Source organism: Thamnophis sirtalis, unplaced genomic scaffold (genome assembly GCF_051295495.1).
Source record: "Thamnophis sirtalis isolate CommonGarterSnake01/CBP01778 unplaced genomic scaffold, rThaSir2_p1.2 scaffold_1, whole genome shotgun sequence".
NCBI lineage: Eukaryota > Metazoa > Chordata > Lepidosauria > Squamata > Natricidae > Thamnophis > Thamnophis sirtalis.
Window position 1 is genome coordinate 58259733 of NW_028261381.1, and position 288358 is coordinate 58548090.

At 40.8% G+C, this 288358-nt stretch overlaps 5 protein-coding genes and 1 pseudogene across 8 annotated transcripts in view; 3 read left to right on the forward strand and 3 right to left on the reverse strand.

The window, feature by feature from the left end:
* Positions 1–10742, reverse strand: part of MARCHF4 (membrane associated ring-CH-type finger 4) — a 201540-nt gene extending 190798 nt beyond the window's left edge. The window contains exon 1 of the mRNA XM_014073778.2: positions 8671–10742. Within this exon, the coding sequence (XP_013929253.2) occupies positions 8671–9186 (516 nt within the window). The 5' untranslated portion in view covers positions 9187–10742. The remainder of the gene's footprint in view (positions 1–8670) is intronic.
* Positions 10743–42493: 31751 nt separating this feature from the next.
* Positions 42494–77518, forward strand: SMARCAL1 (SNF2 related chromatin remodeling annealing helicase 1). 3 transcript variants are annotated; one of them, XM_087712465.1, is made up of 18 exons: positions 42494–42591; positions 43113–43226; positions 46210–47172; positions 49509–49559; positions 50197–50457; positions 50726–50776; positions 52634–52817; positions 52929–53079; positions 54330–54488; positions 57714–57779; positions 63020–63160; positions 65339–65557; positions 71397–71467; positions 72699–72801; positions 73786–73968; positions 75001–75101; positions 76184–76283; positions 77264–77518. In XM_087712465.1, the coding sequence occupies exons 3-18, from the start codon at positions 46242–46244 to the stop codon at positions 77453–77455; spliced, it is 2964 nt and encodes a 987-aa protein (XP_087568591.1). In that variant the 5' UTR covers positions 42494–42591; positions 43113–43226; positions 46210–46241; the 3' UTR covers positions 77456–77518. The 3 variants fall into 3 exon arrangements, with proteins under 3 accessions (XP_087568591.1, XP_087568598.1, XP_087568582.1); XM_087712472.1 differs by having other exon boundaries at positions 42501–42676; positions 46198–47172; XM_087712456.1 differs by having other exon boundaries at positions 42501–42676.
* Positions 77519–78645: 1127 nt separating this feature from the next.
* Positions 78646–82254, forward strand: RPL37A (ribosomal protein L37a). The gene is made up of 4 exons (XM_014074052.2): positions 78646–78728; positions 80284–80412; positions 81564–81646; positions 81948–82254. The coding sequence occupies exons 1-4, from the start codon at positions 78726–78728 to the stop codon at positions 82009–82011; spliced, it is 279 nt and encodes a 92-aa protein (XP_013929527.1). The 5' UTR covers positions 78646–78725; the 3' UTR covers positions 82012–82254.
* Positions 82255–89025: 6771 nt separating this feature from the next.
* On the reverse strand, positions 89026–164115 carry IGFBP2 (insulin like growth factor binding protein 2). Of its 2 annotated transcripts, XR_015696315.1 has the most exons (5): positions 163673–164115; positions 98793–98971; positions 94458–94598; positions 94234–94339; positions 91629–91645 (listed from the first exon to the last, which is right to left on the reverse strand). XR_015696315.1 is itself a non-coding variant. In XM_014074053.2 (4 exons), the coding sequence occupies exons 1-4, from the start codon at positions 164070–164072 to the stop codon at positions 91484–91486; spliced, it is 882 nt and encodes a 293-aa protein (XP_013929528.2). In that variant the 5' UTR covers positions 164073–164101; the 3' UTR covers positions 89026–91483. The 2 variants fall into 2 exon arrangements, 1 of the variants encoding a protein (XP_013929528.2); XM_014074053.2 differs by lacking the exon at positions 94234–94339 and having other exon boundaries at positions 89026–91645; positions 163673–164101.
* LOC148049416 (E3 SUMO-protein ligase KIAA1586 pseudogene) lies at positions 112015–113201 on the forward strand (annotated as a pseudogene).
* A 65473-nt stretch (positions 164116–229588) lies between the features above and the next one.
* On the reverse strand, positions 229589–267030 carry IGFBP5 (insulin like growth factor binding protein 5). The gene is made up of 4 exons (XM_014076606.2): positions 265975–267030; positions 232163–232392; positions 230973–231092; positions 229589–230389 (listed from the first exon to the last, which is right to left on the reverse strand). Exons 1-4 carry the CDS (start codon positions 266303–266305, stop codon positions 230258–230260), a joined length of 813 nt encoding a protein of 270 aa, XP_013932081.1. The 5' UTR covers positions 266306–267030; the 3' UTR covers positions 229589–230257.
* Positions 267031–288358: the final 21328 nt, after the last annotated feature.

Below are 288358 nucleotides of genomic sequence, written 5' to 3' on the forward strand. Positions count from 1 at the left end.
CAAACTAAATTACCAATTAGCACCTCTCCTACCCATCCCACCTACATTCTGGAAGATCTCAATAGCCAACCTCAGTGAATGGAGCAAAATCCAAATCTACAAATCCGTAATATCTGAGAAAATGCTCAAAACTGTAAACTCTGCAATTTACCATGTGAGGTTGATGCATAGGGAGCCAAGCAGTTCTTCAACTTCTGACAGTTCCTCTTAGCTAACCAAAATAGAAGGAAAAAGGATATTCAATACCCCTCCTTTTTTTTGAATGGCTAGTGGCATTAGCCATCTAGGGATATGAGAGAAACCCTAGGTAAGCATACTGAAGAAGGAAACAAAGCAAGTGTGTTTAAAATAGCCAGCAATACTCAGAATGTCTGGTTTTTTTTCTTTATCATCACCCTTAACAGAAAACCTGGCAGACTTCCTAACTCCATTTTTATCCTCCTCCTCTCCATAAACAATCTAATGCGGTGATGGTAAACCTATGGCAAGCGTGTTCCACATGGCATCCAGAGCCCTCTCAGCGGGCACGCGAGCCATCACTCCAGCTCAGCTCCACCGTGCATGTGCCTTCCACCGGCCAGCTGATTTTCAGGTCTCTGCTGCTCATACAGGAGATGAGCATGTATGCATGGGGGATGAGGGGAGCACAGGGGGATGCATCCCTCTGCGCCCCATTTTTGGTCCCAGGAGGATTCAGGGAGGTCTGTTAGGCCCAAAATGGGGCACGGGGGGAGTTTGCACACGAGGGGGAGGCGTGGAAGGTTGTACGTGCATGTGCAGGACATGCAGGTGTGTCGTGTGCACATTGCATTATGGGAGTGCACGTTCAGCACGCAATGACAAAAAGGTTAGCCATCACTGATTTAGTGAGACAAGATAAGCTGAAAGAGTTTGACCGATGCAAGTTCATTGTCACTCGACTTACACATCCTTTAACCTTGCTTAACTACATTGAATACCATGCAATTGGCTGAGTTTGTACAGTAGGTTAAACCGAAAACTGTATCTGCCAAACATAATATTTGGGTTCATAGAAGTCAATCCAAAGCTAAACAATGACATGATGGCTTAGTGTGATGGCTATGAAGGTATATGAAAATCAGAACTTGACTCTTTTTCGTCCAAGGTCAGAATGTTAGCATTTGCTCTTCATGACTTATTTAGAGACAAGATTGAGGTCTTGGTATTAATATCAGAACGAATAGGCAGACTCCTGTCTTGACTCCTTTTTATGGAGGTCATTGTCTTATATAGTGAAAAGAGAGAAAACATCCCATGAGGTTCAGATAGAAAAGAGATAATAAATCAAAACTAAATTTGTCAATGTAGATAGAGGGCAGGGCCCAGCAAAGTCCAGGAAATTGAAAATCCAAGCAACCAATCAGCTTACCTCTCTCTCAGGTAAATTTTAAGAAATAGAAGGGGACGTCAGTTCTACCATGCCTTTGCAGCCTTGGCTTCAGCAGGTAATAAATCAACCCAGGTCTGGAATATTAGTTGTGAACCTATAAGGTTAAGGAGTTGGACTCTTTTCTGTATTCTGTTCTCCTATTGTCTCCAATCTTCAGTTAGTTCCTGAACCATAATCTCTATAATAAATAATTAGTACAGGTTGATTTACAACCATCCATTTAGTGATCCTCCAAAGTTATAACAGCACTGAAAAAGTGAGTTAACAATCAGACAACTATAGTAACATCCCCAGAGTCATGTGATCAAAAGTTGGGTGCTTGGCAACTGGCATGTATTTACAAAGGTTTCAGCATCCCAGGGTGACATGGTCATCATTTATGACTTTCCTAGCCAGCTTCAAACAAACAAAGATCATGGGGGAAGCAGGATTCACTGAATGACTATGGTGATTTATTTAACTATGGCAAAAATGGTCGTAAAATCGGGCACAACTCATTTAACAAACACCTTGCATTTAGCAACAGACCTTCTGGTTCCCATTGTGGTCAAGGGCTGCCTATATCTTCTTCTGAAATCAGTAGTCTCATTCTGATGGGGAATGTTGCCTGCCTGTATCCCAGCCACTTTGCTAGCTACAGAAGATCAAGAAGCAGACAGAGAAAATGACCTATATGTCTTCTTCTAAGAAGAAGGTGCAGAGAAGATTTCTTTTCTGCAAAAATTGTTGGCACCAATGACCCCCCCCCACTGACATCTCTTGCCCGTCAAGGGAAAAAAGCGCAATAGTAAAAACTACAATGGACAGGCTTAGAGATCCTCTACATCCATGATGGTGAACCTGTGGCATGAGTGGCAAGTGGAGTCTTCTCTGCGAGCATGCAAGCTGTCGCCCAGCTCAACTTCACCATGCATGCACGGGCGCCTCCCACCAGCAAGATGAGATGGCCATGCATGTGCGGAGGGGGGGGCATGGGTCTTATGTGTGTGGAGGTGGGGGAGCGTGTGGGGATACATTGCATGCCCCATTTTTGGCTTCAGGAGGCTTTAGGGAGGCCTGCTAGGCCCAAAATGGGGCGCAGGGTGCTCGTGCGCATGTGCGGGCAGAGCACGGGGGTCACATGCATGTGGGGGTGGGGATAGTGTGAGGGTGTCATGGGTGCATGCGCAAGGGGACAGGACACATTGCATTTTGGGGCTGGCCACACACACACGTGCATACACGCTGTCACACACATGCGCACAATTTCGGTATGCAAGGAGAAAAAGATTATCCATCATTGCTCTACATCTTTCCCCATGCTCAAGAGAGAATCCAGAGATCCAACCAACTCTATGCCTATGCATACGTATGCAAATGTCTGCGCCACTACAGAATGCAGTACATCTAAGCTACACAGTTGTCTGTGTAAATTCCATTTTCTCGGCCCTTCTAAGTAACAGCCACTTAAGTTTCAGTCAGAGATCTTTCCAAACATCGACTACTAGATTCATTGTTTTAAGCTAGTGGTTTGCATGGAGGCTATGGATACAAACAATATACTTTGCTACCAAGCTATATAGATTCCTCTCCCTTTCTTCAGCCCATGCATAAATCCTGCAAAGCTCTGTCATATAGATGTATCTTCAGGAACTTACCTGGGTTCACCCAACAAGCTACACCAAACAAAAGAAGCCCCTTGATAGATAAGCAGTCTTCAGTTATAGCCATGGATTATAATTTAACACAAATGTGTAAATTGAATTCATTAGAGCCAAGGTGGCGCAGTGGTTAAATGCAGCACTGCAGGCTACTGCTAGATCAGCAGGTCAGCGGTTCAAATCTCACCGGCTCAGGGTTGACTCAGCCTTCCATCCTTCCGAGGTGGGTAAAATGAGGACCCAGATTGTTGGGGGCAATATGCTGACTCTCTGTAAACCGCTTAGAGAGGCCTGAAAGGCCTATGAAGCGGTATATAAGTCTACTGCTATTGCTATTGCTATTATAGTTTATTCAACAAAAACATGGTTAAAATCATGGTTTAACAGAATGCAAAGAACACCCCAATAACATTTATGGAATCTTGCGTTGGTGTCTTATGTTGTTCTACACAGGTTTTTAGAGAAAAGGTGTTCAGGATCCTTTCAGAATTCCCCCCCCCCTAGATATAAGGCCCAGTCTACCCCAATGATACAAATTTGGAGGAAGTATTAGAAAGGGTTTTTTGTTTGCACATTTCCATTGTGATAGGAACCATTTAGGAATAAGCATGACAAATCAATTCCTTACAGTGGGGAAGGAAACTGCTAAAATCTCAAATTTAATCTATTCTTTGTCCAACTAAAAAGTCTATAACAAGTGATAGAAATCTGTTGGCTGTTACATTAACAATTAATAGGATTAACCTGTTCAAGTCCAGGCTAATTTTATGTGCTGCAACTTGAAGAGCTTGCCTACCAAATGCTATGTTTGCTATGGCTAAGATTGAGTTTGCCTATTGTATTAACAGCCCACGTTAAATAATCTGAAGCTAGTTATTCAAGAAGACTTTTGTCAATTTCTGAATCAATCTATTTAAGATGCAATTCATTTCTCTTCTAAATACCAGTATTCTACTATCCCAGTGGATCTTTTTTAAAATATATTTTTGTCCTGACAGTTATTCCAGACAGTTATTTAGAAAAATAATAAAACAGGACAAAAAAGGCAGTGTACCAGAGGTGGTATTTTGCCAGTTCGCATCGGTTTGAGCCAATCAGTAGTGGCGGCGGTGGGTGGCTCCGCCCACCCACCCAGACATCATCATAGACCTTCTGTGCATGCCCAAACGTGCCCTCCCGTTACTGAACCAGTAATGAAGATAATAGGGTACCATTACTGCAGTGAACATATCTAACGTATCATAATCTCCCTTCTCCTATTTTTCCTAGGAAAACAACCCTATGAATTAGTTGGGCTAAGAGAGAGAGATTGGTCCAAAGTTACCTAGCTGGCTTTCATGTCTAAGGTGGGACTAGAACTTCAAGTCTCCCAGATTCTATCTTGGTGCCTTAATCACTAAAACAAATTGGCTTTTAACCTTTTTATGTCATGAATTACTTTTAGAGACTGGTGAAATCTACATTCTACAAATATATTGAAATTCATGGACAGAGACAATAGTAAAAGACAGCTGATTATGCTCAAACATAATTACCAAAATATGAAAAAATAACATGTAATATAATGACATGCTTCTTTATTAATCCATTAACCCAATAATGGGACAATAACTATACCTTTTTGGGAGGAGGGGTATTATGATATCATTTTTGGAGACTAAAGGCCATAAGTTACTTCACTGCCAACTGCATTATTGAATGAAAAGCTAAATTTCAGCTAACTTCCAAGGGATCTGTGATTTGCTGGTCAAGAATCTCTGTATCCCTTCTTTGAAAGTTAAACAACCTTTTGGGATTAGTGACACATTTAGAAGTTTTCTTTAGTCCTTTGAATGATTTTTAACACATCTTGTAATCTTTTTACAACGGGAGGAGGGGAGGTAACATTTCCAAACATTTCCAAATAAAACTCTGGGGTGCAGCCACCCAATAGTTTAATTTTCTAAGTGTGACGCTAATACAAACCTAGAAGCATTATTAGTAATAAAGATGATACTAGCAAATTTGTCATATGCCATCTTCCCATTGATTTTTTTAAATTAAAATGATGTAAGGAAAAGTACAAGAGCAGAGAGTTTCATATATTTGATATGATATATTTGTTATACCCCAGAGTTTTAACAAAATTATTGATCACAAAACCTTTTTCTTAATCTGCATATTAGTCCAAACATCTGCATTTGGTTATTAGTCAATGTGTAAATTGCCTTGTAAAGCTATGAGATATGATTTGATGAAACAAAAAGACTTACTTGGCCCAGGGTTTTAAAAAAAGTCCACAGTACAACTGAATTTGTATAGAGGTGGGAAGCCTTCTGGTACAGCTGAACAACAATTCCCTATTTTGCTGTAAAATATAACTACTCGATGACAAGGGTGATTTAGTAGTCAATTGTTGTATGTAACATGAGCATCTATAAATTATTGTGCCTATTGCTGCATATTTTTGTACTATACCTACTACTACTACTTATAAATAGTTGTAAACAGTAGTCCCCCGCTTACAACTATTTGCTTAGCAACTGTTCAAAGTTACCACAGCACTAAAAAAAAGTTACTTAACAATCAGTTTTCACACTTAGCAGCCATTGCAGCATCCAACAATTTGAGAGCTTGTCAACCAACCAGAGGTGGGTTCCTACCAGTTCGCACCTATTCGGTAGAACCAGTTCGTCAAATCTACCGAACTGGTTAGAAGAGGGTCCACCAGTGAACCCGGAAAGCAGGCCACACCTACAGAAGAGGTTCCCAAAATTTTTGAAACCCACCACTGCAAACCAACATGTATTTACAACTGTTGTAGCATTCTAAGTTTGTGTGATTGCCATTTGTGACCTTCTCAGGCAACTTCCAACAAGCAGCAACAATGGGGAAAGCTGAATTCGCTTAACAACCACACAATTCACTTAATGACTGTGGCATAAAAGGTCATAAAATCTGGTACAACTCACTTAACAACTATCTTTCTTAGCAATGGAAATTGTGTCCCAATGTGTTTGTGGGTCAGGGACTACCCGTATATAGCCTAATTTGTTCTAATTAAAATATATGGGGAAAGGTTTTATAGCTAGTTCGCTGCTAGTTCACTAGATTTTTAAGATATGAAAATCTATTAAGTACACAAATACTCTGCTGAATGATCCACTGGTTAGTATTTTATAGAGCTATGATGGTGAACTTACGACACGCGTGCCACAGGTGGCATGTGGAGCCATATTTGCCGGCATGCCAACCCTCAGCTCTAGCTGATTTTCGGCCTTCTGGGGGACTGGAGGAGGTCATCCCCCTCCCCAGGCTTTAGGAAAGCCTCCGGAGCCTGGGGAGGGCAAAAAACAGGTCTGACGGACCTACTGGGAGTTTGGAAATGATCTGTTTCCATCTTTTGGAGGGCCTCTGGGAGGGTGGGCGAGGTCGTTTTTGCCCTCCCCAGGCTTCAGAAAAGCCTCCGGAGCCTGGAGAGGAGAAAACATCCCCCCACATGGGGTGGGGTGGGCGCATGCACAGGTGGGTGGGGCACATTCCATTGTGGGTCTGGGCACACACACGCGCAATTATGGTACACCTTTACAAAAAGTTTAGCCATCACTGTTATAGAGCAAGGCTACAGTGTGCATCTATCACCTGAAACAGAATAAAGTCATTGCAACACAAGTTAATTATTTCATGATGATTCTGAGATACTAGTGTACACAGAGTACTAACTAAAAACTTCTCAGACTGTCAATAATTGTATTCATTTTATGAAGTTGCATTGCTGCATTGCTAATTTTTAAAACTTTTAAAATATCTTTGTTTATTTTTAAAATATGATATGATATATTCAACAGGTACTCTTTATTAATAAAAAAACTGAAACTCAGTAAACCAACCCGTGAAATATTATCTAAGAACAAAGGAAAATTCAGGCTATTGCCATTCAAATTCAGGAGACTCCTCTGTCTCTGTGGAGTTCATCTCCATCTGTAAATTCTGTCTCACAAGTTTTTAAACAACTTTGGAAATCAACTCAGGAATATTACAATATATAACCATTCATGATCAGAGAAACATCCCTTTTAATACAAAACAAAAGAAAGTAAAGTATGACTCCATGATACAACAAACTCCATTGATTTCAAGAATTCTTATGCAAGTATGTGCCAGATTGCCAACAAGGTACACAGTCTAACAAAAAATTATCCTACCTGGAGCACTTTGAAATTCAATGGAAATTGCATAGATATATGAATCTCCCTAGACTGTAGATCTCTGATTGTAAGCTCTGATACCTGATATGAACATTGGGAGATTCTTTTGCACAATCTTAATTATTCATAATTTCTGAAAACGTGCCTCCTAAATATTTAATAGTTTTCATTAATTTTCTTTTCATATAACATTTATTTGGCTATTTCTTTATTTTTATTTTATTTTGTAGACTTCAAATATGGGTTAAAATGGAATTGATTATTGTTAAAATGCAGACTTTCCATGCTTTCTTTTTTAGCATTTAAATAGCTATTTGGTAGTCTATTCTGATCAATTAACTGAACAACAAGAGATGTAAATTTATAGTTGAAGATTATAAAAATTACATTTCATTCTAGACAGTTTTCCGAATCATGAAATGGCATGTTGTTTTCAATTGTTTCAGTACAGTTAGGAGTAGCAGAAAAATGTGCCTTTCTCCATCCAGATACACATCCATCAGTTCAGCAAAAGTTATGGAAATATCTAGACACAACATGAAAACAGCAACCAGAAGACACAAATAGGATTTAAATTGGAATGATGCTTGGTTGTATCCGAGGGAGTTCAAAGTTGAAATAAAATTGATATTTTTATATCATTGATCTAGAAAGATAACACAAGCATATTAACTTTTAAAAAGGAATATTTTAAACTTCTTACAATAAAAGGTGTCAGTTTCCCACACACACAAAAATCCACAAAAGAATAAGCCTTTTCTTTCATCCAGACGTGCCAGAGGGAAGTACATTCCTTAACTTGCTGTGAACTAGCATTGATTTCTTCTTCCAATACCCTCCAGTTGTATAGGAACAAATCTGCTATCATCCCCTGGCAGCATTTTGAAGGTTGTGGATAATGGATATCATAGACTAACACAACTTAAGTGAGAACACCAAGTGGAGGGAGACGGAGAAGTGTAATGGAAAAGTGAAGTGAAAGAGAACGTTCCATTACCAAATCACCTATCAAAATCGATCCCTTCTCCTATAAGCTCCTTGACTTTAGCTTTGTGTATACTGGCAACCACACAAATGCTTGGCCTTGGGGTTACAGCCTTCCTTCATTTGTACATGGGTGTCCTGAGCTTTTCTTGTTTCTATGCCATGGGCTTTTTCTTTCTATTTAAAAAGTTACAAGATGAGACATTCTGCTGTCTAGTTCTTCTTCCCCAAACTTTAGAGGACGGACAAGCTTGGCAATCCCTACCAGTTGGTGTCTTACCTTAAGGCAGCTTTGGGAAGGAATGAAGCTGGAGGTGTCCCAAGTGAAGTGGGGATGGGGAAAGAGAAAGTAGAGAGATGACTTCAGGTAGAAAGGTGTGAAAGTGCCAGCTCACACCTATTAGATAGACTTTACCAGGGACCCCACTGGTTTCATATGTACACTCACCTGCTCTGGTCCCTGAAAGCAGATCCTGCAGAGAGGCGTTCTCATTCCACTATCCAAACTGCTCCCCAGAGAATGCCCATCCTCTGCCTTCCCTTTGCAGAAGTCATCGGAGGAGGCGCTGCTCATCACAGTCGTGGAAAGCTCTCCCTCTCCGCCAGGGCTTTCCCACTCTTCTTCGTGGGGGCTCGTGACGCCCCCTCCTCCTCCTCCATCACCACCACCACCCCCGTCCGTCGGCGCTCTCCGAGGTGCCCATCGCCCTCCATATAGCGTAGTCAGCGTGTTGTTATTAGATGCCTGTACACTCAAGGCTTGGTCTGTTCTGCTCATGGGAGGGAAAGGCAGCGGCGAGGGCGGAGGAGGGGCCGGGGGTCTCCGCAGAAGGAAGACCTTCAAGTCATTGAACAACATGCGGCAGCGGCACTTGAGGAGACCCTGATGGTGCAACATCTGTCTGGGGATCAACAGTCCAGAGCAACAGTACCAGAAAACGACCACGCGAGTTGGTATTAACATGTGCCTTCTCTTTCAGACAGTCGCGGGCAAGAAAAATGCAGACCGGTAGAGGGCGCACAAAAACAAGAGGGCTGAATTGGTTCACTTCCGCTTCCTTTCCCTTGGCTCCCACCGTACCCTCACCGAGACGGGGTAGCTTGCTAACAAAAGTGGAAAATTGGCAGGAGGATTATTATTTTTTGTATATTTCACAGCATGCGGGCAAAGATAATGACTTTTTTCCTTCCTCCCCCACAACTCTCTCCTTTTTAAAAAGCCAAGTATTAAATGTCAGTCTTCTTTTCACCCAGCTTTTAAAAAAAAAAAAAATCCGAGATTTTTTTTGTAACAAAAAGAATAAAATAAAATAGGAACAAGCGTTTTACCCTTTACGTGCTGGGTAAGCTCGTTCAAAGAAATATCGAGAAGGGAACTGATAATTCCAGAAGCAGAAAGTGGATGAGAGAGAGAGAGAGAGAATTCAAGTCACTAGAAAGTGTGGAGAGTAGGGAGAAAACGGTTCGTTCAAAAGTATTTGACATATCAAATAATCTTATTACTAGTTTTTAAACTTAGTAGGGACATTTAAAATGTGCTTTTGATGCAACAACGGTAGAGACGATAATTATTAAAATGCAAAAATAGTTTCTGTTGCTATCGCCATCATTAAGAATAGGAATATCAAAACTTGATTTCATTGACCCAAAGGGGGGGGGGGGAAGCACTTTTTTTTCATGAAGAGTGGGAGAAACACATGCTTAATTTTAATTCTTCATAGGGTTCCGTTTACTACTTTATTAAAATATTCTGAATAGAAATAGAAAAAGTCCTGAAAGGAAGTGAGTATGAGAGGAGGTTAATTTTGACTCCCAAGATTGACTGGATTTTGCTTTACCTCCCGCGTTCGAGGAACTGTCTGGACCACACACAACCACTGGGGGGGGGACACAAAAACCAACAAAACAAAACCCGGAGATTGGGGAGGAGACCTAAAAACTGAGTTATTCCAAAATCCGCCTTGGATTTGAAACAAACGCACATCCGTCGAGATCTAAGAGATCCTTTTGCATGAAATTGATTCAGCGAAACGTGGATCTTACATTTTCACGTTTCCTTTCCCCTTTTTCACAAGACAGGAACGTCATCAAACGCAGTGACAGTCCTTACAGACCATTGTGGCTGACGCGGAAGAAAAGGTGCATTCAGCAGATGCAGGGATCTCCTTTTGATAAATAAGGCGCCGCTACAACTCTCTCCCGTTGCATCTGCCTCGTCCTCTCCTATCCTCCTCTTCCTCCTCCTCCTCCTCTTTCTCCTTCTCCTCCTCCTCCTTCTCTGATGCTTGTTTTCGCTCAATGGCATTGACGCTCAACCATTGCAAGTCTTTAAAATAAAAGGAGGAAACACACAAACCAACAGCCGTAGATCGGATCCTCACTTTGCTAGGTAGGATTGCCAAAAAGAAGACGAAGGTTCGCTAGAAAAACGACGCGCCAGACTCAAACCTCCGCGACAAAGAAGCAGGAGGGGGGGGGGTTGTTTCGCTTGCAGCTTGTCTACCTCCCCTCCCTGTCTCGGCAGTTTGGCTTCTCTTGGTCGGCAGCTTCCCTCAACTCTCCATCCGGCTTTCCGTGATGATGTGGCTGTTGCTACCTCCTTGGGATGCAATGGGAAAGAAGGATAGTTTTGCGGTGCAAATGGGGATGTTGAAGAAGGGCGGGAGTGAGCGAGGCTGGGTGGGACGTGGTTCTTTCTCCGCCTCCGCCTCCTCTTCCTCCTCCACCTCTTGTCCAATCCTTAAATAAATAAAGCTAAGACAGGAAAGGAAAGGAAAGAGGAGGAGGAAAAATTCAAGTTGCAACCCAGGCTTGGTCTCCCGCCCCACGCCATCTCCACGGGCGGCAATCGCTGTCAATAAGCCGTTTGTGGTGTGCACGGGGAAGAAACATCTTCCGATAGAAAATGTGCCTGGGAAATTGGCGGCAGTAGCGGAAGGAATTGGGGTGGGGGGAGAAAAGAAGAAGAGTGGAGAGGGCGCCGCTGATTCGAGCGGCCGCGATTTCAGCACTCAACGCCTCTGGACAGCTCCCCTCGCATCTCAGCACCTCCAACTATGGGGAGCTGACGCAACCAGCCCAGGCGGAGCCAGAAGGAAGGAGTAGGGCCAGACAGGCCAAACCTTCCCGAGTGACCCTCCGCTCGGCGAGTCGCTCGTGTCCAAGCTAAACGTACGTTGTTTACACTTCACATTTCCGCCTGATTACATAGCGTGACGGAACGGCTCCTTAAAAAAAAAGACAGGGGGGAGCAGTATTTGCTTATATGGCAAATATTTAGGCAAGTGTCTATGGAGATTCTCAGTCATCCCGCTCATGGTTGTTCCAAAGGTCCTTTTTTTTCCCTTCGAGAGGCAGCTGGACTTTCTGGTTTCAAAATGCAACTGGACTTTCTGTTGCCTCTTGAGTCCAGTTGCCTCTTTTTTTGAGGGGGGGGAACCTTTGGGATAGGCAAGTATTTGCCTATATGTGGGATGGAGTTTTCTCCGCGGTGGTGCCTAACGGCTCTTTAAATCCGGTTTCTGCCTGTTGCTAACTTACGTGTGGCGGGACTTGCGGTCCTTCCTTCGGCCTCCGCCTTCAGAATGAGGTTTCTCAACGTTTGCTCACCCGTGTATCCGTAAAAGGAGTGCATTTTGTACCTGTGTGTCTTTAGGACGTTACGAGTTCTGCTAACTGCTTGTCCGTGGTTAATTTGAGGAACAGGCGATCGGGCAAAAACTGGACTATTTGAAGGGGAACGCTAACATTCTCCAGCAGTTCTTTGGGATTTGGGATATATGGGAGATCTGTAACATCGCATTTTTTCCATCAAGTTTTTTATTGTATAACAAATAAAAATTACTATTTTTACCAGTGATGTATGCATTTTTGTCCAGTATTTTTTTGCTTTTGGGCATGTCTACCACATATGATAGTATAAGCCAGTTTTTTTTATGGCATTTCCAACATTTTGCAAACATATCCTTAAACATCTTGGCTAATCTTGACAGTAGAACATGCCATATATAAAGATTTTCTTTATATGCACATAGGTAATACCTCATTTTAACCACTGTCCACCAAGGCTCCTTACCTACTGATATTTGATTTGACAGAAAAACAGAGTTGGAAGGGACTTTGTAGTCATCTAGTCCAACTCCCACACACCCAAGCAGTAGACCCTACACCATTTCTGACAGATGGCAGTCTAGTCTCTTCTTGAAAGCTTCCAGTGATGAAGCACCCACAACTTCTGAAGACAAGCTGTTCCATTGGTTGATTGTTCTCACTGTCAGAAAATTTCTCCTTATTTCTATGTTGAATCTCTCCATCAGTTTCCATTCATTAGTCCATCTGGCCTACAGGTGCTTTGGAAAATAGGTTGCCCCCATCCTCTATGTGGCAACCCCTCAAATATTGAAACACTGCTATCATGTCACTCCTGGTCCTTCCCTTCAGAAGGGACTAGCCATGCCCAGTTCCTGTAACCATTCTTCATATGTTTTAGCTTCCAGTCCCCTAATCATCTTTGTTGCTCTTCTTTGCACTCTTTCTAGATGGACTAAAGTAAAAAGGGGTACATCCAATGGGGTGGAGGTAATGCGATGCAATCTCTCCACAGCATCTGTGAGCTCTCTCTTAGGCTGCTGTTGAACACAGATTTAGTAATCAAGAGTCATAAACTCTGCTCAGGAATAACCCAGGTGACAGAGAAAGGATGTAGGGTGAAGTGGGAAGGAGCTCCATGTGTCTAAAAATAATGGACTATTGCATTTTTGGGAGAGCCCAGCCCTATAGTTAAAGGAAGATGGATTTAAAAGAAAAAAGAAATAAATTGTTCTGATAAACCTAATCTACAACTAGCAAACACCTGATTCCTCCTCTATTTCGGGAACATTTCCCCATGCCTTACTTCTATCCCTTTCTTTCTCTTCTTTCCCTTTCCCCTTCCTTAGATGAGGGTGCTGATTTATAATCATATGGCCACCTTCAAATGCTCAGGTTTGTGATCTCTTATGCAACAGAAAGATCCAAGAAATGTGGTCCGATTCTTAAGCTCCTCATACACACTACTTACATCAATAATATAAAGGGCTGTAACCTGAATGTTACAGGCATGGCCATGACAGAAAGAGAACGAAGTTTGAGATACCTGTATAGTGCATCTTAAGGCCAATCTAATAGGAATGTAGCTGTAATATTCTGAGTAGAAGACTAGATACTAGAAGTGTTCCTGTGATATTTTGGGGACAAACTGATGGCAACATCTCCATAATTCTTTGGTTCCATTTTAACAGTGACATTTCCAGAGGGCAGAACTACCTGAAAAGCCTAAGCTATTAAATATGCTATTCTTCCATGCTGGGTTAAAGAGTCATACTCCAGTATGAGATCCAGAAACATGTGTAGAAGTGGAAAGGAAAAAAAGAGGCATGTAGGGCCCTTTAAATCCAGATGAAGCACAGCAGCTATGGAAATTGATGGTTGTTTTCCTACTGGTAGCTAATACTCCCTAATGGGAAACAGAATCACAGAATCTAGAAGTCATTGTCCTTAAACTGTCCTGGTTTAAAATGTTATGGGTAGCACACCAATTGTAAGCCTCATCATCACCCAGGCAGAATGGAGGTTATTGTTCTGTCAAAGTGCACAAAATAGGCTTGGATGGGATAAATGGACATTAATGAGGCCAGGAGGACTTAGTGCTTCCACTATGAGAGTGTATTGATCTTGGATTTATTTTTGTGTGACTTTGTCCCCTATTCTTGATTTGGCTATATCAGTGCTTCGTAGTACATTTATCTTTGATCATCTTCAGAAATATTTTTTCCCAAAAATGGAAACGATTGACACTTCTGTTATGAAGGTTGCTGCAAATTATTCCATGGATATGCTTTTATACAGTACTTGAAAAAAATTATTCTGCTAGAATTTAGGATATTTAGCCCAGTAAGTGATAGTACTTTAGGATTCTGCTAAATCACATGACTTGATTTAGTAATTTAGAAGACTTCAAAAAGATTTATTTATATAATTTAGTAATTTTCATTTAAAGACAGGAAAAACTTTGACTATAATAAAGGCATTTATTTTGTTGGAAACATGCTGTCCTTTTAAACTTTGTTTCTTTATCACAGAAACTGATAATACTGATTTTGGTGGTGAGAATATATGAAAAAATAGATGTATGATCTGATCACAGAATACATGAACAAATATGGTTGCAAAATATGTTGTGCAGTTGCTTTACAATGCGATTTTTACAATGGGCATGCAAGGATGCAAGTTAATGAAGAATCAATAAAATCAACCATCTTCACAAACCAAATATATCAAATTACCTCACTGTCCATCCAAAAGAGGCAATAAGTTGAGGATGAAAGATAGTCATAAATCTTTCATAGATATCTTCAATATTGTAACTAATAAGAACTGAACAAAAATTCATTTGAATAAGGGCATGGAGGGAGAGAGGGAGGGAAGGAAGCAAGAGCAGAGAAATATAACAAAAAGTTTGAAAAGAAAGGCTAAAGAAAAAAATGTATCAGTCCCTTGGCTAAACAGAAGAATAGTTGTTACTGTCTTTTGAAGGAATGTGGCTCTCTTTATATAAGTAAAGAATGATGAGACCAAATCAGCATTATTTTTGAATTTATTTTTTTCAGCAGCATTTGGATATTATGTGGCCTCGCTCTTGAAGTTTGATTATTTGGGATGCATCTATCAGCCTCCACTTTGCTACTGCTTCGGCTGCCATTGAAACGGGGAGGGGGAGCATGGTATTTGGGAGGGGAATCATTGTTGTGCTGGAGGAAGATTCTAGATTTTGAACTGACTGCCTTACTGTGCATGTGGAGGAGGAGTGTTTCCTGCCAAGGCCAACGGCCCAGCATTCCATCCTGGTGATGCCTTTCGATGTTATCTCACACCTGATGTTTGGGAGAATTATGATTGGACTGAATACGGGATGCCAAGGGGAGGGGAATGAATTATACAATATATTATTTGCTTTCGTGCCTAAATAATCAGACTTAGCTTTGCTACGCTTCTTTTCATTTATAATTAGTACACTTGATTTCAACAAATGGAGTCCGGTGGTTTTCTTTCCTGATTTGCGAATGAAGAAGGGCTGACAATTAAGCTAAGTCTCACTTTCACCCCACCCGGAGCTACAACCTACCGAGGGGGGGGTGTCCTCACAAGAAGAAAAGAAATGTCTTTGTAAGTGAGTGGCCAAGAGGAAACTGAGGGGGCGACGGCAGAACCATCTTTAACTTTTCTCTATAAATGTGTTTTTATTTTTATTTTTTTTCCATTTTCATTTCGTACAGTCACATATATACTGTGCATAACCGGGGCCATATAACATTGAACAATAAACACAACCATTCCTCTTGTCAACAATAACCCCAAAAATAGAAACCCAATGTACCTCTTCGACCCTCCATACACCCTTTCTTTCGCCCCCCTCCAACTTTCCATCTTCCCTCCAACATTCCCCTCTACCCTACTTCCCCTCCCCCTCTACCACTCCTCTCTCCCAGTACACTCCCCCCCTTCCTTCTCACCCTCCCTCCCATCCTCTCTCCCACCCTCTCTACCTCTCTTTCTTCTATCCCTCTACTCCTTCCTTCGGTGTATTTCTACTATCTGTTAATATATTCAGTTTGTCCTATTTTTACAGTGAAATTAAAGAGCAACAGTATACAAGTGCAGTCGCGTTACTTTAAAATCTAACACATACTATATATCCCCCTCCCCCCTCCCCCCATCCCCTATAACACCCCACCTCCCTTCCCCCCCCAACTTCCCAGAGCCCGTATACAGTATAGGTTTTTAACAAATACAGTCTAAAATATATTAAGACAAAGGAAATAAAAAAAAGAAGTTAATAACATCTCTGCATTAAACGCAGCTTCTTCCTGTTGCACTAACTTTAAGCAGTTTAGATTATTCCTAATCTTAAGCATAGGCTATCTGTAATTTCTTAGTCCCGTATTTGTTTTGTATATAGTCAATCCATTTTTTCCAGTCTCGTTTATATCTCTCATTTGAATGGTCTTTAAGATATGCCGATATTTTAGCCATCTCGGCTAGGTTTGTAACTTTCAATGTCCATTCTTGAGTTGTAGGCAAGTCTTCCTTCTTCCAGTATTGCGCCACCAACAGTCTTGCTGCCGTTATTAAGTGCAGAACCAAATTAGTCTCTACCGCTGTAAATTCAGTACATATACCTAGTAAAAATAACTGAGGAGTAAACTTTATCCTTCTTTTAAAAATATTTTGCATAATCCACCACATTTTTATCCAAAATGCCTTCACCTTTTGACAAGTCCACCATATATGAAAATATGTAGCATCGAGAGAACCACATCTCCAACATTTAGGCTGTACATTCGGGTACATAGAAGCCAGCTTTTTAGGATCTAAATGCCATCTATAAAACATCTTATAAAAATTTTCTCTCAGGTTTTGTGCTTGTGTGAATTTCACATTTCTTACCCATATTCTTTCCCATGTGTCCAACATTATTGGTTCTTCAATATTTTGAGCCACTTTATCATACAATCTTTAACTAGTTCTGTTTCCGAATCCATCTGTATTAGTACATTATATATCCTCTTTATATGCATTAAACTTTGATCTCTTATTTGTTTAAACAAATTATCCTCAACTTGGATAAAACCAGTTTTTTGGTCTATTTTCCACCTGGCCTGTAATTGGCCATACTGGAACCATGTTTGAACTACGGAACCCTCTTTAACTGAAAGGCTGGCTGGACTAAGAATGGAAGAGCCTGCTGTTCGTCCCCGATGGACTTTGGGTGTGGGACAAAAAGAGGAGTCGGAGGAGTTGGATGCTGGAGTCACGAGAAGGAGACCCCAAAAAAAGTCAGCGGATTGGGGTGCCACTCGGGAAGAGGATTACAAACTGTACCATGCCATGAGACTCCTCGAGGAAGCTTGGTCTGAACGCAAAAGCCATGAAAAAAACATGGAAAGGGAGCAGGCTGAAGATCTTGAGCAAAGGTACTCAATGCATAGGGTAAGGGAGGGTGAAGAAGCCGAAGGGGGCTGGGGGCAAGAAAACCCAGAACCAGCCTCCCCCCTCCAGCTAGGGCCGCTCAAAGAGTAGGGGGGCAGGCGATGCTGAATGGCAAAAGTCCCTCCCTTAACTGTAAAATATGATGGTGACCCCCAGACTTTAGGGTTGTTTATCATTCAGGTCTGGAACTATATGGAAATTTATGGACCTGATTTAGAGACTGATGATATGAAAGTAAGAATGGTCTTGATGGCCTTAGAGAAAAAGGCGGCCGAATGGATGGTGGGCCTACACAAATGCAATTCCCCTGTCCTGAGGAATTTTAATGACTTTATTGCTGCAATGAAGAGGAGGTTTGATGACCCGCTGATTGAGAGACGCGGGCGGGTGAAATTTATGGCCCTGGAGCAGGGAAATAGATCGGTAGCAGATTATATTCAGGAATTTCAACAGTTGTCAGCCTAAATGAGGGGGTGGTCAGAAGACGCTTTATTGGATCAGTTCGCTGAGGGATTGAATGAAAAAATATACCAGCAATGTGTTAACAGACATCTTCCTTGCTGGGTGACTGCTTGGTATGAACACGCAGCAGATGTTGAGTTGGATTTGGCCAGGCTTCAATACATGAAAGAGAGAGAAGCGGAGAAATCCCGCCCCAGCAGCTCCAAAAGCCCCCCTCCGCCCCAGAAGCGAGGGAAAAGGAAGTTTCACCAGCAAAACCAAGCCTTTCACATGTTTCCGCTGTGGAAAGGAAGGCCATCACGCCATGAATTGCCGCGTAAAAATGGCTCAGACCGCTCCACCCCCTCCCCGAAGAGAGGGAAGAGCAAGTAAGGCCCCAGGCAATAAGAGAGAGGCTGCGTGCGCCGCTGAAAATGTTCCCCAGCATTTCCAGCTGGAGGAAAAGGGAGGATTTAGTTCCAGTTCGTCTGACAAATCAGATGACAAGCACTCTCATCATTGGGTAAGTTCGAACAAAGGCCCCATGCTTATCCCAATTGAACTAAGAGTGCCACCTTCTGGCGCGTCTGAAAAACTTTTAGCTCTACTAGATTCAGGCTGTTCTCGCTGTATGATAAGTCCAGCAATGGTGGAAAAACTTGGCTTGAAATTGAGAACTTTGAAAACCCCTATTGTTTTTTGCCAAATTGATGGTTCTATAGCGGGAGGGGGTCCTGCTCATTTTTCTACTGAGCCCTTACAGATGAACATGGGGACCCACCAAGAATTAATCACTTTTATTGTGGCACCTGGGATGGACCGGCCCCTTATTTTAGGACTCCCCTGGCTTCGTAAATGGAACCCTCGCATTAACTGGAGGAAGGGGTGGTTACGGATTCGCACTAGCACACCCCCTGAAAGGGAGGTTGAATCTCCAGACGCTGCTGATTCTAACCCCACTTTGGCAGCCAGGGGGCAGGAGAGGATCGAAGGGGAGGAAAAAATTCCGAAAGAATATTGGGATCTAGGGGGAGTATTTAGTGAGAAATCTTCTGATAAACTCCCCCCCCCCACAGGGCCACTGATTGCACCATTGATATTTTGCCTGGGGTGAAGCTTCCCAAGCCCTGGATATATTCAATGTCCCCTAAGGAGATGGAGGAGATGAGGAGATTCATTGACAAGAATTTGGAAAGAGGTTTTATTGAACTGGCTAGACCCAAGGTGGCGGCTCCTGTACTATTCAGGGAAAAGAAAGATGGCTCCCTCAGATTATGTGTGAATTTCAAAAACTTGAACTGCATCTCAGTTCAGAACCTGTACCCATTACCACTGATGAAGGACATGCTAGCCCAACTGGGTAAGGGCCACATTTTCACTAAACTGGACTTGAGGGAAGCATACTATAGAGTCCATATTAAAGAGGGAGAGTGGAAAACAGCTTTCAACTGCCCCCTTGGCTGTTTCCAATTTTGTGTGATGCCGTTTGGCCTACAGGGGGCGCCTGTGGTCTTCATGCAGTTAATTAATGACGTGTTACACGACCATCTTTACAAAGGCATTATCGTATATTTAGATATCCTTATTTACACAGAAACATGTGAGGAACACGTAAAGCTGGTTCGTACTGTGCTGAAAAAGCTTCGGGCCACGGAGCTTTACGCCAAATTGTCCAAATGTGAATTCCACCAGGAGGAGATTGACTACCTAGGCTATCGTATTTCCCACACGGGTGTGGAGATGGACCCCACTAAAGTTAAAGCGGTCACTGAGTGGGAGACCCCTCGTACATGCAGGCAGTTGCAAAAATTTTTGGGGTTTGCCAATTTCTATCGTCAGTTCATCCCTTCTTTTGCTAAGATAGCTCTTCCCATAACTAACCTATTAAAGTCCAAAGGTGGGCTGAAGCCCAAGCCTAGCCAGCCGTTGGATTGGACCATGGAATGTCAAGCTGCTTTTGAGAAGTTGAAACGCCATTTTGCTGAAGAACCGGTCCTCAAGCACCCGGACATGGATGCGGCTTTTGTAGTTCAGGCTGATGCCAGCGACGTGGCTGTGGGGGCCGTATTACTTCAAGCCAATGACTAAGGTAACTTACAACCCTGCGCATACATCTCTCGCAAACTGACTGACACAGAGAGACGTTGGGCTATTTGGGAGAAGGAAGCATTTGCTGTTCGTTGGGTTTTAGCCACATGGCGCCATTTTCTAGAGGGCGCCAAGCACCCGTTCGAGGTGTGGACTGACCATAAAAATTTGGAAGCTTTGAGAACTCCCAGGAAACTTTCTCCTAAACAGATGCGCTGGGCTCAACATTTCAATCGTTTTAATTTCACCTTGAAGTACATTCTGGGGGGCGGAGGGGAGACTTTTATGGCTGATGCTTTGTCCCGGCTTCCTCAATATAACTGTTCTAAGCTCAGCGTGGTCCAGCCTGTCATTCCCATGACGAACCTTGCTGCTTCAGTGGTTACTAGGCATCAAGCATGTTCTAAAGTGGAGGTGTCCCAGGACTTTCTTTCCAATCTCAAGAAAGCCCTCCCTAATGATGATTGGTTCCAGCAGCACATGGGTGAATGTACCATGAGGGATGACTTGCCCTGGATTGGGGCAAAACTTTACGTTCCTACATCTCTTCGACTAGTTGTTCTTCAGCGAGCTCATGATTCCTGGATCGCGGGGTATTTTGGTTTCGTGAAGACGCTCCATCTCGTCAAGAGGCAATTTTGGTGGCCTTCTTTGTGAAAGTTATGTTGCCAGTTGTCCCGTTTGTGCCACTGCTAAGCGCCCGCCGGGGAAGCCTCAGGGACTGCTCCAGACTGTAGCTCGCCCCATCGCCCCTTGGAAGGAAATCTCTATGGACTTCATTGTGGAACTTCCTGAGAGTCAGGGACACACCGTTATTTGGGTAGTTACCGACTTGTTCTCCAAGCAAGTCCATTTCATCCCTTGTTCCAAGATTCCGTCTGCTAAGACTCTTGCTAAGATGTTCATCTCCCACATTTACTGCTTACATGGGGTGCCCGACCGCATCATTTCGGATAGGGGTGTGCAATTCACCTCCGTGTTCTGGAGGGAGTTTCTGAAACAAATTGGGTCTGCCCAGGGCTTAAGCTCCGCCCACTAATGGGGCTTGTGAGTGGACTAATTCAGTTCTGGAACAGTATTTGCATTGTTTCATCAACTACCAGCAGGATGATTGGGTGGATTTGTTGCCGCACGCAGAGGTGGCTTTTAACAATTCTATGCATAGCAGCACTGGCTTCACCCCTTTCCGGGTGGTATATGGCCAGGATTTTGTACCCATTCCTGAGGCTCCTCGTGAACAGCCCCAAGTGACATCTCTTTCTGACTGGAGTGATTGCCTTTGGCATGTTTGGCCTTTGGCACTCCAAACTTTGGACGCTGCGCATCGTGCGCATAAGAAACATGCTGATAAGAAACGGACTAAGCTGTATGATTACAAGGTTGGTGATCAAGTTTATCTGTCTACTAAGTTTCTTCAGACTCCACAAAAGTCGAAGAAGTTGGGGCCTAAATATGTTGGCCCATTTCCTATTGTCAAGATCATCAATCCTGTTTCTGTTCGGCTGCAGCTGCCTAAACACCTCAACCGGGTTTACCGTTTTTCATGTTAACCTCATAAAGCCTGTTCGCACTTCATCTTTACGTCCGCCTGTTCCGCCACCGCCCGCCCCGCTATTGATTGATGGTGAGCAACATTTCGAGGTTCACAACATTTTGGATTCCTGTAAACGCCGGAATCATATCCAGTACTTGGTGGCTTGGAAGCATTTTCCACCCTCTCATACCGAGTGGGTGGACAAGTCCCATGTTTGGGCCCCTAAATTGCTCCGCCAGTTCTATTCCACTTATCCTGACAAACCCTGATTTCACCTGTTTCCTGATGAATTTTTCTCTCTTCTCTCTCTCTTCCTCTCCCCTTTTCCTTTTTTTTGTGTGTTTTGTTGTTCGTCTGTTTGTTTGTGTTTTGTCATTCTGCAGGTTTGACCACCTTTTTCTGGAGGAGGGCCGGATGTCAGCCTCCGCTTTGTTACTGCTTCGGCTGCCATTGAAACGGGGAGGCGGGCATGGTATTTGGGAGGGGAATCATTGTTGTGCTGGAGGAAGATTCTGGATTTTGAACTGACCGCCTTACTGCGCATGTGGAGGAAGAGTGTTTCCCGCCAAGGCCAATGGCCCAGCATTTCATCCTGGTGATGCCTTTCGACATTATCTCACACCTGACATTTGGGAGAATTATGATTGGACTGAATATGGGATGCCAAGGGGAGGGGAATGAATTATACAATATATTATTTGCTTTCATGCCTAAATAATCAGACTTAGATTTGCTACGCTTCTTTTCATTTTGTAATTAGTAAAAGTACACTTGATTTCAACAAATGGAGTCCGGTGGTTTTCTTTCCTGATTTGCGAATGAAGAAGGGCTGACAGCACCAATCTGAGTATCTCTGGGATTCTTATATTCATCAAGAAATTCTTATCTAGGTGTTGGATATAATTGGCATTTTTATTTTGGGAGCTATGGAAGATTTGAATGCTTTGACTGTTTAATCAGTTATTTTGTATTTAATTAGTTGTACACTGTTTTGAACTAACATTCTCAGTATGAGAAATACATAATGTGTGCCATTAACATGCATATCACAGAGAGCTGAACAAGACAGATAGGATTCAAGTATTACTTAGAATTTGTATTTTCTTTTGTGATTTAAGGAAAAATAAATAAATAGGTTTTGATGAGGAGAACCATGAAAACCATTGAGGCTTCTGCATTGGTGCCTGGTTAAATAGATTTTAGAAACACCACCCCCAATTGCTTGGCACAGTTAACCAACATCTACATTTGCTATTCATTTACTGCAAATGTGTTATATTCCAATATGCTGAAAAGTTTGAAATGCTTCATCACTGAGAACGTTGAAAACATTGAAAAATCTTATCTTCATTTGACTGTTGTTTGGCAAACATCCTTTGGAAGTATTTCAAATATATTTAATTTTGGTAAATGCATAGTAAGGTTAAAAAAACACAAAAACAATAACTAAATACAACAAAGGCAACATAAAGGTAATGGAAAAGTTAAAAATTAAGATTTAAAAATGAAGACGGGGAATTGGACTAAGATACAACAACTTAAAACAGAAGGTAAAATAGAAGAAAAATAAATATATATAATAGACTAAAAGAAAAAAGAAGAAATACACTTTATTCTTTTCTCTTTTAATCTATTATATATTTTTATACCACTTCATAATATTATTTCAAGATTTGGCCATCTTATGTCTTCTTATAGAAATAACTGCAGAGAGAAAAAGATAGCACCTCTGCCAATGATTGTAGAGGTCTGATCTGTGAGTTGAAAACAAATTGCTTCTTCCATATAGCACATTTAGATTTTGCCAGGAAGTGTGTGTCTACATATATGTTGGTGTTAAAAAGGCAGTGAAAAAAAATACATGCCTTAGATTTATTTTGATGGACATCATCTCTCATAAGTGGAATCATACTATACCTCTGTACAAATACTGCTTAGGGTAAGGCATTGAAACAACTTGCCCCCCCCCCCCTTGCCCCCAAGGCTCTACAGTTTGCTAGACAAATGAAGTTGTGTCAGTGGTTTATGGGCATAAATGATTTCCAATCTGGATTTCCACATCTGAAAATTGACTATCATATTGAAATCTATCTGTTGTACAATGTCAAAGACTCTTCAATGGATTTCGGCTTTAACTCTCTGTAAACCTATAAGCAGCAGAAAGTAGAAAGACAACAGTAAGACTGGTCAGCTAAGACTCTTTTCTTTCCAACTTGATGAAAAGCGATAATGAAGAATCAACAAGACCAGGGAGCCATTGGGAAAACAGGACTTATACTAAACCAGTAAGTCAAGCGCAAATGCAGACTCTCACTTGCAGTGGAACTATGCCAATTTCCATGTGGATTAAAGCATTTTAAACACAGCACGAGGTGTGGAAGAGTGCTCGTAAAAACCTAAATTGGAGAATATCTGAAGGCTTTAAATCACTGTATGTGTATATCTGTGAAACATATGGCATCTGAGGTATACCTTTAGCTTTAAATAATTTAATGGTGGAAAATAAGCCACTTTTCCTTTTACAAGGAGACTAAAAAAAGCTTCTGATGCTATTGTTAGCTTTGGCAGAATAGCTCTTAATTTGTCCCCATCAAGCTGCAGAGGTTTGAAAAATCCCAACATTTTTTAAAAGCTGGAAATTGTTCAGTTTAATTATTTCCAATTTGCAGCAAATTTATTATTTCCAATGTGCGTGTTTGTATAGTCTTTCCAAGAAAACCATCATTTTGATCTTAGGGTGATTGTAAGCTCTTCCTTTTTTCTAAGAAATCTGCCCCAGACTCCTGAGGCCCAATTATCTAAGCAAAAGAACTGCTGCATCTTTAGCATATAGCAATATTTCCAATGCTTGTCACTAAATTTAGGAGGATGGAATTCATTTTGGTTAAACAGCTAATATCAGATCCACATAGCTGTTAAGCAAAATGGGGGCCGGGCTACAATCCTGTTTCACTCTTTGATGGGCTATTATGTCTGCAGTAAGGTGGACTGCTCTATCTCATCTAACCTGGGTAACTATTTTCAGACAGTGTTCAATTTGGAAACAGTAACTGCCAATCAATAGATGTGTGGCATAGTTTCCACCAGAATTTATTGCTTACTATCAAATGCTGCTTATAAAATAGCATCAAATGCTGATTTGAAATCAATAAAGGAAACTTATAAGGGATGGCACTGCCCATGTGTATTACTCTGTTAAAAAATAGTAAATAAACTGATCTACTACTGATCTGGTCTCCCTAAATCCTGCTTGCTCATAAACTAGGAGTTTCTTCTAATCCAGCCAATCCAATAATTTATAATTATTGGCACATAATAAGTGGCACAGTGATTAGAATGCAGTACTGCAGGTTACTTCTGCTGATTGCTGGCTGCTGCAATTTGGCAGTTCAGCTCTCACCAGGCTCAAGGTTGACTCAGCCTTCTAAGGTCAATAAAATGAGGACACAGATTGTTGGGGGCAATATTCTGACTCTGTAAACAGCTTAGAGAGGGCTGTAAAGCGGTTCCACAGAACTCTTCCCATATAGCAGCTGGAATCTATTGCTTTTGCTATAGGAGATGACCAGGCTGAGCCTGAGGGAGGGGTCAAATGCATCATCAGTCTCAATTCCCTTTGCACCCACAAAAGATCTAAATCCAGCCCACCTTGAATTCCATTGACTCTTATCAATTTGCTTTGAGTGTTAGTAGTTCAGATTCTTATAGAGAGCTTAAGCTTGCAATAAACCTTTATATTCATTTGAGCTGCCTGGATTTCCTGGTTTCTTACTCTTGACAAATAGTATATTGCTTATGAGGCATGCTTAATAAGCTAACTGGATAATAATGTCAAGGACTTTTGCTGTTGCCATTCTTAGTTATAGATCAGATCCAGTCATCTGGCATTTGGAGTATATTGTTGATATGTGTGAAAAGGGAGGATAAGACAGGGGCCCATTGATTAACATTTCCCTTTAATAACTGGGGATATTATTATTATTATTATTATTATTATTATTATTATTATTATTATTATTAATTTGTCTTGTATGCCGCCCACTCCCGGAGGACTCCGGGCGGCTCACAAAAGACAAGGGGAAGGGGGAAAACTGGACAAAGTCAACATATTTAAAAACAAAAGCCAACATTCACAATTTCCGTGGAGGTAGATGTTTCTCAGACCCCCCAGCCTGCTGGAACAGCCAGGACTTGGTGGCTTTGTGGAAGGCCGGGAGGGTAGTGAGGGTCCGGATCTCGACAGGGAGCTCGTTCCAGAGCGCTGGAGCTGCAACAGAGAAGGCTCTCCCCCGGGGAGTCGCCAGCCGACATTTGCTGGCAGATGGAATCCGGAGGAGACCTAACCTGTGAGATCGAATTGGTCTGAGAGAGGTAATCGGCAGGAGGCGGTCTCTCAGATACCCAGGTTCGATGCCATGTAGGGCTTTATAGGTAGCGACCAGCACCTTGAAGCGGATTCGGAGACTAATGGGTAGCCAGTGCAGCTCGCGGAGGATAGGTGTAACCTGGGTGTACCTTGGTGCACCCACAATCACTCGTGCGGCTGCATTCTGGACTAACTGGAGTCTTCGAACACTCTTCAGGGGCAGTCCCATGTAGAGCGCATTACAATAATCCAGACTTGAGGTCACAAGGGCGTGAGTGACTGTCTGAAGGGCCTCCCGATCCAGGTAGGGCCGCAATTGGTGCACCAGGCGAACCTGGGCAAAGGTCCCCCTGGTCACAGCCGACAGATGGTGTTCTAAAGTCAGCTGTGGATTCAGGAGGACCTCCAAATTGCGAACCCTCTCTGAGGGGCGTATAATTTCACCCTCCAGCCTGAGAGATGGAATAGTTAGCCAATCTTTGGGAGGAAACATCAGAAGCCACTCGGTCTTGTCTGGATTGAGTGCCAACTTGTTTGCTCCCATCCAGACCCTAACAGCCTCCAGGCACTGGCACATCACCTCTACTGCTTCACTGAGTTGGCACGGGGCAGACAGATACAACTGCGTATCGTCTGCATATTGGTGATACTTAATCCCGTGCCGGCGTATGATCTCACCCAGCGGCTTCATGTAGATGTTAAATAGGAGGGGGGACAGGACCGAACCCTGCGGCACCCCATAATTGAGGGGACTTGGGGTCGATCTCTGCCCTCCAACCAACACCGACTGCGACCTGTCCGAGAGGTAGGAGGAGAACCACCGTAAAACGGTGCCTCCCACCCCCACCTCTCGCAGCCGTTGCAGAAGGATACCATGGTTGATGGTATCAAAGGCCGCTGAGAGGTCAAGAAGCACAAGGATAGAGGGGTAACCCCTATCCCTGGCCCGCCAGAGATCATCGATCAGCGCGACCAAAGCAGTTTCCGTGCTGTAACCAGACCTGAAACCAGACTGAAAGGAGTCTAGATAATCGGCTTCATCCAAGGACCGTCGGAGTTGCAAGGCCACCACTTTCTCAACAACCTTCCCAACAAAGGGAAGGTTGGAGACTGGGCGATAGTTGCTCAAAATGGCTGGGTCCAGAGATGGTTTCTTCAAGAGGGGTCTCACCACCGCATCCTTTAGGAGGGGCGGGAAGATTCCCTCCCGAAGAGAGGTGTTAACAATCGTCTGGATCCAACCGCGTGTCACCTCCCTGCTGGTCGAGACCAGCCAGGAGGGACACGGGTCCAGTATACAAGTGGAGGCACTCACCGCTCCCATGGCCTTGTCCACTTCATCAGGAGAAGCCCGTTGAAACTCAATCCATAAAGTATGCTCAAGACCCTCTCCCGGTACCTCGGCTGGTATCGTGCAATTGGAGTCCAGCTCTGTCCGAATCCGAGCGACTTTATCCGTCAAATACTGAACAAATTCCTCAGCTCTACCTTGTAGAGGTTCGTCCGCATCCCTCCCTTTCAAGAGGGAGCGGGTTATTCTAAACAAGGCGGCTGGGCGCGATTCGGCGGATGCAATAAGGGCGGCAAAATGCGAACATTTCGCCGCACGTATTGCCATGAGATAGGCTCTGATAAAGGCTCTCATCAGTGCTTGGTCTGACTCAGATTTACTGGCCCTCCAGCGGCGCTCTAGGAGTCTCTTTTGGCACTTCATCTCCCGGAGTTCTTTGGTGAACCAAGGAGCCCTCCTGGATCCGCTGCCTCGGAGAGGTCACAAAGGCGCAATCCGGTTTAGAGCCCCCGCCGCCGCTGTATTCCAAGCAGCGACTAAGGACTCCACCGGATTGTGGACGATAGTGTCAGGTATTTCTCCAAGCGCCATCTGAAATCCCATTGGGTCCATCAGGCGCCTGGGGCAGAACCACCTAATCGGTTCCCCCTCCCTACAGTGGGGGATTGGCTTCCGAAAGTGAAGCCTCAGCAGGAAGTGATCGGACCATGACAAAGGCAAGGTTTTAATGCCCTTCAACTCTAGATCACATCTCCACTGCTCCGAAAGAAATACGAGGTCAAGTGTGTGACCCGCTGAATGAGTCGAACCTCGAATTACTTGGGTCAAGTCCATGGCTGTCATGGAAGCCATGAACTCCTGTGCCCCATCAGTGCGTTCACCAAGTGTAGGCATGTTGAAATCCCCCAGAACCATAAGCCTGGGGAACTCCACCGCCAACTCGGCTACTGACTCGAGGAGCGAGGGGAGGGCTGTTGCAATGCTGTTGGGAGGTAGGTACGTTAGCAACAGACCCATTTGACCACCAAGGTCCAACTTCATCAGCAGGGACTCACACCCGACAAACTCCGGAGCAGGGATCCTACGAGGAACTAAAGACCCTCGGACGATGACAGCCACTCCCCCACCCCTTCACTGGGGTCGCGGCTGATGAAGCACCTGAAATCCTTCTGGGCACATTTCAGTGAGGGGGACTCCTCCCTCTGGGCCCAGCCAGGTTTCAGTAATACATGCCAGGTCTGCCCCCTCGTCTAAAATTAGGTCCAGGACAAGGGGAGCTTTGTGAACCACAGACCTGGCATTTAGCAACAACAGCCTGAGACCAGGGCCCTGACAGTTCTTGCCACCTGGCCCTGGAGTAGAACTAACAGGGCCAGAAGGAGGGATCTCTGTGATGTAGCGAACCCTCCTTCCCCGGTAATGGCCAGCCCTGAAGTTCCCGTCATACTTGCCCCTCCCCATAGTGACCGTAATGCTCCGGCCCACCCCCGCTACCGTAGACCCCATAACCCCTCCCACAGCTCCCGCACCATCCAGCAGGCAATCCTTAACACTCATTCTGGGACAGGAGGTAAGACTGGGCCCCCACCACTTCTGCAGTGGCACTCAGTGGAAGAGGCACCAGGCAGTACTCTCAATCCTCTCATACACACACAGTCACTCACCCATGCAGTCCCCACAAATATTAGTTAAACACAGAAAATACAACAATATGAATTTTAAAAAGTGGGTACAAACATCAACCAAGCATACCATTCATGCTACATTCCTAAAAATTCACGGAGCACTGTGCTAGTGCGATGTTAGACAATGGTATGCAGATGGAGGGCGAGCTGCTCCGCTCTTCTCCCCTCCTCTGAGTCCTAGAGAAGCTCCCAGGTCCACAGGTCCAAAGTCAGTGGTGTGAAAAGCGGGTGTAAGCGGAGAGGGCAAAGAATAAGGGTCCTGTATTGGCAAACAGTAGCTTTCCAGTCCTAAGCCCTCCAAATCCAAAAAGAAATTTGTGGCCCCCATATCGGGGAGTAATTCTTCTCCCTCTCCTAAGATTGAACAGGGTCCAAAATCCGGGGGGGGGGGGCAAAGTCTGTGGGCCCAACGTCTGGGACTGGCCCGAGCTGCTCCAGAAGACGGGGTAAAGGGCACCAATTCCTACAGAGCCAAGTCTTGACCCCTACGGCTGCCATCATCTACCACTCCTAGTCCCGTTCCAACCTTAATCTAATCCTAATTATCCTACTACTAATCCTAATCCTAATCCTAATGCTAATCCTAATTCTAAGCCTAAAGCCGAAAACTAACACCAACCCAATCTAAACTCACCCAATCTAACCCTACACCAGCCTAATCCTAACCCAAGTGTAGCCTAGCCCTAACCCCCACACTAACTCCACCCCCAACCCTAGGCACGGCCCCAACCCCGGCCTCCACCAGCCCTGCTCCGAGGCCGAAGAGCCTTGACCCCTATGGCTGCCATCATCTACCACTCCTAGTCCCGTTCCAACCTTAATCTAATCCTAATTATCCTACTACTAATCCTAATTCTAATCCTAATGCTAATCCTAATTCTAAGCCTAAAGCCGAAAACTAACACCAACCCAATTAGATCACAACCTGGGGCTTTCCAACTTTTTAGTTGATCAATTAGGTTAAGAATTTGTGTGTAGGAGACCAGGATAGAGGGAAAGTGCAAGGAAAAATGTCTGTGTTATATCATGTGCTGATTGGCAAATAGAAAGAGAGAAGTTATATATTGTTCCACAGAACTCTTCCCATCTAGCAGCTGGAATCCTAGTCTCCAAACACTGCTTCTCCTCAAGCAATAAGTAAGCAATTAGCTTCCAAAATAGGAAGGTATTCTTATCTTCCACAGCCTGAAAACTCACTTTTAATTTGCTTGAGCAAAAGTTTTGGTTCTCCCCGCCCCTTCTTTTAATTAAAATATTACAAAGCTTCTTCTGGACAATTAACTGATTTCTGGCATGGAACAATTGCTCAATCTATAAGCTTTAAAAGCTGTCATTAATCCTGTCCTATACATCCTGATCAAAGCAAGGGTTTGGGGATTATCAGCAGGTCTTCTCCTAGCATGTTGGAAGGATATTTATAAGGACTGGGTAGTGCTTATGAGATCTTTATATATGACTAGGGCTACTATTGGATTTGAGGTTGATTACTGGCAATCCTAAAAGCAGGGAGAGTTTATCTTAAATTAGTGATTGTTGTATCACCTGTGCCCACTTTGTGGTCCATCAACTTAGTGGCTAATTCTCATTACTCTTAACATTGACAAGGCAAAGTGAGCAGAGGCTAAAAGCTCAGGAGAAGCAGAAAGGTGGGAGGGGTTATCATATGGCCAAAGTCCAACTTTAAATGTGACTATTTTATTAAATAGATTGGGTGAGGTCAACCCAAAATCAATTGTATTCAACCCTCAGATCTCCAGCCCATGAGCTCAATGTCAGAATTGCTTTGCCACACCCATGGCTGGATTTAGATGAAAAGAGGCCCTAGGCTATTCCACTTATGAGGCCCTTTCACCTTCCATTTTTAAGTTTGTAAATTACATGAGAGACAATAAAATACATCATTACTGTGATATATATCAATATATATAGCTGGCCTCCCAACGGAGGGCAGCTCTGCTCTGCGGCAAAGGCAACGAGGCCAGCCGCCTCCCCTGCTGCACTCAGCTGCCCGGCTCGGCCCCCTTGCCCTCACCTGCCTGGCCGCTGGTGGGTTCCACGTCGATGGGGCGGCTACTGGGAGTGGCCGTGCCTCTCGGCCAACCGCCCGTGCCGGGAACATGGGCGGGCTCCCCAACTGCCGCGGCGCTGGAACGATCTTAACCAATACATTTTTATGTTTGTTTATTAGTCATATGAGTAGAATTTCTCCTTATTTTCGGTTCAGTGTTTTAGTGTTCACTGTTTTTAGAATAGTGTAATTTTAATTTTGCTAACAATTTGAATGTAGGCCCCTCTTGATCTTGAGGCCCTAGGCTGAAGCCTAGTTAGCCTATAGGAAAATCCTGGCCACACCATTTAATATTCAGAAGTGGAAACTCCTGGCAAGCTGTTCTGTACTAATCAACAGCCTGCCATATTGATTCTGGGATCCTTGGCATGATAACACCTACTATCGGAATACCCTTTGGGAAGGGAAAACTGACTGCCACAGTAGGAAAAGAAAACCGAGTCATTGGGACTAATCTATTAATATTACCTACTACTGGTATTATATGGTTTAGGTTTAGGTTTATTAGATTTATGTGCCGCCCTTCTCCCAAGGACTCAGGGCGGCGTATAACATTAAAAGAAACACATAATACAAAAGTTTTAAAAAATTAAATAGAATATCCCAAATAAACGCAATAAGAATTGACAATAACATTTTTTTTAAAAATTGAATTAAAATTAACGATGATCAATAATTTATTTTGTTTGTTCAGGCCAGGCTGGCTTGCTGGAAAAGCCAACTTTTTATGGCGCGTCGGAAGGATCAGAGGTTGGGGATTATACGAAGCTCCAGGGGCAGCTCATTCCAGAGGGAAGGCGCTCCCACAGAGAAGGCTCTCCCCCTGGGGGTCACTAGCCAACACTGACTGGCTGATGGCACTCTGAGGAGGCCAACTCTGTGGGATCGCACTGGACAATGGGAGGCTACCGGTGGCAGTAGGTGGTCTCGCAGGTACCCTGGGCCTAAGCCATGGAGCGCTTTAAAGGTCATAATTAGTACCTTGAATTGCACCCGGAAGACAACCGGCAACCAGTGCAGGCCGCCTAAAAGGGGTGTAACATGGGAGTACCCCACAAGTGACGCACCTTGGGTCGAACCCTGCCCTCCAGTCAACACAAACTGCGACCGATCTGACAGGTAGGAGGAGAACCACTGGGGAAATCAACCGCCAATCCAGCTAACACATTCAGCAGCTCCAGCAGGGCCGATGAAACATAGTAGGGAAACAGGTATGTAACAAAAAGGCCCACCTGAACTCCAAGGCCCCATTTCACAAAAAGGGACTCACACCCACCTATCTGAGGCACAGTGACCTCCTGAGGTCTGAGACTTTCCCTAATAACCACCTCCACCCCCCACCCCTGTCCTGGGCTCTCGGCTGGTGAAACGCCCAGAATATATGGTCACCTTTGGGTGGCCAAGCTTGGAAATATAATTTTATAGTTCATCACAATGGTCCTTGGTCAAGCAAGGCAGTCTGCGAGATGGAAGGTAGACATTAACAATTAGAAACTCTTGAGGGGAGACTTAATTATAGATGCTAAAACTAAGTTCTCACAAGATTCAGGCTCTTTATTTATGGGCTCAATGTTGTTTGAAATCAATGGGCAAAATCCCTTGGAGATGACCTCTGAGACCTTCTGTTGTTACTTCAAGAGAATATACAATGAAATACTGCAGCACCAATGGCTCCTTCTGCTTTCTACAGCACTTTCTGTAACAGAACTGAGCCATAGATACAAATTAAATCCAAGAATGAGGGGTCATTCATTTTGATCTGCCATCCCATACTGTTCAAGGAAACTAGAGACAATCCACTGTGGTTAGTTCCTGGTCAATCTACCAAGTGTGCCAGGCAGTGACTAAAACATAATGATCAGCCAATTTAAACTCTGATATTAGGAGACATGCAGTTAGGTATCTAATGTAGGAAACCCCACATATTTTCTGAGGCTGGACTAATAGCAGAGATGTTTATCTGGCTGTTTTGAAGAACTGTCATTATCAAAGACAGATGTGGGTTTAAAGCTTGTTTTTTGGAACTGAGATCTACCACTGATGAGATCAGGAATGCATTAATATGAACCACAGCTTGCATGGTAGGCTGGTCTGGGATAGTCTGTTTTTCAAGATGTTTTGGGTTATTTGTGTTCTGGAAGTTTTGAGAGCAGCTTGCAAGCCTAAGCAGATTTAGGATTTTCTCTGAAGTTCAGGTGGTTTCTAAGGAGTGGAGTTGTCTCTTTAATTAATTTCATAGCCTGACCTTGAATTCTAGACAGTAACTTCAGCTGCTGATCTTTCCTCCTATTGTAATGGAGTTGGTAGAATAATTAACTGTTGTCTATTCTGCTAAAGGTTTAGTGTTCTGTCTGTACCAGCACTAAATTACAGGATGCCTGCTAGTTTATGGCCTTAAATGAAATAGAGTTCATATTTAAATCTGGAAATAGCTCAGTAGGATAAATACAGCTAAGTCACAGTTAATGCATGTTCAGATAACACAATACCTGATTTATATAAATTGTAAATTGTATAATGATAACAGGTTGTGTTTAATGCAAACCAATATTCAGTTGATGCAATGTTAGTACATAGGCGCGGCTGAGGTTACCAGGATATCGCTGGAGTTTTAAATACAACTATTTCAGCCTATACTCATCTATCTTCATGTGTGCAAAATAGATAAAAGAAAGATTCCTTCATATAAAAATATTACAAAAAAGGAGAGACTGTCAGAATTTCTCAAAGAATCCACTTTATTCTTTACGTAAGAAGTGTTGCAAAATCTGTTTCAGGGCTGCTTATCAGAAAACAGCATATTGGGTCTGGTGACCAAATATGGACTGTGAGGATCCTGCCTCTTTGATGGAATTCTAACCTAAGCATTGATTCCATTTCTCAAATCCACTTTTTGACAAAAATGGTTGAAAGTTGACCAAATGGTGCTGTCACAATCTACGTAATTAGAAAGCTGTCATTAGCCATCGGGTCTGTAATAGATTTTCCTGGCAGCCTATTGTTCACAATTAAGATATATCAAGGGCTCTATAAATTCTGTCTTAATGGAATTGCTTAAAGAAAAGTAAAACTTAGAAATTTGGATGGATTTTCTCTTTCTAAGAGAACTACACTACACCTAAGTGCACTGAACCATGGAGGGATTAAAAAAACATGAATCTGGCAGGTGCAAGATGTTTCTTCTTTTACTTGAAACTACTGTGATCCTCACTGAGCAAGTGTGTTCTACCGGGATTTGTGTGTATTAAAGATGTGCACATTTTAAGCCTAGATACTCAACTTTCCCTATTGACATTCAGACTGTTTGGCCATTAGACATGATGGCTATGTGCATCATGTTAGTTTATACTAATACTTCCATGGTGAAAGGATTTGCTGGTAGCATTACATTGCTTGGGAGATGCCCATTTGGGGGTCCTTTTGCCTCCCTGTGAAATTGCCCACTGAAGTGGTACCCATTTATCTACTTGCAATCACCTAGCAATCAAACCACTGGATTGGGGCAAGCTGGAATGTGTGACAGAGCTCACCCCACCCCACAGCAGCAACGGATTACAAATGCAAGGCTGCTGATAATCAGCCTAGTGTTCTAACTACATGAGCTGGATTCGAGGTATGGCTTGGTTAAAATACACAAAAGAACCAGAGATTGTCTTTAAGATTACATGTTTATTCAGCTTCAACAAAGATGGGCCCCTTTTAAAGAAAAGGAAGCCCTAAATGACAAGAAATCCTTACATTTATACTATTGCACACATTAGATAAGGAAGTTACCCAGAGAGGATGGTGCACCATAAATAAGGTAAGAGGAAGTAGAAATTCCTAGAAATAGCTAAAGATGCTCTTTTGGGTGTTTCCCTAAAGACACTGCATGTTCTCGAATGAGTTGGCATCTTGGATGCTTTTCCTCATGATCTCCCATGACTCTGAATCCATGACTCTGAAAGTACCTGAGGCAAGGGGAGCCATCTGCACCTATACTGTATCCTCAGGGCCTGGATCAACACCACTACATTCATCATGTTGGTTATAGGAGAGAGAAGCAATCTTTGTTGTAGAGTGGATAACAGAAAGTGTCTATCTCCAAGTTAATTTTTACAGTCCTTGAGTCCCACCTTCATATGACAATGTGATCTTCCATCCTTATGAAATGGAAATCAGTCACCTGTGGTGGCTAAGGTGCTCAGTTAGAAATCAGGAGACTGAGAATTATAGCCCTCCCTCAGTATGATATGTAGAATGTCCTTGGGAAACAGAAGGAAGAGCTACAGACTAGACAACAGGTACAGAACTTACAGTTGAACTTACAGAAGGGTGTGGCAAACATGTCAGAAGAATATTTCTCTAGTTTCTTGGACAATACAGGCAAGATAGGAGCGATGTACCTTCACCCTAGCAAGTTTCTGTTATTGTAACATTACAATAAGGTAGAGTTAGTTTTTCTTGATGTGCTTCTTGTCTGGACTACCTCACAAGGCTGATACTCAGGCAAGAAAGCTGGATGAGTGATTTTGGCTCAATAGATCTATCTTAATCAAAGCCCACTTTAAAGGACCGCTCTTCCAAATTCTTCCAAACCCAGTGAGTTTGTTCTTCCAAATGTTAGGTGGTCTTGGTCTCCCAAAGGTTGCTCACATTTTTATATAGAAGAACAAGAGGAGGATGGAGACTCATTGGTTTTTGTGTATTGTTAGCAGTCTTCCCAGAAAGTATAATTTGCTAACTGTGTGTGTAGATGCGGAAATAGTTATTCACTACCTTAGCTGAGTTCAAGAGATTAGACTGATAATAGAGTATTAATGAAGGATCAGCTTATGAAGATCTATTAGCCATCTCTTTCGGTCACTGCTGCTGAGAGAAAAACAGCAGGGAAGAGCTGCATTACTTTGGAAAAATGTGTTTCTGGCCTGTTGGTAATAGCATGCTGGTCACATTAGCCTTTGGCGAGACCCAACCATGTCTTTTTTTAAAAAAAATCTCAACAGCACTTTGTTTTCAGATTTTTGATTGTGCAGTCAAGAAGTCCTGCATCTTTTATCCAATGAAGCTCTGCCTAAGGGTTGGGAGAGGGTCTCCCACCTATTTGCATCTAAGTGTGTATCTATGGCAACATTTATAGGCTACACTTTAAATTTAGGAAGTACGGTAATTTCTGGATGTACATTTATTTTATTTTTTAAAATATGGAGATTCCCATAAATGTTATTTACAGGATGAGAAATAGCAAGTATCACATTATTTTTTATATTAGCTCATTCATAGTAACAAACAACAATGCTAAAGTTGCCTTCAAATTGAGTAGAATCCTGGAGACTGCATCTGTGCATTCTACTTCGCTGCATTACGGGGTTTGTCCACTATCACAATTGTGGAATTCTCAGGAAGCCCCTTCCAAATATTAATTGGAGTTAAGCCTGCTTAGCTCCCAGATCACCCAAAATTAGCAAGTGCTACCACCTGCTGAGGATTGCTCTTTCAATTGTGCTAATGCAGCTTGCTTCACTGTTGTATAACTAACAGCTTGGAATGAAGTTCCTTTAATCCCACTGACTTTAATTAGATGAACTCCTTTAAATGCAAATGTTCTAGATAGACTAATTTGAAGAGTGATCAACTTGAAAGGGCAACAAAAAAGGAGAAGATATTAATGAGCTGCTTCTAATATTATTGTTCTAACAACTGCCATCCTTATTGGTCGGGAGAAAATACGACCAGATTCTGCCTGCCAAATTCTCCCTCCATCCTCTCAATATTATGTAAAGCTCTAGAGTTCCATAAATTTAAGCTGGATGTAAGGATTTGCATCCCCTTCATGGACACTTTCCTAAATAAGCATTTTATCTCAGTCCAAGTGATGAAAACCACAGGCCTTAGTTAAAGAGCTGCATGAAGTAAGGTGGAAATGGACACTCTATTATTCAGGTGGGCTTAATATGTTCACCTGAACCAGAGGTAGTATTCAGCAGGTTCTGACCAGTTCTGGAGAACCGGTAGCGGAAATTTTGAGTAGTTCGGAGAATCGTAAACGCCACCTCTGGCTGGCCCCGCCCCATCTATTCTCTGCCTCCCGAGTCCCAGCTGATCAGGAGGGAATGGGGATTTTACAGTATCCTTCCCCTGCCATGCCCACCAAGCCATGCCCACAGAACCAATAGTAAAAAATTTACTATCAATGCCCACAGAACCGATAGTAAAAAACCACTGACCTGAACACGTTGTGGGTTATAGCTTAGACCACGGGTGTCAAACACGTGGTGTCATGTTGCTGTCACGTGACATTTTGTGATGTTTTTGTTCTTATTCATGGAGCTGGAATGGGCTGGCCTGCGTGTGACACATCTGGCCTATGGGCCACCAGTTTGACACCCCTGGCTTAGGCACTTCTATGAACTGAACCTTGGAGGTTTGTTCAAGAAACTCTGATTAAAACTCATAGTTCTTTATGTACTGAGCCTATTTATGTACTGATCCCTTTAGATGGCTATTATTTAAAATCAGCCCTCTATTGCCAAACTAAACATGGTCTAATTTGATGGTCCAGGGACTGACCGTGAGATGAACTCTCTCAAGAATTCTGTTTCTTGAGTCCTCCATATGGTACACCACAAATATTTCTTTCAGGCCATTGTGCTACCTCCTGACTTTCAACAACCCAGAAAGTTTCTGTTCCGCTTGTTTCATTTAATGGGAGAGAGGTAACCTTGATTGCTTTGTTCTCAGCTCCATCCCCCTGGCATGTCATCTTTAAAGTTACTCTTCTGAAGGCTCCTGATCATCGAGAGGCCCATCAGGATTCCAGCTCATGTTGTGTCACAGCAAGACTTTCAATGTTTTCACCGGATAAGGATGCTCTTAAGGAAAATCCTGAATGTGATAATTAAGCTGAGCGTATCAGACCAAAAGCAGTGAGTTGAAAGATTTGGACTGCACTTTGCTCCCACTGAGAGTTTTATCTGCTGTAGGCAACATTGATCTTGCTGGCTAGTAACAAGGCATGGCAGGGAAGGCAAAAACAGAGTTAGCTTAGCAAAATCTTAGTGAGGTTTTAGCAAAGATCTTAGATGGACTCAGCAAGTGACAGCACCTAACTAATCCCTCCTCAAAAGTTAAGTGAGGTCAGACCTAGTTAGCAACTCTACTTTACATACAAAAGCAAAAACCTGCTTTGAAGCACATAGGGAAGCTAAGTTAATGCAAACTCATTACTGAAAACTCTCCTTTGTGCAGAAGAGAAGCAGATAGTGTCTCATTTCAGTAAAAAGCATGGCGTGTCTCTGGTTCCTGTAGCAGGATATAGAAATACAGTACTGTGTATGTGTAAATGCTATCGGATAGACTACAGGTATGGGACCTGAATTCAGAAAGTGCATGCGTGAATGCATAAGAGACTTTGGTTTAATCCTTGGCAGTTCAAGAATGTGGCAGCAGCTGTCAGGAGGGCATAATCTTTTCCTTGGAAGAAACAAATAGGTTGAATTCACACATTCTGTTCAGCCATAATTGTTCTTATTGTTCTGGTTTAGTTTTGGCTGTTGCATGAACCCAATCAATTGTGGCTGATTTGATCCATCATAATAAAAGAAACCACAGTAACAGGGGTCTATAAAGTAAATAGGTATGGTTATTCAATCAGCCCTCTTATGATTCCCCCCTCCCTATCAGCTCAAAGCATTCTTAACCTCTTACTTGTAAAAAAAAGGGAAGGGGGAAGCTTGGGACCATTCCTGTGAACTTTTTTTTAACCATCCTTTTTTTTTTAGCTGAAAGCTAATTTTTAAAATGGTATATAGGTTGTCCTTGGCTTACAATCATTTATTTCATAATGGTTTAAAGTTACAATAGCTACAAAAAGTGATTTATGACATTTTCTCAAAGTTATAACCATCACACAATGTCTGTGGTTGAGTGATTGGGATTTGGGTGTTTAGACACTGGCTTGCATTTATGATTTTAGCATTCTGTAGTCATGCAATAGTGATTTGAAACCTTCTCAGTTGGTTTCCAACGAGGAAAATTAGTGAGGGAAGCAGTGGTGGGTTGCAGACAGTACGCCCCGGTACAGGCGTACTGGAGCCTGCCCGGAGCACCAGATACCGTTCCAGTACGGTGTTCTGGAGGGCCCACCTGCCCGCCCGAGCTCCTTATTGGTCTTTTAAGTCTTCAGTGCTTCCATGCACGGCGCATACAGCGCCTGTGTGACGCTCCGCTGAGCAACTGGAGCGTCGTGGAGGCTCGTGGAGATGCTAAGATGTGCGCGCACTGCGCACATCCATGTGGACGCCGCTGGGCCCATTCCAACCGTACCGGTTGGAACGGGATCTGGAACCCACCACTGGGGTAAGTCACATTCACTTTGGGCCAGTTTCTCTGTCCAACATTTAAACTATAAGAAAGTAAAGTGGAGGCAAATATAGAATAAAAAGAAAAGTTCTCCAAAACTGGTGAAGAATTCTAATTATGTGCCAGTTTGGAGTGAATAGCTCATTTCAAGAAGAAAGAAAAGGTCAACCACATGCAATTCAATGAAATACAATAGTGCTGAAAAGTTTGTGAATATTTTTGCATTTTCAATATTTCTGTATAAACCTATCTTAAAAAATGATCTGTTCTCCACACAAGAATTACACACAATTGAACAAATGGGTGAAACATTTACTTGTTCATTCATCTAGTGACAAAAATGATCCAAAGCTCCATATTGGTCTGTGTGGAGGAAAGGTTATTGTAAATATGATACTTTCAACAGTGGATCTGGTTGTTTATTTCCTTCCAATCAATTGTGGGATTTTTTCTTATACATTTTTAAAAGGTAACTATATGTTCCAAAGATTTTTTTTTACAAATATATAATATAGGATCATATTTTAAATACAAATTATCCTAAATGAAAGTTATAAATATCATGGTACATGTTTATAATGACATTTTGAGAATTTGTTGAAACATAATTGTTTCCTGAACATTTGTGTTCATATAGTGGGAATTCGCTTGATTGAATGTTGCAGTTTCTTATACTGTATTTTTTGCAGTATAAGACGCACTTTTTTCCTCAAAAAAGAGGCTGAAAATTTGGGTGCGTCTTATACATCGAATACAGCATTTTTTTGCCTCTCAAAGCCCGCCCCCTTCATCAAAATGGATCTGGGGAGGGCAGAAATGAGCAAACAACGGGCTGTTTTTTGCTCCCCCTCCAGCAGCACTCTATAAGCCTCCATAAGGTATGCATGCAATTTGTTTGACTTTTTTTTTTGCGAAAAACGGGCCATTTTTTGCTCGTTTTTGGCCCCCCATGCCCCCAGGAGCATTCTGTAAGCCCCCCCCCCAAATGGGCCCCATTTTCATGAAAAACGGGCTGTTTTTGGGAGGTTTGCAGAGTGCAAAAACTTTTTTTCCCTTTTTGGAAAATTCTTTGATTGATGAGAATTACATTGATCAACTGCTGTGCCAGCAGTCTTAGGTGCTGCAGATTGTCAGCAATTTCCTTCTCCAGCACATGGATAAATACACTTGGAAACATCTACCTACCTACTCTCTCTCCCTCTCCCTACCTATCTACTGTATTTCTCTCCTTTTCTCTCTATTTTTCTCTCTCTATCCCTCTGCTACCAACCTACCTACTCTATCTCTCCCTTCCTATCTACTGTATTTCTCTCTCTCTCCCCTCTATCTACCTATGTACCTACCTACTCTCTCTCTCCCCCCTCTATCTACCTATGTACCTACCTACTCTCTCTCTCTCCCTATCTATCTACTGTATTTCTCTCTCTCTTTCTATTTCTCTCTATCCCTCTACCTACCTACATACCTATCTACCTACCTACCTACACACACACTCTCTCTACCTACCTGCCTACTGTATTTCTTTCTATCTATCTATCTATCTATCTATCTATCTATCTATCTATCTATCTATCTATCTATCTATCTATCTATCATGTCTGTCTGTCTGTCTGTCTGTCTGTCTGTCTGTCTGTCTATCTATCTATCTATCTATCTATCTATCTATCTATCTATCTATCTATCTATCTATCTATCTATCTATCTATCTATCTATCTACCTACCTACCTAACTACTCCCTCCCTCCCTCCCTCCCACCCTCCTGTATTTTTCTTGCTTTCTCTCCCTCTCTACCTATTTTTTTTTTAAATTGCCTCTTCAAAACCTTGGTACGTCATATACTCTGGTGCGTCTTATACTCTGAAATTACTACAGTAATTCTCTGTAGATAAAAAACAAAACAAAACAAACATCCTTGCTATGTCAGATATAAACTCTGACTTTTCTCCCTGATTTGATGGGGAAAAACCCATCATTCTATGGATAAACATTCATAAAATATATATACTTGATCATTTTATTTCTCCTGTGCAGGATAATTCAAACACATGAATTCCCATCACATATAGCCTTGCTGACAGTCCAGAATGAGCACTTTAAATTGAAATGTGAAGAATTAAATTACTAAATGGAAGCTTGCATCCCTTATTTCCTTCATTTATAAAAAATAACTTTTATAATGAATGCCTTGCTTGCAAAAGGTGATATTTTTCATAAAATAAAACACAATGCAAAAACAAATGTTTAGGGTAAGATGCTCAAATAACGAGTCGCCCCCCCACCCAAGTATTTCCAGCCTCTCCAGGTACAATCATTGCTATTACTATTAATCTTCTCATTGTTCCTATCACCCATCTCCTCCCACTTATGACTGTATGATTGTTACTTTGTTGCTTGTATCATTATGATTTATACTGATTATTTCCTAGTATGATTTGATTGCTTATTTGTACCCTATTAAAGCAGCCGCAAAGTGAAATTTGGACATTAAGTGTGAAACCTACTGGGTCAGGCTGGACAGCCTCTTAGAACCCCTTTACTTCTATATTAAAAGTCACATAGACAAGAGTTGGAACTTGCAATAGAATAAGAGGGACAGTTAGAAGTTACTTAAAGGAAGTGTCCCCATTCACTAACCACAGGATGTTCTCGCCAACGTCCCTATGTCGAAACTTGTGTTAAAAGTCCAAACCACAAAGTTCAATTAAAGTTCGTTAATAACACGTAAGCCATACCTGAAACAAAAGAAGTAAGATCCCATCTCCTTATAAGGTTTTCTCCTCAAGGTAACCGTTAAGAAATGTGTTAAGTATTTCCATGTTGCAATGCTTTTGAGAATGTATAAGAATGCGTGCTTCGATAATTAAGGTTGTTCAGAACTTGCAATGCTAGCCATGGGCTAGCTTTCTGAACCTGGCTGCCAAATAAACTTTTCCTGTATCCTGAGAAGTCTAACGCCTGTCATTTTCTGCAACACTATGACTATCATTAAGTGTAATACCTTATGATTCATGACGAACGTATCTTTTCTTTTATGTACACTGAGAGCATATGCACCAAAGACAAACTCATTGTATGTTCAATCACACTTGGCCACTAAAGAATCCTATCCTATCCTATACATATTATGTTGGTACAAATTATTTGCCCTATTCCTTGTAACTGAATAGAGGTTGTACAACGCAAAATAAATGGACACCCAATAGATGTTATTCCACGGACGTGGTGTAGATCAAGAACCTCAGATATCGCTCCTTCTAATGCGACTTTTCAGCAACCAGCTTTAACTTTAGTCCTAACGCTCCCTTTCTCTCCATGCTCGGTCCGTAAACTTTATTAGGACGTGGCCCACCGTAGTGCCTGAGCGGAAACAAAACTTCACTTCCCATGATGCATTGAGACTTTTTTTTCCCGTGACGCTTTCCTTAATGGACGTCGCCGCGAGGGGGTTGGCGATTTGTGACTTTTAAGGTTCTGTTGGGAATTGTAGTCAACGGCTAGTAGGAGGCTTGAAAGGCTTCAACCCGGGAGGTGAATCCTGGAGATGGGACCACGAAGTTACCGGATGTTTCTCGTGCAGCGCAGCTTCTGCTTCTTGGTGGGAAGTAGCAGCTGGGTGCGGCTTAATTGCTTAAAGGGGTGGACGGGTGGGGGGAATCGGGGTCAATGCTTTAGATAGAGTCACCGGGACCCAAGCAAAGTCCAAAGTAAATGCTTAAAAGTTGACTTTTAGGGTCTTGCACTCTTTCGTGAAGCAGTGCGGCTCGGATGGATGTAACCCTGAAAATAAAAAGCCTTTATTTAAGCTAGGCACGAATATTATATTTGCACATTGAGCTAAGTAGTGGCTCTTGAATTAGGTTTTGCAGAATAAACTATGATTTTGTGCACAACCCATAATACCACAATGGCTGGTTCACCAAAGCTAAAACCAAGCATAAAGTCCATTGACACTTCAAAGAGGAAAACTGCTTCTCAGCTCTTCCCTTTGGCATGTTGGTATTGTAAGTCTTGAATTGTTTCAAAATTTATTCTGGTTTGTTGGCTTGCAGGGTGACACTGGAGGAAAAAGATGTACTATTCCAAGAAAGGCTGAGCCTTACTGAGGTTACTTTAAATCGACTGAAGAACTGCTAGCTTTTGCAGCCTTTTAAGATTGTCATAAGGTATGTTTTAATATTTACAAATACTTAAGTGTTTTGTGGCCTGGGTTGCTAATATTCTTATAAATGTTCAATTTTTGAAACAGTTGAGATTCTTAACAGAATATGTAGGTCAGCTGTAGCAAACTTCCTATATGCCAAAACGTCAGAAATCAAACTTGAATTTTGCCTCCTTTGGATTTGAGGTCAGTTTTTTTTCTTAATTCCATATTTGAAAAATTGGTTGCGGCTTTTAGCCAAATTTACCTAGAGTTATCTATCTTAGTTGCAATTGTAAGGGGCATTACATCAAGCTATATCATGTCTTATTTTATTTGGTGAATAGTTCCTTCCTGTTACCACCTGAGTATGAGAAGCGGGAGAAAGTAGAGCATAATCTGACATGCAAGATTTGGTTATTATAGCCAATCTTAATAAATTTAATCTTGGCTTTCATGCAGGGTAGATTTTGTTGTCTGGCCTAGCTAGTGGGACTGACATTCAGTTTCTAGAATTGAGGCCTCCCCCTGTCTTTGGAGGGAGAGACTTAAAATATCCTAGGGTCTCTGAAATGCCCTTCATAAATTATAGGATTGCAACTTTAATGTTTTTATTGTTGGATTCAATTGTGATTGATGTGGTGGCCTAAGTGGTGAAGATGCTCACTTCCCATTTGGAAGGTTGAGAGTTCAGTTCTAGGTAGCAGCAATGTTTTCTCTCAGAGCGCAAAGAGAAAATTTATGTTATGACCAATGTTCCCTCTAATTTTTTTTCAGTGTGAGTGGAAAAGTATAGTGTTTGAGCAGTACATTTTCATGCCTGAGCACCTGAATTTTTTTCACAGATGTCACCTAAGACAACAACAAAATTATTTGAAACTCAAAGTTATGTTTATTCAAGGGACCCGCTTAATTAAAAGTGTTCTATAATATCAGTATGACTTATAATACTGCAAGTCTGCAATATTAAAATACTTGTATAGGGGATCCCCGGGATCCCCCGAAGAGATCAAATCACAACCAGTATGCCACCTTCTTGGTATATTGTTTTTATTTTCATTGAGTTTTTAAAAATGAGCATTATTTCACCCTTTTTTATTTTTGATTGGTATCTGCAATTTGTGTTAATTCTGTTCATACATATAATATAAATGAAAAACCCAGTTCTCTTAAAAATCTTTTAAGTTCTTTGTGGTGCTCTCTTTTAGAATTGGCCAACTAATATTTCTGTTCCCCCAACTAATGCCAGGCAGAGTTAACTGAAAAAGTAATTTTTCATGAAGGGACATTTTCCTAGAATTTATGAATAATAGTTCATATTTATATCTGCTAGGTTCAGCAGAGGATGACCAATTATTCTAAAGCTATTATTGTTGCTTGTATCTCCTAATTTCAATATTTTCTTGATATTCAGTATATCTTGCAACTATTTGCAGTTGGCAAATAAATAGGGTAAGTGATTATGCTTTTTAAAGACATTTAAGTAATTGATAGTAATTAGTATTTTGCATGTTGTGCGCAAAAGTATTGCAAGAGTATTCCATACTGGGGGAGACATTCCCCAAAACACAGCAGGAACAAAAAAGATAACATTCCCTCCCCCTCTCCTAAAAATCTTTCAATTGGAAAGTTCACAATAATTACATGCACTAACCTCTTAAAGGAGCCGTTGCAAATACCCATTTTTTACCGTTTTACTGAAATGTGAGAACTCAAGATAAATGTTTTTAATTCATTGCTAAGGAGGGAGGGGGCAGGGGGTGTTTATTGTTTACTACTTTATTGAGGGCTCCAGACCGTCACCCTCCGTCTTGCAAAAAGCATGATCTCACACCCACTAAAACTCCCCTCCACCTCAGTTCATACCAGCATTATCCCTTTCTGCAGCCACTTTTCCTCCTCCCTCCCCAAAATTCACCCGCCAACACCAAGAGGAACAGGAAAAGAGGCGCCTTCTCTGCCCGGTGCCCCATACCACTGTGCCACGAAAGCCAGGCGGACCCCCGCCAAAGCAGCCGGTTAATGAGCTTCCCCACTTGAGTCAAGTGAAGCCTCTGCCAGGAGAGGGTGGGCACAATCCAATCCGAATGGGAGCCAACACCCGTCGCTCATTCCCTGCTGGCTTTAGATTGTCCTGGGAACCGGCAAGTGTGAGCAAGAGAGGGCAGGAGATGCCCGCTTTCTCTCCCCGCCTCCTAAATCTGGCGGCGCAACCAATCACAGAGCAAAACTTCCCTGCCTCTGCCCCGAGAGTGGAGAGGTATAACTTCTGTGACAGAAATCAGCCTGGGTGCTCTGCAGCTTGGAGCAGAATTGGCAGGGACTCCAGCCATTATGCAAAGAAAGCCCAGGAGCGCAAAAATTAGCGCCGGAAGCGGAGAGTGGCCTCTCATCTAACAGGAAGTGTAACATTGAAAATCATGTGCGGCACTTGGAAACTGCTGCGTGGTGTTTCCATATTATGTGCGCAGCCGCGCAAGCGCGCACCTTAGAGGGAACACTGGTTATGACTCCACATAGACATCAGGAAGGGCATCTGGCCAGTAAATGTTCAGCTCCATTCAATCATCCCAAATCTACCTCAAATTAAGAGATTACAGGGCAGTAAAAGGAAAAAAAGTTTGATTCAGTTAAAATAATACTTTTCCCTCTGATTATTTATTTGTATCTATTTTACAGTTTCAATATCTTTTTGTTTTTCTATTTCACACATTTTTGCAAGAATGAATGAATAAATAAATAAATGAAAAAAGAATGTGTTAAGCACCATCTCAGAAGAAGTATTTTCCCTATTTTCTAATAAAAAGGAGATGCTACTTCTTTAAAGAAGTGGCTAGCTGCATTGCCCATGTATGTTATCTATTTAACGAAGTGTGCTATTTGTTTCAAAAATGTTGGTTTTATTTTATTGTGCAATGAATCACTTAATAGTTGCTATAAACACATGATTAATTAAGGTTTCTCTGATTTGTTAAAAGAACTGGTTTTTATTGTAGTTTCATCTCCAGTTCTAGTGACTTTTGGTGAGCACTCACAAAAAATGTTGCCTAGACTTACTGAAGAGCAGAAAAGGAAGATCGAGGAGAACCGGCAAAAGGCTTTGGAAAGGAGAGCAAAGCGACTGGCAGCTCAGCAGGGTGGTGTTGCTATGAAGCTCTCTGACAGGCAGAATCTTGATAGCTGTCAAGGAAACCTGCAGCGGCCTTTGAAGAAGCAAAGCTATGACACCATCCTTGGTAACCAGCACCTCCAGGGCCCTGGCAGCCATTTGATGCAGAGAAGTCCTCGGATCTGTTCTGATCATTGTAGTTCAAATCAGCAGGCAACTGTTTCACATGGAGGCCAACAAAAAGATGATTCAATGGACTCTAGCCCAAATTTATACAGACAGTTGGATAGCACTAAGAAGCCCTCATTAGCAATGCAAAGCTCTCTGAGTAATTCTCATTGCCATTCTCCGGAGAGTTCTTGCAGACAAGGTCAGATAATCCAATATAATTCTGATCCATTGCAGTTGCCTACATGTGGTGCAGCAGGCCAGAATACTGGAGACCAGCATCAGACTATTTTAGCTGCTAATATGAATTTACACCCTGTACAGAGTCAGAACAAATCTGTTGGCAAGCAGGGTCTCCTTAAACAGGCAACATGGCTGGATGCAGGTGGAACCACTGTAAGGGATTGTCCAATGCATTCAGGTACCAGAAATCTAGACTGTGCCAAGAAAAAAGGGAGTAATGCATTGCAGTTTTATGGTACAAAACCCCTTTTGGCTTCTGTAAAAGGGGGCAGAGAACAAAGTTCTACTGTTTGTAGGGTTCCAGGCAATGTGCCTGAGATGTCTGAACAGAAAAATCACAGAATTCTCAAAGGAAAATGTATAAACCATTCAGAAGGCCGATTCAGAGTTGAGATTGGATATAACACAGAGCTCATTGAGATATTCAGAAGTTTACCAAGCAAAAAGTATGGTAAGTGTAGCTCTTATTGTTCAGTTCGCTGTGTTTTTAAAGACCTTTCCCATCGAGATTGTGCTAAATATTGTGAATCATGCAGAAATAGCTTTATTTTTATTTTTTACCTTGATTTTGGCCATGGAGGTGCAGTGATTAGAATTCAGTATTGCAGGCTAATTTAGTAGTCAGTAGTTCAATCCTGACCAGCTCAAAATTTATTCAGCCTTCCATCCTTCCGAGGTCAGTAAAATGAGGACCCTGATTGTTGGGGAGCAATATGCTGATTCTGCAAACCCTTAGAAAGGACTGTAAAGCACTGTGAAGCAGTTTATAATCTAAGTGCTATTGCTATCTATGTTGAAAAGGTTCCAAAAATGGTCTGTTGTGGGTGAGATAGTTTCAGGCCATTTATAAACTTTAAAGGCACAAAAACAGACTTCCTTTCCCACATACAGGTAGTCCTCAACTTATGATTCCAATTGAGCCCAAAATTTCTGTTGCTAAGTAAGGCAGTTATTAAGTGAGTTGTGCCCCATTTTACGGTCTTTCATGTTACAGTTATTAAGTGAATCCCTGCCATTGTTGAGTTAGTAACACATGGTTGTTGAGTGAAACTGGCTTCTCCATTGACTTTGCTTGTCAGAAGTTTGCAAAAAGGGATCACAACATTGCAACCATCATAAATACATGCCAGTTGCCAAGTATTCAAATTTTGGTCATGTGATCATGGTTGCTATAATAGTCTTAAGTGTAAAAAAATGTCACTTTTCAGTTGTAACTTGTTACTAAACAAATCGTGGTAGGTCAAGGACTATCTGTACTATAGTCGCCATTGGGTGTAGAACAGTAGCTGAAGAAGAAAAGCAGCTATGTCATGAAGGTTGGAGAATCTTGCCTGTGCAACTGTTTTAATGGGTAAATGAGAGCGCCATACAGGAGTGATGAAGAAGAAGTACCTATCAGCTTAAAACGTTGGCTGTAATAAACTCTTAAATTCAGTTTCATGCTAGATTAAAGAGCATTTTTCCTTAATGGGGATGATGCCCAACATCTGTGACTTCCCCATTTCAAAATGCTTATTTTATTAGTCATGTCATTGCAACTAATAAATGTAAAATCTTTCTGTTTATTAATCTAAGTATATATCTATGCACATCTTATTTCTTATTCCTGCTGACTCCTGTCTGGAAACAGGACTCGTGCTTATTTATGATAATCAGGGCTTGAAGTATATTTAGCTTTTTGAAAAGAAAAAGATCTGTACTGTTTACCATTGTTGATATCTGTAAAAGAAGGAAAAAATAGAATTATGTTTCTGGTGTAATAGGATGTCTTTGTTAACAAAGAATTATGATTAGGGTGCAGAGGCCTGGGAGTACCAATCGAGGTAGCACTTTGACAGACTAGAGCAGGCATAATGAAGATTCATTTACATCTCCGCTAAGGAGATACATGTGTATTTCTAAGTACAGTAGCCTTTTCTAAATGGCACTTCTACTCATAAAATTAGACAACTCATATGATAATATGTGTTGTCATTTTCAGTCATGTATATTGTCTCTGAGAATAAGGCGTAAAACACTATTATATCTGATTTGTTTTACAATGGCGAGTGGTATGTGGAATTTAAAAATATTTTATTCAATTTAACTACAACTAAAGGTTTATATATAATAAAATTTAATAAAATAAGTTACCATATACAAGAGACTATCTATCTATATCTATATCTCTATATATCTCTACATTATCTATCTATCTATCTATCTATCTATCTATCTATCTATCTATCTATCTATCTATCTATCTATCTATCTATTATATGTCAAACTTGGATGACTTTCTCTGCCTTGGCACGTCAATTGTGAACTCATGTGCAAAGGATCATCTACATTTATTCAAATAATCTCTTTACAGTGATCTCATAAATTATAATAATTAGTCTCTGGCTCTTTGTAAGTCTAGTACATGGTTGATCTATATATACTGTACATTCTAAATAAGTTATCTTGATACAAAGATTTCTTATGCCAGTGATCTTACATTTATTGTTCCTTTGAGTTAGTGTTCACCCCTTGGGACTACCTGAACAAGTCCATGCAGCAAAATCTCTTGCCAAGATTTTGGAAGTGGTTTGCCCTTGTCTACTTCCTATGACACAGAGGTGACTGGCATAAAGTAACCCAGTGGTTTCATGTCTAAGGTGGGACAAGAACTTGCAGTCTTCCAATGTCTCACCTGGTATCCTAACTAGTACACCAAATTGATCTTCTTGGTATGTTTTAGCCTTTCTAAGTACAATATAATATTCCTGACTTTAAATTATTATTTTTAACTTCCTTTTACTTCAGATCCAGAAACAAGGATGTGGAATTTCAGTCTTGAAGACTATGGCGAGCTCAGTAAGTAATTAGTCAGTTGGAATTCTGTTTTGAAATCCTCTAAATTTGGAAGAGTTTAGCAGAGAAATGTGGTTTTGGAAAGCCTATGAGACGATTAATACCATTAGCTTAATTAGTGGTGGAAATCATTTATATTCATCAATTTATTCAAAGATACATTCACATACTTTTATCTGTAAAGGAAAGTTATATTCAAAGAAACAGACCATAGTTTTGAAAAATAGATAGTTTAAAATGACTTCAACAGTTTTGTTTAACTAGTCGGAAATTTACCAGCCTTACAAAAAAAGCAAAAAACCCAGAGGTTATAGCTTAATATTTCAAAGAGGCAACTCTGCAATATTGGAAAATTTCAACTAGCTGTAAAGTTTTATTTTTTTAAGTGCTATCCAAATCATAAAACAATGCTGAATTCAGAGTAGAGTAACAGTATGATACATTTTCTTAGCCTCCTCAGTGGGCAGTGGTGGGCACTGATAATAATCTCAGACCTGTTCTGTTTTTCTTCTGCATTTGAAAGTCTCTGGTCTGTCTTCGATCCTTCTCTTTTCCATTCTTCTTGGAAGTTGATGGTTTTATTCTGATTATCTGTTTCGTCTTTCTTTTTCTCTTCTTTGAAATCTGCTTTTATCCCCAGTGGAAAAAGTAGAGCAATTTCCCTCCGTCTCTTTGACATCCCTGGAAGGAATGGAGAAAATGACCAGCGGTGGAGAATCATCTTCTGCTAGCCAAAATTCTCAGCTGAGATCCCTCTTGAAGACATGTACCGGCTGGCAGAAACCATCAGCAACCCTCAAAGGAAGATGCATTCTGATTTCCTATTCTCGGTTTGAAGTAGATATTGGCTATGCTGCCAACATCGTAGGAGTGTTCAAGCAAGTGAATTCCAGGATTTATGGTGATTAAGATAGCTGTTATCTGAACTTGAACAGTACAGCGGTGGTTACTATATCTTAATATAGTCTTTGTTTCTGTTACTTAGAAAGCTACTAGAACTGATTAAAAAACATATGAACATTCTAGTTTAACTTTGCATTTGTGATACTGTTTTTGAAATCTGGTTACTTCTCATAGTTTTCCTCTCCCCCACCCCCACTGTATTTCTTTGAAGCCTGATGTTTGTTCATTCCTATACTTACCCAGATTCTTTACTATGATCCTTGCAGATATGAAGACCAGAAAATGGAATTTCTTACTGGAGGATTACCTAAGACTAAGTAAGAAATGTTCTTTTCTTAGTGTCCACAGATTTTTGAAAGACTTGTTTTATTTTATTGATTAAAAAGACATGTAGCCACCCACCTTATGTACCATAACTCTGGTCGGCTCACGCAATACAGTTCTTAACATGTGCCTCTAAAGTAGAGATAACTGACATAGTAATGCATTTTGCCGGAATTCTCTGATTCTTTAATTGAAAATGATTGCTTACAGCTTTCACATGATGGCACTAGAAGCAATTATATGATTGACAGGTTAATTTTTAAAAAACTTCTTTTTATAACATAGGAGTCCTGTGTAGGAAGACTTTGATGGGGATATTTTGACTAAATTTTATTCTGAAGTCATTCCAAAGTTTATTCTGCTTCTCTTCAGTTCAGTTTGGAGCAAGGCTGTGCATCACTTTGAAACATGTCTTGAAAACAATGCAGTTGTCTGCCAAAGTTGGCACAGTTGCTAATGCGTCTTCTGCTTCTGTGTGGGGTGACTGGAAAGGCCCCATTGCAGGGGTCTTGAGAAATGGTCTTCTAGAGCAGTCAAACTGCTGAACTTGATAGAAATATGCCAGCTATTGCTTTTTGTGTGGAAGAGAAGACAACACACTAATCAGATTCTCCTTGTTTTCTTGAAAATGTTATCTACCCAATTATTTAGAATTAGTTCAATCCAGTGCACACTTTGTTTTTGCTGCTGTGTTTAAGTAAGGAACTGCGTGAACATCATCTATTTAAAAAAGCAGTTTTCTTTGTGGCTAGGGACGTAAGTATGGGAAATTGGTTTGATATTCTTTTGGTTGCTTCAATGCATTGTCTTGGATATGTTTCATCCTTTTACTAAGAGTATCTCCTCCCTCCCTCCCTCCCTCCCTCCCTCTCTCTCTCTCTCTCTCTCCCCCTCCCTCCCTCCCTCCATTCTGTCTCTATATTCAGCTATGCGCATTTAGCTATTACCTAAATTGCTTCATTGTATTAAGATAAAAGATCATTTGGAACAAGAAATAAAGCATCTCCTGAATGAATCACTCCAGCTTCTGAAACATTCTAATTTCCTCCTCTTTTGCAAAGCAGTAAAAAGGATGTAATAGCTGCAGTTTGCCAGCATATAATTCTAACGTGTGGCTTTCTGAGCAGCGTAACCTTATGGGGTCTCTGTTTCAGCAGAGACAGCCTATTTGTCTTGTTGTAGTGTAGTGTAGATCAAAGCAAAGGAAGCATACTTAACACTTAGCATATGTATCCTACAATTACAAATATAAATCTTTTCATATATTTATGTGCTTTTGCAATAAAGGATTTTGTCTGGATAGTAGGAGGTCTAATCTGGCTACTTTAGAGAAATAAACAGCCTGTAGTTTGCTGTCAGTACTAAACCTCTTATGATAGACAAAGAGAGTTCAGATTTGAATTCCTGAGTAAATTGTCAGAATTACTTTTTACTTTTCAATTTCTGTATTTCAGGACTTTCTTTTGTCAAAAAAGGTTGAGAAATGTTTGGTTGAAAGGCCTAAGACAATGCAGCAATATTTTCATTGTTTAAAAATAAATTGCTAGAATTAGGGCTTGACATAAAATAATGTTTGGATTTTGGGTGGTTTGGAATCCTTTCTTAATTGAGTATTCACTTACACTTATACACTTACACTTCTCTCTCTCTCACACACACACACACACACACACATCACTTTCTAGGAATAGAGGTAAAGAGGCATAATCTTTTTGCTGATTTTCATTTCATAAATTATAACAACCTTTAAGCTCAGGTTAAAGGTTGTTAGCTGACCAGAATTGATATATTAGATGGGTGACTTTATAGATTTTCTTTTTTTGACCAATCTGTTCTGTCTATATTTCCAGTGGAACTAGTAAAGAGCCTTCCAGATGTTCAGCTGAAACCACTACCCAAACCAGTAATAATGGCCTTTGTGACGCAATTTGAGAAATCTCTCTCAAAAGCAACAGATCCCCCGGAAGCAGACCTTGTAGGAGTGGATCCTAAACTTGTGACGAGCCTTCTGCCATTCCAGAGAGAAGGCGTAGAGTGAGTCAAGTCCTCAGTCCTCTTCAGAGAGCATGCCCAACCTATGCTGGACATGTTGGCCCTGACACACTTATAAGCAACAGCCTTGCCTTTTTGTTTTATCGCCTACAGTTTTGCTATCTACAGGGAAGGTCGTTTGCTCCTTGCAGATGACATGGGTTTAGGGAAAACTATCCAGGCAATCTGCATCGCTGCTTATTATCGAAAAGAATGGCCCTTGCTGGTGGTAGCTCCTTCTTCTGTGAGATATACGTGGGCTGAGGTAATGTCTTCTTCTGCAGAGCTTTGCTTATCAGTGGTACTTAACGGTAGCTTTTATATTCTGAAAGATGGTGGGATTTTTTTTCACTAGCTTCAAGTCTGATAAGACCATAGGAAAGTGCTATCCTTGAATACTGTTCCTTTATTTCTGTTTTGTTTTCATTAATTATTTGAAAAAGGCAGTAATTTTATTTTGGGTTTTCAAAATAGATGTTTGAAAAGTAAGGGGATATTATTTCACCTTTTTGAGTACATTTTAAGAACAGCTCAAGGGTTTTTTTTTTTATCGTTGGCCTTTCCATTCTGCATTTGGGACTTACCTGCTTTTAAAAGAGTGACCTGAAAAATGTTACATGTTATAGAAGCTGTGGTGGCGCAGTAGTTAGAAGGCAGTATTACAGGCTAACTCTGGCCACTGTCAGGAATTTGATCCTGACCAGCTCAAGGTTGACTCCTCCTTCCCTCCTTCTGAGGTCAGTAAAATGACCCAGATTGTTGGGGGCAATTATGCTAACTCTGTAAACCACTCAGAAAGGGTTGTAAAGCACTATAAATCTAGGTGCCAAGAGCTAAGTTACATATACCTAGTTTATGGCTTAATATTGTATAAATAAGACCACTGTGACTTGTTCAACAAATCATGATTAAAACAAACTGTTGTTATGCAAATCATCCTTATCAGGTTGAACATTTTGGATGGAACGCCTTATAGCAATGGGGGCGCCCGCCGCACCTTTTCAGTCCCAATGCAGATTGGGGCATTTCTGTGAAAATGTCTGCATTGTAAGGCATGCTTTAAGACAAGAGAATGTGATATTTTAAGGAAATACTTATTTCTAGAAGGGGAAGAAAAACAAGAAACAAAGTCTCAAAACTAGCTTACCACCTGAAAAAGTAATGGAAGTGTATTATTATTTTTAAATGTTGCTGCTTTCAATTCCACATTTATATTTTGACCAGCTTCAAGTATTTTTTATTTATTTTATATAAGAAAATTTATACGGCGGCCCAACTCATTCTTGGTGACTCCAGGCAGCTTACAAAGATAAAAACCGAATGTAAAAAACAATAAAAAGCAATGATCGCTATATGATGCAAGGTGAATACAGTTAGGAATTGCATAGCAATTTGTGGACTTAAAAGTGAGCTATATAAAGTATAACAATTTTTTAAAAATTAGCTATAATCTTTAAGCTATTCAAATGGGGAAAAAATATTTTATTTGCCTTTATGTTTCCCCTACTTTTTTAGGCTTTCCATAGATGGCTTCCTTCTCTCAACCCTGACACTATCAGAGTCATAGCAACAGGCAAAGACCAAGTCTCGGCAAAACTGATTAACATCGTCAGTTTTGACCTTCTCAGCAAGATTAAGAAGCAGCTCAAAAACCCCTTCCAAGTTGTGATTGTTGTAAGTGGCCTTCAGGAGGTGACCTAATTTTGATGGACTGTTACAGATAGAGGTGGGAAACCTGTTTCAGCATAATGGGAATAACATGCAGTGGCTTCCTATGCATAATCTGGATTTTAAAACTTGTCTCAGCTGTTGGTATCCTGATAGGATAACTCAGCTGAAAGCTAATATTTGCATAGGCTACATTAATGTTTTATGTTAAGATTTGAATCTCTATGTAATGACCATTTTAAGGTAACGTAGTTAAACAATTGTGACAAACTGCTTAAATTGATTGCTGAAAAAATAACTGTAAGCAACTTTTTTTTGTATTTTTAGAAATATAAAAATTTATCTCTAGTCTACTGTAGATAAAGGATGACCATGAACTCTGTTCTTGTATTGTTGACCTTGCATGTTAGAAGTGTGTCCTGATCCTCACAAGAGTGCACAGGAATTATTCTGTCTTACCATCAAAGAATGACTTCTTAGAAACTGACTGCCTGCCCCTGGTCAGTATCTTCATGTTAATACAGAATAAATATAGGTAGTTCCCAGTAATAGTTGTGACTGGGAACTCTGTTGCTAAGCGACATGGTCATAAAGTGTGACAGCACATGACCCCAGAAACTTATGGTGACAGTTGTAGCAATCCCCCATTGCAGTCATTAATCTTGTACAGTTTATTAGGCCCAATAACTTTACACAATCTCTATTTGCAACTTCCTATTGGCCTCCCCACTGTCTTCGCTTGTTGGAAGCCAGAAAGCCATCATAATTTCAGGATGGCTGCCAAGGGCTCAAATCAGGCTCACGCAACAGCTGCAACTTTGAGGACCGGCCCTCTCCTCCTTCAGCTCTATTAATAACATCGAACAATCACCGGGTGAATGGTTGTTAGCCAAGGACTACCTGTACTACATGAAGCCCCTGGGTGAGATCATATGACGGCACGGGATTAAATACCACCAATATGCGGACGACACTCAATTGTATCTGTCCACCCCGTGCCAACTCAGTGAAGCAGTAGAAGTGATGTGCCAGTGCCTGGAGGCTGTTAGGGTCTGGATGGGAGCGAACAAGCTTGCATTCAATCCCGACAAGACCGAGTTGCTATTGATGCTCCCTCCCAAAAATGGTCCAGCTATTCCATCCCTTAGCCTAGGGGGTGAAACCATACGGCCCTCAGAGAGGGTTCGCAACTTGGGAGTCCTCCTGGATGCACAGCTGACGTTAGAACATCATTTGTCAGCTGTGACCAGGGGGACCTTTGCCCAGGTCCGCCTGGTGCACCAATTGCGACCCTACCTGGACCGGGAGGCCCTTCGGATAGTCACCCACGCCCTCGTGACCTCAAGACTGGATTACTGTAATGCGCTCTACATGGGGCTGCCCTTGAAGAGTGTCCGAAGACTTCAGTTAGTCCAGAACACAGCTGCACGAGCGATTGTGGGTGCACCTAGGTACACCCACGTTACACCTATCCTCCGCGAGCTGCACTGGCTGCCCATTGGTCTCCGGACACGCTTCAAGGTGCTAGTCGTTACTTATAAAGCCCTTCATGGCATCGGATCTGGGTACCTGAGAGACCGCCTCCTGCCAATTACCTCCCAAAGACCGATTCGATCGCACAGACTAGGCCTTCTCCGGATCCCATCTGCCAGCCAATGTCGGCTGGCGACCCCCCGGGGGAGCGCCTTCTCTGTTGCAGCTCCGGCCCTCTGGAACGAGCTCCCCGTGGAGATCCGGACCCTTACGACCCTCCAGGCCTTCCGTAAAGCCACTAAGTCCTGGCTGCTCCGGCAGGCCGGGGGCTGTTGAAGTATCCAGCCCCACGGTAACTATGAATGTTGTTGTATTTTAAATTGTTGTTTGTCTTATTTATTCCCTTCCCCCCCCTTTTTTTTAAATAAATGTTTTTTAATTTTAATTGAAACAAGTACAGCATCTTTCTTTACATCTGTAGAAAATGTATCAATCGATTTCAGATCCTCCACGGTCAACAAACATAACTCATATTAACTTAAGCATTATTATATATCCATTTTCATTTGACTGTAATTATTATTTAAAAGTATTAATACAAGTAATAATCTTGAACAATACCTGCCCACACCAGTGGGAAAAGAAAAAATCAAAAAGAAAAGGCAAAAAAAAAATAGAACAAAAAAAGAGACAAAAACGACAAAGGACAAGGCAGGAAAAAAGAACAAAACACAGGTATCTATTATAAAAAAGAAGAAGTATATCAACTGGTTACAACATGCTTTGGTGCTTCTCTTCCATTAACTCATATTAATTCAAATATCTTAACTCCCTTCCCCCTTTTTATTGTAAGCCGCCCGAAGTCCTTCGGGAGTGGGCGGCATACAAGACTAATAAACAAACATAACATAATTAGGGCAACGTGTAAATCCCTCATATAAACAAATATGGTTTAATGATGTTCTTGCTGACTATCTTGCAGAGTTCTGAGTTTGTATTTCACTGTGAAATAGCCCCCATGGAGTGCTCTGCTCTGCCATTTTTGTCTTCAATTCTCCCTCTGCTGGTGACTGTTATTAGCATAATCTTATCACTAATCAAGGTGGAGAAAGCAGGCATCTTAGAGTTGAAGGGGGGTCTATTATCCTTTCTCTGCATGGCTGCTTACTTGCTGAAATGCAGACAAGATGAGTACACTTCCAGAGACGTTTCCAATTTCCTCATTGTCCTGAAGCTCCGTCTCCTAACGGCACTCAGGAGAGAATTCATTACCGGAAGGGAGCTCTCAAATGGTAGGTTATTATCTACCTGGTGAGCCTTTAACAGCAAACCAGTTGGTTCCTAATTAGATTTCCTCCTTTCTTATATTTCTCATTAACCCCTTTATTTGGAAAGGTTGGTATAGCAGGGGACTGATAGTTATTCTGTATATAAGATGAGGTAGATCTTGTGATAATAAAAGAATAGTAATAGTTTAGAAGGGTTTTTCTTCCACTTCCCTTGTATCATTGGCTGCGATTGTTGATTGGAAAACACAGACTTGGGTGATTGTTATCAATGAATTACATTTCCAATAAATCACCTTGTGTTGTGTTGGTTTTTCATTTACCTTATTGCTGGGCCTATTGAGGTTGATCTATTTCTGGGCTCAAAACACACAGTGCATAAAATACTTCAGAGCTATTTATTCAAAACCAGCCCCCAAAGCAGTTTTCCTACTGTTCAAAATTTATTGTGTTTCCATTTCTCCAATTTCAGGATGAATCCCATTTTCTTAAGAACAGTAAAACGGCTCGGTGTCAGACTGCAATGCCTCTCTTAAAGGTGAGTATACGAATTGTGAGTGTAGAGACTGTTAGGCCCTGTGTGTTCAAAAGCCTTGTGTGTGTGTGTGTGTGTGTGTGTGTGTGTGTGTGTTTTGGTTAGGCACTTATGAGAAGGTTATAGATATTAAACAGCAGCATTACAGATACAACTCAAGAGTTAGAGCTTAAACATCCCCCTGAAGAATATACTGAAATGGCTTTGACTCTAAAGCCTAACTCATTATACTGTCTCCCTGTGAACGAATGTAAATAGGACACCAGATTTTTTTTCCCCTATTCACAGTTGCTCATTATGATTCTTTGACTCAAAAGAAAAGATTCAAAGGTTATTTCTTGTGGGCAAGCACTCTTAGGTCTAAGGTCCAGTTTTTATGTTGTGATCAACACAACAGCATATGTTTTTGCCAGAAGTATCGGATATGGAGAGGTTTTAGATAGATAAAGTACTTAACTTTATCTCGGTATTTGACGGGTAAGGTAGAATTAGGTGATGTCAGCTGCCTCGTGATTCACTACTCTTTCCAGCCAAAATAAAGGGTCATGTGGTAAGTCACATGGTTTGCTTTTAATACTCATTGTGTGTCTTGGAATGAATCCCAGGCAAGTACCAAGGTACCACTGTATATACTTTTTTTTTTTGAAAAAATGTCATTTAGATGAAAAAAAAAGATTTAATTATTAAGTTCTGAGATATGGAAAGCAATTTCAGATACTGAAAAAAATTCCTGGACAACCAGTCAGTCACTAAGTAATGTTTTTAAGCAAAATTAACCTGAACAATAATGATCCATCAGTATTGGTTATCTTAGTCACTAACAAAGCTAGCCCATCTTATCTGGATTTTGAAGCTAAGGTGGATTGGATTTGGCTATCTGCATAGGAGGCTACTCAGAGCTTGTAGCTAGATTTAAATTTCTTTTATTTCCCAGGAGGAAAAGCTGCCAAGAAAATGGCATAGTTGTGTCTACGTAGTCACTTGAAATTAAATTTGACTTGAGAGGATCTTTATCTTTTCCTCTTTATTTTCTATAAATATTGATACGTTAATATTCACAAAGTTATTATTCACCAATTAAAATGAAAACACCAAGTTCCTCTTCTAGGACTATTTAATATGGGCCTTGTAAGTATTAAAAGTAATGTGAAAATGATGGCATGCAATCAAAACGATTAAAAAGCAAGGTTGAAGTTTCATATTGAAACTGTTGAAGAGCAGATATGAAAATTGCATTGGGGAAAGGAAAATTGGCACCATTGTAACATTAAAAGTTTATCTTAACTTCAGGATCAGTTACACATTGATAGCTTCTTAAGATAAAGTGGTGTTTTTTACCATCCATTTTAAATATTATTTGCTAAGGAAAATGCTTTTGAGCAGTTATATATAGACACTTCAAATAGGCCCATGTATATAAGTCTAAAATTCCGTAAGTTTCAAAACCAATTATGAACAGAAATATTTTTAGTATATCCTCTGTAGATTTCTCAATCATCCATGATAAAGTATTGATGCTCCCTTGCTAAAGATTTAGGCAGCTATATGAATGTTATGAATGTATAATATAGTCTCCTGAGTTGGTTTCATATCCCAAATTGGAATATGAATCAAAAACAGTTGGAATTGGACAGAATCCAAATTGAATAAAATAAATAAATGCACTCTCATCATTGAAAATACAACTTGCACAGTTTGCGGCTGGCAACAGCCCAAATGCTCTAAAGTGCACAACTAGGCCATGCATAGATTATCTACCTACTTTTCCATCTCTAGAACAGTTACTATCAAAAGTAATTATGTAGCTTCCAGATCATCTAGATCCAGAGTTTATGTCCTGTACTTCTGTATCCTGTTTTATTTTATTTATTTCAAGACTTACAGTATATGGCCTCCCAATTCACACACACCCCCAACTCTTGATAGCATACAACAATGAAAAAAAAAAAGATCATATCCCAACAACAACAAAACATATTGGGGGAGGGAGCAATATGCACCAGGATATGTTATCATTCTTCATCATCATAATCCTGTCATCATCATCATCATCATTTTTAATGGCAGTTTGCAACAGGATATCCAAAATTTTATGTTCAATCTTTCTATAACTGTCTTTTCCTGTAGTGTGTTAAAATTGCTTTGTTACTTAGAGGAATTGACTGATTGTCCTTTGTTGATCATTTAAATCAATCTCAACAAATACACCTACTCAAGATTCTTCTCTAGATGCAGTGATCCTTCTTAGATGCAAACTGTTTAATGGCATATCTAAAGTCTATGTATTGACTCACTCCTTTGTTCCTAGGATAAAGTTCAAAATAGACCAGTGGAACATATGATTCTATTGCATTGGTACCCAGAAGTGGTAGAAATTCTTACTCTGTAGTCATTTATCATCAAGCTATAATCACATGGATAATTCAAGTTAGACAATGGTGATGAATATAGAACATGAGTTTAATGCCGGTTCAGCAACCCACAGCTCTGTAGCAGCATTGACTCTTTCATCCTTCTGCTGCGGCTCCCTGTCACTCAAAATATGCATCACAACTGCCAATGTGTGATACCCGCCAGCATGCAATTTTTTTCATCTTTTTGACCCTTGGTAAGCCAATCATGGATAAATCCAAGAAAAGAAAAGTTTCAGAAGAAAACAGAACGTTTAATTCAACTACATATGCTAGTTCTGTGGTCGCTGAGGAAATAGTCAGGCACGGGAAGCGTTTTGTGGCTCCCGGTGTTTCCTTTTCTGTAGGAAACAGGTCCAAATGGCTCTTTCAGTGTTTAAAGTTGCCGACCCCTGGTTTAATGAATTACAAGTCTCAAAATTTTCAGTGGCAAATAATTAGTGAAATTTATATGAAGATGCATATTAATCAAACATTAAGTTTTATTTTTAATGGTGTAATGCAACTTTCCATTTCCATTGACTAACATTCATCCACTGAAATACAGGAAATAATGACTACTGAATTAGTTTTTCTCCGCATGTGTAATGGCAATGGCTTTGGAAAATATGAACCCTGTGTGCTATGCAACTATAGAAAGATCGTTAATATAGCTTCTGAAAGCGTGTTTGCAGCATTGGCTTACCTCTGAAAGTAAAAGCTACCATGAATCTGATGTGTGTGCGTGTGTGTGTATGCGCTTGCTTGCTTCAAGAAGTATTCTTTACCTGAGAACTTAATGCTCGGTTTTATCTCTCAGAATACCAATTGTTGTTATTGGATAAGTAGGGCTTTAATATTTTTAAGGGCAGAAATTTAATTTTAGCCAATGTATTCATGAATCTACTCATAGCTTTCTTTCTTTCTTTTTCTTGCCTACAGTTAAGTGCTCTCAATACTCTTCATTCTGTGTATAGTTGGAATATATGATGCTATTGAAAATCAAATGATAGCTATTTTTGCATCTTCATTTTCAGGTCACGTTTGGATGCCTTGTGGTGGTGATGATGATGGGACACAATAATAGATTTTGGGCTCCTTTCAAAGTTAACACTATAGCTTTGTATCTATTTTATTTTATTACAGGAATGAAAATCAGATCCAGTCTCCCAATTAGTTTTTCTTTTAAGAAGAGTTTCTGTATTAAAATCATTATCCGCTGTTTCCATGTGTCAGTTAGAACACCCTTGACTTTAAATGCCAAGGAGCTGATTAAGGCAGGAGGGATTGGCATCTGGAAGATGGCTGTAATTGTAGTTCCAGTACAATATGGATTTGAATAATCACCATGGTGCAAAGCACAGCAAATAGCATAGTAACCACAGGCTATGGAAATCTTAAAAAAAACTCAGTAAATCACTGCATGGAAATAGGGCACTTTTGCACCTTCAGTGGTTTTACTTTTTAAAATGTTCTTCTTACGCTCTTCATTTAGTCCTTTTCAATGTAGGTTGTTGGATAAGTTATGTGAAAGTAAGATATTCTGGTATTTATGCAATCTTACCACGAATATTATAGCCAACCTATTTGAAAAACAGGTTCAAAAACAAAGACTCTATCCATTTCCTACATTTAATTTTTGCTGTCGATTTATGTAGCTAAAAAATTCCCCCGAGTTCTTTTTTTTCAGTGCAATGTATGCCATCACCTGCTGGCAGCGGCTGCCTTATTTCAATATAAATGAGATAAGCAATGAGGAACTTTGTAAGTGCTTTGGACTTCAGTTACCAGCATTTGATACTTATTTGATATCAAGATACCAGAAAGTCATCCCCTCCCTAGGACAAGTAGATCACGGTTTTTATATATAGGGTAGTGTCTACAATATATAGCGTAGTGTCTACAATTGGGACTAGCAGCTCTGCGATTAAGCAGAGCGGTCACTAGGTGGAAAATCACATGACCATAGCTGTGTTTTCCTTTTCTCTACTCCCCAGCTCTTTGGGATGTTTATCCTAGCACTGGGATAAATAGCAATTAATTCTATTTACATTCATTGGAGAGGAAGGGATTATAAGAGAGTAAATGGATTCATAGTGGGGAATACACGTAAAAAGCAATGCACTGGCAGTGGCAGCCTGGAGCACATTGTAACACCTGATATACTCCCCCTGTGCCTGCTTACTTTTTTGTAAACCCGTCCTCTTCAATGTGCAAAGGGAGAGAGGGAGGAAAAAACAGCACAGGCACAGGACAACACATACTGGGTGTAACAGTGAGCCCATGACTAAGGCATGTGAAGATCATGTAAATTTTAAATTTATTTTTTCAGTATCACCGTGACTTTAAATGATTATTGCACAAGGCAATCAATAGGTGAGGGCTACCTGTACACAGGAATAGCAATATTCAAAAACCAGAAGAAGATTAATTCCATTTGCTTGGATACACTTTTTTTTAACTGACAAGTGCCCCTTTTCATCAGAAACATTTCATAGGAAAGCTCCTACATGAAATGGCTGGGCTAAGAATAACACTAATCAATTGGGGTTCCCTTTACTTAGCAGGAACCAAGGAAAAAATGTTGAAAGGTACTCTGTTTTGACTCCTGTCTATCATGTTATTTGAATGTTAAAAGTATGATGCTACCAAGAGATTTAAAGGTGTTGTTTTGCACAAATTGCTTCCATATCTGAGTAAGAGTGCCTTGCCTACTGCCACCTGTTGAGTTGCCAGTAGAGGTAAGATTAAAGCAAGTTGACACCTAAGTCCACCATTTCTGGCCCAGAAAGTTTTTCCCCCTCCTCCTCATTGCTTGGTATAATTCACTTTTGTGACATTATTCTCATGCAGGCTGCCAAACGAGTAATCTTATTATCAGGAACCCCTGCCATGTCACGTCCCGCAGAGCTGTACACGCAGATTGCAATGGTCCAGCCTACCTTCTTCTCTCAGTTCCATGACTTTGGGGTCCGCTACTGTGATGCTAAACAGGTAATCTAGGTATACTTGCATGTCTGCCAGAAAAAAAGGCTATTTGGGAATAATAATCTTTCATGCTGGAAAGCATTTCATGCTTTATATAGATTTAGCAAATTTGGTTTGCAGATTCCTTTCTGTAGACAGAATCACTTTTTACAGCACCAACTGGCTGTAGAATGCATGCACCTATAATTGCCTCGCCTTTTTTAATAAATGAAGCCCTTAATGGAAATAAAATTCAGTCCTTCTTGAGCAAATGGTAAAACTGAGAAGCCTTAGGAAAATCTGATCTTCTGTTGCCATGGTCGTACATCTTGTCTGTGAACTTTAAAAGTAAAATTCTAAAACTTAAAACTAAAGGACTAAAAATTAAGAAGAACTTAAGAATTATCTGCTCAATGCAGATAATTTGCTCCCCTAGTTTTCTGCAACACCAGAATTCATTGATTTAACCATCTTTCTACAGGCATGGAAATGTTTGTGGTTATATTAGCTTATATTAGCAAAAAGATAAGTGAATTGCATGCCTTGAATAGACGAGGGTATAATGTTATTGAATTTTTGGTCAAATTTCAAGCACAGTTATAAGAGAGAGTGTTTTAAGGATATCAGAATCTAGCCATTATGTCAACATCCATAGATACATTTATAAAAGAACCAGTTTGGTTTAGTGGTGACGGTGCTGGCCTAGAAACCTGGGGACTGAGAGTTTTAGACCTGCCTTATGCATGAAAACCAGCTGGGTGACTTTGGGTCAGTCATTCTCTCAGCCCAACTCACCTCAGAGAACTATAAATGTAAGGAAACTAGGAAGCAGGAATATTAAGTATGTGTCCCACCTTCAGTTATATATTAAAAAGACAGCACTAGCACTAGCAAAAGCACTTACTCTTATATACCGCTTCACAGTGCTTTACAGCCATCTCTAAGCAGTTTACAGAATTAGCATACTGCCCCCAACAATCTGGGTCCTCATTTTACCCACCCTGGAAGGATGGAAGTCTAAGTCAACTGCTGGTATTGGCAGTCAGCAGAATTAGCCTACAATACTGCATTCTAACCCCTGGGACACCACAGCTCTTATACATAATATAAATAATAAAATAATAACAACAGTTTGATGTAATGGTTATGGCACCAGGCTAGAAACCAAAAGACTGGGATTTCTACCATAGTTCTGCCTTAGGCATGAAATTAACTGGGTGATTTTGGACCAATCACACTCTTTCAGCCCACCCCACTCCACAGGATTATTGTGAGGAAAACAGGAATGAGGAAGTAGTATTTAGTATGTTCACATAAAAAGTAATAAATAATAAAAAAACTGAAATGTATGCTTCACAGAATGGACCTGCCATTAGTTAGTATGAGACATTAGTTAGTGTGAGGAAAAGGCATTTTTAGAATAGAAAAAGAAGAAACTCTGTGACAGGGATGGACTTGGGGATGCTTGTGGAATTTTACTAGCACCCAATTCATCATCAAGTGTAACATAAAAGCTTCATTGGGGCATTGGGTAGTTTTAAGCTGATGCCCCTGTATCTGTGACCTGATTCTGATCATAGTTGGCATAGAAACGGTTCCTCCTTCATTCTCCTCAGCTATTTGTTTTAAGTAAGAAGCTTTTTTGTTGCTGGTTGTAAAGAGCCAGTAATCCCATTACACTTATCCAGAGATTTATTTGAATTAGACTTGTCAACAGGACTACAAAGAGACTGATATCTTTAGAATGCCATAAAGGACAAATGAATACTGAAGATCTCCTTATAATTCAAATGGAAGTCTTTACAATAGGGAAAGTGTATATAATGTTTATTAGAAGTTTTAAACTAGAAGATAAAAACTAACACAAACTAATATGAAGAAGAAATAAAGGAAGAAATACAAGAAAAGAAGAAAAGTTGAAGAAAAATAAAGAAAAAAGTATAAAGAAGTGGCTTCTAATATTCTTCACAGCAGTTATAAGTACAAATATATTTCGCTCTTTCTCTAAACTTACATATTGCTCTTCTTTATATAATCTATAAAGAATCGCAAGGTCTATAAATCACAAGTTCATTTTTTTTTTAATTTTTATGCAAAGTGTCCATAAGAGGCTGAGGTGGATGTTTTAAAATGTTTATTGTGCTGATGTGGGAAAGGCTCTCACTCTGCACTGAAACTCACATTAATGTCCCTCGTGAATTTCAGCGGCCCTGGGGATGGGATTATTCTGGATCTTCCAACCTTGGGGAACTGAAGCTCCTGTTAGAAGAAACTATCATGATCCGTCGCCTGAAATCTGAGGTGCTTTCTCAACTTCCTGCAAAGCAACGCAAAATGATAGTGATAACTCCTGAAGGCATTGATACAAGAACCAAGGCTGAGTTGACAGCAGCTGCAAAGGAAATGGCAAAGGGTTTTAAAAGTGTAAGTTGATAATGTTGGTCTAACATATGGCTGTATTTAATTAGAATGCTAATATAACAGTTTGAAAATGCAAAATATGATGTATTTGTCTTATAAATGAATTTCTGCTTGGTAACTATAATTATGATTTATTTTTTTGCAAGTTCTAAAATCTAGAATTCCAGAATGCCACATCTCAGAATGGTACTTATTTTCCTGAAAATAAGACAGGGTCTTATTTTCTTTTGACCCCGAAATAAGTGCTTGGCCTTATTTTTGGGGAGGTCTTATTATTTTTGAGGTGCAGGAGGCCGCGTGGTCACCTGATGGCTGCTGCCATGTTGCAATATTTTTGGGGGAGGGCTTATTTTAGCACATGCGCTCAAAAGTCTGATTGGGCTTATTATCGGGGTGGTCTTATTTTCAGGGAAACAGGGCACGAACGCATGAAGAAAGGACATATCCAATGAGTTTCTAAAGCTGAGAACTTTAAAACCAAACACATCCACTCTGCTTTCTCTGTGTTTGAAAGCTCAAACCATAGTAGTGATTCATAATGAAGGTTAGCATAAAGTAGGGGTTGGCATGATATGCTTGTGATTGTCAGATGAGAGGGATGGTTCTGTTTGAATAGGTTTGTTATGAGGCAAGATATGAGATTGTGCAGGTTTTAATGAAGGTTTGCCCATTTGGCAGATATTTTTTTTAAAAAAAATATATTTTATTCATTTTTCACATTCAATTTGCAATCACTTATATACAGGGTATTTGCTATAAGAAAAGAAAAAAAAAGGAAATAAAACGAACAAATAAAAAGGAAACACAACTCATCATTCACAACCCCACCTAACCCTTCCATCCTCCATACACCCCATCTACCCCCTCCAACTTTCCTTTCTCCCTCTAACACTCCCCTCCTACTTCCCTTTCCCCTCAAGCCTTCCTTCTCCCCTTACTCCCCACACACCCTCCTTACATTCCCCTTACTCCTTCCTTACTCCTCCCTCTTCTTTCCCTCTACCTCCCTCCTTGGTGTATGCCTTTATTCGAGTGTTGTTTAATCTGATAAAAGTAAAATGAACCAAGGAAAAAAAAACAAAAAAAAAAAAAAACACCACCGTATATAAATACATTCTTGTTCTTATTAAAACTATGTTAACACCCCCCCACCCCCCCCACAAATCCCCATCCCTAATCCTCCCGACTTCCCAGGGCCCACACCTGGCACTACCTTCTGTCTAAAATATCTTGTATACATATGGATTAAAAAATAAAAGTAATATATCAAAAGAAAGAAAAACAGAAAAAAAAGAAGAAAGAAAAGAAAAGAGAAAAGAAAAAAAAAGAAAAAAAGAAACCACACTTTGTGTTGATCTCAGCCCCCCATCTTTATCTATGCTTAAATAGTATAAATCATTCTATCTATATTTTATTCTCGTCTCTTACTTCTTTGCTATTTACCCCAACCTTCTGTAGACTCTCCCGTTCCTCTTCCTAAACCTTATGATCCCTTCCGATAAAATTTAAGCAACGTGGTTCATGCCACATATTCAAATATTACTTTACAGAAGAGTAATCAAACTTTCCCTTCTAATAAAATTTAAACAGCGTAAATGATCTTTCTTAACCTCCTTTTCAAACAATAATTCAAAATAATCTAACCAAGCTTCCCCTTCTTAGTAAAGTTTAAGCAGCGTAGATCAATTATTACTTTACACAGAAATCAATTTCTATCTTAAGATAATTCCAACCGACTTTCTCTTCTAATAGGATTTAAATAACGTAGTTCATTCCACATGCATTTTACCCTCATCCCTTACTTGTCTGATATTTACCACTATCAAATTGATGCTGGCATTTGTTTAAAATCTAACTCAAAGTAATTTCAACCAACTTTCCCTTCTAGTAAGAGTTAAATAGCATAGATCATTCCACATATTCAAATAATACTTTCAGCAAGAGTCAGTTAACCTTCTGTTTTAAAGTAGTCCCTTCTAACAAAGTTTAAACAACATAAATCATTCCGCATTCTTTTTACACCTATCTTAAGATAATCCCAACCGGCTTTCTCTTCTAATAAGCTTTAAACAACGTAAATCATTCCACATATATTTTACCCTCATCCCTTGCTTGTCTGATGTTTACCACTATCAAATTTATGCTGACATTAATTTAAGATCTAGCTCAAAGTAGTTTCACCCAGCTTTCCCTTCTAATAAGAGTTAGTCCGCTTTTTCTACCGGAGAGAGGTCTCAAACCCCCATTCAGTCCTCAACTTTGGCGAATATTTTGAAATGTCTAAATTCTCGATCTCCGTTTTTCTGCTTCTCCGAGAGAGGAAAGGCTACCCCCTCCATCTTTCAGCCACATGGCCTGCCGCTTGCCTTCTCCTTCCACTTGTCTCTCCTCTCTTCCAAGTGAGTCAGGAAGTCCCGCCTTCAAAGTCCTACAATAGAAATCTCGAGCCTCCGAAACAGAGTTAAGACGAAATCTTTGATTCTCAAATGTGACCGTGATGCCGCAGGGGCCTCCCATCTGTATCGAATCTGTTGACTCCTAAGCTCTTTAGTTAAAAAGGTGTAGTCCCTTCTTGCTTTCAACATCTGGAAAGGTATATCTTTGAAGACAATCAGGTCCTGGTCATCAACTCGGAGACTGTTATTATGAAACTTTTGCACAATCGCGTTTCTAGATTCTTTTGTAGAGAAATGTATAATTATGTCCCTCGGGAGCTGTCGCTGTTCCGCTATCAATGAGTTCTGGCGATAGATTTTCCGAATCTGCCAATCAAAGTTAAGTCCCGGGCTTCCCACCGCATGGCTAAAGGCTTCAGCAAAGGTCTGTTTCAGATTCTCTTGCTCCTTTTCACGGAATCCTCTGACTCTTATTGCAAATGCCTTCCTATTAAAATTTATCATCATAAGCTGTTCTTCAGTGTCTCTAATTTTTTGTTGTAAAATTTGAATATTGGTAGTCAAATTAAAATTAGCCTTCTCCAAGCTTTCCAATTTGTTCTCTATTTCAGCAGAATAATCTGACAGGGCAGACACGGCTGCGAACGTATTCGCCTTCATTTGATTAACTTTAGACTTTAAATCATCATATAGTTCCAATACAAATTCCTTAATTTCTTGTTTAAAATCATTAAACATTTTAAAGAGATATTCTTGTGTTAAAAATTCTCCAGTAGAAGGCATAGGAGACAAAGGCTGTGGTTCCAGTAAAAATTCTTTAAATTCTTTAGACACATTTGTAGCAAGGCGCTTCTTTGACCTGGGTGCCATAATAAATAAACAAATAAGCAGCGCTTTGCTCCCCTCTATTTCCAAAGAAGAAGGGTTTATTTTGTTAAGGAGCGGTCTGCAGGAAGGTAAAACCGGCTAAGTACATCCACTATCAATCATCCACGGAGAGAAATCGCCATTTTGAAGTCCGTTTAGACAAAGAAGTCTCTAAGACAAATGGTGCTGGTATTTAAGATAGTAATAAAAGCATAAATCTCACAGGAGTGGGACCCGCCCGTATCAGTTCTAGCTTGAAAAAACTTTGTTTTGTCCTGGGGGGGGCTAGCCTGTCTGGGGCTGCCAAAAAAAAAAGGCAGCTGAGAAGAACTGGCTGGAGATAAAAGCTCCGCTCCGGCTGGATCTAATCTCTATCCACAGCCAAAAAAAAGAAAAAGGCTGTGGCTTACGAATAGACCCTAGCCTACAGAGCTACTCCCTGCCCCTTTCTTAGCCAAAAAGGGGTGCTATCTATGATCTTATTTAGATATACAGACCAGGTCTCTGAGGAGCTCGGTGGAGCCCTCCTCGGCAACAGGCCACGCCCCCAGGAAGTCTCCCATTTGGCAGATTGGAGAGGAGGCAGGGTGACTTTGGTTAAGCTCTGCCATCATTTGAGAGGCAGCAACCAGGAGATAAAGTTCATGGGTGTAAAAATCTTAAGCCAGGCCCACTTCACATGTTATGCATTGAGTGTATCTTCAGATGGATCAAGGGCAAAAGCACACAGGTGGGGAGGAGGGCAACCAAGAAACTTAGATAATGAAATGTTGCAAATCTCCCTGTGCTTGGTCATTTCTACTTTCGAATAAAAGAAAGTCAAAGAGTTTCATAATAGTGAGAGAAGGATTTCTCTTCCTATTAGAATTATTTAATGTTCTTAGGACTTCTTTGGTGCTTTAATCAAAGTCTTATGATTTCTAAAATGTTTTGAGTTGCAAAACTGATAAATAATACATCGATATTGTGAAATCCACTGATATACATTTTGTTGAAACTGATAAATTATAGAACTGTGGCTATAGAAATATGCTACGTTGATAAATTTATTTCAAATTACTGTATACATTTTGATATGTTATACATGTATCATTATCCATGGGATATATACTTTATATACATTATATATATATATCCCTTTATTTATTTATCAGCACAAATAAACACACACACACACACATATGTATATGTATGTGTGTGTGTATATATATGTATGTATGTATGTATGTGTGTGTGTGTGTATGTGTATGTATATGTGTGTGTATATATATATATATATATATATATATATATATATATATATATATATATATATATATATATATATATATATATGTTATATTTATGCTGATAAATAAATAAAGGGAGACTAGTATAGATCTATTTCAAGCTATTTAGCTCTCATCAGCTAGCCATACCCAAGTTTGGAATCGAACTTGAGCTGATGAGCTAGCTGATGAGAGCTAAATAGCTTGAAATAGATCTATACTAGTCTCCCTTTATTTATTTATCAGCATAAATATAACAAATGTAACAAAAAAGGCAACAGTAAAAAATATTGGGTTTCTGTCTGGATGGTCTCTTGTGACGAGCCTAATGACAGAGAGTGGAAGTGTGACCTTCCTCCCATACTTGGGCATACCAGGGGTTGTGACTTTAAGTATATATATATATATACTTGTATATACTTATATATATACTTATATATATATAACTTCCACTCTCTGTCATTAGGCTCGTCACAAGAGACCATCCAGACAGAAACCCAATATTTTTTACTGTTGCCTTTTTGTTACATTTGTTATATTTGTGCTGATAAATAAATAAAGGGAGACTAGTATAGATCTATTTCGAGCTATTTAGCTCTCATCAGCTAGCCATACCCTTGCTGGGAATGAACCTCTGCTCTATTGCCTCTTAGGCAGATGTGTTAACCATTGAGCTACAGAGCTCGACTCCTTATCAGCCAGGCCAGGGTGAAAGGTATATATTTAAAGTCACAACCCCTGGTATGCCCAAATGTGTATATATATAATATATATAAATATATATATTATATATTAGCCATGAGATAGACATTAGCCATAGGAAAAAAAGGAAATTACTAAGGGACTTCCAAATAGATGACTTTTCCATTTTATGGTAGCTTCTCATTCCTAGTAACTAAGAAATTAGTTGCCCACAGTCAGCTCATTGATAGTGAGATGGGCAACATATAAATTTAATAAATAAATAAATTGGTGCCAAGCGTCAAGTATTTTCAGAATTTCACAGTTGTGAAATTTAACAAACTGCTAGTTTGGGGGCAAAAAAAATGGGTTTATAAATTTCTGAAAACTGTTCCTTTTGGTTCTTGGTTTAATGAGACTAGTTTTTAGCATCATTCTTAATCTTAATTCACCTAAAATTGAAAACCAAAAGGAGAGTAGGTCAGAGTAGTTATTAATTTGCATTGGGTTGAATATGAAATTCAGAGGTTATAAGATTTTTAAAAAATGGTACTTCAAAAAAGTTGTGAATCTTTCTTACCCCCTGAGTTTGCAGGTATCACCAATGAGTTTTTCAAATAACTTTTTCAGAAACAAGAACAGAAGGAAGCACTTCTTATCTTCTACAACAAGACTTCAGAAGCCAAAATTCACTGTATCCTGTAAGTTGTTTTTTTGGCTTTTAATGCATTACAAGGCTTGTAATGATCTGATGTAATTATCAGATCAATCCTGACTAGTATGAAAAGATGCAAGAGAATCTTGATTTGTGGGGATCCTAGAGAAATGTCTGTTAAAAGACTTAAGAATTATAATAGAAATATCTGTAGTGAGACAGTCTGATGAATTTTGTCAAAGTTGTGCTCAGTGATACAAACACCAATTGTTCCCATTGTTTTTATTTAACATTAATCATTTTGATCAGGCAAATTTTTATGTGTAGATTGCAAACAGGAAGATGAACTGCCAATCAACTGAAGTAACTGTTTCCTTAATTTAGGGCAGGGGCGTTAAACTCATGGCCCATAGGCCGGATGTGTCACGCACTGGCCACGCCCACCCCTAGCTTAGCGAAGGGGGGGGGGAAGTTGTGATACGTCACATGATGACAAGGTGTCATTGTGAGTTTGATACCTCTGCCTTAGAGCAAAAGATGCTCCACCTTTCTTTGCTTAGTTTATGACTAATAGGCTTTAAATCCTCCAGGTTGTGAATTTGAGAAATGGCATAAGAAGAAATGCTAACTGTTACAGAAATCTTTGTAGAAGTTATAATAGAGTAAGATGTGAGGCCAAGACCCAGCAGCACCCAAACCTCTCTTTGTGAAGGAATTTTTCTGTATGTATCCTCAAGAACTGCTAACAGTAAGATGTCAAACTGTTGGTGTAAATGTCTTGTGGTATTCGTGAAAGGTGAATTCCTCAAGGTATCCTAAAATAGATCTGAATTTCCTGTGCATTCTTTATAGAAATGTGACTAAGTTCCATGTGAAACCCAAAAGCCTTTGCTTAAATTTTGCCATGGTCTGCTGATGATATCAAAGCCAGCAATACATGGAGATCATATCTAGAGTATTGTAGTTGCTTCAGGTTTTTTTTTTTTTGAAGATTGATAGCTATTGGCTAGAGTTAGCTATTGAACAAGCCTTTGAAGACAACATTTAGCTTTAACCGATAGGGTACTTGACCATACCCTCAGTTCAACTTTATTCAACATTACGGTACCTTTGTGTAGATTGAAGCAAATAGTAGATTTTTAGCTAGTACTTTTGATTTTGTCTTGTGGTGCCAAAAGCTCTGGTCTAAATTATTTTGTTTCCATGAATCTCAAGTGCTTGCAAAAACAATACTATTTACAGTATGTTTATTGAGCTTTCTCTCTCCCTAATTGCAGAGAATATATCCTAGATTTATTGGAAAGTGGAAGACAGAAATTTCTGGTATTTGCTCATCACAAACTAATTTTGGATGCAATCAGTGAGGAACTGAAGAAAAAGGTACAGTTGCTGCTACATAACCCCATAGTCAGGTGATGACTTGAAGGTGGATATCCCTGATCCTAGTTGAATTCTTTAGTTAATCATTGTTTTTCCTGAGACTTGAAGAGGATCTCCTCTTACTTTATCCCAGGAGTGGGTTTCAACCGGTTCGCAGCGGTCCCCGTGAACCGGTTGGTCGGCGAACCCGGAAGTAAGTAACTTCCGGGAACGGTGAAGGGCTCACCTGCCCGCCCGCATTCCTTACCCGGTTTTGACGAGTTCTGCGCTTCCACGCATGCGCAGGACGCATACAGCGCCTGTGCGATCCTCCAGGAGCAGCTGGAGCATCGCACAGACGCTAGTACGCATGCGTGCACTGCACGCGTGCACAAGGACGCCGCCGGCCCCGTTCGAACCGAAACGGTTGGAACGGGGCGAGAAACCCACCCCTGCTTTATCCCCACAACAAACCTGTGAGGCAGATTGTAATTGAATATAAGGAAAACAGAGGATCCTATACTAAAGCTTCTCTGGTGAGCTGCCCTTTGCTGGATATTTTCAAGTAAAGGCTGGATAGATATTTGCCAGGAATGTTTTAATTTGGATTCCTGCGTAAGCAGGAAGATGGACTTACTAGTCTAAAATAATCTACTTTGCACATGAATTCTTCACATTTTAATTCTACTGATGAAACTGAGTCCAATAGCTTGTAGTTATTTTGATGGCTAGGTGATGTAATAACTGAAACTGAGAATATACAGATTTTGCCTAATATTTGACTTAAGGGGCCATCTAGAAACTCTGTTTCCTTATTTCTAGACAACTTGAGACACAAATGGAATTTATCTAAGTCCGAGTGGAGCAATGTGACTTGGAATCTCTTGGTTCTAGAAAACTCAGCTTGCCATAGTGAGAGAAAACCTTTCCATTTTGGAACAGGAACTAAGAAAAAAACAAACCCTGGTGATAAATTACTCATTGTATGTTCACCATCTTTTTCAGAATGTAGGCTTCATTCGTATTGATGGTTCCACTCCCTCAGCTGAACGTCAGTCCCTCAGTCAAGAATTCCAGTTCTCTGAGAAGCTGTCAGTGGCCATCCTCTCCTTGACTGCTGCTAATATGGGGCTTACCCTCTCCTCTGCTGACTTGGTTGTATTTACTGAATTGTTCTGGAACCCTGGGGTAAGAAGATTTTGCCCAATACTGCTTCTGCTAAAATAAGTTTTTCCATCCACCCATCCAATAAATTTACATTGTCACCCATCTCGTATACATGACTGTGTACAGCTAACATTTAAAAAAACACAAGATAAAACAGCTCAAAATTAAAACAATATCATTCTGTTTAAAGTAGAGGGAATTGGATTTCACACAGAGAAGGAAGAATTTGGCAAGGAAGAAGTAATTTTGCTCCACATAATTTTCTACATAAACTAGTAGTTCCAATTCTTTTATGCTGACCTTAGCCTTCTAGCAGCATTGCTTCGTAGCTATGGTCGATGATGAAACCTAGGGGGAAAAGCATTGCCTAGAGGCAAGTATTGTGTGTAGGATTCTTTCATCCCGCTCTCTTTGATTGATTTTATGTTAGTGCTCTTTTGTCAAAAAGAGTTAAAACCAGTTTGCTTTTCTACTATTTAAAAAATCCATTGGAAATAATGGTAAGCATGCTAAGTCTGCTTCCCTCAGCACAGAGAAGAGCAAAAACTTACTTAGAGTCTCCCCCTGTGACTTAAATGATAAAAAATATGATGGAAATTATCATGTTAGTCTTCACTGATAGAGGTTCTTTGCATATGGAAGAAAGAGGGAGGAGAATAAGATTAGTGTATTTGTTTCTGCTTTTCTTTCTTGCATGTAAAATATCAATTTTGCAATGTCTGAAGAAGGTTAATTAATCATTTTTCTAATATAAATGGGAATACACCAAATAATCAACTAATCTATTTAAATATTATTATAAGAACAGCCACATACTGTCCAAATCGTGTCCCTAAAATGGGTACATTAGAAATTTCATCCACCAGTTCTCTTATTTTTAAATACATCTTTGTCACCCACTTGGAATGGAAGTACTATCACATTATGTCAAATACATTATATCACTGGTTAATTGTTTATTATTTATTGGAGTATTGTTTATTGGTTCATTGATCAGAGCTGATCCCTTTGTTTTTATTTTTTCTAATTTATATATTCTACTTTTAAATATAGGTTTTGATGCAAGCAGAAGATCGGGCACACCGAATTGGACAGACTAGTTCTGTGGATATCCATTATTTGGTAGCAAAGGGAACAGCAGATGATTACTTATGGTAGGAAGAATAAAGTGTTTTTATGCCGCTATAGATTATAACTTATGATCCTGAGAAAATAAAGGGTACTTCATTAGGAGTCGAGTTATTTGTACTTCTATTGTAATAAAATGGCACATCAGCACTGTTTCCTGATCTTCCTCTTGCTGTCTCTAAACTCATCAGTATGACAGATAATGATAAAGTACTTGATTCTAGAAACATGTAATTGCAGAATTTTATTGCGGAAATTGAAATTGCTTTAATTTGGTTACTAAGAGCCAGGTGATCTAGTTGATAAGGCACCAGGCTAGAAACTGGGAAATCATGAGATCTAGTCCCACCTTAGGCATGAAAGCCGGTTGCGTGAATTTGGACCACTCACTCTTTATCAGCTCAGTCCACCTCACAGGTTTGTGATAGGCAAAATAAGAGGAAAGAGTATTAGGTATGTTCACCACCTTGAGTTATTATGCTGTATTCTAACTCTGCAACACTTTGAATAGAGAAGACCTATTCTTAGCCAAAAATGTTTTGTGACTTAAGTTATTTCTTGACCAAAAATGCTTTGTAACTTTTATTTATTTATTTAAAAGATTTATATGGTTGTACATCTTAAGCAACTCTGGACACTTCTCAACAATTACCTTATGTTCTTCAGCAATTCATATGCTGTAAATTTCAGAGTTGTGAGTTGCATTTATGTGCTACTTTTGCTTCAGGAACTTAAGGCACATATATGGAATCCCCATCCAATATTATCTTCAAAGCAACTGTGTGAGATAGTATAAGTTGAAGTCCAGCGATTGCCTCAAATCGGCCAACAGGTTTTATGGCTGAGTGAGGATATTATAATACATCTGGTCCCAATCCAGTACTAATGATTGTATTACTCAATCCTCTACAAGAAAAATTGAACACATTTAATGCATGGCATCTATTGTTTCATTACAAATAATTTTAATTCTTTTCCTGACCTGCATGATTATAATAGTAACTAGATGTTTTAGCTTAATTATAACCGCCTTTTTTAGTATGCAAACAGTACCGAAGGACTGTCCCTTAGTATGTTTTGATAACTGAAGTTATTGTATTTTACATAGGCCACTGATTGAAAAGAAGATCAGGGTGTTGGGTGAAGCTGGTTTATCAGAAGCCAAGTTCTCAGAAACAGCGGAAACCACAAATTACTATATCTGCAAGGTAAATTATTGTATGGCAAACAATGTTTCATAATTTAATGCAAGGTAGTTCTTCTTGAAACATATTGATACCTTGAGTAGCAAAGAAGAAAGAAAATGAAGATTATAATACATACAAATGTATTTAAGACATTTAGACATTAATGACAATCCTTTAGAGCAGGATTGGGGAACCCAAGGCTCTCCCAGAATCCTTCACCCTTGCCTGAACTGGCTATGATTGATGGATAAATCCAGAAGGCAACTGGTTCCCTCTTCTTGCTTTAGAGAAGCAAAATCAATTTATGGGAGAAAGAACAGAGATATGTGGGGGCTGTAATTAAAATAATAACAGTAAACATTTCTGATGTGACCAAAATGATGTGGAACGATTTTGAAGTAAAGCCTGCTTACAGACACTAACCATTTACTGAGCCTAAGATTGGCACTTTGAAAACTGGGATTAGGTGCCAATATTTGGCAAAACTATTGTAAAATGAGGTTCACACAACCATAAGATGCTGCAAACAGCCATAAATGTGGCTATGTTGTCAAATGCTTAAGTTTGGTCACATAAGGGACCCTCACCTTTGGAACTTCGAATCTGCACCACAAGTCCCTATTTGGGTCAGGCATAACTTTAAATGAGTCACCAAGAGACCAGTCTTAAATCGAGGATTATCTGTACCATTAGCATTATTTTGGGGAAAAAGGCCCATGTTTGGATCAAAGGAAGGCATCCACTGGCTGCAGTGCTTTTTTTGACAAACTTTGTTACTATGAATTTGACCCTCAGTTTCCCGTGCCTCTCTTATTTTGTTTCAGATGGCAGGGAGAAATAAGCATGATTCAGTTCTCTTTCTAATATCTTGAGGCTTTTTGAATCTCTATGCATTTCCTGCATTAATTTTGTGAACTTGCGTTATTGATGATCAGAGCTGTTTTGTTATAAAGAAACAAGTCAACAAGAGTTTGACAAAGGCTTTCTCTTTAATTCCATAGGAGGACACCAAGCAGCAGACCATGCTGGACCTTTTCCAGAGGACTTTCTCAGAGGATATAGATGACATGGATGAAGCCTTGCTTGGGGAGATAGTGGAGACATGTGAAGATTCTGGGCAGGAAAACCCATTGAACAATAAAGCAGGACATTTTTTCTCAGCAAGTCCATGCAAAAAAAAGCGTACTCAATAATTTCCATGGATACAAATATATATGGCACTGATTTTTTTTCTCTTTAAATAACACTTTAATAAAAATAAGCATATATATATATATATATATATATGAGAGAGAGAGAGAGAGCGTTAAATAGCTTGAAATAGATCTATACTAGTCTCCCTTTATTTATTTATCAGCACAAATAAAACACAAATATAACAAAGGCAACAGTACAAATATTGGGTTTCTGTCGTGATGGACTCTTGTGACGAGCCGATTGACAGATGATGGAAGCAGTTAGCTTCCTCCCATAATTGGGGCTTACCAGGGGTTGTGACACTATATATATGTGTGTGTGTGTGTGTGTGTGTATGTGTGTATGTGTGTGTGTATGTATGTATGTATGTATATATATATATGTGTGTGTGTGTGTGTGTGTGTGTGTGTGTGTGTGTGTGTATGTATGTATGTATATATATATATACTTATTTTTATTAAAGTGTTATTTAAAGAGAAAAAAATCAGTGCCATCAGTAAATTATTTGGTTGTTCAAATAAACTATGTTTAAATTCATTATTGAATTTTGTGTAAAGAATGACATATCCTTATTTCTCTATAATAAAACAAATCTCTATTTTACTCAGTCATTTGTAGTTCAAAGCTCTGCATACTGAGTTTCAGGGAACTGTTTGAACTTAAGTTTCAGGTAACAGCGTTTGCAGATTGAAATTCTAATCTTATCAACTATTGAAAGACAAAGCTCTAATCATAAGAGTTCCAAAAGTTCCTGTATTGTCTATCCAAATATTTCCTTTAAAGCAATATTTTTTTCCTCAGGATACACCAGAGGCTCAATATGAATAAAATATTTTGCAAGTGGAAATCGGTATGACATCCATCTTCTCCACAAACAAGTGTTATGCACAATCCTAGCAATTTTTTCTATAGTAAAATATTGTATATAAATAAATATGGTGTTCTATCATTTTTTAACAAAAATCCCATTTCACCCGTAATTTTCAAAGGTATTTTTATTGCATTTGCAAGAGCAGCAAAAGGAGGCATTGCGGGGTGGCAAAAAAAATATCGAAAACACGGGATGGTAATTTTTGGAAGTATTGAGTGGCGGGTGGAGTTGGTCCGCCGACGTAGTCCGACCAAAGGATAAATGGAGCGCTAAGGAAAAGCCAACTCTATTGTTGGCCACGTGTGCGGGCTTTTTCTTCCGGTCTCTCTTTGGAGACGGTGCATGCGCAAAGGGCATTTCCTTCTTTCTCTCCGCGACCCTGTTGGAGGAGCAAGATGGTGAGTGGGGTTGCAGTTTGTTATTTCGTTTTCATCTGCTGCCATCTTTCCTGTTACTCGCGTTTGCGGGGCCGGCGACTGGAAATATGTGGGATGAAATATCTGGGGAAACGATATCTAAGGATATTGGGAATATTTAGGGATGATCCTAAGGCGGACTCGCCAGAGGCTGCCGGGTAGACCCGGCTTCGGTAAGAATCGCTTTAGGAGTACGAATGCGGGAGTCTCTATTAAGGACGACGGTGGATGCTAAGACTTTCGCCCTTGCTCGCTCCTTTCTGCAAAACATGAATGGAAAGCGCCTAATTTGGAGTAATTATTTTCTTCCTTCGCGTCCAATTAAACTCTATAAATCTTGTTGATTAAATGATTTTTGTTTACAAAGGCGTTCTTGTTGCAGGAGGCAGCCGATACTTGCATTGCAGCCGCTTACACTTTTTTTAAAAAAAAAGATTGATTATTTGTGGCTGAAACTTTACAATTTCACGTATAGGGTAAGCGCTTTACTAGCCAGCCATTCTGTTCTTCTCCGCTCTCCCCGTTTTTTTCTTGATAATTTTCCATCAAGTTTTAAATCTTTTTTTTTTTAAGTTTCTGTAGGGAGAAAAAAAAATCTGTAATACTCGGAGCGCTTTGGCATGATACTGTCAGCCTTATTTGGATAGTGACTGATCTCTCTCAGAGGCAATTTATATTGAGGCCTGGAGTTAGCGATAATACCGTACTTGAGCTGACATACAATATTCAGTATATTTTGGATAACAAGGCAGCAAGTATGAATATTCTGTTAATTATGAAATAATTAATGTGCAATAAAATTATATAATGAGTAATACGTTACTACTATTATGCACTTGTCATCTTTAGTCAACAAAAGTTATCCTGTTAGTTGTGCCACTTGGTTGTTTGGGTGAAGTATTGTGATTGGTATGTTATATTGATTTGAATGAAAATTATATTTATCATCGAGATGGAAGTAAGCAAATACAGAGTTAGGCTGATAGGGCATGTTATCTTCCCCAGTATTTAAATGTGCTTAGCTTGGTAATTGTTGGTCTTCTTTAAAATTGATTTCATTTGTATTCCACTTATTAAGGCTTAAAATTGCATTTTTAAGCCTCATTTTTTCCCTCTCAACTCTGCTGTATTAAGTTGAAAATGTTGGCTTGTAAAGGATTTACACATAGATAAGCTATGGTTCAAACAGATTAGATAAAGAATAGAAATACAAATACAATACTTTATTGGCGAAGTGTGTTTGGACACAAGGAATTTGTCTTTGGTGCATATGCTCTCAGTGTACATAAAAACTAAGATACATTTGTCAAGAATCATAAGGTACAGCACTTAATGATAGTAAGTTGTAATTCAATGTGGCATGCAAATATATCTAAAGTTATATTATGAAATTAAAAAATCAAGTGAAGACCTTGGCTCTTTCTACAGTCTATACTTGTAATAATACACAATATCATTCTATGTACTTATCTTGATGAGAACAGATGATAGTAATAGAAATGAAAAATGTGACACTTTTGTTGCTCTGCTGTAACAGGCCAAGCGTACTAAGAAGGTTGGGATTGTAGGTAAATATGGTACCCGATATGGAGCGTCCCTCAGGAAGATGGTGAAGAAAATTGAAATTAGCCAACACGCTAAGTATACATGTTCCTTCTGTGGAAAGGTAAGACTATAGCAGCAAATGTATGAAAATATTGTTTTTAATTAGAGTCTGTCCATGTCTTTTCAGTTTTAAAGAGTCAGTTATTCCCGAGAGACTTACTTTAGATATAAATTAATGAAATTTAAGAGCTGATTTTTTTTAATGCCTCAACGCTAATGTGCCTCAGTTTTGGAAATTCTTTTACTTCTTTTAATTCTCTGAGGTGTTTGAACATGCTCTGAATCCTCCAGAATGTAATAATAAGGCCATTTCTGTGTGAAACTTTATGTTTTATATGGGGATTTCAGTTGAGTTGGACATTGAACCTAATCCATTCTTTCCTGTTTGGTTCTTCCCATATGTATTGGGACTGTGGTTTATTAAGAACTGTCTTGGTAATTGGGTAATTAAAATTCCCATGGAAAAGGGATCTGGAAAAATGTTTTGCTTCAGTGTTCTGCTAAGCATACAGAATACTTCTATAAAATCTTAGTAGAGTGCTGTCATATTATTAAGTATACAATACTTTTTACTATTGTTTAGGTTAAATATCACTGATAATAATTGATTTTCCAAATGTTTTGAAGCTTCAGAATTAATAAATTCTGCTTGGGTGTTATGAAAAAAAAAACCCAGAAAAATTTTGCTTTAAAGAGATGAGACATTATATAATTGGGGCTATTTTTATTGCTGCAGATGTGCTGAAAAATAACCCATGCAAAAAAGCGAGACTTTTAGGACTAATTTACTGTCAAACCTAGAATTAATTTTTAATTACTGACCCTTATATGAACTAGCCTGTCTAACCATACCATTTACTGTGCTTGGAATTTTTACATTGGCTATCTGCTTGAGGAAATTTTACATTCTTCAAAGTGGAGCTAGCAAAATCCTTTCTGCTTCTTAAATAATAAAACTGATCCATATTACTCTTTTAAAAATAAGGCATTGTAGTGTTCCTTATTGGAGCAGTTCTTCAGGAGAGCTTCAAAAATAGTTGCTAAAAGAGGGGAGTAGTAATCCTGATAACTCCTTTGCCCCCAAGGCATCAGTGGGCATTATGTGACCCCTATGACTTGCTTGCTGCACCCCGGAATGTGTTACAGCATATAACGTGTGCTTCTGTGTGTAGTTTGAATACTTACCCAAATGGGAAAATATTTTTCTTACAGACCAAAATGAAGAGGAAAGCCGTGGGTATTTGGCATTGTGGCTCATGTATGAAAACAGTGGCTGGTGGAGCTTGGACCTACAAGTAAGAGAACAGCACAATGTTTAGACTTAAGTTTTGAGTGAATGTTCCATTTTTATTTATGGTGGGGTGTGTTGTATAGACTGATGCAATTGCATATAAATGCAATTAATAGATTTTTCTTTGGTGATTGGAATTGAAATGACCTGATGTAGAGTATTGGGCCATGGTAGAAGTATAAACTTTGAATTATTTTATTTGTAGTTGGGTTAGTCCTCTTACCCCTTTCAGGGATGAGTAATAGTATTTGAGGTAATTGTGGCCAAACTCCTGACTCTAATAACAATACTTCTGTTTCTTCCAGCACCACTTCAGCAGTGACAGTGAAATCTGCCATTAGAAGACTGAAGGAGCTAAAAGACCAGTAGAAATATATTCTTGTTTGAATGCTATCTTTTATCTCACTATCTGCCAATTAAACACGTCTGTATGAAATTTGTCAGTAATGTCTTTCTGCAAGTCTAGAGTAAACACATTTTTCCTCGTCATTCCAGATCCATTTATACAAAAATAGAAAGTCAGCACATAAATGATGCCATAGTAATAAAAATGCAGAATTAAAACTTTAAGGACTGACATCATACTGAATTAAACTATTATGTTGAAATCAATGTTTTATACTCATCCTTCCATTTTATTTGTAAATCCTTAGAAGTAATTTTTCAAAAACAATGTAAAATATTGATACAGCTTTGGAAATATCTGCAGAATTCAGATATTCAGCGACCATTTGAAGTTGCAACGGCACTGAAATTCAGGACTTAAGAGCATTTTTCACATTTACGACAAGTAGGTTGCTGCCGGCACTGCTGCCAGTTCGCTTTGCGCACACTGTTGACTGCTTCAGATCTCTGCATCCTGATTACGTGAGCTGAAGCACACAATATGCATCTCACTGTGTTTCTTGGTGCACACACATAAACTGTTTCTCCAAAAATAAGACCCAACTGGAAAATAATCCCTAGCATTATTTTTCAGGGTGCTTGTAATATAAGCCTTATCCAAAAAATAAGCCCCAGTTAAGATCAGCCAGATAGACACATTTAGTGCCATATTTTTCCCAAAATAAGACCTTATTGGAAGATAAGCTCTAATGTCTGAGCAAAACCCAGTCTTATTTTTGAGGAAACACAGGAACTATGGGTAATTCTCTTTGGTGATAATTTGGGCTGGGAACTTTGACACTAAGCAACAGTCATAAGGTGCAATGTTGCAGGACTCTACTGGCTTATAATGGGAATTCTGGCACTACTAATTGCCATTATGCAAATCATGCAGTTGTAGCGTCCCATAGTTACATGATAAACATTTCCAATTGCCTGCTGGCTTCCCCATTCATTCTGCTTGCTAGCCAGCAGTAAAGGTTACAAAAGGTGATGTGACTGGGATGCAACTGTTGTAATTGCAAACCTATTGCCAATTGCCTGAATTGCAATCACGTGACCAGATGCAACAGCTGCAACCATGAGGACCCAGTAAGTACTCTTTCAGAGCTGTGATAATTTCAAACAGTGCACGTGTGTCAAACTTGAGGTGTTATTGCTGTCACATGATTCGTAGCGTTTTCCCCCTTTGTGGAGCTAGGGTGGGTGGGCCTGCTAGTGATGTATCCAGCTCGTGGACTGCCAGTTTGACACTCCTGTACTACAGATTCAATATAAAGAGATCAGAAATTTGTTACTCAGGAAAAAAATGCAAACCCTTTCCGTGGCTGCTGCTGGTAAAAGGGCCAGGAAGAAATTCATTATGCTTTCTGTATCCTTAGGAAAACCTGACCTTAAAACACCCTGGCTACTGAAGGTCTTCAAATATGGTTAGTTCAGTTCTAAGATCAAGGCATACTCCAGTTTTGCTCAACTTTTAAACTGTTAAGTATGATTGTAAGTGTTAGATACTCTCCCTGGTAGATGTCTGGAGATTCTCAGTCATCCAGGTCATGATGGTCTCAAAGGTGCTTTTTCAAGAGGCAACTGGACTTCCTGTTTTTTCTTTGAAGATGCTTCACTTCTCATCCAAGAAGTTGTTTTTTTTCCTAAAGAGTTATTTTTCGGTTACAAAAATAAATATTCCATCTTTCCTTATGCAGTGTGTCATCTGGGTACAAACATCTGCAACATCATTCCTCATTTGCCACATGTTTCACATTCATATTAACAGTTCCCTACGTTTAGTTATATTAAGCATTTAAACATAAAACTCCATTTTTCTTAATATCTTCTAGTAATGATATATTAACATTAAACATTCTCATCGCACACAACAGTTTTCATCTTATTTATATTTCTCATTAAATATATTGTCTACTACTTTTTTAGCCTTCTTCATTTCCAAACTCCTTTATTCTCCAACCATTAGTAAAATACTTCCCAAATCATATAATATTCAAATTGCTATTTCTCCTTAATTGCTAATTTTAATTGATCATTTCTACATATTCTAATATTTTCCTTATCACCTTCTCATCAATAGGAATCTACACTTTTCCAATGTTGTGCAAATGCAATTCTAGCTGCGGTTAATACACGAATGATTAAATATACTATCTCTTTATTATAAATTTCAGGTAAAATTCCTAGCAGAAATGTTTCTGGCTTCAGTTCAATACATTGTTGTATCATCTCTTCCAACCATGTCTTAATTTTTGTCCAATACTTCTTTGTCTCCCCACATGTTTACCACATGATAGTAAGATCCAGGTATTTGGTGGCATTTCCAACATTTTACTTGTTCCTCTTCCAATTTTATGCCCAATACAGTTTCTTTATTAACCTTTCTTCTGTTCCTGTTAAGATTTTATCTAACTCCGTTAATTCTTTGTAAAACCCTGTAATTTAGAATCTTTCTCATATTTAGACTATCTGCACATGAGAATACCATGTTATATAAATCCCTTGATCACCCATTTTTTCTTTTGTTTTAAGTCCCCCTTCTTCATTCAAATATCTTTATATCTGATAATGATCCAAGAGTTTCTTCAGCTCTGAGCTAAAGAAGGTTCTTGGATGGGAAGCGAAATGTCTTAAAAGAAAAAACAGGATATACAATTGCATCTTGAAAAAGCAACTTTGGGTGTCCCTGATAGAAGGCATCTGTTTCCACCATAGTAGATAGTTTCAGGATTTAAGGCTTACTCATTTCTGATGTTTAATGAGAAAATGCTGTTAAGAAAATATGTTTTAAGCCTACCGTTGTGTATAGTAGCTATAGCTATTGATCTACTATTGGTTAGCAACCCATAGGCCAGATACTATCTGCTATCTGAAATCATCCAGTTCATGCTCCTCTGAAGAAATACATTTACCTGGCCTGCAAGAGAATGAGTGCTAATTACTTCCTTCACTTTTAAAAGACTGGAATAAATTCTGACAATATGCTAGTCTTTCTTATAAAAAAATATTAAAATGTTAGGAATAGATTCAGCCTTCCATCCTTCTGAGGTTGACAAAATGAGGATCCAGATTGTTGGGGGCAATATGCTGACTTTGAAAGCCATAAACTGCTTAAAGAATGCTGTAAAGCTCTATGAAATGGTATAAAAGTCTTAAGTGCTATTGCTACAGAAAAAAAAACCCTATATATTATGTAGGAAACACTAATTACATACATGAATGAAAGGTGAGGTTATGGCCAGGAGCTCAACACCAGCCAACCATTTGCCCAGCCAAAAAATACCTGTGGAGGGTGCTTGCTATGAACCACTCGCTTGTGAGGTACAATGGAAAGGAGCTATTTTCTTCCGCAGCTCCCCTCCAGTGGCATGCCTTTCCACCAGAGAGAATAGAAAAGATTATCCTCTCCCTTTTAATTTGGGAATTCAAAAATAGTGCTTTAAAAGTGCTTTTAAAGCATATATTTGGGGACTGAGGCAGGACTAGGCAGAAGTGGCTGTGTTATGATGGTTATGATGATGAACTATGTTGTGATTATATTAGGATTGTGTGTTTAATGTGTTTTTATTTCTGGCATTTGATTTTTTGTAGGTAATGCACACTGGGGGTAGTTGAGGACTCTATCATTTTCATAATGATCAAATTGTACATGAAAAAATGCAAGGGAATGCCAAGTTGCAGTGACAGGCTTCAGTTTTGCATGTGGCCTCATGGGGGTGCTGTAGTTCTACCAAATCCATTTCTCTCTAGCTGGTTCTATCCCTGCTTTTAGGTGGGGCATCTGGGTGCATGAACATCGACGATATATAGTGCATAATTCTAACACTGAAACTGGAATTTTCTTGGAAAGATGCAAAAAGACATGCATGGCTTGCCTAGAACTTTTATTTGTATGCAGACATAACTGTTTAAAGTAAAATGCGGTTGCCCTTTATTAGGTTTGAAAAAATCCTAACATGGACTAAAAATGTTCATCTTTCTGCATATTATAGTGCAATTTTAAATGCAATTATGGGTTCTTAAAGTGAAGTGTTTTAAATCTCTTATAAGAGCATAAAGGTAAAGGTTCCCCTTGCACATATGTGCTAGTCATTCCCGACTCTGGGGAGCGATGCTCATCTCCGTTTCAAAGCCGAAGAGCCACCGCTGTCCAAAGATGTCTCCGTAGTTATGTGTCCGGCATGACTAAATGCTGAAGGCGCATGGAACGCTGTTACCTTCCCACCAAAGGTGGTTCCTATTTTTCTACTTGCATTTTTACATGCTTTGGAACTGCTAGATTGGCAGAATATTAATATGTTGTTAGTTGCGAAATTGTGTCTGACTCATCGCGACCCCATGGACAATGTTTCTCCAGGCCTTCCTGTCCTCTACCATCCTCTGGGGTCCATTTAAGTTCACGCCTACTGTTTCAGTGACTCCATCCAGCCACCTCATTGGCATACTTATACTTTATTAAAAGATTCAAAGATCCTAAGACTAAACCATCCAAATAGAATCAAACCTGACTGGGTGATCTGTTGATGAGCAGAACATGGAAATTGATACCTGTGACCAATGTGATTTGCTTTTGCCAGAGTTAAGTTAGGGGTCTCAAACACTAAGATCTCAAGTCCTGAGCAATTACTAGTTAATTATCCCAGGAACTGCAAGACTGAAACTTTTTTGTGAATTGCTACTAACGTTTCCAATGTGTTAACAACAACAACAACAACAATAATAATAATAATAATAATAATAATAATAATAATAATAAATAATGAGCAGCTCAATGGGTACCATTATATATTTTGAAAAAAATCAATCCTATTCTGCCACTCACGAATCCTATATGAAATCCAGATCGGAACTGGATAGCGGTTGACCACATATATCTACATTTAATCGATTGACAAATGCTTTAATTCAGAAATGGTAACTGCACACTTTCTAAATGGCTTTCTGAGCAAAGAAATTTAGTTGAGTTGAACAGGGAACTTGGGACGACATAAAGCACACATAAAGGAAAATTATTCAGAGCCCAACTCATTTCACAGTGTCGATGTTGTGGGGAAACTAGAAGGAGGGTGGAGTATTAGATATGCTTGCTGCCTTGACTTATTTATAAAAATAATAAAAGTGAGGGAAAAAAAGAAGAAGCCTCCTTTAATTCCAAGGAATGTCTTTCTCTGATTGCAATATAATGGGCATCTCCCCTCCTCATTGGACTATTGCAACACATGCTACATGAGATTGTCATTAAAGGTTGCCCGGAATCTTCAATTGGTGTTATAGTATATCCTACTCAAGTACTTATGAGTATCTAGGTCAATATAAATATCCTACTCCTTTGTAGGACCATCAAGAACTTCCAGTTAGCTTACAAGTGAGTAAATAAAATGAGAACAAATCCCACTCCCTACTAGCACTGATGATGTTACTTAGTTTGATAATAAAATGTTTGCAAGAAAACAATTAAGCTCAGATTGCACCAAGGACCTCGCAGTTCAACCCTGAACTACAAATGTTCTCTTTTATTGGTAAGTTCTGAGTAAAAGTTAAATTGTTGGTTTTAACTCATGAAGCCATTAATTGCTTGGCAATGAGTTGCTCATAGGAAAATCATTCTTTATTAGTCAGTCGAAACACTTTGGTCAAAGGTAGAATTGGGTGATTATCCCCCATTTTTGGCAAGTGGGAATCAAAGCATGGAAGAATTCTGTGTGCCTGTTGTTGGGTGATGTGTTGTCTCATTATAGGCTTGTCTCCAATATTATCTGATTTCTGGAGAAAGCTAAAAACATCTTCTGAAGGGCTTTTGGGGACTAATTCCAGGTATTGTTTTGTGTTTAATATGTTTTGTTGTTGTAAATTGTAATTGTGAGCTACCAGCAGCCTCTTGATTATCACAGGCAGGACCATTTCTGAGCCTAGGCAACCTAGGTTGTTTCCTATGGCACCAAATTTTAGGGGGCACCAACTTTTAAAAGACTAGTGAAATACATGACTACAAAATCTAATCATCTTTCATTATTGCTTTATAACTCTTTATGCTTTTCCAAAACACACATAAAGTTGACTCTATGGTAGGGAATAGTATCCTTAACTGGATGTTGCAAGTCACAAAAAAGAAAGATGGTAATATTACTGAAGCAAGACAAAGATCTGATAGGAAGGAACCGAGTCACATGACTTAGCTTATTAAATTTATACCTCAAAAAACGGTAACTGAACCCTACACATCAGTATGCTCACTTGAGGGTTAAATATGAAGTAATCATAGTGGGTATAAGAATATGGCTTAATATGAGTGCTAAAATGTCTACAGCCAGTCCTGGAAGAAGGATTTAAATCTGTTAAATAAGAATACACAGCATTCCAGGGAATAATGGATACTTTCTCAGCAGAGATGCCTTTGTACTATATTTTTCAGAATGCTGTTTGTGGTGGAAGATGTGTCAGAATTGAATGGGTTTCAGGAGTGTTTGAGAGCTTGGTGCTCAATCCAAGTTACCTTGTTTGAAGGGTCTTGATTGCTGTGGGATGATGCCAGCAGATAGATGAAGTTGCTATAAAGTGATGCAGCGGCTTTTATCTGTGCAAAAAGGACAACCAGGTGTACTACTTTGTACTTTAAGGCAGTGGTGAAATTCCATTTTTTTACTACTGGTTCTGTGGGCGTGGCTTGATGGGCATGGCAGGGGAAGGATACTGCAGAATCCCTATTCCCTCCCAACTCCCGGGGGAAGGATATTGCAAAATCTCCATTCCCACCCCAATCTGGGGCCAGCCAAAGGTGGTATTTGCTGGTTCTCTGAACTATTCAAAATTTCCGCTACCGGTTCTCCAGAACCTGTCAGAACCCACTGAATTTCACCCCTGCTTTAAGGGACCATTGGTAACTGGCGACAAATGTGTACATGTGAGAAGGAAGAATATTGTGGGCTGTAGAAAATGACTTGGATGGCTGCGTTTAGGTATGCATGTTACAAATAACCAGACCACCACAACATGTTTTTCTTTCTGGCATCCCATTTAATTTATTTCAAATTTCTTACAGTTTAGCAATCAAACAAAATAAAGAAAACAGCATTCTGATTTCTAAACAGGAGTAAATTGTAAGCATCAGCTTCCAAAGGCAGTATTTACATGAAAAGTATTTGAATTCTTCTTTGATGGGTATTGATAGAAAATAGATAGCACCAATTATTATTAATTACTAAATGTTGCAGTATGAAAACTGGATGCCTCTCGCAGGAAAAATAAAACAAAATAGAAATGTTGATTTATATTCCCAGAATATGAAGTGTTTTCAGTTTTTTTTATCACCATAGTTCTAGGTTTGTTCCTGAAGAAGTATCTACAGTTAAGAGTATAAACTTAAGGGGTAAGTGGTATTCCTCTTAAAGGCACCAATATTAGTTGCTAAATTGCTAGATTGGAGGTGGAAAGTAAATAAAAAGGAACAAATTTTTTCTTCCCAATGAGAAGAATATTTGTTTGATGAATTTGGGTTTGGATTATATTAAGCATAAATGTTTAAAAAGCACAAATAATCAAGATTTTGCCTGACAGGAAAATAATGGTTTTCATTCACTGCAATGAATAAGAACGTGCCATCTTTTATCTCTTCTATTCCTTATGTACTGTGCGTGCTGGGAAAACTTCTCCAGTGCAATTTGAGATTTACTCCATCACATTCACTTATGGCATTGCCTTTTTTTCTCCACAGAATCTCTTGTCACCAAAAAACATATTAATTCTTTAGCATATATCTGCTTTCCTACTGGAAATAATCCACTGTCTATAATTTGCTCTGGAAAAATATTTGTTTAAATTCAAATTTAATGTTAATAATAAGTTGAAATGTAAATATCAAAGTTAATATTTAAATTGCAACTCATTTCCTGTACCAGTCTCTGTCTTGCAACATGAAACATTGATATTATTTTAATATCCGGTCTTGAAGCAGGTGTGTACAGGCCTACGGGTCCGAATACTGACATTCTCAGTAATTCACAATTTCACCCCTCATTTTCATCAGAGATTATGGAACTGGAAAAGAAATGTGTCTGTTGCCTCAAACTATAAATTGCCATTTATAGTGCTGCAGTTTTGGGAGGGGGACACAAGTAGAGAAGGAAGGAGATTCTTTCAAGGCATCAACCGTGATAGAACAACAAAAGTTCTGTGTGTGAAAAGGATGCAGTGAAATGGCAAGCTGACCAGAGACAAGCCCAGACATTTTTATAATGTCATCTTTCTGCTGTGTTCTTACACAAAAAAGATGGAAATGTTTCATTTTTTTCTCTTCCAATATATATGGCATTAAAAAAAAGGAACACGCACAAAACCTCCCGTCTTAAACAATTATACTAATAGTAACTGTTCAGTAAATATAAATTGGCATATATAATACAAGAAGACATAATACATGCAACTGCTTCTCATTTTTTCAACATTTCCATGATCCACCCCAAAAGCAAAATTAAACTCAAGAGGGTGAAATGGTTATCTGAGAAACTTAATTCATTACTGGGAACTGAAAGTTCAACACCACATCGCTCCTAGCTCCCAGATCTGATTATTCCATACAGGCTTGTATGCATATCAATGAACATATACATATAATCTGTCCACTTTCAAGGTTTACAAAGCACTATATTTAGTGTCGTTTACTTACAGAGACACAGGCACTGCTAATCTTGGACCTACATCATTTAGGGTAGGGAGAATGATTGGTCTACTCATGGGTTTTAAATGGGTTTTTGCTTCTTAAGAGTTATGAAGTCTTATCTAAGAGGCAGCAGGATGCTGAATAATAATCCTTGGCATTGAATTCTCAGTGAATAAGGCTACACGTTGATGTTTTAACATTTAATAGTGGGGGGTGGTAGCAGGGAGGCTGGCCATGCCTTCCAAGAAATATTGGTCCCTAAGCAAAGATTCTCTTTAGTCCTTTAGCTATAACACACCTAGTAATCCAAAGGGACCAACATGGAGAGACTGCAGGGCTCTGTGTAGCAGGCACAATGTAGTATTTACAATCTTTGGTCTTTGGCTTGGGTGGTGAGAAAGAATTAGGGTAAGGATTATCTCCTCCAGCCTGGTGAAAGCAGGAGCACATGTCGGTGAAGAGGTCAATTTAACTCTTTGTTCTGACCTGTTTCCTTTGCTCCTTCTGGCAAGAGTAAAAGTGATTTAGAAGAGTTTGGGAAGAGTTCGGAGCAGGATAAGAGAACGCCTGAGATACCAAACTTTTCTATCCACCACCTTTATTGTATTTTCCCAATGGTGCAAGCAACTGAGACAAATGTATAGCCCAGATTTCCCCCACCCCACCCCCAAAAAATCCCTGGGGATTTGCTGGAACATCAACATGAAGGAAAAAATCAAGATGCATTAAAACCCATGTAAAATCCAGCACTGAGAATAGGCCAAGCCACATGACAGAGAGTAGGAATGGGTCCAACTATTGCACTTGAAAGGCTGGTGTCCCCCTGTCTTCATGGTCAGTATAGAAGAGGTGGCATTCAGGATCTCCACGGATGGTAGGCGACCCCAAGATGGTTTTCCCAGTGTTGGGATTAACACACCAACATTCTCCTCGCTGACCATTCACTGACATTTTGCACTAAAAACAAAGAGGGGAAGCAGAAGAATTGATAATTCTGTTGGCTAAATAGACCCTTCTATAGTTGACAGTCATGACAAATGATTGCTCAGTCTTCCAAAATCACCTGGATTTATTATTCAACCACAGTATCTGCTGAATAGTGAAAACTATTCAAACCATTCCACTTTCTTAGGATATTTAAAGCCAATTCTATAGACTAGTACAGGGGTCTCTAACCTTGGCAACTTTAAGACTTGTGGGCTTCAACTCCCAGAATTCCTCAGCCAGAAAAGCTGGCTGAAGAACTCTGGGAGTTGAAGTCCACAAGTCTTAAAGTTGCCAAGGCTGGAGACCCTTGTACTAGAAAATCAAGGTGGAAAAAGTTGATCTATTTCAAGATTTGGAGGATCAGGTGACTGCTTGCAGTCATATTGTCTGAGATTAATAATGTAATAATAAAACACCAGCATGCCAGATTTACAATTTAGATACTTCATATTTAAATTACATGTCACAATAAGTATAAGTATATTCTTTATTGTCATTGTACTTAAATACAATGAAATTGGTTTTAACCTCATTGGTGCAAAATTATAACACAAATGAAAAAAGAAAGAAAAAGAAAAAAAGCTAGTGTGTGCATGTAGTGATTGTGGTTATATTTAAAATTCTCACAGCCCAAGGATAGAAACTATTTTTAAACCTGTTTGTTTGGCTGGCTATACTTTGAAGTCTTCTGCCTGCTGGTAGAAGTGCAAAGAGACACTGACCAGGGTGTGAATCATCTCTGAGTATCTTCCTTACTCTGCTAAAGCAGCGAGATCTGGCGATGTCATCCAGTGGTGTCAGAGGGCAACCAATGGTTTCTTGTGCCGAATTGATCACTCTCTATAGTGCCTACCTGTTCGCAGCTGTTAAACCAGCATACCATACTGTAATACAATATGTGAGGACACTTTCTATGGTGGACTGATAGAAAGAGGTCATCAGCTGTTCCACCTGATTTTTTTGCAGGACTCTAAGGAAATGAAGTCTCTGTTGGGACTTTCCAATTACCATAGACGTGTTGTTTTTCCAGGTGACATCTTGACTAATAAGCACTCCCAAGAATTTAAAAGAGGAAACCCTCTCCACACAGCCCCCCTCGATATACAGTGGAGCAGGTTCCTCTCTGTGCTTCCGGAAATCTAGCACCATCTCCTTTGTCTTACTAGTATTTAGTTATAAGTTGTTTCTTGAGCACCATGTGGATACTTTCTAGACTTCTTTCCTGTATGCTGATTCGTCCCCTCCAGTTGTTGTGTCATCTGCAAACTTTATTATGATGTTGGATGTAACATGTAATTAAGAAAGAGATACTGAAGAAATTCTAATTCTATCAGTTAGAGAATACTTTCTTGTATTTGATTTAAAATTTGTAGGAACAGCACATAAACACGAATGTTATGTATTGCAGCAAGAAGTAAAATTGGAGTAGTAGATTTGGTTTCAATGAGAGCTGTGAATTCTGACAGGATTTTGCAACACTTAATAGATTTCATCATGGGTAAAGTTTAAGCTTATTCAAAGCAACTATAAAAGCCATTCCCCAGTGAGCACTGAGAAATGAAGAATAAGAATAGGAAGGCAGATATTTGGAGAGGGGTGGGTGGGAACAATGTTTTTTTTAGGTCCATTAAACTCGGCCATTTAATTTACATTGTGCATCAAGCCATTCTCAGACTATGGCTTAATTTATTATGTCAACCAAGCATTATTGTTTGCAAACTAAGTTTTATGGCTTAACATGTAGTATAATTTCAGTCAATTCAATAAACCTTGGCCTCATACGATAAATTAATGAGAGTTACTGTGTTTTTCAGTATTCTTTATTTTTATCCTCTGCCATGCATTGGTTTGAACAATCTAATATGGCACAATTATATGAGCACTTAATCAATAAAAAAATATTACAGCCTTCCAAAGCCAATAATACAAAAAGGGGGCAATTTTGCTTGGATCAATCAGCAGAACACTGTAAGTACACCTCTGCCATTCTGATTTAATGATTGGAGTAATGAATAATCAAAGATTTGTTCAAATTACTCTTAGTGGCTTGACTGCAGATATTTCAATCTAGAGCCAGTATTAATCACACTTCCCAATAGAAAATGTAAAGCCAATGGGAACCAAATGAGCAAAGCAGCCAGCTACATAATTCTTCTTACCTATACAATCTGCACTTTTCTGTATTTCTAACTCAAAATATGATTAAAACTGTGTAGCAAAGCTTATTTTATTTTGCAGTATCAAGTAGCGTCCCAACTCCACATGTATCTGCCTGTAATCTGATTTCATATAAGAAGCACATAATAGTTCCTTCAGGGCACTAATCAATTGAAGGGACATTGTTCAGAGCCATGGGTGTGGCCTTCCAAGATAATTAGACCCCTGAAGGCATTGGGGTTATGTCCTTTGTCTTCCAATGAAGAAAGTTACATCAAAGCAACCACGCCCTACACTGATGTTCACACTAGCAGGAGGTCTAAGAAAAGAAAATGCCTTTTAGAAAGGAAAAAGTGGATGGATTATTTTATGCATCTTTAGAAAATGGCATGTGAGCTCACCTGGGGATATTTGAAATGAGAAAAAGCTTCTGGCTCTATGATCCTGCCAAGAAACTGGGTTATTTGTGGACATGGACTCCGTCCTTTATTTCTCTAGGGCAGTGGTCTATAATATATTCATTATATAAAATAATTGTTTATCAATACACAAATAACAACTGAACAATACATCATTGCATGGTCTTGTGCTCAGTTTTACATGAATCTGCTTAGACTTTTTTTACCTGTTTGAGATTGTAAAGGCCTTGCTTATCGCAATTTGGGATGTTCAGGGAATAAAGATGCTCTAATGGGCCACGTTCATCTGGCAGGCGCATGGTTGATATACGTTCCAATACCTGGTCCAATTCCTGTTGGCAGGGTGTCTGCAATGAACCAACAATGCAGAAAGAGAAAACAGAACAGAAAAGCTCAGAGCATATCAAAGTTCAAGTTCTGTTTTTTTTTTTTTTTAAGAAAGAGACAATAATTGCTTTTGGCTTCTGAGATAGCTATGTCAAGGTTTATATTATTATTTTTAATTTTTTATTATAATTTAGAAGCTGCCCAACTCTAAACAACTCTGTGCAGTTTATATATTAAAAGTTATGAATTACAAAAGCCAAAGGAACAGATAATGAACGTCCAGAACAACCCAACACCTCTCAAAGGAGAACAGTATGCGATCCATGTACTGATTAGGACTTGCAACCATCCTACTGCGAGACCTGAGAATAAAGCCAAAGTTTCAAATACTTATGAAACACTATCATGATTGGATCCATATGGATTGCTGGGGAGATAGGGTTGATGCTTGCTTAACATAACATTATAGATGTGAACCTAACAATATAGATATAATTTTAAAATGTGATCACTCTCTGCCTCCACTTCATAAAAGTATATTACCATAGCTCTTTACACTTAATTTAAGCTTCTTTAATACAGTGACCTGTGGGATGTATTTCATTGGTAGCCTTTCTCTGTGGTTAAGATCAACCGTGCCATGACACTCTGATATAACATATACCACAGGAAGTGCACTTGCTCCCAGTAGGTTTCTGGGTGTAATTCAATGTGCTGGCTGTCACTTTAAAAAACTCACCTGGCATGGGGCAAGATTACTTGTGGGACTGCCTATCTTTGATGGTTCTGTCCATCCCACCAAGTCTGGCAGAGTGGGCTTGGGTTTCTTTGATGAAGTAGAGTAAAACTAGCAAGTTCTTCCACCCAAACGCATCACCCAGGATGTTAACAGAGTTAACAGAGTTCTGGCACTGGTGTGCATAATATGTTGCTACTGAGATTTTCATAGAGGCATACCTCTATTCCATAATTGGAAGGGACCTTGGAGGTCTTCTAGTCTAACCCCCTGCTTGATCAGAAGTCCCTACCATTTCAGACAAATAGTTGTTTTTCACTTGGGGTTTTTTTAAAAGCAGATTTTGAGAATTGTATTATGCTTTTATCTCTGTTCTCCACCCAGAGTTTCACTTGTTAGATGGATGGATAGTTAAATTTGAGTAATAACTAACTATTTAAAAACCCCATGATCACTTGAAAATACTTAGCCATGATTCTTTTATCTTTAGGTAGCAAGGAGATGGTTTTTATATAGCAAAGACTCCACCACTATCACGTGAATAAATTATAATCAGAGCTTGCCTGTTTTATCAGTGCCCATTCTTCAATCCATCGTGAGTTTCCAAGAATATAAAAGAACCACATGCCAAGTTTTTAACCCCCACACACATAGATGCTTCAAAAGCTTTCGAGAGACTGTGAAAACCAATTTCAGAGCCTGTCAGTTTCTGTCCAAGAAACTTCCTGAATAGTCTTCAGCTACTCAGACTCTGCCTGGATTTGGGCCAGTTAGAAAACAGTGAAGCCAATTAGACCAGTCTAAATATGGCACTATGAAGGACAGAGTAAGAGAGGGGAAAACCTCATGCATTGCTAGTATAGCAAAACCAAAAGAGGTGGACAGCTAACTGATAACAATTTTACCTGAGGGAAATGATTGAAGACTGAATGAGAAAACCTACAACTAGAAATAATTCCTTTACACCACACTACACCACGCCAGCCGTATTCCTGATTGACAACTGTGTGCCAAAATCTTCCTGTGCCATGCCAAAATGCTTCAAATTTATAGAAAGGAATGTTCTGTTCTGATCTGTTAAGTATTATTTTCTCTTTTCCTCTGGCAGTTTTCTCTAATTTCCAATTTAAAACTTGCTCCCCTATTTAATTAAGGCAAATTGAAAGACCTACTGTAGTTTCTGATAGAATTTCTGCTGAGCTATGAAGTATATTAAATTTTCAGAGCATGTGTATATTAAAGTTCTCTTTAACAGTAAAGGAATAAATAGATAAATCAAAAACAGAAGCAACTTGCTGGATTAGCATCCATCTAAGACACTTGCTAGCATCCACTTAATTCATCATCATCTGCAAAAAAAATAAATCTTAGTAATCAGTAGGCATTATGTAGATGCGTAGAATTCTAAAGTTCTACAGTCCACATTTTGCCATTTAAATGAAATGATCGGCTTCCTAAACTTGTTTAAAGACTAACATGCACCTACGTGAAAAACTATTGCTACCAGCTGAATAATATAATAAAATATGTTGTTGTTCACAAACAGAATTAATCTGATTAAAAAAGAGATGATCACAGTGACAATTATTATGAAGTCTCTGATTATTTTTGATATGGTGACAGTGATGTTAATGAACACTTGCAAACAGATAAAAAGTGGGCTATAAATGAACGAAAATATTTTATTTTTATCTACTTTAGTTATTGGATATATATATATATGTATAGATGTGTGTGTATATGTATATGTACGTACACAAACACACACACACACACACACACACACACACACACACATATGCAGCCTATCTTACAGACAATAATTGTAGGTGGTTCAAAACAACAGCCACCAAAAATGAAAAGATAAAACAATAATTTCACACAAGGGAACATCACACTTCCTATGACACTGCCACAACATCCCTACATTGGCTGGGCTCATTCCCATGTTGACTCAATGCCTAAGAAAATAGCCAGATCTTTACAGCTTTCCAAAAGACTAAAATCACCTGGTTCTCTGCCTGCCCAATAAAATTCTGTGAAATATTATCTATTGCACAACAAAACCCTCACCGATAACCTAGTTATCATTTTATCCACCTAATTTAACAGCACTTCTTCATTCTATTGTTATCATCATATGTTACTACCAATTATGGCACACCTGCCATATGTTCACCATGGATATATATACTATGAACAGTTGCTCCTCATAAGGAGACTGCACATAAATGGTCCATGGTGTGTTTTGAACACTCAGCAATGATAGACATAGCTGTCTTGCTCACAGTTGCAGTAAGTCCCTTTCCTTTTGTATTCATGTTCAGAAATTGGTAATTAACTACTTTTAAACTATTAGAGAAATTTGGCTTTATAAGTCTGAAAATATTAGTTGAGTTTGCCATACACCTTTAATGAAAGAAAAATGTAATAATAAATTTAAGATTAAGAAAAAATTAAAATAAATAGCAAAAGGCTAAATACTACTTTGATTCTAGAAAGTTATTAATGGGTTGAGGATACAGATAAATTTGGAATAAGATTTTCCAATACTGAAGGATACTTTTGAAAAATGGAATCAGAATTTCATATCAACAATATTAACAGTGATGTTTGCTTCTACGGATAGAGATGGCATCAAAAATGGAACTACAAATGATAGGCTATGAGAATGACATAGAAAAGGTTGTCTCACTGCATATAAAAAAGACATGTTTTGAAATTAAGAGGGTAATACAAATAATAAACCAAAACAGTGACATGGATATTTTTTTTATTTTTATGATGAATTTACAAAAGACATTTATTAAAGCTTTGAAGAATCTTGTGAGAAAAAAAAATGATTGAAATCAAATTCTATGACATTATTTAAATTGACTAAATTTTTAGATCAGCAGAAGTAAAAGAAGTTGGCTTAATTGATCAAAGTTAAAATAAAACATACTATTATTTCTGGTAAATGTCAATGGACTTCCTGCTGGCATCAGGACTGGAAAAAATAATGTTTTATGGATTTGTTTATAGATAACATATTGCATTAAGAGATCATTGGCTGTAAACTATCAGAGGGCAGAGTTACTAAAATTGTTTATACTTGTTGTGAAGGTTGGAAGTCACTTCTTTATATATTTTCTTTCTTTACTATATTAAGTATTTTCTTTCTTTATTATATCATTTTCTTCCTTTTTTGTATTTTTTATATTTCTTCTTTTTCTTTGTCTTTCATTATTTTTATTTTTTTTAAGTTTATATCAGATTTTACTATTGTACTTATAATCTTCAGTAAAATTTTATATAACATCTTTTAATTCAAAGATCCCTAAACTAGAAAAAAATGAGACATAAGTCTAGAAATATCATCAGTCAAATCTTACATAGTGCCACTCAGAGAAGATTATATCTTAAATGGAGCTATTAGATCCTTGAAGCTTCCTCATACTAATGCTAAATAATTTCATACTAGCATTTATCAACTCACCCGAAGAGGCGGGACACGTATCGGAGGATATACATTCCCGCCTATCAGCTTTTGCTGCTCATTCTTTTTGTCACGAATTATGGCTATTTCCTTCTCAGACATTTGCCTTCCATTCACCGCAGTAGAGGCACCATCTACAATGTTTTCCACAGCAGTTCTTTCAGGATGTTCTTCGATAGCTAACAGAGATAAGAAATAAATTAAAATAAAGAAAAGCTATTTGTTACCCAGCCTCAGAAAAAGTTCCCATAGATTAATTTGTGGAATAATACCAATAGTATGATTCAGCCGTTTGCACCAGTTCAGGTGAACTGGTTGTTAAAATATCCCCCTCACCCCCAGCTAGGGTGCTGCGCTGCAATGGAGAAATGGGCAACGGAGCGACAGGCACAAAGGAAGGAGAAGTCCGCTTTCCCTCTTTCTTCTCCCTGCTCCTCTTTCTTCCCTCATGCTAGCCACTCCATTTTCCATTTCTCCATTTCAGCACAGCACCCAGGATCCACTTTGATAGCAGGGAGGGGGGTAATTTAACAACCAGTTCACCCAGGGTCAGGTTGGCTGTCAAGGGAGGCTCATCCCGCATGTGTGGCAGCTGTAGGACGGGATGGGCCACACTTCCCATGACAGGCAACCTGACCCTGGGCAAACTGACTGTTAAATTATTTGAATCCCACAACTGAATAATACCTCTAAGTAAAGTATTGGGGGGGGGGACCAACTATGATAGTTTGAGAAGCTGTCCCCATGTGAAGGCATTTCCTTATATGGAAATCATAAACTCTCAGTCGACCAGAGTCTTCCGGCACCCAGCCCACAATAGCAATAGCAATAGCAATAGCAATAGCAATAGCAATAGCAATAGCAATAGCAATAGCAGTTAGACTTATATACCGCTTCATAGGGCTTTCAGCCCTCTCTAAGCGGTTTACAGAGTCAGCATATTGCCCCCACAGTCTGGGTCCTCATTTTACCCACCTCGGAAGGATGGAAGGCTGAGTCAACCCTGAGCCGGTGAGATTTGAACCGCCAAACTGCAGCTTAGCAGTCAGCTGAAGTGGCTGCAGTACTGCACTCTAACCACTGCGCCACCTCGGCTCAGTGAGCCCACTCCCAGAGTGGTCATTGCCGGAAAACTTGGCGACCGATCTCCGGAGTTTGGAAACCAGAGAACAAGTTATGCTTGGAGTGCAGCGGCGGTGGCAGTGGTGTCCTGGCCCTGTAGGGAGAGCTGGACCAGGGCATGATGAGGCTGGGAGGCATGTGAGCTGGGGGAGGAACCACTCACGCAACCCCCGTCTCCAGCTGGCAGAGCGCCATGCACAGACCTAGGGAATGTCCCAAGCCACAGAGCTGGGGGGCGGGCAGAGCACCACATGGCTTGGCGCCTTCAGGATACCCCTAGGTCAGTGAATGGTGCTCTGCCTGGCTGGAGAGGGGGGATTACCAGGCGGCTGCTCGTGAGTGTGGTCACCTCATGGCTGCTGGGTTGCGCTGCTGCAACAGTGCAACACAGCTGTTTGCCCCTGAGGCTGTGCCCAGCTTTTCAGGAGCACACTCATAAGAAAGCAGCCACTCAGCAGCCCCCCCTCTCCAGCTGGGCACAGTGCCACTCACCAACCTAGCAGTATCCCGAAGGTGCCAAGCAACATGAGTGTCTTTGCATCCCCGGACTCCTGTGGCTTGGGGTCTTTGGGACACCACCAGGTTGGTGAGTGGCGCTCTGCCTGGCCGGAGGAGGGGGTTGTCCAAGGGGCTTATTTTCCAGGGAGGGCTTATATTTTTGCCCACCCAAAAAATATGGCATGGGCTTATTTTCAGGATATGTATTTTCGGGGAAACACGGTACCATTTTGGGTGTGCTTGCATGACACTTCTGCACATGCATAGGCTATCATAACAGTGATAAAATGTTGGGTTTTAGTATATAGTATATAGTTTGTATGTGTATGTGTTTTTTTTTGTGTGTGTGTGTGTGTATGTATGTATGTATGTATGTGTGTGTGTATATATATATATATATATATATAGCTGATAAGGAGGAGACCTGTGGCATAATGGCTAAGACGTTTGCCTAAGATGCAATACAACACAGGTTCGAATCCCAGTAAGGGTATGGCTAGCTGATGAGAGCTAAATAGCTTGAAATAGATCTATACTAGTCTCCCTTTATTTATTTATCAGCACAAATAAAAAAACACAAATATAACAAAGGCAACAGTAAAAATATTGGGTTTCTGTCGTGATGGACTCTTGTGACGAGCCGATTGACAGATGATGGAAGCAGTTAGCTTCCTCCCATAATTGGGGCTTACCAGGGGTTGTAACACTAAATATATAGCCATAATAAGCCCTCCCCTGAAAATAAGCCACCCAATTATTTAAGCGCATATGCAACCGGTCCCCGCCATTACCACTGTACCACCTATCGGTACAGCTTGCGGGGCAGAAAGAGGGCCTGCCGCAAAAACAGCGGCAGGTTAAGCAAAGTGCTTCCACCCCCTGCCCTTCCCTCCTGCGCAAAAAGAGCCCACCACAAAAAGAGCAGCAGGCCAGGGCAAGGAACACAACGGACCTGGAAAGGTATGAGGTGCGCCTCGCTTCTACCCCCCCATCTGCCACCCCTCACTAAAGGAATGGCAGGGAAGGGAAACAGGCAGGCTGCCTTTACCATTGGGGTGAGGTGGACGGTATTGGGCCAGGTACATTGCGTGCCTCGCCATTGTTTTCAGGGAAGCCCCTGGTAAAACAACCCCTTCTTGCGACTTCAAGAAGTTTGATTGAACTCGTGAAAAGGGTTTTTTTTAACCAGCGGCTTCCCTCAACACAATGGTGAGGAACGCAATGGAGCTGGAAAGGTAAAAGGCACGTCTCACTTCTCACCTGCCCCAGTAAAATAATAAGCCCTCCCCCTATAATAAGCCCAAGGCCATATTTCGTGGAGCAAAAGAAAATAAGATCCTGTCTTATTTTTGGGGAAACACGGTATATCTGGAAACCAGCCTTAGTCAACAAACGAGCCCCATCCAGCACCCAGGCCGTTACAACACGAAACAACAATAGACACACAGCCAGCACCAATCAGCACCAATCTACCAATCATAATACAACCACAAAACCAATCATTCCACTTACTGAAACAAAGTCAGCACTCCACACACACACACCAAGATTTATAGAAAGAAGGCAGCTCCGACCACGTTTTAAGCCCAAAACCCAGCCTGAAGATGGTGAGTGAGACCTCGCTGAAATATTGCCAAGACAATCTGAATCTTACACGGGAAAAGACCCGAATACAACAAGACTAGCATACCTACACCCATGAAAATCTATGAAAACACACACATACGTATATATGTATGTATGTATGTATGTATGTATGTATGTATGTATGTATGTACACACAAACACACATACATACACATCAGTGGTGGGTTCTGGATCCCGTTGCAACTGATATGGTGCAACGGGGCCTGACATCCACCACATGAACGCATGCAGCACATGCACACACATGGGTCTTTACTCCTGCGATGCTCCGCAATGCCTCTGCGACGCTCCAGCTGCTCGGTGGAATATCGTGCAGGCGCCATATGCTCCTTGCGTGTGCGCGGAGGCACCAAAGAGCTCAAATACAGGTAAGGACTGTGAGCAGACAGGTGGGTTGGCCCTCCGGAGCACTGTACCAGAACAGTACCGAGTGCTCCCAGCAGGCACCGGTATGCCCGTACTGGGGCGTAGCGCCTGCAACCCACCACTGATACACATCCATACATAAGCTATGGTTTATAAACAAGCTTATGTCTTAGTTGTAGTGCAAAATGTTTATTCAGTAATACAGTATGACTTAATTTAATGTGTGAATCCTGTCTAGTTTTAGGAGAGCTCTTTAGTATTGTCTTCAATGAGAGAGTAGTAATTTAATTTTGAATAATTAATAAATAAAAATTTCATTCTACTGAAGTTACAAACTAACCCATAGAACATATGAACATTTGTCATCATCCTAAAAGAAACACAGCAATTTTTTTTTTAAAAAAAACTTTAATCGAAAACATAGCAACTCTTAGTATTATAGGTATGGCAGCAACAGAAGTCAATCAAATTTACACTCAAATTTGAGTTACAGGTAGTCCTCGACTTATGACCACAATTGAGCCCAAAATTTCTGTTGTTAAGTGAGACATTTGTTAAGTGAGTTTTGCCCCTTTTTATGACCTTCCTTGCCACAGTTGGCAAGTGAATCACTGCAGTTGATAAATTAGTAATCTGGTGTTAAATGAACCTGGATTTCCCATTGATTTTGCTTATCAAAAGAATGCAAATGCTGATAATATGACTTTGGGACACTGCAATGGTCATAAGTATGAACCAGTTGTCAAGCATCTGAATTTTGATCACAGTCATGGAGATAGAGAGAAAGACAGACAGACAGACAGACACAGAGAGAGAATGACAGAGAGAGACAGAGAGGGAGGGAGGGAGAGAGAGACAGAGCCACAAAGAGACAGGCAGACAGACAGACAGACAGACAGACACAGAGAGAGACAGAAAGAAAAAGAGAGAGAAAGAGAAAGAAAGAAAAAAAGAAAAAGAAAGAAAGAGAACTTATGATCACAATTGAGCCCAAAATTCTAGTTGCTAAGCAAAAGCGTCGTTAAGTGAGTTTCACCACATTTTCCAAGTTGGCCATGCCCACCCGGTCACATGACTGCCAAGCCACGCCCACAGAAGAGGTTCTAAAATTTTTTGAAACCCACCACTGATTGAGATGCTTCAAAAGTCATAACTGAAAAATTGTCATAAGTCACTTTTTTCAGTGCCATTGTAACTTTGAACGGTCATTAAATGAACTGTTGTAAGCCAAGGACTAACTGTATTTGATACATTTCAGAGGTTTTTTTACACATTACGTATTATTTTTGTGATGAGGTAGCATTTTTTCCACTAGTCAATACTCTCACTTCCCCTCTCAAAAAAGACTATTAGTGACTATACTCACTATGAGACTGACAATGTATTCTGGAATTCTTATATTGAGATAGCACTGATAGTTGACACAGCTCTGTAAACCATAAAGCTAGGGCAAATTTCTAGTTTTGTTTGATTTTATATTTGGCTAATCAAATCCTCATAGAGTTAAATCAACCACAATTACATCTTCTCTGTCTACAGAATTCTTAAAGCAAACAACTCCTAAGTAGACTGACATCTTGAATTCCTTATGGAAATGTTGGATTTCTTAGAAAAATAAAATGCTTTGCTCTTGCCATCCCAGGCTACTGATCATACAACACATCTGCTACATAGCTAACTTTAGCAGTTTTGTCATGGAACGTTCTTGGTTACTGAAGAGTTGGTTGGAAGGAACAAGATTTCTACTGGATCATGGCATAAACGTAGTCAGGATAATGACTTTAAATAAATCCATGTGTTTAGGCCAGGTATATTGTATCCTAAGCCATTGTCAGAACTCGCTCTATTATTTTTAACAGGCTGTCCCCATTTTGAAAAATGGGAAAGAGGGAATCCTGTGGAATTAGAAGCCAGTTAGCCTCCTACTGATTCCAAGAGAATTTTACAACAGATTTTAAAGTAATTGAAGTATCCATACTATAAAAAGGATGTCGGGTCCACTAAAAGTCAGCGTAGCTGTGTCAAGAACACATCACTAGTGCATACTGTGACAGTTGAAACCGAAAAGGAGTCGGTTGCAAAAAGTTTTAGTTTTAGAATTTGTGGTTTAATGATTGCTATGTTGGAAAGCTAAATTTTGAGCCTGGTCCAAGAGTGTGGATAGCCTTTCAGATATTGTGGCTCATTATTAACCCTACTTCCCCAATACATTATCTTCTGCCCTTATCCAATCTTTTCAGCCGGACGGTGAGAGTAAGGAAAGGATTGCTAAGCAGGCCGACGAACAGTTTGTTCTGATCAGTGGTTGCTTAGCAAGTGCCTCTTATTCTCCTGGACTGCTGCTGGCAAGGGGATGATCCAAATGGGCATCCTTTGGCTGTAACCTTTCCCAGGAAGCGCTTTCAAGCCCTTCAAAAGCACACGGAAACAGCGACTTGACAATCCCTCTTCAGCTTGAGTAAGTCCAGCTTTAGCAGCCTGCCCTACTTGTTCATTTTGCTTTCTTTCCATTGCTGAAGGTACAGATTGGAGGGTGAACAATGGATTCATTCTTTCCTATCCTTCCTCTAGGTCAATATCATGCAATCCTCGGCGTTTATTCAACTTATAGCACAGGATAAAGGTCTCAGCTGTGTGTATGCCCTTGTTGTGGCAAAATTGCTGCATCACCCTCTTCTAAATTTCTGCTGGAGACATAAACACTTAAGTTTGCTTGGAGCGATTAATACCAAATGAACATTTCTGTAATTCTCATTCTAGCGTAATATAATGAGCAAATCAAAGCAAACAATTTTCTTGTGTTTCATTTTCTTACTTTACCTAGCAAGATTCCATAAATCAGTATAACACCTTAATATATTTCAGATGCAATTCAATGAAACCTCACATTGTGATTTGGATTTTTAAAAGTTAGCTTTCATTCTAACTTTGACATAGAAATGTCTTTATAAATGTTGAATGGCTTTTCAGGATTTTATGTGAAGAAATGTCCAGCCCTTTCTGATTCAAGGATCAAAGGTGGGTGGAGTGTACTAATGTAATCAGTGCATGTTAAGCATACATGTTGTATCAGTGGTGGGTTTCAATTTATTTTACTACCGGTTCGTTCACATGCATGCGCAGAAGCGCCCAGGTGGGTGGGCGGAACCTCCCGTCGCTGCCACTACCAGTTTGTCCAATCTGGGGCAAATCGGCAGAAACCTACCTCTGGTGTGTATGCAAATATATGTATCTTTTAAATAAGCTTTTTACAGTCAAACACTTCAAGAAACATGCCATATTATCTATGTGCTTAAAATCCACATTTAAAATATATTGTTTCCTCCATGCCACCTATAAAATGAAAGGGATTTCTATTTCCATTCACCTTGGAAATGGATTATTATCATTTTCAACTACTTGTGCATTTTGTGATGTGCACTTACTTGCAGATTTCACATAAAGAAGATTAGAAAGAGACTCCTTTGGATGATTTGGCATAATTTTTATTATAAACATATACGTTATAAGCAGAATTGGGTGAGAAGAGAGTGTTATGGAGAAAAATCTATATGGTTACTAAAAGGTGAAACTGATTTAATGGAATGTAATCTATCAATCAAGTTATAAGTATAGTAATAGTCATTTTGTAACTTCTGTTACCCTTCTGAGAGAAAACAATCATTTCTGGAGAAAAACAAATAAAAAGTAAAGGATTTTCATGCCTTCAGAAATATAATCTGACCTCAGTTACATTGACGATTTTTGAAGGTTTGGAGAAGTAAACACATGTACCGCAATCAAAGGTTTGCCTTTACATTAAAAAAGCTAAACACCTAAGGGAAAAAATGCCAATGCTCCAATTAAGCAAATAAAAGAAAAACACAAAAGGATCAAATATGAGTTCTGTTCTCCCCTTTAGAGCTATCTACATGTCCGTCTTCGCTTTTGAAGGCTTCAAGCCAACATGTCTAAATATGATTGGCTTTGAAGCCACATTGCACTTCTTCATTCTGTATTTTCCAGACAGTAACTCTACCCAGGGCGTTAGCTTCCTATGTCTCTATTTTCTCATTCTGCCTTTTCCATCACTACTGTGATGTTATTCTAATTTTATCTTCCATAAAATTTGAATCAATTGCAATTCACCATTTATGGGATTTTGCATTTATATCACTAGAATGTGGTGTAGAATGCACTGTGAAGAGTGTCCTTAGGTTTGTCCAAGTAATATCTCTGTTGCATGAGCTGTACTGGCTTCCAGTTTCTTTCTGGGTGCAATTTAAGATGTGGTCATCATTTTTAAGGCCTACGTGGCAGAGGGTCAGGTTATCTGCAGTACTGCCTTTCCCTAATGATAGCTACCCATCCTACCAGGATAGATAAGGTGGGCATGCCCCTTCCTTTAAACACTGCCATCTTATGGGAGCTAGGAAGTATGCATTTTGCCAGCCTCTGGCCTATGGAACACTCCTGAAGTTGTCAGACTTCTGCCCTCCCCACTACCCAGCCTTCTGAAAAGAACTGAAGACCTGCCTTTCCCCTCAACCACTGGGCTAAGACAAGGTGATTGCACATTGGAAACTTAGCCTGGTATCAAGTTTTTGTTTTTATATGTTTGGATTGAATAGTTTAAATGTGGGTTTTTAATGTTATTTTAGTTTTTGATTAGGAGCTGCCAAAAGTTTGTTGTAAGATAGGCAGCTATATAGAAGTTTTAGGTAAGTAAATTAAAAAAAAAATTTTTTGAGATCATTTCTTAATCATTACCATCACCACTCAGGCTGTAGACAGTGCATATTCAGCACTCCCATGACTTAAGTTATCAAAATGATTGTGAATCAATCATTGATCTCTAGAGATTAAAAAATCTGTCTCCAGAGAATGTCAGTTTCAGGTCTCTTATTCTTTTGCTGAATCCCTAGAGAATTCTGCCATTTTAGCTACTGTAATATCTTGCGACTCAGGCATTTCTAATCTCAGCTACCAAAGAAAGAATGAGTAGAAATCCCATGTAATATGTCTCATCTCTATTAAACAGATTCCTTAATTTCTGTCCTACATTTTTAAAAAAATATTTAAGGAGAAAAGATGGAAAGATGAAGGATGCTGACGGACTCCAGTGTCATCATACAGCGTAAGAGATTCCATAAGCACAAAGCAAGCTTCAACATTGTTAGGAAAACATCCAAAACAAACATTAACTGAGATATGTAAATTTCTAATTAAGTATCCTACTTGCCGTAACTCTACCAGACAGATATACAACTACCACCTCCCATTCCTATTAATGATTAATTTCCTGGAGCAAAGTAAATGCTTCAGGAAAGAGATAAAATATAAAATACAGACCTAAAAATAAATAACAAGAAAAGAAGTAAGAGGCATTATTCAGCCAATCCTTGAGTAACATCAAATTTCATTCAAAAAAGGATAAATTAATACTCTGAAATGTTCTTTGCTATATCAAATCCAAATCCAACAAGTCAACCTGATTTAAAATTTCACATAAGCAGGGAACAATGTTTGGGGATAAATGAAAGAGTAAAGGGAGATATAAACTACTATGGACATTCTAAACCACCACTACCACAATATGATCCTAATCCAGAACTATTAAATTCTCTATAGATGTGTATATCCAAGTGATGGCAAACGTTAAACAGCAAAATGACTGAATAAAGCTGCTTGAAGTATGAACACCTGCGGCTACCATATAAATTTATCCTGGCTACTTGAAATAAAGCAATGTTCTTAAACAGGTTTATTAGTTTCCACTGCCTCACTTAATAAGAAAACTGTTCTGCTGCACAGTGTCCCTACATCTGCAGCTGTTTCAAAAATATGCATGTCTGGGTTACGACTGCTAAGCTTATAACTTCTCTATTTCCATCTACTGGACAGGTTTATTAGTTTCTTTTATGGTAAACTCCACCCCAGGCAGAAATGAAAAGCTCAAGCTGTGATCATTTGTCACATCCCGAGTCAGGCATTCAAATAAGACCTCCTGTCCCATCTAAACTCTGAAATAGACCCCAAATAGTGCATGATCCAAGTTGCTAACAGTTGGAAGCACACCAACACTAGCTTCCGAAAGGAAAGGAGATGCTGAAACTAAAGGTCTTTCAGCCAGTGAATACAAGCAATTTTACTTTCTTATTTTCCCCCCATTTCAACTTCAGAGCTGGCGTCGGGCTGGCAAAGGCTTCCCACTGATGGCTACACTTTGGAAACACGGATCTCCAATGCCAGGTCCACCCCAGGAGGTTCGGGGCTTCCCTCCAGGCCACCTGCACAGCCAGCAGCTGCGTCCACAGGCTCCGTGGGGAAAGGCGGGCCATGGGAAAGGGGAGCAAGTGCACTCCCTGCCTGCCCGCTCCTATCTCGCCCGCCCAGTTCCCAAACCCACTCTTCGGAAAGCGTTCTCCAGCAGCCTCTGGCAAGGTGTCTTCCCCGCGTCGCTCGGGCTGAAAGCAAATAAAATATAAAATGCTGGTTTACCTTTCTCTGCTGCTTCTCTCCCAGGCTGGAGCCGAGAGGAGATCCCTGTCCTAGTCTTCCTGCTGCCCTCATGGCACGGGGAAAACGGATGGTACTTTGTCCCTTCTCAGAAAAGCAACTCCGGGAAGGTCCTTTGGTGGCGGCAGGTGTCCTAGAACCTGCCTGCTAGCAAAGGACCTTCCTGGAGTTGCTTTTCTGAGCAACAGGGAGACAGAAGGGACAAAATACCATCTGGCCAGGATGGGTATACAGGGCTGGGGGTGGGGCAGGCTTACTTCCGGGTCCGGTCACAAAAATCGGGACTTTTAAAGAACGCCCTGGGACACGGGACAAATTGTGTGAAATTGTGACTGTCCTGTGAAAATCAGGATGTCTGGTCACCAGATGCCATGGGAAAAAAATTGATGCAGACAAAAAAAAAGTACTCTGCTACTTACACAGAAGAGTGTTCTGGATGTTAAAACAGTGAGTGATGAGGGGTGATGTAATAAATGGAAAACATAAAACCAAGTGTCATATGCCATCATGTTTTGAAACCATCTCCCTTATCCTGCATGTTATCATTCTTCTGGGTGGCTTTTGTTTTAGTAAACAGAACTATTCAAATTGGATAGTTCAGGTTTTAAAATATCAATGAATACTGAAGGTTCAAATAGTTAAAATGAAATTAAAAAATGTTATTCAGTGGAATCTTGTTTATTGTTAGAAACAGATAAACAAATTTCCTACCCCATAATAATAATCCTATTGCATCAGTTCAATGCCGACCAAGTAAATTAATGCAAACAATGTTGCTTCCTCATACTATTAAGCAATAATCCTTTATTTACTCGAAGTAACTCCATTAAACTCACTGATCATATTTCTTTAAATGCATTCAGAGCACTGGTGGGATATGACCGGTATGCCCCAGGATGGGCGTACCAGTGCCTGCTGGGAGCACCAGGTATCATTCTGGTACGGTGCTCTGGAAGGCCCACCTGCCAGCCTGCTCTCCTTACCGCTATTTAAGCCTATTGGGGCATTTGTGCATGCAACATGAAGTGTACAGCACCTGCGCAATGCTCTGCTGAGCAGCTGGATCATCACGGGCAGTGGGTATGGTTGCAATGGGATCCGGAAACCACCACTGATTCAGAGCATGTAAACAATGTATTAAGAGACCTGGAAGCCCAACAGGACCAGTCTTGCTCTACTAAACATTTTTCTGAACAGTCAAGTCCCTTTGTTACCGGAGGTGGGTTTCACAGAAGTTTACCACCGGTTTCCCCCATGCACACACACCTCGCAAAAGCCGCGGCCTCGCATATGCCGTGTGGCTGCCTCCGGGCGGCAGCAGCCAAGCTTTTGCAAGGGAATTCCTCCAGGCCTTCCCTCGCGTACGGCGCGGCCTCGCGTACGCTGCATGGCTGTCTTCTGGTGGGGGGGGGGCAGCAGCGGCCTAGCTTTCACTAGGGAAGCCCCCCCCTCTACCCTCGCCTGGCTGGCTAAGCCTGCCAGGCAACCTAAGTGACCCTAGCCTTGTCCCTCCAGTCAGGTTTTGATCACGTGACCATGAGGATGCTGCAACGGTCGCTAAGTGTGAAAATGGTCGCTAAGTGTGACAAATGGTCATCAGTCACTTTTTTCAATGCCATTGTAACTTTGGTCACTATACCACCTTTCTGGACATAGTTCTTAAGTGAATAACTGCAGCTGATAAGTTAGTAACATAAGTGAATCTGGTTTCCCTATTTGACTTTGTCAAAAGGTCACAAAAGGCAATTACATGACCCCAGGACACTGAAACCATCATAAATATGAATCTGTTGCCAAACATCAAAATTTTGATCACATGACCATGAGGATGCTGCAACGGTCGCTAAGTGTGAAAAATGGTCGTCACTGTTTTCAATGCCATTGTAAGTATCCTAGAAAATCAGATTTAGTGTGTTTCACCCTCATTGTTTAGGTAATTCTGAGGTGGTTGATGGTTCTGTGAACGCCTGTCCTTTATAATTGCCCGCAATGCCTTGATGGTTTTTATTCAAGTGGCTTTGTCTTTGCTGTCCTTAGGCTTAGGAAAAAAAAACTGGTTTCATTTGCAGTCTTTTGGGGGAGAGGGGATTCTTATTTTTTGGTGTTTTCCATCATAGTTTGTTTGTGTGTGTGTGTGTGTGTAATGTCCCGCAGTTATCTACGCATTAATAATTATCTAGTAATATTTCCTTATACGTATTAGGGACCTTTCCTTACATAATTGGTGTTTTCTTTCATACTTTTGCTTTCTAATTCCTGTTTCTGTTAGTTGGCAATAGCTAAAACCAATCCCACGTGAAAAAGTATTCAAAGCCTTCTTGATTTTAATTGTCAATTTATTTATTCCTGCACATTGTAATATTTGTTCATTTACATATCTCTGTTTTTCCACTGTTGTGCAAACACATCCCACATAATCTTCCTTTACGATTGCTTCTAACCACTAACTTCTGAATAGCTTCTTAGACCGACCTAAGTACTAATTCATAATTTCATATGCATTCATATATTCCCGGCCTTTGGAACTGAAAACTAAATTTCAGAAAAAGGAAATCTGTATTGCTCTGGGAATATGACATTCATTCTTGAACTATCTTCTTGGATGAAAGACTATATCTTTCCTGTTTGTTTAAATCTTTCCTGTTTCTCATCCTTCCTGAAAAGACTGTACATTGTTGGTTGAAAGCAGAGGTCCTTTCTTGTTACCTACAGAGTCCTCAACTTACAACCACAATTGAGTCCAATATTGTTTTATTTCTTTGGCAGCAGTTAGATCTACTTAGCACAATGAAGAAGAGTATGACCGCTTTCTTCTCCAAAAAGCCAAGTTGAGTTGAGGAATCAGCTGATCCAAAGCAGTCACCAGCACCACCAGCCGCACCAGCACCGCCAGCCGCACCAGTACCGCCAGCCGCACCAGCACCGCCAGCCGCACCAGCACCGCCAGCCGCACCAGCACCGCCAGCCGCACCAGCACCGCCAGCCGCACCAGCACCGCCAGCTGCACCAGTCGCACCAGCACCTCCAGCACAACCACTACCACCAGTTGAGGTCGGAGAAAGCAGCCAGTCCATCGACTCCACTGCAGTTTCACAACTTCCTGAGTGCTGGAATTTGCAGCAATACAAACACTTCAAGGACAGGTTTGATGGACTGGAAGTGTCCAACAAGAAGGTGGGTTGTGCATACTGTGCAAAACCCATGTTCGCGTTGGAGAAAGGTATTCATGTTTCCAAAGAGTGGAAACATTTCCAGGTGTCACCAGCAGGGAAAAGCAAGGATGGACAACAAGCATTGCTGAGAAAAAAATTAAGGGAACATTTTCAGTCAAAGGCACATCTTATTTGCGTGGAGACCAGTAAGCAACAGGAGCAGGAAGCTTTCACCAAATCCCTGGATAAGTCAACTGAGAAACATTTATCCAGTACTTGCACAATATTTTCCACCGTTTACGATCTGGCGCAGAGATGCAATCCATTCTCAGACATCGAAGCGCAAGTAAATTTGCTGAATACGCTTGGAGTGGATGTTGGAGTTGGCTTGCATTCACGAAGATCTGCAGTAAAAATTGTTGACTTCATTGCGAAACATATCAAGAGCACGGTGTTTTCAACGATAATTGCAAATAATCGAAAGGTGTGCCTAATAATTGATGAAGCCTCAACACTTTCAATGAGAGCAGTGCTGATAGTTTTTGTTAGAGTTGAGGATCCAGAATGCCCAGCAACCATCTTCGTTGAGCTTCTGGAATTACAGAGACAAGATGCGGAGACCATATATTCTGCAGCAATGGAAAGCTTGCACAAAGTTGGATTCACCACCGAATATCTACGGTAGAACTTAATCGCTTTCTGCTCCGATGGCGCCAACGTTATGCTTGGAAGAAAATCTGGAGTCAGCGCCAGAATAACTCAAGAATTCCCAAACATCATCATCTGGCACTGCTTGAACCACCGCCTGCAACTTGTGCTGGATGATGCAATAAGAGAAGTGAAGCAGGTCAACCACTTCAAGATCTTCCTGGATAAAGTGCACACCATCTTCCACAAATCCTGCAAGAGCCAGAATGACCTCTTCCAAATTTCTGCACAATTGGGCATCGAAATAGTGAAGATTGGCAGAGTTTTGGGACCAAAATGGGCTGCCTGTAGTTTAAGGGCAACCATGGCTGTGTGGCGTGCTTATCCAGCGCTATATCAGTTTTTTCAAGGCAACAAAAGGTTCCCAACGAAAGGTGAATTTAGCTCCAAATCAACGGTTTGTTGCCCTTCCCCGTGAAAAACTTTTGGAAAGCTTCATCACCAATTTAAAGAAAATGCTGATGGATTGCGACCATCTAAGAACAGGTAGCCTATTGCCAGCAGCACAAAAGTTACATTTTATCACCTATTTGGAGCCAGATTGCTGGGACATGAAAGATGTAGTCGTTCCATGGGGTGATGGAGAGGAAGCATTGGTTGAATTTGGCCGTATTTTTAATTATGAAATTGATTTGAACGACTACAGGGATTTTTGGGAAAATGTGCTGAAAAATCCAAAGAACTACAAAATTCCTGACAGAGCGCCAAAATAAAGGGGGGTTTTTTGAGGACCGGGTGGGATGTGGGAAAAATGATGAAAAGTCGTGCCTGTCCCACCAGATGCGGGACGTCTGGTCACCCTACCCAAGGACCGTTGTGCAAGGTCGTCGTTGGCTGCTGCTGCTGCTGAGGGCCTTTAGTAACCTGCGCGGGGTTAGTGAAACAGCCGCTGCCACCCTCTTCCCCTTCCCTGTGTGCGAGAAAGGCGCCCGCTTGCCAGCCCGCGCCAGCCCGCTCACCCTTGGGCTCCGGGGGCAGCACCTTCCCAGCTCCACCGCTGCCGCGCTGCTTCCTTCGCGCCCTGCGGAGTTTTCCCTGTGTCTCCCAGGTCGCGCCCGTCCTGTGTGCGAGAAACTCCACAAGGCGTGAAGGAAGGTGCTGGGGAGGTGCTGCCCCGGGAACCCAAGGGTGGGCGGGCGGACTGGCGAGCGGGCGCCTTTCCCTGTGTCCCCCAGGTGTGGTTGGGAGGGAAAAGCGCATGGCGCGAAGAAGGACTTTCTTCCAACCAGCGGAACCCCCAATCGCCAGGGGCATCGGACTCTAAATCCCATTGCAGGAATCCCCACTCGCCAAGATCGTAGGACTCCAAGTCCCATCCCCTCCGCCCGTCCCCGCCAGCGCAGCCCCTGGTGCAATCGGGCTGCGATCGGCGGGCATACCTGCTGCAATCCACGCCGCCCGCCACATCAGCCAGAACCTAATTCAAGAGATCTTAATCTTGACAGCATTGTTGGGATCTACGGGTGAAGAAATTACTTTAATCAGTGGGGTAAAGTTCTTTCTTTTGCTCGCCCGAGCTCTGATGTGGGGGAAAGAGAGGACTTTCCTTACGTCCGCATCAGAGCTGGGGGGGAGGGGGGAGAAAGGACTTTACCCCACTGATTAAAGTAATTTCTTCACCGCAGATCCCAACAACGCTGTCAAGATTAAGATCTCTTGAATTAGATTCCGCTGATGAGGCGGGCGGCGCTGATTGCAGCAGGGACGACCACCGGTTGCAGCCCGGCTGCGCTGGAGGGGACGGGCGGGGGGGATGGGACTCCCCACTCGCCAAGATCGTAGGACTCCAAGTCCCATCCCCTCCGCCCGTCCCCGCCAGCGCAGCCCCTGCCACATCAGCCGGAATCTAATTCAAGAGATCTTAATCTTGACAGCGTTGTTGGGATCTGTGGGTGAAATTACTTTAATCAATGGGGTAAAGTCCTTTCTCCCCCCCTCCAGCTCTGATGCGGGTGTAAGGAAAGTCCTCTCTTTCTCCCTCATCAGAGCTCGGGCGAGCGAAAGAAAGAACTTTACCCCACTGATTAAAGTAATTTCTTCACTGCAGATCCCAACAACGCTGTCAAGATTAAGATCTCTTGAATTAGATTCCGCTGATGAGGCGGGCGGCACAGATTGTAGCAAGGACGGCTGCCGATCGCAGCCCGATTGCACCAGGGGGTTCCGCTGGTTGGAAGAAAGTCCTTCTTCACGCCAAGCACTTTTCCCTCCCAACCACACCCCTCTCGCGTTCTTCGGCCCGCTGGACCAATGGGGGCCCGGGGTAGGCGGAGCCCAGCGAGCCTACCGGGCCGAGAAATTGGAAGGAGCGAAGTTGCGAATGCTCCGAGGAGTGAGTAAAGCGCCGCGCTCGGAGGAAGTAGTGGCACATGATTGGAGCGGGAATAGGGGCTGAGTTGGGGCATCCTCAGCATCCCCCAGGTGATCTCCAGCCCCCCGGCTTCCCCATCTCCTCTCCTATGGGGAGACGTGCATCATAATGTTGTATGCCGCCCGGAGTTACCTGTGTGTGAGGTGGGCTGCCCTATGCATTTGCATGTGTGCGCTGGAGAGAGATTGAAAAAGAGAGGGAGAAATAATTATATTAATTAGATAGATCAGTGTTTCTCCACCTTGGAGACTTGAAAGTGTGTGGACTTCAACTCCCAGAATTCTGGGAGTTGAAGTCCACATACTTTCAAGTCTTCAAGGTGGAGAAACACTGAAATAGATGATAATGAGATGAGGGAGGGAGAGGGAGAGAGAGAGAGAGACCATAACTAGATAGACAGATAGGCAGGCAGATAGACGGATGGATAGAGAGAAAGAGAGAGAGATAGGTAGGCAGGCAGATAGATGGATGGAAAAAGAGAGGGGGAAAGAGGGAGAGGGATACCATAACTAGATAGACAGATAGGCAGGCAGATAGACAGACGGATGGATGGATGGATAGAGAGAGAGAGGATGTGTATAATTAAGGTGACCAGACGTCCCTAGCGAGGCCGCAGGCTGGCAGTAACCGCCGCGGCCAGCTCCCTCCCCCCCCCGGTCAAAGGTGTCCCTCTTTACCAATCTGAAAATCTGGTCACCTTATCTATGACATTAGGGGGACTTCAATTGTCCATTGATGCACACACCACCAAGATATTTTATCTTGTTTCATTTTTACTTTAATTTTTTTAATTTGCTTTTGATCGCTATTTTGCTTGATGACCTTAATAAAACATACCTCTTTTGTAGACGTATGCAGGATAGTATGGGATTATACTGATATAATCAAGTGATAACTTGGATAACATACATGTGAAAGTGTTTCGTATAGTAATTGGCTTTCTTTCTCCACAAATATACCATATACTGAAATATAAATATATTTATATTTCGGGACTTAAATATATTCAGATAATAGCAAAAAAATTTACCCAGGAACATTTGCTGGTTTTGTTACACTAAATTAAAAACAAAGGCACTGTGATCTCTCAAAGTCCAAAATATTTACTGATAGCATGAGCTCTTGCAAACATACATTTACTTTACTTAAAACTTAAAAAACTTAAAATTAACTATAAAGAAAATGGATGCATAAACGGATAACAGTTGTGTTATATAAACTGAAAGGCAAGTTTTATATTTTTAAGAGTGCTTTGAAATGGTGTCAGAAAAAATACAGATTCTGCCCACTTACTTCCTTAATCTAGCTATAATTTATGAGCAAAATTGAGGCACTGACAATAGAGTATCTTTTGCACACACGCTTGCTGTTTTATTGATAAATAAATGTAGATTTTGTTATTCCAATCATACTTTTGTTTCTGAAATGCACATTACTAGCTCGTAAAATGCATTGTTTTTTTGGCAGAAAAGGTTTTTTGTTTTTTAAGCACATCCCTTGCTTGTGTGAGCAGTATGCAGAAAGCCAGAGTTTGAATAGATATGAATGCCAACTAATGAATAGTACCTGCGATTCATGAGTAATATAGGCTCCTTCCGGATGTGTGTTTTATGGTGCAATAGCTCTGCCTTGGTACATAATTTTACCCCAGAACAGATGTCATCATTCATTTGTAATCTCCCTTGTTGTCACACCCCTTCTTTGGTCTTTTTCCCCCCTTGACCTTTTTACAACAAAACCCATTAAAATGGAAAACAGGCTTCTCCATACAATGTCTTTTGACTGGTAGTATTAGAAGCCATCCCTCTGGAGAATCACAACCTTCCACCTTAATGAGTTTTACCTCTGCAAAAGTCAGGGATTTATGTAAGACTTTCCCATAGCACATTTAACTATCTCCCAACACTGTTCATTTACACCTTGGTCACGTATTGTTAAGAGTTCAGATATTATGCTAAAATTATTTTTGGATTTCTTCTCAGAGGCAGAAGAAGCCAAGTACATTAATTTAGACATTCTCCCCCACCCGCTAAGATTTTGCTGAAAAATAATTGTGCTGAATGATAAATATTTGCTCTGTCTCTCTGCTCTCACCCCCCTCCCCGCAAATCAGGATACACAAAATGGCTTCTGGTTGCAAAAATCAATACCATTAAAACTAAAAAAAAAAATCCTCTCTATATAACAACCTTTGTAAAGAAAAAATAGGCCCATCAACATATGGCAAGTCGCAGGGTTCAACTGGTTATACTCTGAACCCTTTCTAGAGTAATTGCATAGTATCAAAACATACAGAAACATGAGCGGAAAACAGATGAAGTAATGCTATTAACTCTCTATGACAATGTTTCTCAACTTTGGCAGCTGGAGGATGTATTGATTTCAGCCTCCAGACTTCCCCAGCTAGCCAGAGGTCCACAAGTTTTAAAGATGCCAAGGTTGAGCAGCTCTGCTCTATAGGCTCCAAATAAATCTTCATAACTGTAATCTTGAGTTCAAAGATTTAAAGTTTCTACCTCTAGAAAAGGCTGAATATTAAGATGTCCACAAATTATGAGAAAATAAAGAAAGATCTATTCTATGCACCTGCGATTCAGAAGGCTACCTGTGATGCTCCAAATAATTTCTGAATTTCAGAACTTTCATCCACCCTTTAAAAGCCTGTCCTGAGCACCAGACATCCTTCCTGAGCAACATTCAATAATGTAGTTTTAGAAGGTTGGCCTAGTTAGTACTTGGATAGACAAGAACATTGAAAAAACACCCCAGAAGATGGCCAGGGTGAACCACTAATTATTTGTAAGAAAACTATATGGAGGTACCGTGTTTCCTCCAAAATAAGACAGGGTCTTATTTTCTTCTGACCCCCAAAATAAGCGCTTGACCTTATTTTCAGGGAGGTCTTATTATTTTTGAGGTGCAGAAGGCTTTTTAACTTCGGCCTGAGGCCCACGGATCAGCTGATCCAGAGAGGGCCAGAAGTTCTGTCTCTGTTTCTGGCACATTCTTGCCAGCCCTAGCGTCATTGGGCCTGCTGCACTTTTTGCGACTGCCACTAAGAGAAGGGGCATGTTAGCTAGGATTTGTGGAAGTGGCCTCCATGAGGCCGTTCTGCATGGCTGGCAGGTGCATGTGGAGCACTTGGGGCATGTTCCCTCCTTTCCCCCCCAGGAATGGTGGGGATCAGCTGCAGATGCATTTAAACATTTTAGGGGAGGGCTTATTTTCAGGGGATGGCTTATTTTAGCGCATGCTCTCAAAAGCCCGATTGGGCTTATTATTCGGGGAGGTCATATTTTTAGGGAAACAGTGCAACTATATTAAATACCACTAGTGGAGCCCAATTAAAACAGCGCTTTACTTTTGTAGATGTTACTATCATAGAAGAAAGCCAAAAATCCTGTATCTACTCAAAGAAGTATTCATTAGTACAAAAAAGCATGTTCAATATAGTACCCCTAATGTAGGAAATTATATAGTGATATTTTAATGTGTGTGAAGGTTTGAGGGGGAGATACCACCAGTATGCGGACGATACGCAGTTGTATCTGTCCGCCCCGTGCCAACTCAATGAAGCGGTGGACGTGATGTGCCAGGGCCTCGAGGCTGTTAGGGACTGGATGGGGGCTAACAAGCTTGTACTCAATCCAGATAAGACCGAGTGGCTGGTGTGTTTCCCTCCTACTAATTGGCCAAGTGTTCCATCTCTCAGGCTGGGAGGTCAAACAGTACGCCCCTCAGACAGGGTCCGCAATTTGGGAGTCCTCCTGGACCCACAGCTGACTTTTGAACACCACTTGTCAGCTGTGACCAGGGGGGCATTTGCCCAGGTTCGCCTGGTGCACCAGTTGCGTCCCTACCTGAACCGGGAGGCCCTCACTACAGTCACTCACGCCCTTGTGACCTCTAGACTGGACTACTGCAACGTGCTCTACATGGGGCAGCCCTTGAAGAGCATTCGGCGACTTCAGCTTGTCCAGAATGCAGCCGTGCAAGCAATCGTGGGTGCACCTCGGTTCACCCACGTAACACCTATCCTCCGTGAGCTGCACTGGCTGCCTATTGGTCTCCGGATACGCTTCAAGGTGCTAGTCGTCACTTATAAAGCCCTTCATGGTATTGGACCTGGGTACTTGAGAGACCGCCTGCTGCCAATTACCTCCACCAGACCGATTAGATCCCACAGACTAGGCCTCCTCCGAATTCCATCCGCTGGCCAGTGTCGACTGGCGACTACCCGGAGGAGAGCCTTCTCTGTGGCTGCTCTGACCCTCTGGAACGAACTCCCCGTGGAGATTCGCACCCTCACCACCCTCCAGGCCTTCCACAAAGCCCTTAAAACCTGGCTCTTCCGACAGGCCTGGGGCTAAAGAACCGTGCCCCTATCTCGAATGGTATGATTGTTGCGCTTTTAAATTATGTATTGTTTTGTGTTGTTTGTCAAATTGTTTGTATCCCCCCTTCCCTTGTTTTGAGTTGTGAGCCGCCCTGAGTCCCCCTTGGGGGAAAAGGGCGGCATACAAATGAAATAAACAGTTAAACAGTTAAACAGAGGATTGCCACATTCATTGCTTAAATGATATCTTTTAAACTGAGCATTTGTGTTCCCAGTAACACAGTAATTTCACTTTCCACATGGATTCCAACAATAATTCCACTTTTCCACAGTAATTTCACTTTCCACATACATGTTTTACAAAAACAAATTGCAACAAATGACTGTTACTAAATGTTAAGTACCCAGGACTGCCCTTTGGACAGGACAGGTGATTTTATAATCAGTGAACAAATAGTGTATTTTGAAACTTCATTTTACATGCCAAAATTTGCCTCTGTACAGCTAGAATGGTCACCTAAAACAATGACTAAGTTCCTAAGGGACCAAAGCTAAGAATTAAGAATTCTTAAGAATTCAACCCAACAAGAGATTTCTATTAAAATCAGCACTTCTTTATTTCTAAACAACAAGATTTATGTGAAAGGAAAGCAATCATTGCTGACTCCTTTTTTAAAATTTACCAACATTATATAGTTTAAGCTTCTATATTTGTGTTTTTTGAAATATTTGTGTTTTTTGTGTTTTGAAATAGCAGTGCATGCTGTGTCACACAATATGCTTTTACTGATTTGAAAATAAGGTCGCAATCATTCTGTTAGAAACTGTAATCCTTTAATTTCTGACAATTTAATAAAATGCTATGGAAATAAATGAAGAGGATGAAAACATAACCAGTAACAATTGAATATCTCTTTTTGTTGTTGCTTGCTTGTTTCTGTTACAGGGTATTGTTTTTCTGCTACTGAAATTACTGTTACATATATATTAGATTTTTATCCCATCAGCTTTTATTACTGTATAAGTAACTTAAGGTGCAAACTTACCTAATACTCCTTCCTCCTCCTATTTTCCCCACAACAACAATAACCCTGTTAAGATAGATTGTGCTGAAAGTGTGTGACTGATCCAGTGGTGGATTTCAAAATTTTTTAGAACCTCTTCTGTAGGTGTGACCTGCTTTGTGGGAGTGGCTTGCCAGCCATGTGACTGGGTGGGAGTGGCTTGGCAGTCATGTGACTGGGTGGAAGGGGAAGTGGGGCCTACGGGTGCGGGGATGGGCCGGTGCATCCCGGTCATAGTTGGGAGAGGCAGGTTTGATGGGAGTTATAGGGCTAGCCATTACCGGGGAAAAAGGGTTCGCTACATTACAGCGATCCCACCTTCTGGCCCTGTTAGCTCCACTCCAGGACCAGATGGCGAGAGTTGTCAGGGCCCTGGTCTCAGGCTGCTGTTGCTAAATGCCAGGTCTGTGGTTCATAAAGATCCCCTCGTCTGGGACCTAATGTTAGATGAGGGGGCAGACCTGGCATGTATTACTGAAACCTGGCTGGGCCATGAGGGAGAAGTCCCCCTCACTGAAATGTGCCCAGAAGGGTTTCGGGTGCTCCACCAGTCACGGCACCAGAAAAGGGGTGGGGGAGTGGCAGTCATCATCCGCGAGTCTTTAGTTCCTCATAGGATCCCTGTTCCGGAGATTGTCGTGTGTGAGTCCCTTCTGGTGAAGTTGGACCTTGGGGGTCAAGTGGGGGTTGTTACTAACGTACCTACCTCCCAACTGCGTTACAACAGCCCTGCCTGTGCTCCTCGAATCAGTAGCCGAGCTGGCGGTTGAGTTCCCCAGACTTATAGTGCTGGAGGATTTCAACCTGCCGTCGCTTGGCGAACGCTCTGATGGAGCACAGGAGTTCATGGCTTCCATGACAGCCATGGACTTGACCCAAGTAATTCAGGGTCTGACTCATACAGCGGGTTACACGCTCGACCTCGTGTTTCTCTCGGAGCAGTGGAGATGTGATCTAGATTTGAGGGGCCTTAAGATCTTGCCCTTGTCATGGTCAGATCACTTCCTGTAGAGGCTCAACTTTCGGAAACCAATCCCCCACTGTAGGGAGGTGGAACCGATTAGGTGGTTCTGCCCCAGGCGCCTGATGGACCCTATGGGATTTCAGACGGCACTTGGTGAGATACCTGACTCTCTGGCCCACAGTCCGGCGGAGTCCTTGGTCGCTGCTTGGAATATAGTGGTGGCGGAGGGTCTAAACCGGATTGCGCCTTAACGGCCTCTCCGCGGCAGTGGATCCAGGAGGGCTCCTTGGTTTACTGAGGAACTCTGGGAGATGAAGCGCCAAAAGAGACGCCTAGAGCAACGCTGGAGGGCTAGTAACTCTGAATCCGACCGAACACAATTAAGAGCCTTTATTAGGACTTATCTAGTGGCAATACGGGCGGCAAAATGTGCGCATTTTTCCAATCTTATTGCATCCGCAGAATCGCACCCAGCCGCCCTGTTTAGGATAGCCCGCTCCCTCTTGAAAGGGAGGGATGCGGACGAACCTCTACAGGGTAGAGCTGAGGAATTTGTTCAGTTTCTGTCGGATAAAATCGCTCGGATTCGGACGGACCTGGACTCCACTTGGACGGTACCAGCCGAGGTGCCGGGGGAAGGTCTTGATCGGATTTTATGGAGCGAATTTCAACTTGTCGCTCCTGAGGAGGTGGACAAGGCCATGGGAGCGGTGAGTGCCTCCACCTGTTTACTGGACCCGTGCCCCTCCTGTCTGATCTCGTCCAGCAGGGAGGTGACACGTGGCTGGCTCCAGAGGATTGTTAACACCTCTCTTCAGGAGGGATCCTTCCTGCACCCCCTAAAGGATGCGGTGGTGAGACCCCTCCTTAAGAAACCTTCCCTAGATCCAGCCATTTTGAACAACTATCGCCCAGTCTCCAACCTCCCCTTCATGGGGAAGGTTGTCGAGAAGGTGGTGGCCTTTCAACTCCGACAGACCTTGGATGAAACAGATTATCTGGATCCCTTTCAGTCGGGTTTCAGGCTTGGTTACGGCACCGAAACTGCTTTGGTCGCGCTGATCGATGATCTCTGGTGGGCCAGAGATAGAGGACATTCCTCTATCCTAGTGCTTCTTGACCTCTCAGCGGCCTTTGATACCATCGACTATGATATCCTTCTGCGACGGTTACGGGAGGTGGGAGTGGGAGGCACCGTCTTAAGGTGGTTCTCCTCCTACCTCTCGGACAGGTTGCAGTCGGTGTTGGTTGGGGGACAGAGATCGAACCCTAGGCCCCTCAAATATGGGGTGCCGCAGGGTTCGGTCCTGTCCCTCCTCCTATTCAATATCTACATGAAGCCGCTGGGTGAGATCATACACCAGCACAAGATCAAATATCATCAATATGCGGACGATACTCAATTGTATCTGTCCGCCCTGTGCCACCTTAGCGAAGCAGTTGAAGTGATGTGCCAGTGCCTGGAGGCTGTCAGGGTCTGGATGGGAGCGAACAAGCTTGCAATCAATCCAGACAAGACCGAGTAGCTATTGATGCTGCCTCCCAAGGATGGTCCAGACATTCCACCTCTTAGCCTGGGGGGTGAAGTTATACACCCCTCGGAGAGGCCCACAATTTGGGTATCCTCCTGGATCCGCAGCTGACGTTAGAACACCATTTGTCGGCTGTGACCAGGGGGGCCTTTGCCCAGGTTCCGGCCTGTCAGACCTGCCGCCCAGCGGGCTCTATGTTGTCCTATATAGGCACGTTTTGAGGCCAGGTGCATGTACGGAAGGCACGCACATGAGCAAAGCGCATGTGCAGAAGCCTGGGCGCATGCACCAAAGGTGCATGCATGCAGTGAATGGATGGTAACAAAATGTGAAACCCACCGCTGCCACCTAAACCTCTAAATAAAAATTATCTTTGGCCTTGGCTCCATTTGTTGAGACAGCTGACAGGTAAATTGAAAGACTCAGTTTCCATGATACACTAGCTGCAACCATGAATTAATCACATTGGTTAAGATCAACTAATAAACAAACACCATCATCCCAAACTTGAGCCAACATTCCCTATACCTGGCACACTGTCCCCCAAGAGACAGCACTATCTCTGTTCCCTCTCTGATGACACTGTGTTTCACTAGCAAGATTCTTTTAATACAGTAATCTAACTTGTGTGTGTTTTTAAAATGATGTTATTGTTTTTACATTTCAAAATACATTATTGTTGATTTACAATAGTGTGATGAACAGTGACGTGCTGTGAGGTTTATGCCTGGTGAGGCTCAGCTGTACATCTTTTTGCGAAGCAGCTCAGCAGGGCAGCGGTCGGCCACAGCGGTGGGGGGGGGGAATTTGCATCGCGGGAGCCGCCAAGCGCCAGGGTCTGCAGCAAAGGCACTTGGCGGCTCCCGCAATGCAAAGTGCCCCACCGCCCCCGATGCTGCCGCCCACCCGCTGCCCCCAGGCCACTGCTTCTCCAAGCTCCACCACTGGAAGTCCCGGATCGCCTCTGGGGGAAGGCTGAATGAGAGCAGCTATTCCTTTGGATGCTTTATGGCCCTCCCCCTATTCTGCCCACCAAAACCAGCTGGATTATTAATGCACTTGAGGATCAGCTGTCATAGAGATAGATCCGACAGCCTCCTGTTCTTCTTGTCCTCAAGTGTATGCAAGCTGTCAGAAAGGATTATGTCAATCAGCAGCAAACTATATATTGCACTCTTTCATAGAGATAATAAACCATAAATGACTAATGCAGGCATGTATGGACAAGGCTCATAGTAAAAGATGAGCCTAACAATTTGCAAGGTAGAAAGTCAGGAGGGTTCATAATTCAACGATATGACACATACGTTGCCACAGATTCAAACACTACCTACTCAGTGGGTATTAGGGGATATAAAAGCTCTCTGCCTTGAGCTCCAGAAAGATCCAGAGCAGACACATTATCAGAATTATTTATGCTGAATGCCAAATATGATTAAAATCATGCCTGGGTTCATACATTATAAGGTGTATTTGATTTTGGCTTAGCATGCTGTCTGAACATGATCTTTGCAATTTGGCATGTTGAATGAACACAACCAGCAATAACATATATAGCTGTAATACCAGACTTGGACCAACTAGTCATTCAAGCACACTCTCAAAAATAAAAACATGTGGTTTTAATTTGCCTTTAGGTTCCAAGATAAGGCAGACTCCTTTACGAAGATTTTCAAATTATCTACTTCTTTGTATTTTAACTCTTTTGATCAGCAAAGCTGCTAATAAATTTTACAGGAACTTTTTTCTTCTTCCTTGTACTGTACATGAACATGACATCTGAAATTTTCCAGCAGGACAGTCAAAGTCAGAGCTCAAGAGGAAAATCCAAGAGCGAAGATGATTCATCACTTTAATTTTCCTAATAAAACAGGCAGAAGGGTGTTCCCACTCCTTTGAAAAAGCCTTTCAGCATGTTCCATGATTCTTATCAGTATCCACATGGAAAATCTCCATTGACCTGGCTACTATAGAAGGATGAGAAATAAAATAATCCTATTTGAGATCTGGTTCAAATCATGAACAGTTTAGAGATATCTCCACATCCAAGGTGCTGCAGTCAATAAGGCTCTATTGGCTAGAGCAGTGATGGCTAACCTTTTTGTTGTTGCGTGCTGACACACACACCGCATGCCCCCCACCCCTTGCGCATGTGCATATGACACTCCTGTGCTTCCCCCACCCCCCACACATGCGAGCTTCCACCATGCCCCATTTTGGAACTAGCAGGTCTCCCTGCAGCCTCCTAGGACCAAAAATGGGGCATGGGGGGCGTGCTGCACCCACCTGGGCAACCCCCCACCCCCTGTACAATTCACACACACACCATGCATGTGCATGCATCTCCTGCATGTGCATGCCCAGTAGAGACCTGAAATCAGCTGACTGGTGGGAGGCACATGTGCATGCACGGTGAAGCTGAGCTGAGGCGACAGCTCGCATGCCCGTAGAGAGGGCTCCGTGTGTACCATAGTTCGCCATCACTGGGCTACAGCAATAGTAGACCTTATTTGTATTTGTATTTATTAAATTTATAGGCCGTCCAGGACTCTGGGCGGCTTACAAAGCAAAAGGAAAAGGAAAAAACAAAAAAAGGAAAATAAAAATGATTTAAAATTCACAACACACATTCGTTCTAGTCGGGGCTGGACCTTTCAATAAGGTCAACAGCCCCAGGCCTGCCGGAACAGCCAGGTTTAAACAGCCTTCCTGAAGGCCATGAGAGTGGGCAAGGTCCGGACCTCTGGGGGTAGCTGGTTCCAAATGGTTGGAGCAGCCACAGAGAAGGCTCTCCTCCGGGGGCCCGCCAGCCAGCACTGACTGGCTGACGGCGTCCGAAGGAGGCCCACCCTGTGGGATCTTATCGGCCATTGGGAGGTATGTGGCAGTAGGCGGTCTCGCAGATACACTGGTCCTAAGCCATGTAGGGCTTTAAAAGTAATGACCAACACCTTGAATTGCATCCGGAGACCAATTGGTAGCCAGTGCAGCTCGCAGAGGACAGGTATAACATGGGTGTACCTCAGTAAACCCAATATCGCTTGTGTGGCTGCATTCTAGACTAACTGTAGTCTCCTAATGCTTTTCAAGGGTAGCCCCATGAAATCCTATTGCAATAATCCAGCCTTGAGGTAACAAGGGCATGAGTGACCGTTTGAAGTGTCCCCCGGTCCAGATAGGGCCGCAATTGGTGCACCAGGCGAACCTGGGCAAAGGCCCCCCTAGTCACAGCCAACAGATGGTGTTCCAGTGTCAGCTGCGAATCCAGGAGGACCCCCAAATTGCGGGCTCTCTCTAAGGGGTGTAAATTTTCACCCCCAGGATCAAGGATGGACTATCTGGGCTGTCCTTCGGGGGCAACATCCAAAGCCACTCAGTCTTATCAGGATTGAGCACCAATTTGTTCATCCCCATCCAGATCCTGACAGCTTCCAGGCCTCGGCACATCACGTCTGCTGCTTCACTGAGCTGGCACGGGGCAGATAGATACAGTTGTGTATCATCTGCATATTGATGGTATTTTATCCCGTGCCATCGTATGATCTCACCGAGCAGTTTCATGTAGATGTTAAATAGGAGGGGGGACAAGACCGAACCCTGTGGCACCCCACATTTGAAGGGCCTAGGGGTCGACCTCTGTCCCCCGACCAATACCGACTGCGACCTGTCAGAGAGGTAAGAGGAGAACCACCGTAACACGGTGCCTCCCACCTCCTCCAGACGTCGCAGAAGGATACCATGGCCGATGGTATCGAAAGCCGCTGAGAGGTCCAGAAGCACCAGGATAGAGGAATGCCCTCTATCCCTAGCCCGCCAGAGATCATCGATCAGTGAGACCAAAGCGGTTTCTGTGCTGTACCCAGGCCTGAAACCAGACTGAAAGGAATCCAGATAATCCGCTTCATTCAAGGTCCGTCGGAGTTGAAGCGCCACCACCAGAAAGGGAAGATTGGAGACAGGACGATAGTTTTTCAGAATGGCTGGATCCAGGGAAGGCTTCTTGAGGAGGGGCCTCACCACCGCTTCCTTCAATGGTTGTGGGAAAGACCCCTCCTGCAAAGATGCGTTGGTAATCGCCTGGAGCCAGTCTCGTGTCACCTCCCTGCTGGTCGAAACCAGCCAGGAGGGGCACAGGTCCAGTAAACAGATGGAGGCGCTCATCGCTCCCATGGCCTTGTCCACTTCCTCAGGGGTGACAAATTCGAACTCCTCCCAGGAAATCCAATTGAGACTTACCCTCGGCATCTCGGCTGGTATTGCCCAAGCGGAGTCAAGGTCTGTCTGAAACTGAGTGATTTTATCTGGCAGAAACTGAACAACTTCCTCAGCTCTTCCCTGCAAGGGTTCCCCCACCTCCTCACCTTTCAGGAGGGAGCGGGTCACCCTAAACAGGGCGGCTGGGCGAGATTCCGTGGACGCAATAAGAGCAGAAAAATGCGTACATTTTGCCGCCCGTATTGCCACTAAATAAGTCCTAATAAAGGCTCTTAATAGTGTTCGATCAGATTCAGAGTTACTAGTCCTCCAACGTCGCTCTAGGCGTCTCTTATGGCACTTCATCTCCCGGAGTTCCTCGGTAAACCAAGGTGCCCTCCTGGATCCACTGCCATGGAGAGGCCTTATCAAGTTTATTGTCAGCTTCCCCAAGTTTAACAGAATCTTGCAAGCCTGAAGATACCACAATCACTTTTAACTGCCTGATCAATTAGGGTGGGTCCTTCCTAAGTTTCTTCCTCTGACCATTAAAAACTAAGAATTCCTGCCTCTCTTGCCTGATCATTTCCCAGGTAGCAACTATCTCTTTTCTTTCTCCCTCAAGTCACTCTTACATACCATAACATTTATCCAGGAGGCCATCAAACCTAAGGTGACTAGATGTCCCAATTTCAGCGGGACAATCACGCTTTATAACAATTTGTCCCGTGTCCCGGGCCGTTTTAAAAAAGTCCCAATTTTCTGGCTTCATGTTGAAAGCCCAGTGGATTTGCTTAAGAAATCCTAACCGGGGCAAGACAAAAGACACTCTGTCTAATCCCTCTCTCTGTCTCAGTACTTTCATTGAAGATATTAAAACGTTAAAGCAACAAAACGGACCCCCACGCACCCCTTTTACCTCATTTTATAAGAAAACCATTTTGATGTTTGGCAACAGTTACAATTTATATTTGTAAATTGTAGTTATGTTGAACTAAAAAAAATTATGACAATACTATTTTTGCGTTGTATGAAAATTTTTGTTGCTCCATATAAAATTTTTAATCAACCCCCCCCCCCCCTGGTCAAAGGTGTCCCTCTTTACCAATCTGAAAATATGGTCAACTTAATCAAACCAGTCCAGTGTATTCCATGCTCCAAGTCATTTTCTAGTCAAGTGTTTCAGCAACTGTCAAAAGACACCAGCAAAGCTTCTAGGCCTACAAATTCCTGCCGGCATTTTTATGAAGGGTTCTTCAGAAGAAATGAGCTGAGTCTTGCATAGCAGCCAAGATTTCAATACTGATTACACGTTTCTTTAACACAAGAGTTCACTAAAAATGGGATATGATGCATTCTTAGTGGGTAAGTAAATAGATGTCATATTTGTACAAATTATCCCACCTAATTTCTTGGGAATTGAACATATTAAAAGTTCTTTTTTTATAAATGGAAAGGAGCAAAATGGGCAGCATTGCAGAAGACTCCCATGTCTGTTTCCTCTCGTACTTTCCATCTCCTCCCCCAAAGATGCTGTGTTGGTAGTTTTTCATATTATTAGTGACCTGTAGACAAGGGGGCATCACTGACAATGCTCAGGAACAACTTTTGCTTATAAGGAAACACCTGATGACAAAAGAGAGTTATTCTCAGGATGATGTATTTAAAGAAGCTGAAAGTTCAGAATCATTTTAAATTATAGTTTAATGTAAGTCAGCTTCAGCGTAAGGCTGTATCTGTTTTATTAATTCAAACATATACAGACATATATTTTATGAATGCTGGAAATCTAAAGAGTGTTATTTTCCACAGGTTCAGATCTATAAATCATATTAACACTGAAACCAGAATGGGAAATCATAAGTCTAAAAATTAGTTGCCAGCAAATATAGCTGATTCAGGTATCACAGTAAAACAAGATTTAACTATGATTCATTAAATAAGACACTATACTTTTATGTTTCACTGACTCAAGGTTGACTCAGCCTTCCATTCTTCCGAGGTGGATAAAATGAGGACCCAGATTGTTGGGGCCAATATGCTGACACTGTAAACCACTTAGAGAGGGCTGTGAAGCACTGTGATGCAGTATATAAATCTAAGTGCTATTTCTATTGCTCTAAAGCTGTGATGCTGAACCTATGGCATGGGTGGCCGAAGTGGCACATGGAGCCATGTTGCTTGGCACAGGCGGCGTTGCCCATTCCTCTTACAGGTTTCTGGCATGCATATGCATGCAATGATCAGATGGTATTCCATTTTCCAGTGTGAGCATGCGTGCTGGCCAGCTGATTGGCATGTGCGTATGTGTGGCAATAACTGGAAAACTTGCTGGCTGTGCATGCCGGAAACTGGAAGTTCATTTTTCAGCATGCACATGGCCCCTGGACAGCTTCTCTTCCTGGTTGCAGCCCAGATGAGTGTGTGCATGTATGTGAAGTGTGTGCACGCACGAGAAGTGCTCCCTTTTTGACACTCAGTGCCACCTGCCTATGTGTGTGCTCCCTTTTTGGCACTTGGTGCTGAAAAGTTTGCCATCACTGCTCTAAACCATAAACCACTCATTTGACTCACCAACAATACTAAATAAAAAAACCAAAACCAAGAGATTATGGCTTAATTCAACCATGCTGTTCATCCAAAGCAAATTATCCTTTATTCCCCTTTGAATACTGACGGATGTCAATTAATCAATCTAAACAGTGACAACTTTAAGAAATTCTGATGTAATATTTGAACATAGCAAAAAGGAATAGGACTAATTATTTAGAAAATCTAAGAGTAACAGCCTTGAATGGCAGTTCTAACAGATGAAGAAGGGCCTTTATGTTTAAAAATAAATGAGCAATGAAATTATATATGAAACTAGTAACACTTAGCCTTGGTGGACAGATCCAACATATCCTATGCAATTAGGCAGGGGTGCTCCTGGTTAGAACTTGGATATTATCCAACATGACCAAAACTGTAGACTTGATGTTATTAAGTAAAAATGAGAAAGCAAATGGCTTCCATACTGATGTCAAAAAAAAATTGCATGGATGTTTTCATAAAGGTATCATCAAAAGTCAAATTCAAGTTAAAGGAAATTATCTCTTATTCTATTTTAATGGAAAACAATCTACATGTTTAATGCAGGATACATGTTAAAAATAAGCATTTCTGATATCAACATAGTAATAAGAATTTTAGTTTATTATTTTATGTCATCAATGGGACATTTGCATCATCAGTTTATTCCGGTTTTCTGAACTTTCCTTTTGCTCACAGGAAAATGTATACTATGTACTCTCATACTTTTATCCACATAATCTATGAAAGTAATATTACAAAAAGAAAATATACACAAAATATGTTAATACCCAACAAAATAAAAGTCATATTTATTTAAAGTACTGTATAAAATAACACCTTTAAAAAAAATCTTTTCAATTATTGCTCTCTATTTTAATTAACCACCTAGAGAGGGCTGTAAAAGCACCATGAAGCTGTATATAAGTCTAAGTGCTATTGCTAAGTGCTATTTAATTAAAGTTTACCAGAAAACCAAAGGAGTGAGAATTTATAAAATATCTCATATAAAAGTAGAAAAGTATTTTTAAAAGAAGCTAACTGTGAAAAACAGGGCAGCATTTATGTCTGGTCAGTGGTCAACACTAAATTTCTTAGCCTTAAACAGTGGTGATAGAATATAAACAGCAATGGCTTATGTTTAACAATTAATGATATAGCAGCTAGCTCCTGATAGTACATAATTTTAAGAGTTCTTGTCATAAAAATAGTTAAAGAGTTTGCCATAAATGATTTGAAAACCTGCTCTAAATTGCTAGTTTAAACTGTTAAACATAAGAGAAAAATATTTTCTTATTGCTATGTGAATACAATATAAATAACTACACATAACTGGTAGATGAACGCTGTTACCAGATTAGCTTTCTAATGAATAAGAGATAAAAACATAGACCTAACATTGGCCTATTAAAACAAAATTCCATTCTGTATATATGCGGTATCTTTTACAGACAATATCAGAACTCTTAGGCTTTTCATGTAACCATTTATGCAAAACTTAGCCGTCAGTTGCAACAGATATACCTAAATTAAACTTTTTATATTTTATGTAATCTCAGCAATACTGGATTTGTGTGTGGTGGTGGACCAATGTTCCTGAATTTTTTTGTAACTTGAAAAAAAGACTGTCACTTTAATAAATTTTAAATACAGAAACATACCTCATTTCTAGTTTAGTCTACAACTAGAATAGTGGAAATTGGGAGAGACTAAGCAAAGTAAGGCATGAAAAAGCTTAATAGATAGCAGATACATCCAGCTACTAACAAAATTCTAAACCATTTCTGTAATTATGATTTCCACTGAAAGAACATTGCAAACATCACATTGATATCTGAGATATCATAGAAAGAATTGGCTCCTATGAAGTAGATCACTGGCTCCTATTGTTTGTTTATTCTACAGCCTTCTAAGAAAAACAAATTCTAAATGAAATAATTAACCAGACTCAAGGTCATCAACTCAACTACAGAGATTAAACAAAATTTCTGCACTCTCAGAACTTCAAAATCCCGAGAACTGTTGTGATTTCCAAAGATATGTTTCTATTGCCCTTTAAACCCAAATGATTTTATGCTACCCTCCCCCTCTCCCTAAATTCAGTTAATTTTATAAGATTTGACAATCAGGCAAGCAAAAGAAAATACGTGCAAAATCCAGGGAAGCATTGCACAAGGGTGGTGATGGTGTTGCTAAGTGCCAGTTTGTTTTGCAATTTCACCTTTTGATGAATACAAAATAATTGATTGTCCTGTGTTCAGAAATAAATACATTTCTCCATCTTATTAGAAACTTGTATCATATGGATAACAACCTCATTGAAGGCTCCTTTTCCACATACTTCGTTCAATATTTTTTCTGTTCAGGATTCTGCAAAAATTAAGGCCAAAAACAAAGGTTTTTGGAAGATGAAAAAAGAGCAAGCAAATTCTGTATCCAAGAATCTAAATAAAATGTAAATATAAGCCTCTTGCCTTAAAGCAATGCACATATTCATTTGGTTCCATACATCCAACAGCATCACTTTAATAAACTGAAGGCATGAGAAAACTCCACTCCCTTCATCTAGTCCAACTTCTGTTCGGAACTCCATAAAAACGTTAAGGTAGTTCTGGGCCATCCTGGCTTCCAGCTACACTTATAGCAGCCATATGTGTTGACCCTTTTGACTCACTCTTTTGGCTGTATTGATTCTTTTCTCACTCTTTTCATCTAAGTTTATGTTTGTGAATGCCAACCAGTAGTTTTGGTGATGGGAAACTTTTGTAATCATTTTTGGCAAAGCAGGAATGCCACCTGGAAGAAGGCAAAGCCAAATTTCTCTAAAATCAGTACTGACAGTACAATCCTAAAACCTTCAGAATTAAATCCCACTGGATGATATTTACTCCTGTTAAACATATATTCCAAACAGAAACTTTGGAGAGCCAAAAGCAACCAGAAATAATTCAGAGATTCGTGGACAAATAGTCTGATCTAGTAGGAAGTAGTTCTTCATGTACAAGAAGCTATCTGTGTACAAGAAAAATTGTATGGGCTTGGGAAAGAAACTAACCTCAATTTGGTTTTTTTTAGACACAGAGAGCATCAAGGATTCCATGGTTAGTTTCCTTAATGAAAAAATACCCATGTAGTTGCTTCACAGTATTCTTCTGCTACTTTAATAACTATTTTTGAGAGATATGTGCTCAGGACATCACTTCCATTTTATCCTCAATCTATTGCTCAGACAGCCTAAAGCTATCTTCAGATATTCTAAATTGGAAGTGTTGTTTCCCTTCTTATCTGAGGACAAATGTCTAGAGCAACTTAGTAATAAACTTGGAGATGAGATGGTCAGTAATCTGCTCAACTCCAACTGGCCTAGCAATCTCTTGTAAAATGACCCCTTCAATTCAGTTGCTTGGTACTGCTCTTCCACGGGCATTTTAACTTCGGCTGAAAAAGAGACTGGACACCAGGTCATTTTCTTTCTTTACACTGGAAGAAACAACACCCAAAAATCAATAGGTCCGTCACTCATGCATCTTGCTATTGATGAGCATGCATGTTATACATTTAGGTGTGTGCTGGGCATAGTATAAAGTGGGGAAAGCACATGAGATTCTGTCAAACCCAGATACAAATGTAGAATGGGGTGAAGAAACTGATTATTTTAAAATAGTTAAAATAGTTAAAATAGATTCACAAGGGAAATTGGCTTCAGAAGGAAAAAGGGAGAGGAAAAATCCAGAGGCTCACTACACCTTAGAGCTTCTAAGTTTCGAATCAGTTACCCTCCCTGTCCTGAAGCAACCCTATAGCAACCCTGCCCAGCCTGTTGCAATATGATAAAGGGAGGTTGTAATGCAATTTTATGTGATGATTCAAAGATGGGAGGACAGCAGATTAACATGACTGTGAAGGGGAGTCGTTTGTTTTGGAATTGAAATTGGAATTCCACCTTTAGTTTACCTTCTTTGTTTAATGGCATGCCACATTTCTGCAGTAAAGGTAGCTTGTCAGTAGAATTAGCTTGTTGCAATCAAACTACAGCTGATACTGACAGCATGTGCTTCAATTAGAAAAAGCTGCTACCCAATATTTTTAGACTAAAATTAAAAATTATAATCACACTGCAACTGTAGAAAAATCTTTCTCTGGACTTAATAAGATGTGGCAAAAGAAGCTCCCCCTATTTCTGTGCGGATACGGTGGCAGGGAAACTGGTTAAGTTTCATCAAATTCCCCAGATCCACTACTACTGCTTCTCAAGGTTATTATTTATATGTTGGGAACATAAGTATCTCCAGCAGAAAATAAGAATGTATACTCATATAAAGGACACATTGCATACAACCATTGACACAGAACACAGAAACTAAAAAGGAAGACAATTACTATCTGTGTATGGGAAGGAAAGAGAAAAATGGATTTTTTTAGGGTTAATAAGGTACTTTTAAATAAGTTTCATAATGTGATGCTTCATGAGTCTTTGTGGAAATAGAGATTCTTCTTTCCTCATTATTATTTTTATTATTTCCTGATTTTGTTTAGTAGAAAAGGAAATCCTTGTTATCTTTTTCTCAAAACTAAGGGAAACTCATCACACCCATGGCTCTAAATCATTCACCACTAGTAAAAAGAAACAATCTTACCCAGCAAAGATTCCAAGCAGGAAAACAACACAAATGGGATTATAAACAACCAGAACACAAAAGGGCATAATCTTATCTAATGAAAGCACGTGCATGGTGGTTTAAATATTAGTGCAAAGTAAGAGAAGAAACTACAAAAACACCAATAAACAAGGAAATGTTATTGATACCAGGTTGTAACATTTTTTCAACCCCATTTTCCCTATATGAAGTATGGGGTATTGTTCACGAAATGTCACCCTATAGTAGCCTTTAGATTCACAAGAATTCTGTGAAGAAGGCTAGGCTAGCATATGCTTTTTTTTTTGCTTGTATATGGATTTGAAACTAGGTGTCTTAGTGCAATTCACCAGGATGGGTAATAGGTCTGGAAATGTTCTTTAGCTATCTATCCATTTACTCAAAACCAAGTGTACAATATGGCTCTTATTGGAGCACACATCTTTGAAAAAAATTGCGAGGAGGAGGAGGAGAAGAAGAAGACAGGCATAACAACTTTCACCCTTAAGCGCTTTTACCTAATTAACTTGACCTTCAAGATAGCAATCAAATATTGTCTGTTTGAACTTACATGTTCTTATTTGGAAGTAAGGCATATCACTTGCTGTTAACTTAGCAGCTATTGAGCACATATATAATATACTTTTTGTATTAGGGTAAATATGAGAGAAGTGTGGAAAGCATATATAGCTGCTTTACACTTTATATAAACTTTATCATACAGAAAGAATCGAATATAAATATACATATACATATACACACAGTACACATACATCCCCCCAGTAATCTACTAATTTAAAGCCTTAGTCAAAGGTACCATTCCTGAACCAGATATCTCATGCCCTATATGTATGTGTTTTTAAAAATGTCCTATTATTTTCAGCCTATTTATTTGAATGTTCATTCAGAATTCTATTTCTAGAATAATGATCATCCCACACCCAATTCTATTTTATCTTCCAGATATGTGTTATACATGTGTTATGTATTATTATGAGCATTTTTGCACCTCTTTCCAAAGTGTACTAGGAGAGGTCCATTTGAAGAAGTTGTATTCCCTTCAAAGATTATGTATTTAGCAGAACATAATGATGGTCTGTATTTAGTATTTGTTTTTTTCACCAGCAAAATGGAAACTGTTGCTTTTGCTTTTCAACTCTGCATATCTCAATGCCTTCTTTGGAGAGCTGAAGGATCTCCTGGAAAATACATGAAAAACAAGAGATGTTCCTTTTGCACAAGCAGAAATCACTTGCATGACCTTGGATGCCAGCCAAAGGTCTATAATTTGTGTCTATTAAAGTCATGTGGTATTCAACAGTCTTTCTTAGCCTGAATGTTCTGTAGGACATATCATTGGCATGCACATGTGTGTCAGGGCTGGGTTTCAACCGGTTCGCACCGGTCCCTGCGATCCGGTTGGTCGCCAAACCCGGAAGTAAGTAACTTCCGGGAACGGCGAAGCCCCCCCCGCGCCCGCGCGCGCCCGCACACCCGCGCCCGCTCCTTACCCGGTTTTTTTGAATTTCGCGCTTTCCACGCATGCGCAGAACGCCTGCGCGATCCTCCAGGAGCAGCTGGAGCATCGCGCAGACGCTAATACGCATGCGTGCGCCGCGTGCGTGCACGCGCGCACCACGTGCGTGCGTGAGGACGCCGCCGGCCTCGTTCCAACCGATCCGGTTGGAACGGGGCGAGAAACCCACCCCTGATGTGTGTGCACATGCCCACCCACCCACCCACCCACCCAGAGTATTACATATTTCCAATGGCAGTTAGTAGTGAAATAAAAGCTGAGCTGCTCTTTATACACCTTTCAGCTTTTCTATTGGGATCATAATAGATTTCATAACTTTACCACTGTAAACTAAGCTTCATTGATTATAACAAAAGAAGGAAAAACAACCATAGTTTAAGCTGAATTGCTACCCTGTTCTCCTCATGAAGAAAAAGATACTCACAAATGGAAGTTAAACATTTACTACTTCTCTCTTTACTTCCATGCTATTCCCACTGTACACAGACAAACTGCTGCTACTGTTACTGGGGTGGGGGTTGATGGGGAAAACCTCATAGTTTAAGCAAACTCTTCTCAGAATTAAATACATCGACAACAAATCAGGGGTTGAACTTCACACTACTAGAACAACATATTGGGCTGTGGATTATTTTCCTTAACTTAAGTTATAAAGTTGAAAAAGAACAATAAGTATTAAGGATGACAACTCTAAACACATTTTGGCAAATATTGGATGGAGCACACATAAGCATGTTTTGCTTTATACATAAAGCATCAGTTTGATTAAAATCAAACCTAGAATATCAAAGCAAAAAGAAATATGCCTCAATTAATAGATTCTGGACAGTTTCATAAAAAAGCAGGAAAAGGCAACTTAATTGGCATTAATAGACTTGTGATGTGACATATTGCATTGTATATTTGAAAGCTTTTGAAAATTGTTTAGGAATCCTTCTGTAAATGTTTGTATGATAAAATTATCCATTGGATAAGGCTTTAAATACAATTTCTAGTTAGCATGGCTTTTTGAATTGTGGAAGTTGAAATTAAATCCACCGGGTTGTTAAGAAAGAAAGAAAAATATTAGGAAGGCCAAGTTTCCCTCTCTCTTTTTCTCATAGGGAGAATACTAACATAAACAGTGCCATCCATTGGGTAATTTCTAATGGGAATTGTGAATAAAGCTAGGTAAACTGAGAATGTGATGGATGTAGGATAACATAATTCAGAATTAAAATACATAGAATTAAATTCTGAAGGACTTATTATTTGTAAGCCACCCGGAGTCACTATGAGTGGGTGGCCAGCCATATAAATCTAACAAACAAACAAACACAGTCCACTAACTTATTTGAAAACAACAAAACTGGCGGCTGCTCTAATGGAGAATATATACTATATGCTGAAACTGCAAAAAGCAAAACCTTAATTAATTAATATCATATAAGAAGGCCAAAAGTTTAACATATATGTATTTTGTCTAATAGTGCCTTTGGGCTTTTTTTACCATGAACCACTAAAGTAGTTCTATACAGAAGATAAAAATCACTTCATTAGAGGCATATCTGCACACTGAATCACATTTCTCAGGTCCAGATTCACAGTGGATACCATTTGCCTTTCTTCTACATCAAGGTAAGATGTAGCCTGAAGGCAAGGTGAAGCTACTTGCTCTTGCTGTAAATTAACCACATGATCTAAGCTTCACCAGTTGTATCTTCATTCTACATAGGCAGTCATGCAGCACTGACTAAGCCCCTTAAGTCCTGTTCTAACATGTATTGTGAGAATAATAAAAAGATGAATTGGTTAAGAACTGATGGAACGGTAGTTTTTTTAAAAACATACTGGCTATGTTTTAGCCATACTGGCAGCTATGGTCACAAGCATTTAGAGAAAGCTTCCACTTGATAGCTAAAATAAATGCCTTTACTTAATGTCTTAATTTAGCAATTGTTTGAGAAGAGTAAGATAGTGTTAAATATATGGGAAATTTTAATTTATTACCGTATTAACAAGTACAGAAAACAGTAGGTTGGATAAAGATTTTATCATGTCTAAAATTAACCTATTGAAATCTGATGGACTTAAGCTATTTATGAATCTATTCAAAGTATAGCTGAATCTAGCCCACTAACGAGACACAGTTATGCATTAAACAAATATTGTTTTCTTATAAATCCAGTAGAATCACATCATTCAATTGGACAAGATGAGGGATTCACAAATTATTCCTTTAAAAAACACTTTTTAAAACTGTGCTGCTAACTTAACACCAAGAAATTTACATTAGACTTGTGCATTATATAAAGTTGGAGTACTGCTGAAACAGGTCCTCATAAATTACACAGTTAAATCAGAAATAGCATTTGCTTATAAAGAACTTGGTGATGTAACTGCTGAAGTGGAAAATGCTGTCTTAGGGTACTTAATCAGGAGTCCAGATCATGAGTGTCTCTCTGTGTCTGCCCGTTCCTTCCTTCCTTCCTTCCTTCCTTCCTTCCTTCCTTCCTTCCTTCCTTCCTTCCTTCCTTCCATCCATCCATCCATCCATCCATCCATCCACCCATACACCCATCTATCTATCTCTTCTATCTACTATTGTTTACACCACTTGTCTCATCTAAAGGACTCTGGGAGATTTACAATAAAAATTGTCTATCATATTCTGTTCTATCCAATTGTTCAATTGTACTCAGCTTGGTCAGACTGAAATTGGAAAACTGTGTGTCAGTGACAAATTACAGCAGGTTCAGAAGTGGGTTACCACAAAGTTGAAAGATCCAGGAAACCATGAAAGAATCTGTGAATATTTAGCTTACAGAAGAAACAGCCAAAGAGAGATATGATAGTAATCTACAACTCTCTGAAAAGTTGCCAAAATAAGAGGAGTTAGATTTAATTTCTATTGCCCCAGAAGACAGTGTCAAAATGAATGGGTTGAACCTGTAAGAAAGCAAGCTCAAATTAGACATAAGGACCTTCCTCACTTTAAGAACAGGCTGCCACAGTAAGTGGTGAGTTCTCCTTTGTTAGAAGTCTTCAGACAGAGGCTAGAATAGATTGTACTGGGTCTTGCAACAAACAAGGAGCTAGACTGCATGACTTGTGAGATCACTTCCGAATAACACTGTACAAACTTAACTGTTTATACACCAATGCTCACAATATATGTAAAAATGAGTCTGTGCTTCTAGTTACAGAACAGCAAATATAATTTAACATGTATAACATATAACAATATGTATAACACATATCTGGAAGTCTTCCATAATTGGAATAACTGAAGTATTTATTCAAAAGGAGCAGAAAAATCAAAGTGTTGAGATGCCTGTCAAAAATATCCATTCTTGCTCTGAAATTCAAATGAAAGAACTTGGTAACACTATATTCTAGGTTACATTATATGGAAGTACAAATAAACATAATGCTGTTCCTCTATCATCATTTTCCCAAACAGAGGAAATTCATGAATTATGTCTTTCAAAAGTAAACTATAGGTCTTTCAAAGAAGCACATAGGGATAGGACATTTTAATTATTCTGACATATGTTCAGAGCCTATTCTGCCAAGTATGGTCCTTCCAGGAAATTCCAGTCTTGTCTTGTAACTTTTCTCTTTCAGAGAGTGGAGGAAGGCATAAAAGGTTCACCTATCCTTGACCTATGCTGTTCCTATGGTAGTATCAAACAGAGGCAAAACGAAGATCTCATGAACTGTACATTAGCATTAATGGCTGGAAAGATTTTATACCTTTGTAAGTGCCTTGAAAATAATGCAAAAGTTACCAACATTAACATGGATTTGTGAAGGACATATCATGCCAGTCTAATCTTAAGCCTTTTTAAAATGGACAAATTCTTTAATAGCTTGGGAGAATGCCAAATACATTACTCTTCTTGACTGCTGCAAAACATTTAACAAAGTACCCCATGACATATTGTTCAGTAAATTATTTAAGCATGGGTTGACAAACAAATAAACATCTGGCTTGAAGATCTTACCCAGAGAATGTTTATCTATGGAACTGAACTGAACTAATATTAAATGGAGTGCCATGAGAATCTGACTTTGGTCCCTACTCTTCAATATTTAATTAATAACTGATGAAACAAATAGATGATATAAAAATCACAGAAAAGCTAAAACTCTAGAAGACAGGCATACATTTTAAAGTGATAATGGCAGTTTACAGAATTGAGCAGAAAGTAAACAGAATAAAAAAATGGCAACTACAAAATTCTTCACAAAGGAGGAGAAATCAAATGTGCAGAAATAGTAAGCATAATAGAAATAGAAATAAATGTCTTGGGAATAGTATTTGAATTCATAGGACCTTGGAAAATAATTGAAGGAAAACTGAATATATGTCAATCACATCAATAGAAAGACTGTAAACAAAACAAATGAAATTCTAGACTGCATCCACAGAAGTATAACTTCTAAATTATGAAAAAGAATCATTCCACTTTATTCAGCTTTGGTTAAACTTCAAGTGCAACACTGCATTCAGCTTTGGGCACCATGCTTTAAGAAGTATTCAGAGAAACAGGTCCAAAGATAGCTAAGAAAATATCAAAGAACTTTAAGAATCTGGATAGGTTTAGCCTTGAGTCGCAGTGGTGTAGTGGTTAGAATGCAGTACTGCAGGCTACTTCTGCTGATGAACAGCTGCCAGCAGTTTGACAGTTCGAGTCTCACCAGCTCAAGGTTGACTCAGCCTTCCATCCTTCCAAAGTGGGTAAAATAAGGACCCAGATTATTGGGGGCAATATGCTGACTCTGTAAAACCGCTTAGCTATAAAAGCACTGTGAAGCGGTATATAAGTCTTAGTGCTATTGCTTGAGAAAGAAAAGAAAATGGAAGGGGTGATAAAGCAATCTTCAAATACCTGTATGGAAAGTCACACAGAAAAAAGATTAAGACCTTTTCTCTTTCATTCCATAGTGCAGAATATGGAATAATGTCTCCACTATAGTTACGTTATATAACAAATGTGGCAAACTCTTTGTGCTGCTTAGTCTTTTCCCTTTTAGTGTTGAACCTATTATAGTCCACAGAGTTTCTGGATTGTAAATTTAGTATAATTAGGCCATATGTAATGACAGACTGGATTTTTATTATAGATTTTAGTTGTTATTTATTATTTTATATTAGAATTTCTAATTGTGTATTTACTGAACATTTTTATTTGTTCTGGTCTTTGGTCTAAGATTGTAATAAACTGATTGATTGATTGATATGGAATAATGACATAAACTTATAAGACAGCACATTCCTATTGAATGTTAGGAAAAAAACTTTCTAACAATTCAATGGAAGTACAACAGCTAGAGGGGTAGTACGGTAAATGTAAAGGTTCCCTTCGCACATATGTGTGCTAGTTGTTCCCAACTCTAGGGGGTGGTGCTCATCTCCATTTTAAAGCCGAAGAGCCAGTGCTGTCTGAAGATGTCTCTGTGGCCATGTGGCCAGCATGACTAAATGCCAAAGACACATGGAACACTGTTACCTTCCCACCATTATTTTTCTACTTGCATTTTTACATGGTTTCGAACTGCTAGGTTGGCAGAAGCTGTGACAAGTAACGGGAGTTCACTCCATTACACAGCACTAGGGATTTGAACCGCTGAACTGCTGACCTTTCTAATTGACAAACTCAGTGTCTTAGCCACTGAGCCGCCATGTCCTTTCGTAAGATGATATATAAATAAACCAGTTGATAATGGGCCACTGAGCTACTGTGTCCCTCTAGAGGGGTAGTAGGCCCCTTTTATTTGGATACAACAGAGGCTGAACAGCTATCTGTCTATGATACTTTATTTTGAATGCTTGCACTGAACAGGGGGCTATACTTGATGATGTTGGAGTCCTTCCTATTTCTATGGCTCTAAGAACAAAGCTGATTAACATGCATTATGAGTTAAGAGGCAGACTGAAAGCTAAGTTTTGGTCAATGAAAATTTAATAACTGTCTCGCCAAGATGGCAACATTCACAAACACATTAGCCATTAACTCTGTATCTAGAAACAAATATTTTAGATGCAAACTTGGAAATCAATATAAAATGCAACATATGTAACTACAAACCTATGGAAAAGGGAAGATTTGGACTGGAGTAGGTTGCACAGATTTATTTCCAAATGCTAGCTATTGACAAACAACTTCAGGATTCCTGCTCTCCAGTGCTTAAAATGAGTGCATACCTGTCTGCGATTATTAAAATAGGATCATGAAGTTCCCCACCTTCACTGTCTTGGAAATGGAAGTATCTATCCTTCTATGCATTCCAGAATTCCTCTTCTGAATCAAATCTGAAACACTGCATAGCCACATAAAATACATCCGTCATTAACAACAGACATATACAAGTTGGGTATTTTTGGTTCCTAATCATCTTGAATGTAAAAATCATCTAAATAATTAGACCTGTAGGGGAATGCGCACAGCATACCAGAAAAAATATTTTAATTAAATGTGCGCAGGAACATGTGATTTGTTTCTTACGGTAATTTTCCTGAACATGAAGTAAACGGAACTATCTAAGTAGTTTATTACATATTCTTCTATATTTGGTTCTATTTCTTTAATATTATTATTACTATTTATCTATATCCTAGTGAAAACCAAATAAAAAAAAAACCATATAATTTGCTGTTATATGTTTTTATCTGGTTCAGATTCAGGAGGAAAAAACACCCAACCCTTTGCAGGAAGAGTTGATCAGAAAGTATGTAAATGGTTTACTTTTCCATGCACTATGTCATGGTACTAGCTTTCAATATGACTATGGGTGACTATGGCATGTAAATCTAACAAGGGCTGCCTATAATTATTAAAGTAAGTAGTATGTAGAGATTGGCAACATGCAGGTAAAAGCAAACAAAGAAAAAATATCATAGAAGTGTTTCAGAAAGACAGCATGAATTGAAGACTTATCTGTAGAAATATACACTTCACATAATGCCATAGGTCTATCTTCAAAAAAATCTATTAACATAATAGAAACAGAATTTCACTATTTTAAAATTTATTAGATTTTAATCCATCCAATTTATTAAATAGTAAATCTATTTATTAGGTAAGTATGTATGTGTTTGTACACTTGCATATTTCATTCTCACATGAAGTGGGAGCAAGGATCTCAAAACCTTCACCAACAGCACGTATCAAAGATGATTGGCTGAAGCTAGAAAGAATAAAAATGTTAGATTTCTGTAATGTGCTCTGCTGGAATTGCTCTTGAAGAATATTCAGAAGCTTCAGCTGATGCAAAATGCAGTTATGTGTGCCCCTAGAATGGCACACATTACATCTGCTCTACAACATGCATTGGTTGTCATTGTGCTTTTGGATCCAATTGAAGGTGCTGGTTTGACCTTTCAAGCTGTTCATGGCATGGGGTCAAGTTATCTTGGACGACCACCTCTCCCCAATTATATTTGCTTGTCGCACCAGATATGGCAGAGAAGACATGTTGCAGATTCCATCTAATTGGGAATTGCAATTGGTGGGTCCCAGGAAATGGGCCTTCTAAGCTAAGGTGACCATATTTTCAGATTGGTAAAGAGGGACACCTTTGACCGGGGGGGGGGGGGTTGATTAAAAATTTTATACGGAGCAACAAAATTTTTCATACAATGCAAAAATAGTGTTGTAATATTTTTTTTAATTTCAACATAACTACAATTTACAAATATAAATTGTAACTGTTGCCAAACACCAAAATTTTGATTGCGTGACCATGAGGATGCTGCAATGGTCGCTAAGTGTGAAAATGGTCACTAAGTGTAAAAATGGTCATCAGTCACTTTTTTCAATGCCATTGTAACTCTTGCCATAGTTCTTTTTTTTCACAAATATTTATTTTATTTCTTTTAAAAAACACAAATATTTCATCATTTGTCAATCATTAAGACATTGAAGTACAATTTTTTTTGTGTGTGTGCCCCTCCCTCCCTTCACCCCCAACCCCCCTCCTCCTTCCCCCCCCCGACTTCCCAGAACCCGTACACGGTATGGATTTTTAACTAACACAGTCTAAAATCTATTGAGAAAAAAGAAATAAAGAAATTAATGACATTCTACATTGACTTTAGCTTCTTCTTACTGAACTAACTTTTAACAGTTTAAATCATTTCTGATCTTAAGCATAGGCTAACTGGAATTTCTTGGTCCTGTATTTATTTTGTATATAGTCAATCCATTTTTCCAGTCTCGTTTATATCTCTCATTTGAGTGATCTTTAAGATATGCCGATATTTTAGCCATCTCGGCTAAGTTTGTGACTTTCAATGTCCATTCTTGGATTGTAGGCAAGTCTTCCTTCTTCCAGTATTGTGCCACCAACAGTCTTGCTGCAGTTATTAGGTGCAGAATCAAATTAGTCTCTACCACTGTAAAGTCAGTACATATACCTAGTAAAAATAACTGAGGAATAAACTTTATCCTTCTTTTAAAAATATTTTGCATGACCCACCATATTTTTATCCAGAATGCCTTAACCTTTTGGCAGGTTCACCATATATGATAATATGTAGCATCGAGAGAACCACACCTCCAACATTTAGGCTGTACATTCGGATACATAGAAGCCAACTTTTTAGGATCTAAATGCCATCTATAGGACATCTTGTAAAAATGTTATCTCAGATTTTGAGCTTGTGTAAATTTCACATTTCTTACCCAGATTCTTTCCCATGTATCCAACATTATTGGTTCTTCAATATTTTGAGCCCATTTTATCATACAATCTTTAACTAATTCTGTTTCCGAATCCATCTGTATTAATACATTATATATCCTCTTTATATGCATTAAGCTTTGATCTCTTATTTGTTTAAACAAGTTATCCTCAACTTGGATAAAACCAATTTTTTGATCTATTTTCCACCTACCCTGTAATTGCCCATACTGGAACCATGTTTGAACTACCTTCTCCTCTTTTAATACCTCTAAAGATTTTAATTGTAATACCCCCATTTCCGAGGTAAGAAGCTGTCTGTAAGTAATTCTGTCCTGTTTTTGTGCTGTATTCATATTTTCAATTGCGTGTCTAGGAATTGCCCACATGGGTATCTTGTCATTTAATTTATATTGATATTTCTTCCAAACCCGCAATAAAGCATTTCTTAAAATATGACTTTTAAAATTCTTATCCAATTTTTTGTTGAATAACAGGTAAGCATGCCAGCCAAATACCAGATCGTGTCCCTCAATATTCAATATTCTATCATTGGTTAAATGAGTCCACAAATATTTTTGATCAGTTGACTTGATATGAGTTTCTTGCAAACAAATTACATCGTTCTTAAACTGTTTGAGATAATGAAATATTTTCTTCCTCTTCTGTGGAGAATTCAGTCCGTTGACATTCCATGTTAAAATCTTAGTTGTCATCTTTGGTTGGCTGAAGCATTTTTAGAGCTTCCTGCATGGCCTGTTTAACCTTAGGTCTAGCTCCTCCCACTGCTTCCAGATTTGTTATTGTAGTTCCTTGATCGATGGCCGGTGATTGTTGATGCTGTTGCTTTTTAACTTGTTTCTCCATACGTCTAGTAGTCATGCGGCTAGGTCTTTGTTCCATAGCACCTAGCACTTCTAGAAAAGAGAGATGCTCCATCTTGTCTGGTGGTTGTGTAGTTTGCTGTCTATCCTGTCCTTCTTGTGGTCTTTCTCTAGGTCCAGATGGTGCAGGGTATCCGGCCTTCAATATATTATAATAAAAATCTCGGGCTTTCCATACAGAGTTGAGGCGGTACCTTTGCTTATCAAATGTAAATATAATGCCAAATGGTGCATCCCATCTATACTGTATCTGACGATTTCTGAGTTCTTCGACCAAAAAAGCGTAGTCTCTCCTGGCTCTTAACATTTGAGGTGGTATCTCTTTCAAAACAGTCAGGTCTTGACCGCCAATTTGAAGCTTAGTGTTATAAGACGCTTGCAGTACCATATTTCTAAGCTCTCTTGTAGTAAAATATATAACGATGTCTCGAGGAAGCTGCTTCTGCTTTGCCAGCCAGGAGTTAACGCGGTAAGCTTTGTCAATTTGCCAGTCAAGGTTGGTCCCTGGTCTTCCCATCAGGCGGTCAAAAGCTTCTGATAGGATCTGTTTCAGGTTCTCCTGTTTCTCCTCACGCAGCCCCCTTACTCTTAATGCAAACTCCATTTGTCGGTACTGTATCATAATAATTTCTTTTTCAGCATTTTCCACTTTTTGTTCCACCACCTCTGTTTTCAATGTCAAGTTAGCATTGGCATCATTAAGAACCTCTAGAGTATCTTCCATTCCAGAAATATGTTCTGTTAATACAGTTACAAGTCTCAGCATTTCGTCTCTAATTTTACCAACCTTAGCGTCAATTTTCTCATACAGCTCCTGTTTAAGTCCTTTTATTTCACTTTTGATTTCTTCTTTCATTTCTTTTATTTCCTCTTTTCTCTCCTGCTTTACCACCTCTCTATTATCTCTAAACTTATCTTCCATTTTAATTGTCAGTGCATTAAGAGCCTCGCTTAGATTGCTCAGGAAGAATTCTTTCGTTAACACATCCCCAGCAGGGGGCGTAGGAAGCGGAGGCTGCAGCTTTGTACCAGGCACTGAGGATGTGCCCCTGGAAGTAGAGGGTGACGACTTCAAGTTAATATTTAGTTTTGAAGCCATTTCAAAATTTATCTGCCTGCAGTTAATAAAACTCTATTGCCTGAATATGCAGCTTTAAGTAAAGAGGCTGAGTTCCCCTTTTATTTTGAAGTTTAAGGCTCGGCAAAACTTTCAGTGAGTAAACATTGTAACAAGACCGTTCAGCAGATTCATCACCATTTAACTTCCAGATAAGCAAGATTAATGAGGGAGTGAAATTCTTGTAGAAATGAAACTAATTAAAAAGCTTCTGCTGGCCGATTGTGAAACAAAACAAATGATAAGCAATCTCTTTTGTTTTGAATTCTTGTGACAATTAACAAAAAGTGTTCATTATTACCGGAGAAACCAGCCTGCTCGGCGCCATTTTAAAAGCCTCTAAGTAAATAGTTTTTCGGAGGAGAAAAAGAAAAGAAGCTAAAATGTTGATAAACAATTATTGTCCACGCAAACGGATCCAGCTCGTGATAAGATTAAATCAATCAAAACTTTGAACTGAGTGGGGGAGACCTACTTTGTCCCGCACAAGGCAGTTTGAAGTTCCCAGCACGGACAGCCGTTCTGCCTTGGGCTAGCCCCCCTTTCCCTGCAAGCACAAAAGCTGCAAAAATCGAAGAGCATTTACCAGCAAAACAATTTCTTCTTTCCTTCTTGCCTGAAGGATAAGAAAACCTGATAAGACGTCAGATGGAAGATCCTCTAAACAGGTACGTAGCCAGGAATTTGGAGGCAGCTGATTTTTTGCTGCCACCACCAGCAGGCTCCTCCCAGGAAGCCTCTCTTGCCACAGTTCTTAAGTGAATAACTGCAGCTGGTATTTTGTATTTTGGATAGAATCTTTTTTTAAATAGTCTAAGACAATTTAAAAAAAGAATCCACACAGAATAAATTGAAGTAAAACATTTCAAACTATTCCACACAGAATAAATTGAAGTAAAACTATTTTTAAAAATTCTATGCACAATATATTTCAAAGTATTGTGCATAGAATTTTTAAAAATGGTTTCACTTCAATTTATTTTGGATATAATCTTTTTTAAAATAGTCTAAGACAATTTAAAAAAAGAATCCACACAGAATAAAACTATTTTAAAAAACCCTATGCACAATAAATAAAATATTATTTTAAAATACATTAAAAAAATAAAAGAAAAAAACCCAGCTGACTTACCAACAGGCAGGCACTCCAAGTCAATCCAGAATGATGTAGATGTTAATACAAAGAACTGAGCAAATTAAAATGGTGAAATTAGTCCCAGGGAAATATTTTTCAAAGAAACCTTGCCACACGAGCCGACCTCCAACCTCCGTGCTCCTCCCCTCCGGGAAATCCAGGAAGGAACAGTCACTACTTCTCTAGCCAAAGTATTTCCTGGAGCTCTATGGTACTGGGTCATCTTTTCTTATAAAAGTAAGTAAAACTAAAAGGAGCGGGGTGGTGGTGTTCCGTTTTCTTGCTTTAACATTTTAATATCTTCAATGAAAGTACTGAGACAGAGAGAGAGGTTAGACAGAGTGTCTTTTGTCTTGCCCCCGTTAGGATTTCTTAAGCAAATCCACTGGGCTTTCAACATGAAGCCAGAAAATTGGGACTTTTTAAAAACGCCCTGGGACACAGGACAAATTGTTAGAAATCGTGACTGTCCTGCCAAAATCGGGACATCTGGTCACCTTATTCTAAGCTGAGATGCCTACATTATGGAATCTTTTCTCACCCTTGAGATGAGGCTAACCCTATTTCTTCCCACATTCCACAAGTCCCCTAAAATCTGCTTATTTCCTAGGGGACTGGGGAGATCCTGCAATGACTCCCTTACTAGGCTCACATCATCCTCTTTGCTCATGTATTTTTAATAGATGTTTTTTTAGTTTTAATGATGACTTTTTATATATTTATTTTTCTTTTTAATTCTCTGCTGTACACTGCTGTACACTAAGAGCCATGCTCTTAGGAGATAGACAGCCATATAAATATGATACATAAGTAAGGTGACCAGACATCCCGCTTTTGGCGGGACAGTCACGATTTTTCAAAATTTGTCCTGTGTCCCGCTGCGTGTTCAAAAAGTCCTGATTTAAAAAGGACACCGTTAATTTTTTTTTTAATTTCTCTGAAGTGTCGTTCCCGATGTGGCCTTTAGAGGGCAGTGGTTTCCCTCCCTCTGCTCGGCTTGCTCGCAGCCCTCCCTCCCCTCCTGCTCTTCCAAAGACGATCATATCTCCCTTCCTTTCGATCTGGTTGCTTTTCTCCGGTCTCCTTTGGTGAGGAGGGGGGTGGGTGGGAGGGAGGGAGAAGATCTGTCATTTTCCTTCCTTTAAAAAAAAGGGGGGGAAAACCCAGGATTTATTGCAAATAAAGAAATCCACCCCAAATGGATCGGGAGGCGGGATGGGGGAGGGGAGTGGGAATTAGGGGAAAGGGGATTTTCCTCCCATGCCTTGGATTTCATTTATTTATTTATTTATTTATTTATTTATTTATTTAAAAGTTGTTTTTCTTGTATTTCCTTTGCTCGTTTGTTTGGTTGGGGGGGGGGATGAGTGGAGAAAAAAAGAGAGAGAGAGATCTGGGAGCTTGAATTGGGGTGGCTGGAATTGGGGCTGCGGGATGGGGAGGGCAGTGTCTGTGTGTATAATTTGGAAGAGGTGGGGGTGATGGAAGAGGTTTCCTTCTCTCCGCTGCTCTTCTCTTGTCTCCTTCTGTTGGATGGGGTTGGGAGTGGGTGGGTGGGGGCGTACGATCCCCTCTTATTTTTTTAATCTATCCCTTTCCTACCTTGTGATCTCTCACTTAACAGCTGCAAATAAAAGACTCTACTAGCAATTCTCCTTTTGTTGCTGGTAAAAATCGTACACACACACACACATACATTTTGACTGCTCTTTTTGTGCATGCAGTGTGAAGTGAGCAGGAATGAAGGCTGCACACACACACACACACACACACACAAATAACCCCCGTTTTGCAGCCCCAGACTCTTAAAAACTCACCCATCCCTCTTCATTCTTTACATTTCTCTACACATTTCTCTATTTATCATATTAAGTCTATCTCTTTTTTAAAAAATTATTATTCTGCTGGTCTTCCTGGGCAGCCTTGATGCCCCCCCTCCCCCCAAAAGGAGGCAAGTTAGAAATTTAAATTTTCATCCAGCATGACTAAGGTGTGCTTTATCCAATTTTCTCCTCTTGAGCTTCTGTGGGCAAGGGCAGTCTACTTGCCAGTGTCAGGAGTCATGGGAAAGGAGCAATATAGGGGGATTTACAAACTATATTCGTGTAGACTTTCTAAAGAGATTTAGCGATGATGGCATAATAAGATGTGACAAGGCTTGCATGATGCCATATAATGATCTTGGCTGCATTGAGTCATTAAAAAAAAAACACTAACTTTTTTTAAAGGGGGCGTTCTACTCTACTCTACTCTACTCTACTCTACTCTACTCTACTCTATTCATTTCTATTTCAATTCTAATAAGGAGTTTAGCTTCTCTCTCTTGAAAATGTAAGCTAGCATAAGGCATTATAATGCGAGCTAGCCTTAGCTTTCAAACAGTTCATTTAGTGACCAAGGTTACAATGGCATTGAAAAAAGTGACTGATGACCATTTTTCACACTTAGCGACCATTTGCACACTTAGCGACCGTTGCAGCATCCTCATAGTCATGCGATCAAAATTTTGATGTTTGGCAACAGATCCGTATTTATGATGGTTTCAGTGTCCTGGGGTCATTTTAATTGCCTTTTGACAAAGTCAAATGTGGAAACCAGATTCAGTTATGTTACTAACTTATCAGCTGCAGTTATTCACTTAAAAACTGTGGCAAGAAAGGTGGTATAGTGACCAAAGTTACAATGGCATTGAAAAAAGTGACTGATGACCATTTTTCACACTTAGCGACCATTTTCACACTTAGCGACCGTTGCAGCATCCTTATGGTCACGCGATCAAAATCTTGATGTTTGGCAAGAGTTACAATTTATATTTGTAAATTGTAGTTATGTTGAAATAAAAACAATATTACAATACTATTTTTGCGTTGTATGAAAATTTTTGTTGCTCCGTATAAAATTTTTAATCAAGCCCCCCTCCCCTCCGGTCAAAGGTGTCCCTCTTTACCAATCTGAAAATCTGGTCAAGGTGAGATTTCAGAATTGTCTAGGATGCATGATTTTTATAAGGGCAATTTGAGTGGGCTAAAAGCTGTTTTTTTAAACTTCCTTTCCTGTTATGATGACTTGCCTTTTTGTTTCTAAGTGGCCCTATGCCAGACTTGGAATGGAAAGGCACCAGATGGAGATGAAGAGTGGAAAGACAATTAAATAGAGCAAGGTGTGAGCACATTCTTTGAGGAGGAGGAGATGGGATGTGGGTGGATTGCCATGTACTTCATAGAATGTGAAACTTCCTTGAGCTCTGGAGATAGGCTACACTGTGCAGGGAAAAAAGACTCAGATAGTTTCGGTTCTAATATTGACATAGTCTAGGAATCATATACTTCTCAAATTAAATAGAGAATAAATTCAAAGGAACCTTGCTTTCATCAAATGTTACTTTGATCGGAATCTGGACCAAAAAGGAATAGCAGCTGTAAACTCTCTTGAGTTTCCACAGGGGGGAAAAGTAGGATGTTAAGTCTATCAAATAAATGAGACAATCTTAAAACAACTTAGTCAGTCATGATTTTGACCAGGAGACCATATCATGTTCATATAACATGTACATGTTGTATAGTTTATAGCATAAATTATTTCCCAAGTTAAAAAAAAACATCAAGAGGGCACATAAAGATTGAGGAGGATATACATGGGAGGATGTATCTCAGGTATATAATTTATTTTTGGCTTCAGTAGGCTTAAATATATATTCAGTTCAAGAATTGATTGAGAATCAGTACAGCTAATGATACACTATAGAAATTAAAATAATTAGCTAGATCTTTTAGTTTTAGGGATCTTCTTTGACTCAACTGCAGATTGTGGAGTTCATGTTTATTTACCCCAAGAGATTTTTTTTCAATATACACTATGGACCAAACTGCAGTGCAACCCAGAACCAACGGTGCTATACATAAAGTGTGGCTATCTTTATTTGCCCATACATCCCCATTTGCTTAATCTACTCAAAAGGCTGGAACAATAATGATAATTCAACAAAAGGGATTTAAGTTAGTTACATGTGTTATTTAGCATCTAAATTTAGTTTAAATAAATGGAAAATATTAAAATATTTAGAAAATTTTTTAGTGCTATAAAAAGTCCTTAAAAGCTTGCTCTATCTTTTTCTTAGTGCTTCTCCTGCTCTTACCAATGCCAGAAAAATGGTCTTTATCTTGAAAGTATCACAAAAGTAAAGTGATGCCATGCATGAATGTGTCTGCTATTGAACTCAGTTGGAGAAAGAAGGCTTTTTTATCTTCTTGTGATAGCTGAGATGTTTAGAGGGCTGAAGATGTGGAATATGAAATATTTTAGGTCAATAAGAAATTAGAAGTCAATAGAAAATCTTATAGGTAAGGATGAACGCTTCTTCTCTTCCAGAGATGCATTCCTGCAGGAATAATCTTTTGCAATCACATGTCAATCATTTCTAGATCTTATTTCTTTTCTCTTCCTCTTCACACTACAGGCTACTTTATGCTAATGCTACTTGTAGAGGTATTTTAAATGAAATGATCAGATGCATTAGGCAGATGCAAGAGACGAGCAAGCAAGACATGTAGTCTCCAATACGACATTTACCACATTCCAGCACTCCAAGGTTGTGCTATAGAAATTCAGCAGAAAATGACAAAATTGTAGAAGTATGATTTTATCTTCTACGTTCAGCAGCGGGTATTGAAGGCTTCTGGGAAGGAAATGTTTCACATTTCTACTGTTTAAAAAACTACTATAAACGTCCTAAACCAGTGGAAGCCCAGCTCATATCACTGAAATCTGGCAATGAAACAGATGATTTTTTTGTTATTAACCATTGATAAACTAGGTCCCATGTTGTATAATATTCAGTTTGTTCTTTCTCCTTAATTGCAAGCGTTAATCTATTCATTTATGCACATTCTGATATTTTTCTGATCACATTCTCCTCTGTTGGTATCTCTTCACTTTTCCAATTTTGTGCAAATACAATTCTAGTTGCTGTTAATCAGTGACGTGCGGTGAAGCTTCTGGCTGGTGAGGCAACCCCCCCCCCCCGGCAGCAGGCTGGAGCGAGAGCCACGGAGGCGAAAGGCGAAGAGGGGTGGGGTGGAGGGTGTTCCAAGACGCCCCCTCCCCTTTTGGCACTCCGCAAGCCAGGCCCGCAGCGGCAAGAGGATCCGCTCCGCTTCTATCACCCCCCCTCCATTCCAGAGAAGCCGGCCGGGCAAGTCTCTGCAGCCCCGGTTCAGTCTCACAGCAGCTCCACCACTGCTGCCGGGGGGGGGGGGGGTTGCCTCACCAGCCAGAAGCTTCACCTCACGTCACTGCAACAGGAATATCTCTGGCTTTAAGTCAATATGCTGTTTTGTCAGTTTTTCCAGCCACATGTGTATTTTTGGCTTTTAAGCATGTCCACCACATATGATAATATGACCCAGGTATCTGGTGGCATAGTACCTACAAGCTCTGAAGGCAAGCTGTGGGCCACCTAAAATATTATCATTAAATAAATGTAATGATATTGGAAATGATGCTATAGCCAATAATTTTTAAATAGAGGCTTCATGCACTATTATACTTTAAATGAAATGTTATCTGGGAGAAAGCAGTTCCAATATATCTCCATCTAGCTATAATCATGGCAGACAAATCAGCAAAAGGTGATAAAAGATGCTGATTCAAAAATGCATATCAGTGTAGAAATGCCATCAGTGCAAGAGTGAATGTATATGTCATGGTGGTACTCCTGCAAATATTCTCCTTACAATTGCCCAATTATATATTGGAACTGCTATGGGAACTGTTTATATTCAGATTATCAATGGTCTGCATATTTGTGGCTAGAGCTGTCATTTTGCTACATCTAATATTCTAATTGGCATAAGAGAAATAAAGAGTACTGAAGCTGAGACTCACTGAGTGCAGTTTTATCTATTAGATAGCTATCAGGGACATACAATTACAAATAAGCTGTAACGTGGATAAAAGAATGGATATTACTAAGGAATGCAAGGTAACTATCCTTGGAGGGACACGCTATGCAACTGGGTTGGCACACATTTTTGTGGTGTGGGAAAAATAGAATACATGGTTACTTTCATAGACACTATGTAAGAAATGGTTTATATGCAGTATGGGAAAAAGTAAAACAAAAACACTATATGGAAATACCAATGTGGCTCTCAATGGTAGAGGTTCTGGCACATCCGAATACTAGCAGTATGAAAAAGGTTATTAGGTACAAAGATATATTAACAGCGCAGGGAGAACTAAAACAGAAGAAAGAATTAGAAGAACAAGGGATTGATATAGTATGGTTTAAACCAGGGGTAGTCAACCTTTTTATACCTACCACCCACTTTTGTATCTCTGTTAGTAGTAAAATTTTCTAACCCCACACCGGTTCCATATTAATGGTGATTTATAAAGTAGGGAAGTAACTTTACTTTATAAAATTTATAAAGCAGAGTTACAGCAAACCCCTACTGCCCACCATGAAAGCTGAAACGCCTACTAGTGGGCGGTAGGGACCAGGTTGACTATCACTGGTTTAAACAAATGCAAATACAAACAAGATATGAGAAAGATGTCAAAGAGTATGGTTTTAATATGAAAAACTCAGAATTAGGTAGGATACTCATGGGAACAGATGAAAAAATGATCAAAAACAATGATAAGATGGGCAAAAAACTTTGGATATACAATAGATATACAATAGAACTAGAAAAATGGCAACAACTATAGGAAAGGTATTAAAATCTGACAATGGCGACAGCATATAAAGAGAAATTATATAAAATGTTTTATAGATGGCACATGACACCTGAAAGGTTAGCAAATGTGTTTAAGGATAAATCAGCTAAATGTTGGAAATGTCACCAATTGCCAGGAATGTACTATCATATGTGGTGGACGTGTAGGGATGCAAAAAGCTATTGGGTTAAAATACAAACATGGTTAGAGAAAATGATACATAAACTTGTAGAGTTTAAGCCAGAAATATTTTTATTGGGTATTCTACCAGAGAAATACAGTAAAGAAGATTCATATTTAATTGTACAAATAATAACAGCAGCCAGAATTGTATTTGCACAAAACTGGAAAGCAAACAAAAACCCATCGGAATGGGAAGTAATAAAGAAGATATTAGAAATGAACAGGTTGACATTGAGAATAAAGGGCAAAGAGGAATCAGTGTGCTACAGCGCATGGGGGTGATTTTACGAGTGGTTTGAAAAAAGGTATAAATAGAAAGAAAAAGGAACAAAACGTGAAATAAATATCTCAGACGACACATGATAAATACAGGGGAGGAGAAATAAGAAAATATTAAAATGTAAATATACAGGTAGAAAAATGATATGGATTGACTATCATAACAATTATAAGAATGTATATCTAAGATATAATGAATTTGAAAGGAAAAATAAAAAACTTTTTACAAAAAAAATTACAAATAAAGAATTGGAAGTACGTTTGTCTTAAAAATAAAAAGATGTCAAAATTCCAGCTATTATTTAAACCAGGCATCCTCAAACTACAGCCCATGGACCGGATATGGCCGCCAATGAAAATGGAGTGGTGGGATGAAAAGCAGCTGCCACCTTGTAAAGTAGTGTGTTAAAAGTCTTTAAAAGTGCTTTAAAAACAGCCTTTCAGATGTTTTTCACAGCTATATGATCCAGGGCCGGTGGGTGAGTGGGAGTGGGGGTGGTATTGGCTTGCAAAGCAGCTGTCAGCTTGTAAAGTAGTACTTTAAAAGTCATTAAAAGTCATTAAAAACGCTTTAAAAACAGCCTTTCAGATGTTTTTCACAGCCATGTAATCCTGGGCCTGTGGATGAGTAGGGAAGGGGCTGCTTTTAAAGGCGCACTTTAAAAGTAAGTAAGTAAGTAAGTAAGTGGGTGGGTGACATGTCTCTCCTAGCTTTTTCAAAATCAGCTGAAATTGGCTAACACTAATTCAAATGCAACCGCAGTATAATGCCTGAAGGAGAATTCACCCACTGCTTTGATTCTTCCCATATATAAAGTACATCCACCAAATTGGTTACTGAACAATTTTGGTAGATATTCATGTGTATATATACACAAGCACAAGTGTGGCAAAAGCAAATCAGTTTGTGAAATCTCCTCCAGGTTTAAAAGACCTTTAGCCCTGCAATCCCAAATAAGCAGGCCCGCACTTCCCATTGAATTAGTAGTATATTTATATTGGTTAAAATTGTTCTTCATTTTAAATGTATTATTACATGTTTTTGCACTACAAATAAAGATATGTGCAGTGTTCATAGAAATTTGTTCATTTTTTTTCCAAACTATAGTCCAGCCCCCAACAGTCTGAGGGACCATCATCTTCTTTAATTTCATATATATATATATATATATATATATATATATATATATATATATATATATATATATATATGTGTGTGTGTGTGTGTGTGTGTGTGTGTGTGTGTGTGTGTGTGTGTGTGTGTGTGTGTGTGTGTGTGTGTGTGTGTGTTGGTGTGTGTGTGTGTGTGTGTGTGTGTGTGTGTTGATTCTCGCCTTCTTCCACCTGCTTCCAATGTCTCTCAATACCCATCTTGGGGTTTTTAGTTGCAGTCTTAATTGGTGCAGTTCTCAGTCTGGTTTATTGTGTGGTCATCTGAAACATATGATCAGGAGTTATTTCGAAGGAAATCCTGTTTGTTTTATTCTTTTTTTAATAGCCTATTTTAAGGAACATGAAGCTGCTGTTTTAATGAAGTTAGGCAAGTGGCAAGAAAGTTTGAGCTCTTTTTCCATTTGGGGAATAGATTCCTTGGGTTGAACAAATAGATTCCTTGGGTTGAACAAGTACTGTAAAGACAAAGGCAAAATGGACTGCTAAATTGGCCACGTCCAACCAGTCACATGACCACCTATCGTGCCCACCCAGCTGGTCCACCCCCCCAACAGTGTGAGGGACTGTGAATTGGGCCCCTGTTCAAAAGGTTTGAAGACCCCTGATTTAAACAGACAGATGTTTTAAAAACTTGACCTAAAATATCTGGGCTTTATATTATGATAATCAGATAAGAAGATACTGTATTGGTTTTTGTAAAGTGTCATATACTAAATCCAAAATTTATTTATTTATAATTTATTCATAAAATTTATTGGCCACCCATCTTACCACAGGGTAACTCTGTGCAGAAACGATATTGACTCTACACAAGTTATTCTAATATTCATTTTAAATGTAACCCCATTTTAATTTTAATATGAAACTGCAATTTAACTCATACTCAAAGCTTAACTCAGGGATTTTCCATCTTGCTTCAAAAATCATTCGGCTTTAAAAGAGATGAATAATATTTTACCATGTCCGAGTCCAAACACGCTTTGTAACATGAATTTGATGGAACAGGGCACTGCAATTACTGGAGTCTACATCAGCAAAAGTTGTAAAATCCTCTGAGTTGAAAGCTAATGTAGCATCAGGCCAAAGGCTAAATTCCAGAGAAGGTCGCAACTTTTCTACCACTTCATTCCAGAAGAGTTTGAAGGTTGCAAATAATATATCTTCCACCTTGATTTCACAGGAGGATGAAGAACAAACCTCTGTAATCTTTCCTTAGCATTCTATAATTGTTTCCTCTCGAAATGAACTATCAATTCAGACTTCTGACCCTGATATTATTCCTACTCAGAACATAAACTCATTCTTGTTTGTGACCAAAGGGACAGAGTGAGCGGTGATCACTGTAGCCACTTTTTCTAAGCTGTACAACAGATGTCACATTAGAAGTCCAATTCTGTTTTTAAGTATTTAAATGCTTTTCAACATGTATCACTCATAAAAAAGGAGAAATACATAACTTCTAAATAAAATTACATATTTGATGTGTATTAGTAATTCAGTAGTTCTAAGTTATCAAAATTATTATTTTGTTCTTTAAAAGGAGTGGCCATTCTAAGCCCCCCACCCTCTCTTTGGTCATATGGTCACATTTAGTGTTGAATCTTTAATGAAATCTAGCTAACCAAGGAGGAGGAAGTAAAATGGGCTGTGTGATATGAGAAAGATGAGCCAACAATCTACTTGGAAAAGTCTTAAATGACCAATGATATTCAGGTTATTAGGCAACGTTTTAAAAAACTATGGCAAAAATCAAGTCATAAAACACATTTTATAGAATCACTAACACTATAGATAATAAAGCCAATGTCCCAAAACACTTTGCAAACATCAGATTTGTTGTAGCATGCAATCATGTAGGCTCCTTCTGTCAGATATTCAAAACAACTTGACAGTGAACTGAAGGGTTCCACCACAAAACCGCGCTCGACTAAACCGCGTCTGACTAAACTGCGTAGCTGACGTCATCAACAGGGCGACAACAGCGCGGAGACAGAAGCACGCTGTAAACCCTAAACCTAAAATTAACCCCTAAACCTAAACCTAACCCCCCTAAACCTAATCCTAAACCTAACCCTAAACCTAACCCTTAACCTAACCCTAAACCTAACCCTTAACCTAACCCTAAACCTAATCCTAACCCTTAACCTAACCCTAAACCTAACCCTAACCCTAACCCTTAACCTAACCCTAAACCTAACCCTAAACCTAACCCTTACCTTAAGTTGAATCGGCTTGCTTTCAAAGCGCTATTTAAAGCGCCCTTCTTTCTTCACGCTGGCTGTTGTTGCCCTGTTGATGACATCAGCGACGCGATTTAATCGGGCGCGGCTTAATCGAGCGCGGTTTTGACGGGTCACGGAACTGAAGTATAGTAGGCACTATATCAGGTTAACATAATAAGACCAAGAGAATAAAAATGGGGAAAACAATGTAAAAATACCAGGGTAGTTTGCAGAAGATTTTTTTTTCGGGGAAGAGATTTAGGTTTACCATACTGTATCTCATTTCTTTTTCAAATGCTAAGCAATTCCACCAAATATGTTTATGAGAATGCTGACAGTCAAAGGTATCTCAGCTGTCCAATGCATGCTTAAAGGTTTTCAAGCACAGTGAACTAAGTGCCCATGTACACAATTGCAGCAGTTTCTTTAATGTGAACTTTACAAGAATTATTGTATACTTTTATCAAAATATGAAGACATATCTTGGAAATAGGAACAATGGGAATATTTTCATATCAACAGGAAGAAAGTTGCAATATTTTGTGAAATGGGGTCAATTTAAAAGTTATCTTATTAAAGGAAAATTGGAATAAAATTCACGAAGTCACTTCACAGAGGATTTGGAAGAATACACTGAGACCAGCTGGTAGTGTTTGACTATAGACATGAATAGAAGCAGTAAAGAGAATGTAATCTTTGTTGACTTAATAGAAGTGAAGCAAGAAGTCCAATTAAATACCAATTAGGTAGTGTTGAAGTTAGCCTAGTTTTAATTAAGTACCTTTATGAAGCAAGATGAATTGTTCAGAATTTTATAAAACTTGACCCCAAGGGTCATAATTGTACTTGAACCCTTATTTTGATTCCCACAAATATTCTACTATTCAGGAAAATACTCACAGCCTGTTTTACGATCAGATCAGAAATGACATCTATTCTTGCCACATATTGTTTGCATTTCTTCCTACATGAAGTCTGACTGAACTGCACAGGCTTTAGTGAAAGATTAAACAACCCCAAAGACCATAGCAGAAGCATATTCACTCTTATTCCTTGTTTGACTCCTGTTACCTTCCTGACTCTCATTAGGGACAAAATCCACTCCCCCCTCCTTATTTTAGGAATTGCATTCCAGTCCTCAATTAAGAAAAGGCTCGCCCAGACTTTCTCTATACAGTTCAAATAATCAAGAATCCATGGAATAAACATGCACCACATGTAACATCTGTACTAAATGTAAACTAAATAAATTACTGGAAGAAAAAGTAAAGGGTCTAGAGGCAATTCTAGCCACTCTGAAACTCAACCTAAAAATGAGAATCTAAGCAGTAAGGCTATATGTGTACTCTTCAATATCTTCATAAGCTATTTGGATGAGGGAATAGAAGGGGAACTCATCAAATTTGCAGACAACACCAAACTGGCAGGAATAGCTAACAGACCAGAATATACTGTAGGCTCAAGATCCAGATGGATTTCGACAGACTGGAACACTCAGCCCCATCTAACAAAATGAAATTCAATGTAGAGAAAAGTAAGGCAAGAAAAACCAAATGTACAGGTAAGATTAGGTGAAACCTGGCTCAATAGCAGTAACTGTGATAGGGACCTTGGAGTCCTTAAATATGAGCCAGCAAACTACAGAAGCTATAAATCCTATGTTGCATTAACAGAGGGATAGAATCAAGATCATGTGAAGTTTTAGTACTGCTTTATCAAACCCTGGTAAGACCACACTTAGAATGCTGCATCCAAGTTTGGTCACTTCATTATATAAAAAAAATGTTGGGACTCTGAAAAGAGCATAGAAAAGAGCATCAAAGATGATTAGGGGCTTGGAGGCTAAAACCTAAGAAGAACATATGAATGAATTGGGTTTGTCTAGTCTAGTGAAAAGAAGGACTAGGGGGGACATGATAGCAGTGTTCCAATATTTGAGGGGCTGCCACAAAGAAGAGGGGGCAGTGTCAAACTATTTTCCAAAGCACCAGAAGGCAAGACAAGAAACAATGGAGGGGAACTTATCAAGAAGAGAAGCAAAATAGAACTAAGGAGACATTTTCTAACAATGAAAACAATTAACCAGTGGGACGGCTTGCCTTCAGATGTTTTGGGTGCTCCATCACTAGACGCTTTTAAGAAGAGACTGGACAGCCACTTGTCTGAAATGGCATGCATAAGGTTGGATTAGAAGACTTCCAAGGTCTCTTCTAACTCTTCTATTGTGTTATTCTGAATATACCTAAGGTTTTAAATCAGCACTTGGATTTGGCAGATGAGGGTGCTCTTGCCAAACTAAGTTCAATTCAGATTATATTAAATTTGATTTAACTTCTCTCCTGTTTGAAAGAAGGAGCTTAAAGCTCTGTGTCTTACACTGCTTGTACTTTTAAGCAATGCAATACTATTAAAGTTATGTTGTATGTGTTTGTCAGTCATCTTTTGACACAAAGAGGAACAATAAACATGCAAAGTTATGTCATAAAAATTAAGTGTTCCCAGTAATTACTATTACAAAAGTATTTTTAAATACTTATGTAAAAATCCTATGAAGCTATGTTGATGAAATAACATTTGCCATAAAACACTGATTAGAAGAATGATTTCATTCAATCATTCAAATCATTTCATTCTATCATTCAATCATTCAAAAGTATGAGCATTAGAAGATATACTTTAGTATATCTTCTGAAGCTCATGACTTTTTGAAAGTCCCCTAATTAGTATAAGACTAATTTTCACTATATCCTTTATACTGAACAAGACTAAATTTAACTCCCACTAAATTTAGAAGGAATTCCTTTTGACTAATCATGGAGACATGACACATTTATAAGGCTAATTTAGAACAATTTGAGAATTACATAGAATAAATGTTTTGTGAAAGAAATGCTGTATATACATACCACTAGGGATGGGTGGTTTTAGGACAGTTTCTTCTAATCCTAGCTGAGATACAGGCTAGCATTCTTCTTTCTTTACCTCAGGCAGAGTAAGTTTTAATTTCACTATAATTAACTGTTTGAGCTGAAAGGCTTTAAGCTAAGAAAGTCAAGATAAGCCTTTAAATGGTAAATTGTAGTACCCTCTGGTCACAATGGATTTTGGAGATCACAAACAATTAAATATGTACACCGTGTCCTAAGACAGTTCACAAGGCAATTGAATTTGACATGGATATACAGTATCATTTTATGGAGTGTTTTCCATAATCTATTAAAAATGTTCTTCAGTATCACTGGGGATATAAGATTCAGTGCATCTACTTAATGCTGATGCACATAGTGTTTTTGACATCAATATATAGTGATACTAAAACACTATAAAGTAATTATCAAATTACTCTTAAGAAACTTAAAATAAAGTTTGAAATTCAGGGATCAGTGTTTCTAATATTACCAGAAGGGTTGCTTTATAGCAATAGCAATAGCAATAGCAGTAGACTTATATACCGCTTCATAGGCCTTTCAGGCCTCTCTAAGCGGTTTACAGAGAGTCAGCATATTGCCCCCAACAATCTGGGTCCTCATTTTACCCACCTCGGAAGGATGGAAGGCTGAGTCAACCCTGAGCCGGTGAGATTTGAACCGCTGACCTGCTGATCTAGCAGTAGCCTGCAGTGCTGCACTTAACCACTGCGCCACCTTGGCTTTATCCTTTAATGCTCTTACAAGGGAAAAGAACCCTTCAGATAGTACTGGAAACTAGTTTAGAATTCTGATCTCAAAATTTCAAACTTTAAGTTTCTTGAGAATAGTTTTTAAAAGTGGCACAATAAACCACCATCTCAAAAAAAAAAAAAAGATTTGCAGCATTTGTGCAATTCATTGCATCCTTTTACAAAGGACCTCTCTGAAATAGATTAATGTATTTTCCAGCAAGTATGACATAGTTGAAAATCCTATTTCATTCTGCATCCACACATACAACTGTATTCACAAAGTGGACCCCACAGCAGAAAAGAAAAACTCCAAATACCCACCAAAAACATACTATATTTTAAGCAAGTGAATAGTATCAGTAACTCTGCAGAGGGCTACAGATAAAATATCTATGTCCATCTGTTTCTCTGCACACTCAGATTAGAACCCCAATTTCCATTCTTTCAACAACTCAACTTCCTAATATCAATATTCTTCAAATCCTTATTATTTTTGTTTAGTTCTTACCATTCAATTATTTCCATTTGTACACTTAACAACACATCTAAATTCTCAGTTAATTTACTCCTGGCTTTAAAAACCAAATTCTTCCCAAATGTTGGTAACAATTATAATCTTCTCATTAATTTCCTGTGCCTGTTCTTCAATTCTTTCATGCACTTCTCCTATGCGTTTTAGACTGGTTTTCCATAGTGCTTTCTACTGTGTTCTCTGAGTCAGTAACCCCACAATCGTATTATTGATACCATCACCAGACTTCTGTACACTTCTATCTACGGGCTTCAGAGGTGTCTTCTACACACACTTCTCAATTCCTCATACTTCTCAGTTAAGCCAACTTGCTTCTTGAGCTATTTGCAGTTTCTGGTACTTAAAGAATTATCATGATATGCATATTCCTACAAAAACTTTGATATACTTCTCAAACTCTCACCAAACCACTCTATTTTCAAATTCTGCCCCAAACCAGTAATTTATTCACCCGTAATTTATTTTCTGTATCAGGAAAGACACAACACATCATCCAACACATCATCAGGGTTCTTCAGGTAGGCACTCAAGGAAAACACTTCACCTAATATTGCAAAATATTAAGAAAATATTAAGAAAAACTCTTCATTGCATTGCAACAAAAACAAAATGTTGCAACCATAAACTCCGGAATTGCAGTATTAAATATATATATTAGATTTTTACAACCCCCGGTATGCCCAAATATGGGAGGAAGATCACTACTTCCATTCTCTGTCCTTCGGCTCGTCACAAGAGACCATCCAGGCAGAAACCCAATATTTTTACTGTTGCCTTTTTGTTATATTTTGTTGTATTTGTGCTGATAAATAAATAAAGGGAGACTAGTATAGATCTATTTCAAGCTATTTAGCTCTCATCAGCTAGCCATACCCTTACTGGGATTTGATATATATAAAATCATTGTTTAGTCCGAGTCTAAGTCGTTTTTGGGAAACAGCGAAGAGTTTGGAAACCTCTCATCCTTCCCGGTTTGGGGGGAAGTACTCTGCACCTATTTAGAAGGCCAGTTCTGGGGCTGAAACAGGACCAGAAAGATCCTTAGCCAAATGTCCCTTGCTGCTCCCCCGGATGCCCGCCTTAGCCCACCCGCGGAGACCCTCCACTCACCCGCCCCGGTGTGCTCGGCGGTGGTGGCGTCGTACTCAGCGCCGGCGCTCCACCGGGTGCAGGTGCCGTGTCCCTGCACCAGCGCCTGAAGGGGCAACTCAGATCCGGGAGTCGGGTAGCAGCGGAACCCGGAGACGCAACGTGGCGTGTACACCCCGCAGGGCTCCCCCTCGAAGCGGGCACAAACTGGACAGCAGCCACAGCCGGGCTCTCGCACTAACTCCGGGCAGGCGGTGGTCTCGAGTCCGGCGGGATGGCAGGAGGCGAGGCGGTCGGCGGTGCAGGGCGGGCAACGGAATAGCACCTCGGGCAGCGCCAGTCCGGTTGGCGGCAAAGACGCCCACCAGCCCAGCCCGAGCCACAAGGAGGAGGCGACGACCAGCTGCGGCAGCTGCACCATCCTGGCGGCGGCAACCGCTTGACTGAATCATCGACTGGGCAGGTGCTGCTGAGCGAGAGACTGGAGGGTGCCCGGCACCGCTGGGTCCTAGAGGCAGGCGGACGGGCGACGCTCCACCCTCAGCTGGCGCGGCGGGCGGAGGGAGCTGCTCCCCGCTAATGTTGGGGGTGGGGTGGGGGCTCGCTTTTCCGCCCAGTCCAAAGTTCAGAGGCACCTGCCCTCCTAACCTGCGTGGCAGCCATCGATTCCACAAGCGGGGCAACAATTTGTGTGGTAGATCCCGCCCTTCCCCTTGAGAGGACTCTTCAAGATCGCAGGTTCGCGTGATTCTCCCACGCAGGGATATGGTGAGAATAAAAACTTCAACCAAAGAAACCGGAGGAAAAATGGGAACAATCGGTCTTGTATATCCGTTTCATCAAGCTATTGCCGTCGGTTGGCCATTCAAGCTAGGACTGACCCGATCCCAAATATTAGCCTATCACCTGTTACTCTGAAGTTTGGCTTTAGAATAGAATAACAGAGTTAGAAGGGACCTTGGAGGTCTTCTAGTCCAGCCCCTTGCATAGGCAGGAAACCCTACACCACTTCAGACAAATGATTGTCCAACATCTTCTTAAAAACTTCCAGTGTTGGAGCATTCACAACTTCTGTAGGCTGTTCCACTGATTAATTGTTCTTTCATTTACTGTGGTACTGTACTGCTTTCTGAAATTCATTGCAACATTTTACAAAGGACATCTCTGAAACAGAATCTTGTGTTTTCCAGCCAAGCATGATATAGTCGAGAATTCTATTTCATTCTACATCCACACATACACGCTATATTCACAAAGTGGACCCCACAGCAGGAAAAACTCCAAAGAGTTTTTACATATTATATTTTAAGCAAGTGAAAGTATCAGTTAACACTGCATAGGGCAACAAACAAATTACTATGTCCACCTCTTTCTCTGCACCCTCAGATTAGAGCCCCAATTTCCATTCTATCATCAATACAACTTCCTAATTGATTTTCCACAAAAAAATATATGTAATCTTACCTTCAGAGCATCCCTATGGATGTAAAGTGGCTGAAAGCTACTTATAACCCCGGTTATCAAAAAAATGTGCAAATGAATATTTAATTGAAGAACTAAAAGAAGGTCTTCTTGCTTACATTTTTTATTTTGCATTATGTAATAATTTGGATTATTATGATGATTTACTCTGTTTTTTTTGGTTTTATACCTAGGATTTTTTTTAGAGGAAATACTTTTTTAGAAGCCTTAGTTGTTGGTTGTTGTTGTTGTCATCATCATAATCATCACTGTATCTTCATTTAAACTAGGTTTTTACCTACTTTAAGAAATACTGCCATCAAGAGGTAATTTATGAGATTATGGAGTGTGAAATCCTAAACCACTTTGAAGGCCTTGGCCACAGTTAGCTGATGGAAATGAGCATAAAGACAATGGTGGCTGCTACCAGCTGGTAGATATGTTTTGTAACCTTCAGTGGTCTAAACTGTAGGCTTCTTATGGTGATGTCCCTATCACAACAGCATGTGGGAGACTGAGGTGGCAGAATCAAACAATTGGATCACAGTCTTTGCTATTCTCTGACAAGGACAGACCTCCAGCAGAGCTGGTGTCAGTTCTGAGTCCTTTCGTAGGTAGAGGTAAAGGTTCCCCTTGCATATATGTGCTAGTTGTTCCCGACTCTAGGGGGCAGTGCTCATCTCCGTTTCAAAGCCGAAGAGCCAGCACTGTCCAAAGACATCTCCATGGTCATGTGGCTGGCATGACTAAACAATGAAGGCGCACGGAATGCTGTTACCTTCCCACCAAAGGTGGTTCCTATTTTTTCTACTTGCATTTTTACATGCTTTCGAACTGCTAGATTAGCAAAAGCTGGGACAAGTAATGGGAGCTCACTCGGTTACATGGCACTAGGGATTCAAACTGCCGAACTGCCAACCTTTCTGATTGACAAGCTCAGTGTCTTAGCCACTGAGCCACCATGTGCTTTCATAAGATGATATATAAATAAACCAGTTGATAATGGGCAGTATGTGTAAGCAGATTATACTGGCATGTGAAGAAGCACATGACTTCGGGGAAGGAAAAAAAGATTCCTGTTTTCTTTATCTATATTTTATTTATTTTTAAAAAAATTTATGGTGCCCATCTTCCCATGAGGTGCCTCTGGGCTGCTTGCAGGTTAGAAATTTATAAAGATTACACTTCTGGACTGTGAGTCCTTTATGTTAATTCTAAATATTTGAAAGTGTTTGATTTTTCCAACTATTTAAAGATTTAAAGCTCCTAAATCAATGGAGAAACATCACATCATCAATATCTCACCCTGACAAGTTTTTTTTAAGGAATGGAAAGCATAGATCTGCTCATAAAATAAAAGCAATGCATTAGCCATTGTTTCGCACTCAGTCTCTTGATAATTCAGCCATTCAGCATGAGTCGCGCCCAATCATTTTAGCAGAATGGAAGACCAGAACTAAATGTGCAACTTCTGAAATACCTTCAGGAAAATACTCTTTTAAAAAAGAATTCTAAAGTTACAAAACTAAGCCATAATAATTGCTGCTCCCCAAATCAAACACAAGCATGGCACTTAAAATACCTTAAGGTGTAATTAATGCCTCAGGCAACTGAAGACAGCCTGCTTAAGCGCTATTAGAAAAATATCAGATGATGATATTAAAAAGAATATTGAATCCTAAGGCTATGCGGCACTTTGGATTCAAAAGGAAAAAGCTTCTGAACTCCCAGGAATGGAAAAATTGCATCTCTCTGTAAAGTGGCCACACCCACAATAGGACCCAATTCTTTTTAATACACTTTCCAGAAAAAGAAAACACCTGCTGGGAGCCTGATTTTACTCTTAACTGGTGTTAATTACAGCCTAGATAAATTTATTAATAATCCAATTCTATAAAAGCTCATCCAGAACTATGTCCCACTGAGTTTACTCCCACTCCCAGGTAAGTGGGTATAGAATTGAGGCCTAAATTAGTAATGCACTTGTCAGAACACAGCCCTGATAAAAGCAGGACATGGCATATAAGCGAATTCTGTAGGTGGGATAATTATATGTCTCCTGAATTCTTCCAAAAAGAGAACATGAGTGGCACTTTCCTGGTTTTGCTATTTTAGTTCCTGGTGGCACTTCCATGGATGATATCACTATTTCAAATGCTAGCCTATTTGTTTGTCTGCTTGCCTGCCAGCCTGCCAGCCTGCCTGCCTGCCTGCCTGCCTGCCTGCCTGCCTGCCTGCCTGCCTGCCTGCCTGCCTACCTACCTACCTACCTACCTATATTTCAATTCTTCAATACAAACAAACATACATACATGCATATATTCAAGAGTATGTATGTATGTATCCAAGGGTTGAAATGCATATAGATAGATAGGTAGGTAGGTAGACAGATAGATATAAACCAGTGTGTTTGTATGTTTGTGTGTGTGTATTCAAGAGCTGAAATACAAGTAGATAAATAGATAGACAGATAGACAGACAACACATGCACGTGCTTACACACACACACACACACACACACAAACTTTCAGCAAGTCAAGCAAAGAGAGAGAAAGAGAAGAATATAAACTGATGCCAAAGTAAGTAGATCAAGTGCTAAGACAACAATGCATCATTTGGTAGAAAAAGACAATAAAACGATGTTACTCCGCCTTTATTATTAAATAATTCAAGATGGCAAACATGCCTAATAATCCTTCATCCTATTTCCCCCCAACAACAATAGTATGAGGTGAGTTAGGTTGAGACAGAGTGATTGGCCCAGCTGCTTTCTTGCCTAAGGTGAGACTAGAACTCCTGGTCTCCTAGTTTCTAGCCTGATGCCTTAACCACTAGACCAAACTGACTCTTGTTTCCTTATTTTAGGAAAGGGATTTCTTGATTAGGATTAGGATGGAATAAAGAAAAGGAAAGAAGACGGCTCCATTGAAAATGATACTACATAGCATTTGCAAGTTTTAAGTCATCATTGTGCGTTGATAGGGTTTAATTTTAGCTACTCCTTTTTATAATATATGCAATTAATATGACCAAACAATCAACTGAACCTTACAGATCTGTTTCTTTTTATTCCTAATATTTTAGCTTTTCCTTACTGCAATTGGTCTACATATTGAATGATCTCTCCACAGAATATTTTTAATAAAGGAAATAAAAGCATTTGCGGAGCAGGCATGTGTGCATGGGCGGGGCGCATGCACGGGTGCACTCACATTGCATTTTGGGGCCTTGCATGTCACCCCATGCCCCATTTTGGCTTCCAGGTTGGTGCAGGAGGCCTTCCAGGCCCAAAATGTGGCATGAGGCGCAAGCGGGGGGGGGTGTCATGCATGGATGAACAGGGTGCAGGGTGCATGTGGGGCTGTGCGCACATTGCATTTTGGGTGCAGGTGCTTTTGGCATGCAACGACAAAAAGGTTAGTCATCACAGCTCTACAGAATACAATAATGCTTAGAAAGTCTCCTATATATTCAGAATTAAGACTTAAGGGGTTTCTGAACACATCCCAAAAATGTGTTATTAGAACCAGAACTGTGTTCCTACTTCTTTTTAACATAGGCAGATGTATAGTTGGAGTTTTTCTCCAAATTTCCCTGGGGCCATTAAATCAGAAGAGGGGAAGGTATAGTAGTTACTTATCCTGAGATTTAGTAGTAATTTTTAATTTAACTTCCACTTACTCCTGAAGCATTCTAAATAACCCCCCCCCCCTTCTGAATGCTGCAAATAATTAGAAAACTCCTAATAGTGCTTTGCTTTGACTTCAGATGATGAGGGATTTGAGAGCAAGCTAGGACAGGTTGCATGAAAGAGAAGTCCAAGAGTTGATGAGCTGATGGAGAATTCTGAAGCCCCCTTTTCATAACTGAAAACAAAAGTTACTTTTCAAGTGTTGGTGTAGTACTTACTAGGATAGGCATAGCTCAGAGGCATTGAGTGGGTTCTAAAAGAGACTGTTCTCCTTAAACAAATGGGGTGTGGCAGTTCTTTTCCTGTCATTCAATAGCAATAGCAATAGCAGTAGACTTATATACCGCTTCATAGGCCTTTCAGGCCTCTCTAAGCGGTTTACAGAGAGTCAGCATATTGCCCCCAACAATCTGGGTCCTCATTTTACCCACCTCGGAAGGATGGAAGGCTGAGTCAACCCTGAGCCGGTGAGATTTGAACCGCTGACCTGCTGATCTAGCAGTAGCCTGCAGTGCTGCATTTAACCACTGCGCCACCTTGGCTCTGAATCTGCACATGAATCTGCTCTCATGTCACGGAATGCTTAATCAGCTTTTGGCTGGGCAAATGAATGAAATGGAATAAAGCACTGGAACAAAATGCAAAATTAATGTCAGCAAGCAACTTCTTCTAATTAAATAGTCTACGTCTTACTAGATGTCTGGAGAGCTGAACATTTTACTGATGGAGTAGTTACAGAGCCTTGGATATCAACATATTGATAAGATGAAAAATGTTCTGAATTCTTAGTTAAATTGGAGATATTTTTTTTTAAAAACAACAGAATCTGAAAAATAAAAAGGTGATGAATGGCAGCAGCTGAGATCATAACTTCATCAGTGACCATTACTTGATGATTGACTAGAATGAAATCAGTCAGAATCAGGAGTCATACGTATAGAATGCCCACATATCACAAGCATTGTAATTAATGGACAGTTTAATTCTGCCATTATCCATCCAGTAAGGAACTCATTCATCAGGATTTTACCTGCATTTACCAAGCTGCCTTGTGATCCACACCGGCCCAATTAAAGCTGCACTCTGCATTTTGTTTTCAGTTGTATGCTCTGAATGGAGTCAGTTTTGATGGTGTCTGGACACTGTGTTTTTTTTTGGTGGCCACCCCCCTTTTTTTGCTGCTGATCATTCTGAGCATAACTGCCTTTTCAAATGTGTTTGACCATATGACATAGCCAAAATAAGTAAGGCAGAATTGTGATTTTGCTTTCCAGTGATATGTCTGGTTTTACACCCAGTACTTGCTAGTTTGTCACCTTTTCTGCCAAAGGAATGCACAAGAATATTCTTCAGCACCATAGCTTGAACAAATCTATTTTCCTCCTGTCTAATTTTTTCATGGTCCAATTTCACAATTATAGGTAGCTATGGGGAACACAATAATCTGGATTAATCTTCATTTACTTGCTAGGCTGATTTTCTTGCTTTTCCATACTTGATTCATGTGATTCAACACTATTTCTGGATTGCATTCACTGCTTTGATCAATCCATGATCCTAGGAAAGTGAGTTCTTGCAAGCATTTGATGTCTTCTTTCATCAATTGCTATTTTTGCATTTCCATTTTTCACAGTAATGATGAACTTGGTCTTTCAGGAAGAGGCCAAATTTCTCGCTTTCTTCTTTAATCTTTTTGATCAGATGTTTCAGGTCTTCCTGAGAATTATGTCATCAATGTATCAGTGATTGTGGATGTTCCCTTCCAATCTTTACTCTCATTTACTCTCGATTTTACTCTCATTGTCACTCAGAATTACATTACTGTTGCTGGTGGAAAAACGGGATACAAATGAAACAAAAAAGGAATTGATTGTAAATTTGATAATGATAGCTAAATTAATGATGGCTAAATATTGGGGATGAAATTGGGATATTCAAAGAAATGAGTGGTATAATGAAATTTGGAGTATGGCAACAAATAATAAATTAACAACAGAAATTAAATTTAAAAAGGGGGTGATCAAAGCAAATAATTATAATGAAATATGGGGGTGATTTTATAAAATCAGTGTTGGTGGAAGCAAAGTGAATAAACCTACTCAAGAATATATGGGTTTTTTTTGGAGGGGATAAGAGCACAATTGGAATATATTGTATATCTTTTTGTTGTTACTAAGAAGAAAATATGCTTTCTTACAGGTATTTCATTACCCAGACTAGGTAACATCATCAGTACAAGCAAGAAAACATCCGCCAGAAAACAGCCACACCCAGAGAGAATCAAGGACCTCTCATTTTAACCCTGAGCTCCAAATATTCTCCTTTATTGGCTTCCTCCAACTTGCCTGCAGCTTCAGATGCTTTTATTTCCTTGGCGATTCTGATGATTGATAATTTTGATCATCTTGATAAATGTCTTGTTAAAGAATAACTTTTTGTTAAAATTCCTGAATTTTGTAAATATGAGCACTAAATCATTTCTCAGATCAAGTTTTTTTTTCCACAACAGCATGGTTTGCTTTGGGCCTTGAGTACATCTTAACAATAGCTCCTGGCAGGGAAATATTACTTGAAGTTAATTTTCCCCCTATTATATAGATAACTGCTTCTGCACAGAAACCTTTATAAATCATAGAGAAGATATAAAGCAGTGCCTTTTACAACATGAGATGCTTTGGAAGCTTATATTCTCCTACCATAAGGAACAACATATTGTGAAAAGCAATTAGAACCTTTATATTTCATCTATATTGATTGGCAACTTTTATAATGAAAAATAAATAATCCTAAATTTGTAGAGGTACGGTAACTAGTCTAGAGGATCTAATGATTCTATTAGTATTCTGGTTTTTCTCTCTCACTCCCATTCATTCAGTTCTTGGGTACTTAAAAGTTTCTGAGAACATAACATAAAATTAAACACAAAGGTTCTAACTGCTTTTCACAGTATGTTGTGTATTTATATATTTATATTTATTTAAAAAGCATTGCTGCTTCACCGAGCCTGCTTTTACTTAGCTGAAAGGCTAAGGCTAATAAGGAATTATCCTTCTATTTGGTTTCATGGTAGAGCAATAAAAGTTGTCTCTCTAAATACTTTATAGATTATCCATAAGGAAAAAGTAGGCTTGGGGGTGGGAAGCTGAAATGTGGGCTTTCTGAAAGGCAGTTGTAGAGGCATAAGAATGACACAGGAGGAAATTGGCGATGTAGGACAATGAATGCTTCAGTGAATGACCCAATCTAATACATAGTAAATGTCTCATTTGGCAGTAAAAGAAGCTTTTAAATGTCTTTCCACAATAGAAGTATAAGACATTCCAAAATTACATATAAATATAGCAGCCTAAAAAAAAAAAAGCAAAGTTAGCCTATACGGTAATATGCCAACAAAACAAAACAAAATGCAGAAATGCTAAAAAGTCAGTACTGGCTTCCCATCAAAGCACTTAGCCTAGGCCCACTTATTAAAAATATTTTAGTATTTAATAGTTACACACAATATTAAAAATATTTCTTATCTACCTGATTCCTCATAGCTCAGAGACTCTAGAAGCATTGGAAAAACCTTTAGCCTGAAACAAAAGTATTATTTTAAAAATGATTACATAAATCAATAAATAATATAGAAGAAAGATTGACCTATATTTAATAGTTTCAGGTTTTAGGGAATATTAAATTCACACCTCATGACCTCAACATTCATGTAATTCGGCAAAGAAAATCTTTAGAGTCTATTGAATCCTTCAAGGAATGTTTTTAATAAATTGGATCTCCCACTTTCTTTGCAGGGGAGAGGTAATACATTGAAGGAACTATGGTGTATATATATGTCCATTGATAATTTCTCATTGATTAAATATTATCAGTATGGTGATCCAGTTTCTTGGAAGGCAGTTAAGGGATAAAAGTGTTTATGTTTTCTTGAACTATCTTTCAAAAATCTGGAATCTTTCAGTTTATGGCCTAACTTATACTTTTGTAATGTTTCTTCTTTATGTTTTTTCTATATATATTTACAGTTACATATAATTATTATTTGGGGTGGCCCCTCCCCTTTTCATCTGGAATTTTTAGTATTGATTAATTGTTTAGATTTTTTTTGTTTTTGTTTTTTAGGAAATCTTTTTTCTTTCCTGATAATTTAGTATAGGATTTCTTTTCTTCTCTTCTCATTAGTCAACATCTTATATAATATTTTAGGTTTTTTTAAAAAGCTCTTTTGTAATGTAACAATATATTATTGTTATACTGCTGTTTAGTGTGTTTACAAAATGTTAAAAAAGAATAGTTAATTATTACATTTTTAGTTTAATAAAAGTTTATCAAATAAAAAAGTTGGCTGGGCTAAGAGTTTTCTCCATGGACAGGCACATCGGCATGCATAATTAATATTGATATTTAGCAGGGAAAATGATCCTAATCTGTTCAATCAATTTGCTAACCAGGGGTAAAGGCCTTCTCAGATATGATCTACATGTGGTTTTTAAATTGCTCAAGTTACCCTAATCTTTTACGTTCAGGATTGGATAGTGCAAGTTCTAACTTTGGAAATAAGAGGATGACCTTAAGTGATCCAATATTCTAGAGCCAATTTGGTGTAGCGGTTAACGCATCGGGGCTAGAAACTAGGAGACCAAGAGTTCTAGTCCCATCTTAGGTGTGAAGCCAGCTGGGTTGACAAGTCATTCTCTATTACCCCTAGAAAGCAGGCAAGGGCAATCTGCTTCCAAAACTTTGCCAAGAAATCTATAGGAATCTTGTAGGCAGTTATTAGGAGTCAAAAACTGACTCAAAGAGGGAAATATCCACTTTCTGTGGGTTAGTAAGGAGAACATCTATTTCTTTGATTCTTACCTCTGACTGATGTTATTTTTCATCTATCTCTTAATTCTGGTAGAAACAACAATAAAGTGGTCCAAATAGAAGATTCAGCAGGGCATTTCTGTGATAATCAAAAGAAAGCAAGAATTCTTCTAAGTATATGTTGGGAGGGAGGGGGGAGATTAAAGGGGGAAGTGGAGCTGTTTGGAGGTGTCCCCCTTCCCCCAATTAGGGTTTGCAGCATAGGCCACAGTTCACATGAGTAGATTAGAGAATAGCTTTACTGACCAATTTAGGCTATATAACAAGCAAGGCTCTGTTCCTAAGTGTTTACCCTCCATTTAAGTTGAGCCATTTGTTGCCAAGGGTTTATTTTACCATAGAAATCCTAGCAGTTGCAAAACAGATGTAGGCTTGTTCCTAGAGAGGGAAAAAGTTTTTCTTTTAAAGGCATTATGATTGTACCTCCCTAAGGCATCAGATCCTGAAGCCGTCTGCAGAAAGGAGCCCTTTCAAGGCAGCATTTTTCCACAGACATCCATCCTTGATTATTTTATAGCTCTCAGCTTTGTCAATGAAGGATGAAGCAAAAACAAATGGGCACATCAAAAAGCAAGAAACAAAGAGCAGAGATCTTTTATTTTGTTCAACAAGAAAATAAAATAAACAACAAATCTGGAGAAATGGAACAGGGATTGATTTCTGACATTATTCTCTTCCCCATCTCCTATCTCTTTAGAATCCGAATAGACATTCTCTGCTTTCCAAATTCTCCACCTACTTTCAGTAACATTTACAGTTGACCTATTAAATGTATTTCTCTATTATGTGGCATCAACACATGATTAGATTCCCATCTCTCCTTTTCTCTTGGGCTTCAAGGTTGCATCTGTACCACTATTGCCCATCACTTTATCCTGGGTGTCTGCAACCTGTGGCTCCAGAGCTGCATGTGGCTCTTTGGGCCCTCTGCTGTGGCTCCCTGTCAGGTGATCCCACCACTAGCTGGCCTTGCCCCTCGCCCTCCCCTCCCAGTCACTCCTTCGCTGACCTGAGAAGGTAAGTGAATAGTGAGGGATGGAGAAGCCACCGGGGCTGATTCTCCAGCTCCCCACTCTTGCTGGAGCTTCTTCCAGCCCTTGTTTTGCTGCTGGGCTTGCCTCGGTCACTTGGGGAGACATGCAACCTGCTATCCGCCCCAAGATACTGGTCCAATCCAGCTGTAACCAACACCAGCTTCGCCAACACAAGGGCTGGCAGGAAAAAGCAGTGTTCCAACACAATGCCATTTTGGAATTGTAGCCTTGTTCCATGGATTCAGGATGGCATTTGTTGACTTTTGAGATCTTCTCTGTTCTCTTTCTTTTAGCCTGTCCTGATTAGCTTGATCAAACAAAGGTTTCCTAATAAATAGTGATTATATCATCTAATTTCAAGGGACATATTGTGGGGAGGGGTGAGGGGGAGAAGGTCAGTAGTTCCCAGCAGTTGTTGGACACAGGAGTTAAGAAGGCTCTCTGTTGATATAATAAAAACAGACTACATAAATCTCCTCTTTTCCCCCATTAGGATTAAGTCACAGTTTTAGGAAAACACCGCCTCTTCTAATGGAGCTATTCAATCAGAAACAATGCTACTAATGTCTCTCTGGAGAAGGCAAGGCAGACACATTCCACACAAGAAGCAATTAGTTAAAAGACTCCATCATCCTTCTGTCTCATTTGGGCACAAAATCAGTGGTAGAGGCTGATATCATAATTGGGTAAAATAGAAAAATTGGGGGTTGACTTCAAAGATGTCTGTTAGCAGCCAGTCAAGATTTGCCACTATAAAGAGATAAATTAATCAGCAAGAATATAATCTGTGATCAAATCATAAATAGCAATGACAATAGCACTTAGACTTACAGTATATACTGCTTCATAATGCTTTACAGCCCTCTCTAAGTGATTTACAGGATCAGCATATTGCCCCCAGCAATCTGGGTCCTCATTTTACGACCTTGAAAGGAAGACTGAGTCAACTTTGAGCTGGTGTGAATTGGACTGCTGGCAGTGAGCAGAATGAGCCTGCAATTGGATTGGATTGGATTTATTACATTTATATGCTGCCCTTTTCCCCGAAGGGGACTCAGGGCGGCTCACAATTCAGTCAGGGAAGGGGGTACAGACAGGGGGATAAAAAGACGAACATAACAATACAAAATTTAAAAACACACAACAACCATACCATTCAAGAAGGGGGGCAAAAGCTCTTTAGCCCCAGGCCTGTCGGAACAGCCAGGTTTTAAGGGCTTTGCGGAAGGCCTGGAGGGTGGTGAGGGTTCGAATCTCCACAGGGAGCTCGTTCCAGAGGGTTGGAGCAGCCACAGAGAAGGCTCTCCTCTGGGTAGTCGCCAGTCGGCATTGGCCGGCGGATGGAATTCGGAGGAGGCCTAATCTGTGGGATCTGATCGGTCTATTGGAGGTAATTGGCAGCAGGCAGTCTCTCAAGTACCCAGGTCCAATACCATGAAGGGCTTTATAAGTGACGACTAGCGCCTTGAAGCGTATCCGAAGACCAATAGGCAGCCAGTGTAGCTTGCGGAGGATAGGTGTTACGTGGGTGAACCGAGGTGCACCCACGATCGCTCGCGCGGCTGCATTCTGGACAAGCTGAAGTCTCCGAATGCTCTTCAAGGGCTGCCCCATGTAGAGCACATTGCAGTAGTCCAGTCTAGAGGTCACAAGGGCACGAGTGACTGTTGTGAGGGCCTCCCGGTTCAGGTAGGGATGCAACTGGTGCACCAGGCGAACCTGGGCAAATGCCCCCCTGGTCACAGCCGACAAGTGGGGTTCGAAAGTCAGCTGTGGATCCAGAAGGACTCCCAAATTGCGAACCCTGTCTGAGGGGCGTACTGTTTGATCCCCCAGCCTGAGAGATGGAAAACTTGGCCAATTAGTGGGAGGGAAACACACCAGCCACTCGGTCTTATCCGGATTGAGTGCAAGCTTGTTATCCCCCATCCAGACCCTAACAGCCTCAAGGAATTGGCACATCACATCAACCACTTCACTGAGTTGGCACGGAGTGGACAGATACAACTGTGTATCGTCCGCATACTGATGGTATTTTATCCCGTGCCGTCAAATGATCTCACCCAGCGGCTTCATGTAAATATTAAACAGGAGGGGGGACAGGACCGAACCCTGCAGCACCCCATAATTCAGGGGCCTAGGGGTCGATCTCTGCCCTCCGACCAACACCGACTGTGACCTGTCCGAGAGGTAAGAGGAGAACCACCGTAGGACAGTGCCTCCCACCCCCACCTCCCGCAGTCGTCGCAGAAGGATACCATGGTCGATGGTATTGAAGGCCGCTGAGAGGTCAAGGAGCACTAGGACGGAGGCATGACCTCCATCCCTGGCTCTCCAGAGATCATCGGTCAGCGCGACCAAAGCGGTTTCCGTGCTGTAGCCAGGCCTAAATCCCGACTGAAAGGGATCTAGATAATCGGTTTCCTCCAAGGACCGCCGGAGCTGAAAGGCCACCACTTTCTCAACAACCTTCCCCACGAAGGGGAGGTTGGAGACTGGACGATAGTTGTTTAAAATGGCTGGATCCAAAGATGGCTTCTTCAGAAGGGGTCTCATCACCGCCATCTTTAAAGCGGGGGGAAAGAACCCCTCCCAAAGGGAGGCAGTAACAACCGCCTGGATCCAGCCCCGTGTCACCTCCCTGCTGTTAGCAACTAGCCAGGAGGGGCACGGGTCCAGTACACATGTGGAGGCACTTACGGCGCCCATGGCCTTGTCCACGTCCTCAGGGGTATCAGCTTGGAAATCAATCCAGTGATGTCCTACCAGATTATCCCCTGGTACCTCAGCTGGTTCTGCGTAATTGGAGTCCAGGTCCGTCCAAAGCTGAGCAACTTTATCCGCGAGGAATTGGACATACTCCTCAGCTCTGCCTTGCAAAGGATTGCCTGTATCCCTCCTGTTTAGGAGGGAACGGGTTATCCTGAACAAGGTGGCTGGGCGCGACTCAGCAGAAGCTATCAGAGAGGCAATGTGTGTTCTTTTTGTCGTCCTAATTGCCCGAAGGTATACTCTGATGCTGGATGTTAAAAGCACTCGGTCTGACTCAGACTTACTGGATCTCCATCGTTGCTCTAGGCATCTCTTTCGGTGCTTCATCTCCCGGAGTTCCTCAGTAAACCAAGGAGCCCTCCTGGATCCACTGCCTCGGATCGGCCGTAAAGGCGCAATCCGGTTAAGGGCCTCTGCCGCTGCTGAATTCCAGGCAGCAACCAGAGACTCCGCCAGACTGCGGGCGAGGGTATCAGGAACAACATCAAGCTCCGTCTGAAAGCCCAAAGGGTCCATAAGGCGCCTGGGGTGGAACCACCTAATCGGTTCCTCCTCCCTACAGTGGGGGTTTGGTCTCCGAAAGTCAAGCCTCAGTAGGTAGTGGTCCGACCATGACAGGGGCAAGATCTCACTACCCCACAAACCAAGATCACAACTCCACTGCTCCGAGAGGAATACGAGGTCGAGTGTGTGACCCGCCGAGTGAGTCGGGCCCTGAATTACTTGGGTCAAGCCCATGGCTGTCATGGAAGCCATGAACTCCTGCGCTCCATCAGAGTGTTCACCGAGCGAAGGCAAGTTGAAATCCCCCAGAACCATAAGCATGGGGAACTCAATTGCCAGCTCAGCTACTGATTCGAGGAGCGAGGGGAGGGCTGCTGCAACGTTGTTGGGAGGCAGGTACGTTAACAGCAAGCCCACTTGACCCTTGAGGTCCAACTTCACCAGCAAGGACTCACACCCAACAAACTCCGGAGCAGGGATCCTACAAGGTACTAGAGACTCTCGGATAACAATAGCCACACCCCCACCCCTTCACTGAGGTCGCAGCTGATGAAGCACCTGGAAACCCTCTGGGCACATCTCCGTGAGGGGGACTCCTCCCTCCGGGCCCAGCCAGGTTTCAGTAATACATGCCAGGTCTGCCCCCTCGTCTAAAATTAGGTCCCGGACGAGGGGAGCCTTGTGAACTACAGACCTGGCATTTAGCGACAGCAGCCTGAGACCATCACGCCATCTGGCCTTGGAGTGGGACTCATAGGGCCGGAAGGAGGGATCTCTGTAACGTAGCGAGCCCTCCTTCCCTGGTAATGGCCAGCCCTAAAGTCCCCGCCATATCTGCCCCTCCCTGTTAAGACCATAATGCTCCGGCCCACTCCCGTGTCCGTAGTCCCTCCACCCACCCCCATAGCCCCCGCATTTCCCGACAGGCCCTTCAAATCAGTCATCCTGAGATTGGAATGGGCCCAGATTCCCCCAACACTTCTGCAAAGCACTCAGTGTGGGGGAGCCCGGTTCCCATCCCAATCCTCGCTTACACACCCAAACGCTCACACACTCACACCCCCACAAAAATTTAAAATACAACAATATAATATGAAAAGGGAAATTACACAGGTTAAAAGGTGGGAACATTCACTTACAATCATACACATCCACACTACTTACAAAGAAAAAATTGCGCAGGTATAAAAGATGATAAAATAAGCGAACAAATCCGTACATGGGGACATAAAGTCCATAGAGCAACAGCACAATAGACCGGTCAAGCCGGCACGATATGAGGGAGCTAAAGTGGCCTCTTTCTCTAAGAGTCTGGTGTAGGAGGAATAATAGTCGAGATGGCTAGGGTAAAGTTTCTGAGGTAGTAGTGGACGATGATAGCCACGATAATAGATGCAGTCCGGGGGGAGAGATGCAAAGCTGAAAGTCCAGCGGGCTAAGTCCATAAAGATGAAACGTAATTGGAGGGGCCAGCTAGGGTGGATGATAAGGATGGTGAACAGAGAAGCCACCCCCCAGCCACAAAAAAGGGCAAACCGGGAGGGCCTTGCACACCCAATAAGATGGAAAGACGGCTGTTGCAGATTGAAAGGTACTGGACGGGGGGAAGATGCAGGAGGGCCGTAATGGTGGCTACGAACTAGCCACTCGATCACCCTGGGCCCTAACCCATCTATCCAGGCTAGCCACCCCTTCACCTGCTCCACATTGACGAAACAGACCAGACGGCTAAGCCGGGGCGTTTTCAGGGTGGTTTCGGTGAGCCAATAGGGCAGCAAGCCAGCAGCAGCCAACATCAGTATAGCAGTGATTAAGATAGTCAGGGCGGCAGTCATAGCAGTCATAGCGGGGTCAAAGCTCCCCAAGCAAACGGGGGGGGGGCGATGTCCTCCAAAGAACTTAGCCACAGCGTTCTCCCAATTGCATCGACAAACCAGGTCTAACAAGCCAACAGCAGCCCTGCGATGGTCGTAGTCACCAAGCCCGAATGGTAGTCACGGGGAAACCAAGCCCCCTCTGCAGCTAAGTCATGATGTCTTCGAAAGCTGATGTCTTCTAAAGTTGAGCTGCAGCGTTTTCAAAACGGTCTCAGCAAAGCAGAGGCACAACGGCAGTCGCGGCAGACAAAGCAGCGGTAGAGGGGGGAGGCGAGGCTCTCTCAGCCAGCAGTTAGAGAAAGTTAGAGAAAGGTCGAGGCTCTCTCAGGCCAGCTGGATCTCCAGTCCGCTGCCAGCACCAGGCCCCCGAAGAAGTCGCTCGTACCCTGGCCTCCGAACGCTCTCCAACGCCTTCCAAGACCAGCTGGGTCGCGGTGTCTTCTGAGCAGCTCCCGGGTGGCGTTGGTGTCTTTCTCAAAAAGCAGCCTTGGAGAGCAATGTCTCTCCAGTCTGCTGCCAGCATCAGGCCCCCGAGGAAATCGCTCGTGCCTTGGCCTCTTTCCAGCTCAATTTCTGAGGCCAATTTCTCCCTTTTGGCTGTTTTTCCCATACGGACACCGGAGCGGTGAACTCGGCAGACATGTTCCTTGCACATGCGCAGAAACTCCTGTCTACTGTGCAATACTGCATTCTAAGCACTGCACCACCATGGCTGAAATGAAAAATGTAAGCTGAAGGATGAGGCACTAAGATGCAATGAATTGCATTTAGGTGAATCTCAAAATGTTCATATCAGCCGTCTTTTCCTATTTCCCTGTGTTGAAGATGACATGAGAATTGTGGGCAATGAAATCTACCAGATTTGAAGGGAAGGCTGGTATGGGACATAATGCCAGCAATTCAAAAAGGACTCAAGAGACATAGGGTTAAAATGCCATAAAAACCTACAGTCAGACACAGTAATACTAATGCATCAGGGAAAAGTAAAATAAGAATATTCCAATCATCTATCACCAGTCAAATTGCCCCAACCTTTCACCTGTTTAAAAAGCCAACATTTCTAAAGGTTTTCTAAAGGATAGCAAGGTCTGAACCAATTGACCTAAAGTTTTTGCAATCAATATTTCTCTTCATTTGGATATCAGTAAAGTAACTCTCACACTAGGCCTATTAAATGCAAAGGCCTATTAAGTGCACTTATTTATAAGTGCAAAGAAAAATGATTAAGAATATGCCGGAAACTGGAATGAAATATTCTGTGCTTTGCCAGTTTAATGAAATGATAGTGCCAGCCTCTGCTTTGCTGTTGCTTTCGGCTGCCATGAAGTGGGGAGGGAGGGCATGGTATTTGGGAGGGGTTACTCATTGTGCTGGAGGAAAGTTCTGGAGCTCAGCTGCCTGTCGGACTATGCATGCGTAGGAGGTTCCCGCCAGGACTAATGGCACCGACATTCCATCTTTGTGATGCCTTTTGAAGTTATCTCACACCTGACACTTGGGAGAATTATGATTGGACTGTAACTGTGATGCCAAGGGGTGGGGAATGGGTTATTCTATATATCAATCGCTTTCACGCCTAAATAATCAGACTTCGCTTTGCTATGCCTTTAATCATTTATAATTAGTAAAAGTACACTTGATTTCTACTCATGGAGTCTCGTGGTCTTCTTTCCTAATTATCTAATGGAGAGGTTCTGACAGTAAGCGAAGTCTCACTCACACCCCACCAGGAGATTTCAACCTTCCGTGGGGGGTGTACTTACAAGAAGGAACGAGGAAAATGTCTTCGCGAGCGAGCGATGAAGAAGAGACTGAAAGGGAAACTGCAGACCCATCATTACCTGGGAGGATGGCTGGCCTAGGAATAGCGGACCCTGCGGTTCCCCCTCGTTGGTCCCTAAGTGTGGGGCAAAAAGAGGACAGCGAAAGTTGGGATGCTGGAGTTACTAGGAGAAAACAAAGGGGAAAACCAGCCGACTGGGAAGAAACATTGACCGAACGGAAGCCCCGAGAAAGAGACCAAACGGAAGAGTTTGAACAAAGGTACTCTATGCAAAAATTTAGGGAGGGTGAAGAGGCCGAGGGAGGATGGGAGCAAACAAACCCAGAAACAGCTTCCCCCCCCAGCCAGGGCGGCTGCCAGAGTAGCCCCCCCCCCGAGAAGACGCAGAATGGCAAAAGTCCCTCCCTTACCTGTAAAATATGACGGGAATTCCAAGAAACTGGGTCTCTTTGTTATACAAATTTGGAACTATATGGAAATGTATGGGCCTGATTTAGAAACAGATGAAATGAAGGTGCGAATGGTTTTACTTGCTTTGGAGGAAGAGGCGGCCGAATGGATGATCAGCTTGCACCAAAGCAATTGCCCCCTCCTGAGGAATTTTGATGCTTTTATGACTGCGTTTAAAAGACGATTTGATGACCCACTAATTGAGAAACGGGGAAAGATGGAATTTATGGCCCTCAAACAGGGAGATAGACCGGTGGCTGAATATATTCAGGAGTTTCAACAGCTTTCTTGTTATATGAGAGGCTGGTCTCAAGATGCCCTTTTGGACCAGTTTGCATTAGGATTAAATGAGGACATTTACCAACAATGCGTTAACAGACACCTTCCCAAGCGAGTTACGGCTTGGTATGAAAATGCAGCAGACGTTGAGCTCGATTTGATTAGACTTCAACGTGCGAGAGAGGAGAAAGCAGGAAAATCATCCCCCCCAGCTCAAAAGGCTCATTCCGCATCAGGGGTGAGGGAAAGGGAAGCTCCACCGGCAAGGCCAAGCTGCTCACATGCTTCCGTTGTGGGAGGGGAGGCCACCGCGCCACAGATTGCCATGTTAAACTTCCTGCAACCACCACGCCCCCTGCCAAGAGGGAAGGGAAGACGAGCAAGGGCCCAGGGAAGAAGAAAGAGGCTGCTTCTGCTGCTGATAACACCCCCCAGCGCTTCAGGCAGGAGGTGGAAGAAGAAGCAGACGTCACCCCCAGCTCCTCTGATGACTCCAATGATGACGCCTCGCCTCGCTGGGTGAGTTCAAACAAAGGCCCTATGTTGATCCCAATAGAATTAAGGGTACCACCCGATGGGGTGACAGAACAGCTTCCTGCCCTCCTTGACTCGGGCTGTTCAAGATGTATGATTAATCCTGCAATGGTGGAAAAACTGGGCCTGAAATTAAGAACTTTGAAAACCCCTATTGTGTTTTGCCAAATGGATGGATCCATTGCAGGGGGTGGCCCAGCCCATTTCTATACTGAACCTCTAGAGATGAAAATGGGCACCCACGTAGAGTTGATCTCTTTTATTGTGGTTCCTGGGATGGACAGACCCCTGATTTTGGGACTCCCCTGGCTTCGTAAATGGAACCCTCGCATTAATTGGAGGGAGGGATGGCTGCGCATTCGCACCAGGACAGCTCCAAACGGGGAGGGCGATACCCCAGAGCCTGCTGGCTCCAGCCCCGCATTGGCCGCCAGGGGCCAGGAGAGAATTGAAGGGGAAGAAAAGATTCCAAAAGAGTATTGGGACCTGAAAGGCGTTTTTAGTGAAAAATCTTCAGATAAGCTTCCACCCCACAGACCTACTGATTGCTCCATAGATATTTTGCTGGGGGTAAAGCTTCCAAAGCCCCAAATATATTCAATGTCTCCTAGGGAAATGGAGGAAATGAGAAAATTCATTGATAAAAACTTGGAAAGGGGTTTCATTGAGCCAGCACGACCCAAGGTAGCTGCACCCGTGTTGTTCAGAGAGAAGAAAGATGGCTCCCTGAGATTATGTGTTAATTTCAAAAACCTGAACTGTATCTCAGCTCAAAACCTATACCCGTTACTGTTGATGAAGGACATGCTGGCCCAATTGGGAAAGGGCCACATTTTCACTAAATTGGACCTCAGAGAAGCGTACTATAGAGTCCGCATAAAGGAGGGGGATGAGTGGAAGACGGCTTTCAACTGCCCCCTCGGTTGCTTCCAGTTCCGGGTGATGCCCTTTGGCCTGCAGGGGGCGCCTGCAGTCTTCATGCAATTAATTAATGAGATTTTGCATGACCACCTTTACAAAGGCGTTATCGTATATTTGGACGATATCCTTATTTACACTCAAACTTATGACGAATACGTCACATTGGTCCGCACTGTCCTGAAAAAGCTCCGGGCCGCTGAACTGTATGCCAAGTTGTCCAAGTGTGAATTTCACCAGGAGAAGATTGACTACCTGGGGTATCGTATCTCCCCCGCTGGTATTGAGATGGACCCTGCTAAGGTGAAGGCGGTCACTGAGTGGGAGGCGCCCCGTACACGTAGACAATTGCAGAAATTTTTGGGTTTTGCCAATTTCTATCGTCAGTTCATCCCTTCTTTTGCCAAAATTGCGCTTCCCATCACTAATTTATTGAAGTCCAAAGGTGGGCCTAAACCTAAGCCTAGCAAGCCGCTGGATTGGACCATGGAGTGTCAGGCTGCTTTTGAGAAGTTGAAATGGCTCTTTGCGGCGGAACCGGTTCTGAAGCATCCGGACATGGACAAGCCTTTTGTCGTTCAAGCTGATGCCAGCGACGTGGCAGTTGGGGCCGTCTTGCTTCAGACCAACAACCAAGGTAATTTGCAACCATGCGCATACACCTCCTGTAAGCTCACGGACACAGAAAGGCATTGGGTAATCTGGGAGAAAGAAGCATTTGCAGTGCGTTGGGCTTTGGCCACGTGGCACCACTTTCTAGAGGGCGCTAAGCACCCATTTGAGGTGTGGACTGACCATAACAACTTAGAGGCTTTGAGAACTCCAAGGCGCCTCTCCCCTAAGCAGATGCGCTGGGCTCAGCATTTCAATCGTTTCAATTTCACACTCAAGTACATCCCAGGAGGGAAGAATTTCATGGCTGATGTTTTGTCCAGACTCCCTCAGTACAACTGCTGTAAGCTGAGTATTGTTCAACTCGTGGTTCCCGCATCCAGCCTTGCTGCTCCGGTTGTCACTCGGCAGCAGGCACGCTCGAAAGTAGAAGTGCCTCAAGATTTCCTTTCTGACCTCAAACAGGCCCTTCCCCAGGATGACTGGTTCCAGCAGCATCAAGGTGAATGCACAATGAGGGACGATTTACCGTGGATTGGGGCGAAACTTTACGTCCCTGCCTTTCTTCGTCTCGTTGTTCTCCAATGGGCTCACGATTCCAAATTGGCGGGTCACTTTGGATTTGTGAAGATGCTGCATTTGGTGAAGAGGCAGTTTTGGTTTTTTTCTCTTGAAAAAAGACATTGAACTTTATGTTGCCAGTTGTCTGGTCTGTGCAGCCGCTAAACGACCACCAGGGAAACCGCAAGGTCTACTCCAATCTGTAGCCCGCCCTGTCGCCCCTTGGAAGGAAATTTCTATGGACTTTATTGTCGAACTTCCCGAGAGCCAGGGGCACACCGTCATATGGGTGGTTACTGACTTATTTTCCAAACAAGTTCATTTTATTCCGTGCCACAAGATTCCTTCTGCGAAGGCACTTGCTAAGCTCTTCATTTCTCACATTTACCATTTGCATGGGGTGCCTGATCGCATCATTTCCGATAGAGGTGTCCAGTTCACTTCTGTTTTCTGGAAGGAATTTCTTAAGTGCATTGGCTCCGCCCAGGGCCTAAGCTCCGACCACCACCCTCAGACTAATGGGGCTTGCGAGAGGACTAATTCTGTTCTGGAACAATATTTGCGTTGTTTCATCAATTATCAGCAAGATGATTGGGTGGACTTGTTGCCGCATGCTGAAGTGGCTTATAATAATTCTGTCCATAGCAGCACTGGATTCACTCCTTTTCGTGTTGTGTTTGGTCAGGACTTTGTTCCTATTCCTGAAATTCCCCTTGAGCAACCACAAGTTTCTTCCGTCTCTGAGTGGAGTGAGCGATTGAGCCATGTTTGGCCTTTGGCACTTAGTACTTTGGATGCTGCGCATCGCGCTCATAAGAAACAGGCTGATAAGAAGCGTGCGCAACCTTTCCAATACAAAGTGGGTGACCAGGTTTATTTATCCACGAAGTTCCTTCAAACTACACAAAAGTCTAAGAAGTTGGGGCCTAAGTATGTGGGCCCATTTCCCATCATCAAGGTCATCAATCCTGTTTCGGTTCGTTTGCAGCTACCCATGCATCTCAACCGTGTTTACCCAGTTTTCCACGTTAACCTCATTAAACCAGTTCGTTTCTCATCTTTACGTCCGCCTGTGGACCCACCACCTGCCCCCCTGTTGATTGATGGTGAACAACATTTTGAGGTTCGAGAAATATTGGACTCTCGACGGAGGCGGAATCGGATACAGTACCTAGTGGCTTGGAAGCATTTTCCTCCATCTCATACCGAGTGGGTGGACAAGTCCCATGTCTGTGCTCCCCGACTGCTTCGACAGTTTTATTCTGCTTATCCTGACAAGCCTTGACTTTCTCTCCCCCCTTCTTTTTCTCTTCTGTTTTTGTTGTTCATCTGTTTGTTTGTGTTTTGTCATTTTCCAGGCCTGAACACCTTTTTTCCGGAGGATGGACGGATGTCAGCTTCTGCTTTGCTGTTGCTTTCGGCTGCCATGAAACGGGGAGGGAGGGCATGGTATTTGGGAGGGGTTACTCATTGTGCTGGAGGAAGTTTCTGGAGCTCAGCTGCCTGTCGGACTACGCAATCTGTAGGAGATTCCCACCAGGACTAACGGCACCGACATTCCATCTTCGTGATGCCTTTTGAAGTTATCTCACACCTGACACTTGGGAGAATTATGATTGGACTGTAACTGTGATGCCAAGGGGTGGGGAATGGGTTATTCTATATATCAATCACTTTCGCACCTAAATAATCAGACTTCGCTTTGCTATGCCTTTAATCATTTATAATTAGTAAAAGTACACTTGATTTCTACTCATGGAGTCTCGGGGTCTTCTTTCCTAATTATCTAATGGAGAGGTTCTGACAGATAGAATTAAGATTCTTTGGACTATTTATAGCCATACTTGTTCATGTGTGACTTCCCCACAGATATGATTTTTGCCCCAGCAACATTGTGCAAGACCTAGATAGTCAATGAATCTGCTACTCACATTGCAATCTCAGACCATAACTTTGTCATTCAATATCAATTGTCTGTCTGTCTGTCTGTCCGTCCGTCCGTCCGTCCGTCCGTCCGTCCGTCCGTCCATCCATCCATCCATCCATCCATCCATCCATCCATCCATCCAACTTTCCCTATCATTTTCATATGCCACCCTTCCAGTGGTGGGTTGTCGATCCCGTTCCAACCGGTACGGTTGGAATGGGCCCGGTGGCGTCTACATGGACCTGCGCAGTGCACGCATACATCTTACAGCTTCTGTGAGCCTCCACAATGCTCCAGCTGCTCTGAAGAGTGTCACACAGTGGCTGTACATGCCATGCACATGCGCGGAAGCGTGGAAGCCTTAAAAGACAGGTAAGGAGCTCAGGCGGGCAGGTGAGCCTTCCGGAGCACTGTATCAGAACAGTATCCGGTGCTCCAGGCAGGTTCCGGTATGCCCGTACCGGGGCGTACTGCCTGCAACCCACCACTGCACCCATCTCACAGAAACAAGATTTTGAGTGGTGTCCAAAACCCCCCATAAAACAATAATTGCAAAAATACTAATTGCTCTAAACAAATACTCTAAAATTAAAGCATAAATACCACCATGTTTCCTTGAAAATAAGACCCAGTCTTATTTCCCTTTGGGCCTTAAAAAAGCACTGGGGCTTATTTTCGGGGAAGTCCTAATTTATTTGAGTGCCACTGCTATGAGGTGGGGTGGTGTTGGTGGAGCAGGCCAATGTGCACACCAGCTTATGCTAGGCCCTGTTGGTCCACAACCCAACAACTGCTTGGCGGTCGCAGCACTGGAAGCCATGTACAGCAGGAGCCCACATGGTCGCTGGCTCACTTCTTCCAGCACCACCACGGCACTGGAGCAGGAGGCTGAGCAACACAGTCAGGTGAAACACTCAGTTCCCAGGTGACCCATAGAGACCCAAATACTTTTTGCCTAGATGGAGAAATGAGGGAGACTTGAAGCTTTATCTGCTTTATCTGCAAATGGAACACTTTGAAACAGAGCATCCCGTTTGCAAGCAGACAAAGCTTCATTTCCCTCTGGACAAAAAGTGTGAGGCAGAGTCAGGTGGAGGCTGAGGCATGTTGGGGGTAAGGCAGGCAATCCTAACACACTGTCTACTTCCTCCCACTGTTTCTCAGCTTGCCCGTGGCCACGCAGGGCAGGCAGATGCATTGGGTGTCAGGATCGCCTGCCTCTCCCTCTCCTGTTCCTCTGCCTCCACCTGCTGCTGATGGCACCATACAAGCCTCCCGTGAGCCAGGCATCTGCACAGCACATCCAAATCAGCTGTCTCTCCCTGCCTCTGCCTCCACACTCTGACTTACAGGTATCTGTGCTATGCCAAGGGGTTGGTGGACCAAGCCAATCCCTGGTCTTATTTTTGCAGTAGGGCTTATATTAGGCCCATCCCAAAAAATCAGGCTAGGGCTTGTTTTCAGGGTGGGTCTTATTTTCAGGGAAACATGGTATTTTAATAAAAATCTAAAAACCCCAGCACGTGGAAGATTGTGGCTGTAACGATAAGTAGGAAATAATATGAATTAACAAATAACAAAAAAGGAATAATGTTGTCGTGCCTTCAAAATAGGGGAAAGAGTAAGGATGCTCTGGATGGAGTGCAGGTCTAATTTGTCCTACTATATCTTATTTATTATCTCTGCTATTTTCTGTGATATATTTGCTGTAAAAGGGGAAAAAAAACATATTAAGTACATCCAGTAAAGAAGACTCACAAAGTACAATTTTAGAAAAGACTGTCGTTCCCCTTGGACAGACAAATACTGCCACCTTCTGGGTTTTCATAATGAAATAATCTAATTAGATTTTGTGTATTAGTAATAACTTTACATGAATATTTATAATATATAAGCTGTTAATAATTGTAGTTAAAAGTAATAATTGCTTTTGTACTGATTGTTTTGATATTGGGATTTTATTATTCTCTCTTAATAATTAGTTCTATTCAATCTTAATTTCACATTCTCTTAAGAGATGAGATAAAATTCAATATTAAAGCATCCTTTAAAAAACAAATAAAATAAAAACATCTTCATCTGAACTTGCATGAATGAGTGTTCTTTAATTTTAACAATCAAACCATTATTACTTATCCAAATCACCATAATATATAACTAATTCTAAAGGAAGCATATCTTCATCCTCCAAAATCAATATGGAGGAATGATTAGAACTACCAGATTGGTTTTTTCTATTCCATTTTCACAGTTCCGATATCATCTGGATTTTTACAGTCCAGATCTAGCAGCAATAGATTTCTTCTTCCACTTTGATGCAGAACCTCTCTCTTACTTTAACATCTCTCAGATCATGTTAAATCTAGGCCATGTTTCATTGTTTTGGACTGAACCTTCTGGATCTGGATGTGGAAAAGACTAAAAACATAGAAGAGGGTATTTGATTTGCATGGAGAAGACCCAGCTCCAGTCTCCGATTTCTTCAGTTGCAAGCATCATGAAGATGTGGATAGGGAAGACTTCTGAAAACAGCAATAGGCAATAATTAACTGGTTGGCTGACAATCAGGTTGGTTTGACTTAATATCAATTATGAGTAATTGCTTTCCCCCACCCAATGCCAAACCAGAAAGTGAGTTCAGGAGATCAAGGTATTTTACTAGTTCTGACTCTTACTTATGTTTTGAAGAGAGAGAACATACTGAAAACCAGATGTGGTATTCACCAGTTCTAACCGGTTCTGGTGAACCAGTAGCAGAAATTTTGAGTAGTTTGGACAACCGGCAAATACCACCTCTGACTGCCCTGCCCCCAAGCTAATCACTGCCTCCTGAGTCTCAGCTGATCAGCTGGGTCTTCCTTTGTTGCCCTGCACAGGAGAATGGAGCTGGGACTTCCGGGGGAGGAGCTGTCGTCGCCGGGGGCTCAACGGAGTCCCCTCAGAGTTCTGGTCTGTATATCTAAAAGATCAATAGATATCTCCCCTTTCAGGCAGAAAGGGGCAGGGAGGAGCTCAGTCGTTAGGATCTCTTTGTAATTCACAGCCTTTTCTTTTGCTGTGAACGGAGAAGAGGTTCAACAAAAGCTGAGCTTTTTTTTTTACTCCAGCCAGATCTTCTCAGCTGTTTTTTTTCAGCTCTAGGCAGGTCGTCCTCCCCCCTCAGAACAAATCTAAGCTATTTAAAGTCGGTCCGAGCAGCGACCATTCCTGAAATTTTTTTTTTGTTTATTACTATTTAAAATACCAGCTTCAAGCTTACCAAAAACTCCTTTGCTTAACTGTTTTTCAAAATGGCGATTTTATAGCCTTCGCAGTTGATATATTTAACCAGCCCGGTTTTCCTGAAGACCTCTCTTTACTAATTGCCAAAGTCTACTCAAAGTGTTTTATTTTAAATCAAGGTGCTCAAAGACTTTGTTTGTTCGCTTTTGTTCTTTTATAATGGCTCCCAAGTCAAAACATTCTAATTCTAAACGTTTTTTTTAACAATATATCCCAAGTAATCGCTATAAAACCACAGTCTTTGCCTTCTACGCCCCCTACTGGAGACTTGTTAACGAAAGAATTTCTTTTTGATACTCTCAGGGAATTTAGAGAGGAAATAATGCAATTTATTTTGGAATTATGTGATAAACTTGATGCCAAGATTGCTCAAACAAAGGAGGATACCATTGGGGTTATAATGGTGATGACAGACTATATTGCAGGAATGGAGGATAAATTGGAACTTTTGGAAAAAGCCAATTCTAATCTGACATCCAAAATCGAAAAGTTGCAACAGGAAGTTGATAAGGCAGAGAGACAACTTGTCATGACAAATTATAAAAAGACTGCATTTGCAATAAGAGTTAGGGGATTGCGTGAAAATGAACAGGAGAATTTGAAGCAGACCTTTTTTGAGGCTTTCAGTCATGTGGTGGGAGGTCCGGGACTCAACTTTGATTGGCAGATTCAAAAAATTTACCGCCATAGTTCGTGGACAGCAAAACAGAGACAGCTGCTGAGAGATGTGGTTATATATTTTGCTACAAAAGAATCCAGAAACGCGATACTACAAGAGCTCTACAACAACAGGCTGCGAATTGATGGACAGGACTTGATCGTTTTTAAAGAGGTGCCACCCCAGATTTTAAAAGCCAGGAGAGACTATGCTTTTTTAACTAAAGAACTTAGAGATAATCAGATACAGTACAGATGGGAGGCGCCATTTGGCATTACAGTCACACTTGACGATCAAAAACATCACCTTAATTCAGCTTGTGAAGCTCGAGACTTTTATTATAAGATTTTAAAGGCGGGACTTCCTGAATTACCCGGACCTGGACAAAGACAAGGAGAAGCAGATGGGAAATAACCAATCACACAACTACAAGGCGGGAGCTATCGTTTTTCCCCCTCGGCAGCGCAGCAGAGCAGAGAACAAGGACTTAATTATGCTTCCAAAGCATCTGCTTAATTTTAACTCGAATAATACTCTGTGACTCTGTCTTGTAGAAAATGGTATAGTGGTATACCGATCAAGAGACATTAGGGCTGTAAGAAATGATGTTGATCTCCTCGGAAATTATATTGTATGGGACTTAAAAAAAAAAGACTTGATGGACAACTTTGAACTTTTATACAAAATGTTTATGTTTTATTCTCTTGGGTGAGGAAGGCGGAGATTGTGATGCTTCCGGATTGTGGTTTAGGTTGAATCGAGCTGGGAAGGGTGGCACAGATGGGAGGGTAGTGAAGGTTTAATTAGAGTTTATTTTGAGCCAGAAAGTAAGCTGATTTTTATAGTAATTCTTATTTGAACATAATGTGTGGAAGAATATACTTAGGGAGCTTGAAGGAAGGCGGAGCAAATATGGGAGGAGTACGGATGATAACAAAATATATATATTGACACGGGTAGCGGCAGGATGAGAGGAGCTGGAACAGAAACCGAGAGAAATATTTGAGGTGTTTAAGTTGCAATAGCAATAGCAGTAGACTTATATACCGCTTCATAGGCCTTTCAGGCCTCTCTAAGCGGTTTACAGAGAGTCAGCATATTGCCCCCAACAATCTGGGTCCTCATTTTACCCACCTCGGAAGGAAGGAAGGCTGAGTCAACCCTGAGCCGGTGAGATTTGAACCACTGACCTGCTAATCTAGCAGTAGCCTGCAGTGCTGCATTTAACCACTGCGCCACCTTGGCTCTTTGCTTTATAGAGAAAGAGGTAAAAGGGATATATTAAAGGTTTGGAAATGGATATATATTTAGATAAGGAGATAAGGTCCCTAGTTAGAGTAGAATTTTATTTGATTAACTCACTTGGTTTCAACATAGTCTGAAATCCTGCAAGTAATAAATTAATTGAGATTAGGAATGATGCACATTGCTTAAGTGTTAATATTGATGGGAAGCTGAGTTTAAGGTAGAGAGTTTATTGATTTCTCTTTTTGGGGGGGGGGGGTTCCCCCTTTTATTTTTTAATTATTCTTTTCTTTTTTTCCTTTATTTTTTCCTTTTTATTTTTTATTATTTTTTAACTTTTAATCTATCTGGTTTCAATATACTCCAGACTTTGCTTGATAAAGAATGATGTCGGGAATGGGATCTGGGAAGTCAAAAGGGGGTCAGGGAGGGGGGTTCATGGGGGGGAGGGGGGGAGGGTGGAAACATAGACTCAATTTTTACAACAATGAATGCACTTGGATACTGTTGCTTTTTTTCTTTCTTTTTTTTCTTTTCCTTTTCTTTTCCTTTTTTCTTTTTTCCCCTCTTTTCCTATAATTTTAGTGTAAATTACAAAACGAATAGACCAATGAATAGTAGAAGTACACCGAAGTGGGGAGTAGAGGGAAAGAAGAGGGAGGAATTAAGAGGGAGTGAGAAGGGAATGTAAGGAGGGTGAGATGGTGGGAAGGGGAGAAAGGAATGGTTGAGGGGGAGGGGAAGTAGAAGAGGGGATTGTTGGAGGGGAGAAATGAAAGTTGGAGGGGTAGAAGGAAGGGTGTATGAAGGATAGAAGTGTTATGAGTTGTTTATTGCTTTTTCAACTGCACAGTATTTAAGTGACTGTATAAAGGAAAATGAAAATGAAATAAAAGATGTTATATTAAAAAAAAAAGAGAATGGAGCTGGAAAGCAGGTTAGTGGGGTGGGGAGGGAATGGGGATTTTGCTGTATCCTTCCCCTGCCACACCCACCAAGCTACACCACATCTATCAAACCATGCCCATAGCCACAGAACCAGTGGTAATCATTTTTGAATCCCACAACTGCAAGTGGAAACCATATCTTAGTCATGGTCTGAGTGGGTGTTGAGTTATTCATTTATCTCTGTGATTTCACTTTCGCTTGCAGAAGATAGTGATGCCATGAACTCAGAGGTGCCAATGAATCTCTTTGTATGGGGCAAAAGCTGGGTAATGAAATGTCTGCAAGCAAACCACCAAGCTCAGAGAGCACCAAGAACTCCACAGTGCAATCTAGGACTGCAGATGATCTCTTGTAGTGGGAAGGCAGACTGTTTGTGTGAAGAAGAGAGGTTGATTTGCCCATAGGCTGTCCAAAGCATTTCTTCCAAATCATCTGGGAAGCATTTGCAGCTCTCATTTATAGCACAGATCGTATGTTATTTTTAAAGGGGGCTTGTTTTTCATCTACTTTAATTTTTGGACTGGCTGTTTTATTCAAAGGACAATGGGTCTCCTCTAAGAATGATTGTGGCTTGACTGTGGGCAAGAAAATCTTGTTTGTGGGTGTTCTGTTTGCCAAATGAAGGAAAAATATCTAACTTTTTTATTGCTTGGTTGGTTTTCTCTTTTTTAAAAACATGATTTTTCTATTGTACTATGTTTTCTTTGAGTGAATTTCGCTGTGGAATGGGCCTGGTGGGGTTTTTTTTTCCCTTCAAAATTTAAAAATATTTGGGTTGGTCATGTTTGTTTGTTTTAGATACTTGGTAAAATTCACTTAATAAATTCTTTAAATTCCACATAAAACGTGTTCTAAGCCTTCTTTTCAAGAGTTTTTCCATCTGCTATTAAAACTCTATTTCACTATTTCTATGTCTTTAGTCTAAACTGTTGTGAGTCATATTCTCCCGATGAACAAATGTTCCTTTTAGGGATCCCTTATGAATACAAGCGACTGCATTTATAGCTTTTGGGACCTCAAAGCAGCATAACAGGATGGAGTGAGATGGTGGAGATGTTTCTGCTTATTATTCTATAAAAGATCTAAGAGGTCGTTTGAAGTAAGAGTTAGTAACTCCAAGGTCACCCAGAGATTTATTAATGGCAATGAGTGTCCTATTCCTTTGTACAAAATCTCTCATCCCATTTTCTCTGAAATTTAGAAAGGGCCCCGACAAAAAGAGTTATTGCTATTGCAGATTTCATCACAATGTTTCCACAGATAGAATTTACTCTTCAGAAACTTGTAAGTGTATCTTGAAAAATTCCTGCAATAAATTTTATGAAATTTTATGAAATATTTTCCCCTTATAAATCTAAAACCAGTCTGTGAACTATATTGGATTTGCTAAAGAAACAAAAACATGGATATCTGCTTGTGCTTTTCCTCTTCTAGGAGTGCAGAGTATGGTAAGGTGACCAGACGTCCCGATTTCAGCGGGACAGTCACGCTTTATAACAATTTGTCCCGTGTCCCGGGGCGTTTTTAAAAAGTCCCGATTTTCTGGCTTCATGTTGAAAGCCCAGTGGATTTGCTTAAGAAATCCTAACCGGGGCAAGACAAAAGACACTCTGTCTAACTAGCCTCTCTCTCTGTCTCAGTACTTTCATTGAAGATATTAAAACTTTAAAGCAAGAAAACGGACCCCCCCGCCCCTTTTACTCACTTTTATAAGAAAAAATGACCAAGTACCATAGAGCTCCAGGAAATTGTTTGGATAGAGTAGCAACTGTTCCTTCCTGGATATCCCAGATGGGAGGGGCATGGAGGTTGGAGGTTGGTTCGTGTGGGAAAAAATGGTGGCTCCTCATTTTTCTTTGAAAAATATTTCCCTGGGGCTATTTAACCATTTTAATTTGCTCAGTTCTTTGTATTAACATCTACATCATTCTGGATTGACTTGGAGTGTCTGCCTGCTGGTAAGTGGGTTTTTTTCTTTTCTTTTTTAATGTATTTTAAAATAATATTTTATTTATTGTGCATAGGATTTATTAAAATAGTTTTATTCTGTGTGGATTTAAGTTAAGAACTCCCTGTTATTAAGCTTTCCTCAATTAATCTCTGAGTAGATTCCCACCAACTTCAAGATCCCAAGGGCACATCTTGGAAGCTACACCTTTGCTTAGTTTATAGATGAAAATAAATAAATTTATTGTTCAAATGTGTACATCTCAATAGAAATGACTCTCAGGGGTGTACAACAATCCACTAAAATAATAATATAAAAGAGTAATTACAAAAACAGGAGCAACTGTTATGAAAATTATTATTAAAAAATAAAGAATAAAAATGGAGTTATTAAGTATATTAATTGCAGCAACCACAATACAATACCTCGGTCCTTCTTTTCATTAAACTGGACATACCCAATTCCAAGGAATTAAAAGACGCTTGCTCCTGGGGAGGAAAGCTATGGCAAATCTAGACAGCATCCTAAAAAGCAGAGACATCACCCTGCCAACACAAGGGCGTCTAGTCAAGGCTGTGGTTTTCCCATTTGCGATGGATGGCTGTGAAGGTTGGACCAGAAGGAAGGCTGAGTACCAAAGAATGGAGGCCTTTGAACTCTGGTGCTGGAGGAGACTCCTGCATTGAGTCCCTTGGACTGCAAGGCTATCCAACTGGTCAGTCCTAGAGGAGATCAACCCTGACTGCTCTTTAGAAGGCTGGATCCTGAAGAGGAAACTCAAAGACTTTGGCCACCTAATGAGAAGGAAGGACTCTCTGGAGAAGAGCCTCATGTTGGGAATGATGGAGGGCAAAAGAAGAAGGGGATGGCAGAGAAGGAGGTGGCTGGAGGGAGTCACTGAAGCAGTTGGCGTGAGCTTCAATGGACTGGATGGTAGAGGACAGGAAGGCCTGGAGGAACGTGGTCCATGGGGTCGCAATGGGTCGGACACGACTTTGCAACTAAAAACAACAACCCAGTTCCAGCAACCTTTCTTTATATGTTTTAGCCTCCTATTTTTCCTAATCTTTTTTGTCGCTCTTCTCTGCACTGAGCCTCAACATCTGATCACCAGGGGGTTGAGAGTTTATTGGGTTTTGTAATGGAGTTTTACTTCAGTAAATTGCCCAGAGTCATCATGAGTGAGTTGGGCGGCCATATCAATTTTATTAATAAATAAATAATTTAAAAGAAGCAATGAATCAAGGAGAGAAGTAACCTAGAACTAAGGAGAAACAGTGAGGACAACCAGGGGAACAGCTTGCCACCAGAGGTTGTAGGTGCTCCATCACTAAGGTGACCAGATTTTCAGTAAAGAGGGACACCTTTGTCTGGGGGTGGGGGGGCTTGATTAAAAATTTTATACAGAGCAACAAAAATGTTCATACAACGCAAAAATAGTATTGTAATATTTTTTTAAATTTCAACATAACTACAATTTACAAATATAAATTGTAACTGTTGCCAAACATCAAAATTTTGATCACGTGACCATGAGGATGCTGCAATGGTCGCTAAGTGTGAAAATGGTCTCTGAGTGTGAAAAATGGTCATCAGTCACTTTTTTCAATGCCATTGTAACTTTGATCACTAAGCCCATTATACCACCTTCCTTGCCACAGTTCTTAAGTGAATAACTGCAGCTGATAAGTTAGTAGCATAAGTGAATCTGGTTTCCCCATTTGTCTTTGTCAAAAGGTGATTATATGACCCCAGGACACTGAAACCATCATAAATACGAATCTGTTGCCAAACATCAAAATTTTGATCGCGTGACCATGAGGATGCTGCAATGGTCGCTAAGTGTGAAAATGGTCGCTGAGTGTGAAAATGGTCATCAGACACTTTTTTCAATGTCATTGTAACTTTGGTCACTAAGCCCATTATACCACCTTCCTTGCCACAGTTCTTAAGTGAATAACTGCAGCTGATAAGTTAGTAGCATAAGTGAATCTGGTTTCCCCATTTGACTTTGTCAAAAGGTGATTATATAACCCCAGGACACTGAAACCATCATAAATACGAATCTGTTGCCAAACATCAAAATTTTGATCGCGTGACCATGAGGATGCTGCAATGGTCGCTAAGTGTGAAAATGGTCGCTAAGTGTGAAAAATGGTCATCAGTCACTTTTTTCAATGCCATTATAACTTTGGTCACTAAGCCCATTATACCACCTTTCTTGCCACAGTTCTTAAGTGAATAACTGCAGCTGATAAATTAGTAGCATAAGTGAATCTGGTTTCCACATTTGACTTTGTCAAAAGGTGATTATATGACCCCAGGACACTGAAACCATCATAAATACGAATCTGTTGCCAAACATCAAAATTTTGATCGCATGACCATGAGGATGCTGCAACGGTCGCTAAGTGTGAAAAATGGTCATCAGTCACTTTTTTCAATGCCATTGTAACTTTGGTCACTAAGCCCATTATACCACCTTTCTTGCCACAGTCCTTAAGTGAATAACTGCAGCTGGTATTTTGTATTTTGGATAGAATCTTTTTTTAAATTTGTCTAAGACAATTTAAAAAAAGATTCTATCCAAAATAAATTGAAGTGAAACCATTTTTAAAAATTCTATGCACAATACTTTGAAATATATTGTGCATAGAATTTTTAAAAATAGTTTTACTTCAATTTATTCTGTGTGGAATAGTTTGAAATGTTTTACTTCAATTTATTCTGTGTGGATTCTTTTTTAAAATTGTCTTAGACTATTTAAAAAAAGATTCTATCCAAAATACAAAATACCAGTTGCAGTTATTCACTTAAGAATTGTGGCAAGAAAGGTGGTATAGTGACCAAAGTTACAATGGTATTGAAAAAAGTGACTGATGACCATTTTTCACACTTAGTGACCATTTTCACATTTAGCGACAGTTGCAGCATCCTCATGGTCACGTGATTAAAATTTTGATGTTTGGCAACAGTTACAATTTATATTTGTAAATTGTAGTTATGTTGAAATAAAAAAACTATTACAATACTATTTTTGCGTTGTATGAAAATTTTTGTTGCTCCGTATAAAATTTATAGAATTTATAAAATCCCTCTTTACCAATCTGAAAATCTGGTCACCTTAGAGTATGGAGATACATTTTCTGATTCCTTCCTGGGATCTAGAATCAAGTGAAATCACCTTTCAAGTCACCTAATCTGGATCAGATTAGTTCTAGAGCTTCAGGGGCTGTTCAAAACCAAAGAGGATATATTCCTTGATACATTTATTGATGGACTGAAACTAATCCTGAGTGTAATCTGGAAATCATGTGTGAAACATACATAATAAGAAAATGTTATTGGTTTGGGACAATTGTATTGAATGTGTTATGGATGGCTATTCCTTTGTGATTTATTTTAGATCTCGGTAATATTTGCCCCAGTAAGAATATGGCAACAGTAAGAAAGGTAAAGACCTCCTCACATCAACTCCTTGATGATGATATGGATGTATGGTAACCCATATTTACTTCCAAGTAATGTAATGGAGATGGTTTGCTATTTCTTTTTTCCTGAATGTTTTTTTTTCATCCTCAGAATCCATCAGTATTATCAACGCTCATCTATTTAGCTATTCTGCAAAATCAACCCAGGTGAAGATGCCTCCAGTCTGATACTTATACATCCTCAGTCCCATTTGTGATTTCTAAACCTTATTGACTTTCCATTACCAAGAAAGGTGCTTTTTTTCAAGAGGCAACTGGAATTTCTGTTTTTTTCTGTGAAGACGAGCTTCAGAGTTTCTTCAGCTCTGACTGAATGGTGAGGAAAGGAAGGATGGGGAATGGAAGAAAGTCCAGTTGCCTCTTGAAAAAAGCACCTTTGGGACAACCATGACCTGGATTACTGAGAATCTCCATAGACATTACCAAGAAAACAACTATTATTGCTCTTGGCAATTATCTACTCCTGGATTAGTGTTGCTAGCCTATGTTACATATCTTCATGAGATAAAACTGTGTCATCCACCTGGTAAGCTGGTAGGCTGTTTCAAAACTCTCTTTTAAGCATATTTAGTTGATTCTTGTCCTCCAGACAAGAGAATGTTGGCAAAATGAAATGTAGACCTACTGATACCCAAGAAACCCCAAATCACTCCAGGATTTTTAAATCCTCAGAGCTGTTGGAGCTGAGAGAGACTTCCAAATCAAGCCAATTGTCCAGCTTATCTGGACTTTGGGCAGCTTGAGTCTTACTACCTGCTTCCACTCAAACATTACTTAAGTTTGGGATGCTGAGTATAATAACATTTGACTGTCTATCATAACTTCTGCCATTCAACACAAATGATGAACCATTTCCCCCCCTTTTTGATGTAGTGGAGCTAGTTCGTGTTTTTTATGTGAAATATTGCAAAGCCATTTATTTGTCTTTCAGGCTAACTGGGTCTCACCGAGCCAACTTCTTTGTCCTTTGTGTCTCTCTCGCTTTTTCTGCCAATATGCAGGAAGGCTAGAACATTGTGCTTAGAGCCTGGAATTCACTAGCCATCCTTTTATGGTCTCCATCAATTAAGCATTTATGAACAAGAGTTTGATTTCTATTACTTAATTAATCCAAGCTGTACAGTGGGTTTAAAATGTTATTTTCCCTGTGTAATGTTATTATTATGAACACTGACTGATCTCTTCGCTACTCAGTCTTAAAACAGTTGGGACAGGGAGGGGCAGGGGGCAATTCTCCAAATATATGGAAAGGGACATTGTGTTGTTTTAATGACAGCAGTCAGGTGCTAATCTTGCCTTTTGGTTAATGGTCCCTTGATATTTACTGCGGATTTCAAGTCGAGCTGAACCAATATTTGTGAACTTCTAATTGTATGTATAAATCCTTAGCTCCATTTGTAAAGAATTCCTTCTGATAATTACTTGCTGAAAGATCTATAAAAATGGCACCGAGCTGTGTAGGAGCTGTGTAGGAGGGGCGAGACTCTGATAGCATTCTTGCGAAGCCTAGAAGTGTCTTATTATCAAGAAGTGATTTATTATCAAACCAAATAGCAATTGCTGTATAATTGGACTGCTTTGGTGTTTTTAATTGACTAAAGAAGTCTAAACTTGAGATGGCTTCTAAGCAAAAATTTCCCGCTCCTCTCCCTGCATCAAAAAGTGCCGGGGGTTCTCGCCCTCTACTAAATTACAGTCATTACTTCCTCCTACTACTGCAGGGGACCCCTTGACAAGAGAAATTTTGCAGAAAGAATTAATTGATCATGCTGATACGATGGAAGTAAAAATTAAAGAAGAGATAGCTGCTTCTAACAAACAGATGTCTGAAAAACTTATGACGTAATCAAGCAATTAGAGGGGATTTCCTGATGGCTTTGAATTCTCTATCAGGTTATACAGCACTCCTCCATTAGATAATTAGGAAAGGAAAACCATGAGACTCCATTGATAGAAATCAAGTGTTTTACTAATTACTAATTTTACTAATTATAAACGATCAGAAGCGTAGCAAAGCGAAGACTGATTATTTAGGCATGAAAGCAAATGATATATAGAATAACCCATTCCCCACTCCTTGGCATCCCAGTTACAGTCCAATCATAATTCTCCCAAGTGTCAGGTGTGAGATAACTTCGAAAGGCATCACCAAGATGGAATGTCGGTGCCGTTGGCCTTGGTGGGAAACCTCCTCCGCATGCGCAGTAAGACAGGCAGCAGAAACTCCAGAATCTTCCTCCAGCACAATTAGTATTCCCTTCCCAAATCCCATGCCCCCCCTCCCTGTTTCAATTGCAGCCGAAGCAGCAGCAAAGCAGAGGCTGACATCCGGCCCTCCTCCGGAAAAAGGCGGTCAGGCCTGGAAAACGACAAAACACAAACAGACGAACAACAAAAAACAGAAAAAGAAAAATAGGGGGGGGGGAGAGAAAGTCAGGAAGGAGAGTCAACTAGGGCTTGTCCGGATAAGCAGAATAGAACTGGCGGAGCAGTTGGGGGGCCCGGAGATGGGACTTGTCCACCCACTCGGCATGAGACTGAGGAAAATGCTTCCAAGCCATCAGGTATTGAAGTCGATTCCGCCGTCTTCGAGAGTCCAATATTTCCCGAACCTCAAAATGCTGCTCACCATCAATCAATAGGGGGGCAGGTGGCGGACCCACTGGCAGACGTAAAGATGAGAAACGAACTGGTTTAATGAGGTTAACGTGGAAAACTGGGTAAACACGGTTGAGATGCTTGGGTAGCTGCAAACGAACTGAAACAGGATTGATGACCTTGATTATGGCAGTGCGCATGTGCGGGTTTGGAATGGCGACTGGGCTTTTTCGCTCCGTGCAAACTTGGCGAAAAAGCACCGGGAAGCCTTCCAAACGGACCGCAAAATTTTTGGAAAGAGTCCCTGGGAGAGCCTAAGACCTGCGGAACCCAAAGGACCAGAAGAAACCCGGAGGCTTAGCGTTCCCTCACAGCAGCGGCCCGGGTTGCCCAGCTGCGTGGGGACGGCAGCGACGGTGGCGCGCAGACGTTCGGCGTCTCCCCTTACCATGTTTGGATCCCTGGGAGCCCCTGGATCCCTGGGAGCCCCTGGTGCTGCCTGGTGAGCCCCCTGGCCATTTATCTGCTGGCCCCTGGTCCTACCAGTTGACCCCTGAATAGCGGAACGGCAGCTGCTGAAACTAGAAGGAAAGCGTGGAGGGAAAGATGGCGGCGCCAAACAGCTGATTCACAGCATTTACATCTCGGATGTTTCCTCCCTGGCCAGCCTGTTCGAACTTGCTGGAGCCGAGTGATTGTGACTGTGAGCCCTGGTGACTAGTGAGCTTAGGGGAGTTAATTTTCAACTGAATCTTTCATCTTAAAGAAAGGGGGTTGTCGGAGGCTGTATGGAGACTGCGGAGCGACGGACTGAATGGTTGTGTTCGCTGTCGCCCCAGACGCCCCCCCTCTCGGATCTACCTCTGCTCACCTCGCTATCTGTTACCTATCCCACTATCTATTATCTGCTGCCTGCTCCTGCGGCCCCTAGGAAAGATCTGGCCGTCCTAGGCTGACTGGTGTGCTTACTCGGGCAGGGAAGAGGACGATCCTTGAACTGGGCCCTGCGTCATTGTAGCCTCCTCCGGACTTTGCTCCTGGGCCTTGCTTGACCATTAGGAGGAGTAGGATTGTGGCTGAGCTGGCGTGGGAGCAATAGAGGATGGCGGCTGCAGTGGCGAGGACTGAGCTCCGAAAACACCAGTACTTCCCCCTCCATCTGCTAGAGTGGCACAAGTCAGCCTCGAACTTTGTCCCCCTAGATTGGGGCCCTTATCCATCTTCAGGAAAGAGACTTTTAAATATACAGCCCGCTAACCTTCATTGGCAGGGTAAGACTGCATGGTTGCCGCCTATGAATTTTGGATCTTTATATCTAATCCTGCTTGTATACGGCCACCTTATATATCATGCACTTTTGACTTGGTGGCCAAGGACGTCTCCCCAGGACATAAGAAGGGAGAGGAGCGGATCACCGCTCCCTCCACCCTTTCCACATTACTACACATTATAATTGCGCAATTTTAAAATAGTATGATGAGTGTATGGGAGTTGGCTGGAATTGAATGAATGGCCCACTTTTATTATTTTGTTACTATTGTATTTTTATATGTTTTTAAATATTACGTGGGAATTGCTAGGGTGGATAAATGAGAATGTTTGACTCGGAGGGCCTGCCGGGGAAGGCGGGGGTCAGTGGGGTGGTCGAGGGGACTACTGCTACGGGAGTGGGTCGGAGCATTACGGTCATTACAGGGAGGGGCAGACATGGCGGGGACTTTAGGGCTAGCCATTACCGGGGAAGGAGGGTTCGCTACATCACAGAGATCCCTCCTTCCGGCCCTATGAGTCCCACTCCAAGACCAGATGGCGCGAGTAGTCAGGACCCTGGTCTCAGGCTGTTGTCGCTAAATGCCAGGTCTGTTGTACACAAAGCTCCTCTCGTCCGGGACTTAATTGTTGACGAGAGGGCAGACCTGGCATGTATTACTGAAACCTGGCTGGGCACAGAAGGAGGAGATCCCCTTGTAGAGATGTGCCCAGAGGGATTTCAGGTGCTTCATCAGCCGAGAGCCCAGGGAAGGGGTGGCGGTGTGGCTATTGTTATCCGGGAGTCTCTGTTACCTCGTAGGGTACCTGCTCCGGAACTTGTCGGGTGTGAGTCCCTGCTGATAAAGTTGGACCTCAAGGGTCAAGTGGGTGTGCTGCTAACGTACCTGCCTCCCAACTGCGTTGCAGCATCCCTCCCCTCACTCCTCGAGTCAGTAGCCGAGCTGGCAGTTGAGTTCCCCAGGCTTATAGTTCTGGGGGACTTTAATTTGCCATCGCTCGGTGAACGCTCTGATGGGGCGCAGGAGTTCATGGCTTCCATGACAGCCATGGGCTTGACCCAGGTAATTCGGGGCCCAACCCATGCAGCGGGTCACATGCTTGACATCGTATTTCTCTCGGAGCAGTGGATGTGTGATCTTGGTCTGAGGGGTAATGAGATCATACCCCTGTCGTGGTCAGACCACTGCCTACTGAGGCTTGACTTCCGGAGGCCAAACCCCCACCGTAGGGAGGAGGAACCGACCAGGTGGTTCTGCCCCAGGTGACTTATGGACCCGTTGAGGTTCCAGACGGAGCTTGGGGTTATTCCTGATACTCTCGCCCACAGTTCGGCGGAGACTCTGGTTGCCGCCTGATAAGGTAATTCTTAATCAATTGGGATCAACATGGGGCCTTTATTTGAACTCACGCAACAAGGCGAGCCGTCGTCATCGGAGTCATCAGAGGAGCTGGTGGTCACGTCCGCTTCCTCCTCCACCTCCGGCTGGAAATGCTGGGGGGTATTTTCAGCAGCAAACACAGACTCCTTCTTCTTCCCCGGGGCCTTGCTTGCCTTCCCTTTCCTCTTGGCAGGGGGTGGGGTAGTTGGAGGAAATTTAATGCGGCAATCCATGGCTCGATGGCCTCCTTTCTCACAACGGAGGCACGTGAAAGGCTTGGCCTTGTCGGCAGGGCTTCCCTTCCCTTCATCCCTGATGCGGAATGGGGCCCTTTGAGCTGGGGGGGGGCGATCTCTCTGCTTTTTCCTCTTTCGCACATTGAAGTCTAATCAAGTCTAGCTCAACATCTGCTGTATTTTCATAGCAAGCAACAACTCGCTCAGGAAGGTGACTGTTAACGCATTGTTGGTAAATGTCCTCATTTAATCCCAATGCAAACTGATCCGGGAGTGCCTCTCCAGACCAACCCCTCATATACGATGAAAGCTGTTGAAACTCCTGAACATATTCAGTCACCGGCCTATTTCCCTGCTTTAGGGCCATAAAATTCACCTTCCCTCATTTCTCAATCAGTGGGTCATCAAACCTCCTCTTAAGTGTAGCCATAAAGTCATCAAAATTCCTCAGGAGAGGGGAATTACATTGGTGTAAGCTCACCATCCATACGGCCGCTTTTTCTTCCAAAGAAAGTGAAACCATTCGCACCTTCATCTCATCTGATTCTAAATTTGGGCCATATATTTCCATATAGTTGCAAATCTGAATGATGAAAAGACCCAACCTCTTCGTATCACCGTTATATTTTACTGGTAAGGGAGGGACTTTTGCCATTCTGCATCTTCTGGGGGACCCCCCTACTCTGGCAGCAGCCCTGGCTGGGGGGTGGAGGCTGTTTCTGGGTTTGCTTGCTCCCATCCCCCCTCGGTCTCTTCACCCTCCCTAAATTTATGCATGGAGTGCCTTTGTTCAAATTCTTCCATTTGCTCCCTTTCCATCGCTCTCCCTCGGGTCTTTCGCTCGGTCATAGCTTCTTCCCAGTCCGCTGGTTTTTTCTTTTGGTTTCTTCTCGTAACTCCTGCATCCAAATTCTCATAATCCTCTTTTTTCCCCACTTCCAAAGTCCATCGGGGCTGAACCGCATGCTCCTCTATCCTTAGGCCAGCTAGCCTTTCAGGTAAAGTTGGTTCTGCAGTTTCTCTTTCAATCTCCTCATCATCGCTCGCTTGCAATGACATTTTCTCCATTCCTTCTTGTGAGTACACCGCCCACGGTAGGTTGAAAACTCCTGGTTGGGTGTGAGTGAGTCTTCGCTTAATGTCAGCACTCCTCCATTAGATAATTAGGAAAGGAAAACCACGAGACTCCATTGATAGAAATCAAGTGTATTTTTACTAATTATAAATATCAGAAGTGTAGCAAAGCGAAGACTGATTATTTAGGCGCGAAAGCAAATGATATATAGAATAACCCCTTCCCCACCCCTTGGCATCCCAGTTACAGTCCAATCATAATTCTCCCAAGTGTCAGGTGTGAGATAACTTCGAAAGGCATCACCAAGATGGAATGTCGGTGCCGTTGGCCTTGGTGGGAAACCTCCTCCGCATGCGCAGTAAGACAGGCAGCAGAAACTCCAGAATCTTCCTCCAGCACAATTAGTATTCCCCTCCCAAATCCCATGCCCCCCCTCCCCATTTCAATGGAAGCCGAAGCAGCAGCAAAGCAGAGGCTGACACTCGGACTTGAAGAAAAGTTAGAAGATCTTAGCGACTCTAATACGAACTTGGTAATGAAGATGGATGTGGTCCAGCAAAAGGTCTGCGATGCAGAAAATGAAATCATAATGTTACAGTATAGACAAATGGAATTTGCCTTAAGGATAAGGGGCCTCCCAGAAAAAACACAAGAGAACCTGAAACAGATTCTCTCTGAAGCCTTTGACCTGATGGTGGGAAGGTCAGGAGGGAACTTTGACTGGCAAATTGAAAAGGTTTGTCGCGTTAACTCCTGGCTGGCAAGACAAAAACAATTACCAAGAGATATAGTGGTGTATTTTGCCACTAGAGATATGAGGAACACGATATTACAGGAGTCCTACAAAACTAAGTTTCAAATCGGGGGTCAGAAGGTGACTGTCTTGAAGGAGATACCATCTAAAATGTTGAGATCTAGGAAAGACTATGCCTTTTAGTCGAAGAGCTTAAAAATCACCAGATACAATTTAGATGGGACGCGCCAGCCGGCATTGCATTTAGCTACCTTGGAAAAAGATATCGCCTCAATTCAGTATGAAAGGCCCAAGTTTTCTACAGCAACATATTGAAGGCTGGACACCCCCCTCCCTCTAGATCCAGAGAAAGAGAACAAGAAGGACATGATGGACAGCAAACCACTCAAGCATTAACAAGGGGGGACCAATTTGTTCCATATCTGCCCCTCCCTGTTACGACCGTGATGCTCCAGCCCACTCCCGTGTCCATAGTCCCCCCGACCACCCCAATGACCCCCGCATTCCTCGGCAGGTCCTCCGAATCAAACATACTCATTCACTCACCCAGGCAGTCCCCACGTAATAATTAAAAACACAAAAATACAACGATAATGGCAATAAAAAAGTGGGACCATTCACTCAATTACATACATGTCATATGCATATCCCATACAAAGAGAGAAATGGAGGGAGAGAAGAAAGAAAGAAAGGTAGATTGCGTAGCTGTTGGGTTGCGAGTTCAGGGATAGCCAAATGGCTCTCAGCAGATGGCTCTGTAGAAGGCAATGGTAGTGTTAGTACGAAGGCTGAGCCACAGGGGGAGGAGGGAGGAGGAGGGTGTCTGGAAGGGTTATGGTGGTGGCAGTTGCAGTCAGTCACACAAAGTAGCCAGTCTCTACAGGCGCCCAAGTCGTCTCCCCCTCCTCTAAAATGATGGTGGTTCAATAGAGAGCCCAAGAGTTCAGGAAGCTGGGCAAGTGTGATCGGAAGGTGTTGCGGGCGTCCAATGAAGGCAGAAGATGCCGCCATCATCTGTCCACCACCCACAGCAGAAACAGCAATCACAAAGGCATCCGTACCAGAGCGAGGGGGGGGAAGGGGAGTCGACCTAAGGGGGACTGCGGTGGCAGCAGCAAAGATTAACCATCCAGTCCGGCCACTCTGATGTTGAAATCCGACCACCCCTTCCTCAGGACGAAGCGCAATGTAGCTGCTGTGGGGGGGAGGGGAAAGGCTGCGGCGGCGATGGCAAACCCGCCGTTCGATTCGCCTAACCCCGGTAACAGCCCAGTCCAAAAGTCTCCTTTCTGGGGGGAAAACAGCCACAGGGAGTTCCCAAAGGCTCACCGTTGTGAACAGACAGGGCAGAAAGGCGGAACAGACACTGGAATCGCCGAAAAACGCCGCCGCTGTTTTCGGAATGGAGCTGCCCTCTTCGTCACCAAGCGGCCGAGATAACACGAAAGCCGCTGAAGCCGCTGAGGTTTGTGTGGTCCGGGGTCGTCCCAAAGTGGCGACCCCTACAGCTGACTGGTCTTTCTAGGTCCTCTGGGTCTTGGTCATCCCGGGCGACCCTTTTTCGGTTGGTACGAAGCTGCTTCTCAGTGCTTTTTCCGGCATTTTTCATCTGAATAGTTCAGGACGAAAAAGCCTAGCAGCCATCTTAGTCTCGCACATGCGCCAAAATAAAGTTAGGGAAAACAAAGATATTAGCTATAAATATGAATACTAAACAAAGGGAAGAACTAGAAGGAATGACAGGATGTGAAACAGTTAAAAAGGTCAAATATTTAGGAGTTTATATTTCAACTTCAAACAGGAAGTTATATAAGCACAATTATGAACCACTATGGCCTAGTATACAGACAGAGATGAAAAAATGGGAGAAATTACAGTTATCTTTGCTGGGAAGAATAGCAGCAGTGAAAATGAATATTTTTCCTTAAATTTTTATTTCTCTTTCAAACGTTACCAATACTTAAAAATGATGTAAACCTGTTAGAATTGCAGAAGGGTATTAATAAATTTGTATGGGTAGGTAAGAAGCCGAGAGTAAAACTAAAAATAATGCAAGATGTGCCTGAAAGAGGAGGCTTGAAATTACCCAATTTAAAACTATATTATGATGCAGTAGTTCTATCTATAATTAGTGACTGGATCAATTTAACAGATGATAGAATACTTAATATTGAAGGGTATGATTTGGTATATGGTTGACATGCTTATTTGCTATATAACAAATAAGATATAAAGATATAGATAAATATTTAGATAAAGAGAAAATACCCTCAGTTAGAGAAGAGCACAGGCAAAAATTGAATCAACCAATAACCTCGGGGGAAATTTTGCAGGTAATTAAGCAATTAAAGTTAGGGAAAGCACCAGGTACAGACTGTTTGACAGCGGTTTACTATAAAAATTTACAGTTAGAAATGGTAGAACCTCTTAGAGAATTATTTAATAAGATTCAAATGGAAGGTAAAGTGCCTCCATCTTGGAAGACAGCGTTTATATCTTTGATACCCAAAGAAGATCAAGATACTACCCAACCAAAAAATTATAGACGTATCTCATTACTTAATGTAGATTATAAATTTTTTACTAAAATACTAGCAAATAGGTTAATGCTGGTTATTCAACAATTGATACACACCGACCAAACAGGTTTTATGCAGGAAAGACAGATGAAAAGTAATGTCAGATTAATTATTAATGCATTAGAATATTTGGGAAAGAACAACCAAATCCCTGCTGCGTTTATATTTTTGGATGCTGAGAAGGCCTTTGATCGAGTTAACTGGCAATTTCTGTTGAAGATATTGCAAAAAATGCAGATAGGAGACAATTTTTTACAGTCAATTAAAGCAATATACCAACAGCAAACAGCACAAATCATAATCAATGGAAGTTTAACAGACTCTTTTCAAATTGGAAAAGATACAAGACAGGGCTGTCCTTTGTCCCCATTATTGTTTATTATAACTTTGGAAGTATTGTTGAATAAAATACGGGGCTTGGATGGTCTAAAAGGGAACAAGATTAGGCAGCAAGACTACAGAGTGCGCGCTTTTGCGGATGATTTGGTCATAATATTGGAACAACCGCAGGAATCCAGTATGGTTTTAATGAATACGATTAATCAATATGGTCAAGTGTCTGGTTTTAAAATAAATTTAGGAAAAACAAAAATATTAGCTATAAATATGAATACTAAACAAAAGGAAGAACTAGGAGTGATGCTAGGATATGAGGTAGTTAAAAAAGTCAAATATCTTGGAGTTAACATCTTAACTTCAAATGGGAAACTATATAAGCATAATTATGAACCACTTTGGCATAGTATACAGACAGAGATGAAAAAATGGGAGAAATTGCACTTATCTTTGTTGGGTAGGATAGCAGCAGTGAAAATGAACATCTTACCAAAATTTTTATTTCTCTTCCAAATGTTACCTATACTTAAAAAAGATGCGAATCTTTTAGAATGGCAGAAGGGTATCAACAAATTTGTATGGGCAGGAAAGAAGCCGAGGGTAAAGATGAAAATAATGCAAGATGTACGCGAGAGAGGAGGCTTGAAACTACCTAACTTAAAACTATATTATGATGCAGTGGCACTATCTGTAATTAGTGATTGTACTCATTTAACTAATGATAGAATATTGAATATTGAGGGACACGATCTGGTATATGGTTGGCATGCTTACCTGTTATTCAACAAAAAATTGGACAAGAATTTTAAAAGTCATATTTTAAGAAATGCTTTACTGCAGGTCTGGAAAAAATACCAATATAAATTAAATGACAAGATACCCATGTGGGCAATTCCTAGACACGCAATTGAAAATATGAATATAGCACAAAAACAGGATAGAATTACCTACAGACAGCTTCTTATCTTGGAAAGGGGGGTACTACAATTAAAATCCTTAGAGGTATTAAAAGAGGAGAAGGTAGTTCAAACATGGTTCCAGTATGGGCAATTACAGGCTAGGTGGAAAATAGATCAAAAAATTGGTTTTATTCAAGTTGAGGATAATCTGTTTAAACAAATAAGAGATCAAAGCTTAATGCATATAAAGAGGATATATAATGTATTAATACAGATGGATTCGGAAACAGAATTAGTTAAAGATTGTATGATAAAGTGGGCTCAAAACATTGAAGAACCAATAATGCTGGATACATGGGAAAGAATCTGGGTAAGAAATGTGAAATTTACACAAGCTCAAAACCTGAGAGAAAATTTTTATAAGATGTTCTATAGATGGCATTTAGATCCTAAAAAGCTGGCTTCTATGTATCCGAATTTACTGCCTAAATGTTGGAGATGTGGCTCTCTCGATGCTACATATTTTCATATATGGTGGACCTGCCAAAAGGTTAAGGCATTTTGGATAAAAATATGGTGGATTATGCAAAATATCTTTAAAAGAAGGATAAAGTTTACTCCTCAGTTATTTTTACTAGGTATAAGTATTGACTTTACAGTGGTAGAGACTAACTTGATTCTGCACCTAATAACGGCAGCAAGACTGTTGGTGGCGCAATACTGGAAGAAGGAAGACTTGCCTACAATTCAAGAATGGACATTGAAAGTTACAAACTTAGCCGAGATGGCTAAAATATCGGCATATCTTAAAGATAACTCAAATGAGAGATATAAGCGAGACTGGAAAAAATGGATTGACTATATACAAAATAAATACGTGACCAAGAAATTACAGTTAGCCTATGCTTAAGATCTGAAATGATTTAAATTGTTTAAAGTTAGCTCAGCAAGAAGAAGCTAAGATCAATGTAGAGATTCATTAATTTCTTTATTTCTTTTTTCTCAATAGATTTTAAACTGTGTTTGTTAAAAATCCATACCGTGTACGGGTTCTGGGAAGTCGGGGGGGGGGGAAGGAGGAGGGGGGTTGGGGGGAGGGTGGAGGGAGGGAGGGGTATACATTAGGCTAGACAAGAATTTGGTGGTAAACTAGAACTATTTTGACACACACAAAAATTGTACTCCGATGTCTCACTGATTGAGGAATGATGAAATGTTTGTTTTAAAAGAAAATAAAACTTTTGAAACTAAAAAAAAAAAAAAGGTGGATAAGAATTTTAAAAGTCATATTTTAAGGAATGCTCTACTGCGGGTTTGGAAAAAATATCAATATAAACTAAATGATAAGATACCTATGTGGGCTATCCCCAGACATGCAATAGAAAATATGAACATAGTACAGAAACAGGATATAATTACTTACAGACAGTTTCTTACTGCAGAAAGAGGTGTACTACAACTGAAATCTTTGGATGTATTAAAAAAGGAAAAGGTAATTCAAACATGGTTTCAGTACGGGCAGTTACAGGCTAGATGGAAAATAGATAAAAAAATTGGCTTTATGCAAGTCGAGGATAATTTACTTAAACAAATTAGAGATCAAAGTCCAATGCATATAAAAAGATTATATAACGTATTAATAGAAATTGATTCAGAAACAGAGCTAGTTAAAGACTGTATGATTAAATGGGCTCAAAACGTTGAAGAACCAATAATGTTGGATACATGAGAAAAGATATGGGTGAGAAATGTAAAATTTACCTGAGAGAAAATTTTTATAAGATGCTTTACAGATGGCATCTAGATCCTTAAAAAATGGCTTCTATGTATTTGAACTTACAACCTAAATGCTGGAGATGCGATTGTATGGATTCTACATATTTTCATATATGGTAGACCTGCAAAAAGGTTAAGGCATTCTGGATAAAAATATGGTGGATTATGCAAAATGTTCTTAAAAAAAGCATAAAGTTTACCCCTCAGCTATTTTTGTTAGGTATAATTACTGACTGTACAGCTGTAGAGATTAATTTGATTTTGCACTTGATAACTGCAGCTAGATTGTTGGTGGCGCAGTACTGGAAGAAGGAAGATTTGCCTACTATCCAAGAATGGACATTGAAAGTCACGAACTTCGCAGAGATGGCTAAAATATCTGCATATCTTAAAGACTATTCAAACAAGAGATATAAACGAGACTGGAAAAAATGGATTGACTATATTCAAAATAAATATGGGTCTAGGAAATTTCAGATAGCTTATGATTAAGATCAGGAATGATACAAATTGTTTATAGTTAGCCTAGCAAGGAGGAGCTAAGCTCAATTTAAAGACGTTATTAATTTTCTACTTTCTCTTTAAGGATATTTTAAACTATTTTTGTTAAAGACTTATACCTTGTATTGGTTCTGGGAAGTCGGGGGGGGGGAAGGTTGGGGGGGTTGGGGGGAGGGTGGGAGGGAAGTATACTAGGTTGGAGGAGGGGTGTTGGATTTTAAGGTAATATGATTGTACATGTATACCGCTATGCCTTATTTTTTTCTTTCTTATTTTAAAACAAAGATATGTTATGTATATTGAAATGGAATTATAAATACCATCAACACAAAATGGAGTTTGCTCAGAAGCTGAAATACACCAAGTGAATGAGAGGAAGAGTGGGAAGCAGAGGAGAGAAGAAAGATAGGAAGAGAGGGATAGGATGAATGTTGTGTATTATTTTTACTCATGTATTGTTTCATGTTTACTGTTTTGTACCCCCTTCCCTATATTTTGTAAGCCACCCTGAGTCCCCTCAGGGAAAAGGGTGGCCTATAAATAATAATAAAACTAAACTAAAACTAAACTAAACTAGGAGAGAGTGTATGGGGGGGGAAGATGAGGTGTATAAAGAGGAGTGGTAAGGGGATAGAGGAGAAGGAGAAAGGAAGGGGAAGTAGAGTAGAAAAGGATGGTGGAGGGAAGAAAGGAGGTAGAGAGGGGGAGGAGTGAGGTGGAAGAAAGTATTGGATAAGGTATAAATATGGTGTATGGAGAGCAGAAGAGCCAATAATTGGTTTTTTTCTGGTAGTTGATGGCAAGATGAATTGATGTAATTACTTAATAATAAAACATGATATTGGTTATGTAATAGTATACATGTGATTATATGTTATGAAAATGGAGAATAAAAATTTTTTATGCAAAAAAAAGATGATTGGCACCAACATTTATGGCTGGAATGAGGGGAAAGAACAGCCTTAACACTGGTGCAGCTAAGGGCAGCTTAGACCTGCCTTATCATAAAATGAAGGCAATATATTAACACATGGTAGAAAAAAAGTGCTGCCATGGTTAAGTATGATTTAGGCAGAGAAGCACAGATCAATACCCCATGACATGCTCTGACCATTGAGTTAATTAAACATGGACTAGATGGCACTACAATTAGGTGGATATGTAGCTGGTTGAAAATTTGCTCATCAAAGGTTCTTCATGAAACAGTTGGCATCCAGTTGAGCCCTGGCGACTCTAGTTTTCACTCTTCTTTTGATTCAAGGATGAAGAATAGAAGGAATGCTTTTCAAATGTTGATGTGATAATCTGGGCTTAAAATATGGGTGTGGTTCGAACTCTGGACCCAGCTGTCATTAAAAAAAAAATAAGTAGATTAAGTCTTAACCCACTGGGGGAAGTATCAATCATTTTGACCTGAAACCCACAAATTGTTAAATGAATAGCATCTTGATGAAGGATGTTATTCTGATCATTGCTTTCAGCTTTCTAGTGCACAACATGCTGAGATATTCTGGCCCATGCCAGGCCCCATCTTTCCCCCCTTTCCCAATAATTTTTCTCTTTAGATCCTGGTAACAACTAATCTATTTAATAATAAAAAGAAGAGATTAGGTGAGACCCAAACAGGAAGAAAGTAGAATTCTTGGAAAGTGCTTGCCAAAATTCTGGTTGTAAAATGCTGATTTAGATGGTTGGAAATAGTTGGCAAGCCAGAAATGATTGAAGAATTCTTACTTCCAGACAGTGTCCTTAGGAACGTGATGTTTTAACATTTTGAATGATCACCATGTTCTAGGCGAGAGGTTTTTGGGACATTCTCAGTTTTTATTAATGGCTGTTTTCTGGATGCCTAAGGTTCTCTTTGATTACTTGTCAGAAAACATTTGACCTGTTTACATGGCCCTGCCTTCCACTTTCTTTGGGTTAAAGCTAGTTGAAACCAGCTAGTTTAATTAATGCTGTGCTTAAACATTTTGCCCTTTTCTCAATCTTGATTTACATATTGCATTAAGGTACTGTGGTTTGTGGTTTTTGATTTGGATTGGTGCATGAACCTTGCCACTGTGATTTGAAAACCATGGCTTATGACATTAAGACCATAATGGCTTGTTTGTTAAACTTTAACTAAAGTAAAGCATGGTTTAGGATTATGTATTATTATCCAAGTCATCCATGTTTATTTCTTATGTTGGAAGAAATGTCCTTCTGGGTTCAGTTCCAAGTGGGGTAAAAGGCACTGGAAACATGAAGGGTGCTTGGAAAGATGGTTTAATGGTGGACAGGACCACATAGTTTGAGGTCCTGAACAGAAAGGTTTGATCACATGCTTCCAGATGTTGGGTGAAGAAGGAAAGAGAGCGAAGAAGGGGCTTGCTGGGTTTTTTATACTATGTTCGGCCCCACCTTTCTGTTTCCTGTTTCTGTGTAAAAAAAGGTATTGTGATTGGTTGTCAGAGTCCCATGGGGCCATGCAGGGGCAACTCTCTAGGCTGTGTTTTGAGTCTAAGTTTTGTTGAGTTCCCAGATGCCATGTGGTGAGTTGGGTAAAGGGCGAATACTATCATGCCTTAATCCAATCACCCTGGAGCTGAAGGGGAGGGAATCGTTGTTATGTAGAATAGGCTGGCCCAGGCATTTTAAATAGCCCATTAACAAAGGTGGGGGCTATTAGGAGTGAATCTGTTTCCTGCCTAAAACATGTTTCTCCATTTCTGATCCAGGGAAATATAATATTCTGCCTTTTCAATATTTCAAAGGATATTTCATTTTTCTAGGAGAGGAGTGGGTGCTAACTTCCTACATTTACGATGATGTAAAATTTCTTACAAGCTACTTATAAAGGAAGATAAAGATTCTTATGGTTAGCTTGTTTTCTTGCATAGTTTTTTTATTAGATTGCAATGGTTAGAGTATGTGGCTTAAATATGGAGAACAAACCCTCAATTAGATGGCAAATCTTGATCACAAACAGTTCAATACCTAAGAACCTTTCAGTACAGATAGAGTTGTGGTATTTAGATCAACAGTAGAAATCTTGCCTAAAGATTTGTGTTAAATTAATGGGAAGGAAAATAAACTGACTTTTGTTATTGGTAATTGCCAGTGAGTACAAATCTGAAGCATGGTTTATTTCACTTTGGAGTTGTAGTAGATGAAGACCTATGCCCTAGAAATAAAAACCTTTGTTGGGTGTAATTATTGTTGCTTTTACCCTCTCTTTTCTTCTTTCAATTATACCTTTCAGCAATTTTGCTGAGTTACTACTTAACACAAATGAATAATTAGTTTTTACCTGTTGTTTTGCTAACTAAATCCGGAGTCAGGGGGTACTTCATTACAAAATCTAAGAAATAGTATGGCAACGGAGAATAAAATAAGTTAACTCTTATTTTTTTCATTTTAGTTGAGTAACTGAACAGTTGCACAGAGGGTTAAAAAAAACAATAGGATTTCTCTCCATTAATTTTATTTCATTTTTCTTAAAGTCACCAGGTATTTGATTAAATCATGAGATCTAGATCAGCGCTGACAAACTCCTGGCTGGCACGCTGGATGCATTACACACTGGCCATGCCCATTCCTGGTTTAGTGAAGGGGAAAAAAAGTCCCAATACGTCACATGATGCCATCGTGATGATGTGAATTTGACACCCCTGATCTAGATAAATAAAATCTTAGGTCTACCAGGACAAAACTGGTACATGGAAACAAAGGACATATTTTATTTGCTGGAAAAGAGAGAGAACAATACCACTTTGTAAGCCCTAAACAAACATATGTAATTCGGCAGTAACTCTGAGGATCAGATGTTTTTAGTGACTGGCAATATCTTAGTCAGTGACCCTCTTAAGACCAGATCACTAGCATGACAATCTAGCATAACCTTTCAGAACCAGGATGCTATGAGGTTCTCCTAGACTCATAGCTTCTCCTTGAGGAGCAGGTGGCAACCATGGTCAGAATCATCTTTGCATAGCTCCATTTTGGGTATCAGTTTCAGCCATTTCTGAATTGGGAATTGCTGGTCATTATCACTCAAGTTGTCTCATGTTGGATTTCTATGCTGAAATGAGGGTGTCCTTGAAGATCTTTCAGAAACTGCAATTGGTTCAGAGTGGAGCAGTGGAAGTAGTAATGGGTGTATTACAACATGCCCATGTAACTACACTGCAAGCTACACTGGCTTCCAGCAGGCTTTCAGGTGCAATTCAAGGTGCTAGTTATCATCTATAAAGCACTAAAATGACACTGCAAGATTATTTGCAGTACTGCCTATCTCCCATAGTACATCTGTCTGAAGTTGTCCCTGCCCTTCCTAACCTGAGTCTTAAGCCTTTTGTAAAGCCATGAAGCCATGATGGTAGATGACCTTATTTTTTGGGGGAGAGTGAGTGATGTTTTTATGACTACAGCTCTGGTATTCTCTGGAGCCCCCCCCCCCCCTTACAAATAATAATCAGGATTAACATTACTTCTTAGCCCAGATAAATTCATCTGTCTCCTTCAAAATTTTATAGTGGGAAATGATTTGATTTCATGGAAATTATTTCTAATATAATCCCTAATATAATATAATTTAGCACACTCCATCCCCTTAGATCACTTTCAGACTGGGATGAAGGTATGCTAAGAAGCTGATATGCTCATTCTGTCTCTGTTTCTGAACAGTCCTGCTTGCAGATCATATGATACTGTAGATGAAGGCTTGCAAAAATTACGAATTCCAATCTTACCCAAGATTTCCAGTCACTGGAAAATAGGAATTATGCTGCAGTGAACTCTATTGTCTGAATGTCTGTAGTCATTGATGTCCCAAAGGTGCTTTTTCAGGAAGCAACTGGACTTTCTTGTTTTTTTTCTTTTGAAGACTACAGGAACCAGGAGCGCTACTTGGGTGACCCTGAGGACACAGATAAACTTCCAAGTGCTTCAATGACCCTCTAAAAGAATGCAGATTACCAGCTGTCTGCAAGGAATATAAATCCTTCCATTTCCTACTATCCTGTCAGAGGTTTCTTGGATGAGAAGCCAAACATCTTCAAAAGGAAAAACAAAGTCCAGTTGCCTCCTTAAAAAAAATCACCTTTGGGATATTGTCTGAATGGTTTGATTTAACTTTTCTAAGTGTTGAAGAGATGATCTGCCTTTTACTTTTTTGAAGAGTGGAAAGATGTCTGGCCACAAATCTGGCTTATGTTTGAATATTGATTGGTTGGCAATTCTTTGCTCTTTGCTGTTAGTCCAAAGGAAGTAATACTGGAGGCTTCCTGCATATGGACATGCCAATCCTCATAGTGTCTCAAGTTTCCAAAATATCCAGAAATGGCAGAATAGTCTGGAGCAATAATAATGGGATAAATTGGAATCAAAAGTGATTGGAGACTGAAAGGCTGGTTGTTTGAAAGCTCTTTTTTGCATTAATTGACTGCAAATGTTTGGACTTCACATTACCTGCCTTCTGAGGTGTATATATATATATATATATATATATATATATATATATATATATATATATATATATATATATATATATATATATATATATATATATATATATATATATATATATATATATATATATATATATATATATATATATATATATATATATATATATATATATATATATATATACTAACCTCCTGCTATCTTTAAACTAAGTAATGAAAAAAGCAAAACGCTACAATCCCAAGTTTTTCTGTTCACGAACTTTCCCCTATCCTGCCCAGGGTTGTGGAAAATTTACTCAGCCCACTCCAAGTAATTATTTTCCTGAATCCCAAGATTTCAGAGCTACGGAAAAGATTTTCCCCACTTCAAGACTTGGCAGACGTAGAGAAATGGAATTTATCAACTGAAAATGTTTTCTAAGGGAATTTCCATTCATCTTTTTTGAGTATGTAGGGCCTAGTTTACCAAGGAATATTTCATCTTCTATTGCTTCTTGGATCCTGAAGTAGCATTTGTATTTAGAAAAAAGAAAAGACAAAGAACTGGCAATTTCAATGCAATCCATTTCCAACTAAGTAGAAGATGTACTTTTTAAAGGTCACTATGTTCCTTCCTCTGCCCTGAAGTGATGTGGTCCTAAATTGGCCCATTCAGGGAACCAGACTATTTCTTTATCAAAAATGTCTATGCCCCACCCACACAATGGCCTCCATTGTTTATGCCTTGCCCAAATCAGAAGAATGTGCAAGTTGTCCAATGGCCTCCATTGTTTATATGATGGAAGCACCAAGAAAGATGCATGAAAAAAAGTACTGAGGACTTCATGGAATCTTTAGATTTATTGAAGTACTAGCTGGATACCCGTGCTTTGCGATGAAATCATGTGATTGGGCTCTGCAGAAGAAATTGGCTCAGGATGGTCGGTGATTGAAACAAATAAGGGAATATCGCTCCCACTGCCTTGAGTTGGGAAGCTGTTCCATTGGTGGAAGACATTTTGGTGAGGTACTGATATTTAATACTCTAAGGAGCCCCAGATCGCTCCTGAGTGAAGGATTGAAATGTCTGCCAGTTTGAACTGAGGTAATGGAATGGGAGGCAACTGGCAATTGGAACAGAGTTCTTTTCAGGTGGGGAGGGGGAGTAGAATGCCTTAGCATTAGAGCATGTTAATTACTGTATAAGAAATACTAATGATCTCATGGTCATTTTGAAAAATCCTTTCTTAGTGAGCACCTACAAGCCAAGGGAAACATGCATGCCAAATTTCAAGTTTGTAGGCTTTACAGTTCTGGAGATTTCGTGATGAGTGAGTGGTATTTGCCTTTTATATATATAGATTAAGCAGCAACTTAAATGAGCAGCCATGGATCTTCAAAACATCATGGTCAGAACTTTCATATTCTGTCTCTGTAACACAAATATTTGAGCATTCAACAACTTTGAGTGCTGAATAATAAAATGCTATAGCCTAAGTTGTCTCTTACAAATGCTACATTGTTTCCTGGTAAATAGATTGAAATGTCAAAAGCAATAAATGGATGTCTATGGATCTTCTCAATCATCCAGGTCATGGTACTTTTCAAAAGGCAACTTGGTTTTCTTGGTTTTTTTCCCTTGAAAACATTTTGCTTCTCATCCAAGAAGCTTCTTCAGAGATGGCTTTGAAAAGGCAATTTGTTTTTTTTTATTTTTTCCCCCTTGAAAATACTTTGCTTCTCATCCAAGAAGCTTCTTCCATTTCTCTAGAACTGAAGAAGCTTCTTGGATGAGAAGTGAAAGGTTTTCAAAGTAAAAACCCCAAGAAAGTCCAATTGCCATCTGAAAAGCACCTTTGGGGGACAGCGGGTGGGTTATATGCAACATGAGTGGATCTACGTAATTCAGATAGAATTTTCGATTCCCTCTAAATTTGCGGGAGAATTGCTTCCTTTTTTTCAAATCACATTAAGCCTGTCTGGAGGTTTACAAAAGTTTCCTCTTTCACAAATACGAAGGGCTTCAGAGGCTGCATGTACGGTTGGGACTGAGCTTGCCTAGCTCTGTAGTCAAGGCCTTGGTGCCTTATCTCCCAACAGGGTGGAAAGTTAATTGCAATTCCTTCTGCAGCATGCAGTACAATAGTGTTTCTAGGACCAGGAGAAAGGAAGCAAAATATGTAGTCTATACTTAGCTCATTCTGCTGCTCACCATTTGGAGCCAACATAGGAACTGTGATTTATAATGAATAACAAACACACTTTGTGAAGAAAGACGCATCGAGTTTAGAAAAACCAAGTAGGGGTGCGCTTAGTATTCCAATGGGAGACCAGCAGATAATCCTTGCTTATAGGCTCTACTGTTAAGTGGGGACAAAATTCCAGAAGGCAGCAATGGCAATCAACTGGATCACATCCACATAAAAACTCTACATGGATGTGTCCAGGAAAACTACATTCAAAAAGAGACATTTTCTATAGTAAGTCAACCAGCAGAGTTCGTAAAAGGCACAATGCCATAACAGGCCAGCAATCATTTTTAGCACATTTCTCCATCCATGCATCTCTAGTTAATTTCTAAAAAATTTAAGGAATGGACATGCTAACTTAGCTCTTTTGTAGTCTCCATGCATTGATCCAGTGCTGAAAGACCTGAATAGATGGGATTTCTTTTAAAAAGTCTCTGTTATGCAATCCCATCTATATCCTGTCCAGGATTTAATATTGCTCCTTATTTTCTCTTCCCCCAGCTCTATTTTGGCCAATAAATCAATCTAGATTCCTGATCACCGTTCCTCCATAATAATTGTTCCCTTTTACAGATCAAAATTAATGAAATCAAAAATGCTCAGATGTCCTACTGCAGCCTTAGGGGAATCCGTATGGCATTGGGAAACAACTTTCCCTGTTAATATTATGTCCCATGTTTGGGGTGGTGTTGAGAGTGCTGGGAAAGCAAGTTGCTTTCTGTGTGATTGTAAGAAGAAAATGTTCTTCTCTTGGTATTAGAATTTAGCCAAAGGAACAGAGTGGGATAATCGGGCACATTCTTGACATCAAAAGCAGGCATTATAAATAAATATGCTTTGGCTAGCAACAAGGTTCCTTTGGAACAAGGACCAATGAAAATATTTCAATCTGCTGGATGCTTGAAAAAGTACCATACCATATTATTAATGTGAAACAAGTTTTGCCCTGATCCTATCTCAGCGTTTGGGATGAGTAATCATGTCTGCAAATCCAGGGAAGTAAGAAAAAAGTCATAGGATCTGAAAGAGATTTTTGTGGGCAGAGATCCCACCAACTTTTATTTATTTATTTATTGAATTTATACTGCCGCCTATTCACCCATGGTGACTCAAGGCGGCTTACAGAATATAAAACCACATTTGAAACAATAAAACTAATAAAAAGAATAACATAAATTAATATAGTATAATATAATAAAATAACCCCCCACCTCCTGCTCCAGTGACAGCAGGTCACACGAGCCATTTAATGGGCTCCATCCCGCTCTGGGTTTCTCAGGCCTGCTGGCAGAACCAGGTCTTCAGCACCTTCCTGAAGAGTGTTAGAGTGGGGACTGTTCTAATCTCTGGGGGAATGATGTTCCAGAGAGAGGGAGCCACCACAGAGAAGGCCCTTCTTCTGGGTCCCACCAGGTGTATCTTCCTCAGGGATGGGACCTGCAGCATTCACTGCCTCCCAGCTCTGATGGGTCAGGTAGATGTGACCAGCAAGAGATGGTCCCTCAGGATCAATATAACTTCTTGATGGTACCAAGCCATGAAGGGCTTTAAAGGTGGCAACCAGCCACCTTGAATTGTACCTGGAAGCAAATTGGCAGCCAATGCAGCTCCAGCAAGCGAGATGATACATGTGCACACCTGTGTTTGCACAAAACCATGTGAGCTGCTGCATTTTGCCCCAACTGGATCTTCCAGAACTTATTATCATTTTAAAATTTTATCTTAAGGATGGGATCAATTCCCCCCCCCCCCATGTTTGGGGCATTTTTGATAGCTTGGTGGGTTACTGAGTTCTACTTGGCTGAGCTGCATCAATAATAGGATCTTTTGAGGCCTTTAATTGCTGTTTGTTTTAATGATCAGAAATAAATTAAGCTTAAGAGATGCTGGTATAGGATGGGCTACCAAACCATCTCTGGGTGGCTGTACTCCCTGCCCCTTATGAAAAGTATAAAAGATGGCAAAAGTTGCAAACACAACGAACCACACATAGAGTAAAAACTTCAGAGAAAAAGATGTTGTGCAAATGTTGGTCCAGGAGCTTTGCTTGTTGGGTTCTTAGCAACTCTATAAGACACATTGATAGGTCCCCCCCCCTCTGTAATTCTCTTAATATTTATTCAATAATTCAAAACAAAGATTAGATAGATGTACCAGCTAGGTGTGCATTTTAAAAATAACCCCTTGCTAATGATTCTTGACAACTCTTGAAATGCTTATGTGAACATCTGTAGATCGCCACCCTCCCCAGAGGTGGGTTCCTACCAGTTCGCACCAGTTCGGTGGAAACAATAATGGAAATGGCAACTGAGTCGCTGAACTGGTAGGGATGGCATGCTTGCCACATCCCCGAACTGGTTCCCCAGTTGCCGCGACATCTTTTTTTGACATTTTTAATGTTCTGCGCATGCATGGACCTATTTATAGGCAACTGCGCATGTGCGAACACAAATTGCATGTGTACCAAACCGGCAGTAATGCTGGCAGAAACCTCCCTTCCTGAGGATGTGAAAAGAGCTGCAATGATGGATAGGATCAGAATTTGTGCACATTGGGTGCATTACCATTTCACATTTTTCCATATCTCTGACAGATATACTCTGTGGTTGTTATACTTTATGATGGAATATAATGTTGCACTTTTATGGCCATTTGTGCAGCAATTCTGTTCTCTGTGCAGTAGCTCTGTAACTCATTCTTTTTTCCCCCCCACTTGTTGGATGGAACCTCTAATCTGTGCTTCCCTCTTGTGGACAGTGGTGAAGTAGCAGTCAGTGTCCCCCCCCCCCCCCCAGCCCCTTTTAAATAGTGGTGATTTATGGCAACATAGAGATTATTTTCAGGGAAAGTTTATGCCTTCCACTTTATGCCTTAGACTTTAAGGTTCCCCAAGTCTCTTTGTTGTTATGACAGATATGACTGTTTCACTGATTTTTTAAAAAACATATTTATCATAAAAGAAACAGTTGAGTGTAGTGGTTAAGGTATGGGTTTAGAAACCAGAAGATGTGCATTCTTCATTCATATTGTTGTGGAGAATATATGAGTTTGGGACTTTATGTATGCCATTTTGAGTTGATTGTACAAAATAAAGTAAACCAGTAATCATAAAAGTAGAATACAGGCAGGGATAAAATTCAGCAGGTTCTGACAGATTCTGGAGAATCGGTAGCAGAATATTTTGAGCAGTTTGGAGAATCGTCAAACTCAAACACCACCTCTGGCTGGCCCCAGAGTGGGGAGGGAATGGAGATTTTCCAGTATCCTTCCCCCAGGAGTGGGGTGGGAATGGAGATTTTGCAGTATCCTTCCCCCAGGAGTGGGGAGGGAATGGAGATTAGCAGTATCCTTCCCCCTGGAGTGGGGTGAGAATGGGAATTTTCCAGTATCCTTCCCCCAGGAGTGGGGTGGGAATAGAGATTTTGCAGTATCCTTCCCCCTGGAGTGGGGCAAGAGTGGGGATTTTGCAGTATCCTTCCCCCAGGAGTGGAGAGGGAATGGGGATTTTGTAGTATCCTTCCCCTGCCACACCCACCAATCCACACCCACAGAACCGGTAGTAAAAAAATTGAATTTCACCACTGAATACAGGGGATGTATTCAAAAGCAATTGTATTCATGGGAAGAAGAGGAGGAAGAGATGAAACTACAACTATTAGCTGGGTAATGTATTGTGCATTTTTATCTTCCCCACCATGCACATCAGAAATAGTCCAAGAATTACACTTGAGCTACATTGGCAAGAGTGGCAGCTTGACGGATGTCCTTGAATCTCCTCTATTCCAATGTAAGAAAAACAAGGCATTTTTTTTGTCATGAGGCAGAAAGCAGAAGCACACACATTCATGTGCATGCATGTGTGTATGTATGTTGAATCAATTGATTGATTGATTGTTGAATCAATTTTCCGGTCAGTTTTGACACCTGGCAATTACCTTGAACAGTCCCTGCAGGTTTCTTTGTCAAGTTTCAGAAATGATTTGGCCTTGCCTCCTTCCTGGGGTTGAGAGAAAGGGACTGGCTCAAGATTACTCAGCTGGTGTTTGTGCATAAGGCAGGACTCCTGGTCTCCTGATTTCAAGCTCGGTAGCAATAGCAATAACTATTTACATTCTAGCAAATTAATCAATATTCTAAATATGACTACAACCAAAGAGGTCAATAGAATAGAACAAATGTTTTCATGAGCTAGTTAGAAATAATTTTGAATTCACAATGTCTGGTGTCATTATGGTGTAGATGTGACTTTGACCTAAGGATACTCCAAACTCTTCATCTTCTCTCCCATGAAAAAGCAGATGCAATTGGCTCTTAGTGTAAAAGTGACGTAAAACAGTGGGGAACCCTGATGAATTAAGGATAATTCTGATGCTCAGCTATGCCATGAGGTGCCCTATAACCTTCAAGACTTGTGTAATAATACGTCTTTGATCCATCTCCATGTCTATGTTGGTGTTTTGTCCATGTCCATTAATACTTTGATAGTACCAAAGAGTCAAAAGATTCTCCATTGGCCTGCTTAATGCCAGGCTGGCCAGTTTTAATCCAGCATATAGTGAACACACAGACTTGTTTTAGGCCATGCACACAGACTTAACTGAATGCATAACTTTATTAAATAAATGCTTTGTCATAAGAAAAGACAAAGATCAAAGAGTAACATAAATTATAAGTTGAATAAATAGTATACAGCAATCTTCACCTTTTAATAAAATGTGAGATTCTTTTTTTTAAGTACAAAATGCTAAACAGAGCATTACACTCCTCATCCATTGTCAGGTTTTGTTTTTTTCACAAACTGCATTTCCCCCCCACCGGTAAGAGTATGAATATTCTTGCTTACTGCAAAGGAAAACAAAAACAAAATAGCCACAGAAGTATGTATGTATGTATGTATGTATGTATGTATGTATGTAAAGCTATTAAAAGCTACTGTAAAATGTGTAGTGAATAAATGGTGTAATGAAAAATAAAACCAGGCAGAATCTCGGAATCTTGTCGTTCACTGTGCTATCATGGGGTGTAATCATTGCATTGGAAGGGCTTAAAGGGGGGGGGGGGCAAGGTTGCAAATGGAAGGACTCAAGTTTTGGGACATTAGCCAAGCAGCTCCTAACAAGAAGGTGGGGTGGGGTGGGGGCTGGGAACCAGGGTGACTGGCTAACTGCGTAAGTCATCTAGGCTCTGTTAAAAGTGAAAGAAGGAAGGAGAGAGGGATGAAGTGGAGAAATAGTGCAGTCCTCCTCTTTGAACTAGTGGTTTCAAAATACAACTGTCCACCACAGCACTGACAAAGGATCTCTGGCTGCAAATAGGTTTGGACTATTCTAGAAGCTGCCTGCCTTTGAATATTATCAGCTGCAGTGTGACTCTCTAGAGAAGGCCTCTCTGACTTCGATGCTTTCCAGATGCATTAGAACCCTAAGGTCTTGCCAGTGTGGCTTAGGCTTTGGAGAGTATTAAGGCACATCTGGAGACCCTTCAGGTTGGAGAAGGCTGTTGGAGGTCTAGGTGTGCTCCTAATCCCAACTGGCTGATGATGCTCTTGGAGTTCAGAATTGACTACCTTCGGTGTCTCCAAAGCCTCCTTCCCACTTGCATTCTTTATACTTCTGAAGGGAGTGTCCCCCACTGCTTTGTCTTTTATCATTTTTATTACCTCCTCTCACTGTGATTCACTCCTCTGATGGGAGGAGGGTCATGTTTTGGGGGGAGGGGGAACGGGGGAGCCTTCTTCCTTTGGTCAAGGATAAAGATGGGATTCAAAGCAGCAGGATTGTTGGCCAAAGTGACTTGCTTCCCTTTTCCTCCACTTAGGACAGGGCTGAACAAATTATTTTGAAACTTGGGCAGGAATCCTAGAAAGACCTTTCTTCCCTTTGCAGGAAAGAAAGAAAGAAAGAAATAAGAAAAAAAGAAAGAGAAAGAAAGAAAGAAAGAAAGGGGATCTTTACTCAGAAGCAACCGCCTGAAGCAATTTCATCTTCTTCCAAATGACTGGATTAGAAGGTAAAGGAGATTAGTAGGTGGAGAAAGAATAAAGGTTAATTCTAAGGATAGCTGCCCTCATGGGGAAGAGCCCCCTCCCCAAATTTGCTTTATTCACCTTTCCTAGAATAAAAGAATCAAAGCTTGCAGGGATGGCTTAGAAAAGGAGCTTTGTTGCATTTCTAGTGAGATTTTAAGTGCTGAGGCAAGAAATCCAGTGAAGATTTCTATGTGTTGAAGTCTACCCTAGTGACTTATCCTCCAGGCTGTTTACCGTAAATCAAGATTAAATAATACAGATGTAAGGGAAGTTCTACTGTAACTAACATACTTGGGTTGGTTTTTCTTTCTTATCTCAGTCAGCCAAATGATATAGTGAAGGGACTATCCTTGGAGGCAGTTGATGAGTTTCTGAAACAGTGGGGGCAGAAATATTGCATTGGGGCTGACAAGGGAACAGCTATATGGGGAAATGATTCCCACGAGTCACTTCCCTTGACAGTAGAATTAGTCTATGTGTCTCATGTGACCTTGAGGAGGAAGAAAAGCTAGTATTATCTATGCAGGGTAATGTTTTCAAGTGTCAGGAAACAACAGATTCATATCAAGGATGGTGGGAGAGGAGGAAAAGGAAATAACATTTCCTTTTCTGAGTTAAAACTAGGGAAGGAAGGAAAAAGCGTTTCAGTTACATTCTTTCGTCTTAGGCAATTTAGGATGAATTTGTATCTCAGGCTGACACTTAACAATACTTTTTCTTTCTAAATTAACGATTATTTCTCTTTCTAGGAAACAGGAAATTCAGTCATATAGTAGGATTCTTGACAGTCTTAGAAAGCTATTGCTGTCAGGATACTTTGGAAAGAGCTAAGCAATATATATATTTTATAGTAATAGAAACCCAGCATGATCTGTAAAATTGCCTCACTTACTTTTCTTATGTGCCTAGTACATCTCCCACTTTATGTTCTAGGCAGATGTACCTGCCAATGTATATACCTCTTTAATGCTAGCTTTACAGAAAGAGCTATTGATTTTAGAACCCTCAGGCTTTCTCTCTCTTAAAACAATCATGTGCATGGAGACAAATGCTCCAGTTAAGAGTCCCTGCCCTATAGAAAATTAAGAGATTTCAACCCATCCTTAGGCAGGGTCAGTTTCATTCAAAAGGGGACCAAACTCAACCTCCACCATTAAAATCTGAAGCTAGCAGATATGACATACAAGAGAAGGACCATTCTGTTTCTCTAGTCTAGTCCAGTTATAATGGATGGAAGGCAAAGGGGTTTTCTAAATTTACTTCCCCTGGAAATGTCAGGCCATAGTAAAGGTAGGAATAATCATGGCAGCCATTGATCACTTGAAGGAATTCTAAGACAAATTACTCTTTCACAACATTGGGTCATCTCAGCTGGGAGGGAACGCTGGCCGTTTTTCCAAAGAGACCCCTGACTGCCATTTGGCTATCATTGGACAAGAAATTCTGTCCTCGGGGATTGAGAAGTCTGACGGGGATTGGATTTAACTCTTCCTAACTTCTCATAGAAGACCTGACAGAAAATCGAAATCCTACACAAATTTCTTGCTTGGGCATAAGTTACCACAGATGCTGTCAAAAAAGTCCCTCAAGTTGCCAACAGCACAGATTCTCTTCCTCCTTTCACCATCACATTGATATGTACTCTTTTCATACATCACATACTTGGGACGGAGAAGTCCATTTGTACAATTTCTGGATTTGTTATATAGACCAACCTTCTCCTACTTAATGCCATCCTAACAGGAGAGCTTTTCCCTGGAGGTTTTGTGGATCACTTTCCCAACACTTTTGAGAGTTGCCAAGTTGGAAAAGCTGGCACAGGAATTTTAAGACCTACACTGTCATTACTTAGCATTAGTGATATCTAGCATCTTATCTATCATAGAATTTGAAAGGAAACTTATCCATTTGACTAATTATAGACCCAGCAGAATACCCAAGGGCTTCCTTAGAACAGAAGAGGGCAGAAACCATTCAACCAGCTACCAGCCCAGTGTAGATAGTAAACTTAGGCCTATTATGGGAAGGGGGAAAATACTTGGGTCCAGCTGTCACAGTAGCAAATATTTCAATCAAAAGTACAGTCCAACCACTTGTTTGTATGAAAGCTAATGGTAGGCTGAGCTGCAACTCTTAGAAGAATAGCTATGAAATCACTGCTGCCAAAGCCCAGGGAAGATGACAGATGGAGCACTTAGAGGTGACAATTTCTGGAAATAACAAATAATTGGATCAGATATCAAGACGTGGGACAAATGGATAGAGCTGAATTTTTCTTTCATGGTGTATAGTAACCGACAACTAATCAGACTTCAAACATGTATTGAAGAAATAAATGTTTGCATCCATCCTTGTAAGAAGAGGTTTTTGCCTTCTGCTTTCACAGTGAGGCCAAATATCCCAATTTTCTTGTCAATTCCCATATCCCTGCTAAAGCCAGATATTCATTAGCTTTCCAATGTAGTTTTGGAACCTAGTTGAATATTAGTGGTGAAGGGAGAGGAGCCGGGAAGCAAAACCCACCAGTGTCACTTGGATGTAATAGCCAATCCTGTCAGGAGGATTTCTTATTTCCATTCATCTGTGTTAGCTATGAGTATTGTGCATCATAGGTGTCCTTCTGGTTCTCCCATCAGTAGCACCCATTCTGGATGCTGGACACTTGTGGGCTTGCTGTTCCTGCTCCTAGGAAGCCAGCTTTTTTCCTCCATGCTTCTGATCAGTACTTGGCTTGGAAGTGCTTGCAGTCAGCCCCAGCAAGATCCTCAAGTCCTTTAGAGTCTTCTCTTGGAAGGGGAAATATATTCAGGACTGTCTTATATTGGCTAGTTAGATCAGGGTGGGCCAATATTTCTCGCTGGCTGCTATTTCAAGGATTAGTCCCACAATCAGAATGGGAGCTGTTCCTTCTTGTTGTTGCCTTGCCTTCCATTCATTGTTATGGGCAATGGGGGAACAACAACAACAACCTTGTTATGGCAGTGTCCATGGAAACATAACAACGAATTAAAGCAACAATTATAATTACAAAGAAATTAAAGGGCTTTAGTGGTCTGCCCAAGCCTGAATGCCAAAGCTGTTGAATCAATGGTCTCTGCAAGTGGTTGTGTGGGTTTGGTTTCTCTTCCTTTCCTGACAGGGTCCCTAGGTTTTTTCAGTGGGGCACTGCCAAAAATTAAATAGATACAGCTTCTCCCCAGGACAAATAACACATTAATGTAGTAGATCAAAACTTCACTGTTGAATTTCTGCTTACTAAGCAGCTGTTAGAGATGCTAGAAGTTCGGTTAGAAGAGAGAGGCAGGGGGAAAAAGGGATAACTTCTTTCCAGCCAGTCACTCAAGTAGGCTTTCAAATAGTAGCGGCCTCTGCCCTACAGAGACTTATCTGAATGTTGTAGATATGGGGAAATGGTAAAACATTTCATACAGATCACATTTACATTTCCAATATGTGTAATTTTATGAATCATCAACTGGCCTCTTGGAATTTTCATTGTAAAGGATATTTGGGATATCGTAGTGAAGAATCAGGTGTCCTTCCAGAGTTAAACAAAAAACAAAAAAAGCAAAGGGATCTTACTGATTTAGCCTGTCAGAAGGTGGAAATCCACAGGTGTGTTTATAGAAGCAACAAACATTTCAGGCTTTAAGTGCCTGCAAGATGTCTGGCAAACCATGTTTCAACTTGGGCACTGTTCCTGCAAATACACAACTCTGAACACCTTTGACTTGTGCAAGTAGCCCTGAACAAGTTGCCGGGCCTTCATGCACAATTAAAATCAAAGGGCTTTGCATGTCAGGAAATGGGATTGTTCAATCGAGAACAAAGAGTAAAAATCTGTGCACACATCTGTATTTACATAGGAAAGGACTGTACAAGACACTTTAAATAATCAGGTCGAACCCTTTTGCTGCCCTGGGAAAGAAACCCACTGGGGACAGTAAGTTTTTAATTCTTAATTTTGCTTCATCCCACTATAGGATTCTGTTCTCATCTGACCTTTTGATTTTTAATAAAAGGGAAGTCATAGAGGGCAAGGGCACCAACATGCTTTTAGTCCTTGTAAGGGAAAAGAGAGAAGAGGTTCCAGAAATGAACATATTTTTTTAAAAAAGAAGAAAGAAAGAAAGAAAGAAAAACGCCCTAATAGATAACAAGAGGTCTGCTTGTCCTAAGAGTTGTTTGCTTAAACTAAGTACTTTTTTAAAAAACTGGAAAGGCTTTAAACTGCCATATCAAAGAAAGGAGAAAAGAAATTATTATTCAAGTGCCTCTGAGAGCTTCCTAGGTCAGTGCTTCTCTGGGTGGCAGGCTACAGACAAGGGCAAGCATGGTGATCTATGAGCTTCTTGATGGCCCTGTTCCATGGAGGTGGTCATCATGGTGATCTTCCTTCCTTCCTTCCTTCCTTCCTTCCTTCCTTCCTTCCTTCCTTCCTTCCTTCCTTCCTTCCCTTCTGCCTTAATGGGTTGCCTTTTCCCCTTCAGTCTCTGTCATTGCCACTGAGAGAAGCTGATGACATATGCTGTAGATTCCGAGGTCCACAGTTCCTTAAATGAGATGAAAGGAATCAGTCTTTGGGGGCATCGTGAGGTGTGGGTGGGTGATGGGTGGGGAAGGGCTCTGGCAGAGAGAGAGGCAACCAGGATCTTCATTCTGTGTTTCCGCTGTCAAAATTGTGACACTGCAGGTCTCCAGCTACATAATCAGTTCCTGGCAGCTTCAATCCATACTTGTCCACACACCAGCACAGGCCACGTTTTCGGCCCCGAGATGGTTTGCACTAGAGAGAGGAAGGAAAAGGATCAACAGTGAGCAGCAGGATAGCCGCGCTGCCATTTCTAACACCTGATTCATCTTGCATGAAATTCACCTGAACTTTCAACTTATCATCAAACTATCAGGAGAGGAGGACAGAAATATAAATCCAGCTCATTACTTAGCCGAGCAGGATTGATCTTACAGAATATTCCCCCAAGGTCAGAAATTCATTTATTTGGGGCACAGGAGAAGGCTATGCAGTGCACTCCTGAGATGGTGGCTGGTCTCGTCTCTAGGGGGAAAACTATCCTATCTGGAACCAGGCATAAACAACAATTGAAGTGATTCTGGATCTAAAATGTAGCCTTCTCCTCATTGTTTTGTGGGGCTTCTATAGCTTTCCTACAACTGAATAAATTTAACTCCTGTCTCAGCTATGGCCTGTGATTCAAAGCTCCAAAATGGTGGTAGGACAAGAGGTTTCCCATTGGTGGAAACTCAAATCTGGTGTCTGGCTTGACAATGAAAAAAAATGGTGCAAATTTGTCCCTGCTCCTTAGCTGCAAAGCATACATTTTAATTTTGAATCCAGCAGGAAATAATACCTGTTTCCTTTTATAGAAACCTTTCCTGTCACAGTTGGGAAGATGAACAGCTCGAGGGATCATTCGCTGGCTGGATTTGAGCTCCTGTAATGATGCCTCCATTTGCCGACGGCAAGGGCCCTGGAGAAAGAGAAGCAACCACAGAAAAGTTGGTTAAGGAATACCAAGAAACTCAAGGCTAAAGTGGATGAACACAAGAGTTTTTGACTTAGTCAGATTAACTAGAATATACTCATGGGGACTCCAATCTTGACAATGGCTCAATTTACCTGAGTGTGAAGACTAATATTATTATTTATTTAAACATATTGGTCACCCAATTTCAGTGGCCTCTGGGCCACTTTTTACAAAACTGAAAAACAAACAAATAAATCAGCTAAAAACATAAAATCAGACTGACGCCAGACTAAAATGATCTGATAAACAACAAGATGAATCAAACAAAAGAGGTAAAGATATGTTTTAATTAGAATGTGTGGGAATTATATTAAGAACCTTAAAGCTATTAAATAATTATGTTGTGCTGATTACATAAAACTTGAAATTTGAAACTTGAAGATTTATATTGTTAATAGAAAATAGATGGAAAAGAAATGATAAATGATAAATTGTTCATTTTTAAAGAGAAAGAAAATTTATATTTGTACATATTAAAAACTAGAAATGGGAAAATAGGAGAAAAAAAGTAATATGGCTAAAATTGGAAATAATGGAAATATAATGTAAAATGAATTATGTCTTTTGGTGGGAATGTTAAAGGGAGAATTCGTACAACGCTCTGTTCACACAATTTTTTTTATTATGTAACAAAAATAAATAAAAAACTTAAAAAAACACACACAAAAAATACCAGAGACCATTGAAAAAATAATAAATCTCAGGCTTGGGGCCAAAACCAGGTTTTTAAAGCTTTCCAGAACCCCAGAAAAGAAGGTGTCATTTTTATCTGGGGGAAGTGAAGAACGTGCTCAGAGAACCGGTTGTTAAACCAGTAGAATCGTACAACTGCTTTTAATGCTGTCTCGCTGGATGTCCACCAACTCTAAGTCTGCCTCATTGTATTCCAAGCTCTTCTGGGTAATGGCCTCCACTCAAGGTAAAGGTAGCAGGAATATGAGAGGGAGAAAAGCAAGACAGAAAGATATGTAGACAAAGGAAGACTTAGAGGCCTTAGGAAGAATGGCTCTTACCAATTCGAATTCTGGTCTTAGTTCCGGAGCAGCAACTCGAGGGTGTGCAGTATTTTCTGCCCCACCCACAATCTTAGATAAAGTCAATTTCTTTTTGCGGTCTTTCTTCACTGCCTCTGCCTTTAGTTCGGAGTAGCGCCCAAACCCCTTGTTTCTGTACAATTTGGATGAATAAGTCTCCTCAGCCATCTCAGAAGTGGTTGGTTCTTCGTGCTCACGGGATTCCCTTTCTGGATGGGAAAAAAACAGAAAGAACATTTTCAATTTGTGTTTGGACTTGTTGCCATGTTCACCAATGCATTGGATTCCAAATGGCGGTCATATGATTTGGGAATACTGCAATTGTCATAAATATGCCGACTGCCGAGGACTCTAATTTTGATCACATGATCGTGGCGGTGCTGTAATAATTGTAAATGTGAGGATCGGTCCATAAATCATTTTTTTTTCAATGCTGCTGTAACTTCAAACAGTGGCTATGTGACTACTGGACCTAATTCAAACCCATAGACAGAGATCTATGCACTCAACTTTGACAACAGAATTTTGGGGAGATATAGTTTAGATGAATAGTTTTGACAATAGATACAGTATAGACAATCATTTAGACAAACTATTTAAAATAAAGACAACTATTAGAGTCAGGACAGGTGCTTAATCATCTTCTGTGAGTCTGCCTATGGAGTTGCTGCTTCCGTTTCTCAGCCCTTCTCAATCTAGCATCAGGGACAAACTGCCTTTGATCCTCCCCACTGCTCCATGCCTCAGGCGCCTCCTGGTGGCCAACCAGCCTCTCTGGTCCCTGTTCTGAGTCTGAACCCTGCCCAGGGTCCTCCACATCTTCCATGGCAGTCTCATATGGTTCCTCGCTATCCGAGTCCATCAGCAGCTCAACCGGATCCTGCTGGGACAGACACACACACACACACACACACACACACACACACACACACACACACACACACACAGCCTGCTCCATCCAGCAGTAGCTCTGACCTTGGAAGGCACCCTTAGATTATGGATAGGTTCCTTTCAGGATAGTGCTACCCCAACAAGAGGAAGCTCTGGAGTGCCCATTATATTTTGACTTCAATGGACATCCTCCAGCTGAATTTACCATTAGCGGGAGTAACGATAACTTTTATCAACGTTGTCTAGAAGTGTAAATTCTGACAAAGGGATTAAAAAATTGGACCATGAGAAATTTTTAAAGTCAATATTTCCTTTTTAGATCTCCCAAGACAAGCCTGAAATGCAAGTGAATAGCAACTTTTAACATGGATGGCATCCAAAAAAAGATCCTCTATCAAGTGTGTATTAGATAAAAGTATGCAAAAATAAAAAAGAGAAGCATTTTACTATTGGAAAAATATTTGCATTTAAAAACAAATGTGTGCGCACAAGTTCACATGTCTATGGAAAACTGCATTAATTTACATGGGTGTGTGTTTTTGTAGTGTGTGAAAGAGTATGAGTGGGAGAGAGGGAGAGAGAGAAAGGAAGGGAAGAAGGGAGGGAAAGTTAAGTAATAAAACCAACAAATTAACTTGACAGAGTTACCTGCCCCTATTCTGACTTTAGCTTACTGGCTGGCCCAAGAAGCTGATACCAGCCTCTTGCTAATCCTCAGTATTTGATCACTAAAAATACATTGCCACTTAAAAGGAATTTTACTTTTCTGAGTTTCATAGTCTAATTGCCAGTTGTTTCTTGTCCAGGTATTTGTTTTATTATATGTTTTTTCCTGGAGAGCAGTTCACGTTGGTGGTTTTTCCCATGCTGTTGTGGCAGTGAATTCCACAAATACAACCCACCTCTTAAATTTTGTACCTGATCCCTGCCAATATGATCTCTTTAATAGATGGTCATTTTCAGAGCTCCAGGGTGGTTTATATATAGGAACAACTTGGTGACAGCTATACTTAGCTAACTTATGACCTTTAATATGGCTCTTAAAGCAAAATAAGTTTATTTTTGGTTCCCAATTTAAAGGAATCTTAACTCCCAGAGTCTATGGAGTCCTCTACTGAACATGTCTACTACTAGAACAGGGGAGAGGGGCATGGGGAGCACAAGATGGTAACAGGGAAGAAGAGTAGAAACATGGCATTCTGTATCTATATATCCAAAGAGATGAGAGTTTTCTGGACACTCTTTAATCTCCAATTGGTGCTAGCTTGCTACTAATTTCCAAAAGAACTTTCTTTCCATGACCAATGGGATATTTGATCTTTGGATCAGCCTTTCTCAGGTCCTTCCAGATATGTGAGGATGCAATCCCTTTAATTCTGAGGCAATTGGTTAATCTGAATTTCTCTTCAGGCAGAGAATACTGGGATTTGCAATCTCAGTGTACCTCAAAAGTGCGACCTGGGAAGTATTCAAGATGTGGAACTTGAAAATCTTTATGGAGAAGAAATGCTCTTGGTATCAACAAGATTATATAAGTAGCTGAAGGGTAATCCAAAGCAATTATACATTTCTTACTGTAATCTTGAGAATTCTAGGATACTGCTGGGGAAAATCCTAGCAGGGAACAAGCCAATTTTCAGCAGTTCAGGTTTAGTTGGTATGGCTTGCCTTGAAGAAATGTAAATTGTCCAGCATTTTTGTTATCTTCTGATAGCAGATAGCATTATAGCACATTGTCCACTAAGTAGTCTTTAGAGATATCCGTTAATTCAAAATACTGTATACTGATGGGCTAGAGACGTGATGGCGAACCTATGGCACGTCTGTGTGCACTGGCCAACTGACTTTGGCCTTCTTTTGAGGCCATTTTTTGCCCTCTGGAGGCTTCAGGAGTTTCCTTGAAGTCTCCGGAGCATGAAAAACCGGCCCTATGGACAAACCGGAAATTCGGAAACGTACTTCCAGTTTGCTTGTAGGGGTGGTTTTAGCTTTCCTGAAGGCTCTGGAGGGCAAAAAAACGACCCTACAAGCAAACCGGAAGTCCCTTCTGGATTGCTCATAGGGCCGGTTTTAGCTCTCCGGAGCATTCAGGAGCTTTCAGGAGGCTTCCCTGAAGGCTCCGGAGGGCAAAAAAGGATCGTACGAGCAAACCAGAAGTCTGTTCCTGAAAGGGGGGGGGGCGGGAAATGCTGGTTGTGTGCACATGCACTCTGGAGTCGGGCACATAGCATTATGGGTGTGGCACGCCCATGCACAACTTCCCCTGCGCTCCCCCTGCTTTTGGCACGTGAGCCACAAAAGGTTCGCCATCACTGTGCTAGAAGCAATGCTGGGATTCAAATAAATTAACAACCGCTTCTCTGCCCTAATGATTTCTTCCAACAACCAGTTTACCAAACTGTTCAGAAAGTTAACAACCGGTTCTCCTGAAATAGTGTGAACTGGCTGAATCCCACCACTGGCTAGAGGCCAGGAAAATATTTTCCTAGTACCGAAGACATTTCATTGATTTCTAATTACAAAAGGATGCTCCTTGACCATATTTGTTGTTATTGCAGTCTGGCATTTGGGTCATTTTTCCCTTCTTGTTTAGTGCTGCACTTTTATCAGAAGCAGCTTTATATGGAAATGTAGTAGGCACTTTTCAAAAGCACAGAGATAAAGTGATAAAAGAATGCACCGCCTCACTTCATTTTATCTTCACAACAACCCTATGAGGCAGAGGTGGGAAGTATCCCAAAATCAGCTCTAAAATTCCATGATGGAGGCCTGATCATAGGCTTATGCTTTGACAGCTATGCCACTAAACTGCTATTGGGCTCTTCCAGTATCTGTGGGTTCAACTCATTTTTTTGGCAACTGCCAAGACTAGTCCCTGCATTTTTCTTGGCATGTTTTCAGAAGTGCCTGCTTTCTAGGGCTGAGAGAGAGAGAGAGAGAGAGGGAGGGAGGGAGGGAGGGAGGGAGGGAGAGAGAGAGAGAGAGAGAGAGAGAGAGAGAGAGAGAGAGAGAGAGAGAGAGAGAGAGAGAGAGAGAGAGAGAGACTGGCTCAAGGCCATCCAACTGGCTTCATGCCTAAGTTTAGACTAGAACTCACCATCTCCTAGTTTTTAATCTGGTACCTTAACCACCTAAAATTAATTTGGCTTCATGCTCGGAATATACCTGTACATGTCCAGAGTTAGAGACAGAACTGAACCCAGGGGTAGTTTCCGGCTGCCGCTACTGCCGATTTGCTCAGGGACGCATTGTGCGGATGCACTTGATGTGCGCTGCGTGCACCCGCTCAGTGCAACAAAAATTGCTCTACGCATGTGCAGAAGGCAAAAACAAGATTGTGCCTATGATGCCGCCAAGAGAACCGATTCAGGAAGATGGCAGGCCTGGGTTGCTGCTGGTTCTAGTGACCCAGGCCGCCAAGTTATTATTGGTTTGTCTGATCCGGTCCGAACTGACAGAACCCAATTCAACTTTAATCAACTGTGAGCATGCATCAACAGTTTCTTTGCTTGCTTAAAATGGGTGTTTCTTTTTAGGGTCAGCCACCATTTTCTGAGATAAATCAAATGCTTAATGTGCTCTCTCTCCCTCTCTCCCTCCCTCCCTCCCTCCCTCCTCCCTCCCTCTCTCTCTCTCACACACACACCAGTACAGTGTGTGTGAAACAGAAACAGAGAAGTAGTATTTTTGTGCAAAATTTCCTTCCCACGAATAGATCATTACCCTGCATCCTGAAGAGGGCACCAGAGGCATGCATAACATGTCTGAGAAATATAATCTGGTTATAAATAAACTAGGTTATAAATTACTGAAAATATAAACAGTTTAAACCTGGGATCTGTCGGCAAGTTACAGCGGGGAAGCACTGGCCAACTTGTAATTCCTTTTGGGCCCTGGCATCGAGATACCAGCAGCTTCCAGGAAAAACAAAAACAAACAAACAAACAACAAAAATGGCAGGCATAACATAGGGGTAGTAATGCTCGGAAGGGTTTGGTGGCTTTTAGCTTTACTTCTGTATAACATCCTTGTCAGAGATTCTGGCTTTAAAAACCTGGAAGATTTCAGAAGCCACAAAAAAGGAGGGGTGTGTGTGGGGAAAGAATGTGTGCTCCAGCATGTTGGAAACAAGGAAAGTCTTCCTGGGCATGCCTTTTGCATAAATATATAAATACTTCTTGAAAGCTGAGTAGCAGTTGATGAAAGCAATTGCTTTTGCTCTGGTTAGACCGCAGCCTCTGCTTCTAAAAAGATACGCTGCCTCTCTGCATGGATGCTCCATTTAGCCAGTATGGTTTGATAACTGACAGACAGGGAAAGTCATGCAGGATACTGCACCCACATCATCTTCTGTGAAAGCAGTTTGAGGGGTAATGGTGGCTTGAGCTGTGTTAGTTTTTGTGTGTCTGTACTCTCTTGGCCTTTTTCTATCTTATTCAGCAGTATAAGTAGACCTGGCCTAGTCCCTCTCCCAACTGGTTCAAAATTCCTGTTGTTTGGAGTGGTGGTGGTGGTGAAATAAAGCACTCACTTTCCCTCTTTCCTATCTTTAAGCTACTTAGAGAACACATTGGAGATACACAAGCATAATTTGCATGGTGTCCAAATTAGTTACTTTAAAATTTCTCCATACAATAGTGTCCTCCACAAATCTAACTTAGTAAGCTAGGAAAAAATAAACAAACCACAGTAAGTAAGGAGGTTTGCTTAGGATGAGTAAAAGATGATTCCCTGTAAGCCGCCCAGAAAGAATGTCAATGTTAATCTCTTCCCAACCATCTTTGCTTATTCTCCTTCACTGCAAGTGGTTTGAAGAAAGAAATAGTCTTATGGTCTTCCTGAAAAACTCTGAAAGTTCTAACGAGTTTTATATCAATTTAAAACATTGCATCAATTCATTGCAGCCAAAGTGGCTGTGAAAAAAAACCAGTTGGTTTAAGTAAGATATCACATAGCTATGGTATTTATTTTGCTGAGATGGCCATAGAATTAGTCCAGAAGATGACCTGGGGTTTCTTTTTTTTTCCTGGGCAAAATAGCATCATTTAACAGGAGTTCCATCATTGTTGCTGTGAAGAAAGTAGGCTTTGAAGAAGATTGGCGATTGGAACCCCAGATTAGGTTGAGGTGTAATGACAAGAAAGCCTGAGCCTTGGCAGATCAAACCTAAACCTTAACATTTTAGTCCAAAGGGGTATTTTGAGGGATGAGGGAAAGGATCAATTTAATCATAACCCCACAACAGAAACACACAACACTAATTTGCATAACATTTGTCTATGCTGATTTATACCTACCAATGAAATTGTAGGGAGAAAAATAACCGAGTGATTTGTTTGCTTGCATAGTCCATTACTGTTAATGGCCAATTGCTAACTGCTAATACAGTAGGCTCAGTGGTGGGATTCAACATTTTTTACTACCGGTTCTGTGGGCATGGCTTGGTGGGTGTGGCAGGGGAAGGATCAGCTGGGACTCAGGAGGCAGAGAATAGATGGGGGCGCTGCCAGTCAGAAGTAGTATTTACCAGTTCTCCGAACTACTCAAAATTTCCGCTACCAGTTCTCCAGAACTGATCAGAACCTGCTGAACACCCCCTCTGAGTAGGCAACTAAAAAACACCCAGGCTTCATTTTTATACCAGAGAGACAGGACAGGTCTTATGAGCATACAGGTCTGCTTCAAACAGTGTACTATCATGAGTACTTACTAAGAAGACATTAATGGGTAATTAAAAACAGGCTGTAAGGGCAATGGCTATCTTTGTTTCCAGTGACGATATTCAGAAATATGCTACTGATTAACCTGGTGGTAGTATTGTCTAAATAGCAATAGCAGTAGACTTATATACCGCTTCATAGGGCTTTCAGCCCTCTCTAAGCGGTTTACAGAGTCAGCATATTGCTCCCAACAACAATCCGGGTCCTCATTTTACCCACCTCGGAAGGATGGAAGGCGGAGTCAACCCTGAGCCGGTGGGATTTGAACCGCTGAACTGCTGATCTAGCAGTAGCCTGCAGTGCTGCATTTAACCACTGCGCCACCTTGGATGATTTTGTTTTTGCTGCCTTCAAGTCAATCCCCGAATCTTGGACAAATCCCTGCAGTTTCTTGGCAAGATTTTGAAAGGGTTTGACCATTGTCTGCTTCCTAGGGCTGAGAGAAAGTGACTGACCCCAGGTCACCCAGTTGTGCCTAAGACATGACTAGAGCTCATAGAATCCTGGTCTAGCCTGGTACCTTAACCATTATGCCAAACTGTCTCTCATTATATAATAATCACACATAAAGATATAACTATGTGGGAGAGATAGGAAGGGCAGGCCAGTGACAAAAATTGGGAAGAAATAGTATAAGGAAGAGGCCTAGCATAATATTATTAAAGAGGAAACTGGAGGGATACTTAGATGAGGGTCACACGATATGCTAAATCTGGGTTAGCAGATACTATACCAATGCTTTGTTCATGTAATATGCAGTGCCCAAACAAACAAACCATATTGGGGCATCAAGTAACTGTCTGGTTCACTTACTTTATTAAAGCAGGGATTAGGTTTCCATTTGGAAGTGGGGAGAGAGAGGTTGGAAGCAATCTCTGTTAAATAAAGTATTTATGTTTTATAGATTCTGAAAACATTGCGAGCACCACTTGAAATAGGACAGCCAGGTTTCTACCCTGCAACATTAGATTGGAAGTCATCTTACATTTTTAGTTTTGTTGCTGGGCAGGTGCATATCCATGCCTGTGTGTTAGTAATCCCCCCCCCCAAAAAAAATCAAATTTCAGTTCTGATTTTTCTTTGGCAATGCTATGCCTCACTTGTCAGGAGATGCAAGAGGGAGAAAGACAATCACTCAAAGAGGCTACATTTTGGGCTGATCTCTCTGAATAACTCTAGTCAGGCTTTGGTTTTAAAGCAAAACAAACAAACAAAAATCTGGCCAGGTGGCAGCCTTAGCAGTAAACTGGTTCGACTGGTTGAACTGCAGCCAATGCTTGGTGGTCTCTTCATCTTTAGAATTCCTTTCTGCCTGTTCCAGTGAGAACAAGAGGAAGGGGTTGAAAAGCTCCCAGGCATTAAGGGTGCCTGGAACTGACAGGGTGGAATGTTAGCTGGAATTCTGAAGGACCGGGGGTCTCTCTTGCTTTCCTCCCACTGCCCAGAAACTTGCGTTTGTCCAAGGATCATGTGTCCCCTGACTAGAATGAAGAGGAGCTGGCTTCATCAGCTGAAACAAATGGAGGTCTTACTGATTCTACCTTGTGCTATTGTAGCCGGTCTGTTAAAATTGCAGTGAGACTTTTCTGTATGTCTTTGCTGCTCCCTGATGGCTGTTTGGAGTTTTGGATGCCAGACCTGACAAACCTATTCTTGATACTTAATGTGATACAGTAAGAATTCTGCACCCAAGTCAAACACACATTAATGCACCTAACAATTTTAAATGTCCTCCTCCTACCCCTACTGCAAGAACATGACAGAGAGGGATGCCTGACACTTTCATTCTGGATATATTTAGAGGAATGGTAAGGAATTTGTGTCCCACTAGGTATCAAAGGAAGGGATCCAGGAGACACCAAAGAAATCCCTCCAAACAATAGTCCCCATTCTTAAAAGCGTGGAAACATCCCCATTAATGGTAGCAGAAGATGAATCAAGGACCCTCATTGTCACAGATCCTGTGCAAACCAACCACATGTGTAGCTCTGGAAATGGAATATAGATAAAATGGAACATGAGAATCCATCACTTATTATTTTTTAGGATTCACTATTTGGAATGAATATTCTTGAGAAGTCAATGTGTTTGCATTTTCAAAAGAGTGTTAAAATGTTTTTAAGTTATCATGCCAGGGGCAAGTTACTTGATCATGCTAGAAGATAAAGTATTTGCAAGCTTCAGAGAATTTAAAAAAAAACAGAAGTTATAGTAAAATATTACCCCTCTTTTATCTCAAAACAAACATGGAAACTGAACAGGGATTTTAAAATGTATACACTATTAATATTCTTAATTGGACTCAAATCTTAGTCGGGATTATTCATGATGCTTGACAGAATTTTAGAATAGAAATGAGAAGTAAAAGAGAAAATATAAACATTTGGATTAGATATTCAGGTATATCTTCTACCAAAATACTTTGGCTTTTGGCTTTGATCAACCTTTTTCAGTGAAAATGGTGTACTAATTTAAGATGACTTTGATTCTCCTTAAAAGACTAATCCTCTAGTAGCTATTGTTGAGCCAATAACTATGAGATAGAAAAAGCATAGCTAAATGCACTGCTTATTTCTCATGGTCTGTAGCCAATCTACAAATAGCATCATCTACCAGTTGGATGCAGTTTTAAGCTTTGTTTCATCCTTTACTTTCAAAGGGCAAATACTTTAGCTTATGAAGTCAGCATTTTCACCATTTTTAAAAATTAGCATTCCGAGTGGATGGCCAAAGACTATATTGGTTGGGAATAACAACTTTTAGAGTCCAAGACATCTGGAGAAGAAAATCTAATTCAAAATGTTATTCAGGATCAGGAATTTGGAACAAAAGTTCTAGAAAATATATTTGGCCAACAGAAGAGAAAAAAAGAAACATAGTAACAAAATATTTTCCTTCTCTAACCAAGTGAACCAGTATAGAGAAGTACAAAGATGATCTTGGAGAAAATAAGATGCACCCATTAATAGAACGTAAGCTTAGCCTGGGAAAACAGGAATGCATGAGAAAGAAACTCAAGACTGGCTTGCCTTGAGTCTCTTTGGTATAAGAGGGAAGAAAATGAAAATACAATTAGGCTTTCAAAATTATTTTATTATAATTTATATCAATAAAGCAGATTTTTCTTATTTCTTATGATTCTATTTCCTGATTTGACTTACCTCAAAATGCTGATAATAGTGTGATACAGATGGCAATTATTTTGAGGGGATGACTAATACTGGGTTAAGAATGATAACCCTTTTTGCCTGCTACCACTGGGATTATTATTTTTTAAAGTTATAACCTTGAAACCAATGTGAGTCTATGATTGATAATAAGCATGTTACCACCTACATGATCATACTTTAAACAAGGAATATATTGTTTGGTTCACGCTTTCCTGAATTACTTTTTATCAAGTTAGATGTCTTACTCATATGTTATTTCTAGATAGCATTTTCCATCTCATGCTTAATAGAAACAGTGGATTTGAAGATTTGTGTGGCCCAGCAGTTTTATTATTCATGAATTTCATGTCCTGGTGATAAACTCCCCCTTTACCTTTCTTGTTTAATACATTCCTGACAAACTCTGAAAATATGGCCGTCAGCCCTAGAAATCTAAGATCCTACAACCTGGGAGACAAGATGGCGAGTAAATCAGACTTAAGCTGCAGAGTGAGCATAAAGCCTTTAAGCAGACTTAAGCTGCAGAGTGAGCATAAAGCGTGATACCTTATCATATGCAGGCTAAAACAAAAGAGGTTAAAGCAATTACCACTGTGTATGTTTGTGTGTTCCCCCTCATTCCACCTCCCACCCCCCCGCCAGCTGTAACTCTAGATATTTTGTGCCAAAATAAAATAATTCCTTGGGATACACTCAGGCTTGCTGGCCTCTGTAATCTTGCACTGTGCAGCTCCGATAACAATCACTAACTCAGCAATGTGCAAATAAATTTTACATTTGTCACCAAATTGGGAGCAGCTGCTAGTGGATCATGACACCAATCCCAGCTTCAACCCCACCATGATTGTAAAACCAAAACAGAAGCCTAGCCCAATGCATATAGTACTGTGATGGTGAACCTATGGCATGTTGAGCCATATTTGTTGGCACACGAGCTGTCAGCTCCAGTGTGCATGGGTGTGCCAGCCAGTTGTTTTTCGGCCTTCCGGAGGCCATTTTTGCTCTCCCCAGGCTTCAAGAAAGCCTCCGGAGCCTGGGGAGGGTGAAAAACGGGCCCAACGGGCCAACTGGAAGTTCGAGAATGATCTGTTTCCAGCTTCCGGAGGACTTCTGGATGGCTGGGAGAGACCATTTTCGCCCTCCCCAGGCTTCAGGAAAGCCTCTGGAGCCTAGGGAGAGTGAAAACTGCCCTCCCCGGGCAGGATGTGATGTGTATGTGGGCAGGAGTTGTGGGTGTGGGCATACACAAATGCGTCATAGCACGTGCATGCACAATTTTGCCACGCCTTTACAAAAAGGTTCACCATCACTGATATAGTAGATTCTCATCACATCTTTCCAGGCTTGAAACAGACATGCTGGAGTCAAGGATCCCCACTAGAAATCTCTCTCTCCTCACCATCAATGACTCCAGAGATGAAGGGCAGGTAGACATGTTAGAATCTGCTCCAAGTTATGGTAACAAGAGAGGGATCTTTTTGCTTCTAAGATTCTCATTTGGGCTCCTAACCATGTGAGTGGTGAGTGAAAGCTGTTATCAGGTGACAGCTGATAACATCAAAGGGGATGGTGGAAGAGGGAGGTGGTGGTGGTGGTGGGAAGGATTAATCACAGTTTAGTTTCTAGAGATAAAGTAAATCTGCAAGAAACTGTATCATTTGCTAATGCGTTTTAGGTTCCTTTCTTGCCAGAAAGGCTACAGACTGGAAGGTCCAGGGCAGAGATGCTATCTTAAGAAAATTGTCTTGCCAGGTCAAACACAAGAGATTGAAGGTGAAATGCCTGAATTCTGCTTGTGTTTTGCTATGGGCATGCTATGGATTCAAACAAAGTAGCCATAGCCACTACCACAGCCTTGAGTGGTGGGGAGGGAAGCCCTGTACTAACTTAAGCAAGGGCAGGTTTGGTTAATAGTTGGGCTCTGCTTGGGAATTTTGGAGTAGTATAGTAGATCAATCAATTGAACGCCTCAGAAAAAAGACTGTGACAAACCACTTTTCCCTTGTCCTCAAGAAAAACATCACGGAGTTGCCCATGAAATCATTAGGTATTGGACTCGGTTTAAAGGGTACTTTATCTTGACCTAATCAAATAAGACAGAAATCATTAGAAAGCGAGAGATAGGCTGGAAAACTTTTCCCTCTGTAACTATTTTGTAACTACTTTTTAGAATATGAATTAATGACTTAAAAGGGGGGGGGGAAATACATACCTTGTTTATGATTCAACAGTTAGGGGACCTATAGCCTTCTGCTAAGAATAAAAAAATTGAAACTGATCCAAGGTTAAATCTATGCAATTCACACACATACAAAATCTCAGACATGGCTTGAAGTCACAGTGACTGCTAGTCTGCAAAGCATTCAGCATTTTGGATTTTGTACTGTTAGGAACTAAGTGAAACTTTGCATCTCTCCGTCTCTGTCTCTCCCTCTCCCTCCCTCCCTTCTCTACAGTATAAACAGGGTATACCTAAAGTCAGGCCCCAGAAACCATTCATTATATAAATAATATTAAATATTTAAATTTGTTGCCCTTTCCTTCTAAATCCTTGCTTTCTGGTTGTGCACATGATTTCCCAACAGTAACATTTTCTCCAAAATATTTTTCTGAAACGAAATACTAATAAAATATAGCAATAGCAATAGCAGTTAGACTTATATACCGCTTCATAGGGCTTTCAGCCCTCTCTAAGCGGTTTACAGAGTCAGCATATTGCCCCCAACAATCTGGGTCCTCACTTTACCCACCTTGGAAGGATGGAAGGCTGAGTCGACCTTGAGCCGGTGAGATTTGAACAGCCGAGTTGCAGAACTGCAGTCAGCTGAAGTAGCCTGCAGTGCTGCATTTAACCACTGCGCCACCTTGGCTCATATAAAATATATGATGATTATCTTATGAAGTATGGAATATGACCTGTCCTATATGTATATGTGTGTGTTTTTGTGTGCATATGTAGATTACACACACACAGCCTCTCCCTAATTTGTTTATTTATATTCGAGTAATGAGGGCTGCTAATAAAATATAGCTTGACTCCTTCCTCTGTGTGTGTGTGTGTGCGCGCGCGCATGTGCATGCATATATGCAAGCTTATATTGTATAAGGTTCTTCCAGGACCTTTGCCAAAGGTGGACAGATCTTAATTAAGCTATACAGCTGATATCTTTTGAAGAATGAATTAACCCATAGGAATTAAGAGTAGATGATACTAACACAAAAGAAGGCCCTGACATAACTACTTTTCATAAGTGGACATTTTCTTTTGCAAGGTCTGTAACCAGAATCTAAAGTGGGGAGAGTTATCATATCCCTTTCCAGAGAATGCCCATGAGGCAAAGTTTCTGGAATCCTTGTAATGAAATGTCCCATCGGATAACCAGCCTAACAGGAAAGATACTTAAAGCTTCCTTTACTGATACCTTGCCAGTCATTTTTTGACAATGACCAACTCATAATAAACTGTCGGGCAGTTTATTCCATCAGAAAACAGTTATTAAAGTTAAGAAATATATCTGAATGCCTACCCAAACCTTTTCCTTGTTTTCAAATTATCATAATTAGAAACATAATTGTTTCTTTAGATCCAAAGAAAATATAATAATAACTATGAACAAACCTCAGAATAAAAGGTTGAGGGAACATATAGGTCTCAACCATTCATGCTGGTTTCTTTATTGACAATAGGCAGTCTGAAAGAATAAACACTGATGTAGTAACATTAATTAATCCATGTATTTACCTTTGCACAGTGAGCTCTTTTAATGAGCTACACATGCCCCTTGATTCTTTCCAATTTTGACAAATCATATTTTTCAAATCTAAAAGTAAAAATGGCATTGTAAAACAATAACCCAGCCCACCTAACTCCCTTTAATTGGAGCAAGAAGATAACCTACTTTTGGGGGTATAGATTGTTGGCTTTTGCCTCTGGATCAGCTTTTCAGCTCCTAAAAGGCTAAGACATTTTTGACTTTCTTGAGGTGGCTGAAATGCAGCTCCCAATATCTTTACCATTGACCATTTTGGCTAAGATGTGGGAGACTCTTAGTTCAGCAGCATCTCCAGGATTGTTCATCTCCACCTCTGACTCACATTTTAACAATATGGCTTGGATTTGTGGGCTGTCTGCCTAAATAGATTTCACCTGTCCAGTATCACGTTGTCTGGAGGTCATGCTCCAGGGCCCTCTCAAGATTTTGACAGGTTTTCTCAGTTATCAGCTCCTGGCATGGAATTGTTTGATGAGCCGTGGTGGCACAGTGGTTAGAATGCAGTGTTGCTGGCTACTTCTGCTGACTGCCAGCAGTTTGGCGTTTGAATTCTCACCTGTTCAAAGTTGACTCAGACTTCCAACCTTCTGAGGTGGGTAAAATGAGGACCCAGATTGTTGGGGAAAATATGCTGACTCTGTAAACCGCTTAAAGAGGGCTGTGAAGCAATATATGTCTAAGTGCTATTGCTATGGGATCATTATGGCCTCCTCCTTCCCACTTGTTCTTCCGAAAGAACATTAAAAACAGTGTTCAACCAAAAAGCTTCCAGTGCAGGGATTGACTGGGAACAACTGCCAATCAAGGGTTGTTCTCTAGGGTTATGGTAATGTTTTAGTTTTGCATGTTATTGTCGTGATTGTAAGCAGCCTAGAACTGATAATAAACTGAGCAGCCTACCTGCTTATGCAATAAATGGTATTATAATAAAATGGTTCATCTCTCTTGAAGCACATTGATCAAAAATATTTCTGCTAATTCACTCTGGATTAGGCGTGCCATTTCCTAATGGCCAGAAATAAGTTGCATGAGAGGTTAACCTTCAACAGGTGCAGAGCTTCCTGCCTTGGGACGGACCCCCCCCCCCAGGAAAAGATGCGGCCATTGATAGCATGGTGATGGTAAGATTATCAGCAGTGACCCACTTGCGAGAACTGAAACATAGCCAAAGAAACCCCACTGTACATTTTACAGACTGGGCCTGATTGTCCTGAGTACCCAAAGTGCTTCTGACATTTTGAAGGACCTCATTTTTGTTTCCAATGGTCTGCTTGGATGATGCTGAGTCACTCCTGCGTGACACTTGCCAACTTTTTTTTCTTTTTTTAAAATTGGCAGGGCTTCTGAACTGACAACAGGTGTGTGACAGACAGAAATTCTGCAACTGGAGCTTCTTTTTCTCCACACTGTTTGCTTTGGAGGGGAATTATTAGTATTGTGCTTCTTTTGAGGAGGGTTTATTTTTGTTTTCGCAGACTATTTTTAACCAAGGCTAAGAACTGTTAATGTTTCCATTGCAAAGGGTTCCAAATGCATTGCAGGAGAGAACAAGGTTTGACATCCTTTCTGAGAAGGGAAAGGCAAGGCAAATGGGTTCTCCTACTCCTTGGTCTAACCCTAACTCTCCCAAATCATTTCTTTTCAATGCCCCCCTTCCAAGATTAAAATATTCTTTATCCTTAATATTAAGCAGAGGCAGGATATAATATTTTCTCCAAAGGAGAAATAGAGAAAATTTTTAACAAAGGCAGAAAGTACACATACCCTTGGTCTTCCTGCCATAGGAAAACAGCCTCAAGCAGAAGCTTGAAATTTTGTATCCATTCAGAAAGACTGGGCCAATCTATTCATAAGCAAAGAGATTCCAAATAAGCAACACAACTAGCTGACAAGACAACCACCTAGGATTTGCATTTCCCCTTTTGTCTGTAGAGCCAGCCTTGACCCCTACATGATCCCATAGGAATCTGGTAACAGCCACTAAAATATTACATAGTCTTACACAGGAACGGGCATCTCAATCACAAAGCCCCAAAGAATATACAAAAGTCCACCTATCCTGTTTTAGCTAGGGAGAACGCGAGCGGACAAACGGAGGCGAGCCAGGACTTCAAAATGCTAACAGTTTTAATGCTAACAGGTTGCCAAACGCGGCACTTCGCAATACGTGCGTCTCAGCTAACTGGCAACAGCTGAGCCCTGTTTGACAGCTCTTTATATATGCCGGCTGTCAAACAGGCAACCAATCAGGAGCGAGGACAGCGCCCCCTACTCAAGGGACCAGAGGGAAAACTATAGAACCTAGCACTCCTTCACACCTAGAATGCGCATGTGTAATTTTCCAAGTAGCCAGGGCGGCGCTGGATCTGCCCTGACCTTCTCAGTGTGCTTTCGGCAGCTGTAGTAGGTAGTTGGCTCACCGGAGCTTCTGGATTAACCGGAGACTGTGCCAACTTGTTTTCCGATGACGCCTTTGTCACCTCAGAATTCGGCAATTCTGGAATGTCACTGGGAAGAGCAGGTAAGGCCATGGTTGGATTCCCTATGATAGCATTAAACCTCTTGGGAGAAGAAGAGCGAGATCCTAAATTCTGTTTGCTAGTCTCAGCTGGGGTCATATGCAAGCTTAGCTGGCGTGGTTGCTGCACTGCCATATTTGGGGTAACTTGCCTAGCCCTTAATTGATTAATATGGCATTTCCAAATCCTTCCATCCTCTGTCTCTATTATGTAAGAGCACGGCTCTGTGATTTGTTTAACTATGCCCGGCAACCATAGGGGATGGCCGGTATAATTTCTGGCATAGACTGGTCCAGAAGGATATCATCTAAATTTCTGAAATTACAATGTAAAGCAGCGGCCCTTAAAGCAGCCACATACTCATTAATTATTTCTCCCTCACATTGGATCCTCCTATGAAAAGCATGCTGGTGAGCTGTGTGGGATGGTGTTGGAGCATAATGATTCCTTAGTTTTGCCATTAACACATCCCATGAAACAGTGGGTATGGATTGGGGAGCCACTAGTGTCCCCACAATATTAAACATCTCCCTGCCACACAAATTTAAAAAACATGACTTTTTTCGGTTTTCAGATAGCCCGGTGTAGTTGTTGGCTTCTAAAAAACATTCAAATTGGGAAATATATGAGTCCCAGGTCTCTGTGGCCCTGTTAAAAACTGCTAATGTGTTCATTGAAGCCATTTTGAGGTAACTTGCTGGCTCAGTTGATAATCTGACTGCAGTCCTCGTAGGTTTTGTGACTTCACTCAACCTCTCATTGAGTGATTCCACTGAGGGAATTCAGCTCTCATGACTCAGCTTGTGTAGTGACTCTTATCAGCTCTGCCTGGGCTCCACCTCAGCATCCCACCTTCGTTGCCAATGTTCTAGCTAGGGAGAACATGGGCGGACAAACAGAGGCGAGCCAGGACTTCAAAATTCTAGCAGTTTTAATGCTAACAGGTTGCCAAATGCAGCTCTTTGCAATACGCGCATCTCAGCTAACTGGCAACAGCTAAGCCCTGTTTCACAGCTCTTTATATATGCCGGCTGTTAAACAGGTAACCAATCAGGAGTGAGGACAGCGCCCCCTAGTCAACGGACCAGAGGGAAAACTATAGAACGTAGCATATCCCAACCACATTTTGCCAGCCACACCAGACACATGTTGTTGTCGCTGACGTTTCTGGCATTCAATAAACAGAGACCTTCTTTCCTGCAGCCAGCCTCCATTTTATTTCCAGCGTCTTTCTCCCGGTTTGGAATTGGACCAGATTTTTCTTCCAACACAGTGAAACCCACTCCCACTTCCTCAGGTTGAGTTCAAATCCTGGTGATTTTATGAGCAGGTCCTTTTCATACCAACAGTCAAGAAGTGGTTTGTCATGGACTTCTGGGATGTAAGCCCTGGCATTTCCTGATGGATTCTCACCCTGAGATCTGACTCTGCTTATGTTTTTCTATTTCAGATCAGCTAGGGTCAGCTTGTTTCTGCCACCCAACTGGGCAATTTATTTTAGACTCCCACTACAACTGCATTCAAAGTACATTATTTTAAAGGGAAAAGGTGCTGGGGTCTTAAATATGGCAACCATTTTGGTTGCTTCTCTAAAATCTCTGCTTGTTAAGGCAGCTCCTGATTCAGCTGTTTCATTGATAACCCAACCTCTTTTTCTCCCTTTCTGTTGAAAAGGCAGACAGACCGACTGTCTCCACCAGCAACCATGCAGCTCAAACAAATGACACAGGCAGACAGGTGGGATCTCAACATAACAAAGTCTCAATCACACCCTATCCCTGAGCTCCTTCAACCCTTTTTCTGAAGTGGCTTCCCAGTACTCAGCAGGATGGACCCCCCCCCCGGGGGGGCGGCTGCTTGGAGGACATACACCTGGTGACTTTGGGAAACTCATTTACAATGTATTTATCCTGTTTGTTTATACAGTGTTTTTCTGTCCCAGTGTTTTGGCTGAAAGAGGGATTTTGACAAGATCCCTGAAAGGCAAAAGCTGCAGGGTGGAGGAGTTGAGTGATAGATAGGTGGGTCCTTGAAATAGTAAGCTCCTTAAAAGGCAGGGTTTGGTCTCAAAAGAAGCATCATTACATGCTTCTTTTTCTGTAATTTTCTTACATTTTGCTCCAGCCAAAGGATTGTGTTGATGGGGAGGGTGAGTGGGGCTGATTCTATGACAGCTAGCCAAATTTGTAAGCCCTCAATGCCAGGAATTACCAAACTTAAAAGTATTACTTGATTGATCAGCCTAATTAAACCTATCACTAACTCAGCCCCCATTTCAGTTCAAATATTGGCTGGAGTTCCAGAGCTATCTGGTCACTTTGCCAGTGAGACTTGAACTCCTCCAATCTCTGGAAGTGTGTGACAAGAATGTCCCCCTTGGGCATGTTGTGTACATGTACATGACACTTAACAGTCATTTGTATAGCTAACAAATGACTGTTTCATTTAGATAACAGTAGTTACTGTTCCTCTTTGCTATAGATTCATTCACTAAATGCCACTGATCTTAATGGGTGAGGGCAGAGATATTTTCTATGTATACTTTTATCATTAGCCTCTATCATGTGCAAAGACCTGCAAATGGAAGGAGGTGTTATTCAACGTTGGCCAAGTAAAATAGAACCAGAATATGGCTCATCTTACTTTTTGTGGTGTGTGTGTGTGCATGTGTGCACGTGTGCACGTGCACCTTTAAGTCAGTATTGACTCCTGGTAACTACCTTGTAAGTCCAGGTTTCTTGAAAGTGATGTGCCTTTGCCTTCTTCCTAGAACTGAGAGACAGTTATTGTCTCACAGTCATCTAAAGGAGGATTAGAACTCAGTGTCCCAGGTTTTTGTCCAATGCCTTTACACCAAGCTGTCTATCCACTTCATCTTTTCATATATACAATCATTATGCTATGATGGCCCTCCTCATCCTCGGAGAACCTCAGCTGACAAATACTGCATGAGTGTCCTCTGTTTATTACAAACTTCTCTAACCATCCTAAAAATGACAACTTTTGAAGAAAGGATCTAGATCTCAAAGATGGATTGGTTTAATTCAATCAGATATGAATTTGGATTGAACTAGAAATGTCACTTAAGAGGGTAGGTGAGAGAGGAAGACACTACTGCAGAATGCATTCTTTAACATTAGCTTTATAATCCATTTTAAATGCATGATGATCAGCAGTCCTGGATATTAGAAAAGAGCAGGGGCTTTTAAAATCCTTTGCCTTGTGTTTGTAAATTAGAAAAATCTAAAGAGGGAAGAATATCTGGTTTATTGTGGGTATGCTTTGAAAGTTTGCTACATAATAAATGGTTTTTCTTAGAATCTGTTTTATTCCCAAAGCAAAATTTCCTTTTCTCAATTCCCTCAGGCTTGATTGATAAAACAGGCTGAGCTGATAAAAATGCATAACCCTCTGGAATATTTGCTATGAAATGTTTCATATACAGATGCCACAATGTAAGGAAATCATCTTTCTAACATATGGAAAAAGAAGGCATTGCATTAGAGGCAAAGACTGGGCAGCCACAATTGTTCTATTGCAGATTAAAGAAAGGTTCTTTCCCCATATCTATTTATTTAAAGCTATATGCTGCCCATCTTGCTTAGAGATTTTAAGTGACTTACAAGATTTGAATCTTCATTTTAACAAAGTTTTAGATGTCATCATTGCATTCCCCCTTTTCTCACCAGCCTGGTTTTTTATTTTATTTTTTGATCTGTGTACTATGTTTGGTATATAGTAATTGCTTCCTACAATAGGCAGTAGACAAGTGGAAGAATTAGGAATTAACCACTGAAGTCCAGGTCATAGTGGGTTAAATTCCTGAACAGTTCAGACTATGTTGGTATCCTTTAGATAAAGTCAACCTGTTTGTAAATGCAAACTGCCTGCAAAGACAGGCCAGGAGAGCCACGATGACCTGGAAAGCATACTTGATCAGCCCCTGCCGTACATTTCACTTTAGGGTGCCAATCAAATGGCAATTTTTAATATGGTGTGAGCTACTTAGCTTTAAAGCCTCTTTATTTATCTCACCTTCTACTGGGTGTTCCTGTTAATAATGTTACTAATTCCTACTTTCAATCCATCTGTACACTTTTCCACATCTTCCTCTCCTCAGACTAATGGTACAACAGGCAGAGACTGAGCAAAGAAAGAATGTTTTAAAAACAGAAGCAACTTTATGCTTGTTTATTTCTTTTGCTTTCCAAGAACCCTGCTTTATTCAGCTGCTGCCTCTCTTTTCATAGGTGGGCATTTTTGAGAAGGGCTATTCAACATAGACAAGCCTTGTAGATCAGTTTGTTGTTTAGCAATGGTAACTATGGGAAAGGTAGTATTCCTACAAGGACAACATTTAGCCTAGGCATTCTGGTTGCAAACACATAGTATAAAAACTTTGGTTTTGATTCTCTCTCTGTCCATTTATAATAACAACAGCACTTAGATTTATATGCTGCTTCACAGTGCTTTACAGCCCCCTGTGGTGGTTTACAGATTCAGCATGTTTTCCCAACAATCTGGGTCCTCATTTTACCCACCTCAGAAGGCTGGAAGGCTGAGTCAACTGAGCCTGGTGAGATTTGAACTGCTGAATTGCAGGCAGCCAGCAGTCAGTAGAAGTAACCTGCAGTACTGCCTTCTAACCACTGCGCCACCATGCTCATAAGCTGCTAGAGAGGATTTGACTGATCAAAGGATTTTGCTGCCCAAAGCCAAATCAACTGAAGTGGAAATCTGATGTCATTTAAAATTAGTCATCAGAGTGTACAGATTTAGAGTACTAAATCTGAGAGCAGTCAGGTAACTTAGCAGGTCTTGGACATGCACACCTAGATCAATTTACTCATGGTTACATGAATAACCATGGTTAAGTGAATAACCAATAACATATTCAGTCAACCTACTGAACCATAAACTAAAAATGCAGGTTGGATTTTGTGCAGGACTCTTGGCCATGAATGGTCAATATGTCATGAAAGAAGGCTGCAAAGTAGATGTGGATCTATCATAGATGTGGGTGGGAGTTATGGGCTTTCTTCACCTTAAAAGTGGAATGCATCTGTTTTAGACCATTTCCCAGCTCAGATCCTGCCCATCAGTTTTTAAGACATGATCAGAGGGAGTGGGGGTGGGGCTCAAAAAATGGGGACTTGAGCGACACATGTAGCTTTGGGAATGTAAGATGCCCCTTACTAAAATAAACTCAGATGGGATGGGCTACTTCATTATTTAGCACTTCACATGCCACAGTATTCTCTAACATTTTATTCCCATTTGTGCTTCTTCTTTCAGCCATTGTTTCTTTAAGTGGCTGCCTCAATTTTAACCTCATGATAAGGTGGACTCTACTTTAGAGGATGTTCTTAGTTTTAATGCTTGGTTCTGTTTTCATTAATTTGCATCTTATAAGGGGCTAATCCTTTCCCCTGAGACCAGTGGTAACTTTGGGTGGCAGGGCACTGCTTGTTTATTCCAGCTGCCATCTGTTACATGCTATCTTCTCCTTAAGTTGCCTCCATCACCTACAATAAAGACATTGATTGCCCAAGGGGAAAAATGGAGGGAGAAGAATGAGCCTGGCTGTCTCTTTAACAATAGTTTGGTATGCAAAAGTCAGCAGCTGAAACTTTTCAAAGTATGGAGCTATATATTATCAAGTGTTAATTGCTGTAGATAAGACTGCTGTTAGACAGGGAGTGTAAGTTTACATCTTATGTTCAGTTGTAAAATGATTTGTTTGAGTTGGGCTTACCCTATAGTGAAAGCTCAGCAGATTGAGATCTATTCAATAAACCAGAGTCAAGTAAATCACAGGTTAGCTGGTTGTGTGACCACAGCTGCAGTCTCCTGTTGCAGAGCTGATAATTCTTTGTATTTGAACTGTATAACACCCCATTCATCTAGCTGGGAGTACTACAGAACTGAAGTCAGCTGCTGAAGGTGATTTTAGCTAACTTCAACTAGCCGGTCTGTCTATGTTAGAGAGCCTCTAGTCTACATAGTTTCTGCCTTTTTCTCAGGATAGATAGACTAGGTTATGAAAGTAATATAACTGGTACGAATCTAGAAACCTGTGATCATCCCTAACCCAGTAACTTTGACTGGAAAAGTAACAAATATCTCAGAAGATTATGCAGAATACTAAGAATTCTAGAACTGCCTAGATCCCAAGAGAGAACTCTAGTCAAGGCAAAGATCTAACAGATAGGGCTGGAGGATGGATATATGTACATACGTACGACAAGCCTTGTCATTTTTCAGTGATGAAAATAATAGTATTGAAAGAGACAGCTATAGCTGAGCTGATTGCCATTCTACAATAGTTTTAAATTTTTCTTAAGCAGAATAAATGTTAACTGTATGAATGCAGTACCTGAATGTGGTAGTTTGTAATAGATGTCCTTCATGGAAATTTTATGCACTACTAAATCTCAACTATTCTATAGCTCAGCTCCCAGTACAAGAAATGGTAGGGATGTACAGATGCAAGGAATATGTCTACTGTGGATCACCCATATATTGGACTTCACTTCTCCTTTGCCAAACCTGCCTCCATTCCTGGTCAGTACCAATCATCTGCTTTCTCTAACAATGGATACCAAAACCCAACAGATGTTAATGTATGTTGCAGCTGCTCCCAGATGGTATTTGAATGAAGCAGAAAGTTCTCCTTTAAGCCTAGGTGGTTTAAGATTGCCTCACTCATGGGCTGAGGATGATCTGAAGGCAATGCTGTGGGGATGCAGCAGAAAAAAAAGATGTTGATGTTTTAAGTAAAGCTGTGAAAAGTGGGCTATAACTGACTCAATTGTTAGAAGTAAGCCCGGTTGAGTTCAAGTTTGCTAATTGCTAAGCAGCAAGCTAGTAGAGAAGCCTGACACAATAGAATTTTACTTTTGCAGACTGCAGGGAGCAGGAAAAAGGATGCTTTGAAGTCTCCTCTGCATTTTTTTAAGGTCAGCAAGTTGAAAATTTTCATAGACTGAAGCAGGCTGCAAAGAACCCTTTGATTTGCTAATGGCTGAGGTTAATTGAAATTGAACATCCCACAAATTTGGAGACACAGATTCCCTATCCTAGTTCTAATGACTACAGGGCAGGCTGCAGCTGGCTTTATTCTGAGTAAATTGCTTCCAGGATCTTCAGACAGTTACTTAACTGAGGTAGTTATTTAAGAGACACAACTCTCATCCCTTTGGCACTTGCTCCTTGATAGTGTGATGAAATACAGGCAGGAGGAAGATTAATATTTCTGGGCACTTAATAAACAAGGCACCGTGTTGTTGCAGTCCACTCGCTAGTAACATCCATTGCAGAACTGTGCAATGCTACAGTGCAGAAAAGCAGAGGAATACTGCCCTTGTCTCATCAGCCATTATAACAACATAATAGACTTTTGGTTTTTTAAACAAAAAGCCAGAATGGTGATGTGGGAAGTTGAAGAACCAGAGTAATACCCATTCCTCTTGGAAATGCAAACTAGGAAGATAATGCTCAAATTAAATGGAAGGCAAAGTGACTTCAGGCAGGCACTTGACCTCAGGAAATTCAGGAAAATGCTATGGTCTTGAGATATCTCTGCCTGGTAAAATTTCCATCTAGGTAGACTTTTCTTCCAATGAAAAAACAAGCAACATTTGGATGCCAAATGTAATCATAGATAGCATGCAGTTCATTAGCTAATTATATCTGTGTGCCATGCTTTTGAAAGAATGAGCATTTTGGCATCAGAGGGTATTGGATGTACTGCAGGGGTGGGCTGCTGGAGATTTGCAGGGATTCAGGAGAACTTCTGGCTAAGATTCTGTGCAGTTTGGAGAACTCCCAAATCCCACTCCTGTCTGGCCCTGCCCTCCCCCGCCCACCCTCCCCTCCACATGGCCTGTTTTGGATGCAGGTAAGTGTAGGACACATGCGGAGGCTCAGGGAGAGTGAAAAATGGACCTACTGAAAGTTCGGGAAGGCTGGAAACGGGCCTGTTTCCGGCAAGTAAGAGGACCTCCGCAGCCGGGGAGGCTGTTTTCACCCTTCTGGAGGTTCGAAGGAAGCCTCTGGAGCCTGGGGAGAACAAATAGCCCTGCTCACTGTGGTGCAGGAGGCCGACTAGGCCACACCCACCATGGCCATGACCAACCAGCAACCGGGCAGAGAATCCCTGGCTAAAATTTTTTTGAAGCCCACCCTGATGTACTGGGAATAGTCCTAACCATAGACCTGTCTGCTCTCTACCAAGTTACACAGGTTTGTTGAATAACTTATTATGGACTTGGTTTGCATAATATACTCAATTTCAAGCAGGCAAATCACATTTTGGTTTAGGACAATCTACAAACCAGTCCCGAACCCACAGGAGTACCACACATGTTCTAGAACTGTAGCGGTTTCTGTGTCTTTCACAATAATATGATTTTCAGGCATTTGTGGATGAAGACATTTGTCTCCAATGTATCACTCAGAATTTGTCCTGCTTAAAGTCTACCATGGGAACATCACGCTACCACATTAAGATATATTTATACGTGCAGGCTCCACCATCTTATTCTATATTTGGTTATTTTTTATAATCCGATTTACCTTGTACTTTCTGCCTCCTTGGTTTCATTGTGAGTTTGCCCAGAGTCAGCCTGGAGTCAGGCAGTGCATAAGTGGAATAATCAAACGAAGATAAGAGTAAATAAATACTAAGGCCAGACTATCCCAGCACACGATTAAAAGTGTATAAAATCTGGAATATTTAGTTTTTTGTATTCTTGGAAGCAAGCTTAGATGTTCTGTGCTAGATATGACCTGAGATGTACTTTGGCAGTATCAGAAGAGTGGGGAGGGGAGTGGTGGAGGATGGGTGTTCTCTCCCCTTGGGTCATCAGCAGGAATCTATCAGAGCTATTTCTGCCTTCTCCATTAGCACTGGACTTTTTCTAGTTCTTTGCATACCTTTCACCTCCTTCCTTCTATCCATTTTTTAAAACCAACTTCTTTCTAGGCTTCAAACAATGTAGGTGTGGAAAGAATGGTGGCTTATTTTAAAAAAAACCCATCTATTTTTTTCAAGGAAAAAGAGGGACACAGGGTGCAATTCAGCTTTAATGCTGTACTGATATGACTTCTTTGAGGGAGAAGAGTGTACTTAACATACGGTACGTCAATGTTGTTATATTCAGAAATGGTATCTGAATGTTGAACTGGGCTCTTCATGATTGTTGGTCATATAGGAGTCAAAATACTGTCGAAGATTGGTGGCCCAGCACCTAGTCACTTTCACTAATTCTAGGATGCAGCTACAATACCGTACATGTCCAAAGATGGGAGGGATTTGCCACTCTGAATTTATTTTTACTCTGACATCCTGGCCAAGTTTCAAGCACCCCTTGATAAAGTTCTGAATGACAGAGCAGCAAAGCTAAAGGAGAACAGTTAATCTCCTTACCTACATTGGCAGGTATGCTTATAAATCAGGACAACACAAACAAGAACTAATTCAGTACAGGTAATCTTCAACTTTGAACAAGCAGTTCATTTAGTGACCATTAAAATTTACAATGGCATTGAAAAAAGTGACGCAAGACCATTTTTCACATTTATGACTGTGGTAGCATCCCCATGGTCACGTGATTTACATTCGGATGCTTGACAACTGACTCACATTTATGATGGTTGCAGTGCCCCAGAATTCATGTGATCCCCTTTTGCAACCTTCTGACAAGCAAAGTCAATGGGAAAACCAGATTCACTTAACGACCAGGTTAATGAATTAAGAACGGCAGTGATTCACTTAACAAATGTTGCGAGAAAAGTTGTAAAATGGGGAAAAACTCACTTAGCAAATTTCTCACTTAGCAACATAAATGTTGGGCTCAATTGTTGTCGTAAGTTGAGGACTACCCGTATAGCCAGGATAGGACTGGGAACAACCTTAGTATATGTTTTGATAGCATTATTTTGTTCAAGAAAGCGTGGACAGTGCTTGGATAAAATAATGGAGAAAAGCCCTCAGAAGAGAAAGCTCATTTTCCTGCTCAGCTCTTTAGCAGGAATAGCACTAGCAATAGCATTTAGACTTATCTACCGCTTCACAGTGCTTTACAGCCATCTCTAAGTGGTTTACAGAGTCAGTGTATTGCCCCCAACAATCTGGATCCTCATTTTACCCACCTCGGGAGGATGGACGGCTGAGTCAACCTTCAGCCTGGTGAGATTTGATGTGTCAAATTGCAGGCAGCCGCAGTCAGCAGAAGTAGCCTGCAGTACTGCCCTCTAACCACTGCGCCACCGTGGCTCATAGGTGTTTATCTTCTATCATATCCGGATGTTGGGCAGGTGCTAAAGGTGTATTTATGCAGCTGATAACAGCCACCTGGAACAATGGTGTAAATCAGCTGCTAAGAGACATACTGCCCACCAATGAAGTCAGCTCAAACATTTCCTAGCATCACCCAGGAAAAATTCAGAAAGAATCATTCTGCCAAAAATCCCAGAAAGGCCCCGATTGTCTGTGTAAAGTGGAGAAGGCTACGCTCAAGGGACTCATTGATTCATTGCTCAAAGCAAGTTCTAGATTTTCTTCATCAATGAACAGGTATTTCCTGGGAGCCATTGCAGCGTGAAGTCTCTATCTAGTCTGTGCTTGGAAATTGAATGTTTGAGGACACTCCTATCCTCACCCCCTTTTTGTGCATTGAACTAAAAGAATGGTGGGGCCCAGTGGTGGGTTCCTACAGTTCAGACCGGTTCAGCCGAACCAGTAGTAGTTTGACGGCCTGGGTTGCTGGAACTGGCAGCAATTTGTGGTCAAATGTGCATACACGCAAGAGCGAAGCGAGAGAGTATACACGCAAAATTGCATATACACTGAACTGGCAGTAATGCTGGCAGCAACCCAGCCCTGGTGTGGCTGCCATTCTCCCACCCAAGGAAACACAGTCATGTTTCCTAGCTCTTTGGTTATCCCTGTGTTGCTGCTTCTCTGTGAAATGATCAAATGACATGAAATCATCTGCTGCAGTGTTTTTATGTTATTTGCAGAAACCTGTTCCTGTACTCGAAATCCAGGGGATGATTTTTCCCCTTTCCATTTCTCCACAAAAGACAAGAAACAAAGGGGGAAAAAAAGAATGGAGTTTTTCCAGTTTCTTGGGGGAGCCACGGGCCTGTCGCTACCAGCCTTGATTATTACCATAGATGGATCTGAAGCTTGCATGGTGAGAAAGAAAATCGCCCAGGTAGAATTGCTGGTTGTTTCCCAGATAGCACATACTCAACCTTGCATAAGGCATGCCATTTACTTGCTCCCATGACCCTTGCCCCAACCCTCAACTCTCACCCTGCCAACCTTCAGGTCACTCCCCCAACCTTTCTTCCCCCTTTTTGACGCTGCACCTGCCCCCATGTTTCGGACGCAGATGCTCCTTTGCTGCTGTTGGGATTGTCAGCCCAAGTAAACTCATTTGAACAGAGGCTACAAGAGGGCACACTGTCTGAGGCAAAAGAAAAGAGGAGGTATCCAGCCTAGCAGGACAATCTTCCTGCTTCCTTTGCAAATGCAAACACAAAAACCCCGGGATATTTAAAAAGATAAGTTATAAGGCAACCTTCTTTCAGTAACAACTTTGGCTTCACTCTCAATCACATGAATCAGGAGTTGACTCGAGGCCGTCTGCTTCTTCAGAAGCAAAATAAAATAAATAAATGTGCAAGGAGGAGAAGTGATTATGGAATAGACAATTTGGAGTTTCAAGACACCTTCCCCAGTAAATAGTGTTATGGATCCAAATAAGTGTCAAACTTGCTGTGTTACATTGCTGTCACATGGTATGCCATGACTTTTTTCCCTTCGCGGAGCTGGGGTGGGCGTGGCCTGCACATGACGCATCCAGCCCCCGGGCCACCAGTTTGACAACCCTGAAATAAGCAGCCCTCTATTTTTCTGCAGTGTTTTATAAACTGCGCCAAGTTGTGTTACTCCACTCAGTCTAAGTGGGCATCAGGCCCCACAGGCAACAAATGCCTATAGCTAAAGATATAAATAGGTGGCAGGGATCACTAATCACTAGGCTACTCACCTAGACAGGCCATGCAGTAATTGTGGTTGGCAAATAGCATTTATGGTTTCCCTGTGACTTTTTCAACAAATCATGGTTATTACAAATGTGTTTGGTTTGATCCAAATGTGAACTATTTGAACCAAGACACTGCCCACTTGAGCCCAGAATGGTAGTTACTTATGGATAGGAAGTAGCAATGAAAGCAGAGCAGGGACTTTTCATTTCAGAGATTTGAAAAAATAGAACAGGCTCTTTTGCTTTGAATAGAAGGCTCAAAGAGGACATTTCATCCACTGTAATGTAATTGACATATCTTGGAATTCCCTCCTTTTTGCAATATGGACTTTCTTCTGCAGCCAGCCATCCTTCCAAGTTACATCCACTAACAGTGTACAAGAGAAAGGATCTCTTCTGCTGCAAACATATATCTCTCCCACTTATTGCTGAGCAAGTTGAAAATGCAGGGTATGATAATAACTCACTGTTGCTTTTGCTTTTTAGAAGTAAACATAGGCTTGGATACTAACTTCCTCCTTGAAAGTTAAGTTAGAGAACAGCTGATGTGGTGTCACAAGGCCAAAGCAAGCAGGAGAAAAAAAAGAGAAAATCTGGGACAGCAATTACAGGTCATCCCCAACTTGTGACTATCTGTTTAGTGACTGTTCAAAATTATAATGATATTGCAAAAAGGACTGATGACTGTGTTTTCACACATATGACTGCTGCAGCATTCCCCCTTCCCATGGTCATATGATCAAAATTTGGATGCTTGGCAATTGGCATGTATTTATGACACTTGCATTGCCCTGGGGTCATGTGATCACCTGCAACTTTCTCACAAGCAAAGTCAGCGGGGCAGGCAGATTCACTTAGCAAACCCGTTCCCAGCTTAATAAGTGCAGCAATTCACTTAACAACGGTGTCAAAAAAGGTCGTAAAATGGGGCAAAGCTAGCTTAGCAACTATTTTGCTTAGCAATGGGAATTTTGGGCTCCATCGTGGTCTGTATAACCTGGAGGGTACTGTTTTATTTCTTCTACTGAGCTGCAGTTGCAGCATGTGGCCACCAGGGGTTGCTTCTGCAACATCTGCAAGTGTGGAGGAAGCCTTTCTCTCTCTCTCAGGTGGGTTTAAAGGGTGTGGATGATTTTGAACAAGAGCTAAGGGTTTAAAGAACCTGGTGGGGAATCATTTCAAATTCAGATAAAGAATCAAAACTCCCCACCCAAAACCTCCCAGGGTACAAGAACTAGAAGAAAAGATTTTTAAACACATCACCTGCCTTTTTATCTATTTTTTTTACATGCAGGAAAAATATAAAAAACCCCATGGAGGTTCTATCCAAGGACTAAAAATCCATGTGTGATGGTGTTTGCAGTTAAAGGAGCATAAAGAAACCAATAGAACTGATACCATATACTGTATATGAAATAGTTTAAAAAAAACCATTGCTGTCTTTTTACAGGCAGGGAGAACTTAAACCAGCAACTATACCAGAGAAATTAAGATGCAGGGGTTGGAAAGTACCTTAGAGATTATCTAGTCCTAACTCTACCTTAAATACTCAAAGAGCCATTTGGACCCGTTTCCCACAGGAAAAAAACAAACACCGGGAGCCACAAAACCCTTCCTGTGCCTGACTATTTCCTGAGTGGTCACAAAACTAACATGTGTATTTGAATTAAAGGTTCTGTTTTCTTCTGACACTTTTCTTTTCTTGGATTTATCCATGGATTTATCCTACTGGGGGTCAAAAAACTCAATAAATCATGTGCTGGCAGGTGTTGCACATTGGTAGTTATGACACATATTTTGAGCGACAAGGAGCCACAGCAGAAGGATGAAAGAGCCACATGCAGCTCCAGAGCCACAAGTTGCTGACCCCTGCCCTAGTTCAATGCAGAATCCATAGAGCAACTTTTATACATTATCACCTAGGCTTGGCCTGAAGACTTCCAGCAAAAGCAAACTCATCACTTCATGTGGCAATCTGTTTCACCGGCTCATAGCATGAACTCCTAGTTCTAATCCTGTCCCCTAGGGCAATAGGGTGTAAGTCCACTTCTCTGTGAGGGACCCTTTAGATACTTGGACATGGGAGTTTACTGCTCTTAGTTTTCCTGGAGCGGATATTGTTCTGTGTTGCTTCACCCCATGGATCTAATGTCAGTGTGGTTTCTAATGATCTCACATATTTCATATTCTGTCCAAATGGAAATCATGCACTAAAACAAAGCAATAAACAGGTGCTCCTTGTTATTTCAAAAAGTGCTTGACTCCCATTTAGACAGAGCCTTGACTTTTACCCTTTTCATTGTTATCCCAGCACAGGGCCAATACTGATGAATAAACCATAGCCAGGACTCACTCCTTGAAGTTTTCTCCAACCTTGGCACAAGCTTTTGAGTTCAAGTCAAACTTTATTTCTTCCCCTTCGCCAGTTGCTTAGAAACATGCCTACAAAAAATATACTTCACAGTTCTCACATTTTGCTGTTCTGATGCTAGGAGGTTCCCACCCAACTTTTGCCCTCGAAAAATATTCTGCTTTAAAACAAAAGCCAGAGAGAGGGAGAGAGGGAGAGAGAGAGGGAGAGAGAGAGAGGGAGAGAGGGAGGGAGAGGGAGAGGGAGAGGGAGAGGGAGGGAGAGAGAAAAAGAGAGAGAGAGAGAGAGGGAGAGAGAGGGAGAGAGAGAGAGAATAAATATCTGACTATAGCTGAACCATCCATTCCCATCAAACTTCTGTATTTGCATAAAGAAGTCTTTGGTGGTTCACCTTTAACATTATTGGATTAAAGTTCCAACAATGTTGGAGAAAGAAAACAAGGTGTTTTGAAATTAATGTACAAGATTTGGGATAGAGAACAAGGTGATTCGTAAGCTGACAGAACAGCAAAGTATTTTTAAGGGAAGAATTATTTAGAAATTAGCAGCTCCATTAAAATATTTCAAAACCCTTGAAATGCATCAGGTATCTCATGAAGATGCCTAGTATTGATAGATATCTAAATATCCAACCTGAGAGGCAAAGATATGAATTGGTCCATCCCAACTGTTTCCCTTCGTTTTAATAATGCAATCTACCAAGGACAATCTGGTTGGTGAGGATCAGACTCTTGATCGCTTCTGATTGTTTCCCAATTGTTTCTGATGCCTCCTGAGATCCAGAAGGCATCACAAACAACTGCACACCACAGATCACCACCACAGCTTAGCGATCTGCAAACCTCCTGCAATTCCATCCAAGGTTCACTGTAACTCAGCAGAGGTTAATGATGGGGCAGTCATTTGTGCCACATGTGTTCCTTTTGTCAGTAATTTCTTAAACCATAACACAACCATAGACAAATTCAGACATTTCATTTATATGGAAAAAGACAGAAAGAAAAACAAGTGATTCAGATGCATTGACCATACATATATGGGCTATATATACCATGGTTTTGTCAATTACTAAAAAAGCTACAATGGACTGGATCATTAGAAGAAAATAAGCCCTAACCCTGGCTCACAACTCCCCTGGTTGGCTGCGAACAATATATTAAGCCCCACCACCCCTGAATTAAATGGTGTAGTATAAAATATAAACCTCTGGACTCCTCCATTGTCAAGGTTGACAATGATTTTGCCCCCTCCCCTCCTCAGGAGACAGTATAAAAATCTCTTTCAATCAGCCACAGGCAAGTGAGGGAGGTGCCATGTTTTCCTTAATCACTCTTTGGTCTTCACAAGACATGCATCAGCTTGAGGCCACTCGGCTGACACCCACGGTTTTGGAGCACCTGCTGCTCAGCTGGGACCAGAAAATGTGTGTGTGTGGGGGGGGGGAGTTGTCTATGTGTGTGTGTTTGTGGGGGAAACAGAGGGGAAGGGGCAGAGAGACAAAAATGCAAGGGTTATTCAGATTAAATCCAAATTTAAAATGCTGCAGGTTTCAGCAGTCTGTAAGGGGCACTGTTGTAATTCTAAAGAGAGGAGACTGAATTGCTCAACATTGCTGCTGCTCTCCCTGTAGGTAATGATTCCGCTTGTGTTCCTGGCCAGCATTCTTGCTCGTGTGCGCACACACACACGCACACAGAATCTAAAGAAGCGCATACTAGTGCAAGGAGGGTATCTTACTCAGCTTTAGCGGAAGCCATTCTTTGCATAATTTTCCGAGTTCCAAGACCAGAAAAATCAAAATTAAATCTCCTCTCCTCTTCCCACCACCCCTCCATAAGACTACAGTAGTTTGACCAAAATCTTTGGCTTTAATGTCTCTCTCCCCCGCCCCCACAAAAGCAGCAATTGAAGTTTGGCAAATGTGTTGATTTTTTTTAAAAAGAAACTTTTGCTCTGCCAAATGAAATGACAACCAAACTGAGCCAATGCTTTCAAAGAAGAGATGCGGAGTGGGTGGGTGTGAGGACTGGGGAATACAATGAATGGAACAAGATTTATTGAGGGTTAGCAAGAGGCTTATAGCTGATGTTCTTCACTGGTTAGATGCAACAAGCATTCCCTGGATGCTAGATTTTGCAGAAGGGGACATCTGATAAAAGAGTGGCTTTTGTTTTGGGGTGAGGGGGGGGGAGAAGAAAACAAAGAAGCTCTCTGGAATTTTGGTTTCGAGAGAGGAAGAAGAGGAAGGGGGCTGCTAATAAGCCAGAAAAAAAGTAGAGTCAGGATTGGATTTGAGGGTTTCTTCCTAGGCAAGAATGCTGACCAAGGTTTCCTTTCAAAACTCTCTCTCCCCCTCCCTCCCAACTCTTTTTCATTATTCTGTTGCACCTGTTTCATTTTGATGCCACCCTGCCTTCCCCTGCAACAACCTACAGATGGAGTCAGAGGGAAACTCAGTCTGAGGATGGGAAGGGGCTACAGAGACAGGTATGAAAAGTCAAGTCAAGTGGGACTCAACTGGATATTGGTGCTGCTACATTGATCCCAAGGGTGCTATATATTGTTTCACAAAGGCCTGAGGACTGCTGCTAAGCCTTCCCACTATTGGGGAAGGGTCATGGAGGTAATGGAGATCCAGGGGTAAGTACCAAAGGCAGTTATTTGTAGAATTGGGGACAATCCTAAGCTCCCACCCTCCTTTTTCAGACGGGAATATGCATTTACTTCAAAATGGGGGAAGCTGGCACCCCTTTCTTAGGGGCATCTTGCTCTTTTTCCTGGGTGCCCCATATGATCTGCCCTAAAGGTCCTTCAACCCCAACAGATGGCGAAGGTGCTTGGCTTGGGGCTGTGGAGAGGAACAGAGCAAAGATGGAAGGAGGTGGAGGTACAACGTTTGAAGGTGCAGGGAGAGAAAATTCACCAAAGAGAGAGAGAAACCAGGGTCTAGCCAAGGTAACAGAAGTTATGCAAGATTAGACTAAAGACTCAGCTGGGGAAGGAGGAAGATAGCTAGGTAGAAAGAGAAGCTGTGCTGCAGAAGACAAGTGGGAAGGGAGGAGAATGCCAGGGAGGCACCAGACCTGAGCATTAATCGGATTAAGAAAAATGACCTGGCGATGCCTAAACCTCCTTGAAGGAAGTAAAGAAAGATGTTCAGAGGATGCTCAGTGCACGGCAAGCAACAAATAGATAGGGAAGCCTCTTTCTCTCCCCACCCCCCAACTCCCCACCAGCAGAAGAAAGTAAAGCAAGGAAGCTGAGCCAAGGGCCCAGGGCAGGACTCACCATTCTTAGCTTGCTCTCGGTAGCTCTTTTCATTCAGGCAGATCCCTCTGCCATGGAGCAGGGCATGCAAGGGCTTCTCCTCGCCTTGACGCGGCAGGCAGCGCAAGCCCTGGGCGCATCGCTCTGTGTACACCCCACAGGACTGCCCTTCAGCCAGGGCGCACGTCATGCAGCATCCACAACCGGGCTCCTTCACCAGTTCGCAGCCCACAGGGCTGGGAGGGCACATGGAGAGGGCTTTCTCGTCACAAGATTCACAGTGCACAAAGGAACCCAAGCTCTGTGAAAGCCCCAGGCACAGAGACACGAGCAGCGCCTGCATCAGGAACATCTTCAAGGCTCTTGTCAAGGCGCACTGGTGCAGGAGTTGTGAAAGGAAAAAACAACAACAAAGTTCTTTTTTTTTTTGGAGACCAAAAAAAAAAGGGGGGGGGAAAGTCTCTTCTCCTTTAAGATTCCAAAAGAGGCTTAATCAGAATGTTGGAAAAAAGAGAACACCTAGATTGTTATAAAAGAAAGGCTATCACAGGTTTATCTGCAGCTGACAGTTGCAAGAACTACAGATGCAACAGATTGGTAATTTCAAAAAAGGGAAACAAAAAAGTCACCGGAAAAAAGGGTTCAAAAAAAAATTAAAGAGCAAGAGTAGCTTTGGCGAGGCTGCACAAAGAAGTATAACATAATCCACACGCCCCACTAAGAAGCAAAGTCTGCAAGAGGCTGGGGAGGAAGCGAAGAATTGAACAAGCTTCTTTTCGACTGTCCTGATATGATCTGCAGCAAATTTAAAAAATGTCTGGAGTAGCACTAAAGCAGGTAAAAGATGAGCTTTGTCAAGAAGAGATTTTAGCTTGGGACTAGCTGTAATTTTTTTTTGGGGTTAAAAAAACCCCCTCCTTTTCCTAGATTGGGTTAAAAACAACAAAGAGGTTTTCTGTTGAAGGTTTTTTTTTACAAAGTCTCTTTGACAAAGAGAGCAAAGGAGGAAAAGAGGAAAAAGAAAAGAATTCCACTTTGTAGATCTCCCAACACTTTCCCCCTGGAGAAGTTTCTAAAGAGACTGAATAGTGCCGAGCAGGCATGTCTTTTAAATAGACTGCCCCTGGCTGCCTGCCAGACCCTTGCTGCAATCTGAGATCCCAATGACACCTCAGCCTGAATTGGTGCCAGGAACCAGGGCAAGCTCAGTGCACACTCCAAGTGTGTGTGTGTTTGTGTGTGTGTGTAGGGAGGGGAGGGAGAAGGGTGGGGTGACTGTGCAGCTTTTGACTTCTAGGCTTTCCAACGGACACCACCCAAAGGCATCCAAATGCCACCTTTATGCTGTACAAGAAGAAATCAAGTGTCTCCCCTCTTTTTTTTTAAACTACAGGGGTTTTTTCTTTTCTTTTTCAAAACATTGAGAAGTTCCGGCTCAACTGGTGTCATGTTTATTCTCAGTGCCCCAAATTGTAAACACGTGTACCCACACTTTGGAGCAAATTTCATTCAATTCATTGGGATTTTATTCCAAGTAAGTTTCTGTGCGAATAGAGAGGAGCGTATCAGATTGCCAACTTTTTTTTTTGGTTAAGCACAAATGTACTTCTATAATAGCCATAACATGCAGGAATTTGATAGTACTTATCTCTATGCCGTGAAAAGCTTTATCAGCCATGTTTCTGAAATAATAGAAGCAAATCAACCATAATTGCACGTAGTTAGCTAGCAAACTTTACAAAATTTGATCCAGTTACCATTACCTTTCAATCACCACATGCTCCATGCCCTAAAATACATACCCAAGGGCAGCATTGTGCAGACTCTTGTTGTCAGGCAGGGAAGCATTACAGCTAGGCTGTAAATTAAGGGGGTTCCTTGCAGGATCAAGTTTACACCTCCTCTAGAACCAACCCTGGCTTGATCAGGTGATGGGTGTGGCTATATATGGCATGATATGGCCCTGCAAGACTTAAGGTCTGCAATCTGTAAGGCTGAGCCCCTGAGGGTTTTGTTGCCACTCTGTGTTTGCATGTACGAGATGGACTGAGATAGATAAATGATCACCTCCTCCCCCTTCACCATAATCGATTTAATTTGAAAGCAGGAACTGGGGACAGAGAAGGGGGGAGAGGAGGGGAAGAATCCATGGAAGTGAACCCCTTGGGGAGGGGAATCAGTTACAGTGTATGACAAGGGGGAAGGGGTTGACTGGTAAGGCACATACAGTACTACAGAAGTTTCTTCTTCTTACACCTTTCTCCTCACAAAACATTCCAAAGCACCCCACAACTTGGAAACATTTTGGATTCTAAATGATAAGATGATCTTTGGGACGTCACTTGACCTATGACAGAACAATACCCTGCTCTCTTCTTACTCATGGACAGGACGAGGAGTATTAATTGCCTTCTCAGGACCCTAAAATTCAGTAACTCCTTAGAAAAAGTACAGTCCCCTTTCTCTCATTTCAATCTTTTTCTCTCTAACCACAGTGTAGCCCAACCCTGCTGTAGCTTTGCCTTTTGCCGAAAATCTGGAAGGTGAAGACGAATCATTTAAAGGAAAATGGGGATCTGTGTGATTGAGAGTCTTTTTTGTTTGTTTGAGATCTCAAGCAGACTTCTTCTCAAGTTAGATGCCAGCCCTCTTGCAGCCTGGACAGTCCTGTGCCTGCATTACCTTATTTCTGCCACTAGAATGCACCCTAAACTATGATAAGTCATTGAGCCTCTCTGCAAAATGTATTTTAATACTTTTCTGCTAACCTGACTATACTTTTTTACCTAACTGCTTGAGGACTGCTTCAAATTCTCTCTCTCTCTCTCTCTCTCTCTCTCTCTCTCTCTCTCTCTCTCTCTCTCTCTCTCTCTCTCTCTCTCTCTCTCTCTCTTCCCCTCCCTCCCTCCCTCCCTCTCTCTCTCTCTCTCTCCTTAGATGTGATTATAGCCCTCAGAAATTAATGAAGCAATTGGAGGAGGGGGAGGACATGGGGGAGAGCAAGTTGCCCAAATAGTGGTCAGTTTCTTTCTCTATGTGGAATCTGGCAAATCTCCAGAAACTAATGGAATACTAGCCCCTTTGGTGATTCATGAGGTGTGGCTCCGTTTTCTCTGATAGAGGCTCTGTCTTGAAATGCCATGTGACAGGCAGAAACTCAACGGATGCAAGCCTATTCAATGTTGCAGTTGCAAGTGGGAGAAAAGAATATGGAAGCAAGTGTCTGTTGCTTCTGAAAGTGAGTTTGCTGATCCTCTGTGGTGGGTACATGTCCATCCCATGCTTACAACACCTTGTCTTGCTCCCTGGGCACTTTCTACCACCGATGGGAATTTGACAAGTATCTTCTTGTCACAAAAATGTTTTGCTTCTGAGTCCCTCCTAGCAACATCCAGGAAGACAATTCATATTCCAAGCATTTATATGGCTTGATGGATAAGAGTGATTTTTTTTTCACACCAAGGAAAAGGACTTCTGAATAAACAGAGGTCTGGATAGAAGTGGTATTCAGCAAGTTCTGACCAGTTCTTGAGAACCGGTAGTGGAAATTTTGAGTAGTTCAGAGAACCAGTAAATACCACCTCTGACTGGCCCTGCCTCCATATATTCTCTGCCTCCCGAGTCCCAGCTGATCGGGAGGAAGTGGGGATTTTGCAATAACCTTCCCCTGGAATGGGGAGGGAATGGGGATTTTACAGTATCCTTCCCCTGCCACGCCCACCAAGCCATGCCATGCCACACCCACCAAGACATGCCCACAGAACTGGAAGTAAAAAATTTGAATCCCACCACTGGGTCTGGGTCTATTTTATACTTCTCTTACTCATCTTACTTGCCAAATGACGAAGATGATGATCTTGGTGTAATTTATCAGCCTAAATCTGCTGCTGATGGTTTTCTCAGCACAAAGATAAGCATTTTCAAATCATTCCTTGAGGCAAAGAAGAGGTAGCCTAGTCGTGAATCAACTGATCCTGCTGTCAATCTGGTTTTGATGCTGAGTGACAGATTGGCCATCACTCTATGGTTGATCATACTGTTTGGTCTGCTTTAGATGAAGCATGTGTTTTTTTAAGCAGACATTGGAGATATGTAGCTTCCTAGATGCTTGTCTTCATTTCCCATAGGTTTACTGAACATATTTAGTGGCAAAGTTGGATGTTAGGAATACCACTACATTTACATGGAGTTACATGGCATCTTGGAGGCAGGGAAGTTCTGACATTTGTGAATGGCATCCATGAATCTAAGTACCTTTATCAGCTTTGGTTGGAGTATTTGCCAATCAGTATCAAATCTGCCCATGTTCTTCACGCAGGGGCAATTTCCAGGATAAATAGCTATGTCCTACATTGGCTTAGTACCATGATGGTGAACCTATGGCACGTGTCCCACAGGTGGCATGTGGAGTCCTCTCTGTGGGCATGCCAGCCATCGCCCCGGCTTAGCTCCACCGCGCATGTGTGTGCACCTCCCACCGGCCAGCTGATTTTCAAATGTCTGCCACTCATGTGCAGGGGGCACATGCGGGAGATAGAGGTGCATGCGTGGGGTGGTGGTGATGGGAGCATGGGTGTGTGTGTGTGTGCGGCACAACTCCCTGCACCCCATTTTCTGTGTCCTAGGAGGCTTCAGGGAGGTCTGCTAGATCCAAAATGCGGCATGGGGGAAAATGGGGGGGGGCGTACAGTATGTGCATGCACAGGGGGTGGGGCTTATAGGTGTGTGTGTTGCGCATGCATTGCATTATGGGTGTGAGCACACACGCTTGTGTTGGCTTAGTATCTCTCCATGTGTTGGATTCTAACCACTATCAACTCAGGCCACACTTCCAGAAGCCAAAAGATGGGATGGGATGGTTTTGAAGATGTTTCAGAACTCAGGATTTTTTCACCCCAGGGTACTGTGAAAGTGTAGCGAATGCAATCTGGTCTCCATCTCCATCTTTTAAAAGCTACAGTAGAAGTACAATGAAAGTGAAGAATGTGCAATCCATTTATCAATACCTCTTTGCAATATTAGGTCCCTCAAAATGAAGGGGCCAGGAATTCAGGATATTTCTGAAGTCCTGGAGTATATGTTGGGATCTTATTCCTCCAAGTCAGACTAATTATGAGTTCTGACTCATAATCATCTTTTGGCATATGACCCAGCCCTTTATGTTGTTGGAACTCATGAAGTTGTTTGCAATTCTCATTTGGAAAAAGGTCTTCTGAATTCATTAGAATGTACTTCTGAATGTATAGGATTGCACTGCTAGAATATCATTAACTGCATTATATTGACACACTTTCAGGAAAACCTTTTTACCGATTGGAGATAAAAGAACTTTCTTGATGGGACACCCATAATACATTTTAATTGTGGGGGTGGGGGATCCCATTTGTCAGAACTCAAGCAGATGCACTAATACAATTGATTTTGAACTAAGGAATAAAAAGTTATTTTTTTTCATAACACGATCCTAAAATTGAAGCTGTTCCATATCAAAAGCCTTTTTTGGCATCCAAGAAGGCCACAGTCAGTGGCTTTCAAGCTTTTAAAACTGAATTGTTATAATATCCACTAGGAGTTTCAAGAGTGAACTTGTTCTAATTATAAAACATTTAAATATTTATTTTCACTGGAAAGTATCTTGTAGAATTAATAATCAAGAAACCCATTAAAATAATTTTACATTTGTATCTCAGGTTGACCTTACTTTAACAGCGAAGGCTTCTGCTTATAGATGTGATGTAGATGTAAATGCTATGCACCAATGCATCTCATATGACTAAGATCTACAGACTTAAGAAATATAGAAGTGAAAACTGTAGTTTTTGGTGAAGAATTTTTGTTCTGATCTATTTCTAGTTGGAAACTGGAAAGGAGTTTCAGCATTTATTTTTCTTCATCACTCACTGAGGCCAGATACGGTACTTGCTCTCTAGAATATAGGACTGAATTTAGTGTCCTGTGTATTGCATGATCCATCAAGGTAGATGGGTCTCTAGATACTGTTGGAAGAAATGTCCTTCTGGGTTCGGCTCCAAGTGGGGAAAAAGACACTGGAGGCATGGAAGCTGCTTAGAAAGATGCTTTAATGTTTAATGGTGGACAGGACCGCATGGCTTGAGGTCCTGGGGAAAAAGGTGATCACATGCTTCCAGGTGTTGGATGAAGAAGAAGAAGGGTCGAGGGTGGGGCTTGCAGGGCTTTTTATAATCTGTTTGGTCCCACCTATCTACCTCCTGCTCCTGTATAAGAAATGTATTCTGATTGGTTGTCAGACTCACATGGGGCCATGTAGGGGCAACTCTCTAGGCTGAGTCCAGGTTTGGTTGAATTCTGAGATGCCTTGTGGTCAGTTGGGTAAAGGGCCAATATTATCATGCCTTAATCCCATCCCCCTGGAGCTGAAGGGGAGAATTCTTTTTTATGTAAAGGGACTAGCTCAGGCTTTAATGGCTCATGGACAAAGTGGGTGGGGGCAGGAAGCTGCAGGGAGAATTATTTTGTCTTTTTGAAACATGTTTCTTCCTTTTCACATCCAGAGAAATATTCTGCCTTTTCAATATTTCCTAGGGTATTTCATTTTTCTGGGAGAGGGCTGGATGATAACTTCCTACCATACTTTGTTCATTATTGTTGCTTCTGAATACATGACTGGATTTCAGTGCACCACTTTGTGACCTGTTTTGTAGGGTAACAAATAAAAGTTTTAGCTCTGCAAATTCAGATGAAGAGATACAGCATTTATTTTCCAGAAAGTTTGAGTTGAGCTGCACTCTGGTTTCTTGTTACATCAGACATACCCAGGGCCACAAATAAAGTTAGATGACTCAAAGATAAGACTTTTCTGAAAGGTGTGTGTGTGTTACAAAGATACTTTTATAAGCAGAAGTAAACAAACGATAATTTTAAAAACCCATGGTAAATAAATCTATACACACCTAAGAAAGACTGATCATGCTTTTTTGTTTTAAAAGCAAGGATGATATTTCTTAGAAACTTACATGTCCCTCTTCTGAAATATCAGAAGGCAATACCAACAAGTGAGAATGAAATGAGTCAATGATAGGAGAAAATGAAGAAGTTTTTATTGGCTAACCAAATTCAGTTAGTTGATGAAAGTGGAAAGGAAACAAATAGATTGGCATTTATTTATTTGTTTTCAGTCAGTGTGGTCCTAGATATCACTTTTCAAGGTCAAAGACAAGCACCATCCTCAGAAATTGAAATCCCATCCAATCTCTCTTCTGGAAGAAAACTGACATTATGCATTTAAAATCCCCTACAGCCTTCCCTGTTGTTTCTTTCCAACATCAGAAAACATCTATATTGGAAAGGTCAAAGGCAGACATGATGGGAATTGGCTATTGCTGGATTCTACCATAGTCTCCAGTTTATTAAAATATAGTTTAGTTTTCTACTACTCTAAATGTATTTCATCTCATCATGTGTACTAGGAAGGAATATTTCTTAACAACAATCACCCCAAAATATAATGAGGCATACACAATGCGACCCTTCCTGGCTATCACACACGGTATCTCTTCTGTGACTGGTGAGGCTGTGGGAGGGTTAATGGTGCTGGCATGGGAACTGTTGAATGAGTGAATTTGGATAGCTGCTGTATGAATACAAAATTGACTAAGATGTTTTAGAAACTGGCCATCTGCCTTGTTACCAAAGAGATCAATGAAAGGATTGCATTGAATGTACTGAATCAATCAATACATTCAAAATGAGATGCATTAAAAGGCGTCTTATCTTTAAAGGGAATCAGGTAAAAGTAACCATTGTTTTCAAGAAATAAAGAACACAATATCTCCCTCTCCTTCCAACTCTCTCACCCACCATACTATACCATACCATACCATACCACACCATACCACACCATACCACACCACAAACCACATACCACAACACAGCATACCACACACTACGCCACACCACACCACCTCTCTCCCTAATCTCTCTCTCTATCATTTCTCTACCATTACCTACCTACCTACCTACCTACCTACCTACCTACCTACCTACTCTAATCTAATCTAATCTAATCTAATCTAATCTAATCTAATCTAATCTAATCTAATCTAATCTAATCTAATCTAAAACAGTATTCTGACAGTGATTTATAGGAAGCACCCACAGCTCTGATATGAGCATTGCATCCTGTAACTATCACACCAAAATGAGCATATTTCTTTTTTTGGGGGAGGGGGAGAGTGATTATGGATCCTTCAATTTAAAGCTGGAAGCACTCTGAAAACTTGCCAATCTGGTTTGACTAGTAGCTATAATGGAACAGGTACAGACTCAGGCACCTGTCTCAGAAATGGATGTGTGTGTGTGTGTGTGTGTGTGTGTATACATACATACATACATACATACTTACATACATACACGCACGCATGCACACACACACACACACACACACACACACACACACACTCTGTTAGCAATGAATGCTCTTCAGTGCTGCCTGCAGGTTTTTAGAAAAAAAAAATGTCTATAATTTGGGGAGGTGATAATTCTGTCCATAGCAGCGTATTTAGAGCTGATGGAGGAATTGCAATTCCCAGATACAGTTCTGAGTGATACTGGTGTTACTGCAATGGAAAGGGATACTTTTTTCCTGTTTATTTGTGTTCAGTTCTCAGAGACTGCTTGAACAAGTACCTACAGGATTTCTTAAAGCAAGGTTTTCATGGCTGAGAAAGAGTGGATCGCCCAAACACACTACAGTAGTTCAAGGTCAACCAGCTGGTTTTGTGCCCAAGGTAGGACTAGAACTCACAGTCTCCCAGTTTCTAACCTAATGCTTTAACCATTACAGCAAAATGGCTCTCAGTTGGAAAGGTAGTCTGGCCTAGAAGTCCTTAAAACCTATTTTTAATTGTTCAATTGTATATAAGGTAAAGATAAAGGTTACCCCGACTCTAGGGGGTGGTGCTTATCTCTGCTTCAAAGCCGAAGAGCCAGTGCTGTCCAAAGACGTCTCCGTGGTCATGTGGCTGGCATGACTAAATGCCGAAGACACATGGAATGCTATTACTTTCCCCCCAAGGTGATCCCTATTTTTCTACTTGCATTTTTACGTGCTTTCAAACTGCTAGGTTGGCAAAAGCTGGGACAAGTAATGGGAGCTTAGTCCATTATGTAGTGCTAGGGATTCGAACTGCTGAACTGCTGCCCTTCTGATCAACAAACTCAGCATCTTAGCCCCTGAGCCACCATGTCCCTTCAACTGTATATAGCATTATACAAACTCAAATAGACCATATACTATAGCTGCAACAACTAGTCTGGGCAGAAGATTGGAAGTGTGTGAGAGAAAAGAGGTCTCCTTGTTCTCCCAGCCATCCATTATAAAAACCACTTAGAATCTTGATCTGTAAGGATCAGAATTGTACATGGAGCTGATAGGATGGCAGTGGTTCCCCACTTCACCTGCCAGTGTGTGGAGGGCTGAGTAACTGAGATATATTGGAGGACATGGGCCTCCAACAACATCCCACTTATCCCTGCCATGTCTTGGCTAGGAGCTGCAACTCTCCACATTCATTCCTAGATTTTATCTGGCATAAATCAAATGTTGGAAGTTTCTATTTGTCTGGCACTCCAAATCCAGGATTCTCTGTGTGAATGGAATCTGCAGGAGTGATTAACATAACCTTCATTTATTTTGGGTTGGGAAAATATTTTCTGATAGTAAGAGATTTAAATATGTGAGGCACATGAATTGGATTATTTAATCCTTGCACAGATGCACATTGTCTTCCAAATATTCAGAATTTGGACATAATTTTTAAGTCTCTCTTGTATCCATTAAACTTATTAACACCTGGGGCAGGAGAGGGGAGCGCTAAATTTTATTGTGCTAGAGTATTCCCCCCACCCCAATGCCTGGAACAAAGCAAGAATGTGTTGCATGATACAAGGGCTCCCTTTTCAATAAAGCAGCATGACCAGGACTTTTGTCTGTGTTTGTTGCAATCATCATGGTCAAGGCTAGGGGGCATCTGGATTCACATCTGCTGCAGCTGGAAATCAGTTCCCATCCTGTCTCACACAATCTCCTCCTCCTCCTCCTTCTCTTAGCATTCTGCTAAGGATCTAAGTAAGTACAACAAATGGTGATGACAGCAACAGTGTTTGTGCTGCTCAAGGGTCCTCCAGGAAACACTGACTACTGGTGAAGGGCTTGGACCAAGGACTTCATTTCTCAGGTAGCTGGCCAAGAGCGTTGACATTCCCAAACCATCAAATGCATGGTTATAATAAAAGTAGACCACCTCAATGCCAACAAAAAACCAATTGGGTTATGATTCCCTCCCCCCTATTTTCTCCTATCTCTGTTCCTCCTTTAAAATCATCTTTCTCAAAGTTTCTGCAATCATGGATCACTAAGTAAACATTTGGAAAATGTGATGACCACCCAGTTTCAAACAAATGCTCCCCTCCCTAAGTTTCTAACTTTAAATGCATGTAAGTTCAGATTTTTTGGCAAATAAAATAATGATGATGGTTGCATCTGTGCATGACTTCCTCCTCTCCCCTTGATTTCTAAGGGGCTTTTAAAACTAATTTTTGTACAAATTTTTTTAAATCCCAAATTAAGTGCTTATTTACTACTTCAATCATTTTATACATCCCATGCTATAAGAACAAGCTGTCTTAGCACTAACCTGATGATCAAGATGTTTGATATCGCTGAGTACCTTCAGCCTAATTAAAAAAAGGTTTTTTAGGTACTTTCCATTGTATGTTTTATTCACTCATTTCTTCTGGAGTTGCTTGAGCAAGATCCCAGTGCTACTTAGCACATTACATGTAGATTTACTATTAATAACTGCACTTGAGCCAATTCACTGTGATCAGTCTTCTGAATGTTATTTTTCCCATTGCTACCTGCATTACTGTTAGTGTGCTTCAATGAAACAGTTTTGAGTTACCGCTCCATCTGTATGAATTAGCTTTTAATGTGCAAGGGAGGTGGAGCTGAGGAGGGAATGGGCTAAGGCCAGTGGTGGGATTCAGCCAGTTCGCACTACTTCAGGAGAACTGGTAACTTTCTGCGCTTGTTGTTGGAAGAAATCATTAGGGCAGAGAACCGGTTGTTAAATTATTTGGCCCGTAACCATGTGAAGACTGAGATCAGTGTCTGCAGGCCACACTTTGAAATTCATCACCTTGGAACAGAAGATGGAAAAGTATGGCCACAATGTCCATGTAAAATCTGCTTATCACGTTCCTCTTTGCCAGGGAAAGTTTCTGAGAGTTAAAATCATGGGTAAAATTAAACAGTATATATCTAAGTTGCTTTATTCCACAACAAATCATTTGTCAGCCCAGTACTATGCCAAATATCATCTATATCATACATATATCATGCTTATAGTTTGCTGATTCTCTGTAACACTTTGGGGCCTCCAATGTGGCCTGCACCAAGTGCCAAAGCCATCATTCATCAAATATTCTTCCTCTGTTTGAATTTTGCTGACTCCTTATTACTTATTGCTAGGTTAGGAGGGAGTATGTTTTCTTCTTGACTTAGTATAGAAGTTTAGTGTTCTGACTGATATGAAAGGTTGTGGGGCTTGTATGAATGCCTAAGAGACAGCAAATGTATTTGAAAGAGATGGAGAAGTAATAGAGATGTTCTGCAAACGTCTCTTTTATCTGCATCTTTGTAGATCTGGTGCTTAAATCTCCAATTTATGGCTTCCCCAACCAATTTCCCACTGGTCTCCAGTGCTTTAGATAGAAGTCAGACCTACAGGTAGAGCCCAGGGCTGTCTGTCTCAATGCAAAATAAGTTGCCTTTGCTATTGAATTTGTCTCCTCTCTGAAAATGCATGTAGTACATCTAAGGACTATCCAAATGGTAGACAGGAGCTAAATATGAACACTCCTGCATCTGAATCCAACTTTCAAGCCAAGACAGTCTGAAAGACTCTCAGCAGATGCCCCAGTCTTTCATAAACCAGTGCCATTCCACTGATAAACTTTGGATACTTTCCCATGTTATCAGAAATACCATATGATGACCAGAGATTTCTTTTTTGATAGTAACATGGGAGCCATATAAATTTAATAAATAAAATAGCAAATAAAAGAGGAAGGGAAATCATTCTATTTTTATGTATTTAAATATATAAAAGGTGACATGGGAGGCCTTTAAGTTTAATAAATAAATAAATATTTCTCTCCTTTTTGGATCAACCAACAGCTGCATAGTATAGTGTTAAATTAATAACTAAAAGGTCAAAATAAACAATGAATATCAAAGAATACATTAGAAAACACTGGCATCATGCAATGAAAACACCAAGGGACATCAAAAAGCACAAAACTTACTGCAAAAATAAAGCAGTTCCGAAAATGTGACAGCATTCTACACAGTTTTTAAAAATTTCATAATTTCATAAAATTTCATAAAGGTCTTGGTGTTGAAAGGGCCAAGATGTAAATGTTGAGCAAGAACTGTTTTAGGAGTGGCAAGGCACAATGAGGAGCAACAAATGAAAAAAAGTTGTCTTCACTGCATTTGACACTTATAAAAAAAGAGAAGAAGATAAAATAAAAGTTTTAAGTTTCAGGAAGGTAAAAATGGGAATAAGTGTTATTTGGGTCACCTTCAGATCAAACTGTGCTTTTAAGGTCAATTCATGGGATTGAGTCACAACAATTCTCCCCTTTTTGACTATAATACCAGGAAATACATTGTATGTAACTGTGTGGGCTGAATTGAGCTTCATGGATCACAGGCTCAAAGGTAATGAAGTGATTAGCATGATATATTAAGACTGAAAAAAGAAATCAAGTTTGCACTAAGCCATAAAAATATATTTATTTATTTATTTAACAATTTATATAGCCACCCATCTAACCAGTGGAATGCTGGGTGGCACACAGAGATAAAAACATGGTACCATTTAACAGAAAAACCTAGAAAAACAAATATTTTATCTTAGAGGGAGGTTATGTGTCACCCCCCACCCCCACCCCCAGGTAACTTCCCTATTAGATTGTTAGAAGGAAGATATACCTATAACAGGTAAATTATGCATACAAGATATGTAGGCCTGGCCAGTTACACTGATTAAAATCTCAACATGACATTGTTCAGGTAGTCAGTCATGCACAAAAACACAAAGGCTTTTATCTGCCACAGCATACTCAGTTTGGTTTATTCTAATCTTGGCTAGTGTATACTTTAACATGATGGGTGGATTCAGCCTGTTAGTTGATTGTTAGACCTAGCATGGAACCAGAAAATTCTGTAACTAGGTTATGTTTATTGTGCCAACAGATTTGACCTTGTTCAGGCCAACCATCCCATCTCTTAGTCAATTAATTCACTTATATTATGTCAATTGATCATGCCAGGTGATTAGATCAGCCATACAGGTTAATAGTTTTTCCAGCTTTTAGAAAGGAGGCTGGAAGACTATTAATTTTACCCAGCATCCTATTCTCTCCCACCTCCCAGCTTCCTATACCCTCCCACCTACCAGGGGGAAAAATATAAACAATCTATAGCCGTGATGGCAAACCGACGGAACGCATGCCCAAAGTGGCACATGAAGCCATATAGCTGGGCACACCCAGCCTTGCCTGTTTGTCTTCCCGGTTTCTGGTGTGCATGCACGCATGACTATCAGCTGTCCTTTGCATGTGTGGCAGTGATGAAAAATGGCCTACGCATGTGCAACAGCCAGTTGATCATCAGACATACGTGTGTGCTAGATTCTGGAAGTTTGGCTTTTCCGAAGCGCGGCCCCAACGAGGATGTGCGTGTACTGATCTATAGTAATCTGATAAGAAAGCTACAGCTACAGGCATGATAGGTGGGACTGAATACATGTCCATATTTATTAGATTATTGTCCCACTTTTATTTTTGGTCAGCTCAAGGGTCCATACATGACAAATCCTCCTGCCTCCTATGCCAACAAGATCCTGAGGTGGGTCGGGCTGAAAGAAAGCGACTGACCACAAATCACCCAGTCGGCTACTTCTCTCCTAAGGCAGAACTAGAATGCTCAGATTTCTGATTTCTAGTCCATCCTCATCATCATTAGCCTAAACTGAATGGTTATTTCTGCCCCACTGTTTCTTTTTTCTTACTGCCCACAAAGACATATGTGTGGCCACTCTAGGATTTCATCTCAGTCCTGGACCTTGAAAGAAACTATTTATTTGCCAATAAGTCATTTGCACAGAACAGGAAGAATTAATCTAATTCACAAACAAGCTCACGTCTCTTTGGGCTAAGTCTATTTAATTCTGGGTTAATTAGCTTGCCCTTTTTAGAAAGGCAAGATGCACTTACAGTACTATGTCTCCCATTTCCTCCCCCAATCCATTTAAGTGTGTTGCGTGAAGAGGACCATAGAGTGGGGAAATATTCCTCTTCCTCCTCCTCATCTCGCTTTTTCATTTGCAACTGTTCCCTTTGTCATCGGAAACAGAAATGCAGCTCGGTTTTCAACTTTGAGGCAGGGAGGGGAACGGAAGAGAGGGGTTGCCTCCATCTGCTGAAGCCACAGAAATGGCCTCCTGCTTATCATTTATTCTCCAAAAGGTGAGAGAATAGAAACTGGGGGTGAAGCTGGCTAGGAAAAAGGGAAAGGACCAGCACCTGAAGCACAGACAACAGCTGCATCTCATAAAAACAAGGAAAAACCGCTGTCAGCAAACAGCAAAGGATATTGATATTTTTTAAAGGAAGTATAAATCCAGCATGGTCTTCTCCAAAGACAAAGACAGATACTTTAACCTCATGAATTCTCCAGGCACTGTGTAAATAATTTCTTTTACCATGCAGGGGACTTAGTAAGGCCATTGCTAGGAAGCTGCTTGATCTTCCTTCCAGGTCTAAAAGAGGGTGTAAAAAGAAGCTAGAGAAACAGAGAAAGTAGGCAAATGGGCCTTTTGAGGCACTTCAAGGGAATGAATGGAGTATTCCTGGATAAATTCTTTATTATTATTTATGGTAACAACCATGTGCATTGCTGTTTACAGAAATGAATAGTCTGGCTATGAACCTTTTTTTAAAAAGTATTTATTTATATTTGCCTCCCCAGATTGCAGCACCTAGCTGCCCTTGGGTAATTTAGGAAGTTAAACAGTGTCAACCCTGGTAAATATTTGAAAGGGGATTCACCTGGAAATCTCAGTTGAAAACATCCTATTAGAAGGTGACAACAAACTACTTCCCTATTATGCAAAGCAACTGCATGGATGCATGGATGTAAGTCACTAGGAAGAGGGGGGCAGGATTGTTATGTGGTTAAAGACACTGAGCTTATCAGCTGGAAAGCTCACAGCTTGGGTTCCAGAGCCAAGCACTGCATGATGGGGTGAGCTCCCATTACTTGCCCCAGCTCCTGCCCACCTATCAATTAGAAGGCATGCAAAGATAAGGGCAAGTAGATAAATAGGTACCACTTTGGTGGGAAGATAATGGCGTTCAGTGCATCTAAATATGGAGGTGTCTTTGGACAATGCTGGCTCTCTCAGCTAAGAAACAGATGAGCATCACGCCCTAGAATTGGACATGATGGACAGGGGGAATAATTATCTTTACCTTTACCTTTACTTTTAAGTCTCTGGGAGCCAAGCCCAACTTGAACACAACCTGACGTTTCATTTTTACTATTTTTTTATATGGTATGCTTTTTATTGATCTCCATGTGGCCCATCACAACCCACTATTTGAACATTTCTAAACTGCAGTAAGTTAAGCAGATCCTTCTGCTCCACTCTCAATTACATTTTAGAAGTGGAGGGAGACATGAAAATGAGTGGAGAAAAGAGAGAAACCTGAGAGATGAATGTGTCTTTCCTTGACTTTGGGCTTTGTTTCATTTGATGATGAGAACTAAATCACCAGAAAAGAAAGATCTCTTCAGGTCAGTCTGCTCTCCAGGAAGCTGAACAGGTCATTCTCTCTTTATGAGTTGGTATGTGGAAAGAAGAAACATTGCAGTGTTTTGTTGCAGAATGCTTGGATTTGTCTATTCACACATTGTTTTCTTGCTGAAAACTGACAGAAATAAATATGCTGCCTTCCATATGACAAAGTCCCAGCATTAAGAGGAGAGCCAATTTTTTTCCAGGCATTCAAAAATGAATGTAAGGAAAGAGGTAGCCCTACTCTCCCCTCCCCCTATTTCTCATATTACTTCCTCCAAAGGTTACAGTGCCCCACAGTTATAGCCTGTGTATGACAAGCAACATCTGCTGTAAGTATGCCCTCTTCTATATATTTAAAGAAATGTGCAGAAGCACCAATCTTGTATGTATGGGACCAGTTGTCTTACACAGAGCTATCTAAGCTGCAAAACTGAATGGGTGCCCCAAATCATATTGATGCAAGAGGCACATCAGCTGAGTCAGTATTCAATGGTCCAGATATTGTTTTATTTTCAATATTCGGAAAGGATAGGATCTTCAACGGCTGGAAACGTCAAGGTAGCTTAGCTGCTGTAGGACTGGAGGTGGTATTCAGCAGGTTCTAATCAGTTCTGGAGAACTGATAGTGGAAATTTTGAGTAGTTCAGAGAACCAGTAAATACCACCTCTTACTGGCCCCGCCCCCATCTATTCTCTGCCTCCCGAGTCCCAGCTGATTGGGAGGGAATTGAGATTTTTACAGTATCCTTCCCCTGCCATGCCCACCAAGTCACACCCACAGAACCGGTAGTAAAAAATTTTGAGTCCCACCACTGTGTAGGACTCATTAAAAATAAAAAAGGCAACCATTTGCTGCCTGTTCCATCTAATGGCAGGACCAGCCCATATCAACTCTTCAAGTTTATTCAAGCTCCACAAGAAGATCCCGAAGTAAGCTTTATTGAAATAGGCCATATTAACAAAAGCTTGCAAGTCCGATCGTGTCCCCCACCCAATCCCCTATTTTTATTCCCCACTGAATCAGAGAGAAGTCATCAGACTGAATCTGTTCCTAATATTCCCTTCTTTTCAAGGATTCAAGGAAATGCTTCTGCCTTTTTTGGTTTTTGCAACAGCTCTGAATGTTTTCTCTCTCTTGCCCATCCATTCTTTCCTCCTGATTCTCACCCATCCTTTTGTACATCTATAAAGCTTTTCTTACAGATAGTCCTTGACTTATAAGCATTCATTTAGTGATTGTTTGAAGTTACAATGACACTGAAAAAAGTGACTATGACCATTTTTTCATACATGCGACTGTTGCAGTATCCCCATGGTCATATGATCAAAATTCAGGCGCTTGGCAACTGGCATTTATTTTTGATGTGTCCTGCGGTCATGTGATCACCTTTTGTAACCTTTCCAGCCAGCTTCCAACAAGCAAAGTCAATGGAAAAAGCAGATTTGCTTAATGACCACCTGATTCATTTAACAACTGCAATGATTTGTTTAACAACTGTGGCAAAGGGTCATAAAATGGGACAAAACTCACTTAACAACTGCCTCACTTGGCAAGAGACATTTTGGACTCAATTTCAGTTGTAAGTTAAGGACTACCTTTATTTGAAATACTATTTAAGTTTCCTCAGTGCTCTCATAATTACGGTGTGATGCTTGATTATTGTTCATCACACTTGTCACTGATCTGGACTGACATGAGACATAATCTACCCTAAAGGCCCCTTCTTGACATCCTCTATGATCTTTCTAGCATACTATATTTTTACTCATATCTCCACTTTCCTTCTCTTAGTATTCCTTACTGTACACTTATTTTATTACAGTGCCTTGCTTTCTATTGTAGAAACATCAGAATGTTGAACTTTACACTGGATTTTCCCCCCTCAAAAATAAATGAAGGAATCGACTACTGCATGGTTCTTTGAATAATCTAAAACTTCCAGGTTTTTTTCCCTTTTAATAACCCTGCAATCTCTTGCATTGGGGTGAAGTTGGGGCAACTGAATGGAGCTGAATGGAGCTGGTGTACCGACCAGATGCCCTTCCTGACACCTATGCAAAGTTCACAGCAGGTATTTTCTTTTTGCGCCCAGAGAGAGAAATAGCGGTCACTACCTAGAATCAAACTCGCAAACTCCTGATAGTGAGGCAAGAGCTTCACCTCTAGGCCACCATGCTGCTTACAATCTAAAACTCCCATGAAACTTGCATTTTAATCAATTAATTAAAAGAGAGAATATGGTAGGGTTCCAAGTAGAAAACCATGTTACCTGAATCATACATGTCAAAGCCGTCATTGAAGCAGGATGACAGCACAACAAATCAGTGCCTGGAAGTACCCTGAAAGGAATTTCAGATTTCCATACTGATCCCTCGAGTAAAAGGTCCAATCACCAAATGCATCTTGTATCAAAGGAAATAGTTCATTTATTTAGGAATTGCTTGCTGGATCAGGGTTTCAGTGAGGAAATATTGGGAAACAAACACAGTAATGTATGCTAACTTTGCTTTTTGTGTCCTTTTCTGTCGTGCCTGGAGCCTCAAATCTTTATGTACTGTGCACATTGTGGTAAGAGCAGTGGTGGGTTAGGGTTCTGTGGGTGTGGCTTTATGGGCGTGGCATGGCTTTGTGGGCATAGCGGGGGAAGGTTACTGCAAAAACCCCATTCCCTCCCCACCTCACTAACCTGCTTTCCAGCTCCATTCTCCTGTTCAGGACAACAAAAGAAGATAAGCTGGGAGGCTGAGAGGCAGCGGGGGCAGAGCCAGCCTATTTGCTGGTTCTCTGAACCAGTGTTTTTCAACCACTGTGCCGTGGCACACTAGTGTGCCGTGACATAGTGTAAGGTGTGCCGTGGGAGAATTACTTTATATATAGTCAATATAGGCACAGAGTTAAATTTTTTTAACATTTTCTAATGGTGGTGTGCCTCGTGATTTTTTTCATGAAAAAAGTGTGCCTTTGCACAAAAAAGGTTGAAAAACACTGCTCTGAACTACTCAAAATTTCCACTACCAGTTCTCTAGAACCTGTCAGTAGTGGCTAAATACAACCTCTGGGTAAGAGAGAGATGCCTCTCTGCTTGTCTTTATGAAGATCAATTAGTGGATGAGTCTTTTTTCTTTCTTTCAAGGCATTTAGTCCTGAATTTTAATGCTGACTCCCTTGAAAATGGAACTCAGGAAATAGGTTCATACATCCTGCTAGCCAAAATGCTGCTTGTTTGGTTCCCAGGTAGCATGGGATTTGAACCTAGGCCCTTGTGGTTTGTAAGCCATAGTTTACAAATTAGCACATAGTAGAAACCCAGACAGTTGTGGATTATTTAATAAATCATGACTGAACAAATGAAAACTTAGCACAATGAGCAGAATAAGGCAATATGCCCCATTTCCTATCAAACTGTCATGGCCAGTGTATGTCCCCTATTCCCGTGGCGGTGATGTGAGCCGGCAGTTTGGAAGATCCACAAGGTGCTTGCAGATTTACAGAACGAAGAGGACCTGTGTGGTCATATGGTAAGTTCAAAGGTCCCTTATTCTGTTGGGCTTCTGGGGTTTGGGAATGGTTTGGCTTTGTGGAATCATAACAGCCTTCGAGACACTAGGCAGAGAGCCAGATCCCTGTAATGTCAACCTGTCATAAAACTGTTTATAGCTACAATCTTTCTTTACTGTAAACCTGCCATGAAGACTCAGCAATTTGGCAGGGTAACAAGTGTAGAGGCAGATGTGAAACATCTGGAGCTGCATGCAAGAGCATAATGTATATGTCTGGTGTTCTGCACTTGTTGAGGAATTTGGGGAGCTGACTTCTGGATGGACACATATACAAGTAAGTGGAGAGAGAGATGACATGATGGAAACAGAGAAAAGGTCGGGATTAAAGGAAATCTGAACAGAGATGGCATTTAGAGGTGAATACCCCCCCCCAGTTTTTTATCATTATTATTTTTACTTGCAGCCAGCAGAAATGGTGAGTTCACAAGTGAAATTCTGGCCACAGCTGTCACAGAATGGGCGCATGACCTGTTATGTGCAGAGAAATATAAGGAAACTAATAGATATATAAAGAATATAAAGAAAAGATATATTAACAAGTGGCAGATTTAACAACTCTCTTATATTGCTATAAATGACTAAAACACGGTAGGGACAGTTTGCAGAGCCTCTGGATCACATGACCAGGAGGGAGGGAGGGAGGAAGGAGGGAAGGAGGGAGGGAGGAAGGAGGGGGGGCTTAAAAGTGGAGCAGTTGGCATCATTCCAAGCTGTTGCCCATCTGCCTCTACCAAAGCTGCGGCTCCAGGGAAGTGTTTTCTGCATCCTCCCCCACCCCCACCCCCCGCAGCCCTGGGTATGATCCAGCCTGTTTTCCAACCTGATCTTTCTTTAGCCAGCTTCTCCCCGCAACACCAAGTTTGGTCCTGTTCTATTCTGTTTTCAGAGACTTATCCTGCTGACAGACAAAGGGCTGAGTTCCTTTACATAATTTCTTTCCAACATTCCATGAGATTGGAAAGAACTTCTAAAAAATACTAGGGGTAGTAATTTTTATTTAGCATGCACGTCTGTCTAAGTATTGCACAGTACCAGAAAGCCAGTATCTGCAATAAAGCAACATAATAGTGTCAGTACTATAGCACATTTCCTAAAACATATCAACACAGTATAAATCGGTATGGAATAATGATGAAAGAAGCTACTGTGCCCCCATGATATCCTGTTGTTGCTCTCCTTGCTGCAGATTTGAAGTTTAATTTTGTTTAACATGCTAAACCAACTCTTGATTGCAAAATGATTAGCTACTGCTGGTTTATAGGAATATTGAAGGAAAGGCATTGCTGATTCAGGAAAAGAAGAGGGAGTATCCTATCCAGGTATTAGCTCTCAAACATTTTTTAAATTAAGTTGGTAAGTATTATAAAATGCAAAAGTAAATAAAAGATCAATGAGGAGGGAAGGGAAAGGGGAAAGAGAAGTGAGGAAAGGTAGGGGGGGGAAAAGAAAAAGAAGCATTGACTCCTGACTCTCTCTGTTGCGGTAAAATAAGGTATTTGCATCAAATCACAGCCTTTTGTTTTTCCATAATAATATGAACAAGTCATTTCTATAAAGGTCTATCAATCTAGTCTATAAAACCCAAAGTCAAAATTATATTCTTTCCCACATCAAGCACAAAATTCAGAAGCAGTTTTCATGTGGAAACAAAAGTACTTATGTTCTTTTCTTTAATCAGAGTAGTCAGTTTGCCATTTCAGCCAATTCCATCAGCTTCCGCATCCATTCTTCTGTGGTAGGTATCAAAGTGTCTATCCATTTTTGTACATACAATTTGCTGTATAGTATATGTATAGTAACAAAGTTCCAGGTATTACCAATCTTCTCTGAATGTCTTTTGTCCATCCTGCTAAAGTGAAACCTTTTTTTTCTTTTTCAGGTTTTTAGTGTCTCTCCAGCCATCTCCTGTAGGATGTATGGAGATGGGAAAGACAAAGACTATATTAAAACACAGTCACCAATGGAGTTGAACTCTTTAGCATTAAAGGCTTACCAACCACTCATTCAATGACTGTTCAGAGTTACAACAGTGATGGACGAGGAGACTTATAGCAGGTCCCCAAAGTTGTGTTCATCATAGAAGCCCTACAACCACAATTGGAGCACTTGGAAACCGGTACATAACAGTTCCAGCATCCCGCAGCTATGTAATCCCCAGTTGCAACCTTTCTTGCTGGCTTAGTGACAGAATTCCCATTCTTAATTATGGTCATTAACTGAGGACCATCTGTCTTGTGCTTCTGCAATAATGCTACCAGCAAAACATATCCTGTGGAAAGCGTAAGCCAGCTATTAAAAATATGTATTGCATGCCAAATGAAAGAGAGTAGAAGTAATGGACTGAAAATTCTAAGAAAGTTACAAGGAAGGAAAAAAGCAATCCTGGTTAAGCAGAGGGGCATTGTACTATTAAATATATAACAGTCTCCCTAGTTCCAAAACACTAAACCCATGTCAAAAATCTGAAGTCTACACCCTCTACCCACATTACATAGTCCTATATGTAAAAACATTTTCCTAAGGTTTTTGAATTCCGAAGTTGTAATTTCTTGGGTGAAGGGATAGTTGCTAACACTGAAAGAATCAATAAAGGGGAATATTTGTAGCTCAGGGTTGACATGAGGGGTCCTTGGTGCTCTCTGAGCTTGCTTGTTTTCTTGTAGACATTTTGTTACCCTAACTACTGTAGGTAACATCATCAGTTCTAGTTAAGATACTTTGGTTGGATTGTCTACTGATGGCTCTTTGGCAGTTTCTTGATTGGGGTATTGCTTACTTGATTGTTGGCCTGAAGTTAACCTTAGTTAACAGACAGGCAAGACACAAGACTATAAACCGACAGCAAACAGCACTCCTTACTAGCACTAGATGATGTTACCTAGTTAGGATAATGAAACATTTGCAAGAAAACAAGCAAGCTGAGAGAGCACCAA

What these genes read in the sequence shown, in the direction of transcription:
- SMARCAL1 (XM_087712465.1), top strand. Translation starts at nt 46,242, where the DNA reads ATGTTGCCTAGACTTACTGAAGAGCAGAAAAGGAAGATCGAGGAGAAC. An exon ending in TGAAGACTATGGCGAGCTCA is followed by an intron (nt 49,560 to 50,196) that starts GTAAGTAATTAG and finishes TTTTATCCCCAG; the next exon opens with TGGAAAAAGTAGAGCAATTT. An exon ending in CCTTCCAAGTTGTGATTGTT is followed by an intron (nt 54,489 to 57,713) that starts GTAAGTGGCCTT and finishes CTCCAATTTCAG; the next exon opens with GATGAATCCCATTTTCTTAA.
- IGFBP5 (XM_014076606.2), bottom strand. Translation starts at nt 266,305, where the DNA reads ATGTTCCTGATGCAGGCGCTGCTCGTGTCTCTGTGCCTGGGGCTTTCA. An exon ending in TAAGACCAGAATTCGAATTG is followed by an intron (nt 231,093 to 232,162) that starts GTAAGAGCCATT and finishes CTCTTTCTCCAG; the next exon opens with GGCCCTTGCCGTCGGCAAAT. An exon ending in GTTTCTATAAAAGGAAACAG is followed by an intron (nt 230,390 to 230,972) that starts GTATTATTTCCT and finishes TCCTCTCTCTAG; the next exon opens with TGCAAACCATCTCGGGGCCG.
- IGFBP2 (XM_014074053.2), bottom strand. Translation starts at nt 164,072, where the DNA reads ATGGTGCAGCTGCCGCAGCTGGTCGTCGCCTCCTCCTTGTGGCTCGGG. An exon ending in CGCCGAGCACACCGGGGCGG is followed by an intron (nt 98,972 to 163,672) that starts GTGAGTGGAGGG and finishes TATCTCTGTTAG; the next exon opens with CTATCGAAGAACATCCTGAA. An exon ending in TACGTGTCCCGCCTCTTCGG is followed by an intron (nt 94,599 to 98,792) that starts GTGAGTTGATAA and finishes GGTTCATTGCAG; the next exon opens with ACACCCTGCCAACAGGAATT.
- RPL37A (XM_014074052.2), top strand. An exon ending in CATGTTCCTTCTGTGGAAAG is followed by an intron (nt 80,413 to 81,563) that starts GTAAGACTATAG and finishes TTTTTCTTACAG; the next exon opens with ACCAAAATGAAGAGGAAAGC. An exon ending in GGTGGAGCTTGGACCTACAA is followed by an intron (nt 81,647 to 81,947) that starts GTAAGAGAACAG and finishes TGTTTCTTCCAG; the next exon opens with CACCACTTCAGCAGTGACAG.